Raw genomic sequence first — 253391 nt, forward strand, 5'->3', positions numbered from 1 at the left:
ACTGAATATGAGGTGAGAGTGACTTAATTTTAGCTGAGAGCAAAAACGCAACCTTATGGTGCATTAACAGACACTATGCAGTAGAAGTGGTGAAGTAGTAATCATTTGGTACATAGCATTTTGTCCGGTCCTCACGTCACACAGGCAAAGGTTTGGAAAGCTATTCAAACAACAGTGGCACATCCAGATACAGCTTTGTTATTGAAGAATTAAAAGCACAGTCTACACAGTTTCTCTAATGGAAGGCGAACACAGAGCTTAGTCAGTCTCTAGGTATCTACACAGCAGAGAAATTTCTGAAAGTAAATGGATCTTTAAGCTAGCAGATGGATCATTAAACTAGCAGAGGAAAGATATTATGAAATTCAATATGTAGATATGGAAACTGGAGACTTTGACCTAAAAATAGGTGGAAACAGTTAACAAGGAATTTAACAACTTTCTTATAAATGTGATGAGTTTTCTTTAATTTACAGTCTTTAAAGCAAAACTAGATGCAGATCTAAAGGCTATTAACACTCATGGCAATTAACAGCTAGCACAAAAGACAGTGAAGAATAGTAAGAGTGATTTTTTCATAAATAACTAGCTTCTTTAATTCAGCGCATGTTTAAATCATGGCCACCATAACTGGTAACAAAAGTTACAAGACATAAAAATTATTGCAAGAAATTTCAAAATCATAGTATTATGGTTAAATGTGTTGACCTAGAACACATCTGGGACAGTTTGATTTCCAGTTGACTCCTCTCCCAAAGCCAGTGGCTTTTCACATTTAAAGAAAATCACACATTGTAAGTGTGTTTCCCACATGCAACTGCTCAAATGTGTTTTCTCTGTTGATGTTAACCACTAGCAATAGAATATTAGTAGTCACATTATGTACAGAGAACAAGTAAGAAGAAAACATCCATTTTTCAGACAAGGCAATGGAACAAATAATAATAATAAGAAATTCCAACGAAGTTAATCCTGGTCTGATACAAAACCTCACCTATCCAATGGCTGGACGCAGCTCAGCAGGATAAACAGATATCAGAGTTCAGGTACACTGAGACCTCACCACCAGAAAAGCAAGAACTGTGGGCAGTAACTTCTCCTTGCTTCCTTAAATAAAGCACATTTCTCATGTACAGTGAGCCTGGTCCGTTCAAAATAGTTCTGCTTGGAACAAATGGTAGTTCTGATAGATGATGCCTTATATTAGCACGATATCAAGATGTAAGCATTACCTGTTCTTTATCTTGTATAATATCATAATCTTTGACTTTAAAATTCTTTTCTTTAAAAAGATTAAGTTACTGATATCTGTAATTCAATATACAGTGAAGAGCACAGAAATAAAAATGCAAAGAACTGATAAATACAATATTTATAAAAATGCTTTAATAAATAATTTCCTAAGGTATTAGCCGTTTAGATCTTAATGGTATTATTTTGAAGTGTTTGGATCACTGACAGGTATGTATCCTCATACAGTTCTAGCACCCTCTTCAGAAACACCTTCTTCATCTCTTGTTAGTAAAAAGAAGAGACAGGAACATACAATGCCTTCCAACCACAGTTTTTTAAACATTTTAAATGATGAAGAGAATAGCTCTGCATAAAGATTATCTTTTTTCCTCATGCATTTTCTATTTCCCACACTGTTCATCTCTCTCATAATTTTTAAGATATCTGTTCCCCAGCACCCTGGGAGGAACCATCTCTCATACCAAATAGCAAAACTGCAGATCCAGTTCAGTGTTTGACCACTGCACAGCTAACAGTGAGCTCTTGCTAACATGATTACATATCATTGCTTAGCTTTGCGCAGGTGTGTATGCATTCAGTAAAACTCACTTGTTAGACTGCCTTCATTGTGGATACTGACACTCAACCAGCTCATTACCAAATTTATCATTTTGATAAAAGATTTTGTTCTAAATTCTCAAGTGTATGGGGAATGCTTTCAAAATGTTACATTTTAAGATTCCAAGAGTAGTGAGACCACAGATAGTAGCCCACTGAGAAGGCTACTGTAAGATATCTAACTATGCACACGAATCCAATGCTCTTCACAAATCTGCTGGGGTCAGCTACAGTTGAACTGCTGGAGGCAAATCCCCTGCTGGCTTACAGAGAGGCAATTTTACATCAGTAGGACAAGAATCTACTCCCAGTGGATTGTCTTCGCTACAGCCTTGATCTGACAATATTTTGTATATCTTTGTGGATTGCACACTTTTCTAAAGGGCAATTGTTAGTTCCTGAGTGGCTGGTAGCCTCTGGCAGACCCAGTGTTTCGAGAACTTTTTCACCTTCAGACAGTAAAAAGTATGCTACTCCATTAGGAATTGATTTCTTTATGCTTCTACAGTTACCACTTAATGTTGCCTGCCTGACATTACAAGGATTTATACTGAATCTTCTGTTTGTTTACTTTTCTTCCTGAACCTTCTCTCTCTCAGCCCTGTGTTTATTTTTTACCATGAATAAAACAGTTTCACATGTGTTATGTAAGATGACAAAAGATGTCGTAGAGAATAAAATATAGGAAATCTTTTAGTAAAACAAGAAAAATTAATCCAAAACTTTTGGGCAATAACAGTGGTCTTCTCCTTATGCAGTCCACCCTTGCATGCTTGATATTGTCACAGTAAAGGTAATTTTCTTCTTCCTATTTTTTAAATGAAAAATCCATGTTGAAGATTAGATTAGATTTTATTTTCCTAGCTGCTTAATTTTTTGTGTATATTTATAAGTGAGAGAATGCATATATAAAACTCTATCTCCTTGTACATTGGTTCCCTCTCCTGCAATGAGCTGAGTGCTGTAAGCCCTCCGCTGTAGTGTACAGCAACATAACAGTGTTTAAACCAGCTCCCAGAGGAAAGGCTGTCAAAAGGGCAATTGTTCAAAAGCTTCTGACATTTGTTTCTCCGCAGAGGTTCAGTGGAATGCCTTCTTTTCACAGTCTTTTAAAATAAAGCTGTTAAAGAAAAAAAAGTGGGTTAATTCTCCGTGCTGGTCCCTCCTAACCTATTCTACCTCCCAGTTAGCCTAAAAAGTCTTCTCTTCACAGGGGTCTTCTCCAGGGCCTTGTGCACAGTGGTACTCTTAGGGTGTGCAGTGCACCGTCCCGAACTACAAGAGCATACCGTGTGAGCCTTATCAGCTCTGACAGCGGGTGCTAGCGGGTTGTTGGACCGGTGTGTGCTCTCCCCTTCTCTCCAGCAGAGCAGGCCAGCCTTCGTGCTCAGTCCAAGCAGCAGAGCTCCCGCGGGGAAGGCTGTCTCGGTGGAGATGCTGAGAGATGCTTTCCGACCTTCTCCACATAGACACAGCAGGATAGTTACTCCAGCCCTCCCATGTCCCTTGTGCTGGAAATACCCGTCTGCTTGAACTCCGTCACACATGGAAAGCTGTGCTCCCTGCACATTCTTCGTCTTTCTAATTTACAGCTCAGCAGACTCACGAAGGGGCAGGGGGAGCAGAAAGGTCTGTGGAGGTAATGCCCTTAACGCTCTGTGGCTCAGCAGGACGTTAGGTTACCACCTCTGCGTTGGTTTGGGCTGTTGTGTAGGTACCTCACTCCCTTGTCAGTGCAATGCAGGGAAAGATTTTCACAGGAAATTTTCCTAATCCCAGTTCCTCTGATTTTGTAGCTTATGCTATTTAAACCTCTTTCTCCAAAGCTGCCTCTATGGACATTTTAATTTCATGAGTGAACTGTATTAATGTTGAAGTGCAGTCTTTGAAACACATGCTCCATCTGACTCTAGAGTAACTTTCTCACATGGACAGGCCCTTCTGCCTTTCTTTCCATTGGCCTCAAAGTGAGTAGAACTAGCAGATCTGGAAGTAAGAAGGAGGGAGGTAAAGCAGGTCAGGTACCACACCTGCAGCCCAACTTGTGGCACCATAAACAGCCAGCTGAGACAATATCGTGTGGGGACAGGCAGGGAAACCTACAATTTCATACAGAGCAAAATGGCCTGAACCACACAGGCCCATAAGAGCTGTGGTTAAAGAACTGTGCCTGAGCTAAAGGCCAACTGAGTAGATTTAACTTCCACAGCCAGTCGTGCACCTTCCACATAATGAATTGAACTTATTCAGAATCCAGCCTTTCTAGCATCATTTCTCTGTCTTGCTCTATTTCACACCTTTGTTTTTTATTTTTCTAAATTTTTTTCTAAAATTCAAGTAATTTGAAAATTACACAAAAAGAGCTGGAGTACTTCCTAATTCATTAAGATAAAAAACCAAACCAAAACAAAACAGTACCTAGGAAACATTTGCCCCAAAATGTTCTTTGAGAAATGACATAACATTTGTATATTTTAAGTAGTCTAACATTATAATGTTCCAGACTAGTGAAGAGAAAAGCAAGAAATTAAGTTCATAATGGTAACTCATTTTAAAAAACAATATGGATTGCATCCAATATAACTCAAGTTAATCCTTAACCAGGTTCAGGACCAGTTACAAAGCTTTGTTATTTTTGGTAGTGATAGTACTAACCATAGAAGAAAAAAACACAGCTTTAGTAATTTAAATGGCATTTCAAGCATTCTTAAAGCACAATTTATTTTTTACATTATTGAAAATTCATTAGTCATTCATTTTGTGTGGTTTGAGGAAAGCTTTAAGAGTAGTTTTCTAAGATTGTAACTCAATATATGAATTAGATGGTGTTGTCAAAGCATAAACATATTCTAATATTAGTCTTTGCACTGTATTCAGTGGCTTTAAATTCGCATGGCTTTACAGAAAGGCTTTCAAATGTGTGAGATGGCACAATAAATTTACATAGCCATAGATACATATATATAAAGATCTCTAGAAATCCACCTGTCACCTTTTTTTACATGTTAGCCTCTCATGCTTGCAGAGACCCTTACAAGCTTGAGGCAAGTTCATCCAACTTTATCTACCCAAGTCCTCCTTTGCTGGACTATCTGCTTTAAAGCACATGAAAGTCATCTGGAATCAAAACTATCTCATCAAGAATCAGTCATATTAGTGGTTCAGATAGGGTAGGCACTGGAGTGAAAATAGCTCCATGAGAAGTCGAGAACTGCACCATGGAGGAAAATGTTACAAAAACAAGACAGAAGCCTTTCAAAGACAGGAAAGGGAAAGAAGGAGCAGAGATAAAAATGAACAAAATACAGCAGGAGCCTAGAGCAGACCAGATTTTCTTAGTGATTTGCAAATATAAACAAAAGGCACCGAATATATCATAAGGACCTAAGTGTTCAGTTACCACAGAAAGTCACATTCTCCCTCTGATCCCCATGCAACCTTCCTACCAATATCAATGGCTTAAGACCTTTGTGCTCTGGGGAATTCACTGGCCTGATATTGTAGTCCTGGCCACATGAACTATGTTATGCCTAATCATATTGTGGCATTCATTATCACGACATGCCAGAGAAATTATATGCATAAATAGTTTTAAAATAATTAAGCAGATTTATGCAGAGAAGATCTATCAATGACTGTTAAACGTGATTAATATTTAACCTACTGACTCCAGAAGCTAGAAGGACAAGCCAGGAGAAGAAGCAATCTACTGTTTCTCTACTGTTTCTCTATGCATCCACTATTTACCACTACTTGATAGAATCCCAGATTCACTACGGTTGGAAGGGACCTCTGGAGACCGTCTACTCCAACATCACTGCTCAAAGCAGGGTTACCTAGAACAGGTTGTTCACAGCTAGGTTTTGAATATCTTCAAGGAGGGAGACTCTACAGTCTCTCTGGGCAACCTTTTCCAGTGTTTGACCACCTTTACAGTAAGAAAGCTTTTTCTTATGTTGAAATAGAATTCCCCATTTTTCCATTTGTGTGCATTGCCTCTTGTCCTGTCATTGGATACCACTGAGAAGCATTTGGCTCCCTCTTCTTTAGTCCCTCCCATCAGGTATTTATAAATACTGATAAGGTTTATAAGGAACCCCTGAGTCTTCTCCAGGATAAACAGTCCCAGCTCTCTAAGCCTCTCCTCATATGGAAGATGATTCAAGCCCTTTATCATCTCCATGGCCCTTCGTGGACTCGTTCCAGTATGTCCATCACATTCTTGTACTCCCCCTCCTTGTCTTCCCAGCTTGTGTTTCCAATCCACTGCAGCTATCCTACCACATTGCTGTGATCACAGTGAGCTTCTAACCCTGCAGCTACATGTAGACCTGTAACTCCTCCTGTTTGCTCCCCATGTGGCATGCACTAGCATACAGGCACTCCAGAGAGGTACTTGTTCATGCTGATTTAGCGGCTTAGTTCAGACTTTGGTCTGATCCGGTAAGGCTACTATTGTGGTTTAACCCCAGCCAGCAACTAAGCACCACACAGATGCTCGCTCACTCCTCCCTGCTGGTGCAATGGGGGAGAGAATTGAAAGAGTAAGTGAGAAAACTCGTGGGCTGAGGTAAAAACAGTTTAATAATTTAAAAAATTATTATTACATCCAAAATGTAAGGAAAAGAGGAAAAAAAAAACCAAAGAGAGAGAAAAATAAAACCCAAGAAAGACAAGTGATGCAAATGAAAACAATTGCTCACCACCAACTGACTGATGCCCAGCCAGGCCCTGAGCAGTGGCCCCTCGCCAGCCTCCCCCTGGTTTTATTGCTGAGCATGATGTCATATGGTCTGGGACATCCCTTGGGTCAGTTGGGGTCAGCTGTCCCGGCTGTGTCGCCTCCCAGCTCCTTGTGCCCCCCCAGCCTGCTCGCTGGTGGGGTGCGGTGAGAAGCAACAAAGTCCTTGGCTCTGTGTAAGCACTGCTCAGCAGGAACGAAAACACCCCTGTGTTATCAGCACTGTTCTCAGCACAAATCCGAAACTTAGCCCCATACTAGCTACTGTGAAGAAATTTAACTCTACCCCAGCCAAAACCAGTACAGCTACTCTTATAAACTGGTGCTCTGAGTTTTTACCTTTTCAAGGTCAATATTGTAGGTAGTTACCATAAAATCATATGCAATAGGTAGAGAAGGAACATTATATGGTCATGGTCCAACACCTTACTCTAAGCCAGGGTCAAATAATGTTCCTGAGAGATGTTTTTTTAATATATTCTTAAGGTGTGCAGTAGTTTCAAATATCAATTATCTCATTAAGTGCTTATCCCTCCTTAACATTTGAATGCTTTTCCATAGTATTTAACCTAACTAGTCTTTGCTTCAGCTAAAGTCCAAACTTTGTTCAGCTAAAGCTCCCAGAAGGAACTTCTGTTCCTTCTTCAGTGACCATGGACAGCAGTCTACTGACTTCTTCCTTTTTGATACCTTTTATATATACCAAGACAACCCATCTCACTGTTATTCACGTTCCTTTAATTTTCATTTCACTGGCTGTGCTTTCCTGACCCCTGACAAGTCTGGCTGCTTTCCCTGGGACTATCCAACCAGTTCACCTTTTTCTTGATGTGCTTCCCCAAAACTGACATAATGGAGCAGTGAGGCCTGTCAAACAGAAAAAGTACACCAAGTATCTTTCAGATGACACTTGTTCACAATAACATACAATTATGGACTCCCATTTACTTGGTGACTTCTAAACTACATAATTACAAAATCCTTTCATAGAACATATACAGCCCCAGTTTACATCTTAGTTGAGGACATCCACAATGCAATGTCTGATGGAAGAAAGTGACACTAATGGTCTTGGGACATGACCTTCTCTCCTAACAACATCGGAAAAAGGCTACCACTCAGAGAACAGGTGGGTTAGCAGTCACAGAGGAGATGTGGCAAAGGCAGGAGAGGATGTTACATCTATACAGCAAAGCATCTGTCTTTCCCAGAAACCTGTAGCACCATTAAATACCCAACCCTGAAGACTTCCTGCCTTTCTTTGAAGGGACTCTAACTGTATCACCTTGCAGGAACATAGTGTATAATATCTATTATCTTCTATGTTATTGTTGAAGATAAAGCCTGCAAGAACCATCCCTGTAAATAAAACCTGTATGTCCTCAGGTGTTTGTCACAAATTAGCGCAGACAACTTCTCATTATGAATAGCCTGCTTTTTGCATGACTCCTTACTGATGAGACAGTTCCTCTGTTTCTTTCAAAGACAAAATGTGTTCAGTTGCTCTACTTTCTCTGGCCCAAACTCCCACTAATCCAGGCTAAGAGCAATGTGAATCACAGACCCTGCATCACTCATTCAGCAGCATGCAGTGATCATATAGTTTCCCAAATGGGAGAAGCCAAGGGGGCTCCTTTGATACAAAAGCAGGTTCACACTAGAAGATGCATGGAACTGGCACTCCTTACTTCAAGGGTTTCAAGCACAAGAGCTGACAAAAACCAAGGATGTAACAACATCTCCTGAACTTTGTTTAAAAAGGTCTTCAAGTTGCTTTGTTTATTAAGTAGGTCCAGTTTATGAGATTAGAGGGCAAGATAAATATTTATAAGTATAGATACATATATAGCTCCATAGGAGCTGTCAGAAGCTTCTGTTCCCACATGCATGTAGGCATAGGAATTGTTTTATGAAAATGCTAATGCCACTGTCTTCTACTAGCCTTCTGGAAATGTAGCACTTCTGAAAACCAGACATGTCTGAGCTATTTTTAACACAGTAGATTAATTACATTAAATTAGGTCACCTCGTCTTTTAATGATCATTTTCACTTCCTCCTTTGATAGAGCATATAAGTCAAACTTCACCCCTGAGCAGAGGCTCAGATGAATATTAGCATTATAGTCAGAGCAAGGATAAAAGCAATAAATAAAGGGGAATATCAGCTACATTTGGGTTCTGAAGGGAATTATGAATATTACAAAGACACTGTACTATTCAGGCCTGGAACCTGGAACTGAGTAGCTCTGTTCCTCCTAATGATTAGGTAGGTGACTGAGGTGTTTACAAATTGAGGTGATCTTGGAGGGAAATCCTTCTATGAAATTAGGTCCTCCGTTCCCTCTAGTTTACTCTTTCCAATAAGGGCTATTACAGACAGCCAAAAGTTGTCTTATTTATTATCAGCCACCTGCAGATTTCTCTGTTGTGGACAAAAAAAAAAAAGAAAAGAAAAGAAAACCTAATTTTAAAGTATTACAGTTGATACTTTATCCTAGGGAGAGAGCAGACAGCAATATCCATCAGTCTTTAAATCCCCTTGTTTACTGTACCACTAGACTTTATGTAATGTTGTTTTTCTTCCTGAAATGCATCTGCCAGTGATATGAAATGATTGCAATGTAATATCCTAAATGTTTTCATCATGTGTAATTATTTATTTTCATGCCATTCTGAAATCCCAGGCAGATTGCCGACTTGATGATCATGTTTTCCCCCACAAAATACTTAACAGACAAGAGACAAAAGCCTTAGAAGGATCAGAAATAGAAATGTTTAAATAACCTGCCACTTGAATCATCAGAAAGCAAATGCTATATCATATTAGAAAAACACAAACAAGCTATTCTTGCCAATGGCTTTTTATTAATTGTTTGCTGTAAACCTTTATCAATTAATTACAGTAATAATTACAAACAGAAATTACGACAAAACAAAGAAGCAAAGAAAATAAGTAAAAGACAAACTGAGTGAACTAATTTGTACCATCTTTGCAAAACCTGGCAAAAGGCTGACATGTAATTTCAGTTAATGTTATTAATTTAATTTAATGCCTCCAGAACTGCAGTTATATTAATTCAATTTACAGCAATTTGCAAATAAATTTACAGTGTAGACCCTAGTTTTTAAACTGAATGGAGAGAAACCAGTAATAACATTTATTTTTAAAAAAATGGTTTATTTTTTAAAAAAGCAAGATATTATGTGAATCTTTCAAAAAATAATGTTCATTAAATTTTCATACCAGATCAACAATTCTGAAGCCTGCCATCAGAGTGGATAAAAACACATGACTTCAGGAGTACAGGGATGGTGTCTTTAACACCACAGCATGAAAAATGTAGTTTTAGCTACTCTGCTAAAAGAAAGATACCCTATGAGCATGTTCCCTGTGGTCAGATTATTTTACCATTTGGGTTGAATTAATTTGACTTTGAAAAGTCAGTTGCTGGATGAGCATAAAATGAAACCATTGCTTTTTTCCTAGGGACTGAGATTTCAGGCACCCTTGGCACTTCTGCACACTTCTTCAAAGTTTCACCTGTAGTAAACAATTGTACTTTGGTCTTCTCTCAGTTGTGCTTGAAAGCATTAATAAATCCCAAACCCAGTACATGGCATGGCATGTGCATGGACAGAATGCAAGAGAACTTGTACAGGTTGGAGAGAAGAGACGAGACAGTTCTTCCAGACACATTATTAGATAGCAGAATCATTTGGGTAGAATTCATCTCAGCGAAAGGTTGTAACGTAGATGTCCCGATCTCAGCTACGTCTCTCTAAGAGTTCCCTTTATGGTCAGTGCAGAAAAATAGGCACTTTTAAGTGTGATTCATCTGTTTTGCTTTAAACATCTCTTCGAGAATGCCTGTACCTCTTCACTAATTATAAAAGGGTGGTCAGATGAATCATGTCCAGGTTGCAGAGTTCTAGGAATCCATATGCTTATAAACTGACCCTTGAGGTGACACAGCAAATGCCTATTATGCTTGCAGATGTGATAGTTCTTCATCATAAGTAGCAGAGAGCTGGTATTCTCCACTTCTCTGGGTCCCATGTCATTCTTGTCAGCTTATTCACAAGTAGGGCTAAACAAGAGCTGAAACTGCACTCATGGAGTGTTTGCAGGGAACCAGCCCCATCTGGAAAACATTATTCTGCATGGTCATGTCTGCTCAGAATTCTTCTGGTCCTGGCTTTCTTTAGAGCGTGTCAGCTGGGTGGCATGAGGGAGAAGAGTAAGTTAGCCAGACACATGTTTTCAAACCTTTTCTTGTGATGTCTTTGAGAATCTTCCAGGAAGAATCCAGCAAAACCATACTGCTGTTTTGCCATCTTCATTTCTTCCTAGCCTTACCAAGATAACTGTTATAATGGAGAGCAACATAGCTTAATAGTATTCTGTATAAGCTTTGGAACTCCTTTTGAAGCTGTACCTTTTACTAATACTACAGGAAACGTGGAAAATACAAATGCTCTTATTAGCCACAAGAATTACTAAAACTTAGGGGTTCTTATCAGTCCTAAGAAGAGCTTCTACTGCTACATCAGCAGAAAACAAAAAACAAGGTGAATAAAACCAGGTAAAATTTTCAGCAGAGTATTTTGGGCAGGGATGAATATACTTTTTATCGAGCTTTCTCTCCTGAAGTCCTTTCTTCCCACCTACACTTTCACAAATGCCACAGCTCTTTTCTTCTACATTCTCAAGTAAACTCCCTTCAAGTCCACATCCAGAAGCTGCTGAACCAGTCTTAATGACATTCCTCAACTGCAAACTCCATACAGAACCCCATCTGAGAAGGATGGATTTTTAAAAGTGCTTGACAAAAAAAACCCCAAAACCAACATACACTTTCAAACCAATCTGTATGCTCTTTCCTGGACTCATTAGCAACTCCAGGATAAGAACAACTTGATTTGGGTTTCTAAACATGTGTCCAGGACTCTTGGACCTATGACCTGCTTGGAAAGACTGCAAACAACTGGCCAGGGATGAACTTTGCCTGGAATGCAACTGAGCTCCCCTTTGTAAATACATGGGAATATACTCTGAGGAATTTCTAGCATTTCTGATTCTATCCTAGTATTTTCCATTATTTTAACTGAAGTCTGCTTGAAAGGTTTGGATTTGTTTTTCTCCTTGTTCCAGCCACTGCTCTACCGCTCCAATCTGGCTGTGTATGTTGTTCGGTTTATAAGAACAGGTTTCACATTTTCCATTTAGAACTCCAGTGATTCCTGGAATATATGTGATTTACAGGGAAGAGCTTCCACACGTTATTTCAGCTGACTGAAGAAATGGAGAAAGCAACATGGAGAGAAAATCCAGCAAAGCCCTTCCTCCACAGAAGACAAACAGACACGGGAAAATGCTTGAGTTTTTTGTTCCTTGATTAATACATGTCATAAATTTTCATTATATATTCTCTGAAATGCTACAAACTTGAGACACATTATAAGTATTCACAAACAAGCTCTTGTCTGAATTAAATAAGGTGCCAGAACACCTATCATAGGAAATGTAAGCCTGTGCTTTAACTCTTATTCATGTTTCTCCATGGCATTCCATCAGCAAGCCGTCAGCCTATATTGGAAGGATTATATCTTCATGTGAAAGAATGTTTTTCCCATTCTCAACTCAAACAGTGTCATCTTTGCTAAAGTTAATGTATCAGCTGAAATGTTAATTGGGATGTTTACCCAACCAGGGAATACACTAAAACTCAAAACGTATTTTAGTGATGCTATCAAATAGATGACATGTAACTTAGTCACTGGTATCATAAATGGATCTAAACCATGTATGAAAAACTAATCACACACCTGAAATAAGTATATGTGTGTAAAAATTTTATTGTATGTATACTGAATAATCTTGTGCCATGGTTGAATTTAGTTCTCTAAAAAGAGAGGCACTATATCACAGTATTACTCTACAATATTAACTTTGTATTAGACCTTTATTAGATTCTTGGGGTCAGAATTTATTAGCATGGAAATAAAAGCAAAAATATACTGGTCTATACCAAGAGACAATTTGAGAAAAGTGGCCTTATCTCTTACTGTGGCCATAAGTGGATGCTTAGAGCAAACATATAAAAATAGGCCAGCGTGGAATGGCGCTTCCCTTACTAGACTTTCTTGCCATGAGCACTGAGAGACTAACAGAGCTATAATAGATCATGTGTGCATCATCCTTTTTAACAGTTCTTCTGGTCTAATTCATGGACCATAACACTGACTGATCATATTTTAATACATTTATAATTCTGTAGGAAGTAATACTTATTGTTAAATTATGGATTGTTTTCAAAAATACTTCTTGCTTAATTTAAGTCTGTCATTTTATCATTTCATTGGGTGCCTTCTGGATCTTATGTTACTTAGAAGGAATGAACAACCATGCCTGTCCATGTTGCTACAGCAAACTCTATCCTATACTCCATTCTTCAGCGACATCCATCCTAAGGGTTGTAGCCCATGTAAATTTTTTCCTACAGAAATATCTGCATATTTCTAATCATTCACAGTGATTTTTATCTCTACCTTCAAATGCAAAGAACAAAAGTGTATGCTCCTGTAAGTGATTTGGAGTCATTTTTCCTTATATGTGATTATCAACGTCAATTTTATGCTCAGCAATATATGAATGTACTGAAAAATAGCTTTTTCACCAATAAAAGTTATTAACCACGTATTTCAATTATTATTCCAGAAAAAATCAGAAAGACAGATAAGTACATGAAAGATGAAGCAGCCACCTATACCAGCCAAGATAAACAAAAAACCTTTCTGTTCATGATATTTTCTTGTATTTTGAAAGGAAGTGAAACTTAAAATACAGATTTTTATATATATATATATATTTTTATTCAACAAAAGCTCTGGGTGTATTAATTCTCATGTGCTGTATACCTAGGAGCAACACTTTACATTTTCTCAAATAGCACATGTGCACCCAAAAAAATGAATACAAAGATAATTTCTGGGAACAGTAGGTACAAGAGGCACACAATCACAGCTTTCTCTGGGACCATAAACATTGTGTTTCTTGGATTTTTAATATTATATCTTGTGTAGAGAGTGATAGATTTGAAAGTAAAATACTCACAGTCCTGAGAATGTGCCCCACTTGCTTAGCAGTCTCTTTAAATTCAGATTCTCCATTTGTCATTGATTCCATTCCTTCTTCTTTATGCATGAATAACACAAAAACCTTAAGACATAGAGTACCTTCTAGTAAAATACTTAGATATCTTTCCTACAATAGGCAGTATTAATTTCATAGTAATTACAATGTCAGGGATTGGAATGGGTGTGCCATGGGGTGATAAACCTGTTTGTTTTAAACATCACTTTTATCAGTAAAACAATAGAATTCAGAACCAATAGTATGTGGTATTTCTCATAGGTATTACAACCCTTAATATCTGTCCAACTCCTTTGTCTACAGTTTTGGACAAAACATCACAAAACAACCAAAATAGACAAGGGGAATTGATGACCAATTAACTAACTAGCTCAAGGACATACAAGGAGTTAGTAGAGGATTACAGTACTAAACTGTCATTTCATCAGTTCCAATATCCAAGCTCAAAACCATCAGACAAAGCCTTATTAACCATAGGAATAATCCATACTCTCCCTTCATCAATACGCATTTTCAATGCATTATGAAGAAATCTAACTAGTAAATCCTCTAAATGCCTTCTTAAGAAATCAACTAGTTTCTATATATTGGTTATAAAAGACAAAGAAGCTAGTGGTTTTGTCCTACGGAGAGGTCTAGTAAGGGACGCCAAAGCTGAGCAGCCCAGTGGGATGCTGAGAGGCTTATACAGACACACGTGGTAAATCGTGTTTTCAACAATCTGCTGTGAGGAGAATCTCACTGCATATTTGCATCTTGAACTGCTGAAACTTCATGTACAGGCACTGAAAGAATACTGCTGATCTTTTCACTTTCATCTCACATAGGTGATTCCGACAAATCTTCTAATAAATTTGGATCTTCACAAAAGAAGATGGTTTGTTGGGAGTACTCTTTATCATAGGACCAGATCGCTGCATTTATCTCAGCATCCCTCATGGCCTACAGTGCATAGCTGTTGACTTAGAAAGACCCCAAAGGAGAACTGAGAGAAGAAATGTCTTCTCTGTCCATTTCAGGTGAGGCCTTCTGACTACCCACAGCCTTTGCTTAGAAAGTTTCAATGTAGGTCATGAGCCAAATCTCTCTTCAGCATGTTTTCCATATGTAATCTCTATGGATACAAGAAGAGACTGCCTGTTTTCCAGAGTGGTTATGCTTTTCCTAAGCCTTTGCCTCCATTTGTGACTGGCAAATAATTTTCATCTTTGTTTCTGAATAATAAACATACTACAGCAAGGGATGCGGTTCCAATATGCGTATAACTACCTTGGACCCAGTTAGTTCAGACAGTAATACATGAAAAGACAACACTGCAAGCCTCAGTGCACACTGTAAAGTTTACCAGGGAGCCTGGTTGCCCAGGTTACCACGTCTTCACCATCTTGCAGACAAGCTCCATAAAACATAGCTGGAGCTGTTCTTTCTATGCATGAGCAGAAATATGGCAGTCAAAACTACACACAGCCTTTGCAGCACAGTGTATTATACTATCTTCTGCAAGATTATCTTCCACAGACTATGGAATCACTATTAATATAGTCTATCATCACATTTAGTTTCTGAAAGTAGCGGCACAGAGAGCCATTCTCTCTTTTTCCGGGAGAGTTCATAGTAATTCTGGACTACACAAGCATGTATGCAGTTGAAGTATTTGCCTCCAAAAAGCATTGCTGAGCATTTGTCAGTGTTGGGTTCCCATGTTATTCCTTAGGCTCTAATAAAGTCTCCTGAAGGCTCCATGTACCTTTCGTATTTTTGAAGCTGTGTTTTAAAATCACCTAAGCAATAAAGGATGAGCTTAAAGTTACATTATATTATAGGATAAAAACAAATAACAAGCCTGCTCACCAGCATGTTCCTCTCAGCTATGCGTTTAGACCCTACAAACCTAGACTTTTTTCCCCCTTGTACTAACTAAACAATAATCTATGCTCCAAAACTTTGGACTAGAAAGAATATTTCATGAAGAATTTCAGATGGAATTTTTGCTGTGAAACCAAATTTCTTAAAGATTTTAAGAACAAAAGAGAAAGCTTCATTTGCCTAGAGACAGAATTTCATGTTCAATGAGCCTAACTGGCTGATCTGCAACATGCATTTCAGAAAGATTTCAACGTCTTTTATACATCTCCATACACGCAAATATAATTGAAAGACCCCTCAAACAAACTTCAGTGCCTACACAGAGCCTTCAGTCAGACCCCAGAGGATACCACAGTCTCTCCCTTTGATACTCATTTCTGCATTGGGGCCCAAATCCATGCCTTGCTACAGACATACTGAGTTTCAGAGGTTGAAAGCTGAAGTCAGAAAAAGATTTTCTGCTTGTTTAATAAGTTTTTATTTCCAGATATCCCTATTTATACTATGTGATCAAGGTGCATTGTAGTCTTTTCAATAGTAAACTAAAATTGGGAATACATGCTCAGCCTCGCTACTGGCTGGACCTGGAGAGATGGAGCTGCAACAGCCACACCTCTGTCAGGCTCCCAGATACAGCAGCTGAGCACAATGGACAAGGCTAACTCACAATCCAAACTCTGGCTGCTATTTCCCTACATGCTAAAAAAAGACGGAATTTAAACAAAAGGTACTGTGTTATGCTCACAGTAAAAAGCTTGTAAGACAAATTTTAAAGGATGAAAGTTTGACAACTTAAAAATCACAATAACATTTTAAATTAAATGCTTTTATACCTATGAATTTTCATGTCATATTTTTACTATTAATATATCTAAAGACAGATTCAGCAAATGTCTTGCACTGTGCTTCAGACAGAAAAAAGATTCTGTAGAGAAAAGAAAGTAGTAAGTTCAACATAGGACTAAAGTGTCCACCATTACATTTACAGATTGTTGGTTTAAACCAACAGGGTGGATGAGAAAAAAGTATCTGGCATACTTTGCAACTAATTTCATTTGTAGAAAATTAGATAAATAATAGCTACTGAATATAAGCACCCAGTAACCACTACTATGAGTACATGCACATGTAAGAACAGCCACTGACTGCATTGTTAAATGCAAGGATGCAAGGCTCTTGGTATGAATTACGAGGGAACTAAATGGTTACCAACAGCAACTTACAGATCCTGCTGACTGTATGGCTCCAGAAACACTAGTGGTAACACAGGGGAAGGGTGAACACATACCCGTGACCAAAAAAATGCAAGACCTACTTTTTCAGCAACAGCACAGGTTTAGATCAACCTTAACTGGTATTAAAAAGTCATTTTAGGCACAGTGATAAAAGCAACGCATTAACTGAAGGTGAGTAAACAATAACTTTTACTCGAATGACTGTTGCCAGATACTACAGTTGTAAAAATTAACTATTTATAATGATAGCAACTTCACTGAAGAAAATACCTACTGTAGAGTTAGAGCAGAAACTATGCACATTGGGTAATTCTAGAAATCGCTAACACGTACACCCTGTCTAACAAAAAACCTGACAAACTTGCAAAGTCTAATCCCTTTCATAGTATAAGCAACCTAAATCTAGGATACTTCAGAAAGATAATTATAAATATTATGAGCCAGAAAATGTGGGTGAGGAGTTGAGATTAAGTACAGCATTTCCCTCAGGTATCAGTGTCTCTCTGTGAGACCACCACAATGTTTTGAGATTACTTGTCTAACTCGTGTAAATCTTAGAAACCAGATAATTCAGTTGTTAATGCTACATAATTAGCATTTCATTGATGAAATCATACTTCCAATACACCTGCACATCCCCTATCTACTAACTTTTCTGAATCATTGCATTCGGCCCTGTCTGCAGTAATATAACAGGTCTCCTTCCTTCTCCAAACTCATGTGCAGCCCTTCACGTAACAGAGGAAAATGTAATGTAATCACATAGCCACACTACAGAAAAAAGCCGATAGTGATTACATACCAAATAACTGAGACATACATTCGCAGAATTTATCATCTAAATGAAAAAAACAACAAACAAACAAACAAACAGAAACCCCAAAACAAAACAAACCCCAAACACTAGCCAGGTTTAGTGCATTTAGTCATTAAATTTTGAAAGCAAAAAATCTTGCTCAGAAAGGGCAAGATACAGACGATGAGAAAGGAGGATGAATTTGAAGAAATAACAACTGGCTGGAAAGATGATCTAGACAATATATATGTGTTTTCAACCTGCATTTGACTATGATTTTTAACTACATTGTTCGCACCAAAGACAACAGTCTCTTCAGTATTATCTTTCCAACACAGTGTACTTTCAACCACAGATAAAGCTAGTGAAGTGGCTGAGATCACACTTGTGCAAGTAGTAGCGGACGAGTGAGTCCACCCAGGGTTAATCCATGCTGCCATCTCGTGGTTACCCACATTAGAAACACTGACTTTTACATTGCCTGCATTTTAAATACTGTCGTATAAAATTAAAAAACATCAGTAATGTTCTCTGAATAGCTAATGGCACAGACAGAAGGTATTCCTTCTTTTCTGGAAAATTACTGTTGTCTTTTCAGAAATAATGAACCAAGTTGCCGGTTTTGTCTTCAGATTTTCAGAGTGGTATGAGTGCAAAACTGAAGAGGTGCAGTGTATGTTTATTTATTCTTTCATGTATAGGCTGACAGAGCTACAAACAAACCTAATGTATGCATGATATATAACATAACATGTATGTATATCTTTTATAAGTCTTTGCAAAGGCAGAGAGAACAGAATGTGCTGCTATATTTTTATGAATTTTGACAAATTCACAAGCAGAAAATGATAACGAGCATTTGTTGCTATTGTTCACTTAGTTATTAAATGGAGCTCAAGTTGAATTATAAGCAAGGATTTGCTGTCTTCCCACCAAAGAGCTAATTAGACCTAATTAGGCTTCTCATCAAAGAGCTAGTTAGGCTACTTTTTAGACAATCCTGTACACTGCTGGTTTAAAATTGCATTCAGACCTTTAACCAAGGCAATCCTTCCCAGCCTTTCTCTGCTACATCCACAACAGCTCTGCCATCACCCACCCTACATTTTACCCCTCAGCTGTTATTCACTATGTTAAGTAATAAGAGTTAATTTTTAAGTGGGAATTAACATAGAATATGGAAGATAAAGACAAAATTTGGGGTGCAAAAGCCTTTCCTCACCTTTGAAATTGAGGAAGCGATTTCCAAAGCTAAATACAAGTTGAGAAAACTCCTGAGATTTTAACTTCATTGGAGAATCTGACAGAAAAGACAACTGGTATTTATGTGTGATCTTTCAAACTCTGCCTTATTACCCAAGTAAAAACCCCAGCCTAACACTTACTTGGTACATTTAAAATGAAAGGTGTGGGGTAGAACCTAGCTTTACAGTGTGAACTGTGCAAAAATATGAATAACCTAGGTTTTGTTAGGAAACTTGCCTCTTGGAAAGCTGGCCTAGTTCATGATTTGGCAAGTGTCTAAAAGCTGCAGGGGAAAATCACTGTATTTTTAATTTTAAAATTTAACTATATCTTACTAGACGTGATTTACACAGAAATCTGGAGATTATCATGCTACATTTATCACAGCCAAAACAGGAGTGGTAAAACACCGCAAAAACATCTCTTCCTTGTTCTGCAAATAATGACAATGCATGTAGAATAAAGTCACCCCGAAGCATGGGCTTAATGGCTTCTAGCCCAAGAAACACCCTCTCTTCAAAAAACGACCTCTGGTCTCCCAGCAGATGCAGGGAAGGATCACGCCTGGCAGCGCCCGGCCGACCACTCCAGCCCAGCCCAGCCCAGCCCAGCCCAGCCCAGCCCAGCCCAGCCGCGCCTCAGGACAGCAACATGGCGGCGAAAGCTGCCCGCGCGGGCCATAGCAACCACCACCCTCCCGCCTCGCCGTGATTGGCTGCGATGGGAAGAAGGGCCGACGAAGCGCTCCGTGATTGGTGTAGCCGTTTTGGCGCGCGCACAGCGCCGGAGGCTGCCCGCGGTGGGGGGGCTGTCGTGGTCCTTCCTTCGAGCTGAGGGGAGTCCTGTCGCCGGCGGTCTCGGTATGTCCCTGCTCCTGCCTTTTACCGGCGGCCTTGCGGCACCTGCAGCGGCAGTGGTGCTCTGGGCGCCGGCTGGGAAGAAAGAGCACCTCTCTCGTCGAGTAGCAAAAAACAAACAAAAAAACCAACAAAAAAAAACCCGCGGGAGAGGTGTAGAAGCTGTGTATAAGCAAATACAGAAGGGAAAACAAATGGTAGCAGGCATTAAGGAAAGGAGTCGGGGTCAGTATACATGGTGGATTGCAAACAGGGTGTGAAACTACAGCATTGAGATACTGCAGAAAAGAGGAATAATCGTACTGAGGATATATGATTAGGAAGGAGGTTTGACGACTAGTAGTGGTGTCTCCTGCTGTGTCTGGTAGTGGTAAAGTTAGGGGTGGAGTAGTGTATCTAGTGGAGTAGCTGGATAGTACAAAACAGGCCAGCGGTTTGTTGCAGTTAAAAGATTTGCTTTCCAAGGAAAAAATAGGTGTATGTTTTTTGTTAATTTTGTGTGTATCTTCTTCATTTTACTCTGCCAAGTGATTCACACTCTGTAGTGTTTGCTCAAGCAATGAAATGTGTATGTTGTAGAGAATTTGTCACTTTTTTTTTTTTTTTTAAAGTCAGACACCATCATGAGTAGAAACCAAGAGTTCTTGGTGGATGACAGTAATGAAGAGCTTAAGAGAAGAAAAATGAAAGCTCTAAGGTATGTGAATGTTGAGATTACTCTATTGGCTTTATTTTAAGTTCTGACAATATAATTATCAGGAAATAGTATTGAGGAAATGTAGAAAATGATGTTTGTGTTCTGCAGTGTTGCAAGTGAGTCCATTTTTATGTGTTACATGTGTAAAATATGCAGTTTGTGGAAAGTTTTAGCTTTTGGACTAGGTTCAGGGAAAAAGAAATTTTAAATGCTTCTTGGGATGTTGTCAAATACTGAGTTATTAGGCTACCAATATCTTGTATTGGTCTGCATGTATATTGTATAAGTAAATAAATCACCGTTGATCTGTTCAATGTATTTTTAGTTAAATAACTGTAGAATGAATATGATGAAAGCTGATTATATAACAGTTTATTAATGTTGGTTCTAGTTAACTTAAATGCTGGTTCTGCATACCTAAAAGCTCTAGTACCACCTTTGTGGATGACAAATTCAGTATCATAGAGCTAAATTGCTTTTCCTCCAGTTAAAAGAGGATAACAAAATTTTTGTGTGCGGTGCGTGTTTTATTAACTGCACCTTCTATATAATGTCATTTCGTAAAAAGTGGTAAGCCTAGTTTTAAGAGAGCTGCAAGTCAGAATTTGTATTTGGTTGATATCCCTAACGATCTTAAACCTTTACTTTTACTTCTGAAGGCAATGTCTTGAGATACTAAAAGAGGATTTTGCGGAACCAAATCAGAGAAACAGTGATTTGTGTCATATATCAAAAGCTCTGAGTATGAAAGGTAAGGCTTTTGGATCTTGACTCTTAATTCCAGCAATTTTGTGGTGTAGTATTCACTGTTAATTTATATTTTATGTGGTCTGTTAAAGACAATAGATGGGCTGCCAGATTTGATTAATGCATTGTTTATTTACTACATTTTCAGTACTTTGCAAGAACAATCAATACCTTTCTCTTCCCCTCCTGCTGTTTTTGTTGACAAAGCTACTGAAAAGTTTGTTTTAAAAGAAACCTCATTTTTCTGGGATTTTCTGCTTGAGTATCTTTTTTCCAAGAGTTGCAAAATTGTGTTGAGTACGTCGTATTTATGGATGCTTTATGAAACAATTTTTTTCCTGTACTATAGGCAAACATTTTGAATGCATGTTTTCTTTTGCATTTTTTTGCCTTACCTTTCATGTGTTTATTGTGTCCTGAATGTAGCAGCAACGTAATAAGCTAAGCATGCATGTAATACCCTAATCATTAAATGCAATAAGTTTTTCTAATTCCCATGTAGCTTCCATATCTATTTATCTGGACTTCTAGCTTTCAAATTCTGTCATTACAAAAATCAATGTCCAAATTCCTGTTGATGAATACTATCTAGAAGACTGCTCCCATGATCATGTATTCCTGTTCCTCTCATTGAATAAGATGCTCTACAGTTAATAACATTCAGTGTCAAGCGTTTCCTATGCTTGCTCTTACAGCATTGCATGATGATGTGAAGGATGAAGACACTGATTTTTTTGGTTTCTCTTCTACAGAAGTAAGTTGATCTAAAGCTTTTTTGTTCTGTAGTCACTCTGGTGGCCTGAATAGTAATATTACAGGATCTTTGGAATTTTCATTGAAAGTGATTAAAGCAAGCTTAGGTCCTCTCTGAGGTAAGGGCCTGCACTTTATAACCACCTGCTCCCCAGCAAGTCTTTGCTAGCATTTCTCATTATGCATCGTACCTATGTAGTGCACATCTGATATCCAAAGTCTGCTTTTAGGGAAGGTTTATTTTTACCTCATTAGTTCCCCACATTGCCAGCTCCACTCCACCCTCACCTGCACATAATGTGTAAGGGAGCAACTGGTGCGTATGTACATTTTTTGGGGGGAAAAAAAAAATCTCCCTGTCAGCTCCCAAATGAAAGGACTTAAAAGATTTTTTTTAGAAAGCAACTTCACTTTGCATGGTATTGCATAAGTCATGAATATATTTCTCTTTCTGCGTTTCTTAAAAAATGGTCTGTTTGTGAATCTTTTCTGTGTTAATGACATGCTAATGCCATTTGTTTCACACATCTACATTTTGGACAACTATTAAGTGCTTTTTTTTATTTTTAATTTATGCAAAAGATAGGGTGTGGCCATTCTGTTTTTTCTGTTGTGAAGTTCAGATTTAGCCTTTATTGCAAAATACAAATAAGTCAAATCTTTGGAATTAAGCCCTGCCATTAAACTTTATTGAAAAAATAAGTTGTCATCAGGTTCAGTAATGCAGTTTGTTAGAAGTTTCACATAATAGCAGGAAAAATACTAAGAGCAAACAGGAAATCATTGTTCCTTTTACTAAGAACACTTAACCATTTGCCACAAGGATACACTGATGGCTACAGAGCTTCTTGAAAGCTGTGTTCTTACACCTCTTGTGGCTCAATTCAACAGCACTTGCTTTGAAGCTTGGTCTCATTGAAATGGGGGGGAGGGGTACTGAAGGTGAAAACAGGCTTATAGAACATTTTTTTGCTGGGACTTGGATTTAACCCTGTATTTGAACTTGCTTTGTTTCTCCCCTATGAATTTAGACCAAAACTGATTTTAAACTTGGGTTGTGCTGTGGCAACTCACAAAGGCTAGCAAGGTAAACCTTTATTAATTCAACTGGGGTTTTTATGTGTTTAGATGCCAGAGTGGGAGGGGACTTGACCGAGCAAGCATTTCCAGCCGTTTTTCTTGGGCTGATTTTTTTTTTTTTTTAATCTGTTCTTTAAACTTAACTTGTGTTCTCAGTATGGGTGTCTAGTACTGTGGGAACACAACTTGCTTGACACTTGAGTACAAATAACATTTCATTGAAAGGCAACAAAAAACCAGTTTGGTTTGGCTTGAAAATGTTTGGAACTGAATGTTTTAAGCACTGTGGTAGCTCCCTGATAGGGGTTCAGAGGGAGAGTAGAGAACTGCTGAAATGCCAGGCTGTGGTAGGACTGTATCATTGAAGCGCCTCCTTCCTCCCACCCCCCGTTGTTCCCATTGCACCTTCTGCTTAGATAACCAGTCATAGCCGTAAAGATTAGATGCCAGCAATGTTCAGTGGTATTGTCATATCTAAATTACATTCACTTATTTGTCTAGCCTATGTGAACTTGAAGGAAGTCTTAAAGCGGGTGTCTTTCCCCCCACTGTCATTGCTGTGGAGATTCATGTTGATACAAATGCAAACAGGCCCAGATGATTCTTATGGATCTGTTCTATACTGATCTGTTCTGTAAGGGAGGTATAGGAAATTTATCTTCTGAGATTGGTGTGTGTAATGTGTATCGCTGACCTTGTCCAAAGTAAAATAGAAGCTCAAGATTTCATGTATGGGTGTTGGTCTCTGCAGCAGTGTTCTCCAAGTCCTCTCACAGTCCATAAGAAACAACCAGCTGAGCACAGGAAGAGCAACACAGTGCTTCCTTCCTGTAGTTAGGCTGGTTTATGCAGACTGTTTTTGTGAGAGTCTTGACAGCTGTTTACCTCCATGTGTGTTTTGCAGAAGAGCAGATATAGGTAACCATGCAGCAGAATATAAGAGCCTTCCTAGGAGGTTGTCAATAGATGGTATCTGTCACGTATTCTAAAGATTTTAACAGCCTAATCAATATCTGATGGGATATCTAAAAGAAAATATTTGGGCAACAAATGAAAAATGAATCCTGGCATGTTAGTAGTAGTCATGCATTTTACTCTCACTGAGGATAAAAATCACTTATCACCTACTAAGGTTTTGTTCAGCCTTGCCAAAATTGTCAGATGAAAAATAGTTACTAAAGATTAATTATAAGATGATGCTAGTAGAAAGGAAAATTTTTGAAAAATGAGGTATCTGTAGTATATCATAGTGTGAATTCTGTTTCAGAAGGTGTGTGTATGTATTTAATGACAGATTTTGAAATACTAAAATTGTGTCTAAAGTATTTGTGGGAAGTTTGATATTTTATTTAAATGTGCAGGTTTTTTCCTTAAAGCTTTGTTTTGCAGGCCCTTCAGTCACAATACTGAAGAGAAAAATGTTCAGCACCCAGTTTATTCAAATGGTGGGCTGAGGGATAAACCAGCTTTAGCTCCATCAGCAGATATGGTGTGTTAATATTGAATTTCCTTATATTCTCACTCATTACGTTTGCATATGCATAATTAATACTGCACTTCTTAAAACACAAAAACCTTCAGCCTTAATAGTTACACGCTATTATTCCATCTTATCCTAGAATTGATGTGCAGCTACAGTGTTAATAAAATCACTTACCAAAATGAATGCAGCTCAAACCCAACCAGATCATAGCTGAGGAGGGCTAGTGTATTCAGCTGGCTGTGAAACAATGTATTTTGAATTTAGCTTTTCTTAAAAGACACCCAAGGCTTCACGATATTTAGGTTTGGGGCTTTTTTTATTTCTTTTTAAATTCAAGACGGCTGCAAGGCTCGTGGAACACATCCTTAAAGTAGTCATTCAGGGCAACAAGGTTGTTGGACAAATGGGCCTCTCTTGAAACATTCTAATAAGTTTTCTAACTTGGTCTTTCTGAATGAGGTTTGTGAAGTTTTAGGCTGGGTGAACTAATGTTGTGGATATTTTAAAATGACAGAATAAAATGGAAATGAATGATACATCCTGTGCCAGTCCCATTTTCTTCTATGGAGATTGTCTTGTACAGTTACCTTGAAAGAATCATAACTTGCGAATGTCTGTCTTGGCTTCTTAGGTAGTTTTGTTACAGTGACTGTTAAAGTTTGAAAATATAAAGTCGTAAAGATGCGTCATGTTACTTTAAATGTCAATGTATTACTGTTGACAGAGTATTAAAGGAAATAGCCTGAGGTTATCTTTTGAAGTATCTTTGAGTTTGAGGTCATAAGTAATATTTTGATGGTAGTCAGCTCTTCTGTTGACAGAATATTTTCTTTTTTTGGAGAAAGTTGTTGAGAATGAGCTTATGTGAAAACCCACATTTATTGAGATCCTAGCCTAACTACTACTTACTTTTGTTTCTTCAGTTTTTTTCAGACTCCTTTATTTTATGGTTGGTGATTACTAGATCTTTGGCAGTATCATTTCTTACATTACTGAATGAGTATACCCATGTCCTTTGAGTTTTGGAAGGATTTTTATTACTGAGTCATTGGTCATAATGAGAACCACAAAGTAGAGAGGGAGCAGTGTAATTCCATGACATTTTTACCTATGTCTCCTTGCAGCTGCTTAAAATAGAGTGGGAATAGTTGTCATAGGAAGTATTCCTAACACAGTTAAAGTCATAATAGGATGAGGGTTTTCTTCCCTTTTTCTGCTCCTAGGATGGAGACATAATTAGTCAGAGATATTCAGATAACATTAATTGGAAAGTTCTAGAGATGAAGGTGACAATAAATATCTTTAATAAACTCCATAATGATGTGTGTAATTTCTCCCAGATTGTGAGCAGCACTTCCAGACGCTTTCACCAGTGTGTGGTCAGAGGCAGAACTATTTCAGGTTTTTGAACTCTAAGCTTTAATTTCTCTGTAGTTTGTGTTTGTTAACAGTTGTGAGGAACCCTTTAGAAACTGGAGATGTTTGCATGTTAGTTAAGTTGCCTTTTGGAAAGGTGAACTGGTTGCCTAATAGTGACAGACTTACACAGCACCATCCCTGACTTTTGGGGGCGTTCCCAGCTGATGATGATCTCATTTTGCTTTTAGCAAAATACCAGCACTCTAACCAGTACTTTTAACACTAGCTTTAGTAGTGCCAGTGACAAAAATGAGACATTTCTGTATGTATATTTGCTTCTGTGCCAATTCATATGCAAGTGTTTTATTGTCTTTTCTTGTATCAGCATAACACAGAGAGCTTATTACATTTTTTTATTTTTGTTATTTAGGAATATCATTTGGGGAAAACTATTTTACTTTTTTCTAGGCTGTAGTATTCCCATTCTTCAATCTTGCATGTTTTCTTTCCTCTCTATAAGTAACTTTCTTTTGCTTTTCCTTCATGTACTATCTTTTCATTTGGTTTTTGTGTGTATGGTGTGTGCAAATAAATTGCATGTATTTAGCAAACAAACAAATTTAGAATCCATGTTTCAGAAATACTACAATGTAAACGTTCTCAGTGTAATTCAGGTGAGCTAAGTATTTTGGCCCTGTTTGCAGCTATAGAGCTGCTCAGAGCCTTACACAGATCATCAGTCACCCACATCAAGTGCTTCTTTGTCAACACAGCAAATTAATATAGCTCATCTTGTCTTCTAGTCATACAAGCAACTTTATATTCATTGGCAAATCTTTCCCCAGGACAGCAAAACTATGGAAGATATTGATGAAGCTTTGTGTGTAGCTATTTGTAATCTCAGCCACTTACATGATGCCGATGAGGTAGGTGAAAATAAGTTAAATAAATCATGAAATATTAAATCCTATCGTTGATTGAAGCTTTTTGTTATGAGTAGTTGCCCATTAACAAGCTATTTAAACATGCTTTTACTGCCTTGGTTTTGACATCTCTTTTATCCTTCAACTGTTTGTGCTGTTGCTGTGAATACACAGCTGTTCAAACTCGGGCTATAGTCTGGAGTTTACAGACTACAGGAAAGGAGTACATAAGCCTATGCATAATTTAAAGTTAATAGGTCAATCCATATATTTAGCAGAACCATATATAAGCCAGTCTTTAAGTACTAAGCTTGTGTTTCCTTGGATCAGGGTAAAATTCAGCATTTGTTTTTGCTTTAGCAACTATGCTAACTTTCTAGTTTTCACATGCCTCTTTCTGGATTTAAAGCTGGAAAAGAAATGGTATGGGCAACAGAAGTAATGATTTTAACAGACACTATGCAAAACATATAAATCAAGTAATGCATTTTTATGCACAGTATAAAATACAGGAAGAATCCTAGAATACTGGATAATGCTGTTAATAGGTTTTAGTGAGTAACCTACGAACTTCATCAATGATAATTATTTTATTTAAACTGTAACTCTTATTAAATGTGCTGTGGAAAAGCTTGCAGTTCTGTCTGTGCCATTTATTTACATTTTATATGTATTCTAAGATACCCAGGCATAGAAGCGTTTAATGATCAAAAAACTTAAAGCAAATTCATTCTAGTAAGTGTGGCATGAAGTGTCCTTAGAACCTGCTTTCCATTCCCTTTCTAACTTGTTTTTTTGCAGTGGCCACTCTGTCAGTTAAGCAAAGTCACATTAAATACCTAATTCATATACTAATAGCATCTTGTAAAAACCTACCATTACAGCAGCTCTAATATAACAACTCATGCATGCAACTGTGGTCTTCCAACAGCTTTTCAACAAAGACTGAGAATTGCCAAAGCAGTGTTGCGTTACTGAGATATTTTTTTTTCCATAGTCTCTTCATTAAATGTAACTATAGCAACAAAAGCAATGCTTAGCCAGAGGAAGAATCTTTTTTTTTTTTTCCTTTATGCTCACAATGAGTTTAAAAAAACAGTAGAAATCTTAGCATGCTGGTTACCTGTGTATGGTGCTGTATTAGAATGTCAAGTAAGGAAGGTGAGGCAGTGTGCCCAAGATCTGTGTGTTTCTTCCCTCAGTAGACCTAAAGACTTCAGTTGGTGTGAGGATCCAGACAGCATGAGCTGATTAAAATTAGAGAAATCAAAGGGATTAATGAGCTATAATTGGTTTAAGCGTCAATCCTGCTGGTGTATTGATCACTGTCTTACTGTTCATTGCTTCTGTTCTGTTCTGAATTCGAAAAAAAAGTAATGTGAGAATACTGAAATAATAAATGCATGTTTATTCAATACTGAATGAAATAGATGCTGGAATACTTGGAATTGAAAGTGAAGCAGGAAGGAGACAAAGTTGGAGAAACTGCAGATAGAACATTTGATGAACTTATTACTTCTCTCCTTTCAAGGTAGTAATCTGGTTTCTAGGATGGTGGGGGTGAGTTATTTTTATCAAGAAGTTGTTTCTAATTCAGATAAAAGAATTGGAAATAAATTTTCAGTCTTCCTCGTAGCAGTATTTCATAATACCTGTCTCTAATTTTTGTGCAATATTTTTGCCCTTTCATAGTGGCATTTTGGAGCTGGTTTGCATGGTTGGAAAACAGTAGCTTATGCAGCCTCTGCTCTTTAAAAAAAGAAAAAACTTGGTCTTAATTATGTTAGTTTTCTGAAATATCTCAGTTTTGAGGGGTTTTTGATACTGCCATTAGTGGATGATCAGTTTAACAGCAAGAATAATTTTTTTAAAAATTGACTTTCTGCAGATTTTCAAGCTGATAGAAGCCCAAGGACACTTTTTTTTTTATTTACAAAAATACTTATATCTTCAGGTTTAGGGGGGGTGTGAAAGCTTAGGATTCCAGAAGAGCCCCTGAGAGGGGGATCTGATATCTTGATAGACTGAATTATAAAATCCAACTGTTTAGTTTTCAGTTGGATACGTGTGGAATATCAGGAGGCTTGAATGGAAAAGTGCTTTAAACATTCAGTAAAAAAAATGTTTCTCCAAACAAAGTGGCTTTTCAGTGTGAACTCTTAACTTTTGTGGTTCATCCGATCATTAAGCGGGCTTTCCATGCTTTTCACTCTTTGAGGAAAATAACATTTCTGTGTGAGATGTATCCACTTTATAGAGGTATAACTGGCAGTTGTGTGTTATAGTTGAAATTTGAATCTGTATGGCTAAGTGCTTATTAAATTCTGAAAAGTAATGTTTTTAATACAGGAAAAGGAAATTGTTTGCAGAGTTAGTGAAGAGCATCAACAACTACACTGCTGGTATTGCAAAAGCTAAGGAAGTCATTGAAGAGAAGAAAAAGTGCTTGATTGGTGCCATTAGGATTGCAAAGGAATTAAAAATTACACCTTCTGTAAGAACCTATTGTGATCTCGCTCAGGTAGTTAAATTCTTGCACTGCGAAATAATTTTTAATGAATATATTCAAATTTGGATTGAAAATTTCTGTGATCCGTCTTTCAGTTTGCTGACTTTAATATTGAGATTTTTTCAGTAATGTATTCTTACCCCACCTCTATACATGCACACACAGAGTTTATATTTGGTCTTGGTCACAAATTAGGGTCTGGCAACTGATGTGAAACAAAAAAAGATGATTCTTGCCTTGAAGAGCGTGCTGTCTGAAACAGCAAATGGAGGGGGAGGACAGGAAAACTGCGACACAGTTTTCACAGATCAGTGAAAGGGCAGTGTTTTCAGCACTTTAGAAGCCTCTCCAGCCTTTCCCATTCCAGAGCTCTCCCAACCTTCTCACTGAACTACTCCAGAATTAATAGCCATGCTCCTCTGATCCTCTTGGTCCCAGGCCTTTACTTCCATTCTTCCTCCCCATCATATCTGCTGTTCCTAGAAACCCACACTACCTGCTGGCTGTATCAGACCAAAGGTCCATCCTGTGAAATCTCCTGTCTCTGACAACAGAGAGGAAAAGATGCTTGGAGGAAGAATCTAAGAACCTGGGCATTTAGTGAGTAGAGGAAGTTGAAGGTTAAGGATTTTATAATCAGTAGGATACATCAGGGTTGTTACACTGACTAAACATTACCTCATTCTGTCATAAGCTTGTGTAACTCTTCCTTGAATGTCTTCATAATGCTTGTGGCTGTGTGTGTACATATGTACCTTATATGTGTGTATTCATACACAGTGGCAGTGAGTTCCACGTTTTAATATTTAAAATGAGTTGTACGTAAAATAGCACTCTCTGTTCTTTCTAAATGCGCTACCCAGTAATTTAATTTGGAGCCTTTGTAGTCCTTGTATTGAGAAAAATAATTAATAACTGGTCTCATCATTCTTTGAAGTAGTGTGATTTTTAGACTGTCGTGTTCCCTGCATCCAGTTGTCACTTTCTGTGTGAAGAAACTTAAGTCTGTCTCATCTGACCCAGAAAAATAAATCTGATCCCTCCTTTTTTCTGTCACTTGCCTCCACCTTGCCCAGTATGACTTTCGGGAGCTGGCATCCACCACTGTCCTCCCATAGGCCTACCTTCTTACTTAGAAGTCACCTTCTAGTAGCTGTTCATACAAAAGGAAAATCTGGCTCCTGCTTCTGTTTACATGCTAATGTTACAAAATCCCCAACCATTAGGTCTTACCAGTGTAAGAAGGCATAATTGAGAATTGGCTATTGGCCGTTAATGAGTAAGCTCTCAGGTTTTTTTCTGTAAAATTAAAGATGTCATACTCTGGCTTTGTCATGCTGTAGATAATAGGTGCCTGTATAATCTGCTTTTTGTATAATAGAAGCTAAGACTGTACTTCTTAATTTCAGGTTATTTATAATTTAAAGTTGCCAGTTGAGGCTGAGCTCTCAAGAGTGAATAGTTTGAAGGAAAAAATATCTCCAAGGTAAATGACTGGAGTGGGAGGTATATTGGGAGGTAAATGGGTGCACTGGTTATCTTAATTACAAAATCTGTTCATTTAACAGTTAAACAGCAGAAATCGAGCTGCTTCATTTGCGTTTTACTGAAAAACTACTAGTTCAGATGTATACAAACTCATCACTAACTGCACAGTAGCCTTCATCTGAGGATCAGGGAGAAAGCACATACAATTTGCTGCTATGTAAACAAATATATATGCATTTAGAAAATTCTTGACAGGCTTCTGCCACACTTTAAGCTTCCTCTCCTTCCCTTGTAAGTAAAAATAAATTGGTGAAATAATAGCTTATTTTTTAAAAAATGAATCTGTTTCTTACCTTCAGGAAAGGCTTAAATGCTTTTTGGGGCACTGAAGTCTAAGAGGAAATTCGTGGGAAATCCAAATTACCATGTTGCCCTCCTTGAAATTGACAAATACAATTTCTGTGCCAGAAATGAGCAAGAAAATGTGTCGTGGCTGTGGTACAGCTGACCCTGTGCAGCTTGGTCCTAAGGCTGGTCGGAGTACTGTTATCCTAGTGTATAAAGGCCACATTCAGGAAGGATGGAGGGACAGAACAAAGATGGTGTTAGGTTGGAACATATTGGGGATCCCATTATATTTCAAGACATGGAACTAGTCTGGGGCATAGAGTGGTTGTGTGCCATCAGATTCTGACTGGCACAGAGGAATGAAGCTCAAGGTTGATTACTTGCATGCAAAGTGTGAAAAATTATCATAGAATTATTTAGGTTGGAAAATACCCTTAAGATCATCGAGTCCAACTGTTAACCTAACGCTACCAAGTCTACCACTATACCATGTCCCTAAGCACTGTGTCTACGTGTCTTTTAAATCACAGAATCATAGAATGGTTTGGGTTGCAAGGGACCTCTAAAGGTCATCTAGTTCAACCCCTGCAATGAGCGGGGACATCTTGGACTAGATCAGGTTGCTCAGAGCCCTGTCCAACCTGGCCATGACTGTTTCCAGGGATGGGGCATCTACCACCTCTCTGGGCAACCTATTCTAGTGTTTCACCACCCTCATTGTAAAAAATTTCTTGTATCTAGTCTGAATCTACCCTCTTTTAGTTTAAAACCATTACCACTTGTCCTATTGTTACAGGCCCTGTTAAAAAGTCTGTCCCCATCTTTCTTATAAGCACCCTTTTAAGTATCAAAAGGCTGCAATAAGGTCTCCCTGGAGCCTTCTCTTCTCCAGGATAAACAGCCCCAGCTCTCTCAGACAAATGCCTCCAGGGATGGTGACTCAACCACTTCCCTGGGCAGCCTGTTCCAATGCTTGACAAAAATTATGACTCCTCCTGTCGTATGTTAGTTGAGTCATTAGAATATGCATAGAGCAATATTTAAAATCATCTTTTAGTAAACTCAGTGACTTGGTGGGTAGGGCCTAATTTGAAGATGATGTCAGCAGTGAATGAGAACTTCAGAGAAGCCTAGTTAGATGCACAATGGCAAGCTCCCAACCTAGAAGAAAGCTAAAACATGACAAAATCAAATTTGTTTGCATTGGAAGACCTTTCAAGAACTTGAACAAAAGAGGGGAAAAAATCTGATGAAGGATGAGTATAAAGGCCTCACGTGCTGGTGCCACTCCAAAATAACACCAAAGGTGAAAAAATCACAACTAGGTGGTGCATAGGAGTTGAGGCACATTCTGGAGATATAAAATACTGTACAACGAAGAGTAGATACATTCCTGAAGGGGTGGGGAGAAGAAAAGATGGACTGCTTACACTTCAGTTTTCACAAATTGTTCATTATAACTGGACAGCAAAGCGAAGGATTTGATTGAATGAAGTTGTATTTACAGTTCTGTTAGCCTAACTGTAAAAGTACTTAAAAGATTTTGCTAGCTTTCATCAGTAAAGGAAACATCTGTTTATTAGTGAAGCAATAAACAAAAAGAACATACATTTTGGACTTCAGGTATGGTTTTGTTCTTCAGGACTGTTGGAGAATTCTTTCTGTGCAGAATAATTTATTGAACTAAACTGGGTGTGGGTGTGAAAACTCATTAAGTGAATGTTGGAGTACTCTGCATGAGAGAGAAAGCAAAAGGCAAGAGAGTTTTTAAGTATGAATGTGAAGATACGAGCAATTAAATCTGTTGTTAATGGGAGTGGAGGAATAAAACTGGAGTAGGTAATTAATCTCATATTTTGCCCCTCTGTGAATATTGTGCTGAAATATATCATACAACTCAAGACTGCCAAGAGTGATTTAGGTATTTGTGTTACCTTCTGTAATATTTCTTCTCTCGAGGTTTTTCCTAAACACTGATGAGATTACATCTTTGTTAAAAAATTTGGGCAAGATTGAATGGGGAACAGCAGGGCCGTAAGTATTTTTTTAATAAAGAGGTTAGGTACAGTAACCTACCTGTTCTTCTAATGGTTAAGTATTTATTGGAGATTAAATTTAAAAATAAAAAAAAAAAAATCTGTATATGATTAGGGGTTTCTAAGAGTATAAGGAAACAAAGCAAAACTTCAGATGCTGGTATTTCAATCAGCATTCCAATTAATCTGGTTAGCATTTCAGTTTTAGTTGTGTTTCACCCAACTATATTTCAGCATATCACTCAAGTTATCAAGATTTTTTTTATGCTGTGTGCTTTTCAGCTTCGGCTGGCATTTAATGATACAATTATAGAATCATTTAGGTTGGAAAAGGCCTTTAAGATCATAGAGTCCAATCGTAAACATAACACTGCCACGTCCATCACGAAACCGTGTCCCTAAGCACCACATCTACATGTTCATAGTACACGTAATAGAGATGTTTATCATTTCAGCATATGAAAATTACTTCATATAAGTGTAAATAAATCTAAAATCAACAGCAAATACTGAAATTTGTAGTATTTCTACTTCACAGTCTAAATACTGATTGCATCAAATGCCAAAAGAAATTACTTAAAATGAACTTGAACCAGAAAAAGCTTGTTTTAAAAATTACAATTGCTTTTATTTTATTAGTACTCTTTATTTATTTTTCCTTGCAGTCTTTGACAAGAACTTGAGAAAATAGAATAGAGTTGCTGCTATGGCCATTTAGTTAGCACTGGTTATGTTAAAAAAGGCTTACTGCATACTGTAATATTTTAAAATCCTCCAGATTACAGTGAAGAGTAACTGTTAGTACAAAAGCATCTGACATGCCTTTTGCTTTTAAGGTGAACTATCTATCACATTATTAACATTTTTTTCAAATACTTTGTATTTGTACTTGTGGCCTCTCATTATTTAAGCAGAGGTAGCTCTTGTACTGAGCTGTGCCCAAGAATATGTGCCATTTCTATGCCAATCCTTCTTAGACTTCAGAAATCATGTTACTGTTTTTGTTGTCTTGGTACTCAACAACATAACACAGTTTATTTCAGTAAGCTTTTATGAGGTGTTTTCTTAACACAGTGATATGTTCTTAATAAAACCTTTGCTTTGACTTGTGTGCTTTTCTGAAAACATACTGGATTGTATTAATTTGTCTCCAAATAAATGTTTTCCCAAATGTAGTGAAGATAATGTACAACACAGTCTTATCCTTGATGACAAAGAAGAAAAGCCAGGCTGCTATATTCAATCATCTGTAGAGAATATTCTTCCAGTACTTAGCAGAGAAAGTAAAATAAAGGCTCTTGAAAATAAACTAGGTGTTCACAAAGAAGTGAAAAATACTCAAGTACAAGAAATGCTTCCTATGATACGTCATCAGAGTATTCCTGCGCTACCCAAATCTCCATCCAGCCCTGATGTCATAATAGAAGAAATATTTGAAGATGACCTGGAAAGTAAGTTTCTTAATACCTGATGCTTTCAGTGTTCTGTTGTCAAGTATGATATTATTTATGTTCTGTATTATGTTGTGTGTTTGTAGTTATACCTAGCTCATACGAATTCTTTAATGATCTCTGTATTTCGCTTTATCTTCCTTTGAGCTAGCATTTTTTCTTTTTTGTCCTCCTTCAGCTTAGCTTAGTGAAAACTTTCTTAGAAGTCCTCTCAAAGAGGAGTCATAAGTTCCTGTGTCTGCCTGGATGATTTTCTTTAACTCTTAGTTACTACGGTCCCCCTCAGAGTTTCTGACATTGGCTCCTGGAGAGTGCTTTTCTGGCAGGTCCCTTGGCTTCCTGAATCTTCTGTCAGGGTATTGTCCTATGTTAACTGGCAGTAACGATTAGGTTCCTCAGCTTGTCAGGTTTTCCCTGGACTGTAGTAGTAAGAGTGTAGCTGACAGGTCCAGGACGTGATCCTTCCCCTCTGGTAGGCTCATGTGAGGCTGAGTCTGGAGTACTGTGTCCAGCTTTGGACCCTGAAGTACTGAAAGTCACTGTCATACTGGAGTGAGTCCAGCAGAGCCTACCAAGCCGGTGCCAGGAGGTACTCGGGGGTAGGGCTGAAGATGTTAGGAACAAGTTGGAACGTGGAAATTCCAGTTAGATAATAGGGGGGGGAATAGATAGATGCATCCCCCAGTATAATTAAGATGCTTAACTTCAGTGTTCTGTGTCCACAACATATCTAGAAATTCCCTATGATAAGTAATGCTTGGGGAGGATGAGGGAGAGGGTAGGGTAGTATGCGAGAGTAATTGTGGTAGCATATAGCTGTGATCAAGGTGAAGTAAATTCCAGAGCTTGGGCACAACTGTCTAAAATAGCATATTACAGAATCCCCGTGGACTTCACAAAACTCTTGTCAGAACAAAATTCCTTCAAACTGCAGTGTTACATGAATTTTGCATGTCTTGAATCTTAAGAATTTTAATGATAGTTTTATGATCTTGGAATTAGCATGTGGGCTGGCCACATGCACATACTCACTGTGTGCGCCTCTGTTTCAGTCATAGGAGATATGAGAGTTTTTGCCTTTGCAGTATTCTTACAATACATGTAATTTCTCTTTACTGTGTTTGCTGCTTTACTACATACATATAAATACTTAAGTAACCTAATTCACTAAACTTTTCTCCTAAAACAATAAACAAACAGAGTTTCCCACAGAATGTCATGCTGATGAACAGAGGAAGAAACTCTTCAAGAAGGAAACACCTCTTCAACACAAAGCTGGTTAGTGTTTTTCCTATCTGGTAAATGGTTTAGTTCACTAGAAGGGACCCATCCTCTCAGCGGTGAGAGCAGACACAGGAATTTGTTGGAGAGTTGGACACATACGTTAGCATTCGAGTTGGGATCAGGAAGGTACTAGGAAGCAGATCTCCTGACCGTCCCTAGTTAGCATGTATTTGCTCACATGTAAGAGCAGACTTGGGGCACATGAATTGATTTCCCTCCAGTTAAAACTAGTTTGAGAGGTGCTTACAGTGCAGATGTCATTCTTAGTACCAGCAGTTTTGCTCTGCAAAAACACTCCCTGGCCTGCTCTCCTCGCTAATGTAAAGACTATACTATCTTTTAGATTTGCCATAAAACCATGTAGTTGGAAGATGCAATACAAGAAGTCCCAAGCAGCTTTCAGAAACTCAATGTTGGCAGTGTTTCTCAACACCTGGCAGATACTTGACATAATGATTGCAGTGCTTGCTGTGAACAGTGAGACCCATTTCTTAGTAGTTTATATACTGAATTTTGAACTGTTGTCTTGTTCTCCCTCCATCTGTGTTTGGTTTTCTAAATTGTGAGTGAACAGATAAATGTACAAAACAGAGAGCAGTTTGAGGAAATAAGTTACTTCAGAAATTCTGTAGGCACAGTTTGTGCAGTGCTTTGAGCTTTGTTCATTGTTGAGTGTAGATGGTAATGAAGAGTAGAAGTCACAGTATTGGGAAAGAAAGAAACTGACCTAAGAAGTTGACAGAGGAAGAAGCACTGCTGCAAAAAGATGTGCCTTAATCTAGGACACAAAATAGTATTAGCAAAGAAAAACGATTAAGGAAATTGCATTTTTGTTGTTTGGGTTTTTTTAACCTCAGAGTCATATAAATGTGCTTTCCCCTGACAATTTCCTGTCCAATAACTTCTGAATTCACTGGCTGCTCTTAATGAGACTTGACAAAGCTTTAGGGATTTTGAGCAGTTTAAGTCCATAACAAATTCTTTGGAAATAAGTAGTTAGTAGAGAAATTCTTCTAATGCTCATACTGAAGTTAGTGTAGTGTGTGCTCACCCTTTGTTAGATATCCAAGAATTTGCATGGAGAGAAGAGAAACTCCTCACAGCTATTACAGTTGTGTGATGTTTGAGCCTTACCAGATGCATAAGTTTGGGTATCTCTCACATATACACTAGAAGAACAACATCTTAAGAGGTGAAATGATCACAGAGTTACCTGATGTGATTGTTTTTATCAGTAATATGCTAAAATAAGTATTTTGTGCAACACTGGATCTTTTTGGATTATGGGAAGCAGAATTTGAAGTTTGATATAATGAGGTTTTCATTCTCTCTTGCTAGTAGGGTTAGTTATCAGATGAATAATATTTGATAAATTTTTCAAATCCTTTTCAGGCAGACGTGGTTTGTTGGGATTTTTCGTTTGCATTTAGTTTAAGGAACATAATCAAACAGTTTAAAGACATCTCTTCTGGATCCACCTGGCTTTAGTGATCCAGAACTGGCCCAGCTCCTGTTACTGTTTATGGCTGGAGGTATCAGCCTCCACTGATGTAGTGAAGCGGCTGTTAATATGTGCTTTTCCTGGTCTACTTAAGACAGGCTAGCTGACTCATCACATCATTGGAGATGGTGACCAGGGATAATCCAGAAGAGTTAGTGTACCTATAGGTGAAATCTTTCGAGTCATTCAGACTTTTTACTCAGATACCATCTTTTCCACTGGAAATGCCCAAGAGTAATCTTGCATCGTTCTGGACACTGCATTTCCTAAACTTGCAAGCACAGTCCTGTGTACATGCTCAGAATGTTTCAAATCCCAGATTCTTTGTATCATCTTTTGCCCACCATCAGTTGTAGTTCAGAGATGGGCACAGAGATGGCAGTGCTCTAGGATGCGGCAAATCTGTTTGCTGTCCCCTGATAAGTCACACAGGAGGCATTGGATCTGGATGATGCTATCTACTCCTGCAGGAAGTTTTGTGGTGTAAAATACTCGTGTAGGAGTTGAGTTGCTGGGCTTCTAAAACCTTCTGACCCATTCACCACCTTCAGTGAGTAGCTTCGGAAAGAGAAACCTGCATTTTGGATTCCAAATCAAGGGAGGTACCTGCAGTACAAAGGATTTGGATGCTTAGTCTGAAGTACTGTCTTACATAGGGTCATCTCTTGGCTACCTTCAGGTCATTGCTTGATCTTCATGTATTATCACTGAATAACTATACAAAAGTGCTTAGCATACCTGTTCTTAAAAGTAGGAGTCTTAATCTCTCTAATTTGCTTTCTAGAAGCTTCCTATTTCTCTGTTAAATAGAGGGAATACAAACTCTGAATTACCTACTTAAATTCAGGCTACCAATTTGTAAGCAGCAAGACAGCCTTTTGTTTTGCAGGGTAGCATAAGGGAGGTAGTTCAAAGGAGTGGATTTAATCAGAAAGCAAACATGGTAACTAGTTTGAAAGAAGTGTGAGTAGACTTGTCAGATTAAAAGCTATTTGAGGTAATGTTATCATGATTAATGCAACATAAACCCAGTCACATGTCTAATAATATCTGTTGGAGTTACTTGGAGAGTGTTTAATAATCTGTTTTATGTCTTACTCAGGTTCGACAGAACTAGTGTTTGTAAGCCATGTTATAAATCCATGCCACTTCTACGTTCGGAGATACTCACAGAAGAAAGAAGCAGGGGTTTTGGAGAAGAAATTGAAAAACTTTTGTTGTAAAAAGAGTTCGTATCTCTTCCCTTCAGATGTTTTGGAACTAGGTAAATTATTAATTTCTAAAGGTCTACGTTAGCTTAAAATACTCTCTTGCAGTATGCCTTCCTTAATATAATATTCTTTCCCCCGCCCCCCTTTACATAGTAAGCTGTTCTTATATGTTCTGGGACCTACATTTAATGCTTTTTGGGAAACATTGTACATACACATTGTTCAGTAAAGTAGACTTTTATTAAAGCATATAAACAAAAATGATAGAAGTAAAAAAGACTGCAGTTCTTCACAACTTCAACAAATTGAGTGCTTAGAGTAACCAGCAGTTGAAACACCTGGCTGTAAACTTAGTGTTTTCCAGCATGAAGTGGTTATTGTTAACAGACAGTTTTTTCAGTATACTGATTTTAATGATGAGCCTAGTTCTTCCATTACTTCAATAAATCATGCAAGCAACATTCCCTTCAAGTGGATAGATGATTTTTTTTAAAGTTCACTAACTGGATAAAAACCATTCTAGAAGTAAAAATGAAAGACAATAATACATTGCTAAATCATTAAAATTATTTTCTACCCCACGTGTTGACAATGTTACTCACTTCTAGAAGGTGTTTAGAAAACTGATAAAAAATATGTAATAGCCCTCAACTTCGATGTTTTTTTGCCACTTTACTAAGAGGTATAGAAAGTTTGCCAGAAATTACTTCTTAATACAAGCCAGACACCTCCTAGCCTTACAGACATTCTGTAAATGAATGTGGGGAGAAAACTTCTGGTGGCTATCGAGACAAGGTTTTTAATGTCTTTGTGTCTTTATTTTAGCAGTAGCACTTTTACTACCTGTGTGGAAGATAGGCAACAATGGAACATAATGCAGAACTGTAATAACACTTCCAGTGTGAAATATCTACAAATACTGAATTTTAGTCTTTCTTTTTTTTTTTATTTGCTTCTGTATAGGTGCTAGAACTTTTATTAAGAATAAAGAAACTGGGATGTGGTGCCGTGGAACTATCACTGAACTAATTCCACTAAGAAGTAAAAATGAGAGGAAGCCTCATGGTCCAATAAGATACAAAGTTTGTGATACTGCACTGCTGGAAGTATTCCTGATCGATTTTGGGAGCTCTGTAGTTCTAATTTTCTCAGGGTATGTTTACAGAGAGAGATTTTTGTCTGCAGTTGTTGTCCTTGACTGTTCTTACTCAAGAGGATCTCTACTCAGAAACACGTCCTCTGTCAGCTTCACACAAACAGATAACCAGATATCCAAATGACACTAATATTCTGTATGTACGTATTTCCAACAAGAAAAGTGGCAGTGTATGTAAGTACACAAGTGTACAAGCCTTCACACGTTAAAATGTTTCACTTAGACTTGCATTGCAAAAGAGAACACAGGAGTCCTCAATGTTTTAAAAAAAAAAAAAAAAAAAGAAATTTCTTTCATTGAGACCTTCTAGTTTTGTTTCAGTGATGTGACATTATGCCAATTATTGCAATAATCACCATTACTTTTAAGTCTGGGGTTTGGTTTGGGGGGTTTTTTTGGTGTTGGGTTTTTTTTTTTTTTGCTTTTCTTTTAAGCTAGTACTGCTTTTATTCCCATTGACAACAGATGTGTTCCTGCTGAAAGGCCTGAACCTGCTACTGTGCAAACTATTGAAACAGACGACATTTGTTTGTTTGTAAGGAAGCCTGATGAGCACATCGAGGCAGAACTCGCAGCTGTTCCTCCTTTAGCAGTACGGTGTTCATTGAAAGATGTTGTTCCCAAAAATGCAGTAAGTAGAAGCTGTTTGTACTATTTCAGTAGATTATTTTTTTTCTTCCTAAGATTTATATAAAAGAACTTCAGTACATAATTTATAATGATCTTATTCCAGTATAAACAGAAGGAAACTTGAGAGGAGTACAGGGTATATTTTATTTAAAAAAAAAAAAAGTTAAATTATCTCTTGTAAAAAGATGGGTTGCATTGCTTTCATTGGAAAGGAAACAAGCTTATAGCAGTCTGTCTTAAAAAGCCTCTGGGTTTGCAAATACATATTTCAGGCTTAAATCTCACTACTCTTACTCTAAGCATGTTCTTTTGTCAAATTTAAAAACAAATTACAGAACTGATACTCTTATTTCATGGCTGTCTGATAACTTTATGCAAGTAGTAACTTTCAAAAATCATCCAGAGAAGAAATGGCTTCAGAATTTTTAAGAGAATCTTTTCAAGGATTGGCCTTTGTTCCTTAAATTTTTTTGCCACATATTGAAAAGTGTTATTTATTATCTTTCAGTATAACAACAAATAAAGTACTGTCAGTCTTTATTCCCTTAGAAAAAGGGCATATATTGCAGCATTATTTTCTTCAATATTCACTTATTTATTAGGCTCTTTATTTTTGCCACTTTCACATGGGAATGAACTATGTCCAGTGCAGCTGTGCATTTCTGACAGTATAACTGCTGGTTGGTGTGGGGTTTTTTTACCAGTCTGATGTTGTCTGAAATAGCTTTAAATAGGAATGATCTGGAACAGTTTTCACAGGTGTGGGTAGAATGCCTTCCTTATATGTGCTTTCATTTTTTTAACACCTAAAAAGCACAGATTTGCAGTATCAAATGAGAAACGCATTAACTTGATCCAAGAGAAATAAATTCAGACAGGCTTTTTCAGGGTAGGTAAAATGTCAAGAAGGATGATGTGGAGAGGAGGAATGTGTAAATTGATCAAACTATATTTGTATATTTTTATGAAGACATGATAAGAACAAACTTTCAAATGAATTGGGAGAGCAGAAATGTAAGTCATGAGATTAAACAGTGTATGACAATTCCGGTTTATCAGAACAATCAGAGGGGATGAAATCTTGAATCTTTAAAAGAAACATGGTGGAAACTGCAGTCCTTTGATCTGACTCAGTTTTATACAGTTAAAAACACTTCTAAATCCATCATAGAAGAATACTGTTCAGTGCTGTCTCATGTCTATGGACTAGACAGTCTAACAGCGTGTTCACTATTTCCTCTGTTCAGATGCATCTGTGCTCCCTTCCTTGCTTTTATTTTATTTTATATTTAATTACTATTTTTATTTTTTGTTTTAACATTATCTGACATCTTCAGTAACTTCTTCTTTCTTCCTAACACAGAGTGAAGGTTGGGGAGAGGAAGCAAAGACAAAATTTTTAGGAATGGTAAATAATAAAGTTGTTTTAATGACCATATTTAGAGAAGAGGATGGTGTTCTCATTGTGGATTTGAAAAAACATCCTTTTAATAAAATAAGCAATAACATGCCAGTGTCTCTTAAGGATACATTAGTTTTTTTAGACTTGGCAAGGTACGTGTTTTCCTTTAGTTTATGCTCTTATGCCACAAATGGTAATGGCATAATACTTATAAAGTGAAGTTTACAAAGCAAGTTGTTTTTGCAGTGTTTGATATATTAATGTGTGATGTATTAATCTTCAGCAATATCTGTTAATTTCCTTTTTTCACCTTCACCTTTTCATCAAAAGCAGTGTGGTATACTCAGCACTAGTCAGGACTTTATTTAGATAATGAACTTTATTTTAGAAAATGACAAAATTTAAATTTCTGTACAAGTTTGAATAACAAGAGCGTGAAAGGAGAAGCTCTTAGTGTCTTACCATGTACAGAAAAACATACAGAAATCAAGCCTTCTGTCTGTTTGATTTGGCTGGTAGGCAGTGACAGGCAAGTCAGCATATCTGAACCAGCCGTGTGACATGGTGCATATAGCACAGTGAATAAGAGAAACAATGATGGGGTATAAGGGGGAGCTTGATTTTGGCATTAGGACAGAGGAGAGCTGCTTTGGAGGGACCAGTGGAAGAGACAGGAGATAAAGAACAAGATGAGCATTTTGGTGTTTGGGTACAGGGGTACGGCATGTAAATCTGTAGGAAATTACAGTTCATTTTGCTGCACACAGAGAAAGGTTTTTGTTTATATTTGAGCATAACTAGTTATGGTGGTGAGAACAGCGGGAGGTAATTTTTTGCTGCATCTGTTCCTCGGGTAATTGCTTTTTCTCATAAGTGAGGCTAAGGAAATCGAAAGAAAATGGTTTTATCAATGTAGTGGATTCTAGCCTTTTACTTTTTTTTTGACAATTTAAATGTATGCTACTGCATCCCAAATAACAAAATCTTTTTAGGAGCCAGCTGCCATATATCATTCTTCATATATTACTTCGTGAGGGGAGAAGCATTAGAGAGAACTGGCTGCAGCAAATGCAAGAAGGAAAGTTCAAGCTATTCATACAAACATGAATCAAGTTATTTTTATAAGACCATTTTGCAGTTTTTATGAGAAACTTGACATTTGAATATAAAAGGGTTCCTTCTCAGTTAATTTTGACAGAATTTATTCAAAATTTCAATTTGTTTACCTTAGGTTTAGATCACAGCTTCCCAGTCAGTTAGAAAATAACACCGTCTTGCAGTATAGTCCACCTAAGATTCCACAAGAAAGAGAAGAAGTCTCTGTCGTTGTCTGTCATGTTAATAGTCCAAGTGATTTCTATCTCCAGTTGGTAAGTTTAGAAATAAGGTCTATTTAAATAAAACTCGGAACAAACATTTTAATGTTGAGCTACTTGTAGTCCACATTAAATAAGGTACAATTTCTATTAACTTCTGTCACTTGTTACCAGTTTTAGGATTCCTAGAATTAATAGATGAGATTAATTCCTACAATCCTAGATTAATCCTAGATTGATTCCAGGAATTCTTACAATTCCAGAAAGTTAACATTTTTTTGTCAGTTTTGTTACATGATTAATTCCTATGTGGGTGTGTAGTGCTTTACTGTTTAGAGTGGAGATTGAACATGGCAATATTTGACAGTTGTTAGGCTCTTCAATTCACTTTATCTGTTCATAACCACTGTATAATTTCAGGTGGAAAACTAGGAAGTACACTAGAAAAAATGTCCCTTAAAAGAGAAAAAATACGATTTTAAAGAAGAAAAAAAAACCATCTGGTGTGTATGTATGTTTTGTTTTTCTTACTTTAGAGAGATAGCCTGGATTCTTTAGCTCTTCCCAAGAAAATTCAGGAGGTATATAAACATGAGTATGGGAAAAACTTGGAAATCGTCTGCCCAGTTGAAGGCCAAGCCTGTATTGCAAAACAGGAGGATGGGAATTGGTACAGAGCACGGATTATAGGTGAAGTATTGGTTCTTTCACTCTAATGCTAGGTTGCAAAATCAGATGTGGTACCAGATCAGTCACACACTGGCTATGAATGGTAGCAAACAGTCATTATTTTTACTAGGCATCCTTATACTAACAGGTAGGTTCTAAAGTCAGTAGTACTAATTCATGTTATATTCTTTTGCTATTAATGGAGTGGTTTATACATTTTCTTTTTTAAATAGAAGCGGTATACTTAATTTTCTATATATTATGGAAATTTCATTATATAATTATTTAAAATAATGTTTCATTTACTATTACAGTTTGAACTACAGAGTTTTCTGTTACAGCCAACCTCTGAGTGTAACCAGTGTGGGTTAATAATTCTCCATAGTAATTCCAAAGGGGATGGGAGGTGTACTTGTGCTCACCCCTATGTTGCCTGCATGGGCAGTGTGGCATGCCTCTATGCTTACATGTCTACTTGGCACGTATTTAACGTGCCAGTGTCTCATAAAGTGATTAGATGGAAGGGGACCAAAATACTTACTCTGTCATTTCAGGAACCTGAAAGACCTGGCTCTTAAAGAATATGGTTTTTGAATTGGGTTATAGAACATCTGAAATTGTGATATTTTATGATTATATGGTATAAATGTGTATTTTGCTCTGAAATTCTGGTGCTTTAACCTGTATCAGGTACTCATTTTTTGTTTTAATAACTTGGGTTGTTTTTCTTGAAGGGCTGCCAAGCTGTCAAGAAGTTACAGTAAAATATGTGGACTTTGGCAATGTTGCTACCTTAACTCTTAAAGACATATGCAGAGTAAAAAAGGAGCTTCTGAGCTTTCCAGAAGAGGTAAATTAGCGCTTGCCTGGATTAAATAGTCAAAATTAATAGAATCTCAATGGTTGGAAGAGGAAAGAGAGGGTTGTTAACATTCTGAAGTAAATAAAATGTTAAGCAAGTTCCTTTTCACATGGGTTTATGATGTGACTTATGTTTTGGGTGCACACTGAAAACTCTTAAGGTTTTTTTTTTTTTTATATCATTTAGTTTTAAGTGAAATCTAATGTTACCTTGCGGTGAGGAGGTGTATATACATTGTGTGTGTGTTTATTTCAGATACCTTCTTTTACTCCATAGTAAGCCAAATTAATTTTTACATTCTCTTATTTTCCAACCGTAATTAACGCTAAACTTTAAAACTTCATATATTGATAGGGGGTTTTTTAACCAATTGTAGGCACCAGAAGTAGTGAGTGTTGTAACTAAGGTTGTCCAGCATCTTCTACTGAAAGTAGGATTCAATTGTTTGCATTTTGAGCAGATGTTTCAGGGGAAGGTTTCAGCCAAAACAATTGAGCCTTTTTTGACAGCAAGGGAGAGGAAACATTCTGAAAATGGCAAAATGTTCTTGCAGTTGCAATGTCTTAATGCTTCAGATCAGAGCGGCTAATGAATAAGGGTGTTGGGATTTTTGATGTGTGTTATCCCATCGTTCCAACTGATTGCTTGTTATTGACCAAATACAAATCCTCAGAAAAACCTGTTAATTTGTCAGCTCTTGAGCACATACTACTATGCCTGCTCACTTTGAACATAACGGAGAAGGGGCTAAAGAGTTACCAATACAGATGGGTATACAACCACTAGAGAATGGTCTAAAAAAAGCTGAGCCCATCAGTTATTCTCAAATTTCAGCATTCTTATGCTGTGTATAGGTTATGGTGAAACCCTCTCACAAGGTGTTTACAGTCGAAGTTTGTGTAAGAAGTAACAAGTTCCTCTTGCTATTAGTTTTATTGCAAGTAATAGATCAGCAGACTTGAGTCTGCTTATGTGTTGCTATGGTTTCAAATCTTTTGTATTTACAAAAAAAAAGTTAAGGATTTAAAACTCTTTGAAACATGAATGAACACAAGATTGCAAAATAGAGCATTCAGAAGGTAAGAGTATCAGAAATGAGGTTGCTTGTGCAGCTCTATCCTGTTGCATGAAAGCATTGTTAAGTCTTCACACATGATCATACGTTGCATTGCCTCAAATGTAAGTTGGTTGTTTAAGAGATTTGAATTAGGCCGTTACAAGAGAAGTTGGACTTTTTTCAGCCAGTTAATACAGTTTGCAGGCATTTTAGGGGACTTGGGTAGTGCAGAAATCTTGGCCAAGGCTGGAATAAGCAGTACTTAATGTAGTGTTGGTTTCATTATCCACAGCCCTTTCTTCTAATTATTAACCTGTCAGTCAGTCTTATTTTTGTTTTCCTGACTGCCTGTATCCTAAGAATATCTGCACAAAACATTCTCATTTCTATTGTCTTTATTTCCTTTCTCTCCCTTTTCAGTCACTTGTGTTACTCTTCTTCCTTTTGGTGCAATAAACAAGAAGGAGGAAACAATAACATTACAGTTAATTTAAAATTGAGGCATAGTGTAGCCACCAAAGTTTGCAATAAAGATGCTAAACAAAAATTCTTTTAATCAACGTACTTCATCTTGTCTGATTTCCTGTGTGTCTCTTTTTTTTATGTCTTCTAATTAATACCTTTCAAAAATCTGTCAGGAATTTTTGTGACATAGTTACTGTGGTCCTTCAGACTTCTACAATGGTATAGTCATGTTAATCTTAGATGCTTTGAGTCTGAGTTATTACATCATAAGCAAACCAGGATGAAGGCTTTCTTTATCACCTCTCTGCAGTAATCTTTCCTGATCTCTGCACCAATTTTATGCCTAACCATAAAGGGAAGCAAGGAGAAGTCAGCTCTTTCTATTTCAGCAAGAATGTATCTGAATTTGAGGTTCCTGCTCAGCTGCCAGCAGGGTGGGCGGGGATCATCTTAAATCAGTTCAAATAATGGTACTGTGGAACCAGAAGCCAAGGTCATGCTGTCTTGCTGTCCTGCATGAGTGCGAAGCAGAGCCTGTGATTTGGCTGTAATGAGATGGTGTTGATACGTAATGGTAGATACATAATTTGAGTTATTCTTTAGGCAATCAGGTGCAGGCTGGCTTGCATTGAGCCTTATAAAGGGGCAAATGAGTGGAACAGAGAAGCCAAGGAGAGATTTGAAGAAATGACTGAAGATAAACTTATGCTGTGTTCAGTTGTTGGTAAGTTATCAAGAGTGTATTACTTTAAATATTATTGAATTGACCCAAATGTAGAAACATGCACTTTCTTATTTTAAATAGTATTTATTTGAAATGCTTATGTTCATACTTGCAACAGGTAGCCTGGAGTGAGAGTATCTAAATATGAACTGATTGGAGGAGACCTAACAGATAGAACTTCTGACAAAAGCTCTGTTTATGTCTTCTCTTAGGGACCACACCAGCATTAAGTGATACAAGTATCCTGGTTTATTAAATTGGGCTTGTTTCCAGCAGTACTAGCCATCCTTGACTCTTCCTAATTTTATTAGTATCTGGGAGCGTGATTGCTGCTGCTCTAAAACATTGGGGCAGGGAGGGAAATTCAGATAATGCATACATGCCTTAGTAGGATTTTTCTTAATACCATTTACTGTTAATATACAGCTGGTTATTTTTCAACCCCTGTGGAACAGTGGTTTGGAACCCATCTAAAAAATGAAATTACCTGTATCAGTTGGTTTCTTTGTACAAAAACACTTTGTAATTATTGGTGTATTTTAAGTTAACTTTATAGATATGTGCAAAGCTAAGCCTCTACATATTGTTGATGTTCAGAATCAATTATTTTATAAATCAAGTGTAATTTTACAAAATTCTGTCTTTTAGTATCATTTTCCGTGCCTCCAAAACCATAAATAGTCTTTATACTGTCATTGGTTGGCACTAATTATGTTTATATTATTCATTCACAGAAATTTTAGATAATAACATCTTATCTGTTGAACTCTTTGACTCCTCTGCTGTTCATGGAAGAAGCTTTAGTATTAACTGCCAGCTGGTTAAAGAAGACCTAGCATCCTACACACCTGGGTAAATACCCCATAACTTAAAGTATTTGGAAATACTGCATTGGTGTAACAGAATTACTGGCTTTAATATTCACCTCCAGTGGCTGGAACTTACCACATTTGTGATACATTCATTACAAATCACATTCATCAACTGACATAAGTTACAGAGTGTAACTCTGCAGTTTGGCATAGTTGAATTCTCAAACTAAATCTTGACTAACATAATGTATTGAAATTGTAATTGATTCAGAAGTTGGAGATAAATGTTTTGCATCATACTTGTAGTGTGCTTAAGTGCTAAATCTTCCCCAAACTGGTTATCGTTAAGGTTCCTGTTCCCTTTTAGTAAGAAAAGAAATACTACTTTTGTGTGTTTAACCTGCACCTGAGGTAAGTCATCTCTTTGGAAGGTCTGTTACTAGAAAGCAAATACTCGGATAACCAGCTATGACAGCGATAGACAGAAGAGTTGGGAAGCCGTGAGGGAAGATGAGGCTGATAAGGAGATAACACTGCTGCATTTAATTTGTTGGCTTTTTAAAAAGATAATCCATGGGATGTATTCATGAAAATCAATAATTACTCTTTCATTAATAATTTTTGAATACTGATGAAAGTAAAAAGATTGTTATATAGAAAGTTTTGATTCCTAAAGGGAATTCCAGAATTTGCTTTTTTCAGGAGGAAGCAAGTAAGTGGATTTTCATCTTGTAGCTCAGAAATACAACTAAATCATAGTAACACTTTTCTTGTACTGGTCGCAATTTTTAGTAAGATTTTTTGTGAAGTCAAACAGCTTTATTTAAACCTGAAGAGCTGAATTGTTTTGTCACTCTCACTAGGGTATTTTGTTGTGTTGCAGCTATACTTAGATGCCTGCTTGCAGCCTGCAAACAAGTGGGTATATTACTTTAGTATAAGTTGCTGTGTAACACTGATAACTTTACTACAGTGGATTTTTTGGTTGGTCACTCACTCCCCCTTCTTTAGTTGGACTGGGGAGAGAATAGAAGAAACGAGCAAGAAAACTCGTGGGTCAAAATAAATACAGGGAAATTGCTTACCAAGTACTGTTGCGGGCAAAACAGACTTAATTTAACTTAATTTATTACTAATAAGCATAAATATTTAATTAATGCTTCAGGCATTGGTGCATAAGAGACAAAAATTTATGGTACTTACCCTCCCCCTTTCCCAGGCTGAAGTTTACTCCAAGCACCTCTCCTCCCCCTCCTACACTCAGGTGACTTCAGTGCCTTCAGTGAGGCAGTGAGCAGTGCAGGGGGTTGGGGTCAGGACACAGCAATTTTTCCCTGCTCCTCCTTCCTTCTTGCTCTTTTCCTCCTGTGCTCCAGTGTGGGCCCTCCACAGGCTTCAGTCCCTTCAGGAGTGTGCTTTTTCCCCCCACAAAATACCTTCTACTCTTCTGACTTTGGCATTCCCTATTTTATTTCTCTTCTGTTCCCTCCTCTCTCTCCTTGGTGTTTTGTGCCCTTCATTAAATTAGAGGTGCCACCAGCTTCAGCAAAAGGCTCGGCCATGTCCTCTGGAGGGTCTGTTGCAGAGAGAGCTGAAATGGGCTGTGCCTGCCATGGTATAGCACCTGGCCTCTTCTCTCAGAGGTCACCCCTGCAGCCCCTCTCCCCACCTACCAACACCTTGCCATTTACACCCAGTGCTCCATGTCTTTTAGTTGGAATGATGTTTCCACTGGCGGGGTGGGGCAAGGGAGTTGTTTTGTGTGGGCTTGGGGGTTTTGGGCTGGCTTTGTTTTCCAGTGTGCATAGGTCCCTAGCTCTTCAGAGTTCATTTAACACACTTTCTCACTGAATTTCACATTTGTGAAGATGGATGTCTGCAAAAAGGCAAGAGACTGGTGAATAATTTAAAATGACTTTACGTCATTTAGAATCACATTTGGGATTACTCTTTCATGTTTAATGCTGTTGAGGAATACCCAGGCCAGCTCTAAACTAGTATAAGGCAATATAAGCAGGAGAGCACAGTGCTTCATTGAATCCAGCTTGCTGACAAGCAAACATCTGTAACCTTACTTTTGCGTTGGGGTAGGAAGTAGTCCATACAGAATTCCAGGAAGAAACCTTGGGAGTCTGAAGTTCATTCCAAATGGATTTGTTTTTCTGATGGATCTTCAATGATAATGCTATACTGGAGTTACTAGAGAGGCGGTTGTAAGACATGTAACATGTATTTCACTTCGGACAACTCTCTGTGTCAGATTGCCTCTGTCCATTTCATAGTTCAGACTAGTTGTATGCAAGGTAAGCGTATTTGTGAGGTGTGGTGTTCATTTTTTTCCTGGTTCTACAAGTTAGCTGTTTAATCAAGCAGTTTCCAAAGACCTGCATCAGGGAGGTTTGCATAAATAATTGTGTAGCAGTATGTAGTGGATGATTGAACACTTAAACACTATGGAATTTTCTCTCTAACAGAGCAGTTTGTTTCCTTCCCATGACAGAAAAGACAGGTGGTAGATCTCTGAAAACAGGAGAGAGTTTCTACCTGGAGGCCCAGAAATGGCTAGCAGTTAAACTCAGCCTTGCCATTTCCTTTAGTCAGTGATGTTTGCAAGAAACCAGTTCTTTTGCATTAGCAGATATTTCTTCAAGCTGCAATCTCTTACATTTCTAGTTGGCACAATTCATGCAGACTCATAGTAAGCTGGGCTGTGGCTCAAAATACATACCAGCCAACTCCTGATTGTTGTTGGTCTTTATTCTATCCAGTAGAGCACAATTTAAACAAGTTCTCATAAAGGTATTAGCATGGCTATACTTCATTCAGTACTGTACTTAAGAAAGTGGTAGCACTGGTTGTGTTGTATTTATATCCTCAGAGAATGATAGAAAGGTAAATGTTTCACTAATGTCAATATTCTTTACTTCTATGATGTGTAAATATTCCTTTCAGAAGTTGCATGTTGCAGCTTTTACTCAGAGGCAACATTGCTTTCCAGAAGCATGATAGTAGTAATTTGACGTTTTTTAAGGCAGACACAAATATTAATGTTCAGCAGCCTGTTTGTGTCAGGCTTGCTTTTCTGCTGGCAGCCTATATTGCATAGTGCTTTCATTTGACAGTAGAATGTGCAAGGACACCTTCTGAAGGAGAATAAAAATGTTACTATCATGAGTGTTTCAGAAGTAGCATTTAGAAAAGTTTTTGACTTTTGTTGGGATTTTTTTCTGCGTTTCTGAGTTACTCTTTATTCACTCTATTCATGTTGAATGATTCCCGTCATGTTGAAGTTTTATCATTGAGCTCTTTTTCACTTTGTTTCAAATGTGTTTAAACTTTCCATTCTAGTTATTTTATGCTCTTTACAGGTACACTGAAAGTACTGCTATAAGGCCCAATGAAATATGGGATGTTCCTCTAGAAGAAATTCCTGAAACCTCGGAAGCTTTAAATCCTATAGGCATGGAACCTGTGGATGAAGGAGATTTCAGATCACTTTCTAAGAAAGAGCTACAAGCGAGAATTAGTCATGTTGTGTCTCCTAGTAAAATTTTTATACAATGGCTGTCATCAGAAAGTATACTGAAAAGGTACTTTCTGAAAAAGGAAAATTCAAAGAACTTTTTTCAAGTTAAGGCATTCTTATTACAAACTGGTGAAGTATAGTTAGAAGAAACTGTGATTAGGGTTGCATTTGGCACTGGGTACTCGTTTTGAATGCTGTTGGCTTATCTTGCTTTGTTGAGGAAAGTATAGGAACAAAAGACAGATTGGCACTATGTTGTGGTTTATTAAATATTTGTGATTCCAAATTAAGTACATGATGTAACTCTATTTCACATCGGTTTTAATGTAGTATCAGGGCCTGATAAATGCAACACTGTCCAGAAAGATTAAATCTTTTTGCTCTTTCTTTTCTCCTCCCCATTCCTTCATTAGGAATCTTGTTAAATAATACTGGTGTCCTAAGTCATAAAACTTCAAGTTATTTCTTTCAACATGATTCTAATACGCTGTTAGGAAAGTTTGAAGGCAATTTCTACACGTTAGTGTATCAACCTTCCTTTGGTAGATATTTAGGTAACATTTAGGTAGTAGTGACTACTGTTTGAAGACAGTTAAATGGAAATGTCATTGCTTAGTGCAAGAGTTGCTTATTTTCTGCCTCTTATTATTCCTTTCTTTCATCTTTTTACCTTCTTGCATGTTGCTACCTAGAGTCCCTTTGAATTAGTCATGACACTAAATGAGTACCACAGTCTCAAGTTGTCAAGACAAAATAGTGCATCTTTCTAATAGTGCTATACAGAATGGTCAGTATCACTCAGATTAACTCCATTGTTTAAGAAAACATGATAGTTTTACAGAATTTTAATCAGATTGCATGTGTTTTGAAGCTCCATTTCATGTATTTCTAACATAGCATGAAAAACTACAATACTATGTCAGACACTTACTGAAACTTTACTGTGTGTTAGTTAAGCAGTGATTGACTAAATAAGCCCTTTATTCACTGAGTAAAATTTTACCACTAGAAAAGTGTTGTTTTGAATGTTAGTTTACAGGAGAGGATGGCTACCATCTACAAAGAATCCCAGCCACAGCCCGTGAAGTGGGAAAGTAGTATGCACTGTGCTGTTTATGTACGTGATTTGAAACAGTGGCAAAGAGGTCGAATAAGCAGGATTCTCTCTGAAACAAGTGCAGAGGTAAACCTCTTATCATAACAGGGTTTATACTTTCATTTCTAAAGATTGTAAGCATTCATTGATTAAAATAATGTGAAATCTTTGCTTCTTACTTCTGTGTTAATATTTTCTCATACAGCCTTTTGCTTTTGTCCAAAGTAAGTTACATTGTACATTGCTGCAAATAAGATTAGTCTCATCAAAGCTCACATGCCTTTAGCAGGGAACCTGGTAGTTGAAGAAGGCTCATGAGGTTGACTTTGTGTATGTTTACACTACAGTTTAGCTTAGATTCCAGAAGCTGTGGGAACCTGAGGGTCACATTAATTCAAACTTAATGATCCTTGCTAAAAGATGGAGCCAGTTGAACTGAGTGCACACCACAGGAACACATGTAGTCATGCTGTTGCTTGAACCCTAAACTGATGGTGGTGCACTGTGCCATGTAGGTGTAACATTTTCCACAGTAACTTCTCACACAGTGCTGCATTAAACATGTGTCTTGTGCTCATTTGAAAAGAATAAGGAGCATCAGAAGAGGCATTTTGTGAATAGATAACTACTTGCCTCAAAAGTAAGAGTGGCTTTTTAATCATACAGATAATCCAGGACCGGATTGCCATTGGTTCTCTCCACCATTATCATGATTATGCCTGTGGGTCTTGTTACTAGGAGGCAGAAGTGGGACTTCGTATACTTCTGGTTTGCATCATCTGCTTTCTAAGGCTAAGGGCCCTCAAAGAGCTATTGAACCATGTCAGAATAAAAAGCAACAGGCGGAGGGGAGCTATTTCAGTGTTTCTAGGTTTACAAATTTAAATACACTAACATAACTGAAGCATGGGAAAAGAAATTTTCTTATTCTAGTAACAGCATCTGTAAAGTTGTTTTAACCCCCTTTGAACACATTTTTGTGTTTGTCCTCTGGGTACGCTGTGGTAGTCATTTGTGTTGGGTGATGAAGTACTTCAGTGCAAAGGCCGTTCATTGAATGCTGGTAATGTTTGTTTGAATTTTGTTTACCTATTCAGGCATGCTTTGAATTATCATTTGTTACAGATACACTAAGAGAGGTTTTTGTTCTTTTCATTGTGTTTCTTGTCTGTAACAGGTGATACTTTATGATTCTGGAGCTGAAAAAACAATGGATATCAGCTGTCTAAGGAAACTAGAGGAAAATATGAAGATAATCAGGACATTAGCAATAGAATGTTCTTTGGCCGATATCAGGTAGCCTTTCCCTTATACTGAGCAGCAGTATTAGAAACTAATAATGACGTAACTTAATATTTTCCTGTGTTAGCACTGATGATCTAAGATTTGGATGTGGTTTGCTTTTTGAATAAAGAAGAAATAGGATGGCAGCTGTAACTTATTTTATAAAGGGGTTTTTTATTAAGGGTTATGCTACATGCCAGTAAAGCAGAAACCATACTATAGAAAGAAAGAACATTTATAGGATGAATTATAAAATACTGGACAGATGATGGAGTTTTTTCTTGAGATGAATCGTATCTCATTAAAATGTACAGGAGATCTCTCTTTTCTAGACTGTAGAAAAGAGAGAACTGGGGTATTCTCCCATGGATTTGTTTGTGTGCTGTCTATACTGTAAAGAAAAAATAATTATGTTTGTAATACCCATTCCCTGAATGAATATAAAAAGCCTAATTTGCAGATGAAGTACGGATTTTCCTTTGTTCTGTTAGCACAGGCGTCATACTTCTGGGACTCATGATCCTCCTTGTTTTGAAGTTTTGGGGTTATACTTTTGAATTCTTCCTGTCACATAGAATGAGAGATGGATAACAATTTCTTTTTACTGTTGACTGTAATGTAGATTGTCTTTTTTCCCTGATGGCTCAGGCAGTTAAAAAAAAAAAAAAAATCAAAATCTCAGTAAAGGGAGGGGTTTGTGGTTAAGCTCAGGAGATGCCAACTTCTCTTGTACTAAAGGAGATTATAATTTGTTCTATGTTAGACCAACAGGTGGAAGCACGCAGTGGACAGCAACAGTGTGTGAATGTTTATCCTATTACCTAACCGGTGCACAAGTAAAAATAATCATACAGGTTTGTAATCAAAACCAGGGGTATTTGTAAAATCTCTCAAGTTGTCTGTTAATTTAATTTTTTTCTGAATATTTTCACTCTTCAAAAAGTCCTGAGTGGAACTTAACTAGATTGGTGTTTGCTGTAGGGGCAAAGATGCTTTTTCTTTTTTTGCTTTACTTTCGTTACTCACTGGAGCATTGGAGCAATTTGGCTACCCAGTGTGGAAAGAACACAGTCTTAGATATATTTAGTTATTGAAGAATAATATTTATATATTTGGGATCACTGGATGCTGACAACTTTTATGGACAGATGAGCAAGATGCTCATGTTCTTGATGAGAATGATTTCAGCAGCTACTATATTAGTTTTCAAGTCTCAGAACCTGAAAACAAGTCCAATGCTATACAAACATCATTAGTAATTGATTTCTTCCACTGGTGAAAAAACCTCAATTATTACAAGGGTTTCATTTGTTCAGTGTCTGTTGGCAGCTGCCAGTGAAGTTTTACAGTGTGTCTGGAAATAAAAGCACTGATGAGCAAAGGTATTTATGAGTGGGTTTAGAGCTCCTGCTGGAGGAAAACAAGCGTTTGGCAGTTCATTCTAATGAAACAGCTAAGGGAGGAAGCAAGGTTTTATTCTGTTACTGTTTTTTTAATGTCATGTTTAGAACAGTTGGTAAAATGATGGGAACTATGACATAGATTAAATAAATTTTGTGTCTTCTGATGTGGGCATCAGTTGTTCAATGATGTCTGATTTGCAGTCAGTACCAATAAAATGAAAAATATGCCTGTAGTTTAGAGGAAATACATATTGTAACCTGTTGTTCAGCGCGTTCTTGTTTTTTCCAGGGAAGTGTTGTGGCTTGTGCATTGCCTGTGAAAATTCTTTGCAAAGATGAAACAGGACAATTGATTGATATTTCAGAACACCTTATTAAAAAGGGTTTGGCCTTTAGAAAGACAAGGTTTGGATACTTTTATATTCTTTCAGACTCTAGTATTGACATCGTGATAAGCTAATAAGTAAAACAAAAATTTGGATAGTCCTCTACAGCATATGTAGCAACAGAACTCCATTTTTAGTGAACTTATTTGCACATTTCAGTTATCCAAGTTGGTAGATGAGATATTAACAGTATTTTAACAAGCATTTGCCATCATTGTGTGTTTGGTTTTTTACTTCTATTATTTTATTCTTTTGCACTTTTCAAGTTCTTTGTCAGTTAATGTGTTGATATGATTTGATTGAATCTGCTAGAACTGATAAAGCTGATGTGGCTTACTCAGTCTCCAAGGAACATCTTAAAGTACATTTAGAGCAAGAGGACACACAACTGGATGGTTGTAATTCCAGAACTGCACGTGCAAGAAACAGCACTGCTTCAGAGGAAGACATCACTGTTTCAGAGAGTGAACAGAAATTGTGCAAAACGTATAAGTCACTGCTTCATTCAGGAATGGGCGAAGTATATAAAACCCCTGTTATACCTGAAGCAAAAATTTTTCAAGCTGTAGTAAGTTGCGTTGGACATGATGGAACTATTTATATAATACCAAAATCATTTGGTAAGATTACATAGAAGAAAATACATTTACGTCTATGAATCTGGTGGCTTTGGTGTATGAGAACATACCAGATATGTGTTCTAGTATACATGTTCTGTATCAGAACGCAGTTCTGGAATATTCCTGTTGGGGAGGAATGCTGTTAGGAGGTGGTGAGGCCTTTGGCACAGGGGGTGAGGAGTGCATGCCCCTGCATCCCTTGCTCTGCAGAGGTGGGGAGAGGTACCGCAGCTTCCGGCAAAGGAAACCCACATCCCCAGGAGGTGGTGCACTCTCCTTAAACCCATCAAAATTGGCTCTCCTGTCCTTCCACCCTCCCCAGAAACCAAAAAACCCCAAGCCCTTGGGCAGGCAGCTTACTTGCCTCTGTTCTCTAGGCAGTATTGGGTAAAGCGGCAAGTGCTTTATTTTATAATGTTGAGACTGTGATACATTTTACTAATAATGAAGATACATTCCTAAAGATTCTCAGAAGTTAGCCTGGTTCTCAAGTATTACTGAGTTTTTCTCCTTCAGTGTGAGCTCAGTACCCACTTTCCTTGGGCTTTTTATTTGTACTGTGATAGATTCTGTATCTCTTAATATTTTCTGTTTGTACTGTTTGAAAGAGATACAGATGCAGTGTCAGTCTTCAGTACCGTGATAATACATTGTGCTTTAGAGAAATGTTTCCATGTGAGAATGCTAATTTTTTTTTTTTTTTTTTTTTTACTCCACAAGTACAGTTAACTATTAGATCATACCATAAAACTTTGAAGTTCGAAGGACAGTAACCCCACTTGCCCAAGACTGTATTCTTAATGCAGTTGTTGCTGTAGACTTTACCCATAGCAGAAGAGAGTCTTCTGGACACCTGTTTTGTGTTGTTGCATGGTGTCCTACCGCTGTCTGGGAATCTGTTGTCCTGTTCACGGAGAGGCTCTTGTATTAGTGCTGCCAAGGTGTCAGTTGCAAAATTTATAGACCCTTCTTCTCCAAGATTAGAATCCAGAATTACTAATGGCTTCACAATTGGAAATGCAGTTTACTTTTTGTTCTAAGTAGTAACTTGTTTGCATATACTAGTTGTTGAACATAGATACTGTATCAGTGTTGGAAAATATTTTTTGGAGCAGCACATGTATTTTATGTTTATACATGTCTTCATCTGAATCGGCTGGTTTTTAGTGAAATAATTTGCACTAATATGTTACAGACTATTTTGAAAAATTATTTTTTTTTTTAATTCCTCCCCCAGAAACTGAACTAAACAAATTGATGACTGAAATACAAAGTAACTTTAAATGCCTTGGTCTTCTGGAACCCTACTGCTGGAAAAAGGGAGAAGCTTGTGTTGTAAGAGGATCAGATACCGTGTGGTATCGCGGTAAAGTTGTGGAACTTGGTGGTAGTACTCTCCAGGTAAGTTTGGTGGGGGGGGGGTGCAGGAACATGTATGTGCACATGTATATTAAAAAAGGGGGGGGCAAATAAGCTAATCAAGCTAATCCTCTAAAATAAATTTATGATCACACCTTTTTTTGTTCAGCTGACCTGACTATCCAGATGCTCATTCTGCGTAGAAGTGTGATAACTGTCCTGATTTTTACATTTATTTTAAAGACGAATTCTATCTACTTTTTTCAGTTGTCACAATTTTTCCCGTAGTTTTCCTGGTGATGATAAATGTTCTTAAGTAAAAAGCTACCCTTGATCACCTGTAAGTAATCCCTTTTAGGTTTTTTCTTCTTTTCTTGTTGTTGTTACCGTATGTGGAATGCTTTGAAAATTCTTAGGTTTAGCTTCTCCCCACCCTGTCCCCACCCAAGAAGTAGTGGCTGTCTTTGTCTTGAATTCTTTCTGCTGCACAGGTATACAGCTACTTTTTCTAATTAGCAGTTAATCTTATCTAAACTCTTGAGTCTGCTCATGCTTTTTTAATGTAGATTTGCAAGTCTGATACTATCCTAGTTCACAAATTTTTTATTTCTTTCCATTTTAAACTACTGTAGGTTATTACACAAAAGGTAAGATCTCTTGCAAGATAAGTTGGGAAACTGAACTTCTAATCTACCATACCAGTTTTTTAATCCTTTCCTTCATTTCCACTTTGTCACATCACCTACTTATAAGCAAACGATCATTTTTTTTTCCAGAAAAATGAATGCTGTAAATGAAAGCTTTCCATTATTAAATGACTTAAAAACCACAAATTATTTCAGGAAAGCTTTTCTTTTCATATAGGTACAGTATATAGACCACGGTTGCATAGAGAGGATTCCTCAGTGTCATCTGTATCCAACTACATTGTATACTGGTATTCCTCCATTTTGCATACCATGTCAGCTCTACAAGACAGTACCAGTGAGTAATGGTAAATTTGAAGACATTTTAGTAGTTATTCAAATTGATACACTGTTTAGTCATACAAAGGTTGAGACTAGTTGCTGGTATTTTTTCTTGCTGATGAGGATTGTTGCACAAGGCAGGCTTTTATCGGGAACTGCCAGATTGCTTTATGAAGTGACCATGCTTCAAAAGCAGCTGTTACTGGAATAAATCTTTGTGAGACAGGACACTGCAGTAGTTGGCAGGATGACACTCTGAAGTGGTAGTTTGTTTTGCAGTAGCAGCAACAAGAAGTAGGGCCTGGATTTCTTAATGCAAAATGGCCAGAAAATTGTAAATCTTCAAGTCTTGCAGAAGTGTTTCTGTCATTCTGAACTTAGCTGTGTAGGAAACAATCTGTTATGCCAAACTAATACAAGTGAATTGTTTTAGGGGTTTTTGTTAGTAAGTAATTGGTACATCAATAACATCTTCACATGCCATCGCATCTTACTCGAATTTGAATGGTGCATTCAGTAAATGTGAATTACTGAACTGACCAGCTTACTTTTAAACTTACTTTTAAAGAAAACCTTTTTATTGCTGGAAGCAGTTCAACTGATAGATTAAGAAAGACAGGCTGATAAGCCTACGGGTTAGGAGGAAAACAGATATTGCAGGGAATAAAAGAAGTATTTAAAGTATCCTGTGTTTTCTGTTGTCTGTTAAGTTATCTTTGAATGTAATTCTGTATCTTTGGGTTATGCTTCGGGTGATTATGCACACATATGTTTTGTATATAGTAAAGGTTAGACTTGGCAAGCAGCATCTCTTTCTAAGCCACTTCAAGACCTGAAAATTGCTGTTGGGCTTTGTCACACAGTAAGTTTTAGTGTACCAAATAGCAGATAATGTTTAAACTGTTGTAGATAAATCAAACTAATGATGTGTGTTTTCAAATAAAGTTTTTCAATGATAGGCATGTATTTTCATCTTACTGTGTTAAGAATAGTAAGAGTATTACTTGTCAGCATCTTAATGTGTGGGGATTTCTTGCTTTTCACCAAATAGATTGGAAATTTTTGGCAGCAGGATGCAGTAGATTGCCTTCAAGAGCTACTTAAAAATGAAGAGGTTGAAATACATGTTCAGGTAGCTTAATTTATTCATAGATGTGGAATGAGGCTTACTTTTTGTTCTCTTTTTTTCTTTTAACTTACATTAAGAAAGATAGGTAAAGGAATATAGCAGTAAATGTATTTCTTAGACAAAACAAAATCAAAACCTAAAGTTATTTCTCCTGTGATTTTAGCTTTATTACAGTTTTCAGGCCTTAAATGTGTCCTTTAGAGGTATTAATATTTTTTGATCCTGTGTGTATTCTCTGTTGTCATTCTGACAAGCAACCTACCTACCAACAGCATAAATTCTTCTAAATTCAATTTCAAGTGATTAAAATTTAGCATAATTAAGTATGGCCAAACTTAAATTAATATATGAACATTATACGGAAACACATAATCTGTATTGTCTGAAAACCTGCAATTTCAGATAGTTTAATTTCTAATGATAAATTGTGAAAGAGAAGGGTTTATGACTGAGTGAGCAAACATGGGATAATGTTTCAGTGTTAGGCTGAGTAGTCAGTGCTGCCATTCCAGGGATGGATATATTCCCATTTGTGTCATAACTGATGTTAATAGCCATCCTTACTAGTTTTGTATCTTTGATGAATGAGTATGGTGCATATAGGAATGACAGATTTGAATTTCCTGATCACTATTTCTAAAACCTCAGTCACGCTATTACTGTTATAATCTTATTTTGTCTTCTGTAAGTAGGAATTGCCAGATAATCCATGGGGCAAATTGTCCATCAACCTGTATTTTGGTGGAATGTCTCTTTCTTCCTTCATGGCATACCAGAAGTACTGTGTTGCTGAAGATTGTCAGGACATAGCAACGCTGGTGAGATGGTTTGGGGTTTTTTTTTTGTGTTTGTGTGTCTGTGCCTTCTACTGTTGTAATTCTGACATGAAAAAGATGACTCAGTTGCTTGTTGTGACCTTTGATTTGTTATTTCTTTTTATATTTCTGTACAGTTTTGTGATGTAAACAGCAGTAAGACTACATACACAGCTCTGTAGCATAAGAAGGGTAGATACGATGTGTTGATAAGATTGTCTGGAATAGTGAGTTGCGAAGAGTTTGTTCTTGGACTCCTTGCTGAAAAGAGATTTTTGCATTTCTGTTTAAAGTCCAATTAGTTTTTGTGTACGTCTAAAACTTGATAGGAATAGGGTAATATTTTTATCACTTGAAGGGATTAGTTAATCATAGAAATATATCCAAGGATGGAGATATTCAGAAGTAAATTGAATCAAGTATTTCAACATAAACCTAGTGATTTCTAAGGGAATTACCTAGGTTCTTCATTCCAAGTGTCTGAGATACTCATCTGGTGTTCTTTAGAGGAGGATTGAAATTTTCACCAAACTTCATTGTCTTAACACAAAAAAAGTAGATAAGTAATTTCTCAGTATATTTTTTTTCTTGAAATCTGACGATCAGTTTTATTTAAATAACTAAGGCTTTGTTGTTGCATTTTTCTCTTAATTCTGTTTAAGCCTGCCAATGTATTTTTCTTTCCAATATGAGTCTTTGCTTCAGAAAATAATTTTACAATACAGAGTACGCTGCTGTCAGTGCTGATGTAAGTCTTGGTATGTATGCTAGTGGGCTTGTGATGCAGTTAGAAAAATCTCTGTGTGTATTAGAACTGAGTAACCATGGAAAACCTAATTGTAAATCAGTGTCTTGTTGCTTTTTCATGAAGTCAGCACATGACACACAACTTTCAGCAAACTAAATATGGATCTTGAAATGACATTGTACCACTAAAACAAAAATGAAATTTGGAAAACAAAAATAAAGTTGTGGAAGAAGGTTATAAACAAGAAGCATTCAGAAAGCCTGGAATGCTTTCCACAAGGAGTATAGCATTAAGCAGATCCGTTCCAGGAATAAGTGGTTCAGAACAATTTGTAAGAAAATTAGTATTGGAGGTGTTCATTTGTGGACCAGAAAAGGAGCAAGGTGTCCAGAGCTCAAGCTGGTTCCAGTAGCAGAACCTCGGGAATAGCAGAAGTGGGAAGCATGCAGCTCTGAGAACGTTCAAACAAAATCAGCTCAGGATTTAGCTGTAGAGACTAAGCAGCAATCCTCACAAGCCAAGTGATACACTGCATTGACTAAAGGATACTATTATTATATAAAGTATAGTCATTATATATTTTACTATTTTATAGTTTTATAACTTTATTTCATTGCTTCAGATCTGTGTTCTCAGGTAAGTAAGCTGGTAAGGACTGTATTCTGTTCTGTGAGTGTTGTATTTCTGTTAATAGTGGTAATAAGCTGCTTATGCAGAGCCCACTTGCTGCAGAGTGTATTATTGTCTTTGAGAGGCACTTCTGTTGAGCTGCACAGGTGAGTTTAGGAACTTGTCTTTTGTTATCATATGACAATCATAGCTTAGTCATTAGCCAGAAAATTTCCTGGCAGTAGGATATTGGAGAATACACCAGAACCCCAAGCGTGATAAACTTAGAGCAGTGAATCTCATTCTAGGTATATGTGTACATATATGTGTGTGTTTGTGTGTATACACATATATGCACATATATTATCTATATATACAAGACCATTATACTGTGGTATTTTTTTATTTGGCTTTTGGGGAGATGGGATTTGTTTGGTTGGTTGGTTTTGTTTGTTTCTCTACCACTGTGAGTCAGAACCGAGGCAGCCAGGTGCTGCCTTGTGCTCATATATTCAGGCATGGGGGACTATGACCTTGCTTTATTTGACAGACAAGTTTTTAATCTCTTCGTTCTGAGCTCGGGCTTATCGAACAATAATTTTTAGAATTACTTTTTCTACAGCAGTTGACTACAAACCAGTTCGAACCATCTGAACCAAAATCAGTTCAAAATTCCTTAAACAGACTGCTTTTATATTTAACTGCGTTGCATATCAGCCCCTTTACAGTAAGGTACTTGAAGTCTGCAGATTTTAAGCTTATAATCTGAGCAAACACTTGACCAGACAATTCCATCTTAATCCACCCCTGGAAATGCCAATACTGGTTTTTTGGAATAGTCTATTAGTTTAGGTCAGAGGAGAGATGCGCTTCAAACTGCTGTTGACATAGTAGCCATGTTCATTCAGTTAGCACCTGCCTTCTGAATGACAGCAAAGACAATGCTGAAAAGACTTCATGCAAAGCCATTTTTGATGTTACTGACCTGTAGTCATCTGAACACTTTGAGCATCACCAGGGCAATTCTAGAGAGAGATCGGTGTCTTTTCAGACAGAGAGAGAAATCTTTAGGCAGAAGTAGCAGTGTACAAAGGGCTAATTCCTCCTCCTCAGATTCTGCATGGACTTCCATGATAGATGAGAGCAGATACTGCAGTTGGTGTTGCAGTGCTGCATCATTACAAATTCTAGCACTGAGATTGCTATGTGGTTTGGCACTTCAACTTGGAGGAAGGCTTACTCCTCGTGTCCCTATTCCCTACTTATAAATAGGCAGTTAATTTCCTCTAAAACCAGTGACTCAAAGACCTGCCAGATACCCTAAGCTGTTGTTACCTTGTTAGGAATTTATCAGGACAAGCCTGGATGAAGGATTGGAGTGTCAAATGACTGTGGGCATACGTTGAAGGCCAGCCATGTGGGTTGAAGGCCAGCTGTGTGGGTCGTAAGTCCCACCATCTCTCACACCAAGAAGACCTGTTCTGTCACTGATGTTTACCACAAGACTAGTGGAAAAGCATTCTGAAAACAGCTAGTTAGAAAGCCCTTTCTGCTTTCCTTTTGTCAATATGAGAGTAAAGTCTAAGATACCCTGTCTGTTTCAGGGAAATATAGAATCTGAGACTTGCCAGACTATCACTTCAGTCTTCATCATCCTAAAGATGTCTTTAGTGTCTCACACTACTGGGTGGGCTTATGTAGACCATTCATTAACAAAGCTTTGCATGTGGTAGAGAAGGAAGTACAGCATAACACACTGCACTGCAGCCTACCATTTACTTAGTCTGGATTAAATTCTTCATGCTGAAAAGCACCCTTGTGTTGCCTTATTAAGTATAGGGTATTATGTGATGTGTACTGTATATTAAAAACACATAATTTCTGGTATGGCTTTACAGATATAATAAGGAATGTAAGCCATTTTTAGATTTTTAAAGAATAGACACAAAGGCAGAAGGGATGAGGGGCAACTGTTTGAAATAGGTAACTCCTAAAGATGTCTTAGTAGAACATCTTTTTAGTATCAGTATTTACAGCTGGACTGTCTGTGCCTAAGTGTGGTAGATTTAGAAGTAACCAATCTACTGACAATAAGAAAAGTCTGTTAACATTAACAACAAAAATGTCAATGCAGTTTCTCTTTCAGAGACACGCGCAAGAGCTGACTTGAGATACCCAGCTGAGCTACGTGCAGTGCTTATCTGGGAATAAGCTGGAATTTAAGTTGAATCTTTAGAGCCAGGTGTAGTGAGGTGGCCTGTCACAATGTTCCTGATTGTTTTGCAGAAATCTGCCATTTAGTTTGTATGTATCTATGATACAGTTAGACATCCTTTCCTTACTAGTATTTATTGAGATAATTTTTTTTTTTTTTTTTAATCTTAGGAGTACATACTTTCAATGGAAAAGCTGTTCTTTCCTAGTTAACTCTGAGGAACGCAATGGGTTTTTGTACTGTATCCTATGTCAGATCATGCAGGGGGAAGAAAGGGTCGGAATTTATTGTTTTATTTTGCAGTCATATATATCTGGTTGCTTCCACTTTTCTTTTTGTTCTGAGCATAGTAAAAACTGTTCATCAAGTAGATGTGTAAAAATAAAATGTATTTTAGAGAAATTGTACCTTTTGTTATGTGTCACCTTAAAGTACAAGAGAGAATAGGAGCTGTATTCACGACCTATGATCCAGCTGAGCTATGTGCTATACCTTATAAAAGTATAATTTAATGCACCAAGGTTTATTTTGTCATGAACTAAATGAGTTAATGGCATGTAGAAGACCTGTAAAATACATGGTTCTGGAAGAAGACACATACTGTCTCAGTAGCATAGCATGCTCCAGTGTATCTGTACTGTGCAAAATCTGTTATCTTTTTGAAGGAGTGATAATTCTGGTGGTGAAGGAGTTAAATTATCCTTTGCCTTCTCTTAAGGGATGACTTGCTCTGGCAAACAGCAGTACCATTGGGCATGGCATTCAGGTTAATCTGTGCCAATTAATTGCTACTGTTTTAGTTTTTCTTTCTAAATTTTTTTTTTCACTTTAAAGGGAATTCCATATTTAATGCATTTTTTTAATTATCAGCAATCAAGTTAGCAAGTCAGTATGTTAGGACCATTTCAAAGATACGATCTTTATATTTTAAAAGTGTTAATTAACTTATCTTTTAGTTAAAGCTTTTTTAAAAACCTACTAAGTATTGAAAGGAAATGTTGATTAATACTTTTTTCATCAAGGACACACTGTTTACATTATTAGATAACTCCTTTGAACCAGAAATTGTACCAAAGCTAGTTTCTATTTTGTTACTAAATACAATGCTTGACCAAAGTCTGTCTCGGTCTAGGAGCTACTTGAAGGAGACGTTCCTGTTTTGCCTTCATACAAGTTGCCACCGCTACCTGTTCCAGGAGATACCTTTCCTGTCAGAGTTACCCATTTGGTGTCCCCTAAGGAGGTACGTTTTGTAAACATACATGTTGCAGACAGGAAATGCTGCAGTCCTGTCATGCTGGTGAAAAGAAAATCGTGGCTGACAATTTTAGATAACATAAAAAATTATTAGTAAGGTTGCAAAATGCTACTGAGTTATTGACCCAGGTGGTTGTGCAGTTCAACTATCTGAATGAACTCTTACTTTAAATATCCTCTTGGGTGGGGGCAGAGAAATAAATACTGACCATTTCCCTAAAAAATGAATTTTAAGAATTACAATACTGCAGTCTGGTACTTACCTTGTATAATAAGAAAATAGGTCATTGGATTTTAACTTGGCAGAACAATAATGATATAGCTCTTCTTTATTCTCCAAAAATTAAATTACTAGAATGTTGTATAGTAATGTGAACATTTTCTGGCTGTTACAGTTGTATTTTACTGTCTTTGGTCAACGATTGATCATTGATTTTTGTGTAAACCCACACAGCTTCCCTCTAGTAGTCTCCCGGGCAAAAGGTGGAATGTAATGTTCATTGATCAAATAAGATTCCTGTGTGGACTTTGAATGTCAAATGATGAAATGGGAGAACAGGAAGTGGTAAGAAACTGAATGTGTTACAAAATCTAACATCCTGTAAGAAAACAAAAAATGTTGCTATAAATACATTAGCAACAAAAGGAAGGCTGAGGAGAATCTCCATCCTTTATTGGATGCAGGGGGAAACATAGTGACAAAGGATGAGGAAAAGGCTGAGGTACTTAATGCCTTCATTTCCTCAGTCTTTAACAGTAAGACCAGTTGTCCTCCGGGTACCCAGCCTGCTGAGCTGGAAAACAGGGACAGGGAGCAGAATGAAGCACCCATAATCCAAGGGGAAATGGCTAGCGACCTGCTACACCACTTAGACACACACAAGTCTATGGGGTCCACCCAAGGGTACTGAGGGAGCTGGCGGAAGTGCTCACCGAGCCACCTTCATCATTTATCATCAGTCCTGGCTGCTGTCCAGGCTAACTGGGGAGGTCCCAGTTGGCTGGAGGTTAGCAAATGTGGTGCCCTTCTACAAGAAGGGCCAGAAGGAGAATCTGGGGAACTACAGGCCTGTCAGTCTGACCTCGGTGCTGGGGAAGGTTATGGAGCAGATCGTCTTGAGTGTGCCATCACATGGCATGTACAGGACAACGAGGAGATCAGGCCCAGTCAGCATAGGTTTATGAAAGGCAGGTCCTGCTTGACTAATCTGATCTCCTTCTATGACAAGGTGACCCACTTCGTGGATGAGGGAAGGTCTGTGCATGTTGTCTACCTGGACTTTAGTAAAGCCTTTGACACCGTTTCCCAGAGCATTCTCGTGGAGAAACTGGCTGCTCATGGCTTGGACAGGTGTATGCTTCACTGGGTAAAAAACTGGCTGGATGGCCAGGCCCAAAGAGTGGTGGTAAATGGATTTAAATCGAGTTGGTGGCCAGTCCCAAGTGGTGTTCCCCAGGGCTCAGTATTGGGGCCAGTTCTGTTTAATATCTTTATCAATGATCTGGACAAGGGGATCGAGTACACCCTCAATAAGTTTGCAGATGACACCAAGTTGGGCAGGAGTGTCGATCTGCTTGAGGGAAGGAAGGCTCTACAGAGGGATCTGGACAGGCTGGATCGATGGGCCAAAGCCAATTGTATGAGGTTCAACAAGGCCAAGTGCCGGGTCCTCCACTTGGGTCACAACAACCCCATGTAGCGCTACAGGCTTGGGGAAGAGTGGCTGGAAAGCTGCCCGGCAGAAAAGGACCTGGGGGTGTTGGTCAACAGCTGCCTGAATATGAGTCAGCAGTGTGCCCAGGTGGCCAAGAAGGCCAACAGCATCCTGGCTTGTATCAGAAATTGTGTGGCCAGCAGGACTAGGGAAGTGATTGTCCCCCTGTACTCGGCACTGGTGAGGATGCACCTCGAGTCCTGTGTTCAGTTTTGGGCCCCTCACTGCAGGAAAGACATGGAGGTGCTGGAGCGTGTCCAGAGAAGGGCAACGAAGCTGGTGAAGGGCCTGGAGCACAAGTCTTATGAGGAGCGGCTGAGGGAACTGGGGCTGTTTAGTCTGGAGAAAAGGAGGCTGAGGGGAGACCTTATCACTCTCTACAACTGCCTGAAAGGAGGTTGTAGCAAGGTGGGGGTCGGTCTCTTCTCCCAAGTAACAAGTGATAGGATGAGAGGCAACAGCCTCACATTGCACCAGGGGAGGTTTAGATTGGATATTAGGAAAAACTTCTTCACTGAAAGGGTTGTCAAGCATTGGAACAGGCTGCCCAGGGAAGTGGTTGAGTCACCATCCCTGGAGGTACGTAAAAGATGTGTAGCTTAGGGACATTGTTTAGCGGTGGACTTGGCAGTGTTAGGTTTACGGTTGGACTCGATCTTAAAGGTCTTTTTCAACCTAACTGATTCTATGATTCTAATATTCTATAATATAGAACTGTTTTGACTAAATACAATATGGAAGTGTTTGGGTATCATAGAAAAGGGCTTTTCTTAAATTATGTATTCTGCTGCTTCTCTTACAGGAGAACCATTATAATGAGTATGTTTTGGTTCCTTTTGTGCAAATGATTTGAACTCCTGCTTTTGATCATGGTATATAATTGTAAATACTAGATCCTGCTCTGGACTCCTATAGATTTAAGTAGCAATTGCATGATGGAATTATGGCTTGATTATAATGTATACAAATTAGAAAATGAAAATTAATTTTCTTCCCTGGCTAGTGCATTATAATGTTGAGTTTAGAAAAAAAATAATAACCTACTCATTAATTTGTTTGGACTACCACTAAAATATTGTAATGTTCTGAAATAGCTTTGTTTTAAAAAAAAAAAAAAAAGGCATTTCATTTAGAAACTTACATAGATTTTAATTCACCTATGCATGTTGTTTAAACTTTCATTTCCTTGACCTACAGCATTATACTGATGACCCAGTTATAAATTAGGTGAATGGAATGTCTTTGCGTAGCAAACAAAACACCATTTCAAAAGCTTTTCTTTCATTAACTTTAAAATTAATCCTTGGTTTGATATTATGAAGTGAGATTATTTACCAAGTAGCAGGAGGAAGGAATTCTAATAAGACACAGCTGTGAAATCTTACATGGGTATATTCTCTAGTACGTGCGTTCCTTTCATTCTTACTTTTTAACATTAATAAATCATGATTCTCTTCTGTTTTTGGAAAAAAATTGTGCAAATATGAAATTACTTATAAATTGAGGAAAGAAGAAAGGGGAACAAGCATATGCTGAACCTTTCAAAGATGGGAACAAGTGATCTTCTAATAATCCTCGATCACTGATGGAATTTGAAGGTTCTAAGTCATCTGCAAAAATTGTAATATGAGAGCCTTTTCTTTGAGTAGGTTTATATTTGCCTTGATCCTTCTAAGAACCTTACGAAGCAGTCTGCCACAGTGGGAGATGCCAACTGTGACTCGGAGAGCCTTGATGAAGCCCTGAAGTGGTGCAATAAAAGTGTGGAGTCTCTTCCTTTTCTAACACACTTCCAAACAGGTATATTAGTGTGTTTATTTTCCCTGTTGTTTCATGTGGATGTACAAAAAGCCTGAAATTCTTTTTGAGGAATAGGAGTAATTATATTTCTATGTATCTTTAAATAAAACTTTTGGAGAGTAAGGAGTAACACTACACTATAATCATATGATACCCTATAATCATATGTTTTTACTTTTCATAAAATTGAGACTTCTGTGTCATTTTGCTCCACAGGAAAATGATGGAAAGAACTCAGACTTCTGATGCCTGTTAAAGTTGATGAACTGAGTTTAGATTGCATATGGCAGTAATAAAACTTTTCCCTTAAGGTGACTGTCACTGAAGATGTAACTGTGAAAATCTTGCTATTAAATATTCAAAAGACACAAGTTCTGTACAGAAAATCATGTTACCAGGAGTTAGAAATTATGTGAACCCTGAAGAGCATCACTTCACTTTAATTTTGGATTTCTCCATTTAGGCAAAAGATGGGCTTTAATTCTCTTGTCTACAGCTTTTGGGCCTAAAACAACGTACAGTGTGTGGGTCTAAAACTTTGTGAAGAAACCAGTTAGTGCTAGTACTTGGTTCTACCAACTAGTAAAATTCTGGCTGAGGTTTTAGGCAGCATTTGCCTTCTGTCCTCCAGACTATTGTCTGTTCTCTTAGAGAACGATCTGTTCACTAACTGAAATGTGCAAATGAGTCGAAGTTGAAAAGTTTAAATGTTAAACAGTTTGGATCACTATCTTTACCAAGCAATTTTCTGTTGATTCTCATCATTACTATGTGACTTAACTTGCATACTAATGATTGTGAATTGAAATTCAGAGAGAACTGGAGGAGCATAGAACAAAATAATAGCATGAATTAGAGAAGGAAGCAAAAACTTAATCTCAGTCACAAAGTAAAATGGATTTTCAAGTTCAGTTAGTTTGTACTGCGCTGTGAGTATATTTTGGGGTGTTTTGTGATTGTTGTTTTTCTTTTTACAGAAATGCCTTGCCTTGTAGAATACCAGGATGGTTTATGGTATAGAGCAAAGCTCCTCTCCGTTGAAGAATTTGACCCTATTAGGATCCTGGTTCAGTTTGTTGACTATGGTAGTTTTTCAGTTGTCCCAACAAGCAGGTAAATACATAAGAAAAAAATGCGTGGAAAATGTCTATGTCTGTATGTATGTATACACTTATATTATCAAGTATGTACTTATAAATAAGTGTATGTATTTTTGCATTTATTATTATTTATTTTTATGTAACTGTAGATATATTATTTATAATAATTCAGCATTAGATTTCAGTTGGAAGGAAAGTTGGTTGGCTGGTTAAATAATTTCTGTCCGCAGGGCATGGGGTTGTGCACCTGCTTCTTTCTCGGATTTTCCTGAGAAGCCCATTATTACAATAACAGATTTCTCCATCATCTTCAGGTTACTTGACCTGTGAAGTAGGCTCAGGCTTATAATCTGCTTTTGTACCCAAGAAGCATACACAAAATAGGGACTGAGCCCTCCAGGTGTGCAAACAAATCCTCTGATCCTGTGCAACTGCCATCTGCACAGAAGACAGCTGGGGAATAAGATAAGGGAGTATCTGAGTGGGGCACACCCTGCTCTGCTTGTGTGGAAAATGGAAGTTCAAATCCCTGTTCTGCCTGGTGCTGAGCCACTAGGAACTGCTCCTGTGCTGACACACAGATGTCAGCTAAATGTCTCAAACGCCCCAGGCTTTTAGGGTCCCCTAAGTTTGCCTGAATTTTCTCTCTTGAAGCACTTTCATTTCATATATATACTGCTTAATCGCATTGACTTGCTCTTGAGCTCATTGGGGAATCTACAGACCCTTGCTGAAGATGAGGCAAAATGGGGATTTGAACAGAACCCCTGCTTTGTGGACTATTGGATCATGGGAGAGAGTGTGTTTTATTTCAGGGTTGCACTTCCTGCCCTGCTTCCCTATTCCCTTGCATCTGGGATAGAAAGACAGAAGAATGGGGAGATGATAATAGAAAACTAAGGTACCTATTTCCAGTAGTGTGCCTAGAGCACATCCAGGTGTGAAGCACTTTGGACCACAAAGGCCTATGTAATTTTCCAGACGCACCAGATTTGGAGCCTGCATTGTGATGACTTGCGCTTGCATTCCTGTGCTCAGGTCTGGTTTAGGCACTTGAGACTCCTCCCCAAGCATTGTAATGGGGAGCTAGTGTGCCTGGCGGGTTTGAGGGGTCTGTATGATACTGGCCTGCTTCTTGATAGTTACTGTGCTGAAGTCCTTCAGAGAGCCTAACCCTGCATAATGAATTGTTCAGTCTGACACCAGCATGTTATTGTAGGGCAGGGACTCTGATCCCAGTTTCCACACTGTAAATCTACTGCATGAAGCATTAAGCTATCCTTACATACATACTGACAGTTCAGCTTGACAGGTGGATTGTTGCAGGCAAACATTTTTCATTTTTGTTTTAGATTGCGTCACATACCTTATCATCTGCTGAAGTATCCTGTTCAGGCAGTACGAGCTCTGTTGGCTGGATTTAAACCTGCTTTATATGACAGAAATGTGAAAAGAATTCCTTATTGCCCAGAATGGAGCGTGGAAGCATTGTGGGCTATGATGGAGTGCATTGAAGGAAAACAGCTCTCTGCTTCCATACTTGTGAGAAACACTTTTGGTTTTTTTCCTAGTTCTTGCTCAGCCTAAAATTTTTACTAGCACTCTAATTTCTGAGTATTTGTTTTACTGTGAATCCTCATAATTTAAAATTGTGAACCATTTACCATGAAGGTAAAGAGAGAAAATCATGTGGCATTCTTCTTAATCCAGCAAACAAGAAGTTTCTGAGCATTCCTGTTACTCTAAAACCACTTTGCTTTACTTAAACACAGATACTCTGTGTATTCACAGTTCCATTTAGGCAGTGAGTATAGCCAGTAAAATAACTTTCACTATTGGTTAGCTTGAGATTTAAATGTTCTGTCAAAACTCTGTGAACTTCTGATTTTCAGGCTCTTTCACCAGAGGTCACTATTTCTTTGTATGAAGATGACAAAAATCTCATTCATATGAAACTGATACAAATGGGACTTGCAGATTTGGATGAGTGAGTGACATGTAAGTACAGTGAATATGAACTACAAATTCATACCATTGCAAAGGTATGATTTCAGAAGTTTTAAGCAAAGTCTAAACTCAGTAATGTTGACAGCTAGAATTTATTTTTAAAGAAAAAATCCCTTCTGTCCATATACTTCCACTCTTAATAGAATAAAATGCTGTTAAAATATTTGAATTTCTTTATGTACACATTACTGAAGCCCATAGTGTAGCTTTAAGAGCTAACAGGTACTGAAACAAAGAGCCCTAAGGCAATAAAACAGAAAGAGCTTTTGCTGCTAGTAACTGAAGAAGGTAACTTGATGTGGGGCATTGTACCCTGCCCAAACAATCAAATTAATTGTTTTTCTTCATTTTTAGCATTTGATCTCAATGTTCTTTACCAGCTGTTCTCAGAGAGATCCATAACACACAGATGTCCACAGATCTAGTCAAACATGGAATATTTTAAATGGAAAGCTTTACAGTCTACAGAGAATACTGGAGACTTAGATTTTCTAATTTCCTGGCCAACTCTATGTTAAGTAGTCATTTTCCCTCCCATTTAACAAGCAGTCTTCTAATCAATGTTTATAGATAACGTTCCCAACATTATTGAATCTTGAAATAGTGAAACTGTGTATTCACATCTCAATCTCTTGACCTTAGAGCCTTAAGTATTGTTCTGTGATACCCTTTTCATAAGAGCAGATGGAATGAATGTATAGTAGTAAAGAAATAGCTAAAAAGCTGATGCTGGGCACACTTGTTCCTCTATCTATCTTGTTAGAAGACTATAGTTTCATTACTGTGATGTAACTCTTGTTTATGTTTCAGGCATATTTGGTGACAGACTTCTCCAGTACCAGAGTCTGGAATCAGGGGTGAACAGTTGGGGATAGGGGAGTGGTTCTGTCTTTGTTCTGGAATATGTTTGCATTGCTGCTGTGTTTTCTGTTTTCAGTCATGATGAGATGGATGTGTTTTGGGTGCCCTTGCACCTCCTTCCTACTCTTGGAGCTGCACTGTTCATTTGAAAGTGTTGGAATAAAGAAGAGCTTTCTCAGCATGCATCTGAAAGAAAGCTTGTTTTCCTTTACTGCTATAGTACGTAAGGTTTCTTTGGATGTCCCTATTGTACTAGCTTAGTATATCCTTTACGTTTAAAGCTCAAACCCTTTGTAGATTATCAAGGAAAAAACATGCACAATGAAGACTCCACAAGCTCTCCAGGGAACCTGTTCCAGTACTCAGTCACCCTCACAGTAAAAAAGTTTCTTGGTGTTCAGAGGGAGGCTCCTGTGTTTCAGTTTGTGCCCATACTACACACATACCCTTATGTATGTCTCTTCCATCAAGATCATGTGAAAGTACATGTACAAAACTTACCTCAGTAGTGTTGCTCAGATATGCTGCAAGGCTAGCTTGCCTGTCTGTACTACCAGTGGAAGGATCCTTTCACAGTTTACAAGACATGGGCCATATGCTGTTGCAAATACCCTATAGAGCTGTCATGTGCTGTCTTCAAAATGTGTTTTTCCTTATTTTCATTTAAAAAACAAAACAAACTTATTTATCAATCATCATGAAAGGGACTTAGCCTTGAGTTACATAAGAGCTGCTGTTTAAGATTAGGCAATCCTGGCAATCACCCCACCAAGCAACTTCTAGTTGTCAGTGAGCATAGTTCCCACTACTACAAGTTGATTTACCCCTTGAGTAAAAAAGGGCACAGGCACAGTAACTAACTACAGAGCTTGCTTTCACTGAGGAGAAAGGGGCAGGGGACAAAGGGAAGAAAGTATCTTCTACTGTGCAAAAGAAACAAATTTTTCAGCATCCACTACAATGAAGAGTTAGAGCAGCAGACATGCTAGCAGTACCACTTCACTTGCAGGTACTGCAGAACTTCTTTAAAAGACAAGTCAGCTTAAAAATGCCTGTTAGGTGGAAGAATTGGATGAGGTGACCTTTGTTGATTTCTGGTGTTTTCCTCCCACATTTCTAAGTAGCTTCGAGTGTTAACCTGTCCCAGTCTCACCTGCCCTAGCCTGGTGAATACAGAAGATCAGTTTACAGAACAGATTGGGGGCTGTTAATGCTGTTGCCTCCTAACTGTGAGATGAAGAAAAAAAATAAGATTGAGGGAAGAAGAATAGCCTAAGGCTAACTGAGAAGGGATACTGCCATTTGTTTATTGTTAAGCAATAAGTAAACTGATATCCAGACTATTAAATCTGGCCTTCTGCTGTATTTCACCACAGCAGGGGTTCCAACAGCACAACTTTTTATCTTGGACTGAAGAATCTTTTTTCTTAGATGTCTAAAATAAGGTAGTCTGCAGCTGTTCGCTGAAATTTCACTGACAGCTGAGGATTTAAAAAAACCAAAAAACAAAACACACCCTTTAAACTACACATGGCAGAATACTGAATCAATAAACTGCTGCTTAAAAAGTAGAAAAAAATAAGAAAAAGCTCTGATGTATTAATGCCCACTGAAAAATAAATTTATTTCAGGAAAACTATAAACAGTATCTACACAATAAGCTTAAAGGGGTTTCTCTTCTTGTTTACAGGAATGTACATTATTTTTGCTGACATGCCAACACTTCCAGCAGTTTTGACATTACCTACAACTTAGTGTCCATGATAATATTACCATCCTTGTCCTTTACTCTTACTCTCCCAGAGACGTACTTTGTTTCCTGCTGTCCATTCATGTACACAGTCTTGACAGTACCATCTGGATACTCCCGTCTCTTGAACTGTGATGTGTGTAGTTCTCTCTGCCCATTATTGAACTCTATAGTTTTGCTTCCATCTCTGCAGTAAATAAATGTATTTAAGTATATATTTTTTTTTTAAATCATTGTAAGGACTATACATAGGCTTAAGCTTAATCTCAGAAAAAAAACATTAAACATGCAAGCCTAAACGAAGGAAGAACTTAAAAAATACAGTATTTGTGAAAAGCCTGTTTTGTTAAATAGCATCCCAGCTGGTTGGTACTCAAAAACCTGTTTCTGCAAAACTGACATGATTTCTTTCTCTAGAATTATGCACAAATCGGAAAAATCTCTCAGGTTAGGGTATGAGAAAACACACACAGGCATTCAATCTTTATGTCTCCTCCAAGCTACAAGGAAAAAAAAATTTCAGCTGTAAATACATGGTCACAGTACAATATATTCAAATGTAAACTTCTAGAAATAGATCTGTCACCATATACTGCCTCTGTCAGTGAGCCCTAACTGCTCCTTTCCCCTCAACAGGCTAGGGTACCTGAAAAGGTAAACCTTACCGCTGAATACGAACAATAGTACCATCCGGAAAGATACTTTCTTCTTGCCCATCCGTAAATAAATTTTTAATCGTTTGATCAGGGAAGGTAATTTCTTTCTTACCATCAGGGTAATGCTTCTCTGAAATGTATTTTGAGACAATATGCTTATTACATAAATACAGGTATATATGGGCAGCAATTTTGAGGGTTGGTTGGGTTGGATGATTTCTTTACCTATTTGTCCATTTGAAAACTGCAAGACCTCTAAGCCATCGGAGTATGTAGTATGTGTAGTCTTAGCATCAGCATAATAATAAATCTGCAGAAACAGTTCAGATTTAACTTAACTAGTGAGAAATTTTTTATGTGTATGTATGTACACATGCACATAAGTACAGAAAAATGCAAAAGATGTAGGATACATACCACTGTTTGATCAGGCATAACCTGCTTCACATCCCCATTGAAGAAGGTTATAGTTACAGTCTTCCCATCAGAACCCACTTTTTTCCATGTCCCATTGGGGAAAAATATGAGGTGACAGCCATTTTTTAAAACCTTTTCAACCTAATGAATACATTACAGAGGTCAGTATTGAGCCACCACACTCACATACTCATTCCTCTGTTCCAACAGCTGTCCTGTGGAATTTCAGAGTGCCAACCTCTCATTTTACCTTTCCATCAGGATAAGCAGTTTCTCTCTGTATCTCTTCACTGTCTGTACATGCAGGTCCAGATGGTAGGGACATATGAGCTTCATTAGAAGAGGTGTCCTGAAATGACAATCGTCTAAGCATAAACTCAAATCGAGCTTTGTCTTTTTACATGTTTTTTTCCTAGGCTGACAGGTATTTCAGGAAATGAGCATCGGGGAGGAAGACCAGTAGAGGAAGGCATAAACACAATCTGGGTTTTATGCAACTCCTAGTATAATTCAAGTGGTAAGACAGACTGAAACTCAGCAATAATTTGTTGCCTGTGGTCAGCTGTAGTCTGGACTAAAGTGGAATGCAGTGGTGTATTGTAGCATGGTGCTTAACTACCTTAAGTCATCCGTATCAAGGTATGAAACAATGAAGTTCATAAAGCTTGAATGCTACTGACAGCAATTAATATAAGAATTCATTCAACTATTTACAAGATTCTTGCACGGTTGCCCTACATGGAGCTCATAAACATCCATCTTTTTCCCCCCTATCTCAAAAGGTAGAACATTTTGCAAAATTCAAGGGAGTGGGAGATTATTTTTTCTTTTCTTTTCTCGGCCAAAGAATGTTGCAACTACTAGACACTGGTAAAACCATTTTCTGGTATGACAATAAAATTGCAGTTGAAGAACATAAGAAGGTGAGTCAACAGCTTCAGCAGTCACTCTCCAGATGATACTCATTTAAGTACAAGCAAATATTGTTTTACTTTAGGCTTTTTCCTGCCCCTTAAAAATCAAATCAAGATACAGGACTTACTACCATAAAAGTCCTAGAAGAATCTTCTAGTGCTGTCATTGTCTCAGAGTTGCTTCTGTCACAAGCAGGTCCTGATGCAGGTGTTCTAGAAAGCTTTCCTACTCAGATAGATGTAATACAGTTAATTTGGACAGTGAAATTAAAGTACAGTTTAAGTGTTATATATGAGGTCAAGCTGTACAGGACACCTAGATTTCTTAAGTGCAGTTAAAACTGAAAGCAGTACATTTAGGAAAAGAATCAGCACAAGCCAGCTCCCTCAGGTATGTCATTGCTTCATGTGTCAGCAAGAAGCTGTAACTGAAGAATCGCTGCACTTTCTCTCTTATATCATCTCTGTAGATTTACAAAGGATTTTTTTCCCCCCTCAGTATCTAGACAATATTATTAGTTATGCCTTATAATGAATAAAGGAAGACTAATATAACCTTTTAACAGGAACTGATTGGCAGACTTTTCCCATGTCTTTCCTCGCATACCAGAAAGATTACCAAGTAAAACCAGCAGTGGCTTCAAATCTGGAACATACTCCTCTGACAGATAACATGATGGTTGCTTGAGCTGTCAGAGGTGTCAAAAAAGTACCCTCCACTTACTTTACGTATGTGGTTATTCATTAGGAAGGGGTATAGCTGCCAAAAGCATTTGCTCCTAACTGTGAACAAGGAACACCTGCTATGGCATTGCCCATATGATTACAGATCTTGATAACAGAAGGTTCTGAAGAGACACAGCAGTTCTCATGCTATCAACATAGTCATCAATGTCTGCAGCTTGGAGAACATCAATGATGAAGGTCATTTTGGATTGCAGAACACAGCTTCTGGGATGCTCCAGACCACCAAACATGACCAGAAGCATATTTGCTCTGAGAATAGTCTCATCACAGCTTTCTCCAGCATCTTACCCTGTGAGGCATTTGTCCATAGGCTCAAGTCCATTACAACTATTCTCTAGCTGCTTTTGAGGTGGTGATGCATTCTTTTTAATACAAGCAAAAATCCACATTCATTTTCTTTTAAAGAGTAAACAGAATTCCCTGATTAGACAAACATACCTTTTGCCTGTGAATAACTCTTGCCATTTATCTTGCTGCACTTCTGTACTGGAAGAAGTGGAGATGCAGTCTGACTTTTTGGGCCTCTATTTGGTAGACACTAAAAGAACAGAAGTTATTTGTGGTTTACATGACATTTATTCATAACTGTTCATACAGCAGCTACAAGATTTATACACCATGTGACATGAAATTTACTGGAAGCTTTCTTTACAAACTATACATTTTTAAGGCTTAGTCAGCAGAATGGCTTGTGTGATATAGCCCCAGCTACACTTTGGAACTCTTCCTCTGTCTGCTGCCTCACTACTAACAACTGCAGAATGTTAATTTGGTGCAAGCAATCCAGAATAACAGTTACAGTTTCAAAACTAAATATAATGGCTTTAGGCAATGGTGAACTGCCTGGTTTGCCTGGCTTATCCTTAAGGTGCAGAGGTTCACAGGTTAGATCCCATCTACGATTTTTCTCTTACAATTGCATCATTTTGAATTTCTAAGGTGAGTTCCTCAACTGAAAGGATGCTGTACATTGTGAACATCCACATTTGGAGAGAATGTGACATTAACAGAATTCTGTGTCTGTCACCACTAGTGGAGTCCCAAGATAAGTAAATCAAAAGTAAACACCTAAGTTGTAGCTATTGGATTCCAAGTTTATGATCCAAAACTGAAGAGTATTCACAGATGAATTTAAAACACCAAGATTAATAACTTACAGATTCTGCTCTTTTTTGAGTCATCCCAGAATTTTCTATTTTCCTCTTGCTTCCAGCAGCTTCTACTTTCTTCCAGGCTTCTAGACGAAACCTCTCCATAATTCTGACTTCCTCTTTTAGCTCCATATTCTCATTTACTAAAGCTTCTATTTGATCTTTCAGGCGTCGATGGGTGGTTGACCATTTTGCCTCTTTTCTCTTTAAATCTTCCTGTAATTCTGCAATCTGCTGTTTTAAAGCCTTAGAAAAATGCATGCTTATAAATCAAAGAGCTTTCACTTTTTAATATATTAAAAGATTTTAATGTTCTAATAGAAATACAAGCACACACAAAAAAGCACAAGAGTGGAAAAAAAAAATAAGATCAGCTTAATGGGGCAGAAGGTGAAAGGTAGGAGAAGTTTTCTTCCCTGAAATAGGTATTATTTACTTTAGACTACCAACTTTATAAGCTCAACTTCAATCACAGAAAGCGTCTTTACTTCCTCTTGGCATCCTTTACACTTCATAGACTGGCCACACTTGAGACAGAAACATGAAATCTTTAAGGCTACCCTTGAGAGGACCCTTCAAAAATCTTGGCACAGGAAAATAGGGAGGACACAATCGCATACAACACATGCGAATATGCCTAGCCAGTTTAGCAAATGTTACTTCAATCTGTTGAAGTAAGGAAAATTTATAGGGAAGGAGGAAGGAAATCCATGTGTGATGTTTAATACGACTTGTCTGTACATCTCACGACAACAAAGGAACAAACAGATCTTGTTTCTTATATCTCTGATACCTAAAGACCTACAAGTAATAACAAAATGTAACTTCAAAAATTGTAGATTACTACATATACTGTACAACAGTTATAGACAGAATAAAACTCAAGTACAGTTCTAGTTTGCATTTTGATCCACTACCATGAATAAAAATATTACTTAATATTAACTACAGTAGTTTTTTTATCAAAGTTGAAGATCATTCTACCAGTCATGAGCAGTTTTTAGTATGGAAATGTGACAAAAACATTTGCTTATCAAGGTTTTTTTGCCTTAAAACCATCAAACAACATTGTGAAGACTGTAGTTCCTTCTTCATTTAGGCCACGTGTACTAACGGTTCCCATGTTGAAATCACTTGCAACTTTTCAATTAATTTAGAATTTAGTTCTCAACTGCCTTTAAATATATTTATGTGTTCCTGTGTGGACTAGAAGAATAATATATTTTTATACCTGAATTTCATCACGTTCTTTTTTATCTGGAATTGCTCTAGCTTCTGTGGTATATTTTTCAAAAACTTTACGCTCCTTTTGCAGTTTTTTCATTTCCTTTTTTTTATATTCTTCTATTTCGGCCAGTTCTTGGGCTTTCTGCTGTTGAAAGTCTGCAATTTCTTTCCTATAATTATTGAACAAAATTGTTGTTTTAGCCCAAAACTACTTCAAATCTGGATTTTAAGGAAGAAAATGAAGACTGAATTTTGAAGTCATTGATTCCAATCCAGCATCTATTAACCCCAGGAAGACTTGCCTGAAATGGTATTACTTATTTAAGGAGTAAGAATTGTCACACAGTGTTTGAAGTCCAACAATTTCTGGTTTTATATCTTCCAGTCGCAAAAGTTATCCTGAATTTAAGTAGGCTTTGGCTAAAATCTTCCAACATTCTTCAAAGGAGTAGAACACCATTCCCCCAATAGTACTGGGGAGAAGAATCTAACAACAGGAGTTCACAAATTAAACATTAGCCAACAACACAATGCTGTTTCCAAACAAAACAAAAGTGACTTTGGTACAAATAGGTGTGCCACATTTAAGTCACAACAGATAATTATTCTGCTCTACATGTCACTTATAAGTGCCCTAGTTCAAATGAAAATATTCTCAGTTTGTACACACAAACATCCAATCCAAAGGAAGAGCATCAATCATGATGTTAGCATGAAGATCAGTTTTGCAAGAACAGTTTAGGACGGTGTTATTATTCAGAACAAAAGTATACAAATTCTCCCAAGTATAACCTTTAAGGATATCATATTAAACTAGCAGGGGTTCTTAATATTATAACTTGTGTGTGAGTAATAATTACAGTTTGATATATACATAGAGCAACAACCAGTTTCTTGACCTATGTCTCCACTGTAACAAACACAGCAGTTATTTACATGTGCTTTTGGTAACTGGACACTATGATAGTCTGGAACATACTATGTAAGTGAATGCACCAAAATGTTTCAATAAAAAATTACCTGATATTTGCCAAGGCATGCTCTCTTTCTTCACGGAGTTTAGTTAGAGTTGTGTTTTCAGCTCTGAATCTCTCTATTTCAGTTTCCAATTCAGTGAGTCTCTCTCTCAGTACCTGGGATGGAACAGTGTTTCCTGTCAAAGAACAGCCAGATGCAAGTTATCTAAGCTGCATCCATACAACTGAAGTAAACAATTATCACACACCAGTTAAAAAAAAAATTTAAAAAAATCAAGTGATACTATTTTAGAGACAGTAGTAGTATTGCAAAAAATTTCTACTATTCAAATAACACAGAAGTGACATTTTAAAGCACTCTGCACTATTTACTCAAGTACCTCAGATATTGAGTATATCTGTCGTCTTCGTAGAACTAAATATATATTAGGAACTGGAATGTGAAGGGCTTCACATCAAGCTAGAGAAATTAAATGAAGGTATAAGGGCCAAGCATCAAACAGAAGTGTTTATGGTTGTAAGTTTTTCCAAGTTTTATTCACAAAGTCTGCTCTCACCCATCACTGATGTGAAATCTATTGCAGGGGCTAATAGGATTTGTGGGCTTTTTTGCCATCCCAGTTTCCTGTTCAGTCACTACTTAACACTCCCAGGGTTTTAATAGTCTGCTTCTGAGTATGCAACCAAAGAGCCTAAGTACCGATGTTGCAGTGTAGGTAGTTGCCTCATTCACCCTTAAATGCTCTGAGATTCAGTACAAAAAAAAAAAAAAAAAAAAAGGCAACAAACCCACAATTCTACCCCTCTTCCCACAAACAACATCTAGCAGGCATCTTTAGATAACCCTACAAAAATCAACTTTCCGCAAACCAATAAGCAGAAGTAGCAGCTTTTACATGAACCTCTTATAAAAACCTAAACAAAATCCTAAACATTCATTGGAGCAGAGTTTGAAACCAAAATCTCACCACCTTACAGAGAAGAGCTTTAAATGCTAGGCTATGCCACCATGTTTTCACTGAATAACTGCATTTTTAATGATGTCACACAAATGCAACAGCTTCAACAGGAGCTTTTAGAGGCTTCCCCAGACTATAACCATATAGTTGAAATCAACTTGGGCAAAGTAGAAAAATGAATCCATTGTTTCCCATATTCCACATGAATTCTCTAGATACTGTATTACTGTGAGAAAATACGGACAGGGCTGCTGCCTCCTTATATTTTATGAAGAACAAGCTAACCTAACAGCGCATAGCATTACCCTGCTGGGGTGTAAATGCACACTGTAGTGGAAAGGGAGGTACCACTTCATTTTCGGTGTGCCTTTGATACTCTCCTTGATTTGGAAACAGTGACCAAGCAGCTCCGAGTCAAGTTAGTTCAATGAGCTGGTCTGACAGAAAACTAGCCTCCAGGAAAAAATATTACAAAAAAATAAATTAAGTTTTCACTGATCCTACTCATTCTGCAACCTGCGTAATTGTTAGATCTGACATTAGACATACAACCATGAGAGGAGATGAAAGGTGAGAATAGGGCCATTCCCTGCAGCAGAAGTCTGTACTTACACCCTTTGGTGTAATGTCAGGTTGCAGCTTAAGTGTTAGAAGGAAAGACTTGTAATGTATGTCGTCTTCAACTTTTCCTACCAGTTGCTGTTTTCTCACCTCCTGGCTCCTGTTCCTCATTTGATTTGATTTCATGCTCTGAATGGCAGCCTGCCTTCTGTTTCGGTTTCAGTGAAGGAAACAGTTTCATCATCAGGTTTGACACAGGAGGTCCATTTGAATCCCTGTCCACTGCAGACTCTTTGGACATTTCATCTCCCCTCTTTGAGGCAACTTTTCTCTTTATTGCTTTATCTGGGACAGTTGTAACATTCTTACTGGAAAAGTCCGTCTGTAAAGGTATGTTAGTGTATTTTTCAGGTAAATCACTGTTAACATAATTTTCATCGAGATCGCTCCATGTTCTTTCATCATCAAACTCAAACTTACTCCTGCTTATACAAGACATGCTTCTGTGATGGTCTGAGGGTTTTCTAATCTTTTGATTTGACAGTATACTGCAACCTTTGTCTGAGAAGCCAAGGTCAGCATCTCCATTTTTGCCTTCTTTGCTGTTGTCTGTAACAGAACTTCCATAATCAAAAACTTCTGGATCACTTTCTCTATGGCTCATAAAGGATGTCTTAGCATCTTCATTTTCATGCTTTAATGTAGTCTCAAATTCACTCTCAGAATCTGTAGTAGTATCACCATTGCCCTCACCCTTAACTTCATTTACAATCCATTGATTACTTTTTAAAGCAGGAGCTGCTGTCATGGAAGAAGCTGAAAATATTACACTGTCTGTTTTATTCAATGGATCCTTCATTCTAAAAGATGTCCCTGAATTTGAGACTGTATGCATAACTGCTCTATCATTTATATTGCCCTGTGTCATACAGTCCGCCTTTTTATTTTTCTTATTTATAAGTTCAACAGCCAGCACCTTTACTTGCTGCTGTTTTGCCTTGACAGGGGTAGAAGACATTCTACGGCCTTTTAAAGTTTGCTGATCTTGATCTAAGATCCTTTGCACAAATGAGGAATTACTTGAGAAAGATATTTCATCTGCAGCTTGTTCTAGAAACAAAAATTCATCTAATTCTAGATTCTCTTTTTCTTTTTCTTTTTCCCAGTTCTCCAGCTTATTCTGAAATGAAACTTCAAAAGACAGTTCTGAATCTTTTACAGGGTGACCTACAGCACATTTAGAATTAGAAAAGGCTCTGGCCAGCTCATGAGACAACTGAGGATTTTCTGTGCCAGGTAATTTGTTTCTGATTTTGACAGTGTTAGACTTAGCAAATTCTACTATGCTCTCTTTATTTTCTATTTTGTTGTTAATTTCTAATGGGAAAGAATCTCTCATCTGTCCATCATGATTTTTTCCTGGTTGCATTCTTGTTTCTAATGGCAAGATTTTTTTTCCATTGTGATTCCCAAGTACCAGGGTCTTCTGAATAAGACAATGTTTTGCTTTATCAGGGTAGTTATATTTTTTGCATGGTGCAAAAGTGTTCTCAGAAACGAGTTCATTGCCGGGAGGCACAGTTTTCTTCTGTATTTGTGATCTGTCCACTTTAATAACATTTCTGTCATCTGAAGCCCTTTGTTGAAGTTTTAGGGCATTTTCTCCAAGTTTTGTAATTTTAGATTTGGCATTAGTGAATCTTGTTAAGCCTTCTCCTCTTTTCAGGAAGGGTCGTTTGATCACTGGTTTTTGAATGGCCGATCCGTTTGTCACCTGAAAAGGGGTAAGGAAAAGTAAAACACAAAAGGTTAAAGAGCCCCTTACACAGTTTGAAGATTTCTTCAAATAAACACCACATAGGAGTAGGAATTTATATAGTACATTTCTACTGGATTTCTAAAGACATCTTAAACAAGTGAAATATTTGGGGATTATATTTTTATTTTTAAGAATGTGAATATTGCATTCAGTGTTAGCTTTTGATGCTAGAATCTTACTTGTACATTTTTAAAGCACCTATCGCATCTTAGCACAATATATAAAGAACAATAAAGTTAAAACATAAATAAATAACCTGTAACTTCTGGGTTTGCTCCAGACGCTGCTCTTCTAGTTGTATCTGTTCTTCCAGGAATTCTTCAAATGTCTGTTTCTTCTCCTGAATCGCAGCTTTAATAGGTCTAGTGTAATTTTAAAAAAATAATAATAATTTAAAAAATTCAAGTCTTACATTTCTATATAAAATAACTGTGTTTAATGTCACTGCTATTCAAAGACCTAAGGTATAATTACATAAAAGAGGACACATTATGAGGTACTTTAGTCATTAAGTGTCAAAGTTAATCTGAGAAATGCATTGTAACACTAGCTGTTTATCTTTTGAGAAATGGTTTATCAAATCCCTGCTATAGTTAATATACATATCTAAAAGATACTGTATGTAGGTTTTGCCATTTCTTCTTTCATTGGTTTTCTCAGTGTCCCTTTCTTCTGCCCAGATCACCAAACTTTCACTCATATTTTAGTCATACTGCCAATTTCTACAGTATCATCTTCCCACTCAGTAATGCTACTGAGACTGTGTTCCTTATCTCCCCCTTTGATACTCCTCCTCCTTCACAGGAGTACTGGGTCTGGCTGGGATGGAGTGAGCTTTCTTCATAGCGGTCCATATCGTGCTGTGTTTTGATTTGTGACTACAACAGTGTTGATAACACACCAATGTTTTAGCTATTACTCAACACTGCTTGCACAGCATCAAAGCTTTTCTTTGGTTTTTTCACGCTGCTCCCCGTCCCCAGCAAGTAGGCTGGGGGTGGGTAAGACACTGAGAGGGGACACAGCCAGAACAGCTGGCCCAAATTGACCAAAGGGATATTCCATACCCTGTAACATCATGTTCAGCAATAAAAACTGGGGGCTTGGTCTTCCAAAAGTAGCTGTTGCTCAGAGACCAAGTAGGCATCGGTCTGCTTGCGGAAGGTAGAGGGTGACTGCCTTTGCATCACTTGGGGTTTTTTTCCCCTCTTTCCTTTGCTTACTAAACTGTTTTTATCTCAAACCACAAGTTTTCTCGAGTTTGCTCCTCTGATACCCTCTCCCATTCTGCTCTGGGGGACAGAGTGAGCAAGCAACTGGGTGGGCGCTTAGTTGCTGGCTGGGCTCAACCCACCACAGCCTGGAATAAGTATTTCTTGTTTTTGTGATGACCTGGCAGGCAAGGCAGAGCTTTAAAACAATGCCAACCACTACTTTTATTCTATCAACTCCATAAACAAAGCTTTTACCACACATGAGAAGGCTTCTGCCACAAGCACTATTATTACTTCTTAGCCATATGTAGACATTTAAACAAACATAACTCCTGATAATAAACTAAAAAGTCACAGCCTTACACTCCTCCTTCACGTTGCTACTTTCACCATGTAACACTGGATAGGAGGTTGTAATAAATCAAATTGGAAACAGTAATTGTAGCTGCTTATATACTAAGCCATACTAAAAAGTGCTTCTAAACTGCTATTACCCCAGGTTGCACACACCTCTTCAGCCAATACACATCACATCTTTCACAGCATAAGCAATTTCAAGCCAGAGCCTCTCCTACTACAGGTCTCCACAGTACCTAGCAAAATGGGATCCTTGGCTGAGAAAGCTACACAAATTGAAAATATCACTCTTTCAGTCAGGACTCGGATTTCAACGAAACTCATGTTATTTGACAAAAACTGCATAGTAATGGCCTGAATTACCTTTCCTCTGTATTAGTCCACAAATGTTTTTGTCCGCTGGAATTTTCAGAGAGATCTGCACTTTCCACACATAAAGGATCAATGTGATTATCTTCACTCTCCATTAATATTTCCATCTTTTGTTCTGGACACCACATGTTTTTTCCTATGAAATGAATAGAATTTTTTTTTCCTTCCCAACAACAAATCAGTTTTCAGCTCATACTTTAAGCAGCATTCAGGTCAGATTAAAACCAGAAGGGAGCTTCATGGTAATGTAGTCTGAATTCCCACATAAAATAGCCCTAAGATTTCCCCAAATTAATGCTTATTGGAATTTGAGCTTTCTTTTTAAAGGAACATCCAATTATGCATTAAAAATTTTCCACAGACCTTAAATAACCCATTCTGATTGTTCATCTTCTTTGCTATTGTTAATTTATGGCTTCAAAATAAAATAACTAAACACATTTGGATGTCTGCTGTACTGAAGAACTCTCTTATCAAGCTTCTGTTTCCCATGTACATATATATAAATTAAGATCAATTTATCCTTTCACATCCTCTTAACCCAAGCTGTCTGATTAAAAGCTTTAAAGCTGGTATGAAGTACGATGAAATGCAATCTCATACCTTTTCCCCAAAACCTGTACAGATTAGTAAGGCTTAGCTTTATTAAATTGCTAGATTCAAACCAAAACCACTATTTCAGTCATAGCAGCAGAGTATTCATGCTGGTGCCAATAGTAAAACTGAGAAGAGGAGGAAAGATAAAGAACTCCAGTGCATTGCTTCTGATGTACAAAAAATTTTTAGTCATATGGTAGGACCTTGTCAACACATCTTGATTCCTAATTCCATTTCAGTTACTAATCCTCAAAACAGAGCTGGTCTGAAGACATTCTGTATCCCTGAATAGATTGTTATTTTCCATTTGCCACATGAAAATGTGGGTACAGTTCAACCCAAACAATTCAGCTAACCAATAACTGTCATTTGCTATTTTCCCAGTCTTTATCATATATAAGCTTTAGCAGTAATTTTTTTTTTTTTTTTTTTCCCTAAAACAGACAAGCATTTCAAACAGACAGAAGAACTTGGCTTTGGTCTCATGCTGCTTCTAACAAAACTTACATGGACATCAATGGGAACACTCTGAGGCCTGTAAGCTGTCAGTAAATCAACCAACAAATCAAGTAAACCAACACTTGTATAAAATCTTCACAAAAAGTAGTAGAAAATTATACTTAGTAACTACAAGGGCAAAAAAAACCCACACACACCGAGTTATCTTTCTATAAATGACTAACCAGTAATATATATGTTTTCCTCGTTTTTCAAACAATTCTGCATTTTCAGAGGCACAGCCAGACCTTGTTTCTCACAGGCAGACACTCCTGAAAGACTGTTCTTCAAAGATAAGGTGCATTCTTTGTTGTTTAACTTTTGTAAAAAATTACTATCTTGTGTATGTGGAGAAACAATCAGAGCACAAGCTCTGTCTTCAAAAATATTCCGATACCCAGATGATAGCAATTGGTGTAAAGTTGTTAAGCCCGCTGAATGCCCAGGTCTTAGCTTTTGACTTTCAGCCATTAGCGTATAGCCTTGAAATTAAAAGAAAAAAATGGCTGTGTCATTGTATTTGTATTACAACACCACTGTTCCACAGGAGAAAAGAAATTGCACTGAAGGGCAAGACTGATCACCCAGACTCCATCCTTACGTTACTGATGAAGAATAAGTGATTAGGCAATCTGGATTTTGTTCTCCTAAGGCTAAGCCCGAAATTCATTTTCTGAGGTAGGCAGAGTGAAAGAAAGAGTGATGTTGGACTGATACTGCCAACAGTAGAAAAAAAACCCTGCTCAACTCTACAAGCTTTTTCCAGCCCAGCACTGTCCCCTCCCTTTGCACTTAGCAAACAAGACTGGAAAACTGATAACAGCTTACAAGTGTTTGTTTTTAAATACAAATCAGCTCCCTAGTCTAGTTCAGTTCATCACCTGAACAGATTTGTGCTGCGCGAGCACAAACAAGGAGGGACCGCTTCATTTGGATGCGCTGACAGCTTAAAGCAATTGAAAAGTATTGTGAGAAACAGCTAATCAGAAAGGAAAGCAACTGTTTGTTTTACACTGTCTTATATTTAAAATATGTTCTTTGAAACAAGGGCTCCCATCATAGCGCATATTGATCAAGTTACAATTGCAGTTGGCATTTTATAAAAACAGGGTAGTATTCCTTCTACAGTAGCACTCAACTTTCAGGTACTGAAGCAATCCAGCATTTCTCTCTGACCAATCAAGTAGTCTTAAGGTGAAGAACGCTGAATACACTTTCAGATTTTAACTGGAAAAGGAGATTAAATTCTTCAGTTTACACAAAATACATCATATGCTTTCTTTCTCAACTTACCAAAAACTGCTGTCTGGCCAGATACCATGCTAAGTAGCTTCTGCTGCTCTTCCATTAGCCTTTGAAGTTGCTCCATCTGTTGTTTCTTTAGCCATTCCTGTTTCTGTTGTTGCAATTCCTTCAGCTTTTCAAACAAAAAAATAAATGTATTAGAGGCTAGGTTTACTTCGAATGTACCACAGGATTAGTGTCATCAAGACAACGGGGATTTCTTGTTTTAAAGGTGTTCCATTAGGTAAGTGTAAAATGAAAGAAATCAAGAATTTTTCTGTCTATGAATACACATGCTATTTCTAGTTTGCCCAATTAACAGTTCCACTAGTCTTTAATTGACCAATCTGCAAACAACAGGAATCAGAACACTCATTTTTACTGCATGGGAGAAACATTCAAATTCCGCTCTTTTAACGTTAACTTCTACTATGCCGTGTTTTTATTAAAATGTGAAATACTTCATAATAATTAAAGTTTTAGAAAAAGTGTGGGGTTGTTTTTCATTCCCCCCCCCCCCCCCCCCCAAGATCTCAGTGAACAGTACTGATACAAAGGACCAAGAGAAGGGAAAAAGAGCATCGGAGAACATCAAGACTCATGAAGCTGCCTGAAAAAAAGAAGTAAGATACTGATTAAATTCAGTAATCCAGTCTTTATTTCCTTGTGTAGCAGGAGTCCCTGGCCCTGCCTCAAGACCAGCCTTGAGGGCCATATGAAGGCAGGGCATTCTGTACCCTACCAAACCACAGCAGTGGGTGGTGGGCCTCCATGTCCGTCTGTATCTCCAACACAAACATATGTGCTAGTTCCAGCTCCTCCAAAGGAAAGACAGGAGGCCTGATGAAATCCTTCCACAGATCCAACAACTGGACCATGCCTGTCATCCAACAGGTAAGAAAAAAAATCCCTTGAATTTCCCTTGTAGGCCCTTAAAATTCTAGCGAAAACAGAAGTAAGGCACTATGCAAGTAGCAGCTGTGAACTAATGATCAAGATCTAAAGATCACCTAAGTCTCATCTCCAAGCCCTTCATTTAATTTATTGAAGAAATCGTAATTCTACCTGTTCTAATAATGATATCTTCAGAAAACCAAACTGAAAAAAATGTCATACATCCAAAACTACATTTGCCACTACAAGCATCAGATTTTTTTTTTTTAAATATATTAGACTGTCAGTAACTTTCTAAGACAGGAGACTTAATAATTCCTCTTAAGATACCGTTAAAGCAGCTAATATCTGTCATTTAACCACTGTTTGATACTACTGACAATACTGAAAAAGTGAATAAATATTTTCCTATCATGTAAAATACAGGCAAAAACTTTTACAGCACCAGATAAGTTGTGAAATTCTACTCTAAAGACACACATGCACTCTCTCCCTCTCTCCACTTGAGTGAAGAGACATAGACATTTGTGCTGAGGCAGCTGCTAGCAGAGTGGACAAGGAGGTAAGTGAGTTCTTAATCCTCAAGAACAAGATCTATTAAAGTGCCACTAAACACTTCAGCCATCACAATTTATATCTAGTAATTGGGAAGAGCTCCAAGCAAACGTATAGCCAATTACAGTGGATTAACTGACATGCTTGCATTGGAAAAAACCAATTAGTAACATCACAGCATTGTAATTCCAGGCCTTTTTGTCCTGATGTCTTGGATACTTCATCACATTCAACACTAACATCTCTTCATCTGAACAGAACCAGGTATATGGCTGTACATACCTACTTTGAGAACTAACAGAAGATGTTGCTATAGATAGAAGAACATACAAGTTCACCATGCTGTGAATATCTGTGGTGAAGTACTACCACTGTAATGACCAGCACCCCATTTCCACAGCTTCAAGTGAAGAAACAACAGAACGTTGTAAAACTGTGTGCACCTTTCCAGGTAAAAAGATTTTGAGAACAAGTACACTGCCACTGAATGCAATTTCATTTTAAACTTGAACCTGTGCCAGCTGGAAACAATGGAAGTTAGACTCTCAATAACTGCACATCATGAGGAGGACACCAACTTTTATGCATTCGTAAATGTGACTTAGGACTTGCTCTTTAAGCTTGCTGTGTTCTATACATTGCAAAGAGTTTGCTTACTTCCAGGTATGACAAATCATATGCAGGAACAAAATAAATCTTAAGGGATGCACATCAAGGAATTCTAGGACTTTTACCTGTTCAAGCTTTTGTAAGAGTGGATCACTGTGATCGGATTTATTCTGACCATCCACCTCACCACAGACAAAGTCTGTTTTAGAGGTTTCTACGTTACATGCTGCTGCTGGAAAAGATGTTTCAGAGGTATATTGCTGAAGTGTACAAGAGCTGCCAGGCTCTTCACACAAGGAGTCATCACTTACAGAACAGCTGTCTGAAAGATGCAATGCTTCAGCAGGGAAAGCTGTGATGTTTTCAGGTCCAGATAACAAGTTTTCTTTGTTGATTTTCAAACCAGTAAAACTAGGATCTAATAAGACTCCTGCACGGGAACTATCAGACATCCAATGCACAGTGAAGTTTTGTTCACCACTTGGATCTTCAACAGTTGGCATCTTGTAAATTGTATTCCAATTTATTTGCTGATGTAGCATTAACATAACAATATTATGTTACGTAGTGTCAAGACAGTAAAACTTTCAAAGTTCCAGGTATTTCGTATGGATGGTTACCTACTTCTAGCACCTAGAAATTAAGCAGATAAACAAAATAAGAAATCTACAATAACAGATGCCCAGTAAAAGAAAGTTACTCTCTTATAACCAACCTAGTGCATTTATAAAAATAAGTCACAATCTACTTTTCCCTTGGCAATAGAAACAATTTGGACAGTGAGTAACAAACGCTGTCTGTGCAGGAAATCAACATAATCCAACTTTTAATCTTATTATTTATTTGAGTGCAGTTAATATTATCTCAAATTGTTATAAAACTGTGTATAATAGTCTCTTCAGTAGTACAGAGAGGGATTCAGAATTTTTTTTAAGTGCCTACAACAAAAGAGGAGGATGATTTGAGGAGCTGAGAGACTTCCCACACAGGACCTTCACATTAATGCAAAGTTTCAAATATGTCCATCTAAATACAAACATTTTACTGCACATATTTCAATGCAGCACTTATTGTTTTCATGTCTGTCTTAGTTTCTCATGGAAACTCTACAACCATGCTGCCTATTAGCTTCTTCCTCCCAACCAGCTTCTTTTTTTAAATCCATCCCCCAAAAAAGTTTGGAGACTGCAAAAGCTTCAGTGATAACCATATTCCTACAATACTCATAAAACATGAGCGAATTCAGGTACATAGGAGACCCAAAGTGATTTCCTCACTTCGGAAGAAAAAGAGACAGAACTACTGCTCATGACGATGTGGCAGCAAGAGCCTGACCACTCATCCCTGCTACCTCAAACTCGTCCCCGGGCAATTAACTCTCAGCCCATGCCTATGGTGCGTCACAGGGAATAGAGAGGAAAGAAGGGGCCAGGGGACAAAGGACAGACAACCACAGCAGCCCAGGCTCAACAGTCCTGCTGACCAGGAAATAACTTCTTAAAGCTTCCTCATTCCCAAGAGATCAGTTCATGCCAGCTCTCGCTTAATTTTCCCGCTGTAAAAGGGCTTATGCTTTCAACCAAAGTTTGAAACTGCGACTAGGAGAAACAGCGAAATTCCCTTAGAAAGATGTTTTTCAACTGCCTTCTGTTTTGAGACACCGCTAGAAGTTTCCCAGGGAGGTACAGATTCCTGCACAAGCAAATTCAAGCCTACAGAGTTCAGACGCTATTTTCCCCATCACCTTTTAGAGACCCTTTCAAGGCAGCCTGCCAGTTTAAAGCTTCCCCTAAAGTTTACGGGCAGCGGCACCTTCATGCCGACCAAAAGAGCTGGCAGTGCTGAAGCTGACCCATCCCGGGAAGGCGAGGAGGGACGAAGGGATCCTCCCCAAAGGTCGCCGGTGGGGAGACAAGCACAGCCACGTTCCTCAGCCGAACCGAGGAGCCAGGCCCGGCGCCTTCCTTCCGACACGGACACGGACACGACCCCAGCCCGCGGCACGGCAGCTCCCTCACAGAGGGCTCACCAAGGACCCCCCACGCGCGCCGCCAGCGCCCGCCGCTCCCCCAGCCCCGAAGCACCCGCACCGCCACAGCTCCGACCCCACAGGTACCGGGGTGACTACACCGGCACCGCTCCTCAGGCCGCTCCTGCGGCAACGCTGCGCTCTGGCCGCCACCCCTCTCCTTCTATTACAAACCTGCCGCCATCGCACAGCCTCCCGGCGCCACAGGCTGGGCACCGCCCCGGCGCCGAGCATGCTGGGAGTTGTAGTCCCAAGCCGCCGCCTTCCCCGCCCAGCTGCGAGGAGGCGTTTCCGCCCTCGAACTACAGCTCCCAAGAGCCTCAGCGGCGAAGAGGCCGTTGATGGGCGTCAGCGGTGAGGTAGCGCGCCCGCAGACGCCGCTGCCCCGGTTCCTGCCCGGGGCGGGAAGAGGCGGCGGGGATCCTTTCAGGCAGGCGGGCCTGCCCCTCGCTCCTGAGGGCGGCCCGCAGGCGGAGGCGGCTCCCGGGTCCTCCCCTCGTCGCCGCCGGTGGCCCTTTTGGGAGACGGGGTTTCTCTTCGGTAGCGCCGCTCCTGAAGAGGCGGGAGGCCGTATCCGCGCAGTGTTCCTCAGCGGCTGTCCCGGCACGGTGTGTGAGGAGATTTCTGTCTAATGAGCCGTCCGCAAGCCTTTCGGGGTGTGGCGTTTTCTGCAGGCGTGAGGCTTTGGACTTTTAGTGTGCTTTTATTGCGGTTACTTACACCCTTTTAATTTTTAAGTAGCTGCAGTAAGGGAGGAACGGAAAGATCGATGGGCAAAAAGCATCCCCTGGCTTTCTGACATCTTGTGCTTTAGGCATGCTCTATCTTACTGAGCGAAGTTAGTGTTTTCCTCTAAACTCCAGTAAGTGGCAGAGCATCACAATCCAAAAACTTGTGGTATGTCGCAGGCTGTGACCTGGTTTTCTAGCTGTTGTGGGCAGGTACAAAACTGAGCTCCAGGTTGCATAAACCCAGGGCAGCCCTTTCGGTTGCCTACTATTAGTTTTAATTTCTGCTGTTACTTTCTATAGTTCTGCAGAGCTCTTTCTGCTAAACTTTCAATCATATTTCCTGCGCTTTGGTTTTGCCAGTTATGCATATATTGTGTACGTGATTGTCCTCACACAGGATTCTGCATTAACAGTGATAAGCTACTGTGCTGGAAAATACAAGGTTTTGTACTCGTGCTTTTTTAAAGCACAGCATTACATTCAGTCCCTTTGACATCGCTAGTAGGAAAATGCAGTAGAGGTTTGTTTTCAGTTTACCTGCACACTGAAGGCCCTACTGGACTACAGATTATTCATGGTCTATTGTTGGACGATAAAAATGTATTTTTGGCTCCCTCTCTGTGCTGAAAAATATAATCCATTGCTAACAATAGTGTTGAATTTGTGGTTTGATCATGAAGTACAAGGTCATGTGATTCTGTGAAATCCTTTTGCGGCTACTGGGGCCTTGTGGATCTCCACCAACGTAAATTAAAATTGTAAGAATTAAACCAGTGATAATTGTCAGCAGTTCCACTTTGCATAACTTCCTTATAAGGTGCTGCAAGAACACAGTATTCCAGTTATAAAAGTGTTTATCAGCAGTTAATTCTCAACACACAGATTAAATACAATAGTTTTCTATTCTGATTTTGAATTTTGGAAATTTTGCTATTCAAAAAGTGTAAAGCCAAACACTGCTAAAATTCCTTGGGAAGTTTGGTTCTCTAAGGAAATAGAAGAAGAGAGGCTACTATTCAGTGGTAGCATTCATCAACAATGAAAGAGAATAAAATCTTCTTCACTCAAGGGAGAGAAAAGCTGCTGGTGACAGACTTTGAACAGGTTTTAACTCAATTTCCTGCTTTCTGTCAGGTTCAAAGTTCACTTGTGCTTTAACAGTGACAATTTCCTCCTCCTTCCAAGTGCAGCAAGGGTTACTGCCCCGTATTGTGCAGTAGACTGCACTTTGCTTGGTTTATTTATTTGACTTCGTTGCTGTCCCTTCAGGAATTTTACAGGGAGGTATGAGTGTGTCCTAGCCCTTCCTACCTACAATGCCCAGGCTTTCCAGTTGTACCTCATGCTGTTGGGGAAGCAGGAAGATCTTTCAGGGAGGGCAGCTGCCTCAGCAGGTGAGTGTAAACGATTTGGCTCCCTCAAAATCTAAAGAGAGGAGTGGGATCAGGAGTCATTTAATACCTTTCATGCTGGGAACAGAGAATGGGGGTGGTCTTTGCAGACAGACTCGGAGGAAGTGAATCCCTCAAGTTTACGCATTCCTTTCTGCTTGCTGGCTGACCTACAGATCAGTTCTCAAAGTAATTTTTTTCTCAGTTCTTAACAGCTTGATTTTCATAAGCAAATGTAATATAAAATACTTTTGTGGAGTTCTGCACCACATCTAGCTACCAATTTCTGTTGCTTCTGGTATTTTCCACGAGATATGGGTGTATAGGCAGGGCTGATGCTTGGAATTGGTTGTATGCATTTTGTTGCCTTCTAATAAACTTTTTGTTTTGGCTGTGCAAATACAGTTCATTATTTCCTGAGGAGACAACTTCTGGTTATACTTCAGCAGTATCCAGAATCTGCTTTAGAGAATACATTGAAGAAAACTAGTGCACACAGAGCTCTAGCGAAGAGGGAGGCAGTGCCCAGATCTATACTATGGTTATTAAAGGAAGCCTTTGGCAGTGGCATGTTTGCCCTTATATATGCCTCAAATTAATCTATCTTGTTTGTGACAAGATTCAAAATAAAGTTGATTAAAGCAGCTTAAAATAAGACTTTATATAACAAAGTAGAGCTTCTTAAAGGTATAGTTTCCCACAGAGTCAAGTTATAACAAGGCTGCATCGTAACAGAATCTTGTGAAAACCTCTTAGTTAAAACATGGAGAGGGGTTTTTTTTGTGTGAGCAGAATACTTTTATGCCAAAAGCACTGCTAATGCCATAAAAAACAGAACCAAAAGCCACAAAATATAGGTATATAATGACCTCCTGCCCTTTGATCTGCTGTCTGCCTGACCTAAATGCACGTATTACCATTACAGAGTTACCAGTTCTATCAGGTGTATAGTGCAGTAGATGATTTGGGCTCTTCCTATAGATTGCCTTTCTGAGATAAAATTATACAGACGTGTATAAAATTGTGTTTGATAATGTTGATTTTCCAGGTTTTCATTAAACCCCATATGCAAATCAATTACGGTGCTCTGTCTCCTTGGCTAACTACTTTTTATTTTTTAGCTAATTAAAGTTATTCCACGGTAGCTCGCCATCGGATTCCTTTTTTACTGCACCAAAGAACAACTTTACTTACATACATTGAAAATCAAATAGGTCATAGAGTAAGAAAATAAACACATTCCTTAAATGTAGTATAGGTAACATACTCTAAATCTCACCCTAAAATTACCTCAGGCTAATGTGTTTTGGTTGGTTGGGTTTTTTTATCTGAAACCTTATCCTAATCATCTGCTCTAGACTTGGGTCCTTGATAAATTAATCAAACAATAATCTTATATTAGATTGTGAAGTGCTGTCATCAGTGCCATTTAAACATTTCCTCTGCATTGTTACTGTCTCTTGGTTTATTCTCTCTCCACACTATGGTGGAATCTTTCTGCAGGGTTGATGTAAAAGCTTTGTTGACCTTGTAAAGGCTTTGGTGCAATTTGACCAATACTAATTTTTACACCAGAAGAAGCTGCTGGGTAATTAAGTTCTTTGGTTCTAGTCCTAAGACAGTAGTAAAGAAACTGTTCTAATAAATGTTTCCTCATTTGCACGTACATAGTGCAGAAAAATGTGTATTGGTAAATGAACTCAAGTAGTTCGAACAGCATCTGCTTTCCTTTTTGCGGTCTTTAATGTAGGTGGTGTTTATTTATAGAACTAGGAGGATAGAAGCTTAATCAGAATTTGCAGTCTATGTGGGAGTTCTCATTAAGTTGGAGAAAGGTCATTTTTGCTCTGAATGGCCTCCCAAGAGAGAGGGCACTTAATATCAGAGATTTTTGGCTAACACAAGAACTGCTTTCCTTTCACATTATCTTTACTTTCAGACAAGCAATTTCTTATTTGTTCTGCCTCATCCTCTGAGTCCGGGCTGAATTTAGAGAGGCCAAGTATTCTGGAGTGTCAGTTTTGTCCAGTTATCTCACAAATAAAATTATTTGGCCTTAAGTCACTGTGGAAAATTTACATCAAGTAGCTTTTCCGGAAATACAAATAGAGTAAAACCAAAGTCTTTACCAGTGACACTGATAATAACCCTTGGGATGAGATATGAACATGGTACACTGGGATCCAAAGAGTCACTGGTAAAAAGAATTTATGACCTGAATATTTTGTTTTACAAGCATACGTTCTCTTCATGCTAGTTACTGTAGTGTTAGGAGTGTGTCTGCATTAGCAGCATGGCTTGGAGCAGCGATGCAATTTTAAGCTTTTGGTTGTCAAGAGCTGCCTTATGTTGATTAAGTTCTCAAAGTGTTTTGAGGTTTACCCTCTGAATGTTTTTCAGAGAAAACTAAACTGGGTGCTATGTTTCAAATAAGCTTAGTGGGGGCATTGATTTTGGCTTCTGTCTGAACCCACTCAGTCATAAGGCCCTCTAGCTCATACTTAACACTCATTTACCACTGAAGGGCTCTGAAACCCTAGAAAGCCAGTGGCATGCTGACTTCTATGCTATATAAAGAGCTCAGTGCTCTGTATAGTGTTCTCATTTACACTATAATTATCATTCTCATCAGTTTTTAAAATAACTTTACACTCATAGGCATCCAGGCAAACAAATATACATTGATGATACGTTTTAATCACTTAAACCAGATGCTACCTTTATATTTGGTTGTCATAAATTCTGCTCCTGTTTAAATAAAACTTTCCCAGCCTCTCGTATCTTAGCATAGTTTGTCATGAATGACACGCAGCCAATTTTCATTCAAGTTGTTTTACAGACAATTTAGCTTGACACTGCTGAGAAGAGATGCAATCCCCCTACTTCCATCTCTCCCATGCCTCTCCATCACTTCCACTGCTACACTACTCCTTCTTGTAAGTCTTTGCCATAGACCAGAGGGTGAATTCAATCAGAAACAGATCTGGATTAAAACTAGCCTCTTGGTTTTGGGGGTTTTGTTGTTGTTGTTGCTGGGGGGTGGTGTTTGCTGTGTTGGGGTTAATCTGGATCAGTTTTCCAAAGTTCTTTTTAAATGTTGTGGGATTTTTTTTTTTTTTAATATTTACGGATTATAAATCAGTGAGTGGAAACAGGAAAAGCAGTTTACATTTTTGAAAAAGCGTTATTTTATAATGGTGTGGTGTGAAAGAGGAACTAAAAGAGAGGTTGTTCCAGTCTAAATTAAGATAATTCCACATTACTAACAGTGGGTATTAGCAGCAAGAGATCAAGACAAGAGTTTGGTACTTAGTTTCAGACCTTACTGAAAATGCAGGCCACACTAAATTTTCCACATAATTTTAAAAAAAAAGAATAAAACTGATTAAGAGATGTTCTGGGTGGATTTGATTACCACGCTAATAAAATGGGATTTGTTTTGGAATGTCCTAGAGTTGCAAAGAATATATTTGGTGAGAGACTACTTAGGTGGATAGAAAAATAAAAGTTTTCTCAGCCAAAAAAAAATAAATTCTTTTCTCTTTTAACAGGAGGGCAATGGCAATCTTTGCAAACTGTGTGTTCTTTATTAAAGTGAAATACTCACCCATTCAGGGGAAGAGCAGGCTCAAAGTGTCCGTAAAAGAAAATGGTGGAGTAGTTAATTTTGTGCTTAATCACAAGATAAATTCCAGATTTATTTCTGAGATCTCAGTGGGAAAATATCAAGTGGTGCAAGTGTTGTAGAGTGTTAATCTTGTCTCATGTAGAGAAATAGGAACTGTAGAGTTTATGTCTCTGTTCAGTATTTAAATATAAATACTCAGTTTACATTTTTAATGCATCTGGCTCTGTAGTACGGAAATGTCACGTAAAAAATTAAGAGCAATATTCTACCTCCACAGAAGAACCGGGGAGGTTTTTTTTCCTGGATAAACCTGCCATGCTGTTTTTCTTCTCTCATCATTAGAGAGGGGAAACTCTGAATATGAAAATGCATCACTGAATTATGTTTTGGTTATGTTATTGCTAATGCAAGCGTTTGATTACAGAGTGAGGAAGCGATGGTTGTAAATTTACAAGTCTGTGACATTGCAGGTTTTTTATTTAAATACAGCTTTTTATTTTTAATATATGTTGAACACGCAGCATGGATAAATCAAGGAGCCTGTTTGCATGATATGCACAGCAATGAAATCAGTGGGCTGCATCTATACTGGTACATTACATGCCTAGGAATGCTTGCAGGGACTGTGGCCCGCTGGCATGGCTTGGCCCACACCTATACTAGTGAACCCTGTTGGTCCTCAGGATTGAGTGTTCATATCCAAACTGCCTAATGGGAATGGTCATGGTGATGTTCTGTCTCCCAAACCATGCCTGGAAACTGGGAAGATGTGAGCTGGCAGAAGCTTGAAGTGTGCCAAGGAACATGCTAATGCCTTAACGATATTCACATGCTAGTGACAGGGAATTATCTAACATTATCTAACTTAATAGGGAAGGCATAATACATTGTTAACTTCTGCCACTTGAAAGTGACATTTATTTCCTCCTCCCCATAGCTAGCAATTACGGCAAGCTCATAAATATTGTCACATGAGAGTGCTTAATTCTAATCCACCTTAGGCAGAAGGTAATGCCTTCTGTTATGATTTCATTTTATTTGTTTCTCTATATACAGTTTTTTAATTTTTAGAGGAGTATGATTAAGTGCATTAATTTCTCCCTCTCACTCTTGTGTGACATTTCCTAATACAACATTGGGTGAGTTACTTTAAATCCTACTGTTATATATAGCTCCCATAGGTGATTGTCATTTTACAAACAGCAAAAATTGTATACGTCGTCCTCAAGAGTCTGCAGTTTAAATTGTGCATAACATAAGGTGTTGACATTGAAGGAAAAAGAAAGGAATGTGTGAAGGAAAGGAATATTGTAGGTACATTATCATCTTGTTCAGGGCCCAGCAGTTTCCTGGTGACTCTGACTATGCACATCTGTTTAGGAGAGAAAGTGAAGAATTGAAGAATAACATACCAAGCTCTAGCAAGAGTATTCAAAAAATGTGACAGATTTCTTTGTGCTGTAAATTCAGGATCTTCCAAGGTGTGTTGACACACAAACTGCTGATCTCCAGATATGATTTGGGGAAAAAGTTAAGGAAATTGTCTCATTAAAAACAATAAGCTTTAAAAAAAACTTTGCTAAAAAATTTAATTATTGAAAATAGCAAGTGAACTAGAGTTAATGTGGTACAAATACGTATTAATTGAAATCTGTATTTTGAATCATCTTTATAAATACAGCGGGAAGAGAGATACCTAAATTTTGTGAGCTCTGGGATGCAGAGAACAGCTAACAAGTGGCCAACCTGTTCAGGGTAAATCTTACCCAAACTTCAGAAGTTACATTATGATTAAAAAGTGTCTCTATCTCCAAATAGGAACCTCAGAACAGAGCTGGGCTTAGTGCTGCTGTATCAGGGAAAAGCTCTTGTTTTTTAAAGCTGTACTTTTGTCATATGTGACAAATAAAAGTACATGCATTCATCATCTTGTTTCCAAGTGAAGTAGATCTAACTCTGTTCTGATGTAATAGCCTTTCCTTTATTTGTGTCCATCAGTTCTTGCATGCTAATGTTAACTGTTAGAGGTGCAAAATCCTCTGCCTCTTAGTTATGGCTATATTTTATTTGATTTGACTTCTCTAAATGTTTTTATGTTGTCCTAACTACGCAGAAAGTTTTAACTTTCAGCATATATATGATTCCAGTAAAACAATGTGTGATTCTTTGTAAGTCTACTAAAGCATAGTATGATTATTCAGCATTCTGCCCAGGGTTTTGTTTTGGTTTTGGTTTTTTTAAAGTCTTACACCAAATAGCTTTGGGTTTGTACCATGTTGGCCACAACAGAACATGGCCCGTTATTGGACCTCCTTTGTGCTGCTAAAAGCTCTACAGAACATTTGGCACCTGGTCACCTTCACATCTTTGTAGTTGCTGTAGAAAAGTGGATGCACTCTGAACATAACCATATTTTAGTTGAGCTGAACTGTCACCTTAGAGAGTCCTGCTCTCTGCTGTCTATGGATGAAGTGCAGAGGTACCATGTTTCTAAATTAGATGTTTCAATTAAAATATTGTCCAAAAAGGTTGTCTATTTTTAAATGTTTCCTTTGGACTCTAGGATTGTACCAGTATTAATTGCAAATAAACAGTATTTGGATTAATATTGTAGTTACGTTTGCATAGCAACTGTAATTGTAACCTGCCTTTCAGACTACACATGTTCTTGTGAATACTGCTGATGTCCTCTGCTGTCATGATCTAAAAAATATTCAGAAGTATCAGCTCCCTGTTTTATGTGCAGATTTCATTTGGAAATCAGTTGAAAAGGGGGAACTTTTACAGATTGATGCATATAAGGTTAATAAATCACAAGGTGATGCTTCTGACCAAAGGCCAGTGTCACGACCTGATCAGCAAGCTACCCTGGGTGGTGTGGAAGGTCATGTAAAGCTTGAAATCCCCTCGCAGTAAATTAAGGTGAAGCAATGCCAAACGACCAGTCAAATTGTTTATTGAGCATAAACATTAACAAAGCCTGTACGATCACGTGAGAACTCTAGATATTGCTGTCTGCCAGGTGAGTCACAAAACTGAAGGGAACGGGGAGAAGTTTACCCGACTTTACAAAATGATTCAACATCAAACTTTAACTCTATGGATGAACTACTCAGATGACTAGAACATCAAACTATGCACATGAAGTAAGGTAGATGCGGCGAAGGAAAAGAAGAGCAAGATAAGGTGCTGCAAAGAAAAGGAAGAGCAAGATAAAGAGGAGAAGAGAGACAGAGACAGAAGACATCACCACCCTAGGATCCAGTGACATCCTGTTGGTCCTCTTGATTGTTGGTGTCTTGGTGGTGGGGGGTCTCCCACCCTAGCTCCTGATGGTGCCCTTTTATACAGTCCAAGTCCCCAAAATCTCCACACAGTTCCAACTTAAGTAGTCAAGGCAACAGAGACCCACGTGACGATCGTTGGCTGTCGGGTGCCCCCGTTAAGTGCTGTGACTACCAGCAGAACTTTTTTTGCGCCTGCGCCACAGGGATTGTGAGAGATTGTGCCAGGCTGTGGGCATCATTGTTGTGGTGCAAGCTGACCGCAGGGCTCTGCTCTGTAGGCTGGTGCTTGTGTTTTACAGTCTTGTGGTTTCCTTGGTACCGAGAAATGTTTAAGACAAATGCCTGCGCACCTGTCCCATACAGCCAGCCAGACAGGGTAGTTATATTTGACATAGTTTATTCTTCTATCAGGTACTTTGGGGAAGAATGTTTTAGAAGATGAATACTTAGAATCAGCTTTTAAGAAATCAGCAACCATGGAAACTGGCAATAAAGTTGATAAAAAAATTATATATATATTTTTTTTTTTTTTAAGAAATATTCGTTCCATTCTGTGGAGTCTTTCCATTGATTTTTTTGTTTGTTTTATTTTAATGAAACTTCAAATAAGATTTTAAGTTGGAAATGTGGATAAAATACTAAAAATAACAAAAAAGCTACTCTGATGACTCTTTATTTGACTCCACTGAAAAAAATGACAGTAACTTAGAAGTTTTAGTTAATTTCAACAGAATGCAGTGGGTTTTCAATGCCTTTGTATGAGGAAGTGTTCTGTTTTGAAGTAAAAATTATGAGAAAATAAGATAGCTAGAGAACAGGTTAACATGGGCTAGAAATATTATGCAACATCATTAAAATAGAAGAACTTCAAGCATTCCAATACTTAACATGGTTCAGATACAAATGATTATAACTCTGTGTAGAAGGAAAATAGACAAATGTTCATTTTAATGCTGTGAGACAAGCCAAATAATGTGCAAAAGAGATGAGAAGGATAACTAATGTGTACAGTCAGCAAAAAATTACCATTCTGAAAGTTACTGGTATTTTAATTATCTTTTTTTCTTCCTAGTAACTACGCTTTTTATTTCTTTTTACTTTTACATCTCTTGGATTTTGCTGGGTGCTAGTCTTTCCTTTAAATATTTTTAAAAGTAATTACTTTTATTTTATGAACATTCTCATGTCATGAATCAGCACAATTTTCAGAACTATATATAAAAATAAGAATCAGGACCAATGCATTTGTACATTTGCTGCATCATTGAGTCTGTTAAACAAATCTGGTTTTGCACAGCAGAGGCCGTGAGCATGCATGGCTGAAGCTGGGTAGACCCATTCAGTAGCAATCCTAAATAGTTTTAAGCTAAAAGTAAAACTGCATTCATACACTATGTCTATACAACTTAAAAAAAAAAAAAAAAGGCAAACCAACCAAAAACCCTCAAAACCAACGTGAGTCATGGAGGAATAGCTCTCGGGCTCTGTGGTCAAGTGGCACAGTGTAGCTCTCCGCTGCGTGCCCTAATTCTTTTTCCCCTTCCTGCTGCAGAAGTCAGGGTGGCGAAGTGCGTGGAGGGGATAAACTCTGGCATAGCCAGTGAGGCTAGCAGTGAGGCAGCTGGGGCAGTTGCCCTTCAGTACTTGACTCCGTATCCTGCCAGTTATATGGCTGAATCGAATGTGACCTTAGAAGCTGTTAACTTGTTTCAACATGTAAAATATTTATGGATATTAAGTGATAGTATTGTTTTTATTAACTATCTGTAAGTTAAATTAGAGAAACCAGATATTATACCAAGTAAATGAATGTTTTGATTGCCGATGTGGAAGACCTCTCATCTGCTGAAAATAAAAATGCCACAAAGAAAAATGCAAACAATTCCAACCTTACTGTTATTGAAGACAGTGAGAGAAGAATTGAGTCCAAAGTGGGCACTCTTACATAAAATAAAATTAAATTAAAGATATATTTTGATGCATCTATGTTGATATTTCTGTAAATTGGGAGGGGGACAACACCCACATGCACACATACTTCCCAGTCTGTTTCAGTGACTTCTGGAGATGGCTCTCATTATCTTAATAATGTAGTGCAAGATAAAATTATTCTTTCTTCATTTTCTGTATTCTGTGTGTATGAATTTATAACTGCTTTTTTTTTTCCTTATACCTTCAGATCTGTCTGTGGAAATTTATTTTTACATTTTTCCATCTCAGTGTACACCTCCAGTCCAGCTCCCTAATACGTGCAAAGCTTCTACCAACTCAGCAAGCATTAGTATGACTCATGCTTTATGATTTTCTGACTGGAGCTCTGTTTATTATCACAATTTTTTTCTTTTCTTGGTTCACACAGTTTTTTGTAATCCAGTCCAATTCATTGTTTTTAGAAGTGCTGAGCATTTTTTTTCACCCATGAAAATTCTTGGGAAAGCTGAAAATCAAGGTAACTGAGACCGTTCTTAGCTGATAAGGACACAATATTATTATAACCGTTTCTAATTATTGAGTTAAAGGAACAAAACCAGCTCCAACAATCTTAAATCTGTTAACAAAATACAACTTTCACTTTTAGAGACTGGTGTTTAGTCATAGGGTAAGTATTTAGTTACTTTGTGGGAATGTACTAGAAGTTACACTGGGTCTAAAAGTCCTGGTGCTGAAGGATATGACTACACGTATGTATCCTAATGTAATAGGAGGAGGGAGGAATTAGCTTCAGACAGCACAGGTAGCTCACCAAGCTATTAAAAAATTAACATGTAACCAGGCAATGAAAATACATTTCCCGTGTTGCTTCCATAGTTGTTCTGAAGAATGAAGATTGAAATCTAGTTTTCATCTTCAGGTTTACACTAGACGTTCTGGCCTGTTAGTGCAGCAGCTTGTCCCGGTGGGATTTCATGTCTCAAAACTTTTTTGTTGTTGTTATTTTGCTGCTGAAAAATAGATTTATCTTCTTATATTAGTTTTTACTTTAGTATGATGTTGCAGCCTATTACAGTACAGTATTTACTGGGCATATGTGATTTTTAATTACTCTGATTCCATTCCAGATTTTACAGTGAAAATGATCAAGATACTCCTTTTTTCCCCCCAAGATTTTGAATTTGCAAAATACAGTGTCCTTGAAAAAATAAGCCTTTCTGTTATTGTGAGAGAATGTAGGAGGATCAGTAGATGAATAAAATGTCTAGTTTTATACACATCAGCAGTAACTCTTCTATGTTATCATGTACTCCAATGCAAAGAGGAGTATTGAAAAGTACTTTAATGCTTTCTGGCTTTCAGTGCAGCCTAATTCCACCCAAATAAAACTTTTCTATATCGCTGTAGCGTTCTCACCAAAGTACTGCAGTAGAATAATATGTTTGCTTCTGACAAGATCTACATTACCATGGCTGTTATGTGTTAAATCTAATTTAAATTTTCAACTTTTTTATTAAAAATCTTGCAAAACACAAAGATTATGGAAATGTACAGCAATCAGTACAGGGGAGCCCTGAGAGGAGCTTCTGCTTGTTACTATGATACAAATAATGAATAATTCTGCTTCTTAGCCAGCCATAGTGTGTGGTTCTAAATGGGCTGAAAAAATAAGTAGGACAAGGGGAAGTACTTGGTGCAGTATCATATGAATGAAACATACATAAGCAATAAATGGGGGGTAGGGAGTCTGTTTATCTCTCCATTTAGGTTAACTCCAAGGAAAGCAAAGATTTTGTAGTTATTGAATTACAGTGTTCCCAAGAGCATTACAAGTTTCCGTTTTGACTATGTGCACGCTTCAGTGCATCAAATGTAACAAAGGTATGAACTACTCATTGACATTACCTGTTTGTTTCTTTATGCATGTTGAATGTACCTGTTCCAGAGAGCTTCAGATGCTTTTCATTCTTACTTGAAGGCTAATCCTTAGATATAGACAACAGGAGGTCATTCTGTTAATCTTTATCATAAAAAGTTTGATTTATAATTGGCTCCTCTAGTCTGTGTGTTTGCTTACAGCTTGCTCAAAAGAACTGTTTTGGGACTTGGCAGCAACACAGCATGGGCATGGATGCACCTGCCTCATACTCACATATGTTTTCCTGGCAATACCTAAGTGTGTAATGACATGTTGAAATGCTGAAATGCTATAGTAAGTGATATTCTGGACATACTATTGAGAGAGAAAGGCTTGTCTGGAGGGCAGCTTAAATGTTTTTCTCAGTATACAAGTTATATATGCACTCTGGTACAGCAGTTGCAGTCTGTGTCAGTGTAACAACATTAGATTCAAGTCAAAGGAGCTGTATCAGGGATGAATTTTGAGTAGTTCAATTGATAGAACAAGTTATTCCAGCACACATTCAGATGAACCTATCTTGTCACTGTGGGGTTTGTGTATGGAGCCCTGTGCTTGTTCTTCGTGTCCCATGAACCCTCATGAAAGCACTGGCTTGCTGGAAGCCTGTTAAATCACAACCCAGAAATTGCGTGGATTGTCAGCTGTTAGAGCAGCGTCTAGTAAAATTGATTCTTTAAGTCTCTACATAGTTTCTTTGACTAACTTTACTCTTTCAATTTACAGAATAATAAACAGTTCGTAACTAATACTGCTGAAGAAATAAGAGAAAAGTACAAGTCTTTTATTGCAGACTTGAAGAGCCAGGATTTCTTGCAGAGAGTTTTCCACCAGAAGCAGAATCTGTAGCTTCTACAAAATTGCAAAAGGCTTGTACAACTTACATGTTTACACTTTCCTATCCTTAATGATTTATTTTAGTTTCTAATTTTCTGAATGTGGTAAACATTGTCTAGATTATAATAATACAGCCATAGGTTAAGGGAAACTGTTTATATATGAATGTTTTGAAATTATTATTTTTTTCGGAATATTGAGTGAATGTTCCCAGTACTTAAACACATTAAAAGCAAATGTAGTCACATTCATTATAGTTTTGGGTTTTTTTCTCAGTAGATGCATTATCAGCTAATGTGATATCTAAAAAGTGATGTGCTAATATAGCAGTCAGAATTGTGTGATGTATGACTTCGATTGTCATTATTCTGCACACTATACAGATGTCACAGGCTTGGTGTAGATCATATTGGAATCAGTAACGGGACTCCCCTCAATGGCAGTAACAGTTGGATTCTGCTCCCTAAGGTACTCTTCAGACAATGTTTTACTGCTATTTAAAATGGTTGTAGTGTGACAAATTTTTTTTTCCTACTTACGTTCTTACTTACTTTATCTACTTCTCTCTTCCACCATGGTTAGCTTCTATTATAATAGGGCACAACTGGCACATAGATTATATCCAGCAATGTTGAAAGGCCCACATATGTCCTCTAGTGATCTCAGAAGCTGTGTGGTTGATGCCATATAAACAAATAATGTAGAATGTCCAAACTTGTGTGAGAATTGTTTAATCACATCAAGTCTAATGGCAGCTTCTGGAGTTGTAGAACAGTGAGAAAATGTTTAAGTAAATGCTTCAGAAGAACATGAGAATATCTGTTTTCACAACTCTTTTTGATCTACGAATTGCACTGATTTTCATGGCCTCTCTATTCTCCTGTAGCTTTGCTGCTCCCGTTTTTTTATTTTTGCAGGAATAATGTCTTTCCCACCAGAGCTTTCTGAACAGATGATCTACTGTCATCTGTTAGAGATGTGATAAAACACTGGCCATTTTGAACCATCTGTTCTTTTACCAGCTGTGCAAAAAAGGAAATGGCTGGGGTCTGCAGACTATCATGTCCATGTACCTGATAGTACAATGTACTGATAAAGATATCAAGCAAATCAACTTCTGTCTTCCCCAAGACTTTGTGTCTCAGTTTTCAAGAGGGATCATGGCCATCCAGCCTGCCATGCTTTCCACTTGAAAGAATTTATAAAAGCAAACCTTCCCTTCAGTTCGACAGGGCTGAAGAAATTATGCTAAACATGAATGAGCATTGCGCACTGTATTGTTTATGGGAATAGGAAAGTTTAATTATCTGTGTAAGAACTTCACTGCCGTGACTTGCATCTTTGTCTTTTCACTGAATTGTGTTTATTTTACTACAGTTACTTCTAGAAGAAGCCATCCATTCAAGTGCTGTATGTCAGGAAGTTAGTGATTTTGTGGAATTGATCTGGGCAGGAGCTGTTGGGCACCTGGATAGTTTACTACTTGAATCAGTAAACAACATAAGCCTAAATGATGTAAGTTAATTTTTGTTACTCTGTGAGGATGAATACGTAAATGCTGTTAGAAGTCATTTTTTCCCAGCAAACACATATGTTGGGTTTCAGATTGGGATTGGTAATTACACTTTTGATACTCCTGCACTTCAACAAATCCATGCTTCAGAAATTTTTATCTCAAATTTTGCTTTTAAATCATGACACTAAAAACATGCTCTACACCCTAGGATGGATGGCTGTCTTTTCCATTTTATAGCAATTTACACAATTCTTGCGGGAGGATCCCTTTCATGAGATAGGTCAAGTTACATATAAAGATAGTCATAGAAGGCAGTGCATAATAGCAGGTTACTCTCTCCTGCCAGGATGTTTTAACCATAGCCAGCCACTCTCTTGTCAGTCAGCCATTCTCTTGTAATGGAAAAATAGTTTTAATTATAGTCCCTGTCTCCATTATCAGATGACACCTGTAATGAACACACAGCTACTCTTGAAGGCCTTTGGGTATTCCAGCTGTTATTAAGAGTAACTGCCTATCCACCCCTTTGTTAAGTCTATGGCTCATTTAACCCCACTTTCCCACATACTTCAATTCTTTTGCTTTGCTCCCTAGACATTTAAGAGGGTGATGATTATTCATGTAATTTAAATTCATATAACTTAACAAACAGCCAACAAAATGACTGTTTAAGACGAGAGTTTTGTTCATCTCTGTTGTCACTGAAGGCAAAATTACCTGAAGTTTATGTTGGTTTTAAATTGGAACAACTTTGCCAGTAGAAGATCCCCAATTCTGGAATTACTTTGCCCCAATCTTATTATGTGAAATTCACTTTTGATGCTCTTCAACTGATGTATGTTAGAAGAATATTTCCTTTTTGATGTGGAAATAATGCACATTTATGTAGGTTCTGGTGAGTAAGTAGTACTTTAGTAATATTGTATGCATGTACTCAGAGACAGTAGTGAGTGCATTGCATAAATCAGTAAAGACATAAGGAAATGCTGTTTGTGGTAAATGCTTTTTATGAGGTGCAGTTGTTTGGGTATTAAGATTCCTAACATATTTCAAGTAGGTGAAATTTGATAAATAATTTTCAATCCTTGGTAGCTTTTGCAAGAGCTGAACCATAGACCTAAAAGATTTTGTATCTCAATGCATCGATCTGTAAGAATATGATAAAACTGTTTTTACTAACTCTTCCCACTTATAATTAGTTTGCAAGAGAAATAGCATTTGTATTGAAAGGGAAAAAAAAACTCTGGATTTTTGAAACACAATAATTAAGAAGTGGGTTGCTGTTCAGTTAGACTAACCCTCCATTTTTTTCCCAAAGGCATTTGTGAGACAGAGACCAGTCTTGGATCAATATTGAACTGCAATAAGACATTGCTATGCAGCCTCTAATGTCAACATTTTACTAGCTGTTGCCTGTGGTTCATGTAAATTAAAAAGCATTTTGCTTTTTTCCTCCTGCCTTGAGAAGACAAAATAATATAGAGTATTCTGTGAAAAATTTCCAATTGAGAAAGAATATCCTGTCTGTCTGGACAAACCGTCTAAAATGAATCATTACTTTCATTTCATTTGTAGGTTGCACTTTATAAATAGGAATTCTACTCTGCTTTATGTATTTTAGGATTAACTAGTGAACTTAGACATGGAGTAAGAAATTGATTATCCTCTACTTCCTGTTATTTCATCAGTGCATTAACGCTGACAATATGAATCGACAAGATGTTAAGGAACGCTGTCCTCCAATGTGATTCATATTCCGTTTTATTTCAGGGAGGTTATTTTACTGTCTCTTAGCTCTGCTTGAGGTACTTTGCAAGTAGCCCAGTATAAGGGCAGAATAATATCCAACTTCTAAATACTGCTTTCACATCCTAGCTGCAAGAAAATATTTTGTGGATATTGCACTAACAAGAGTTAAAGTTTTATTTCAGTGTGGAATTAAATGATCCATTTTCAGTATTTATCACTTTGTGCTCTTTCTGCAATTTTGCAATAGCTTTCAGTTTAATAATCTCTTTTAAACGTGAGCAAAGCAGAAGTTATTTTACTCCAAGTAAAGAATTCACTGGATGAGGGAGCTGGCAAGGTGGCACTACAAGAGATGATGATGGAATTCTATCAAGTTATACGTCACGAAACTGAAACAGACTATAAAGTTTCCAAAAAGCTGTTACCTAGAAAACAGGACCTGTGTCAGGTCACTTTTCCAGATTGCTGGTAAGCCCTGATCTGCACTGTGCTACACCAGTTTTGAACATGCTCACTAGGTAAATTGACAGGATACTTTGCACAGGTAGTCACAGGCTGTTAGTTTAAAAAAATAATTTATTGGAATCTTATGAATAGAGTAACACCCATGGGAGGAGTTCAGTGTTTTGAACAGGAAGACCAGTTGCTGTCCAGATGGTGACAGGAGGTTCCATTGCAATCATTGTTGTGATGGCATCTTCAGCTGGATCAGTGGAGAATCATGGAACTGTTGTTATCATCCAGCTGACCCTAGCAACTACTCCAGCATATACATAATCTGTTTCTATTGATTATCTTAAACTATATACAAAATATATCTAAGCTATTTTAACTATATGCAGAGACTGGTCTGTGTACCCTTTGCTTTCCTGCATATGCAGGAACAGTTTCTAGACACTATTTAAAATTACCAATGTATGTACAGCTTGGTCTGTTCCTACATCTACAGCACAAACTGCTTGGGGGAGTTCCCTGGACTGCCTGGATTGTTGGTGCAAGAAGTTAGTCAGCATATCTAAACAAATAACATCTTTCAGTTGGTCTAAGCACAGCTGGCCTGCCTAGGGGAATCTCCAAGTATCTCCCCTGTAGCTCCCCCTCAGCTCCTGTGTTACTTAGTTCCTTCATTTTTAAGCTCGCTAGGAGTTCAGTCAATCGGGAGTTCAGTTACTCTGCCGCAAGTCAGTCCATTGTCTCATCTTTGCAGAAGCTAGCTGGGAAATTCTCAGCCTGCTGGGGGGATTGCCGATGAGGTGCGCTGAGTGTGGACACACATGCAGCCCTTGCACCCAGCAGCAAGGGCAGGTGGATGGGGCTGGGGGTGAAAGTGAGCAAGGTACTTCATTCATTGTGTGACCTGTTTTTCCTGTCCATCTGTTCAGAAGTGCTTGCGTATCCTTAAACTCCTATGCCGTTTACATTAATATAAATTCTAATAAAATGTGTATGATCTTTCTTTACATATAGCAGCAGTATTAAGTATTCTTCACCCAGTGAAATGGATGGAACCCGGCTCCTGGCAGTTTGTGATGTGGCACCTTGGATCCTACTCAGATTTGTATGAACAAGATTATTCGTTAAATAATGCACCATCAGGTTATGACAGTGTGCGTGGAGTCCGTAAAACAGCAGACATCTCCTCAGACTTTGAGGTACTGATCCTGCAGTATTGGGCACTTGAAAAGGCAACAAGTTTTTGATTTATTATGCCACTGATAGATAACAGAATGAATGTAACCCGCATTTCAATTCAGACACTAAATCACTAGACAGTAATGTGTAAAATCACTTCTGTCTGTCTCGCAGCCTGTAAAGCACATATAAAACTTCTAAGCCTCTAAGCTGCTATTTGTAAAGAATTCTTGCAAGAAAATAATACTTAAAAGAAAGATGTAAATGTTATATTTTATTATAACTGAATCATCATATAAATGTCTGGTCTGTGGTATTTAAATTGTTATTTGGAAGCAATATTCTACTTTGTATGGAATAAGAAATAGCTACCAGGGAAGGTTCATTGTTTTGTAAATGAATCCAGCTGATAAAAATCCATGTCCTTATAGGTTGGTACTGTAAGGCAGGGATGATAGCTGTAGTGGCACACTAGCAGATACAGTTGCTGTCTAGATATCCACCAGGTTTTTTTACTTCTTTTGTTCTTAGTTATTTTGAGGAATGATTGTGCTTTACAGAAAAGAGGAAATACAAGGAGTGTGGAGAATACAAAGTGAGAAGAGATACAAGTGGTAATGATACAGAGACATTAGGGGAGTGAAAATAAAAGCTGTCAGATTCTATTATTTTTCAAAAATCATGTCTCATTTAGGTTTACCTCTTAATCAATTTGCATTTTTTTAGATATTATCTACGGCTTTGTTTTTATTGTAAAATACCTTTCTTTGTTTCTACCAGGGTGATGAATATGTTGTGTATAAAACCTGTCAGATTAAAATTAGGTATGTTGCTAAGTTTTGCCTTGCTGAAGATCAAAAAAAAACATTTCAGCCTGCAGATGAGGTGTAAGTGGAGCAAGATAGCAATAAGCTAGAGTCGCACTGTCATTTACAGTATGAGAGCAAGAAATGTTTTCTGTTTATATATTGACTTGCTTCCAGAGTTTTCTAAATACTTATCAGAACCCTTTTTAGAATACTTGTATGAAGGTAACATAATAAAAAATAATTTGTAGTTTATTTGCAGATGTTATCAAATTAGTGATTACCATGTGGCATCTGTGTAGCATCTGTTTAACAGATTTCCTATAGGCATAATTACCAATGGCAGTTGCAACTCCTCCTGTCACAGTGTGTTTCAACAGAAGCGAAGGAAGCGCTTTTGCATAAATCATCAGATGGCCTTTAAATAATTCAAATGCAAGGTTCTAAACAAAGACCTTGTAAGACCTTAAAGAACTATCATGAACTCGTGATCCCTTAGACAGACAGCCTATAGCTCAGCAGTGCAACACAAGTATTCATAACAGAAACTGAGTGTTAATTTTGTGTTCTGAATTGCATAAATAAACATGGGCCGTTGATATAGGATTAATTTCAGTCATCCTTCCCGAATGTATATTTCAAACAATATCTTTTTAATCTTTCATAAACTCTTTGTTTAGGCTATGAATTACCAAATGCAAATCTTTCAAATCCGGTAAAACTCTTCTTCGGGACAGATACAATAAAAAAGACTTGTGTTAAACAAGTAAAACCACAGAAAAAGTAAGTTGGTTTCATTAATATTTTTATCTGCTTTATTTTATCCATGCCTTAAATGATTAAGTTAAAACATTTACATTTAACATTTTTCTATTTATATGGAATACTTGATGGTAAGTTGCATTATCAAGAAACTAGTTTAATTTCACCTTTCACTCTAATCTGTTACTATCCTTAGATAGGTAATATCATAGGGGAATAACTTAATTATTACACTTGTTTTCTTCACTAAATACTTCCTTTTGTTTCAGAAACGTTTCTGTTATTAAGGATTATAAATAAATTCCCAAGTCACAAAACTTAATGAGACCATGATCTTAATTTTTTTTCAATATCACTGCACTTAATATTTTAGGCTTTCCTTGCATTTGCATTTTAAATAAAAATTTACAATTATCTGAAACTGTGATGTTGCTGGTAAAGCAAGACTTCTTGGAAACTGAGTATTATAATTTTATTCCCAGTAACATTTCTGCATATGGCTGTTTTCAGGCAGAATAACAAGAAATGCAGGTAGTAGTAGCCGTAAATGTGTCAAAACTTAATGCTATTCATATTTCCATATTAAAAACCATGAAAAGTGCTTTTCATGAGCATGTCCTAGTTTCTTCTCTGTTCTGTCTGCAAAGCAGGCACAAAACCACATCTGTTATAATATTCTAAAGTTATATTTAATCTTGAAATAGTGTTTCCTATTATTAAGTTGCTTTTATTCAGTACAATTACTACTGGTTAGTAGAAATATTGTATTGATTGGCTAAAGAGTTGATGCTGGTTCTGCCATATATCAGGAATAAATTAACAAGTTCATACACTACTCATCCAGTTGTAGAAAAGGTATTTAAAATGATAATACAATTTAATTTTTAATGTTAAGGGAAAATTCAACTAGAAAATAAGAATAAAAATTGGGAAACACTTAAGAATAGTTATTCTGTGAGGATGGAGATCAGGTATCTCTATCTCACTCTTTGCAGCTTCAGGTTCTAGAGGGAGCAGCACAAAGACATCCAAGTTAGCTGCAAACTTATTAATACTATATTAATAACATAATACATTTTTCTGGCTGTAGGCTGGTTCTCTCTGCTAATACTTCAGGGCTGTGCTTACGTATTGCATGTTTTATCCACAGGCATCTTAAGGATAATGGAGATGTGGCTGTAAATAGAAAATAATTGCTCATATGATATGAAGAGGATACACAGATTATTGGTACATTAATAATTGAGGTTAGGACTCAGAATAGTCAAGAATATTTATTAAAATGGGCCCATGTAACAAAAATGCTGTAAGACTGACAAATGCAAGGCTACACGTAGATGAAATGATTGCAGCCCTACACATCTGCATCTTGGGAGATTATATCCTGGAATACAGCAACTACCAATAACCCAGGGTTTATTACCCACCCAGTGAGTCAGCAACCTGGAATGAACAACCATTGCGATATTGTGGCAAAAATGGCTAATACAGTCCCCAAATATACAAACCAAAAGTAGCAAAGAGAGATTATTTTACTTTGTCAGACAAGACTGACCAAAATTGGCAAAATGCCAATCTGAAGACATTAAAAAAATGAAAAGCAAACCAAAACATAAAAAAACAAACCAAACCACCACCAACAAAAACAGCCTCAAGGCCACACACATGGACCTCTGTCTGCAAACTGGAAGGTGATTCCATGACGTCGCATGGTATCTTGTGTCTTTTATGTATCTTGTATTGTATGATTGCACATATCAAATTGCTTTTTAATGTCATTACAGAAATATACTAAGAAGCAAAGACTGGAAATTAAAGCTGAATAAGAAAAAAAGACGTGGTTTTAGCAGTGAGGTTTGGAACAGTTAGGCAGGGAAAATGATGAACTCGCCTTCTCTGAAATCCAGTTTGATGTCTGTTATGAAGCTTTGCTTTAGAAAATAAAACATTAGGTTAAATGAAGAGATAATTGGCTAAAATGTTATGTAATGTGTTATAGAGGAGATCATGTCAAATGACCTCTTGATCCCTTCTAACCTTTTAAACTATGAATACCCATAGTGAATCAGCATGGTTATTCTTTGGGTATCGTAGTGACAGAAACTTGTCTAACTGGTTTAGTATTCTCCACTTTCATCCAAAGAGTTAAAAAAGACAGGAAGCAGCTCCTTCTCATGCAGATGCCATGCAGATTAAACATCTTCCCTGGAGTGCCATTCAGGTTTTTTTTTCTTTTCTCTTTATTTAGTGGATTTTCTGTGGCTATGTCTATTGAGATGCCATCTAGTATTGAACGCATACATAGTTGGACACATAAACTTAAAATAAAGGTAAATTAATTTCACTGTAACTATGCCTCTGCCTTGGCAGTTCTGCTGTGTATTTAAAATGGACCTTTTATCCTAGAAAATGCTTGTGCCAGATCTGTCTGGCTTTGTGCACTGTTCATTCTGCAAGCAGCTTGTTCTTCTGTATCTCTCAGATGAAAATTTCTCTTGTCCTTGAAGCCTTTCTGGTTTGGTTGTCTTATCTAAAAATAGATTCAGGAAAGTGAATGATATTTTAAAGAATGTAATATGTAGATAGAAACTATACCTCATAAACTTTCAGTAACCTTTTCGGCAAAAAGCTTTGGGACTACCCCTATTAAATCTGCTGTTCTCATTCCCTGTCCTCACAAAGTAAATGATATTCACTTTATTGTTATTAAATAAGTATTTAAATGCCTGTTTTCCCCCTCTTCTAGAAAACAAACTGCAAGGCTGTAATCAAGACTGTGGAGAATAGCTCCTTGGACATTAGCAGCTTTGTTCTAGATATCTGGATTTCTCATGTCTACCTACCTCGAATGTAGGTAGAGAAGCATCCCAACAAAATGAGTGAGGTACTGCATAACTTGTACTGTTCATGAGATAATACTGAATATGCTAAAACATAATAAACAGGAACAGTTTAGTTTTGGTGGGTAAAAGATGAAGAACAATTTCACACTGTGGACAGTGATCAATTTGATCTGTTTTATTAAGCTGAGTATTCTCCAGAAATTAGTTTTCTTTTCAGTTGCAGAGAATCCTGTTGCTTTTGTTTTATTGTTTGCCTTGTAAATGTTTCAACATAGTGTAAAATCATTTCTGTTAAAACAATTTTTTTCTAACTGTTGTGCTGCTGTTTGTATTTCGTAGAAATATGACTACAGTGTTTGATACAGATGTTGCATTTGCAGCAGTGGAAGTTAACAAATAAGACATGGCTGAGGCTGGAACTAAGCAGCTTCAGAATCATGCAATTACTATACTAATTAAAAATAAGTAAAATTTTAAACCATTAAATTTGTAGGGCTGTATTTACAACTTACACACAAATATTCATAGACTGTCAGTGTTTTTTAAGGCATCTGGCCTTCCTAGAAGATTTTGCATTCTATTGTAGTTATTACTGCTGCAGTAATATTTCAAAGACATTTGAATCTTTTCTTTTTCACTAATAAGTGAAAAAGACATAGCTAGCACTTCTAGCACTCTGAATCAGCCAGAAACAGAATCCAGCTGTGGCTATGTCATGAAGAGCTCATTATCACCACTGGAGAACATTAATAAAAGGTTAGCTAGGAAAGGAAAGATCAGTTCAACCCCTTTTACTTTCACCCACAGTAAATCCTTGCCTGAGAAATACATTTAAAACTTAAGAGTGTGTCTTAAAGTATGTGATTCCAAGTTACTAGAAGCTGTTTCATTCTCCCACATTTTTTATGAAGTCCCTGGCACTTTTAGTTATTTTCAGCTCCCTTTTTTTTTTTTTTTTTTTCTTAAATAAGATAAAATGCTGCAGAGGTGAAATGTAAAGTCTTGGTGTTACCAATCTGTCAATCCAATATTGAAATTGATTAAAATAAGTAAAATGACAGATAAGATTGTCTTCTTTCCGACAATGAGGTCTTTTTTTTTCTTCCTTTTAATCGGAGTTGCTTAGTTTAAATGTATTAGTTTAGGGATTTCTTTCTGATTACTGCAATAATACTGATATTCCCCCAAGGAAAGGAGAAAGAAAGAGATTCCTATTTGTGTTTCCAAACTGCAAACCTTTCCTTCCCTATTGGAAACACTTTCACTTCTTCAAGGATTTCACTGTTCCACTTTTGAAAGCCTTTGTTTTTTACAGCATCTCTGTTCATAGCAAGGATGGTATGCACCTCAGGTTTACATATTTTTTTAATTCTAGTACTTCTCACAAACTGATGGTGGCAGTGATGATTGTATAAGATGATATCTGTGATTTTTTTAAAAATTTTTTTGTAACTTGTAGACGAGAATCCAGTGCTGTTTGCAGAAGAGTGAATTAGATAAGAACATGAAACGACAAAATTCTTTTTTCAGTTTTTTGCGTGAGACCTGGCATATAGGTAAAGGACAGGGAAGTTGCACTTTTCAGGCATTAAGAGTAAATGACATATATTTGTTAAAACTTCAAAATATGGCTATATTCTGCTCTCATTCCATAATAAAAAAAATGAAGGTGCTTGGGTACACTTCTAATGAAATAGTATTTGTCCACTGCGCTGATGATTTTGTTTCTCCCTCTATAAGCTTGTATGCTTGTATTCCAACCAGAGCTTGAAACAGCATTTGAAGAAGAGCAGCTGTCCAGTAAAATTATTATTTTATTAGATTGCTTGAATTCGATGGCAGGTTCAGCTCTACACCAAGCCAAGCAGATTGCTTTACGTGTTTTGGAACTATTTTGTTTCAGACAAAGAGTGAATGTGGTCAAATTCGGCACAAGTGAGTTTCTCTGTTTCCTTTTTACCTGAGAGCCACCTTTTACCTTCTTGTCATGGCTTAATTTTATGCACATCATTATTATCAAACCAGCATAATACACTGAACTGCAACCAGGAACATGTAGCAGTATGGAATACTTTTACTCCGATATCCCAGTCATAAAACTTAAACTTGTGTTTCCATGTTGTTGCTACATACTTAATATTTTAATGCTCTTAATATCAATGTTTATTCACAGATTTCACAGAATTTTCTTCTTTTTCAATGAACATCACAAATGATTTGGCATCACTGAAGGAGTTATTACAGTAAGTAAATCAGTTTTGTTGTATTCTAGAGAATACTTCTTTGTATGGGATGCTTATCGTCGCAAAACTATGTTATGCAACTTTTCCTCTCTTATTCTTTTTCTTTAGGCCAGCTTCTAAGATTTTTCTGTAATTTAGTCTATTTGAAGTCTATTTTCCCTAGTAACAAGCACAGCCACATCTGAATATTAATTCGAGTTTGGTTTTAAGTGATTGCTTAAGTTGGTATTTTGAAGCTGAGTAGCTATCAGTGTTAGGACACTTTTCAGTGTTTCCCCCTAAATTTATCTTTTGGAATTTCATACCTCTCATTGCCTGCTCACAGCAGAAGAGGAGGAAATGATGGACTTCCTTCTGGAAATCTACAGTATGTAAGTGAAGGCAGCACTTAGCCCAAAGGACTTCCAGTGAAAAGGAAAATGCTTTTGGCACCAAAAGATCAGATGTAGACTACTTAGTGTCGCGAATAGAGTGGTTTGGACTGCTTAAAGAATCACCTTCAACGGTATTAGCAAAAATGATTTAATAGGAATTTATAAAAGTGCAGCTTCACAGAATTCGTTGGCAAGGTTCACTCTATTACTTAGTACATGGATAAAATGCACACAGGAAAATGAAATCAGAATCAAACTAAACTTATGTATATAGAGACCAAAAACATAACAGGGTAAAAGAAAATGTGGGAAAGGGTAAGGGAAACCCTCCCGTTGAGTCACGAGGTTCAGAGAAGACCCCCTTGCTTTCTAAACTCGTGTCAGAGTCTAGGTGCGGCTGGATCAACTCCTAGTCCCAGACTCAGTGAACAGTTTAAAGGGATTATGAGTATAATAGCAGCCTGAGATTCATTCACAGTTGAATAATGTTCATGACAGTGACTTATGTATGGATTTGAAAAGCAATATTTGTAATATACTTGCTATAGAATATTCAAGGTAGTACACACACATGCACAAAGACACTAAGAGATCTACATATACACAAATCAAAGTGGTATATCTGTTAATCGAGTTCAGTGAAAATATTCACATCAAATGCTTCGGCATCTTTCTCAATGGGTGAAGGGTCAAGCCTCAAGGATTGAAGAGTATCAGCCCAAGTCTCGTCGGCTTTCGGTGACAGACCGAAATCTTTGCAAACTGAGCTCTGAGAGGCGTCCCACTCAGAGGGAGATGCTGGTCGCAGCCCGCTGTGGTTCAGGAGGGCTCAAAGGGTCTCACTTCGTACTGCTGTTTATAGGTTCGCGAGATGATTGGCTTTATTCATTAGCAAATTACTGGGATTCCAGTAGCACTGGTACCCTTTCACATGAGTTATGATTCAGATAAGGAAGGTTCCAAGGCAGTCAGAGAATGACTTAAGATTTAGATACAGGATGTTCCAAGGCTGTCAGGAGAGGACTGAGATATGTCCCAAGGTTGTCAGGAAATGACTAATTATCCCTACTCCTGTCCCCAGCCTCCACCAGGCAACAGGAGTCCTTGGTATGGTCAGTGCAGCTCCCTGTCTTAGCCATGAAAGAGTTCCTGGTATGGTCAAGGGACGCTTAACCACCTAACTCATTGCACTTATGCTAAGGCCTAGCGAGACTCCCCGAATTCGCAGATCGGCCCAGAGAGGGGGAAAATGCACCACCGCACTTAGAACAGTAGGTTTTGATTAGTACCATATCTTGTCAGTGCCAGAAGTAGGCTTCTCATCTGTAACTAGATACTAATGTAATGGATGTCTTGAAAAAGTGATGGTAAGATGCAAATGATGATCAATGCAGAGTAACACAAAGCAGAAAACAACACTAACTATACCTGTATAATGTTGGGCTTCACCCAGAAAAGAGATGCTGGAGCCAGTGTAAATGGTAGCCCAGTGTTCAGCAGCAGTCAAAAAGGTAAACACTTAGGCAGCTGTATAAATCCGTATTGCTATGGCGTCTTTAATACTGTAGGCATTTCTGGTCACTCCATCTTAAAGAGAGGAGCTAGAGAGACAGAAAACAAAGATGGCCAGATATATGGAAGACCTGCTGTACAAGGAGAGGACTCGTCCTGATTTTTTTTGCTTCTGTTGAATCCTTACACAGTAATTTCTTTTCCAGGATAAACATAAGAAAAGGGGAATAGGGATGGTTACTTGCTGTTTCTCACCTCTTAACGATAAAAGGACACCCAGCAAAATGATCAGTCGGCAGATTTAAAACAAAAAGCAAACAGTCAGCAAAGTCTTCCATTCAGTTCTGTAAATAGGAATGAAATTCCTGAGCTCCAAAATCAGGTGCAGTACCCATCCTCTATTCATGCATTACCTAAAAATAAGATACGAGTAGAAGGAAAAATTATCTTCAGCCCTGCCCTGAGATAAACATTTTGTAAATTATTTTGTTTTCTTTGCTTTATAAACTGATTTTATAAAGAGCATGATGACATCAAACTCATGGTATTTTTTGTTCCTTTCATGGGGAATCCATCATGCTTAAGAAACAGTATAAAATCAGACCCAACAAGTGGTGATAACATCTCCAGAGTCAAATTTTACTCTGGATTTGCCCAGGGTGAGGTAGAACAGGGCAAGAAATTTTTATTTTAAATAATACATTTTTATTTTCATTTTGAATGTACAAATGACAGTATAATGATAATGTGCATAATACAAGAAGACATACATTTTTGATTAAAAAGAGAAAAAATGTCTCACTAATTCTGGAATTATTTCATTCCTTGTAATTTTGCTAAACAGGAACTCCAGCTGTAGCTGATGTTTGTGCGAATGCTTTCTTAAGTGGAAGAGAATGAACCTGAACCTTTTTCAACAGAAAAAGGTTTCTTTTTAAAAAGAGGAGTGGTTTTTAAACTTTTAAATGCAATTACTTTGTATCATGATGTAGTGGCTGTATGGGTAATGGTGGTAAGATTCTTAGTGAACATTAGGCTCTCCAGGAACAATCAAGGCGCTTTGTAACAACAGAGAAAGAAAGGATTCAGCAGAGAATTGAGTTGACTTCTGTAAACTGGAAAGAAATTTTTGCGCTCCAAAATCAGGTACAGTACCTATAGTCTCTTCATGCATTACTTAAAAATAAAATGTAGGTAGAAGGAAAAAATATTTTTACTTTAATCCTGTCCTGAGATAAAGTAAAATACATTTATAAAATCTCTATAAACAGATTTTACAAGTGTATGATGACATCAGTCATGCTATGTTTTATTGCTTTCATGGGCAACTCAGCAATGGATATGTAAGGAACAGCATAAAATCAGGGCCAACATGTAGTAATACACCTCCAGAACCTTTTCACAGCCTCCATCAGTTTGCAGCTTGGGGACTTCCTGAGACAAGTATGAAAACATATCAGGGAAGCTGAGTGGAAGAAATATATGCAAATAATGCACATTATGCAAGAAAATAAAAAGTAGTTGGGTTTTAGAGGATTGGACTGAGAGATGTTGCAGCAGGAACTTTCCTTGGACAGTCAGACCAATTGAAACTGGATGAAACCGTACTGTCCCAGAATCCTGCAGGTAGGAGTCAGAGCAGGTAGTGTTTAGCTTTGTTGGTTTTGTCCCTTGTGGTGGGAGAAGTCCCTGTTACCCATAGCCAGTTTGGCGAGTTTACCAACTTAAGGGGTGAGGTTGTGATCAACAATCAGATTGTGGATCACACAGTCAATATCTGTAAGTAATAAACAGAAGGAGGTTTTCAAGAGTATTACATGATCCAAGTGAAGAAGCCACCGTGGGATGCACTCAGTGGAGACTTCTGTCGTCTATTGGCGGAGACTGGCCATTCAGCATGGTGGTGTGTTGAACTACCTTTTGCTGGGAGTACACCCTATACACTAGATTAAGTCTTTCAGGTGCCCCAGCCTCATGTTCCTTTGTGCAGCAGAGTCCACCTAGTATTTGCATCCTCATGACTCTCTTGCTATTTTTTTAAAGCATTGCTTCGTTCTGTGTGTAGTTAACTTTATGTATGAAGTTTGTATGTGAAAGGAGTGAAGTATAGCAAACCTCAGCATTAAGAAGAGATACGTTTTTTTCCTATATTTTTGACAGGACACTTTTATTTCTAAACATTGAACCATTACCATATCCCACATGAATACAGTGGGGATTAGAGTAGTAGACTTGTGATTGACTCTTGTGGGAATTAACTCCTGAACTGCGGTTCAAGTTTTCTTCTTTTTCAGCAGAGTTGCCAATTGTTGAATTTTAAAAAGGAAAGTTTCTCACAGTTTTTTACGCTAATTAAATTTAATATTCTACAGATTTTCACTTTTTACATAATTTGGATAATTACTATCTAAACATCCATTTTAAATCATATATTATCTTCTAAATTACCTTAAACAAATGGTTATAAATTTGTGTCTACAGTTACAGTTTTCTAAGACATAAAGCTGCAAGGACAGGAAGAGTTTCGGAAGTATTTAATATTGAAGAGTAAGTACTTGAACATCCTGTCAAAAGCCTGTCTTCCATCTGACCTGAGGGTAGCAAACCATTTGGCAGATAATTTTAATCATGAGACTTGTCTAATCTTTGGCAGGGAAGGTCAGATAAAATAGGATTGGTTTTGTTAATACTGCATTTAACAACATATATAGTGAACTTAATAATTTTATAGAGACTTTGCATTCTCAGCAGAGGAGAGGGATCCTTTATTGTTTCTTTTGAGTAAGAGGAATGCTTATTTTTTAGCACCTTTAAAAATAATTTTCAGAAGGAATTTGAAATAAATTTGAAAAGGCTAGTGTTGTCATTGTGCATACTTAATATGGGAGTGATTTCAAAATGACTTTGTTCTTACTGTTTAAGGGTTTTTTACAAGGTAGGCTAACTACAACATTCCAGGTCAATTACAGACATTTGATGGTGTATCAAAGGTTTTTGAAGTTTAATATTTGAATCACCTAAATTGATTATGTAGATTTCAGGTTTTGTGTTTGTGTAAGCTTTTTAAAAAATATTTAAAGTAATCCTATGTCTATTTTGTTCTTGCCAAATACATTTTCAGTGTCCTGAATCTTTGGCTTATCCATATCTTTGTTTATTCCATAGGATGGCTCTTGGAATCTCTAGTCCACAGTTAGGAAAAATCTTGACACTTGATGTTGATCATTTGATTAATAATTTCCTTATTAGAAAAGGCATTCAGTCACTTGGTAAATACTTTTCTGTCATTAAAAAGCAGTACATTGTATTATGTTTCCTATCTGTAAGTGTTACTACTCTATATGTCCAGTGGAACTCTCAATAAGATATGCTCAGAATTTAAATGGATCTCTTAACTTAGAGTTTTCAAAAGTGCCTGATTTTAATAATATATTTTCTTCTCAACTTCTCTCACAATATAGTGTCCTGATTACTAAGCACATCTGCTGGCAAAATATGTGGAGGATGTGAGATAGTTGGAGTAGCAATACAGGTTCTTTTATCTCAATTATTGTGTCTGCTATATTAATATCTACTAAAGAAAAAAAGGGAAGAAAGTCTCTTGTAGGAGAGAGGCAGAGATCACTTCTGCTTTTCACATTTCAAATAATATGAATAATATTTATGTAACTCTTACACACATACACTGTCTGCAGCATTCAGTATGCACTGCACCTACACACACTTTGCTGTTTGATTCTGTCAATCGGTGCTGTTTGCTGGCAGCAGACCAGAAAACCTGGGGGGGGAAAAAAGGCAATTCCTTCTTTCTAAATTATTAGAGGGTGCAATGCTTCGTCAAAAGACAAAAATCCTACAAGTTTCCCATTATTGCATGTATTAAAATCAAAGTAGATTAGAATCCAAGCAAACGCAAACTGCAGAAATCCCAACAAAGCATTACCAAGTTTAAGTTTGAAAGCCAGGAGCATGTTTGTCAAATCACTAATGTGAATACTCTCGATAGTAGTGATTGTATGGTGAAACAATTAAATGGCATTAGGACAATTGATGATTTAAAGTGATATGGAGTACTTTGCAGAAAGTACCTTTTCTGTTGTCAAGAAATCATTTAAATAGTAATACCGCTTCCCTTTTCTTCTTCCTTAGGCCCAAATGTAAAAGAAAAGCTACTGCAGTTGATTGCTACTCTTCTTGTGCTACAGTCCATATGCTGCACAAAGGAACTGAAAGGGATAGTTTTCAAAACACTGATGAAACTGGATGATTCGTCTAATTCAAGGTGTGCTTTTAAATAAAATTTTATAATTTAATGTAGCAATATAAACTTTCTTAAAATACAGAAGATTAAATTCATTATGGAGAGTCAATAACTATACTATGGGATATGGCTGTAGAAAAGGGAATGGAAGGTATTAATCATGTTGTTGGCAACTGGTTTCTTTAAGAGGATGGATGGAGGAAGGAATACTTTGCAAAATATGATACAAAAATTGAGAAGTATAGAAAGTAGTAAAAGATATTTTATACTTCTTATTAGAATCATTGAATAATTCAGGTTGGATATGACCTCTGGAGGTCATCTCTTCCTTAAAGCAGGGCCAACTCAGATGTTGGATAAGTTGTTCAGAATCTTGCCCAGCTGAGTTTTAAATATCTTTAAGGATGGATATTTGCCAACCTCAACTTTCTTAAGGGCAACCTTTTCCAGTGTTTAATATCACTTATTTTAGAAATTAGGAAAAAAATTCTGTTGGACTTTTCCTTCATGTAACTTGTGCCTGTTGGACTGCACCCTTTTTTAGGGTTATATTCATGGCTTGGTGTTCTTCACAGGCATAGACCATAAAATATTCTGGACAAGACTTTTGAAATTATTAGAGCAGATGATTCTTCACAGCACAATTTCCACCCTTTCCTTTAGCTGTGGGGAATGCTGGTGCTGGCTCATTCTGAACCCTGCCCCCCTCACTTCTGTAAGTCCCAGCGCTCTATTATCTTTTGAATATAGGGTCCCTACATCTGGAAATTCCCTTTCTTTGCGGGTGAAGTTAACAATTATCAGCTGGAAAGTTTTTTGGTATAGAGGAAAGACAAAGGTCTTTAAAAGAAGTATGAAGGAATAGGCCTCCAGTGAATCTGGATTGCCCCAGCCACCAACAGACTCCTTGTGCCAAAATGGGAAGATTTACACACTTCATACTTTACAGGGCATGTAGGAACAGGATAAAGAAACAGTCAGGAGAGCCCTGGAAACCTTCCTCTCTCTTTCGAAACTGCCTGACAGAGGGAAAAATTGGTTGTATAATTTTGGCTACTCTAGTCAGGAATACAAATAAAATTGCATTGATTGCTGGATGAAAGCAATTCTAACATATGTGAGTATACAAAGGAGTCGTCAAGCTTGCCTTTATGAAATGCATAGTACTTCACTGTGGTGATTGGAATAGTACAAATAAATGCAAGTAATGATTATGAAAGATTCTAAAAAGATAGGGCAGCTCAGATGATGAAGTTTTCTGCATCAGATGATATTTTATACAGGCTGGATCATCGTACCATAGATTATTTCAGAGTACAAGTGCACTTTTTTTTTATTAACCTTTAGGTTGTTTCAGGGTATTACCGAGATCAAGAACTGACCCATTCTATGCTCAATATTGTCCACTGTGGAAAAAGATTTCCTTTTCAGTTCATTGTTCTTCCAAATTTATGTAGCATTCCCTTTTTCTTCTGTTAATACACTGGCACAGCATTTCCTACTTTCTCTCTACCACTAATTGCTACAAATTTACCATTTACTCCCCTTTATTCTTAAGGTGTAGAGTCTTACTTTTCCCAGTGTCCTCTTAATTTTTTTCCACAGCACACTTCTGATTATTGCCTTTCCTGAAATTGTTAGTATTTTAAAGTTCAACATACCAATTTATGATCCAGTACCATTTGACAATGGTAGAATCTTGGCACAAAGCCTTACTAGCCAGATGAAAATATAGATCTACAAGTTCGGGCTGTGCACAGAGCCATTCATATTAAAAGATCTGCAGTGATAGTAATTCTGGACTGACACATTTTGGACACAGGCCCTTTCTTTGAATAGAAAAAAGCTGCACTAAAGCAGCTGTGAAAAAAAAAAACCCTCAAGCATTATTATTAGCTTCTGCACTTTCTTGTGCTTAAAAAAGGGCAAGGTCTTCATTTTATCCTCAACCTTTTGCAAAGCAGAGGGCAGAAGGTAAAAGTATACCCTCACCTCAGAAGTTAATCCTACAAGCAGGAATACCAGGTCCGAAAAGATTTTTCAAATAATTATCATTACAAGAAATTATTTTTTTCTTGCTCCTTTGGTGGATTCACAAGATTTAAAAAATAAATAAAGGGCCTTACAGCTAGTAAGTCTTGTTTTTACATATATCTAGTATTTTACTTACCTGTAACTGTTAAAAATACCTTAATATTTCATTTTTTTACATTAATCTCTTTGGTTCATTGCACATTATAAAGGACTTTTATAATATCTTTGTTTTGATTTCTTCTAAAACCTTATATACTTCTTCAATGGCACGGTAAAGAAAGCATAATGTAGCAGTTCAGTTAAATATGGCAGGAGATGTTTTGACAGACACAAGAATGTGACAAACAAAGAACTAATAAATATCTTCATATCAGTGTTTTCAATTGGATGGTTTTGTAATTCCTACAGCGTGCCTTGTAATGCAAACAGCAGAAGAGTTATTTTTCTCCTGCACTGCTTTTCTTATCGGTCATACGTCAGTTTGTGAATACAGAGGTCAGTTTTCTTAGGAGGAATGAGTTCTCTCTTTTTTTTTTTTTCCTGCTGTTACTCTGTGTTCTGATTTTATTCTGATGAAAAACTAATTGATTAGTTTTATTTTAGACCAGACCGAACACTGAAGCCTAATAACAAAACCAGACTAAAAGCAATTTAGTTTAATTTAATGGGCTTTTCACAGGTGTTTGAATGAACACACTACCTCTTCTAAATCAAGGAGCTGCACAGAATCACACTTTGGTGCTTTGTGATCTGAGGAAATGTAGTTAAGACACTTCGTACAATTGCTTGCACTGAGGCGGGATCAACTGTGTACAGAACATACTCTACACTTGTTTGTCCAAACATTGGAAATATTCAGAAGCAGGAGATATAGATTCCACAGCCACCACAGGTAATGTGTTACACTGCCCTAGCAAATGGAGAATGCTCCCTAGCAGTAATAGAGAAGTGTTGTAAGAGGTTACTAAGGAAAACTGTGGAATCTCTTTCATAGATGTTTTCATGAGAATTTAAGCAAACATCTGCCAAGGATGGAGTAGATACGCTTGATCTTGTAGAGGAGGTTGCTAAAAGGGATATCCTGAGGTCCTTCTCTTTCTAAGGTGCTCTGAGTCCTTGTTTTCACATGTTTAAGATACTGGCTCTTTTTAGTAAAAATACAAAGGAAGGATTTGTACTACACTTTCTAGTTGAGAAAAGCTAGGATATGGGTTTCTTAATAACTAGAAGAACTGTTTAATGTAGACAATGATGAACTAGCTTCTAAATCTGCTGTTAAGTCTTTGTATGGTACTAGAGTTACCTTAGAAAGTAAGTGCTGGCAAAATATGAATAAAAGAAAATTTTTTTTTTTTCCTTCACCAAATTATTCAAATAGTTGGGTGTTTTCACTGTTGCAACAATACATCCCATATGGGTATGTATGGAAAGTATACATGCAGGCTAAAGCCTGAGTTTCACTTGCGTGATGTGTGTTCTTTAAGGAACTGTTCCTGAGATACAATACATTAACACTCCGGCTCTAACAAAGGCAGCTGCATAAGCAAATAGGGTGTGGTTTATTTGCTTTTTCTTACGAGATTGTCTTTTTTTTTTTCTCCTGCACAGAGCTGTGCTTGCCTATAGGCAATTATATTAACATGCAAAATACTACAAAATTTAATAAGATTCTTTTTCCTAGTGAAAACCCCCATTCCCCAGCAGGACCGCATCCCAAGGTGTCCGTGTACATCTTTCTTGTGCGTTTCCCCAAAACCTCATCCGGCTGAGGGCGAAGAGTAACACCTTTGTACCGGGGCATTCAGCACGCTCTGTCTTTTTACCCGGACAAGCCAGGCCCACCCGGGCACCGCACCTTCCGCAGAAAGGTCAACGGCGTCTGAAGGCGCCTCTGAGTGCCCCCGGTCACCACCGCCCTTCTCCGGAGAAGGGCTACTGCGCCAGGCACCGACACCTTGCGCGGGGGTTCGGTCACGCTTTCGAGGAAGGGGCCCCCGGGCCTGCGTGCAGACCGGCAGCTCCAGCGGTCAGCCGGCGCTCGCCCCTCGCCGACGGGACCGGGGCTCCCGGCAGCCGTAGTGCCGACACCCTAGCTTCATGCGGCGGGCATTGGGCCGGCGGAGAGCCGGCCCCGGGGCCACGGGACCCGCCGCCTTCACAGGGCGAGCCCGGCGAGAGGCCGCGCCGCCCCCCGCCCCCCTCCGCCGTGGCCTCCCGCTGCTGCCGCTGCTGCCGCCGCCGCCGCCGCCCATTGGCTGCCGCGGGCCGCCGCGCGGAGGGCACGAGGGCCTGAGGGCTCGGGGCCCCGCCCCCGTGCGTCATGGGCTGGCGGGGCGCCGATTGGCTGCGGCCGCCGCCTCGCTGCCTCCTCGCCCGGCGGTGGATGTCGCAGCCGCATTTCACCGTTGTCGTTTGAAATTCGGCCCAAAATGGCGGCGGCGGCGGCCGGCAGCGGGGCTGAGGCGGCGGCGGCGGCCAGGCTGGAGGGGGCGGAGGAAGAGGAGGAGACGGCGGCCGCGGCAGAGGACGAGGAGGACGGGGAAGAAGACGGCAGCGGGGCTGGCAAGGCGGCGTGCGCGGCGGCAGCAGCAGCCGGCGATGGCGAGAGCGAGGAGGAGGAGGAGGAGGAGGACGTGTTCGAGGTGGAGAAGATCCTTGACGTGAAGACCGAGGGGGTGAGTGCGCGGCGCCCCCCGCCGCCCTCCTGGAGCTGCGGCGGGGCTCCCCGGGTGGCGGCGGCGGGTCCTTCAGGGAGGCTGCCGCGCCGTGTGGCGGCGGGCGGCTGGCGGGCAGCCCGGCCGCCCCCTGACTGGGGCCGGCGGCTGCCCTGGGGTCGGGTTTCGCCCTGCTCCCCGAGGAGGTGCGCGGCAGAACGGGAGTCGGGAGCGGCGGTTTACCGTGCGCCGGCAGCAGGGTGGGCCTGAGAGCGCTGGGTCGTCTCCTGCTCTTCCCTCGCTTTCTGTGCGCGCAGGCTGTGCAGGCTGCACAGGCAGAGGCTGCTGTTGAGGCGGATTTTCCTGCACGATTCTTTTATACTTGGGCGAGAGGCATGCAAGCATAGTAGATCCGTTATAATTGTAATTTAAAACCCGTTGTGCCTAATTTTGCGAGGAAGCTTTTTGTATCTTTCAGCTTTGACTAAAGGGACTAAATCGGGAGTATCTCTACTAAGGTTTTTTTTCTGCATTGTTAAACTACTCTGCTCTTATGGCTGGATTGCAGTAGTGTTTTGATATAAAGTGTTTTGAGTGCAGAAATGGGCAGGACTGAATATAATGGAAAACTTGGAGGTGGTTTCAAGGTATGTTTAGTGAGACTGTTTACTGGCTTATAAAATGTGTGAAGACCTCAATGTAAGAGAGACTTCTGCCAATTAAAATAACTAGCTGTAGTGATCTTTGCTTTGTTTAGACAGAAATATCATACTTTCCCTTCTTTCTCTGAAAGCAGTCTAGATTCGTTGAAGTTCGAAAATTTCCTAAACCTCAACTACAAAAAATAATTAACACAACTTTTTTTTTTTTTTTTAATTATTTTATGTCTGGAAATTGTTTTATTTATTTATAAAAAACTAATTTGTGGTTATTATTTTAGGCTTCAATCAGGTACAGGATAGTATAGAATTCTGCCTGTTTAGTGTAAAACATCAGGGTTTTCAAACCCTTAGGCTGGAGAACCTTCAGATCAAGAATTTCTTAGATATTTGTGATGCTATCATGATTAGGTTGTATTTTGGCTGTAATATCTTGATGGCTTAAGAATGTTTTGCTTTCGAGGTAATACAGTATTTATAGCTTTGCCTGTATTAAGTGTTGGCCAAAATAATAAGTCAGGCTTAAAACCAAGCGGACCCCTGCCCCCACCAGCGATGGAACCTAAAACCTGTATACTGGTGGCAGGGCGGAGGGGGGTCATACCATTGCACATTCTTCTAAAGAGTACCAGAATACATCAAGTACCATCTCTTAAAAATGTCATTGCCATGTGCTGGTAAAAAGGTGTGTTATGCCCCCTCTTTCTACGATTCTCCTCCTCTGAACAGCCCATTCTGCAGCAGGTTCTGAGCTGTATGCACTTGATGTTTCTAGGCTGGGTCAGTGCAGTTAGCTTTACTGTATGTGTTTGCCTTACCCGGTATGTGTTGGTTGTAGCTTTGTAGCATGGGCTCTAGTTGTGTCAGGTCACCTTTCACCTTTCAAGCTCTTCAACTGGGGTCGTGCTCCTGTGCTTCAGAAATACAGGGCAAGACAGATACTTGCACCCAGTCCTAACTTCCAAAATGGCTGGAAAAAGCTGTGTGTTACATTCAGTGGAGTATATTTTATGTAGTCTGCTTTAGACTAGTGGTTCCCAGCTTGCAGATTCCCAAGTCTGATACAAAGTCCAAGCAGATACAGCAAGCCGGCCACTGTCCAGCACAGCATAAGGCCAGTCGGTGTGTTCCTGTATCACAGTTGCAGAAGCAGGAGACCTGGAGAGCACCGCACAGAGTAGCTCTTTTCATTCACACTCTTGATGTTGCTGGAGCTGGTAGTAGTGGTAGCATGAGAGGCAGCACTCCTGGGATGGGATTGGGCTGGGGAGTTAGACCTGCTGATAAACGAAACATTAACATGTCCTACTTAAGAGAGCAAGCAATAAAAATTTGGAAATGTTTCCTCTCAGTATATCTAGAAGGCCTTTCATACTGCACTACAATTATACTAGAACAACAGGCTCCAATGCAAATCACAACATTCCCCAGTGGAAATGGGTAACCTTAACTCTGCTCTTTAATGACATGGTGATACCCCTTTCCACAGGAGTTGGTTCTAGCCCATCAATAGTTCTTGTAGAAGCTACAGCAGTATAAAAATGCTTGGAACTGTTCTATTATTTGTAAGTGATACGGAGGAAAGAAATAAAAATGTTGAGTAAAATAATGTCAACAGATGAGTGTGAGGCTGTGTATGTATCTTCAGTATGATGCTCAATCTCTGTCTTCACTTACACTGCATTTTTTTATCACTTTCCATGTACTGGATGTAGAGTCATTCAACAGCCAAATAGTCTTACATATGCATTAGACTTTATTTTATCCAGCTTTTTCAATTAATTAAAAAAGGACTTCTAACTCATTTTGTACCCGAGTTACAAGGCTGTAACTGTGCAGGTCGCTGATGTCCTGCATCTGAAATGGCATAACCCTGTACCACCAGACAGGTGAGAGGCCAGCTGGCTAGGAAGCAGATTTGTGGGAACGGAGCTGGGAGTCCCACAGACAAGGAAGTTGAACATGAGTCAGCAGTTCTTGCAGCAAAGGCAGCCAACAGCATCTAAGAGTGTAGCCAGCAGATCAAGGGAGATGCTTCTTCCTCTCTTCTGAGCACTGCTGAGATGCATCTGGAGTACTGTGTCAAGTTCTGAGCTCCCCACGACAGAAGACGCACGGATGTACTGGAGTGAAGGGTTATGGAAACATTTTAGGGAGCTGGGTTTGCTCTGCCATAAGAAGAGAAGAATCAGATCATAGTGGTATGTATATCTACTTAATGGGAGGATGTAGAGAGGACAGAGTCAGATCCTTCTCAGAGTCGCACAGTGAAGGGATGAGAGAGGCAGTGAACACAAGCTGGCATGCAGGAAAATCTGAATAGGTACACTTGACTGGGCAGATTTCTGAGCAGCCTGATCTCGTTGGTCCTGCTTTGAGCAGGGCATTTTGCTACTTAGCTCTGGAGATCCCTTATGACCTAAATTATTCTGTGACTGTAATAAGAAGTTACTAGTCATTTATTTCATGAGTAACCCCATTAGAAGAAGGAAAGAGAGACATGTGAACATGATTTTGAAAACTAATTCCTAAATCAAGAGTATATGGTTAAGCTAAATTATAAGAGGAGTATTACACTAATGTATCTGAATATAGGCTATTTATTTATATGTCAATGAAGCAAAATACAGAAGATTGTAAGTAGAGTTGATTGCTAAAGTTTAATGGCATATATATACACTTGGTAAAAGGTTAATGGTGCTCAGGAAAAATGGAAATTTATGGATTTAAATACATTTAATAGTAAGTGTCAGATGGCAGTTCTTTTGAAGCTTTCCTTCTCCAGGCTTGTTGAGCAGTGTAGGATCTTTCAGAGCATTGTCAATCTATTTTTGAAAGAAAGAGATACTATTATTTTGCTTCTGCAAAGGTGCTTTCCTTCGTACATTTGCTAATAGTTCTTTTTTTAAGTTCAGGAATGGCTGTGCTGCCTCGTATTCATTATTTGCTTTTTTTATATGGACGATGGATTTTCTTAAGTTTGGTGGTACCTTTTGTCATACATCTGTTAAAAGAGACTGCAGGTTTAATCTATAAAGGTGACTGCATTGATTTCATTGGACATGTCTCTGCTTTTCAGTTAAGCTTGGAGCAGAAGGCCCTGAGTTGCCACTTGTCTGGCTATATCAGCAACATGCTGATTCCAAGCTAATAAGCCTTGCCTCTCAGCAAGAAAAGGAGTCCATCTTGAGAAACATAAGGATTCAGACTATTTAGGAGAAAGGCAAGAGATCATTTGGTGGAAAGCTTTTGTGTTGGTTTGGGTTTTGGGGTTGGTTGTTGTTTTTTTTTTTTTTAATTAATGGTAAAAAACTTTCTAATCTAGTGAAAAAACAAGGTAGAGACTAAAAGGTGCAATTTCATCCTACAGTGAAGTTAAATACTGTTGAAACAATTGGTCTAGGGCTTTCGTATGTACTCTTTTAACAAAATCTTTGTAACTAACTCCACTGAGATGCACACACTCAGATTTTGTGTAGGTTTAACTTTATCTCACTCGTGGGTTGTGTGTTTTGGGGTTTTTTTTCTAATTGTTGGTATTTCAGTTTATCAAAAATGGCATTGATTACAAATCTAACATGAGTTATAAATTCCAGTATAAAACTAGGTGAATGGTGTTAATGCATTATAAATCTTATGGTTTTATATCAACTTCTTCAGCAAAGAGAAGCAATTCAAGCTTGACATTTTTATAGAAGAAATATTACAGATTTTACAGAATAGATATTATAAATATTTTGGAAAAAACCACTCCCAACTACTGAAATATTTTACAACCTACTTAGTTCAGTATGTGATGCAGATGGAAGTAATTCTGAGAATTCTTACGTCAACATTGGGTTGAACTCCCATTATATTCATTTCTATATACACAAAATGATATATGCACCAAGATCCCCAGGTATTAAGTAGATGATGCAATACTATGCTGTATTGTATTAAATGTTGGGGTTTTTTTCTTACAGGGTAAAATTCTCTACAAAGTACGGTGGAAAGGATATACCTCTGATGATGATACCTGGGAACCAGAGGTTCATTTGGAAGACTGCAAAGAAGTGCTGCTTGAATTCAGAAAAAAAATTGTGGACAATAAGCCTAAACCTGTTAAAAAAGACATACAGGTGTGTTTCACCTTCCAGTATCTTACACTGATGACATATTCCCTATCTAGGCCCTGCTAATGAGGGGAGGGAGAAGGGAAGACATTTGGGATATGGAATTAAGAAGACTTAAAGAATCTCTTCTATCTAAAAGTGTTTTGTTTCATGTGAAACTGACTATTGTTGCTGCTTTCTGGTTAGGGATTTTTTTTGTTAATTGACAAGTTTGCTTGTAGACTCTAAAGCTGTCTAAACTTTATTTCAGTTTTTAATGGGACTATATAAATGATGTATGGTCATTTTAGTTTGCTTTTGACAACATAAACAACCCCCTTTCCCTACCCACATGTGTATTGTCTTGTCAGTGAAGCTGGGCACTGTTCATTTTACCTTCCTGCTTTCTGTAGCAGATTGGTATTTTTGCCTGTTAACCATTAAATTTGGTAAGATAGGAATATAGAAAAATTAATTGCAAGAAGGCAGCATATGGCTTTTTCTTTTCTTTTTTAACTGCTCAGTCAGTTTTAAAATGAAGTGTAAGAATCTTTTTTGAAAACTGGTACCCTACTTCTGGGAAACCTATAGGTAAATTGTACAAAATCAGGTGAATCGGTTTTGATGTAAAATAGTTCAGATTTAGTTCTGTTCTGGAATCTGGTTGTTGGATGTCTGATTAGTTTACTTGACTTGTTTATGTACTGATTCTCATCCAAGCAGCTAGTAATGTAATTTAGGTAAGTGAGCTAGAATTGCATTTAGAAATTTTACAATTTGGCAATGAGGAATGATGTTTGCAGTGATAAAAAGATTAAAGTGTTTAAAAATTTACTTCTCCCAAGCACCACCACCATTGCCATTTTTGTATAGTTTACACCAAAGTGATACAGTTTAATGGGGAAAGAAATCTTTTCTTTTTTTCCCTACCTTTTAGAAACTATCTCTAAATGATGATGTATTTGAAGCAGAATCTGACAGTGACTGGCAAAGTGAAACGAAAGATGATGTTTCACCAAAGAAGAAAAAGAAGAAGTCAAAAGATGGAGAGGATAGAAGTCCAGATGATCTGAAGAAGAAGAAGTCTAAGTCTGCAAAACTCAAAGAAAAACCCAGAACAGAATGTGAAAATTCCTCAGATACTTTGGTTTTAGATTCAAAACCAAAAAAAAGGACTTCAGAAGCCAAGGAGGATTCAAAGGACCCAAAGAAGCAAAGGAAAGAAGATAGTAAAGAAATGAAGAAAAAGAAGGGAGAAGTTAAAGATTTTAAAATAAAATCTAAAGAGGATTCTAAAGAAAATAAAAAATCACGGAAGGAGAAGCATGGAGATGTTCAGTTTGACTCAGAATCAAGTACTCTAGATGATGTATTTTCTCAAGGAACTGATAATGAAAATTCAGACTTAAATTCTGAAAACAAAGACGAGAAGCAAAAGGTAATAAGTGGAGAAGAGAGACTGGAACAAGAAATTGCTGAAAAAGATTCCATTGCTGATAGGCATCTTGATGGATCAGCAAGTAATGAAGATGATAGTATTGATGTTAAAGTTAAAAGAAAGAAGAAAAAAATTCAGAAAGCTGAAGATTATAAAGAGGAGGGTAGAAAAGTGGAAACTCAAGACACCTATTTAGAGAAGAAAAGCATGCACAAAAAGCAAAAAGGTCAAGAAAAAATAAAAATGGTACCAGGAGAGTTGGAGAAAGTGTCACCTGCTCCTTTACCAGTGCAGAAGGGTTTGAAATTGAGTGCTGATGAAAGAGGGCTCAAGTCCACTGATTCAGCTGGGGAGGTAAGCAATGTTAAGGAATTGGAGTGGGGGCTGGGGATTAAACCAAACATCTTTGAGGTACAGATATCTCAAAAGGCTAGTGTTCCTGATGGCAAAGAGAAAAATACAAATTGGAAAGTTCATGAGCTGGATGAAGCTAAAGAAAGGCTTATGTCCTGGTTTCAGCTGGGATAGAGTTAATTTTCTTTCTAGTAGCTGGTACAATGTTGTGTTTTGGGTTCAGTATGAGAATAATGTTGATAACACACTGATGTTTTCAGTTGTTGCTAAGCAGTGTTTATATTAAGTCAAGGATTTTTCAGCTTCTCATGCCCAGCCAGCAGGAAGGCTGGAGGGGCACAAGAAGTTGGGAGGGGACACAGCCAGGACAGCTGACCCAAACTGGCCAAAGGGGTACTCCATACCATGTGACCAGTATATAAACTGGGGGGAGTTGGCCTGGGGGTATGGATCACTGCTTGGGAACTAGCTGGGCATTGGTCAGCGAGTGGTAAGCAGTTGCATTGTGCATCGCTTGTTTTGTATATTCCAATCCTTTTATTAATATTGTCATTATTGTTATTATTATCATTATTAGTTTCTTCCTTTCTGTTCTATTGAACTGTTCTTATCTCAACCCATGAGTTTTACCTTTTTCATTCTGATTCTCTCCCCCATCCCACTGCGGGGGGGGGGAGTGAGCAGCTGCGTGGTGCTTAGTTGCTGGCTGGGGTTAAACCACAACAGCCCACTGCACAATGTGTAGGAGAGACTGAAAAATTTCTCGATTCTGAACACTGTAAAGGATGGAACACTTTAGGAGAGAAGGGTGTCTTTAAATGTGAAAGTATTGAATTTCTCCTGTTTGTTGTGTGTACTTACTTAGAATGAAATTTACTGTTCCTCCAAAGCGTGCTGTCATTTTGTGCCAGTTTTGGCTGGGATAGCGTTAGTTTTCTTCGTAGTAGCTAGTATGGGGCTATGTCTTGGATTTGTACTGAAAACAGTGTTGATAACACAGGGGTGGTTTTGTTCCTGCTGAGCAGTGCTTACACAGAGCCAAGGCCTTTGCTGCTTCTCACCCCACCCCACCAGTGAGCAGGCTGGGGGGGCACAAGGAGTTGGGAGGGGACACAGCTGGGACAGCTGACCCCAACTGACCCAAGGGATATTCCACACCATATGACGCCATGCTCAGCATATAAAGGTGGGGGAAGGAGTGCTTTACCTGTTAAACTGTCTTATCTCAGCCCACGAGTTTTCTCACTTCTACCCTTCTGATTCTGTCCCCCATCCCACTGTGAGGGAGGTGAGTGAGTGGCTGTGTGGGGCTTAGTTGCTGGCTGGGGTTAAACCACAACACATTTTTAGCTTTGTTCCCTCCAGCTTCAACAGTTGTCTCAGTTTGACTTTTTTCTACTTGTGTGGTAAGACATTCAGTCTTGAGCAACTATCCATCCAACACTGCACAATGAAGTGCACTTTTGAGCTAAACCACACACTTGATCTCTCTCAAAAGCCAGCCACTCCGTTATATCTACATATGCTACCACCTACCTGAAAATTGGAATGCTGAAATGACTTCTAAACCCAAGTCTCCCAGATAATTGTGCAGCTGGCTTGTCTTGTTATATAAGCACCCCAGGAATTCTAAATTGCTTAGTTTCATATTAATTACAAATGCTGTACCTGTTCTAAGGAATGAGCTAAGCAAATACTGGAATATTTATTTTTCCCTATTATTCCAGTAGTATTTTAAGAAAAGCAGGATGATAAAGGTAAAGGAAAAAAAAATAATGGAAAAAATAAAACAATATTTCTGGAATGTTTCTGAGAATGTAATTTCTTTCAGCTGCTTCAGACTGTTCTAATACAGTTTGCAGTTCATAAAACTTTGGCTGCTCAGAGAAATCCGTTTCTGATTTGTAACAGGATTGCAGCCAAAACACCTTGATAATTACTGGATTATGTCCCACTTCTTCTGAGGCCATAATTCCATGGCGGCAGGTTTCTTCTGGAGGTTCAGCGGTGGTCCTCTGCTTAAGATTGTTGTATGTATGGAGTAGGCCACTTTAAACATAAGGAAGTTGATTTGAGGGTAGAGAATTACGTGGCATAATCTCAGAGTAGAGCTACACAAAATAGTGTTTTTGCAGGAGCTTAGTGGTGAAAGCTCTTGTAAACAAGGTTAAGCAATAATTATGAGGCATAGCCCAGTTTCAAAAAGTTATTTAATTAACTGAAATGGTATGACCCTTTATTACTCACGTATTTTCTCATAGTTCGAGGCTATAGCATTCATGAGAGAGACATCAGTGATGATAATCAGATAAATCTTTGGAATTCTGTTTTATTTACCAGTAATATAAAAATACTGTCACCTCAAACATGAAGAAATCAACAACAGATGAAAGTTGGTTTGCTTATGGCTCTTCAGCCAGCACTCTCAGTAAATTGTCTGTATGCATTTCTCATGGTTGTGCTCCATGGAAGGTCATGCTCCAAGGTACCAAGGAAGCAAGGCAGGCATTCTGCTCTTTGCTTTTTTTAGTCTAGGAGGCTTAAACAATGTTTTTGGTAACTGGTTAGTTATTCTCTAGAGCGGCTGTGGACTTACTACATGAGTGGGTTTGGTGGAGAGTTCTGGACGTCTTTTGGCTTCACTAAATTGTTGGCCCAAGCAGATTATTCTTTTCAAATAAAATCATAGTGTATGTTTCAGCTACCTGTCTTTCCTTATGTAGCTCTGATTACAGAACACTGTCATGTCAATTTTATAATACAGTATTCTCTGTTTGGAGTCAGTTTGCGTGCTGAACCATTCTTTCCATTCGATTTACCTCCAAAAATAAATGTGCAGTGTACATTGTACATCTGATCAGTATTGGAAATCTGGAATAGAATTCAGGATTACTGATTTTAACAGCCCCTCTGTGTAGCAAATATCTGGTAGTCCCTTTAGTGAGTTACAGATCTCCTCCTAAATACTGGGCATCTGCTGGGATTAACAGCTGTCTGTGCTACTAGTTAATCATGTCACTGATCAAAAGCTGAGGTTTTGTTGGGGGAGGGAGGGGGGGAGAAAGATGATTAAATATCTCAGCTCTGCTAACACATTATGATACACCAAATTAATCTATTTTAAGTGAAGTTTTCCCTGTGCCAAAGAAGTGGTGGCATTTAATGATAAATTCAATCTGTAGTTCTTGTGGGGACTTCTTTTGGGGCAGTTTTTTCAGAAAGCCGGTGCTATTCCATGTACCAGGTTAGTGTCAGGGGCTGATACAAAGCCATGCCAAGGAGTCTCGTCCTACCTACTCTGCAGTTTGGAATTTTCTGGCTGAATGGAGAGAGAGGGTTACAGGAGGAGAAAGGCAACCTTTGGTGGAGGCAGTTGAATTCTATTTTGGCAAATTTGATTATATACCTACATCTACCACATGTTTCTTCTATGATACTGGATATTGCTAAGCTCAGTCTTCTGTGTGGATATGGTGGGCTTGGGTGGATTTTTCCGAGTTGTCTGTTTTTCACAAATTACTGTTGCCGTAGCATTTCTGTATGTGTAAATTGGAAAACTTGGAACCTTCTGTATACAAATTTCAAGTTTTCTCAGTTAAGGTTCAAGTCAGTGCTATCGTAACTGCTTTGAATATGGTGCTACAAAGGTGGTAAATACTTTGAAATAATTACATTCTATTCAGGTTTGCTATTTGGAACAAATGAAAAGTTCATAATTTTGAATTTCCTTCAAAATGCTGGTTTTGGCCTATCTGCACCTCATGCCATAAAGAACCTTGCATGGCTGGGATGCAGTAAAAATCTGAATTGAAGTTGTTTTATTTTGGAAATAACACCACTTCTCTTACGGAAGAAGCCTTCACAGACTTAACTCCTGACTTGCCTGTTTAATTCTTTTCTTAGGAATGTCCACAAGTCTGTTATATACAGGTTTCAGTAGTAGTGATTTTATTTTATCGTTGGAGCGGTAAAAGGTTTATTTTGCTTTTTTTTCCCTACCACTTTAATTTGACTGTTGTTCTCAATATCAGGAGAAAGAAGTAAAGAAAACTGAAACAAAAGAAAAATCTCAAAAAAAAGAGTCTGAAAAAGAAGAAAAGAGCAGAAAAGAACAAAAGGGCCTAAAAAGTAAGTGCTAACTGCTTAAAAGAGAGAAGGGAAAGACCCTTCAGGACATTCTCCTCTTATTTTTACAAGAGTGGATATTGTATAGTTTTGTAACACATACCAGAAACAAGAATTTCTGCTTTTGTTTTATGAAGCAAAAGTCTGCTGTTCAATGGCTTTGTTAATAGATGCTTCATGAGAATGCTGTGTGTACTTTCATGTACGAAGCATGGAAGTGTATAGAAATCTTTTAATGTTTTTGTAGACAAGTCAAGATTTTGCCCTTTTTCATTTAATATTGTCAGCTATGCTTCTGTGGCATGTAACAGTCATCTTTTTTTTTTTTTTTAAAGGAATTCATCCAACTATTGGCTATTTCCAGAAGTGTTTTGGTGATACTATGAATACACACTTTGTATGTTTAGAAAAACTAGTAGAGATTCCCATCAGACAAACTTCTTGCCTCTTGCTTTAGCCACAATGATGAGTTGTATTATACAACCCTTAAAATATCACCAGAACTGGATGATTTGATATATGAAGAAAAATGCCTAGGTTGTATTTCTATTCTTAATAGTATAATAAAGTGTTGATGTTACCACTCTTGATCGCAGTAAAATTTTGGATGATTTTATTCAGGATAAATTCCCTCACTACTATGATGAGGATGAACTGAGGAAAACTAGGTAACTCCACCTTTGATAATCATGAATGGATATAGGAGGAGCTATGATGCCTTGAATAGCTGTTGCTAGAGAAACATCTTTCACTGAAAGTAGCATAGATGTTTACAATGCTCAAGAAAAATAGTAAGAGAATGATTAATTATTGTTCCTTACATAGTACATGTCCTTTGTCTGTTCATCACAGATACTGAACCATGTTTTCAAAGTAGTAATTTACACATAATTCTAAACTACATTTCTTAAAAAGAAGATGGTATCATGTTGAAAGCAGTCAGAACTCAGACTTGCCAGGGTAGCTGGAGGTGAACTAGCTTGCCCTGATTTTTGGTTTATGTTGTTAAGCTTGCTCCTACACTTCAGCAGTGATTAACTTTCAGAAAGAGAACAGATCTTTTCTAAATGGTCTCTGGTCACTCACTTAAACTTTGTTATGTAATAGTCTTTAGTGGCTCAAGTAGTCACTCTTGGTAACTGTCTTAATATTCTAGGCTTTAAGGACATCAAAAGTGCATTTGACTTGTTTAATGTAGCTTCAGAAGAAAAAAGTGAATATTCTGAGAATAACTGCAAAAGAGAAGAATCTTCGCTAGAATATAAATTCATAGAAGAATTAAAATCAAAAGACAGCAAGGTGTACAAGGAAAGGAGGAACATAAGAGATGAAACAGACACATGGACTTACATTGCTGCAGAAGGGGATCGAGAAGTAGTGGATGTGTGTCAAATGGAGAACTCTGGTGAGCAGTAGAAACAAATGCAGGGGGAAGTTGAGCACTGGCAGTTAATATTTTCTCCATTCCTGCTTGCATCTTTTAGTGCTCTAATTCTTGTCTCCGCAGGAGGCTGAAATAATGTTTTCTTTTGAAACTCACTGATAACCTTTCCATGTGTTTCTGCTATTACAGTAATGGAGTGTTCACCATCTCTTATCACTTCAGCCTAATTTATTACAACAAATGAACAATTTGTTTCAAGTAAAAGCATTTTATATCCGTTTGTAACGTAGCCTTCATTGTTTGGAACCATTCCATGCTGACTTCCAGAGTCTACTTGAATGAGAAGTAGTAGTATGTTAAGCTGCTGATCATTGAAGCAATGGCAAGCAATGAATGGTTTGGAAATTTATAAGTTACTTATTACTTATTTTACTTTTTTTTTTTTTTTTTCTTCCATAAAATCAAATACATGATAGATGGCAAGCAACAAGTCTTGAGTTTGGGTATGGACATGCAGTTAGAATGGCTGACACTAGAAGACTTTCAGAAGCATCTTGATGGAGAAGATGAGAATCATGTGTCAACAGAACCAATATCAAGTAGTGAGTAGTTGCTGGGAGGAAAGCACATTTCTTAGCTGGCGTTTCAAAGTGAAATATCCTATAACTGCATTGAATTTATTTTCTAGCTCTCCTGAGGGATGCTGTTAAAAGTGGAGATTATATGACAGTAAAGATGGCACTTTCTTCAAACGAGGAATATAATCTGGATCAAGAGGTAATTTTTCTGCAATAGAAGTATTGGAGGTGGGCAGGAGGGAAGAGTACAAATTTGGATTATTGGAAAAGTTTTCCCCTCTTGCTAGTAGCAGATTTCTGTCTCACCTTGGGGAAAAAAAGCACAAAGTGAGAAAAGGGAGTACAGAATTTGAGGCTTCAATATTTGTTATCCATTTCTTCCAAAGAAAAAATAAAGTTTGATAGAAGTAAAGTTTGATGGAAGCAACCCAGTAGCTGGATTTGCAGCGGATTCACCCACTGGATTTAACTGAATATTAAATTTAGACCTTTACATCGGGGTAAGAAATGATGATACCCATCAGGTCAAGTGGCTAAACTATGTAAAACATCTGTACATGAAAAAAAAACCAAACAATGCTCTGTTTGACAGACTGGGACCACTTCACTCCATGAATAATTAGTTTTCTGCCAGATCTTCATCAGCTGTGTTCTTATTGTTTTTTTCTTTCAAGGATCTATTTTCCTGTTAAATAGTACTACAGTTCCATTTTTGAGGCTTAAAATCTCTGATGTCAGTACTTTCACTGGTGAGCTTGTGTAGTTGTTACTATGTAGCATTTTGAGAACTATACATAATGCTAAGACTTCTGTAGCATAGTAGAAAAGATGCCAAATGAACTACTGAGGCAAGCATGTGTTCTTTGAATTGTAGTGTCTGGTGGATAAATGCAAGAATGAGTGAGGAGACTGGCCACTCACAGAAGTCTCTTCATACTAATACTCTGATAAAATCCAAAAGCAGCGTTGTGGTAGCAGCTGACTTGAGCAGTTTTGTTTCTCTCTAGTGGCGGCTGATTTCTTTTTCCACTGTCTTGCTGTCTTCCCCACCCTCAAATACCTTGCTGCCTTTCTTCCTGGCTCATTCTGTTTTTCCTCCTTCTTGTTGTGGTTCTTGGAATGTTATGGGTTTTGCAGATTATGGAGCTGGAGTGTGAGGCCTGTGGACAAGAGAAGTAGGAGGCGATAGTTTATCAGTATCTGGCAGCCATGTATGTGTGAATTCTTCTGCCAGGGAGGGGAATCTTTGTGAAAGCTGTAGATGCACTTGCAATTTTTGTCTTGCAACTTTGATTTATCTTAAAGTATTTCATTTTTGTGGGTTATTTTGTTGGGGGTTTTTTGTTTGTTTTTTTTTTAATGGCAATGATTCTTGTTGCAGGACTCAAGTGGAATGACCCTGGTAATGCTTGCTGCTGCTGGTGGGCACGATGACCTTCTCCGGGTCCTAATCAGGAAAGGAGCTAAAGTTAATGGTAGACAGAAAAATGGAACAACTGCATTGATACACGCAGCTGAAAAGGTTGGCTTGGTTATTGTCGTGTTTGTGGTTATTGGCTCTTTTACTTACGTTTAAAAGCGGTACACAATTTTTTTTTCCCTTGGATGATGCCTGAAAAGTAGTTAGCAGGATATAGCAGGGTGGCCTTAACTGCATAATTTCAGCAGCTGTGGTTACTGTAGTGTAAATAATGATCACAAACCCTGCCTTGAACAGAGAATATCATAGGGCTAACTAGAGGGAAAGTGGAGGTAAAGGATACCTCTGAATTTCTCTGTCATAGGGACTGAAGTTCTTGTGTTAGAATTGCTAGTTATGATCTCTGGCTACACAGGATCCAAACTTGGGAGACTTTGAGACCAAATCTCTGATTAGGCAGGGTTTACTATTTGAGAGTTGGGAGATGGAGGCAAGCTCTTCTCAAACTAAGACCAACTGGACTAGTAAGTTAGAGGATGTTTCATGGGTGCACTCTTGTTCAAGTTGGTTCATGTGTTTTCCCATGTATGGTAGATACAAGGCCAAAAGGCAGCTTGATTCCAGTTTGGTGATTAATGCAAACATACTGTTTTCTTCCTGTGGTGTTCACTATTGCAAGATTTTTAAAAAGTAAGAATTGTAAATACTCATGGCTATCTACTTGCCTGAGTCTGAATTGCTCTTTATTAGCCATGGGAGAGAACATTGTTAATTGTGTCATGCCTCATGCTTTGGATTTTACTGATGGATTTTAAATAAGTGTCACTTTATATTCTGAAAGAAAACCAGAATATTTTCTACCTGCTTGTATTGTGGTTTTGGGTTTTTTTTTCCAGAATTTTCTAACAACAGTAGCTATTCTTCTGGAAGCTGGGGCATATGTGAACATGCAGCAGAGCAGTGGTGAAACTGCTTTAATGAAGGTAAATTCAGTGTTTGTCCTGACGTGGTATAATAGTAAATACTTTTGGCAAACTGATAACACAAAAGCGTATCTGTAGAGTTGATTTAGGGAACATGTACTATATCTGAAATACAAACGCTACTCTTTGTTATTGTAGGCAGTGTTTTAATCCATTTTTTTAATGTACTGTTATATCTAAACAAGAAATGCAGATGCCATCAACATACAGTGCTAAATGTGGCTCATCATCCTCTTCCATTATTTGGCTCAAAGAAATGCAGATGTGGTCTTAAGACTGAGATAATCTGGTTGTCAGCAGGAAGAGGAAAATTCCAGAAGGGAGAATGTTTCACTTGGGTGTTGCTGTGATTGACTTCTGTAGTTTCGTTGCAGGCCGGAAATAAAGTAACCGGTTTGCAGTCTCCTTCCCACTGCTTGTTTTGCACCTTTACCCCCCCCCCCCCCCCATCACAAAGGAAATTTTTAATTATTTATTTTTATTCTAAGACCCTTAGAACAGTCTGTGCTCCTCTTAATTTTTTTTGTTTGTTTGTTTATAGCAAATAATTTCACCAAAGCTCCCATTCCTGATAAACTTGCTCTATTTTTATGTAGGGTGTTTAAGGCAGTTTGTTGGCAGAAGAGGTTACAAAAGCTTTTCTGAACAAGACAACATGGTACTGTTTCTCTTCTATCCTCTGCAAGGCTTAACAAGTGTGGGGAGTTCACTTTTTTCTATAAAGAAAATGGTAACACGCTTGTTTCCTCAGCCACTTCAGTCCAAATTCTCTTCATAATTTGGCTACCTCCATGAACCTCAGTTTTGACCTTCATTGTTTTTAAAGGTTTTATTAGTATTTGATGCACAGCTGTACATACTTTCTAATTGGTAGCCTACAGTGACTTATTATGGGTATTTGTTTTGCTGTGCAGATACAAAGAATAGGTTCTTAATTTCCAGTAACTTACTGGAACAAGTTTAGCCATGTGTGGGTGAACATGTAAATGTGTTTATCAAGTCATTTTTATTTAACCTTAGGAGTTCAATCATACTTTTCAAGAGAGAGGAAAAAAAACCCAAAAACGTCTTGGCACTTAATTCCTTTCTCTGAGGTGGTGTGTGATTTTTGTGGGTTGTTTGTTGCGGGGGGGATAGGTACAGGCGGGTTTATTATGGAAGATTGAAAGCACAAATGAAAGTTCAGAGCTGAGACAAGTTTCAGAAGGTAACTTCCGAAAGGCCTCATGAAGATAGAAATTTCTATATCTTGTGCCTTTCCCTGATTTGTCAAAGTATTTGAAAACAAGCGACCAAGAGCATGTGTTTGCTTTCTTCAAAGTAAAGCTTTCTTTAGACTTTCCTGTACTTCGGTCAAGTCTTCGGTTGACATGCCCTGAAATTCTTGCTGTTAAGCGTCCAAGGCTGTTCACTGTTACTTAGGCAGTTAATAACAGTGACTGTCTAACATAGCTAAATAACAATTTCAGGCAAATTCTGTTAATTTACTGCACACCTGAACTACCATTTGAACTGAGATTCCTAGAAATAGACACTTTGAAGCGTTAATTTAGCCATTCTGAATACTTCTGCTGAAACACAGGTAAACAATTGCAAGAAAGTTTACAGTTACTGAACTCCAGCAGATTGGATGTTTTCACAGAATTTGGGGGGTTTGTTTTATCTATTTTTTTTTTTTTCTAATTAAGTCCACTTGGTAATCCTGAGTGTTGCTGCTTCTGTGGGATCAGGTGTGTAGTGTTGCCTGGGTAAAGATAAAATATTTATGGAGCGTGATCCTGAGTTTCTAGTTATGTTAGCATTCATAGAGCAAATACCTAAACTTGTTTTCTGAATTGTAACTAATTTTGGATTTTAATTAATTTCTGCAGTTCTGCTTACTCCAATGTTATGCTCTCTTCTAACGGGGTATTTGTCATTGTTGTCCATCCTTCCATCTTCTCACTTTCTGCACAGGCTTGTAAAAGAGGGAATTCTGATATAGTGCGGCTTATGATTGAAAGCGGAGCAGACTGTAACATTTTGTCAAAGCATCAGAACAGTGCGCTGCATTTTGCTAAGCAATGTAATAACGTACTGGTGTATGAGCAGCTCAAGAGTCATTTGGAAACGTGAGTAAACTGTACTTTGAAGTCTGTTCTGGTGATGTTTGCGATACTAGGCATGTCATAATTTTGGTTTAAGTTGGGGGAAGAGGGGGACATTTCAGGAAAGAAAACATCTGATTTGGGCAGAAAGCTAACTAATAAATCATGTGAAATGAAAATGACGTGAGCTAACAGAACTAGCAGACACTTGCTTAAACACTGAGTAAAAAGATGGAAAGGAGGAAAAGGGAATTACTAGAAGTGAAAGATTCCTTAAACTAGAAATACAGCAATTGGGGAAAACTAAGAAGTGTAAGCACTGGACAGTTGAATGTAAACTCTTATTAGGGCATGCCAAATAAAATACCTTGCTAAAAAGCATAAAAAAAGCAGAAACAAACAAAAGAACACCAGAAAAACCACCATAAAAAGTCAGTGCAGGTAGTTAGGGGGTGGTGTTGGACCCTTAACCATCATCTGTGAGCTGAGAGCGCCGGGGTAAAGCTTTCATGCCAGTAAATGATGGAAATAAAAATCTTCATTGTGCAACAGAATGACTAAAGAGCAATGCAGCCTATGTAGTATGTGAAGAGTTCATGTCATATGGTCATGTAAAAATATACTGAGCTGATGAATATGGATGCTAAATGGAGACAAAATATAAAGAGAAGGAGCAAGGTCTTTTAAATACCGATTTGGAGGAATACTGACAGTTAACCTATCAGGGCAGAAAATCATAACCAGCAACCTCTTAAACTTGGAGAAGACTCAAGGAGGGTCTCAGACCTTCTACAGCAGGTGAGATTTTGCCATGAATGCATAGCTAGTGCTAGAAGAACACTGTCTCTGTGCAAGGTCCTTTTATTGTTTTATGATGATTTTATCCTAATGATTTATCTATGTAATGTAAGACAATCTGTCAAATAGTTTGTAGTCCAAGCTCATTCTCTTCTATTTTAGTGTTTAGAAAGCCGTGGCTGTTTTCTGTCTCTGATCTCTTGTGTTTTCCATCAGCTAACATTGTAAGTCTATGTTGATAAAAACTGTCTTGTAATGCTCGCTGATGTGTGCTGTAGTACTACCAATATTCTTATTCTATTTTAAATAGTTATGGGTGCCCTTTCCTTTAGAACATTATTAAATACTAAATTTAGGCATACTAAGTCTAAAAACTAAGACCTATAAGCAAATGCTTCCATATGATCATTGCAGCGGTGGTCACAATGGAGGTTAAGGGAGCCCTTCTGTAAGGCAGAGAAATTTGTGGAACATTTGCAAAGTGAAATGTTGGGTAAAAACTGTTGTAGTGCAAACCAGTAAAACACAAATAAATAACATTTCCAGCGCAAGGTTGTATTTGCCTATGAATTCTAAAGGAACTCGGTTATGAAATTACAGAATCACAGCAACAGAGAAGGTTGAGGTTGGAAGGGACCTCTGGAGGTCATCTTGTCCAACCCCCCTACTCAAGCAGGGCCACCTAGAGCCAGTTGCCCAGGACTATGTCCAGACAGCATCTGAGTATCTCTAAGGATGGAGACCTTATAACCTCCCAGGGCAACCTGTGCCAGTGCTCCATCACCCTCACAGTAAAAATGCATTTCCTGATGTTCTGAGGGAACCTCCTGTGTTTCAGTTTGTGCCTGTAGCCCCCTGTTCTGTCACTGGGCACCAGTGAAAAGAGCCTGGCTCCGTCTTCTTTGCCCCCTCACTTCAGGTGTTCATTAATATATACACATTGATAAGATCCCCCTAAGCCTTCTCTTCTCCAGGCTGAACTGTCCCAGCTTTCTCAGCCTTTCTTCATATGTCAGATGCTCCAGTCCCTTCATTGTCTTTGTGGCCCTTCATTGGACTCTCCCCAGTATGTCCGTGTCTCCCTTGTAGCAAGGAACCTGGAACTGGACATAGCACTCCAGGTGTGGTCTCACCAGTGATAAGTAGAGGGGAAGGATCCCTTCCCTTGACCTGCTGGCAATACTTTGCCTAATGCAGCTTAGGATACCATTGGCTGCCTTTGCAGCAAGGGCACGTTGCTGGCTCATGTTCAGCCTGCTGTCCACCAGGTCTTTTTCTGCCAAGCTGCTTTGCAGCGGGTGACTCCCAGCATGTTCCTCCCCAGGTGCAGGACTTGGCACTTCTCTTTGTTGAACTTAATGAGGTTCCTGTTGGCCCATTTCTCCAGCCTGTTGAGGTCCCTCTGGATGGCAGCACCACCCTCTGGTGTATCAGCCATTCCTCCCAGTTCAGTGTCATCTGCAAACTGGCTGAGGGTACGCTGTGCCCCATCATCCAGGTCATTCATGAAGATGTTAAACAGGAATGGACCCAGTATTGACCCCGGGGATACACCAGTAGTGACTGGCTTCCAACTAGACTGATTTTTGCTGAACTAATGTGTTCTGATCCAGTTTCATACTGGGAGGGAAGTATTGTAATGCCAGTATTCTTAATGCACTGTAAAGCTTGTCTGAGGTATTGTAGATCACGGAGCAGATAGAAGCTATAAAGAATGTTTTCTTACAGCAGGCTAACTGGAAAAAAAAAAAAAGGTGCTAAAAGCATAAAAACTAATAATAATTTTTAAAAGATAGAAAACTTGTTAAAGTGAGCAGGGGCAGTTGAAGTGGATAAATGGAGTATGCTGATTCTTCCCCAGAGAAGGAAATCATGACTTGTGAGTTAAGGTTTTGAAAGCAACAGCAAGCATGCAGATAAAAGTGATCTGGTATCTGCTGTTCAGTGCATTGAAACTTTGTCACTCATTCACTGTTTGATGCCTTTTCCAGTTTGTTTCCTATTTAAAATCTGCCACCTCAGTTTTGGCTAATCTCAGTAATGAGTTTTGGAAAATCTCGAACATGTAATTTTGCCAATGAAAGGGCAGTTGAAATTAAATATTGATAAATGCAAAGTGATGTCCATGGGGTATCACTGTAGTAATGTGAATTAATACAGGGAGTAACACAGCTCTTGCCAATTGAGGGAGCTTCTAGATTCATTACCTGAAAATACCAGTTCAGTGCTTCTTGTCAGTCAAAAAGGAAGATAATATAGTAGTAGTGGAGCTGAAAATAAAATGTAAATCCATGGTGTCCAAATGCCTTAAATAGCATGTGCCATTCCAGTTACTTTGTTTCAAAAACAGATGAAGCAAAAAGGGAAAGTAAAGATGATGGTCATCTGGAGTAGCTTCTGTAGGACAGAGATGAGGGATGTGATATAAGTCACTTGGGACAGATCAAAAGGTCAAGATTTAAAATAAAATCAGGAAACAACAGAAAATAACCCAAAGCCACGAGGCAGGTTCTACAGGCCATCCTGTTAAATGATTTAGTGATAGGTTTGAAATGGAGGAATATTTTTGCACAGAAAAACTGAATTACAGATCTCGGTGCAGAATGCTGTGGTCACAGATGCATGGGATTTTAGAAGGGATTAAGTAGATCTAAGGAGAGGTGTGATTTGGCTGCAGTTTCTAGTTTTGGATGCCTCTAAATGAGATTGCTGGAAACTAGGACAGTGTACCAAAAAAAGACAACTGTTTGATTTCCCATATTTAATATGGCTTTGTCTAGCATCTGGAAGCTAGGCTAGATGGGCTTCCGGGCTTGCTCTGGTATGGCAATTCTTGTGGTTTCTTTCCGATCAAACACTTAAGTTTTAGATTCCGCAAATGGTAATCTCAGCTAGCACAGAGAGGAATTGTGCTCTGAATAATAGCTGACAAAGCTATAAAGTTGAGAGAGTCAGGACCTTTACCTTGTAAAAGCGTTTAAAACCCATTTGTGTCAAAACGGCTTTCTGAAGAGGATTACTTAGTAACCTGCTTGTAAAGATGCCAAATACTGTTGGTTAATGTGGTCTCTCTTTGAAGGCTAGGCTGCTTGCTTAAATTAAACGCTTCTTCCACCTCCCCAGCCCAAAAAAACCAAACAAAAAACCCCAATTTAACTGTTTAATGGTAGTGTGGCTACTTTTTCACTGCATTATTAGTAGAGTTTAACTGGGAACTGCATATTTCCAATAGTATTGCCAGTAAAATTATACAGTGACTTATTTGTTTAGTTTTACATTGTACTTGTAGTCAGGTTGATAAATCAGCCATGCTGGAGAAGTGGTTGCCTGTTTCTGTTCAGCCACTAGGTACATATTGATGTTTTGGGGATGTCTTTCTACATAAAGAGCCTTCAAAATATGTGGCTAGTTGGAATTTTTTTTTAATTTGCTGCAGTGCATTTGTCTCGGATTTTTATTTTTGTGGACCCTATAGATGAATTTCACAAACAGATTGCTGATAAAATGTTTTATTAACAAAGTATTGGGACCTGGAGTTCATCTGTGCATAAATGCTAGTGATGAAGGCATTCACTGCTGAAAATCGGGAATCCAAAAAGGTGATCTGGAATCCTTTTTTGCATCAGCCCTCACTAAGTCTGTGTCTGGTAAAGTAATTTTACTATGTGAAGCACAGGCCTCACTTGTTTGGTCTTTCAGGCTCTCAAGAGTAGCAGAAGATACCATCAGGGATTATTTTGAAGCTCGTCTTGCTTTACTGGAGCCAGTCTTTCCAATTGCGTGTCATCGTCTCTGTGAAGGGCCAGACTTTTCTACGGATTTTAACTATAAACCCCCACAAAATGTTCCAGAAGGTAGGGGGTTTGCTGTGGTGGTGGGGTTTTTGTTTCTTAAAAAAAATACAAAAAACAAAGGTAGAACAGTGCATTAAGAAACTGCCTTTTAAGTATGTCTTGAAGTATCTGCTGTGTGAAATTATTTCTGTATTACTTATTGCAGTACACTACATTAAGGGTGCGCTGATTATGGAGCATGGGGAGAGCAGCGATATTTTGATGCATTGTGGGTTGGGTTTGTGTGTGTCTTTTTTTTTTTTAAGAGCTTTTTTTATTGCCACATACACAGCTGCTTTCTTCTGTTCACAGGTTACGTTAGCTTTGTGAGGGTTACGTTAGCCTAGTGACAGGTGTTACAGAAAAGGAGTGGTTTACCTTAGAATTAATCATTTGGAAAAATCTTAATCTAAGAGCATACTTAGAAAATACCCTAGTGGGTCATCTTGTTTTGTAGACAGTACCTAACGCACTGGAGTCTTGAAGTATAGTCACAGCACTATCATGATAGAAATACTACAAAAAAGAAGGCAGCATCAATCAACTCTGTTTTGCCCACAAACCCTTTGAAAAAGCTGGGAATCAAATTCCCAAGATACTTGGGAATGTTTCTTCATTCTTGCAGGAATCCAGATACTAATCTCTGATGCTTGGCTTAGTTGAGTCATTTGTATTCACCCTTTAAATATATCAGGGAAATATCTACTGATGCTGATTTTTCTTGAAATAAAACATTAATGTGACTGTGGAATACTACTTAAATTAAGATTGAAAGTGGTTGTGTCTGCCTGGTTTTCTGGTTGTTAAGAGTTGTAATAGAAGTCTTCCAGTTCTTGATTATAGGTAACCTTTATAGAATTAAGAAACCTTATCTAAGTTTCTGTATTAAAATGAGGCATTTGTGGGTATTGAAGATTATTGCTTATTGAATTCCAGTGCAATTCATAAAGATCTATAATTGACTGGGCTCAGCTGTCCTTACCAAGAGAATAGCTCTCTTTAGGTAAACCTAAACCACAGAGGTGAACTGTACTGAGGATTGCTGTATCCATTTTGCTTTCCTTTTTAATAGCCACATAAAATTATTTCTGCTGCTAAAAGACCTTAACATAGTGACCAAGTCAGTTGTGTTCTGTGCTGGGATCTACTGGCTTGGGAGATGGGATTTCTGCATGTTGCTTTGATACTCTATTGGGGTTTAATATATACTATATAATATTTATATTTTTATATATATTTGTACCTAACTCTCTTCAAAGGTTCAGTGTATGTAGTTCTTCTAACTAATGGATATCATTTCAAATTCATGTGACTGAATTACTGTCCCTTTCAGGATCTGGAATTCTTCTCTTTGTTTTCCATTCAAATTTCTTTGGTAAAGAAGTCATTGCTCGTCTCTGTGGACCATGCAGTGTACAAGCTGTGGTTTTAAATGACAAATTCCAGCTCCCTGTATTTTTGGTAAATCTTTTCATATTACTGATTGACTGTAAAACTTCTTTATAAAGTCTTTATGGAGCAGCCTGGAAAATCTTAGTGCCTTAATTTGGATTTTGAGTATTGTGATGAAGCATTTTTTTTAAGCATGATAGGGTTTTTTTTTAAATGAAACTTAGTTGTTCTTTGTATATGGAGAGAACTACAAACTTTGTGTGTACTAGACTCCATAAAAATTTATGACTTAAAAGGCAAGGACATAGTGCTGGACAGCCTGCTTCTAGGTGGCCCTGCTTGAGCAGGGGGTTGGACCAGATGACCCTGAGAGGTCCCCTCCACCTCAATCCTTCTGTGACTTCAGAACTGAGGGTTTGAGTAGGCAGGCAAGAATTCTAAATTTAAAGGTGTTTCACTTCTCAAATTCACCTAGCCTCTCAAATTTTTGACCAAAGTAAGTTCTTAAATACTTGTTTTAACAATCATCATCTACCTCGTATTTCTAATGATTAATTTTTTATTTTGTTTTTTAATCTATTAAATGCATCACTTTGCACAATTTTCAAGCCCTTTTGTTTTGTGGTTGCACCAAAGGTTCTTTGCAGTACACACAACCTTCTTTCAAAAATGCAGAGTGAAAGTGTCATGTTCTATTAGTCTACTTGTATAGAATTTCAGCCATATCCTGCCATTAACTTTGTCCATTTTCTTTTTTCTTTTAGGACAGTCACTTTATTTATTCTTTCAGCCCTACTGCAGGCCTTAACAAGCTTTTTATACGGTTGGCAGAAGCTCCTGCTGCCAAGGTACAAAATGTTCTCAAAATTAAATGTGCGTGTTAATTTGTTGTACAATAACTCTTCCATAGTCTAAATGCTCTAGTTAGTAGTATGTTGCAAATGTATAACTAAGAACTTACCACTGTCTCCTTATCCTGGTTCCCATCAGTTACAGTTCCATCCTGTGACATTGCCAGAACTTAGGAACATTGCCAAAGGCGATAGTTCTGTCACAATTAAATGTTTTTATGCTGCAGTCAGAATAATTCATGCTCCAGGATAAAGTAATGTTACAGCTAAAATTTTCCCCATCTATATTGTGAATTTGATGACTAACAGATACATGGAGTGTCAGTTATTTTTTGCGTACAGATGTTTTTGCGTGCATGTTTAGGAGAACTTGGAAGTATTTACTAGGGTATGTAGTCTGCTTTTAAATAGTCTCTGTAGTCTGTTGTATTTTCCAGGTGGTTTGGGCAATAGTCCCACTACATGTTGCAAGATGAGTAACAGATCCTGTTCTGGTAGCATTTATTCTATCCTTGGAAGACACACCAGTAAATTTTCTAGATATTCAGATTTAAAACTTTTTTTATTGTGCACTTTTTTTTTGAGGGAAAAAATTGAACTTATATTCAAATGGAAGTATATGTATATGTCTAATTCAAATTTGGGGCTTGTTCAAACATCACCTAATGCAGTAGTATTCTACTTGAGTCCTTTTACAAGCCATTTGTATTTCAGTAGGGCTACTGTAAACTGATTTTATTAAACACAGATTATAAATTCCTTTTTTTCTTTCTCGGTCACTAGTGATTGTATGCCTTTTCTCATGCTATTTGTATATTAGAAGTGTTTAATGCAGCAGTTACATGTGAACAATCTTTATCTGAAACCTTCGTTTGCTTTTACAGGTAAAGCTGCTAATAGGAGCATACAGAGTGCAGTTGCAGTGACCTCACAGCTGCGAGCATGTTGAGTGGACTGACACTTTTTTGGATATACTTCTGATTCCTCTGTTTAGAGACTGACAAAGCAGTTTGGACCTTTTTGGCACTCTTAAGACTTAAGTTCTCATCTTGCTGTCACTCACCGGCAGTCACATAGGAAAGCGTGTGTTGGAGAGCAGTTGAATATGCTGGGAGAGGTATATGGTGGGACAGGGTTGTCAGCTTTTTTTTTTTTTTACTTTGTACAGATGTAGATGTAAGTATTTGTGCCAATACATACAATTCTTTTTTTCTTTAACTTGTGGAGTCCAGACTGCGTATTTCAGCTTTTCCACAATGTGGAATGGTGCATATAAGAACTATTTAAGGTAACTATGTGAAATGTCTTTTTTAATAGAAAGATCTTTTCCATTTGTAAACTAAAATTTTCTACTTACTCTAACTAACTGTAACGTTTCTATGTAAAATGCAGAATTGTCATATTCTTGGAGCTGTGGGCAGAAATTACACTTCAGAGTCACTGCATTAGATTTAACTTTGAGTTGCTGAGGGCTGTGTTCTGGTTTGAAACTGTTCCTGCTACTGTCTCCTGATGAGAAAGCAGTTATGCTTAGAATGATTCCCTTTGAAGAAACACAGTTAGGTCTGCAGGTATGAGCAAAGACAGACAGACATCTGAATAGGCTCAATTCATAGAGGATCACAGTCAGATTCCTAGTTACATCAGTGTTTTAAAACTACTTTTGTATTAGAGAAGCTACTGATAGTTTTACAGACATCTTAACTTTTGAGTTCTTAGTCAAGTGACAGACACATGGGAAAACAAATACAAGCTGAAAATAGCAAACCAGAAAACTTGTAACTACCTTAAATGTGCAGGCAATGCTTTTTGTAGACAAAAAGGTACAGAGGATTTCAGATGTTCTCAACCTGACAGATGAGAGAACATGTATTGTCCTTTAATTCAGAAATTCAGTTCCTCAGTGCAAAGAGCTGCTATTTTTTTTCTTTATTTAAATGACCCATTTTATCAGATGACAGCAGTTTTGTAACAGTCCTGTGCTATAAAATACAAATGTAATACTTCTGCATGAAGTATAGAATATTTTTCGTTGTGAATTAACGAACATCTTAAAGTGGAAGAAAAATGGAAAAAAGAAAAAGTACCCAGATTGTGCCTTTGCTGTTCTGGTTGCCAGGTGTAGTTTACATGCCACTATGTGCCTATATTATTAGCAAAACTATTGTGGATAAATGCTTGATGTATTTGAGTACTCACCATCAAAATGGTGCAGATGTATTAAGTATCCTGTTAAGAACTGTGACTTTTTAATATAAAGTTCAATTAACCAGTTTTTAATTTTGGGTTCTTGAAAGTTTAAAACTTTCCTATTTAAGAGATGCCAAACGATTAAGTAAAGTAACAAAGCACACTATTTCAATTTTGTGGAATGTCACATTAAGCTATATAAAACTAGAACAGCAACACGACATAAAAATACTCATTTCTGTTTTGATTTTGAATAGTTGCCTATCTTTTTGCAAACAGTATTGATGGGATGTTAATAAGTCTGGGTTTTGAACAGACTTGGTACCTCCACCTCTCTGAAATATGTTAGATACCTCATTTTGGTAAGTGTGAACACCTGAAATGCATGAAAAGCACTGGCTGAGAATCAGGTATGTCACTACCAGCCCTTGGGACTTTGTGTAGCTGTATTTCTTTTTAGTCACTGTGCATAATCCCAGAAGATGCATTAGTGAAGGGGACATTCATAAGTGTTTCCTTATGTTAGAGTGACAGTTTTCATGTATGTGGCTACCCCTTCCTCAGTTACTCCTGCATTGTACATGTAACAGTATAGTGCATGTGTGATAAGCTCTGTACAGCACATCAGTGGTAAATGTTCAAGCTGTTCAAGGTGAGGACAAAAGGTTTTTCAACAAAAGTCCATATAATAGAGATGCTATTTAGAAACTGTTGTACAGTCTAACCTGAAAGTGTCTATTAATGCTCCAAGAGTTGACTTAGCAAGTAGTTTGTCAAAGGCTGTTGATTTGGGGGTTTGTTTTGTTTTTTTTCTTCCTTGAGGCATTTGGGAGAGAGGGAGGAGTTCTACAGGACACGGGAATAAAATCTGGGTTCATGATGCTTTTGTGAAGGGATGGATTTTGCAGCCATCTTTCTCTTTTAGTTGGCAATATAAATTCAAATCCCTACTGAAGATGCATAAAAGGCATATGAAAAGATGTTTGAAGCTGGTTTTTGTCTGATTTTATTATATGGTTTTTATCCAATTGCTAAGAAAAAGGTTTTGGTGGACAAAGGATGAAGAGAAAGTAGCTACAATAAAAAGCAATTCTTTAGGCGCTGTGGAGAAATGCCTTTTAAGTACTTCCTCAGTTTCTTATTGCTGCTGTCAGCAAGGCTAAGCAGCTGCAGTTACTATAACCTGCAGTGGTAGTAACTTGTTCTGAAGGCTTGGATTCATTATCTTCCACTGCTACATCATCAGTACCTGTGTTCCTGGCTTCTTTCACCAATACTGAAGGTTGGTGGGTGATGCAGCTGACTATCACAGGTCCTATGTGCTTTCTGCACCCATTTTCAAAAACAAGATGTATTTTGATCAGTCTGGATGGAAGAAAGCTGTTTGTTTCAATATAGAGAAGAGACAGCACAGCGTGCAGGTGCCATCTTAGGCAGCTAGGATTCCTCAAAGTACTGAGGGCTGTCCTAAAATGTTCTGCCTGTCTGTACCTGCTACAGTTCTGTTCTCACCCTTTGCCTTCGCATACAGTGCTGGAAAACAGCCAGTGTAAAATCTTTTTCCTTTAGGTCAGTCTTTCAGAGCAGCAGCAGTCTAGTAGTGTGGGAGCTGAGATGACCCTGCATGATGCATTCTTATAGCAGTGCTTTTAGTTTTGCTGGAGTCTCTCTCTGTAATGTGGAGCTGTAATGGAGTCTTACCTTTTAAGAATGCAAGATAACTATAAAGGCCACATTTTTCTAAGCTGCTGGTGCAGCATGGGCATGTGCTGCAAGCCCATCGCTGAATCCTGACACTTTAAAATTCCTCAGCTTTTTTGTGTCCCACATAAATGGGGAAGATACTTTTCAGATTCTGAACCTGTCTTAAAATGTTTGAATGAAAGGCAAAGAGCAGAGTAAGGAAAAAAATACTAAAAGCAGATAAAAGGCACCACAGAATACAAGTTTGAGCAGGACTGAGGCAGCAGTGAAACTTACTTAAGGTTAAAAAAGGGTCTCTTAAAAAAATAGAATCTCAAACATCTCAAGTATCAGGAGGAAGGGACCAGGCAGAAGATGGTTCTTTTTGATTCTAGTCAACTGTTTCTCCACAGCAGAGTCTCAGCTGTCACACAGGATAGCTACAACTGAATTTTTTTCAAGAATTTCTGTAATACTTCCTACATGATCTGAATTGTAAGGAACTCCTCAGGTTAGTTACTGTTGGCACAGACTGATTTATAGTAGATGGGTCAGACCTTAACATTGCCTAGCTGCTGTCATGTGCATGCCACTCTTAAAACAATGACAGTCATAGCTCTGCTTTGAAGATGACCAAAACCATGTGTATGGGAACTGAAGACACCGTCACCATACCCAGGGAGACCGCTGCCTACTCCGAAAGTGGATTCATCCCAACTGTTCAGGCACATGCCTGCAGCAAAAGTGTTTTCAACTGGAGCTAGAGGATAGTATTATCCATGTGGTGACATCTTGATCTGTACCACAAAACCCCACTTTCTGACAAGAAGTCTTGTTCCCTGGAGCTGTTACTTGGAGCAGACTCCATAGCCAAGTAGAAAGAATATGAATTTGGGGAAGAAAAAGCCCTATTAGGCCTGTTACAGCAGTTGCACATCTTACAGTCATCCATACTATGGGGGAAAAGCTGCTCTCCCTGCCCCAAAGAGTAACAAGCCAGAGCCCCAGCCTGCAAAGGCTATGCTTACATGTGTATTTATTATTTTTTTTTAAAAAGGCTTTACCAAGCTGGTTGAGATACCCTGTCTGGAAAAGTTTGCACAGGAGCTGTGCAAGCATTTGAAATTTCCTTTACTTTCCTGGATCTGTCAGCTCTACTGTCTTAATATTGGAACAGTTCTTATTTCTATAAACGGCAGGATCAAGACCCCTAAAACCACCAGTGAACATCACCCCAAACAACCCCCCAGAGTAGGTTCCTTGCACCCACCCTTCCTGAAACAAAAGGGTTACCAGGAACTCCCAATGGTTCCACAGTGTGGGGAGACCAATTAAGTACAGCAAGACAGTACTGACTTGCACTATTTTTATTAGTGGTATGATACAGCACTTACATACACTGAAAATTACACAAGACTACCTCACTATTATGCACCACCATGAGCCTCCCGCCCCTTCCATTACACAGCTGAAGTAGGACTTACTACCCCTCAACCTCCTGTTTTCCCGACTGAACAAACCCCACTGCCTATCCCCGTGGCTCCTGTGCTCTAACCTCCTGATCACCGTGCTGGCCTCCACTGGACTTGTTCCCATCTTGTCTTCAGGAGCCCCGAACTGGTCACAGCACTCCAGCTGCAGTCGCAGAAGCACTGAGCAGAGAAGAAAGATTGCTTTCCTTGTCCCTGCTCAGCTGCGCTCTTCTAATGGAGCCCAGAATGTGGTTGGACACGTTCATCCTCACTTGTTCCTCAGGACTCCCAGATCAGCTTCTGGAAAGCTGCTTCACAACCAGTCTGTGCCCAGGCTGCACAACTGCATCATGTTAATTCAGTACCCAGTGTAGGACGTTACATTTGCCTTTTTTGAACTCGGTGAGGTTCCCGTCAGGCCCTCGATTCATGTTCACTGCCTTGTCAATTCAGAAAATAGAAAATAAACATCCTGTTATTCATTGATTAATCTGAAACAGTTTTATAACAGATACAGAAACCCTACCAAAAAAAAAAAGGGTGGTATGTTACAGTCCAGTGTTAAAACTGCATCACATCAAAATTCATTTTTCATTATCAATTTCATTCATGGTTTTTGTTTTTCATCTTTTTATTGGGCTACATTAAGACAGCAGGCATTTTTATCATAAATTCCAATTCAAACTTAACTGCATGGACAGTGAATCTTACTGCAGCTTTAATCTCCCCATTGGTTAACATTTCCTTCCAGTCCTTTTCAGCTGTTGCTGGCTTACACCATTTTCTCTAGGTAACTAATACTTCTGTGCTCTTTTAAACTACTGCAACTTAAACACAATCCACACTATTGTTTTTTCTTTAAATATAAAGCCCACCACTTTCCTATCTTTTGTCACATATTTTAGTGCTTGAAAATAATTCCTTACTCATTTCATTTAACTCTAAAGGCTTTTTTTAGTCCAAACCCAATCATTTTACCAAGGAGCAGTCTTTTAATGTATCATATACTCTTGATTCCTATTGTAGCATGTACAAACTGTAATCCTTTTATCAACACCATTTCCCAGCACTAGTATTTCTGGAAAGAAAATCTTCTGGTACAGTCTAGATAAAAAGGAAGTCAAGACCTCAGTTACACATCTAAGTTGGCTAACGTCAGCCTTACTATGAAACACTCGACTTTGCTTAATGCTGGGTACCACCTCCTCTGCCAGAGGCTGAAAATGAAGACCGTAACATCACAAAAGCTGTAACTCATCTCCTCATATTGGAGAAGGCATCTTGAACCTCGGAAGCAGACAGTGTATTCAGATTCTTCTGATGTGTCTTTTTGAATCCAGGGTGCTGGTGCGGGACACACCACCTCCATGCGGGTCCCCTTCCCATCACTTGAAGCAGCCCGATTGCCTCGGGTCTTGCAGGGCAGACCTGTCTACAAGCAGAAAGAATACAACCTAAGTGAGAGTGATCAATTCATCCCTCTCCACTGTTCAGCTAGGTGCTACAGATTTCATTACTATTTTATTATATAACAGCATCATTCTTGTGCCCAAGAGCACAGAAAGCAACAAAGAAAAAAACCCAAGAAAACTACGTTAAGCACAAAAATAATACAAAGAGACTGGTAACCGAGCACAAAGGAAACCGATTTCATCACAAAAGTCACAACCGCTGTTAAGTGCTCTAATGAGTGACACCACCATTCTATTCTCACCCCTGATGGTCCTTGTCATTCCAACGTGAAGAGCAGCATCTTGCACGTGATAGCAGAAAGCCATCTTCAGTTCTGAGGGTGTATAGCCACCAGCAGTTTTCATTGAAACCGAATACAATGGAGAACATTTTCAGGAAATGAGTATGACTCAGGCTGAGGAGATACAAGAGACACTGAAGTGATAACTTCCTTGAAAACGCACTTCTGTAATCAAAATACAGCAGACAAGGAGACTCAAATAGCAAACTGCAGAGCAATGCATTAGCAAATACAATTGGATAAAGAGCTGGGAAATCCTAACGCCTTCCCAGATAGCCCTTCCAAGAGGTTACCTGGAATTCTCTACCACTGTTCAGGAACCCCAGCAGCAGGCAGCCTGACAGAACATTTTGACCTCACTACAAATTAAGTCGGAGCACAGTGCATTTTCTGGTATAATAGAACTGTATGCAAATTTATTTCAGAGCTGAAGAAGGGAAGGCAATGACACACCAAGGCCAACGCTCTTCTCTACAAATACTGCTCAGCAACAAGTTAAGGAAAATCAAACTAAGCAGGTGTAACTTTTTTTTATGTGACTGATTTGGCTCACTCTCCCAGTCTTTTGCAACTTTTTCACAGTTTGCTATTGCACACTCTGCCCCAAGTACAATGCAATCCACTCACATTTTTATCAAATCTTCCCTCAATTTTTAACGCAATTTTTTTAGGCCATTAGGCTTTGTCAGCCAGGTTCACACTGCAATCTGAAGTGCACACACAAACACAAATAATTGGGAAAGAGAAAGAAAGGATTTTAGCACTCCGCTGAGACAAGGAGTCATTATTTAGCCAGTCAAAGAAACATTTGTGTCTCCAAGGAACCTTGGCCATCCACTCTTCCCTTCACAGGAAGGAAACTGTAAGTTGAGGACAAAAATTCTGAGATGCCTGGGAAACCTGCCAAACGCCAAGGCTCTCAAATGGCTCCTTGCACAGGGGAGTCTGATACATAACGACAAGCAAGACTGAATTACCAACAGCTACGTGGTCAAAGCAAAATGTCACCTGGATAGAAAAATTTCTTTTGAGTCAAGCTTTGAAAAAATTAAGTGTTTTTTCTGTTACTACTACTTTTCAGATAAAGAGTTTTAACTGTATTGTCTTTTTTATATTTTGTGAGTAAATGCTTGTAGCTTGCTTATTTCCATAGCCTGGTGTGTATTACACATTGTGTGATTATTTTTATATTACGATTTTATTGTGATTTTACTACAGCTAGAAAATATCGGGGAACTCCTTAGTAAAGGGCAAGGCAAAACCACAAAACAAGGTGCCTATCAGTTTTCCCACCTCCTCAGCTCCCCCCGCCCCCCCTCCCTGCCCCTTTCAATATCAAACAGGTAACAGGGTCCAGGCTAGGGAACACTTAAAACTGGACTGAAGTTACATGTGTTGGGCCTGGTGGGAGGCAGCCACAAGTGCTGAGGGAGCTGGCTGCTGGCACTGCGAGGCTGCTCTCTTGCTGAAAGAGCATGGCAACTGGGAAACGCGTGCAAGGACTAGGGGAAAGCAAATGTCACTCCGATCTTCAAGAAGGGCAGGAAGGAAGACCCAGGGAACTACAGGCTCTGGGAAAGTGATGGCCCAACTACTCCTGGAAACCATTTCCACACCAAGAAGGTAACTAGGAGTAGTCAGCATGGATTTACAAAGGGGTTGTTTGCAAATCCTGAAGGATCCTAACAGATAAGCCTCTATGATGAGGTGAGCAGTTCAGTGGGTATGGGGAGAACAGTGGATATTGTCTACCTTGACTTCAGGAAGGCTTTTGACACTGTCTGCCATAATATGTTCATTGACAAGCAGATAAAGTACAGGCTTGATAAGTGGACAATGAGGTGGATTGAAAACTGGCTCAACAGCCAGGCCCAGAAGGTTGTGATCAATGGCACAAAGTCCAGTTGGAGGCCAGAGTTCCCCAGGAATCAGTACTGAGGCCAGTCCTTTTCAGTATCTTCATTTATGGCCTGGCTGATAGGACAGAGTGCATCCTCAGCAGGTTTGCAGCTGATACAAAGCTGGGAGGAGCGGCTGATACACCAGAGGGTGGTGCTGCCATCCAGAGGGACCTCAACAGGCTGGAGAAATGGGCCGACAGGATCTCGTGAAGTTCAAGAGAGGGAAATGCCAAATCCTGCACCCAGGGAGGAACAATCCCAGGCACCAGGACAGGCTGGAGGCCAGCTGGCTGGAAAGCAGCTTTGCAGGTAAGGACCTGGGGGTCCTGGTGGACACCAAGTCCAAGAACCACCACGAGGGAAGAATGTGACCTAGCCACAAAAAAGGCCAATGGCATCCTGCACTGCGCTACAAAGGAAGTTGCCAGCATATGGAGAGAGATGATCCTTCCCCTCTACTGAGCACTGGTGAGACACCTGGAGTGTTGTGTCCCGTGCTGGGCTCCCCAGTACAAGAGACATGGACATACTGGATTGAGTTCAGTGAATGGAAGACAACTGAGGGACTGGAGCATCTTTCGTGTTATAAAAGGCTGAAACAGCTGGGACTGTTCCACCTGGAGAAGATGGGGCAAAATCGTCTATTTATAAACATGTAATGAGAGGGTATAAAGATGACAGACTGAGTGTTCCCAGTGATGCCCAAGGACAGGACCAGAGGCACTGGGCACAAACTGGAACATGGAAGTTCCCTGTGAACATCAGGAAACTTTTACTGTGAGGGTGCCTGAGCACTGGCACAGGTTGCCCAGAGAGGTTGTGGAGTCCCCATTCCTTGGAGACCAAACCCAAATGGACATAGTCAGGGCAACCTGCTCTACCCGACATCCTGCTTTGAGCCAGGGGTTGGATTCTATGATCTCCACAGCACTCTTCCAACCTCAGATATTCTGGGATTCTGTGAAAAGCCTGCCCCAATTCCAGCTGCAGAGGTGAGATGGGAGTTAGCGCTGCAGGGCTCAGGAGAGAAGTCATTTCCAGTAGCATGGGTAACTACCAGACTGTCTGGCATGCAGCGCATTATGGGGGTGACCTGAGCACTGGGGAGAGGAGCAGGGCTCCAACTCTTCATCTGAAGCATGCACAGAGAAAATCTTTTCTTTGGAAAAATCCTTTACAAAGCAGTGCTACCTACGTGAAAGATGCATCAAGGCATAGCAGGTAGAGAGTAAAAGGTAGAAAAAAAGGGGAGACAGAGCTTCTGTGGAGAGTATAATAGGATTCTGTCTGTCTTGGGTAGAAATCTTGAATTATTTCAGTCTTGGGAATCAAAGACCACATGGGCCATTTTTCAGTATTAGTTGTAACTCACAGTACAGTTTGAGATGTATTACTGCAGAAAGATTTCTTCTCTCATGTTGCCCTTCCATGCTTTTTACAGAATGACAAAGGACCCCATCATGTTTATACTTCCCATGCAACTCTGAAGTTTTACTACTTACTTCCCACACTTAATTTACCAGATGACTTGGAAATCAGTAAAAGGACCCCTCTAATTAGCAATAAATCATATAGTCTACTACTACAGAATCACAGAATGGTTTGGGTTGGAAGGGACCTTTGAAGATCATCTAGTCCAACCCCCCTGCCATGGGCAGGGACATCTTTCACATGTCATTAATAAATACCTCAACATATCTTGTTCTTTATGTGTCTAGTTCTCTATTTACCATTAACACAACTATAGAGACAGCTCTGAGTACGTTTATTAGGCCAAACAAACACAGAGGAGCACTAACCCTAATTCCTCTTGCTTTATCAGCAGAACTTGTACATCTCAGTCAAATCCCATCGGTGTTTAAAATTATTTTTACATTATAAAAGCAACTGATATTTTGGAATTTCAGAACTATCAGAACTACCGAACCAAGCTGCATAAATCTCCCTTTAAAACCTTTTTATCCGTCGATCCCACAGAGATGCTTCCAACACCCAGGGTAGATGGCACTACAGACCTGTGTGTACACAAACTGAACTCTACCCCAGGTTTTACAGAGTACAAGGACACAGCCTTCCAGACCAAAGCCTACTGGCTAATCCTGAGGACTGTTCAGAATCAGAAACTACAATGTTGATGATACAAACTGGATTCTGAGTGCAATGTACCAATAACACCAAGTAGCTCAGACGTGGCATCATGTTAATGTGGCACTATGGTTTCTGGATGTAAGACACATTATAGCCAGTCAGATTTTGAGCTGTCTGCAAGACATGTACTTCAAGTCCTTTAAAAACATTAACATATGACAGGAATTACACAACGAATTACATTGTCTGAAAGCAAGTATTAGCTGAAGTGTAGAAGCAGAATTACTTTATATCAAATGGCAAATGTGAACAAAAAGAGGGCTCCTAATTTCAGTAATTGCTGAATAAAGCCAAATATCCTAATACATACCTCGTACTAAAACTTGGTTTAGGATTCCCTTTTGTATGCATAAGACAGCAGAAGGATTCTGCACAAGCCAGTCTTCATCTGCATTTTAAGATTTTAATAGTAACCTAAAAAATAAAGAGACAGTAAATAACTGATGCTTCAAACAAACTAGAAAATACAGTAGTTTCTCTTTTCATATACCCGTAATTACAATATGGAGAAATAAACCATAGTAAAACTTCACATTACCAGGAAAAAAACCCTCATTTATTCTCTACCCATTCTTACCCCTTAGTTATTACTACACAGATTTCTCTAAAGATTTTAAATTTAGTTTTACTACCTCCACAGTTTAAAAGCAGCTGTTCCAAGAACATTAACAAGTTCCTAGATTTTCATGCTTCTGCTTGGAGTAGATTAAGTGCAGTTCTGCTCCAAAGAGCCCCAGGTCATTTCTCATTGGAGGACTTTTAAAAAACATATCAAACACAACACTGTCTTCTTTTAGGCCTGCCAATGCATGTGGCCAAAGTGACATTTCATCCTTCTCATATGATTGCCGCTACATTAGGATCCCTGCACACAACACAGTTATTAATGAAACTTGAGAACTAACTGCTCTCACTGTAGTTGTACTGAGGGTATAGAAGCACAAATACAGTCTCCTCCCTGTTCCACAGCCTGCTGTGGTACAGACATTTAACAGATACTTAAAAGGGGCAAAGCTATATATGAAAATAATACAACTGAAGTAAAATGTTGTCCTACTTTATAATAACATCTCAGAACTGCATACAAGTCTCATTAAAATACATTTTAATACCAAAAGCATTAGAAATTGATGCAAAAGTTTAAGACTTTTGTAATTTTAAAACTTCTGCGATAGATCTGCTTGCATTTGCAATAAGTGCAGTTGGAAGAACAAACAGCAAGTCAGAGTATAATTTTATTCCTATTACATTTATTAATTCATAATTAAAATTATCGTAATTATATTCAAAAAGGCCTTACAATAACTGAAAATGTTAATAAGGGTATCCATCTTGAACTCTGTGTGTCTTCTTCCAAAGTCCACACGCAAAATAATTATCCAAAGTGTTTAAAATTCAGCAGCTCCCTGCCCCAGCCATTCAGGCTTCAAAACAGCTCTCACCCATCCACACACATTCCCTCCTTCCCCATCCCCAATTTAAGTCACCTCTTCTTTACAAGTACTTCCAATTTAAAATAATATGCGAGTACTTCAGTGTTTGATAGGTTTAACATAATCCATTACTCAGGCTGGGGAAGCAGACACAGAACCATGTTGCAGAGCCAAGGAACCCTAAAGAAATGTCTGTAGAGAGGAAGACTGCCTGGAAAGCCCCAGATTACAGCAGCCCAATGAGATGAAGACTTCTTAAAACAATTTACCAATACCTTGAGGTCCTGTTTGATGATCACAAAACTTAGCACACCCTGCAAAGTATTTGTTACAGAAAGAATTACTTTGAAAAGCCACACACAGGTTGCACCTTCCAGGCTAGCTTCACTTCAGGAACAGCCCCAAAAAGCAACTCAGAAGTGACATTCATGCAAATTACAACACCCAACCACAAATATTTACAATAAAGGTTAACCTTTACCTTATCAGATACACCTAAAAAAAGGCTGAGGCTAGCAGCTCAGAGTAAATACAATTTCAAAGTTGGCACAATTTAATGTCTGAATCCTATTAAAAGTGCTGTTAATTCATCAATTCTCCCATTTGCTCCCTTTTCATCTCCCCCCGCCCCATGATGCAGCTTGCTATATATCAAATTTCAAAAGTTCTGTTATCTGTTCCGTAACACAGACGTTCAGCAGGATGGATACTTTCTTCCTAAAGCAGATATAACGGAGCACAAGCCCACTAACCCTTTATAACCAGAGCTATAATTTTGCAAGTGCTAGTATTAAAATCATTTAGCAGGTCAAATGCAATAATGGCCATAGTGGTGACTGTCAGCCACAGAGACCAGGCTGGAATTGTCATCTGGACAAATATTAGTGTCCTGGACATTACCTCCACATGGTGAAACTAACCCAGTTATTGATAAGTATGTACCCATCTTAAAGGGAAGCTACAATTACAAACTGCACATCTTTCAGTCTGTATTTTAATATTACAAAAAAACATAATAATTAGGCTTTTCTTCCTTTTTTCCCCTATCTACAAACAGCAAGGCTAAGACCTCCAAAGGCCTAACACAGCCTCTCCAGTTTCTGCAACAGCCAGTGTATATCACCTTCTCTTTCTTGGCCACCCAGATTTACTGAACAGAAAGCAGTGACCCAGATTCTTGGCAACTAGTAGATACTAGTGACAAAAGTGTGGCCAAAACCAGCTGGTATGTTTTTGAAGATAACCCCTAACACCAGCCAGTATGACCATATGGTAGTGTTACAAATTAATCATTTACCATAACTCAAATACTTACAAAGTGATTACAGTGTGTGTGGTTTGGGGTTTTTTTTTTTTAAACAGTATGTCTCTGCCTCTGCACTAATTTCTTCAGAATTCTCTCTCTACAAGAAATTAAGATCATTACAACCTCTCTACCTTATATAAACCCTACTGTTTATGATTAACAGTAATTACTTTGTTAGACCTGCACGGATTTGTAAGAGTGAGCAGGAACACAGCAAAGAGTTATTCTCAAAGTAACAGACTCTGAATCATCTTCATTCATATGATAAAGCTTTTCTTTAAATTAAAGCTCAAAGTGGGTATGGTGCCAAGCAAGATGAATCTGAAATATTCTAAAAGGCTAACAGCATGGTAAACATGCCTATTCTGAAGAGAACAGATGCATCACACACAAACTGAGTGATACTGTGTGTATATTGTGCCATTACAAAGGAAAATTGAAAACCAGCTCCTCAGCACAACCTCTCTCAAGTAACACATATTCAGCATAACAGAGTACTCTCCACTACAGAATTGCTATGTGAGACAAGCTCCAAGCTGCCACAGCAGCATACCAAGCAGAAACAGCCATGACAATCTACAACACTGAAGGATGTTTTACATTTACCTTGCACATGGATGCTATACAGCTTCACTGGCTTGACTAGCAAAACAGGTTGCTTTTTTTTTTTTTTTTTTTTAAAATCAACAGGATTTTTGGTGGCTACTGTAACAAAGAGCTTCCCCCCTGTATTTCCCTCCATTACCCCCTTTATTTTATGTCTACTTTATAAATTACCTAGCAACACAGAACAGCAGCATAGGTAAATTTTGACTTCCACTGAAGTGGACCATATGACATTTTGCACCAGCAGGCATAGGTATCATTTTGAGAGTAGCAGAGCCACTATCCATCACACAGAAAGGAAGAACTCCAATGCCGAGCTGTTCTCAGGAAAACACACAATCCCTTGTGGCCATTTATTTGGGGTTTCCAAAGGGAACCCGAGATGATCCGCGGAGCTGTGTTCATGTTTGCATTTGTTCAGGTTTACCTATCAAAAGGTAACAGATAACAACGTTGGCTGCTAACAGAAGACACAGTGCTAGACATTTTTAAATGGCCAAGCAATCTTTTCCTCCCCATTCTTCGCTTAGTTTTTACTCGTCTGGCCAAACCTCCTCACCTTAATCATGAGGAGCCCCTGTCGAGGACAAAAGCACACATTTGTAACAATAAAACCATCAGAGTCAATCATCACCTGGGTGTCATTGCATGGTTGCCAGTGATTACAAGAGACCAACTACAACATAACCTTTCCCAGTCTTGTGTTACCCAAATTCTCTCAAGAGCATATACTTGCAGACAGCTACAAGCAAGTATTTAAGGGAAAAAATGGACACTACCAAATGAAGGCTCAAAAGGAAAATTAAGTTCCTAGAAACAAAAGGGCAAATACTACTTGAACTGAGCCAGCAAGGCATTCAATTTCCTTGACATGACTATTAAAAGCATTTTACATCTATTTCACAATGTTCAATTTATAAGGCAAAGGGTATCTGAAGTTAGCATCTTGGACAGAATGCGGAATGTGACTGTAGTAATATTCTTCTTCTGGAATCAGATTTCAAAAAACAAAAAAACACCGGCAGTTACTAGCAGCTAGGTAATAAACCCGTACCAGTGACAATACTACAATCAAGGGACATTTATTTTTCTGTTTTGCCTGGATTGCAAAACTTCACTCATATAGAAGTTAAAGTATTTCTTCTATATTTGCGGAATAATGAGCATGTCTGAAAATATTTAAACAGAAAGGACAAAGATTTCATCTGTGCAGCTTAAGCAAGGTCTGAATTTGATGGCACTGAAATTTATAAGTACTTTGTAAATTTAGTAAAAATTGTTCATTTGCGAGTCATTATGTTCCTAGATGTAAGACCGTGCATTTAATACAAAAGAAGGATCCATTTTTTTGGTAAAAAAGATTCCCTATAATTTCAAAGTTTGGATTTGATCAGCAGAAGGGAATGAAGTCTTTAACTTCTTAACATCACTCAGGCTTCTGTCACACAGTATAACTAAAGTGTTATATTTTTATATATAAATAATATACATTATATTTTTGCCAAATTTTGTGAACTGTGAGGCCATAGTCATACAAAGTCATTAAATTAACCCTATATGAAACAGCAACTCAATCCCATATTTTTTAATACACACCCCCCCACACATTGCTCACTGACATTCCCATGTCAAGTTGAGCAATCTGCACCACCAGAATAGCTGGCTTATCAGACAGCAATTTTCATAATTATGCATTCTATATATGTTGTCATTAATGCAGCAGAAATGGCTTCAGATGTTCAGATTTCTACTTTTAATGACTGTGTTCATGCCAAGCAGCCTGGAAAAGCATCCAAGCAACAGTATCATCTTCTCCATTCAAAACTCACATGCCCTTTTACATGGATGCAAAGTTCCTAAGCATTTTGTGATACTTTACCTTATCATGAACAGCTAAGAAGTACAAAATTGTTGAAGGAGCAAGGGAATAACCTTTAACCCTCATGATCTCTTTCACCTAGAAATAATGATGTATAGATGTGACTTCACCAATTAACAAAGAAAACTTAAGAAACCTGACAGATCAAAAGCATCTGAAACCATTGCATCACTCAGCACTGGAAGTTAGTTAAAATTTCATGAGCTTGTTTTATGTCAGGTTCTAGAAATTCTCGGTGAGTTCACCGATCACAGAAATTTATGGCTTGTTTATGTACAGAGTTTGAAACAAGTTTAGAAAATCAGTTGTAAATGAGATACAGTTAAACCAGCACAGCTAGCATTAAGTACCATCAATATTGCTCTACTACTTTTAACAGAAATCAGGATACCATTTCACTATACACTGTGCAACAAGTTTACAACTATGCAATCTGAGATGAGAGAACCACTAAGAAAATTTTAGACATTTAAATAGGCATAGTTTCGTTTAGTTTTATTTCAAAATAATTTTTTAAAATTTAAGGTAGCAAAAATGTGTACAGGCAAAGCCTAAGAGACAGTTTTCTCTGATTTTACAGTTTTAAGACTAGAGAAAAATCAGCATAAACTGTGTATTATAGAAAAATACTTATATATAGTTGAGACGTGATGACCTCACTAGTTTGAGGATATTTTGGACCTTCCAAAAACTAGGGGGGGATCTAGTTTCATGGGAAACTTCCTGGATTGTGCATAATCCAACTTTCTCTAATTTAAAAAAACAGCATTCCTAAGGAATTGTGAAACTCGCTGATACACAGCACATTTACTTCTGAAGTGTTAGCAATGCTGCTTTACACAACTTCACACAATGCTCCCCACTCCCTCCTGTAGGATTCCTTACCTGTCATTTTTGCAGCAGGTGCCAAGTTAGGCCAGTGTCCTAACCTCCTCTTCCAAAATAATGACAGCAGAATTTGTTATCTTTGTGGGGCTAAAATCTCTGAAGCCATGAGACTGTGCTGGGGGAAAGGGCAGGGCAAGCTGTGGTCGCACGGTCCTTATAAAGAGCAACAGCTCGAGATTCAAAGAGCTTTCATCTTTGAAGTGCTTCATATGAAAATGTAAAATTAAACAATACTAAACAATATGTACATCTATATTGAAAAGAAACCTAGTAAGGAAGCAAATACCTAAGCACGTAATAATGTTTTAATGTTACTTCATATGAAGTTCAATAAAGTCAAAGCTTTATTTAGATGACAGAATCACAGAAGGGTTAATGTTGTAAGGGACCTCTATAGATCATCTGGTCCAAGCCCCTGCTCAAGCAGGGCCACCCAGAGCCGATGCCCAGGACCCTGTCCAGACAGCTTCTGACATCTCCAAGGATGGAGAGTCTACAACCTCCCCTGGGCAACCTGTGCCAGTGCTCGGTCACCCTCACATTAAAAATGTGTTTCCTGATGTTCAGACAGAGCCTCCTGTGTTTCAGTTTGTGCCCACTGCCTCTGGTCCTGTCAAAAGATTCAGTAATTCATTATGCAGTTAAGTAATTTCCTTCCTGTGCTAACTCTGCTGGGTGACAATTTTTATCTCCAATTACTTTATGAAAAATACAGAACACCAACTTCTAGCTTCCACCATAATAAAGCCACATTTGGTAGAAAAAAGAAAAATCTCACATTAGATTTGAAATACACAGGAAATGGAATCTGTATTTCAAGACAAAGACAACAGAACAGCATTAATAAACTGCAGGGTATCCTGCAAAGACTATCACATATTGGTCCACTGACATGAAGACTTACCTGTTTACAAAAAAACCCACAAAGCAATGTTGAATAAAAGTACCATTTCTCATGAAAACTTGGGTTTTGTAGAGATGAAGGCATTTACATATCTGTTTCAATAAAGCATAACTAGTCCTTGCAACAAACCAAGCCTGCACTTGCTCAGTCTAAGCAGATTACTATTCAGATCTGGGCTAAAAGTTGTGCATACCACCACCAAGGAACCTGTGAAAATTTTTAAGGCAGAACATGTGGTGAACTCAACTGCATAAAACTGAACAGCAGAGATTCTCTACTTGCTACTGTTATAGAAGCTTCATCATCTGGCAAGCTGGCACTCCAACTTGGCTTTTTGTACTTCACTTGCACATTTGGACATATTCCTGATGCTGCACTAAGTAAGATTTATCTCAACTTTCTAGTACCATTTTACTTTCCTTATTTTAGTAGAAGTGGCTACTACCCATAGGATAAAGTTATTGTTCCTACCCAAAGTGAAAAAGCTTTGTAAGTGAGTATCAAACATTAGAAAAAGCATTAAGCCTCAGCTCTCATATACGTAGAGCTAAGGAAGCACCTGCTAACATGTAATGAAGAGGACTGAAAAGCATGATATTAGGAATAATTACAAGTTTGAATAACAGATTTAACTATTAGGCATCTCAAGTATGTGTTAGGAATACTATTAAAATTAACCCTTCCACCATCTACCTACCCTTAAAAGACACTCCAGTTGGCTACAACTTTCTTCACTTGAGAACAACAAAGGCCTTAATGATGAAACCACATTTGCACAGGACTAAGCAAAGACCACATGGTAAGAAACAGGGAACTTCCTTTTGTTATCATCTCACATACAAAAGCAGTCAGTTGGCATCGTGTTCAAGACTAAAATATTTCAAATCAAAGAGATTGACTGTTGGCACTATTTTTCATCACGGTTCAATCAGATTTCAAGATGCAAGATCATACTATAATTCTCACATTAAAAATATGCATTTAAAAATAAGTTTTCAAAATCATGCCAGGTGACAAATCTGTAAATATCAATACATTAATGAGAAAATGGTTATGAACACAGACTAAAACATAAAAGTTGTTACTTCAGTTACCTGTTTGTGACTTCGGGTGTACACAAGGAAAAAACATCCATTCTAACACACTACAAGCATTATTTGCTATGTCTTGAAACTCCACATAAGCAAGTAGCAGCTTCTCCAACGAAGTCCGCATTTCAAACCGAAGTTCTGCATACTGATGCATCCATTTCTTTGAAAGGTTAACAGAACATTTAGCTGTCATCAAATTCTTCCACTACTTTTTACAGACCATCTTCAAAGAGCTCACAGTTTGCTCTCCTATTAAGCTCAACTTTGTTCTTGCCTTCTCATAACTTTATTTCCATCTTATTTAACAACCTATTTCTGTTAACTTACTTTCATTCTGAGCTCTGCAAAATCTCACAACTGATCAGCATCTGATTGTGGAGTATGCTCTGACAGGGTATATTTATACATGAATTCTGAGTCATTCTGGTTTACACCACACTGTGTAAACTAAAATAAATGCAGATACCCAAGTAGTTTAAAGATGAACCTTCAGCACCTGGAGATGGAACCAGGGCTTCGCATCTTTATTACAAAACTAGGGAATCAGACTGAAATAATCATCCAACAGATTCATTTTCTGTAACACACCTTGAATTATCAAAGGATATGTGTCATTGACAGTAACAGTGTAACCAGTTTGTATTTTTTGAAAATTTGTATATAATATTTGTTAAGTTTCTACTCAAGCTTGCTCAGGTCAATACCTCATTGAGAATACCACATTTATAATACAGGAAAGTGCATGCAATGACTGAAAAGGTGGTAAGCTAAAGATGACTGTAGCTGGCAAGAGCAAATGTAGATTTAAGCGCTCCATGACTATACCACCCTCAACCCCCAACTGCAATAGCTGCCACCGTGCGACTGAAATTTGCTAAGCAGGAGACGAAGACTTTGAAAAGCATCCTTGTAGCCTTAAAGGAACTTCATTAACTGAGGCAGGTGAAGCAACTGCTGAAACAACCGAAGGCACTACCACATTCAAAGTCCTGGGAAGGCTATGACAGTCGTGTAGCTGTACACGCACCCAATCAGCAGACAAGCCACCTCAGGTGCTGGCCGTTCAACTACTCAGATTTATCACTGTGGCAAGATAATTATGTTCTTCATAAACTTAAATCCCGATAGTCCTGTTCTTGTTTTGTCACAATCAAGGCAATGATGACATTTTCCTGCAATAAGAGCAGGACCAGATTTGGGCAGCATTTGTTTTTAAGCAGGAGCTCTCTAAATTCATGACAGAAGTCCTCTATTGGAAGGATCGGTAAAGTAAAAGTGTAAAGTTATACCTATTTGAACTTCAGTCCTTTCCCCGCACAATTTTGTCTTGTATATTTAGCCTTTCCCTGCATGTCATTAATAAAGTTCCACCTCTGTTCCTTTAATGTAGAAAAAAACTAAAAATATGAGAAAATACAGCCAACTCCCCAATAACATTACTCTTCTCCATACCTTAATGAAACTCAGACTTATTTTGTCCATTAAAGCATGTATTTTATTTGCATGTTTACATTGAACTAGTTTCATTTATAGCAGAACTCTGAAACAACATGTAAGAATTTTAGATGAAGTTTATCAAGAGTCATATTTGGGGTTTTTGGTAGCTATAGTAGCTTCCAAATTCTTAGAAGAAAAACTGAAAGATGAGGTCAAACCCCATCTTCCATGCTTTTCCACATTACTATCTCCCCTGTCTGTAAATCCATGAAGAGCACTTATCTACTTTTACTTTTACATATTAGTATTTCCACACACCTATGAGTCAAGAAAGGGTACCTATTTTTTTAAGTTCTTATGTATTCTGTCAATTATTGTGTATTGACTTACACAAAAGAGAAACTTTAAAATTAAATTAATCCAGAACAAAGCCTTTCTTTTCCCTCTTAGGAAGAGCCATAAATTCTTTTTAAAGACACAACAGGTTAAGAATACATACATGATATTCATATACTAAAAAAACACATACGGAGAGGTATGTAATGACTTGCCAAATCATATAAGGGACTGTTTTTACTGTGCATCTGACACCTGATTCTTTCCTTTAACCCACTTCCATCAAGTTTAGTATTACAACCCCCAAATAAAGTTTTATACAGCTCATATCTTACACACCATCAGGGAAAGTTAAAGCCTTTTACAATAAAAGAAAACCCGGAATACAGAATAGGAAACAAAGTCCTAAATGGAATGGATAGGGACACCCAGAGCAGGCCAGTGACAATCTTCAAAGATGAATGATTTGGCCCAATCCTATAGTTAGTATGTCACATTACGTCCTCACATCACTTCTAAAGCTTTGCAGAAGGTTGCAGAATTTTCACCATAATACTAAGTGAAGGTTAGGGTTGAGTCACAATGTCCTCGGTGTCAGATCAGTGAAAGATTTAGACCTCAAACACTTGATAAATACATAAGACCTCTAGTAAAATAAAGTTTTCCCACCTTCTTTAAAGATACACCATTCAGCTTCCTCGACACGGGGCAGTTTTGAAGATACCAGATTTTTAAACAATTTTGATTTTTTTTTTAATTTTTTTTAAAACAATAATATTAAGAAGATTCTACATTACCAGTTTTCCCACCTGAGGCCTCAAGAATTAAGCAACATACAATAATCAATCCCTTACCCTCCCCCAAAATCTAGATGAACACTTTCAAACCTGTGAGTACTTCTGTGACTACTACAGCAATAAAGCAGAAATGCAAATACAGTATCAAGGTTCTGGGCACACAGTTTTAAAACCAGTATTTATTTCCCAAAAATATCAGTCACCTGGGAAATTCAGGTTTAGGGTTAACTGGAATAAGAAAAAGATATATGAAAGAATTCATTTCAAAGGTAGTAAGAATAATGCTCAAGATCAGCTTTTATCCAACTAGGCTTAAAGGCACAATATATCAGTCTTTGGTAACAACCATCACTTGAATTATCCTATTTCTGATATTCATACTAACACGCCACCATCTCCAGTAAAGTACATGTGCCTAATCTAACCAATTCTATTTTTAAGATGCTAACAATGAATTAATACTTGTAACTGGGTAAAATAAGACAAATTATATTTCTCACTAAGTCTTTATAACAAACAAACAGTTTCACACAATGGTCCCAATTTAAAGAGTAAAAAATGCATGCCCAGTAACATAATACAACTCAAAACAAGAGCATCATTTCTCCACAGATTTGTACTTTCCCCCACCCCCAGTGGACTGGCTTACTCTCACTCAATACAATTTTTAAAGTTTCACTTTAAAAAGGATGAAACTCAAACTATTTTTTTTTTTTTATGTTTAATACAACTTGGGGAGTTACAGCACTATTCAGAGCAAACATCAAGTAATTTGTGATTAATTTACTGTCTTGTACACATGCTTGTGATTAAAACCAGATTACCTATGGAAACTAAACTCAGAATTTTTTTTATCTTGAACATTAATACTAAAGTGGGCCATAAGCAGGAAAAAAAATAGATGTAATCATGCATGAAAGTATACCAAGTGATTTTATTCTCCTGAGCCAGCTGTCATTTTAGAAACAATAAGAGGCATCCAGGACTTCCATTTACCTTCCTAATAAACACATTTTCATGACTTGCTACTTTTTTCCCATATGCAATAGAAAAAAGCGTATTTTGCACAAAACATGCAGAGGGAACACAAAACAGAAAGCAAGCTTAGCAATGAAAAACCCTCTTGAACAAGTTACATAAAACTAAACAAATGCTCTAGTACCCCCCTTCTACAGACATTTGCATTCAGCAGTGTGAATAAAATATGAAACTGTACACAACTGTGATGCAAGAATGATGCTGAACATGCAATAAGTGATATTACAAAAACTACACAAAGCATAACATGGCAACGATAAACTGGCACATATACCAAATTGGTTCTAAAAGCATAGCCATCCCAACTGCCAAGATGACATAATTTTCACTTTTAAACCAGTAATTCAATATATGACAATTATTTCATACATTTTCTTTCAAAACTCTGAATATTCAATTTTTGAAATGTAATAATTGCATTCTTCACACACTAAGGCAGAAACTTTATTTGTATTATTTGGCACAGCTCTGGTTCTGAAAATGTCAGATGTGGAACTGCTACTGATACAATGCTGGAAGTTCTAGAAGCAATGTTCTACATTGGAACAAAACTGAAGATGAACTACTGTTTCATTATTAGTTTTCCTTCTGTGCCTTCTGGAAAAGGCTTTTGATTTGAAGTTGATTAAAACTGGAGCTGCAGCTTACCTTTCACATGCTCTGTCCCTTAAAGTGGAACATAATATATGGAACAAGGCAGTGCTATTGTATCAAAGAATGAAGAACGTTAACATTTTAAAAGACAGTATTTCCCATCTTTGTAATTGCAGTTTACATATTTTCTTCCAAGAAAAAGTACATGTGAATAGTCTTGCTTCTCTAAAGCAACTGTGTATATCATCTTTCCTGGAGAAATCATGAAGAACACTATTTTCCATATTTTACTGGCTTGCATGTAACCTTCTTGGCAACTGCAGAAAGTGAACAGACAGATCAAGCTCACATATAATTTGTCTCGACATTTTAGTGTACTACTTTTTTTTCATTACTTCAAATAGTTCCCCTCTTGGGCCAACTATCACTAAGAATGTAAAACATAACTGTGCTATTCAGACATCTAAAGCCCTCAACATATTTCTTACCTATTTGTTCTAAGCTATATATTTCTTAGAAGTACTGAAAAGTCATCCAAACTCAATTAATAAGAACATACATAAAAAACTACATTCTCTATGTGGCATATAGATACAGCACAAACTAACCTATGCCCACACAGTTATTAAGAGTCTTGCTCTACTGCCCGCTCCTTGCTGTTCTTTCCTTCCACACTGAAATGAGCAGAATCAAAAATTTTCACCAAATTTCTTTCACCCTGCTCACTGTATGGGCACAGAGGTGCAAGAGTGGCACAAAGCCAGCAGGAAGCAGGACCAAGCAGTAAGGAGGGCAAAGGGCTATTCATATCTGCAGCAATGCATGTAATGAATTATTATTTTAAATACACAAAGGCTTCAAATTTCCCATTAGCATACAAATATTTAAAACATTTGTAAGCAGCTTGAAAGACCACTTACAGCTGGCAGTTCAAAGACTGCATTCAACTGCAATAGGTTTATGCAGGGTTTTTTCCTGCAATTTTACACTAGATAAAAATATTTAAAGCTTAGTAACAGCGCTGCAGAATAAATCCTTCTACAGCAAATAATGAACAGTAATGGAGCTTTTAAAAAAAGAAACACATTAAAATGCCCAAAACACCAAGAGCAAACAGCTGCAAAAAGAATTACAATAAAGCCTTGTGGTTTTTACATCTTTTTACATTTATTACATTTCCTCTTCCAACTTGCTTAAGTATATGTGGTTATTTAAAGAGGGAAAACCTGTTTTGCTTGAGGGGGGTTAGGCACTAGGGTTTTTTGTTTTGTTTCTTTGGCAGGGGTGTTTTGTTTTGGTGGGGTTTTTTTCTTTCAAATATTCAGTGAGAATAAAATTACTTTCCCTTTCACATAAATAAAAAATTTATTACAGTGAAATTAAGGCAAAAAACTAATGAAAATACCTTAATCCTATCCCATAATTACTAATAAATATTCACTATTTTATTTTCCTTTACACCATCTTCTGTCTGGCACTTCTCTGGCTATGACATAAAAGTGTAAGACTGGATTCTCACTGGTTTGATGAGAGGCTAACGATCTTAAGATCAGCTGTTTCATACTTACGACATGAGGTGTGTACGCTGTATACAGTTGCTGTATTCAGCCACAAAAATCAAGTCCTACAGAACAATTTCATAACAACAACATAGAAGAAACATAGCCAACTGCAGTGACCCCACCCTACATGCCATGAATATTAAAAATTTTTTGAACATTAATTCATTTCAGTTTTTCTGATATTCCTTGGCCATCTGCACAATACTAAACTCAAAAGTTTAAAAAAATCCAAGACATTAATGTAACTGGTATTTCCATCTTTTGCATTAAAAATTAGTTTGTGGTTTTCATGTATAACAAGCTCTAAAGTTATTTTTGTGAGTCTCCTGTAGATAGAAAATTAAACCACATTTCTCCAATTTTTATTATGTTACTTTATCCCCCCTCCCCCATCTTTTTTTTGAGTTACATACAGGACCCTTCACACTTACTCCTGTTCAAGGTTCTATGCAATTTTTTTAACTGAAAAATTAAAGGCAAGAACAGTATCTTTATTCTCACTGCACTTCTTTCAAGTCAAGCACTTAACATCCCGCATACAGTTAGCATGTAACTTCAATCAAATTACACAGCTATGCTTTACTCTACAGAAATTAAGATATACAAGAACACTAGTAAAACTAGGAACAACAGAAGATCTAGACAAACCATTTACCAAAACAAATGGAAAAACCTTATCAACACATGTATGCAGTAACACCATTAAGTTCCTTTTGAATCTCATACCTCTTATTATGAGCATTTTGCCCTCTCTTTCAGGGACTACACACAAATCAGTAAGCTTTTACCCACAAAGATTATTTTTTTTCTTTTAATGTGATTTGGGTATAAAATAATCATTATGTAAAAGCAGTTTTTTAAAACAGTTTTAGCTTTAAGTATGCTATGCTTATCTCTGAACTTAAAACTTTCCTGAATAGTTCCTTCAATTAGGAAAAAATAGTTGCTGTTCTAAACTGCTTTTCTGAAGAAACCCATCTCTTACTGCTTTTAGAAGTCAGGCAGAGGTCATCAATATGAATACCTCCAAATTTAATTACATTAATTTTCACAGTAGCTTAAGGAAGTTCAAGATGGAAAAGACCTATTAAATCTATCCCACTGAAAATGAACACATTGAGGGCTTGTTTCCATGCATTTAAAATCAAAAGTATTGTTTTCATGAAAATTTCATGTTCAGTTTATCTATTCTACAACTTACATTTTAGACATAGACAACTTAATTTTGATAAACTTCAATGTTTCATGGATTACTGTGAAAACAAACCTGAAATGCCTACAGCTATGACTTTTAGAATATTTTATGGGGAAAACCCCAAAACTATTAACAAAACAGATTTCTTCCTAGCAGTGAAGCAATTAAATTGGCGAGACCACCTACGAAGACTAAGAATATTTTATGGTATATCCCGAAAGGCAAGAAAAAGCCAATCCAATGGGAAAAATTATACCTGACATTAAGTATTTCAAGTTTTTAGTCAATCTTTCTATTAAGTTCTCACACGTCATTGAATGGATTCTTAAGAAAGCAAATCCTTTTGGGATGATACAGTCCAACGTTTGCCACTAAACTAGCACTGAACAGCCAATAACCTAAAGGATTAATGTCCAACCTCTGTATTTTCCATAGGCCACACTCACTCACTATTCAAGAATCCGGGAAGTTTGGACTGATACAAGCTAACAAGAGATGCTGGACGCATACTCTGTAAAACCACCTATGGATATGCACCACTTCAAGTTTCAGGAATGGGTCTGAGAACCAATTCACATTTGCGGTCCAATGTAAAATGACCCCATCAGTTGCTACCCAGCCTTCCCTGCCATTTCAATAATTCAATTACAGTTTATTTTGACTTGTCTTCACTGAAAAGGGAAGAATTACGATCCAACTTCTTATACAAAAGTTTATATATTAAGTATGCCAAAAAATTAGTTTCCACAACATGCTTAAGCAAAATGAGCTTCATGCCAGAGCACACTGCTCAATTGCTGAACATCTCACCTCAAAGCTTATTCTCCATTCAAAAGGCCTAAGGAGTTATGTTTTTCACTTGAGAATCTTCCTTTAGATTGGTTATGTCGGCATTTTTGAGCCAAGTTATGTGAAGGCAGATTGTGACCATTTAACAATCAGTACTTCATAAAAGTCAATGCATTTGTATTTAGTACCTTTCAAAAGAATTTGTAATTACAGACTGTTCTATTTTTCAAGTTAAAAAAATTTGAAATCAGAAGTGGAAAAGGGGAAAAATAAGTTTGGTATAACATTTTAAAATATGACAGTGTACTTTAGATCAGAATGCTCCTCAAAGAATGCATACTATAAAATCTTACTGGATTATGGCTAAAATTAATGTAACATTTAGTTCATATTGTCTTCTTGCCATCTATTTTAACCTTTTGTTCTAATAAGAGTCTCCAGTTTATCGTACCTTTATGTCCAACTGGATAAAATAGATCTGGAGAATAAATCAAGCAACTTAAGGTCAGGAATTTTCTTTCTAGGTAGTCCATAGTAATTTGTATTTATCTTCGGAAATAAATACAGTTAAGTATATTTGAATCACCACCAAGTTTCCCAAGATATCAATGTCCTTTATCTAATGAGCACACTGGACAGAACTACAAAGCAATTAACTCACAAACAAAATGAATTATTTTAAGTGCCCAATGGCTCCCCTTCAAAAGACTGAGGTGATAAATGCAAATGCAGTTAGACAAGCTGAATTCTAATGGTGTTTTGTGGTGTGTGGAATAGTAAAGCTTTGCTATCTTTAAGTATTAAAATTGTATCTCGTGAAAATTAAGCAGTTTAGACTGAAATTTCAGGAATAATGTAAAAACTCAGTAAGTACAACCAAAAGCAAGTGCATTGTAGTTGTCAATTCCATATCTTTTCCAAGCTTATTTGTTTTACCACAGCATATAGCAGAAATAGTCAGGACTTCACTGTGCTTTCTAGTCAGACAGACCAAAGATGGTTAAAAACTTAAGTACATGTGTACACAGAAAAAATGATAAACTGATTAGCCAGATGAGGAACAAAAAAAATTAATCACTTCCAGCACATGGGCAGTACCTTCAAGCAAAAACACTGCTTGGCTGCATCTACATACCATTTTTAGGAAACAAATTGGGACCATTCCTTTTCTAACAAAATAATGTATTTATTGTATAGCTAGAGTCAGTTACTACCACATATGGCAAAATGAAAATCACTGCCTTTACAGTTGAGCTGCATACAATCAACACACCCAGGCAGCCCTAAGAAAGCTTTTATTAAGAGCAGAATTTGGCAGTCTGTCATAAGCTACAAAAGGAATTCTTCATGAAATCTTTAAAGTGTGCCCAAATTCAACATTTCAGTATTTAATTTTTAGGACTTAAAGGCTTGGTTCATGGGTATTTAAAAAGAGATTAGATGATTTTCTGCAATAAGGACAGCAGATAAATCCACTACTACCATGCAGCAGAGCCATCCAAGTCAGAGTTTTACAGGAAGGGTAGATCACAACTGTAGAATGAAAATCACTAATATTAATTAAAAACTACAGTAACTTTCAAATACATACACACCTCTGCTTGCTAGCAAAAATGCAGTGCAACAAACATGCGCTTAAAACAGCATGAGGCTGGCAAGGAAAGAATGAAGTACTTTTTGCAGATTTAGTGTATTTAATGTACTTCTGAAACATTCTCAACATACTACAAGGATGAGGGTGTACATATCTAAACAAATATACAGGAGTTAGCCAAGAGGCCTGAATGACACTGCCTTTTCCTTTGAAAAACTGAAGAGACCTCTTGAATCTAGTTCAAGTTGTATTTAAAACATGTTCCCCATACAGCTTTACAGTTTAGAATTACCAACTCACACTAGTACTTTCTCAATCCCCATAAAAACCACCATGGACAAGGGCAGAAGAGATGAGACAAAAGTAATCTAATATTTAGACACCTTACTAGACACCGATGTAAACTGCTTTTTCAACTGAATGCAGTACACCAAAGCAGAGAGCTTAAGTAGTTGCTATATGCAAACACTAGTTCACACCTAGTGAAAAAACAGCAATTTTCCCAAATGTTGAGTTTTAGGAATAGTGTGCTAAGTAAAACCAGCTGCAGAGGGTTTTTTTTTTTTTGAAGAATGAGTGCTCTAACATGATATATATATCAAGTAGGGGAAAGAGTATTTTAGACTTTAAACCTAACTCACTATTGCATTACAAACTATAAAGTGTGGCATGTATCAAGTCAAGCAAAAAAGGGCAACATTAAAGACAGTCTAGAGGAAAATGCTTAGCAGTTACAGACGTCACAAGCGAGGACCTACACTTGTGTGAGCTCCTGAATTACATGAAAACAATCTCTATCTTAAGCCGTAACATTGGCAATTTAAATAACAGCGTACTTCCAAAATGCCAGCACTGCCACAATTTCCCTGTTACCCATTTGCTCACAATTCAATTCACCAAGACCATCACTACTATATTAAGAAGTAACACATACATGCTCTCTCTGCTGCTTGCATCCCATGCTTTGAGCTATGTACATACCATTTCTATATAATTAGGGCACCATGTTATCTCAAATCACTCTTTAATCAATTTAGTATCACTATTCATGCAGATAAATTCTAGCAATTTCTATTTCTGAAAACGTGAGTGAACTAATAAAAACATAACAGTAATATTTTACAAGTATTTTGCACAGGAAAAAAGCAACAGTAACCAAAAATATCCCTACTTTCTTGCCATTACAGGAATAGAACCAATAGGTCTTTTCCATCATCTTCCATTATTGACAAAACCTGAATCATAATAAGCTTCCTAATAGCTTTATCATCAGTTTTATCTTAAGACTCAATCAGCAAATCTAACCCAAGTTGTGTTGGAAATGGGTATTTTTCAAATTCATTATTCTGTAAAACATTTATCAAGAATACTCATGTGCAATCCTTCTAAATGCATATTACTCTACTATGTGAACAATTATTTTAACTTGAAAACATGTATTTGCCTCCTAATTAAACAGTTAATCAATGATAACAGACTTGTTTCCATTCAAACCAACCATTGGGGGAAATGTATACTTATAATGATGTATTACACAGTGGAAGGCTTTAAACCACTTGCACAAATGTCTCCTTCCTTGCAATGGCAAGATACTTTAACGATCAGTAGAACACACAGATGTCACAACAATTTTTCTTCTGTAGAAGTACAGTTTAAATGAATTCATTCATACTGTTATGAATAAAGCATACATACAGATTCTTTTTCCAAACTTGTTGTTCACCCCCCCACCCCCAAGTTAAATTCTCCTATAATTTGAATAACGGATATACTCTGTTGATAAGCCTATTGTGACTAAGTTTGCAAAGGGAGACTGAGATGCAAGGACACAGTATCCTTGAGAACACTTCATATAAAATTTGATGCTCTTCAAAAGTCGAAACAAACAAAAGCAGTTGTGTTATAAATTGTTCATAGTATGTACTGCAACATGCAGTTTAGCTAAACAGGTTCACTGTTAAGAATGGAACTTTCTTGACACATAGTAGAAGCTACGTAAGAATGAAAATGATGCCACTTATAATTAAGCATAAAATTATTCTCACCCAGTATTAGTAATAACATTCCCAAAATCCTTTCAAGTGATTTTTGTATTTTATTGTAATCAGGTAACTGCACGTTTTACAGCATAGTCACACATTATATTTTGCTAGAGTCACAAACACATTGCCTTACATAATGATCCGCATCATTTCTGCTCTATACTACAAAGCCTATGACTGAATACAAAAAAAGTTTTACAAAAGAAACTGTTTTAAAGACTACAATAACAATAAAACCGTTTCCAGATAACAGCTAAAATTATAAAGGCATATCACTATATAGTTTTACTGGAATTTCTAAACAGTAAGGAATGAAATAAGTTTTAGTATCTGCGACGCTTGTTAGGTCCTTCAAAGTTGCCCCCTGGGTTTCCTCTACCAAAGCCACCAGGTCCACCACTCACGGCACCTACACCACTCATTGGCGGCTGAGGAGTTTCAGAGCCCGTTCTACTAACCAGAGGTGAACCCATCTGTGATGGACCTCCTTGAGGGAATCTCTCATTATGCTAATACAAGTCCATTTGGAACATGCCAAATGCGAGTTACAACAAAAACCACAAGTGATGTTGTGATGAAGATCAGCAGATAGTCCAGCAGAATCAGGATCACACATAGAGGGAAGAAAGGAGCAATTCAATTAGTTATTATGGAAAAAGAGCTGGAAATTAAAGAGTGCTAATGTTACGCTCCAACTTTGTAAAGTAAATTAAAAATTAAAACTTAAGTATTAAGACCAACTCTGGTGCTGAATGTAACTGCATCCTTTCGAGCACATCTCAAGCAATACATATTCTCTATGTAACAGAAGAGACAGCAAACAATTTTATGCCTGAGCCATATTCTGCCTTACGTACCAACTACAATCCTTCTCCCTTAAATAAATTAAGACACAGAAACATTATCAAACTAGGGGGAAAAAAAAGGCGCTTTTGTATTTCTAGAGACTGCAGGCTTATTCTTTTAATAGCAATATAACCTGAAGACTTACACACCCACATATCTGTGGATATTTCAGTCCATACAACCTGGAGTCAGCCTTTTGTATGGCACTTTAGGAATCTTTAGTTAGTCTTTTAAAACCCAGTCCAAATAAACTGACACAACTAGTGACAAAATGCATAACTGGACTATGCTTAGTTTAAAAAAACTTGATATATATCTAAAGCTTAATCTAAAATATCAATAGAAGATGAAAATCCAGTTAATGTTCCACATTTATTTTCTTTAGTTCTGTGCCTAATATTAATAAAGGTATATGTGCTTACACAGATTTATTTGGCTATAGCAATTAAGACCTAAAACAGAAAACATGCATCTGAGCACTTATAGGTCAGTATTTATGCAAGCATTTAAAAATAGAACCCCACATGATGAAATTTAAAGCATTAACTCAACATAACATAAACTATTAAAAGCATAGATATATGGTACAATCAGAGCTTGAAATAACTCATCATTCATCTGTTGAGGACAGTTATGCTTTCAGAAGAAACTCCTTCCATACAGAGATCTACATTAACTGGCCAGGTATTCAGAGTTCAACAAGAACATTCAATACCAGCACTTTATTTATATGCCCAAATCAGAGAATTCTTCTTCTGAAAGTCTAACTCCAGTAACAGTAGTAGAGCTCTACAGTTCTAAAGTCTGCTAATTCCTATATCTATTATTTAAAAACAGCATTATATCTATATAGATAAAAATATATGCAACTTAGATCATGGTTGTATATAAGTGCATCGTTTAAAACGTGACATTGAGTAAGAAAAAAGTTACTTCAACAGTTGCATAAGGATCTACTACTGCCCCGAAGTACCTTAAAATCTGCAGCACTGCTTAAAAATTGTTAAAAATTATCTTTAACTCATGCCAGCTTGTTAGCAATGGATACGAATTTCAACAAATAGCTTATCACATACTTCTGATAATTTTTACCATTTGACTTTTGGTCAAAGAGTCAGGTCCCCTTTCCAACAAGGACCCCTCCCTCCAGCTAACAAGAAAACTGCAGTAATTAACTACTTACAATAAAGTATGGGAGGGAAAAAGCTATTTTAAAAATGTTATGTTCAAAGCTAATCTATGTTTCAAAAGACTGCAATGGAACAAAAAGAAGATTGCTCCAACTTTCCCTTAAAAGACTTCAGAAAAACATCCAAGTTAAAAAATGAAAACTGTATTTCTGGTCTATAAAGCATATACTCCATTTGCTTCAGTGGAAACTGAAATTAACTCTTACAGTGTTTTAGTAGGCAGCCCTCACAGCATCTTTAAAGTGTCTTTCCAATGACAGGAAAAATACAATAAGGCTATGCATTTCTGTAGGGGCCTGACACCCAAATTAAAAACCTTGAAAGTCCAAAATGGGGGGGGGGGGAGAAAAAAAAATCTAATTTGTCCTTCAGTAGCATGCAGAAAAAAATGGAAGAAAAAAATTTTTTTAAAACATGCATTTTACAGGGTCATTATATTCCCTAAATTTCCATACCTGGAATGACTTTCTGTAGAAAAACAACAGTTTGAGATAGATACCATGATTTATGATACCACGTTCTTTTCCTTATACTTCTTTTTTAGTGTCTATATAATCACAAGACAATGTTCCAGAGGTGACCAGTAACAAAGTGGTCTCCAGCAAAAGCAACTCTGAAAACAGTATTTTGTGAAAAGCATCCCCCCTGCTTTGTGAGAAATGACACAACTGATAAAATGAGCTGGCTCCTATGATGTGAAGTGAGATCCTCTCCTCTAACTGGTAAAGACCAGACTCATCATGTATTTTGTGCTCAAGCAAAATCTCATTCTCCTCTAAGGAACAAAGGATTTTGTCCAAACTTCATTATATAGATTGCTCAATCACATATGGATACCATTGAGAAGACATATATAAAACAATACAGCTACAAATGCTTCTGTGTTCCAGTAAAACTATAATGGAATCGCTGTTTATACTATATACTCCTTTTTATCACACCTCCACTAGAACATCCCAAATATCTATTTACAGAATAATACTGAAAAATATGTAAAAATCAGATTAAAAATTATATAGTTGTTTCTCTACATAAGACATTACAGCTAGGAAAAGTGACTGGCTATGAGAACAGAGAGAAAGTGGCTAGTGTTTTAACGGCATCCCAGTGGCATATCTGCTCTTGACAAAAAATTCCAGATGCGTACAAGACACTCCCTACCACCCTTGGGAACTGGGCAATATTATTTTTCCTGTATTGATATGACAGTTATCCCTAACAGCTACTGGCATACTTATTTTGTAAGTGGAGTAATCACTGTCATAATCTCATGCTTTCAACAGTGTTAGAAAGGAAATACAAAAAACACTAAAGTCGCTTTTAAAAATTAAATAGTTTACACAAAGATATCTTCACACTACATAGCTTCCAACATTTAACTGTTCATCAAAAACCCCAACAAGCTAACACATAGAATTTAGTTTCACAAAAGAAAAACCAGCAAATGCCTAAATCTACACATTACTCTGGTATGTTGTTCCTTCTTCACTTCACAGAAGTGATTTCCTTCTATCAGTGAGTTTTTCGTGACAGGTCATACATGCAAAGTTTTGCCACAAGTGCTGTACATTCTAACCTCAATTTAAAGTCTGGTTACCGATCAAAGAATTCACCCCATTACTAAGGGAAGTAGGATTTTCATAGTAATATCAAATAAAGATTTCCCTTCTGTGTTGTAAATTATTTGCATGAACAAGTTTTATCAATTGTTTTTAACAGATTCAAAACATGTAACATGTTCTTACTCAGTGTGAAAATATCTTTGGTAACAAAAATGCGCCATGAGGCATGACAGCTATTCAAAGTAATTAAATTTGTGATACGTTACCACTGTTCCATTATCTGGCATCATTGGTGTTCCCATATTTGCAGCTCCTTCTGGTCCCATGGAAGGACCAGGACCCATTGCAGGGCCAGGTAAAGTTCCTCTGTTGTTCATATTCATACCCATCATTGGAGGAGGGCCTTGGTTACCAGCAGGTGCTGGGCTAAACGCATCTACGCAAAACAATCTATACTTAGAGCTGTCCTATCTGAATTTTACAAGAATAAACAAACAGTTTACAATATTTAAAAAGCCAAATGTACAAGACTTCCAATACTTGAAATAAATAAAAAAAGTATTCTTTGAGACTGTACATTTATCTCAATCATCTGCTTTTAAACAGATTTTCATTAAGTCCTATTATTTTGCATTACATAATCTGCCTCATGTATTTCAAAGTCCTGAAATTTACAGCTAAAGATAGCTGTACGGTCTCTGTGCAGGAACTGAAGTGTTCATATAGCATATATATGCAGTATACACACCACAATTTAGCAAAAATCTCAAGTGATTTTGCAGTAACTGGCAACTATAAGGCAACTTGGCTCTTTAGGGATCATAACATATTAAATATACATTTGCAAGAACTGTTCTACCAGTATTATGTTAAATGTATATAATGTTACAGTATATTAGTCTAACATCTAAATGCAATACCAAAGATGGTGCTCAACTTTACAATAAATTATTTGTAATATGGCATAAATAAATCTTGCATTTAATGTAATTTATTATAGTAAAAGTACTAGAAAACTGAGGGAAGTTTTATTAGAATTGAAAGTGACAGAAGTCTCCTCCAAAATTCTGACTCACAGTAGGAGGTAGAAGAAAAGCTTAAAAACTTCTTTGGAGGAGATCATTTAGCTATAATATTGTGCTAGGAAACACCACTCCGCCAGTACCCACTAACATACTCAACAGGTAGGTAAAATTGCCTTCTTAACATTTTCTCACGTTATAGGAAAGAAAAAAGTCTAGTTATATTTATCATTTACATCTGCTATTATGAAATATCATCAACTTTAAGACTGGTGGTGATGCGCTCCCCACCACCACCAATAATCCACCCTTTTCAGCCAAAAGTGTGCATCCAAACTTTGATAATGGAAGAAGACATACCTTTGGAATCTAGCCTACATTTTAAGTCATGACAACATACAAGAATATCAAGAAATATGACATGTTGCTAGACTACTAAACTTGTTATTTCAAAAATCAACCTCTCACCTCTCATCACAACTGTAACTTCTTTAGTAATGAATATATAAATGTACATCATTTTAAGCAGGCCATTTAGCACAGATACAGTAATATGACTATCTGCAGGTATGCAAAATTGCATCTTCATTACCTGCCCTGAGTACACATATCACAGCAGTCAGTGAAACCACTGCATCCAAGATACTCTGCTGAAATTGCAGACCTGGGCTTGATCATATACATTATGCCAACTGCAAACTGCTTAGCAATAACAATCCATGCAACACAGTAGCACATGTAAAGTGCTAAACAAGTTTCTTAGAAGCAATAGAGAAAAATCCTGTAATTTTGAAAAGCAGAACTCATTTGAGCTTATTAATGAGAAACTCCAAGACCTCTCCCTATGACACTAAGCCAAAACAAAGGTATGTGCAAGTCGGATGCTTACCAACCCACAAGCATGATCAGTTCACATAGCAGGTAGGATATCGTGCTACAATTCAAGAGGATTACAGTTGAATATGCCCTAAAACTGTTTTTGAGAGTCATCCATTCAGTGACTAAATATAGAATGAACAGGGGAAGTCTGAACTGCCAATATAAGGAGAAACCTTCATCTTCAGTACTCTGCAGGACTATCGTGATGTCAGCGCTTACTGCTGGTAGTAGTGCCATTAACTAAAAGCAGTCAATGCTCAATTATCCATTACCAGCTTGTTTACCAGCCCAATTAAATTTAGCCAGCTGGCCACACCCAAGTAGTGCTCACTTATCTTTCAACTGCAACAAAGTTCCTATCCTCTGTATCACACAAATGCACCCATATTGCTTCCAGGGTGATGTATAGTGACCTATATTATCAAACCTCTATATCACTAAGCCAGTTTCAGGCAGAGTCAGCTCTGACAGGAGGACAGCTAGGGAGCGTAATGCAAGGGGAGAGTGGGGCCCTGCACAGTTTCAGCAACAGGCCACTACAGCACTTTAGCTGTACCTCAGAGGTTCTCCTAGCTCCAAAGCAGACCCTAAAACTAACCACTTGATTGCCTGTTCTTTTTGGTGGGACACTGATGTTAGCAGTTAATTCACTGGACCAGGTTCAGTAACTGATGGAAAGCAGTCATCAGTGTTCATGCCACAATGCACAGTCACTAAAAAAAGGTCTTTTTCTGCAATCCAGAGGGCTGAAAAAGTACACTCTAAGTATCTGAACTGCACATGCCAAGGTCTGGCACAGCTGGCAACAAGCTATAGTCAATAATCCTCATCAATGCAGAGATAGTTCCCAAAAAAGTCTTTTCTTTTTCTATATTAAAAAGCTTATCAGCTGCACTTAGCATTACAGATCCAGTCATGCGCTATGATGAGGCATATAGATTCTCTCAGAACTTGTTTGCTGCAGAAAATAGAAAAATGAGTGGTTCTGCACAAGTTAGCCCAACACTAATTAAATCCATCACAAAGGTACCTTACTTTCTAGTAAGGCTATCATACGGGTATTCCCATTACTGAAGATACTCCAGCTTCCCATTGTCCCACATGATGAAAAGTCGCAAATGGCACAGGTGAAGGCCAGTTAAAGTTACAATTCCAACAGAAATGTTGAGAAAGAATGGTAAGATCAACAATTAAAGGTTTACTACTTAAAGGTCTACTGCAGGTTTTGAGGGATGGGTTTTTTTGGTTGTAGGGGTGGGGTTGTTAATGGGCTGGAGAAAAAAAAAAAATCTCTATAGTGAGCTAAGCTAAAATCCAGATACTGTGAAAACAAACACTATCTTTACCTATTCACTATAGATATTTTTCCATTTTTACAATATTAGTTCTCTGTTACTGTACCTTCATTTGCAACTACACATTTATTTCTAAAAGCATTTGTATCAAGTTTAAAATCAAGTCACAGCACAAAGCTTACAAAGCAAAACTATGAGAACATCACTGTTAAGTGTTAAAACCTGACAAGAAAAGGGCTGTGAACTGATTGCTATAAATACACATTTAAAGTCTGTACATAAAAAGTGTATCTTGTGGATATGGATGTGGATATGGCACAGTATCAATATTTACAAAGTCTCCTAATTAAAAGAAATTTTCAAGTAGACTGCAGTAATATGCAAAAGTAAAACCGTAAGATAAAAAAATTCAGTCACAATTTATGCTTCAGCTTCTTATTTGTAGGTAACTTCACAATGTCTTCCTTTAGAATTATTTTTAAAGCTCTTCATCTTCACTGAAAGAAAAAGCCTATTTCTATTTTGCAACTATAAATGTGTCTCAATGAATGAATGCAAGGAAATGGTGAATAATGTATTTTAAAATCTGGACCAAGCAGATTCATGCATCTATAAATTCACATTACTCAAAAGGTCAAGTGACAAAGTTTACTTAAGTTTTGTATGTACTTTCAAATTTAAAATACAAAAAAAATAGTATTAACTTTTCTTTAAATTATCTTCTTAATTCATTTTAAATGAACATCAGGAAGCTTCCAAGAGATACATATTGACATTTAATACAGTTCAGTAAGTTTTGGTTTTTTAAAGAAATATCCTAAGTTTCAGTCTTGTTTAAAAGCAGATATTCTGGATAAGTAAGATTCCAAGCTGTTTCAAGTCTGCATATACGAAGCAAGCACTAATTAAGAACATACTTTTCTAGACTTCACAGTAACAGCTTTTAGCAGTGACAGTATTTTAAGTCACAAAAGTGAACTGAGAATATTTGCAATTACAGACTTACAATAAATTAGTAAACACCAACCACATTATTGATTTATCTTTTGTCAGATACATCAACAAGAACTTACCAGTTTTAAGCTCTACATCATTTCACTACACGCAGTTATAGTCCCAACTTCTCTGAATAGGTAGTCCCTCCAACAAAAGAACACCAAATACTTTCTGAATAGAAAATTCCTCTTTTGTATCAGATAATTTCTAGAGCATTACCTTTCCCTGCCTTTTTGTTTCTCTTAACTTGCACATCATATTTTTCTCCCACAGGTAGTCAAAACAATAAAATCAAGATGCACCTTGGGAAAAAAAACCCAGCTGTTTGGAAGCAGAATATGTGACTTTTTTTACTTCCTAATACTGTTTACTCCTTTTTACCAGTAGTTGTCACTAATCAGTAGTGCTTGAGTAATATGTACAGTCCCAAAGAAAAAGAAATTTTACATTACAGAAGCCTTTTTCCTTCAGATCCCTACCTCCCATGTTTATTGCTCCACGAGGACCCATATCACCCATTCTCATTTCCTGTTCTCTCTGAAAGTAAACATAGTTTTCATGGTCAACCTATCATTCTTAGAACTTGCAACATTCCCATTTACTCCATGAAAATAAAAATTTTCAAGTTTCAAAAGTTTCCATTGATTACAAATATGTAGAAGGAATAAAGTTAACTATACTCCCGTTTTTGTAAAATCAAATTGGAGTAAGTTCAATATAGCAATGCTGTACATTTTTTGCATAATGCTAAAGGTTAAATATCACAAGTTACATTCATCAGATGAAGCAGTCTAAAGCTCCCAAATAGTTGTGATCAACTGCAAATGAATCCATCTTCACACAGTGTTTTTCATTAATAAGAAGTATATTTACAGTTAAAATGTAAATAAAGAGGTCTTATTACAGTATTGCCTAAAGGCCGTGGTTCAGTAATAGTCAATCTGGCTTCACAACTCTAAAATGCTTGTGTTGACTGGAAACCAAGCTCTGATGTGTTATATTACGGTACATAAACTCAATCTGCCAGTTCATCTTTGTTCAAATAGTTTTAACTTAACTTGGTGGTGGTACATGTTTTGATAAATTATATCACACTACTGATATGTTAGTTCAGATACTGACTATCCTTTTGAAACCAGCATAAAAATCTGGTATCAACATAAGCTATGTAACATGCATTTATACTAAACAGACAAATAACATGCCAAATTGATCCAGATTCAACTGATGCTCAGTCATCCCACAGCAAAAGAGTTCTGACATTACTGATCGTGAACCACGGCCTGCTGTGAAACAATACTCAAAAGATAGTACCCAGAGTGGCAAAAATCATCACTTACAGGAAAACAAAGTACACCTATCACAGATAATTCCAAGAGATTTCAGTATTAGTTTATATCAAAAGGATGAAATAGAAACAAATTCACAGTTCAAAATGAAAACTAATGAAACATACCAAAAATTCTCATGCATTTTCTGCAAGAATGTTAATGTATATTCCACTCTCAAGTGAACACATATGTACTGAGAATAAGCATATACAAAAAAATTTACCTGATTCTGAAAATCATCCCACTTATGATTTAAGAGTATAAGTTCAGATGCACTTTGAAAACAATTCCATATACTAGGCAACTGAATCAGTCTTGCTATAAGCAACCTTTAAATGGAAATATTAATCAAACGAAAATACATTCATAGTATTTTTACAGTTTCACATAACTCCTTTTCCTTCAGTCATGTTTGTGATGCCAAACATAAGTCTTCTATCTTCACACACCTAAAGCAGCAGACAGCGATATCTGACAGAACAGAGTAAATAGTTTTGTAAAAATATCCAGGTATGGGAAATTGTCATAAGATATATGACAAAAGGCTCTCTGGTCACTAACTTTGTTTTTACTAATATTAACCTAGAAAATGTACTTAACATAAGATTATACACTATTTTCAAAAGAATATGGCTTAGTGTGGAAGAAAGGTAAGGCCTCATAACTAAAAGACACACGCAGGTTTTAAGGTCTAGCTATGAAAGGCCGTTGGTGAACACTAAGAAGGACCTCTTCTTCTGACCCTAGAGCCCATGTTAAAACTTCGTAACAAAACATGCAACTACTTTGTCAGATCTTTCACAGTAATGTCAGCTGACATTTTAAGTAAAATCAGCAGCCCTATTAGGATCAATCATACCAACAAACTGATACAAACAACTTAGTCACAAAATCAGCATACAACCTTGTTGATATTAGTCTGCTTTTACACCACAACCCTGACATGAAGCAGAAGGAAAAGTGGTGTATTATCCCTAACGTCAATCCCTAGCCCAACATGGTAGAAAACCACCATGGCTATCAGTTTACATTAATCAGACTGTGCGTGCACACATGCATGCATATATGCATGTGTGAAAGCAGGACATGCCACAAACAGCTGTGAGAGACTCTTTAGCTACAAGGGAAAGTACCAGATTTTGAATTACTGCACATAACTTACTTGATGCATCTCAGGTTCAACTCCAAGTTGGTGTTGGTTTTTTTTAAATGTGAAATGTGCCATATAAGGCAGGGCCGAGTACAATACCAGCTAGATAAGGATGTTAAGTACAGAGCTATAAAGCTGTACAAGTTACTAGAACTTTACTCGTCTTCTTTGCAAAGGATAGAAGCATTGGCAAGCTATTACATGCACTTTTTTTAAAAAGCACACTACACTTCCTCCTAGCAATAAAGCAGTTTTTTCTCAGCTTGAAATGCTACCAGTCTTCAGTTAACAGTAAGTAAAACAAAAGAGAGGGTAGAACCCATAATTTTTACTTGGTTTTAGTCTAGTCTAACCTTTATAACAAAAACCATGAAGTAATTATTTGCCATTTTGTAGCTTTAACTTTGGTGCTGAATTATTACCATATAAAAAAACCATTTTCAGCACGGGGCAATTCTTCTATACTGTTAACACGGAATTTGCAAATTTAAGATAAAACCCCTATCAGAGAAAATACTCAATTTCAAATGTTAACTGACAGCATATATCATTAATGTAATTAAATGCTTGACATATTAACTATAAAAACATGTACTTAGATAATTTGCCAAAGCCTATATTTGCAGGAGTCCAGATGATAACAACAATTCAGACCTATCCCACACAAATCACATCCTAGACAGCTATTTACTACGTGAGCATAAACAAGTTACTGCAGGTTAAATTAGGTCAACTATTCCACCGGTTTTGCCCAAAATATGACAGAGAAAGGAATACCAACAGGCAGTTATGACAGAGTAGCCGAACCAATGCTGGTTGATATTCCAGCCCACCTGAGAGCTTCGTTCTTGGATACTCAAGCTCTTTGCAGAACATAACAATGATTACATTATCTTCTCAGAGCTTCTTTTCCTCACTATGCAACTGCCATTCTTCTGCTGAGTAGCAGCCTGCTTCAGCCCCTTCCCTGAAGCCACCCATAACTACCCATAACAGGGAGTTAAAATTGAGCAGCAAGAGAGGAGGGCTAAACTTTTACTACAGAAATATGTAGGGAAGTGATTAAGAACCTCTGAAGTCACCCGGGTACCTGGGAAAACAACTTAAACTGGAAGAGAACAAGAAAAATGGATGATATGCAATTACAGGGGGAAAAGGAAGCCTTAAGACAAAGAACGTGTAGTAAAGTGTAATTTAACCTTTAGGAAGATTAAAAAAAAAAAAAAACAAAAAAACAAAGGAAAGCAAACAAAGAATGAATTATATCCTATTGTAAAAAGATAACTGTTTACACAACTCAGAAGATTTCCAAATTACTTCTGTTGTAGGATTCTTGTAAAATACTTCAGAACTCACTAATGCAAACAAACCTCAAGAAGGTCTGATTCATCCAAGTAATTTGCTTTTAGAAAAACTGCTACGATGCAACTATAGCATTATATTTGCTAGTTACTTTAGATACAAGCATTAAAAATTTTGTTTCCTCAGAATTCCAACTCATTTTAATGTCAACTGTAAAAAGTAGATCTACACAAAAATATGGAATACACTCAGTTTTCAGATTACATATATACTGTATATTTAATGTAGTATAGATTCTCCCCTTTTTACAAGTATTAGAAATGATTTCTTGAGCATTTGAGGTATATCATGCACAACATTCTTACATCTCAATCACCACTGATACCAGGAGTCTAACTATACAGAGAACTGCCAAGATGATTCTTCTGTTTTTAAAATGATTAGGGTATTTTTAAATTCACTCTATAAAACCACGAAACTGTTTTGAAAAGACACCTAAGAATTGATACAGGAGAAATGTATCCAATGGAATTCCCTTCTCACACTGAAAACAAAAATACTAGCAGTAATAAAACTGTTTTTTTTAAATGACAAACCAACACTATTTTTTTCCCCTGGAAACAGGCCTTGCAATTGCAGCAGCCCAAAGAAAATTAAAAATCTTGTCTCCAACTGATGCAATATTCATGGTAACAAAACTGCCAAAAAAATTATGGTATGGAAAAACCACGGCATGGAATATTCTAGAACAAAAAGCAAGATATCAACAGAAATATTACAATAAGAGATCATACAGTTTTCTTCAAGTGTTTGTGGCCAGGAGATGCACTTCCTAATTAACACAGGACTATTCACTCACCTCTCAGCTAAGGAATGGTGACCACAGTAACACTATGACACAGCATCAAAAAAAAGCCTTATCAAAAAAAGAACACCCCATAAATTTGCACATTAAAATCAGTAACTTAATTAGCACTTTAAGTTGTGTGTGTAGAGCAAAATGTAATTCACAGTGCTGTTGATTCTCACCTGTTTTCATTAACACGCAAACTGAATTCTATTCTCTAGCAGACTTAATATTTGTCAAAATAGTATGACATTTCTTTACGTCTTATTAGAATTCATTACTCTAGAGCGGTTTATGTCATTTGAGTTCTTTCTAGAGAAGAAAAATTATTTCCAAACATCTCTCCAGGAGGCATAAGACCCTTAAACATCACACAAAATTGTAATTTACTGAAAGATGCCTATATTTTAAAGACATAAATCATACAAGTGGTTAAAATTGCTAGTTTGGCAGTCAAAACTAGAATTTGGGGGATACTTTCAATTGTGCATTATTTGTCTTTTCCTCAGAATATTCTACTATTTCACTCCAATGACTAGCTCACTGGAAGTTAAGCTGCCAGCAAGAAGTAATAAAAGCCTTCTCTTCCACCCACCCCTCTTGTTACCTTTCCGTCTTAGGTTTATCCATCAATTAAGATCCAAAAGTTACAATATGTCAAAATAGTTCATTTTATTCCATCACATACAGTAATAGTAAATAACTTTAAATGAAAAATACTGATTGTCTTTCAAAATCCAAGATTTCTCTGTGTTACTGAGCACTGGAATCTAAATCCAGAGCTAATCCGCTCCTCTGAGCTGGGCGTCATACTAGATGATTCCAGAGATCTCTTCCGGCCTAAACTACTTAAGAATTCTATGAATTGAATGATAGCTCCCACCCAGGAGTCTGGGAAAAAAAGTAAGCTCTCTTACCACACATAAAATTACACAAGCAAATACATTAAACTAGGTAACAATTAAAGTAAATGTAGCTATAAAACATGTAGCATACAGAAAACTACACAGCCCTATTTTTAAAGAGGAAGCCTAATGAAAAGAATTTTTATTAAGTTTAAGAGCTGTCAACAGGACTCAGTCTCCGAGAAAAACATTCTAACAGGGCTACAGCAGATAGTTAAAGCCAATCTCCTCTCTGGTGACTCAAGTCATTAAGAGAGTTGATGGAGATGACTCACTAAGTTACACCATTAAAAAAACCTAAACATTAAAAAACTTATCACATCAGTAAAAACAGGAATACACACTGCATGAAATATATGCAGATACATACATTCCAGTAAATGCTACAAGTTGGAAAAACATTCCTAATGGTAGTAACTGGTAATTATAGCTGTTGAAAAAAAAAAATTCTGATTTCCCTTATGGAAAAAAGATTTATTGTTAGTCCAGTGCATTTCTTAAGTGTTTCCATCATTTCAATTAGATTGTAAAGGAAATATCAAAGTTATTAAAATAGGGGAACTCCACTTAATACTAATTAACAGCAGAAGTATAGGAATGTATTTGGGAAAAACCTCCATGCACATCATCTTTGTTCTCTGCTTTTTGTTTTGGGAAAAAACAAGAAAGGTCTTCAACTTCTGTGGGGCCTTCCCTCATTTTCCTTCTACATCTTTTGGAGAGCACTCAGTTGCTAAGGGTAGTCCTCAGCATCTAAGCCCCACAGAAGAAAACCCAAATGTAGTTAAAACAAGCCAAAAATATTTACTAGTCTAAGCTGAAGTTATTCTTTAAAAATACAAACAAGTATTTTACTTCAAACAATGTTTTAAAATCACAGATGTATTGTCATAAAAAAAATACTAAATTTCATGTGCAGGACAGCTACCACAGCATATTAAAAACATCAGTCTTAACATACCTTGCAACATATACTAGTAAATTTTACACAAAATTAATAAATAATTGGGTAGGATAGTATTCTGTTATACAACTTCATTAACTAAGTATTGAAAAGCCTCTCAGTGTATCACCTAACACACATTAACCCTGGAAAAGATAGAAATGGATTGCAGTTTTGTATGTGAGAGAGAACACACACACACACACAACACTTCTATCTTACAGACTTAGAAGAAACTGTTTTCAAAAAGAAAGTTACATATTGTCTCAAATTCACCTTTATTTTAATACCAGCCATTTCTGATCTTTAAAAGATGGAAGACAGTTTAAGATCTTCCTTTCTTTAGGTAAAAACAGCTTCTAATTTCCAAAACATGCAAGTTGGGTTTTTTGGGGGAGAGTACAGTGTTAAATAACTGTGATCCTCCCAGTATGCTTTATTTTTTAAGTCATCCTCCTACAGCTGGATGCAAAACCCAATCTGAAGAAAAGTTTACTTCCTTTTAATACATTAATCCCCACATGATGTTTAAGTCAGATCTACATTGACAGTTTTGGAAAAGAAAGCAGTTTAATTGCACTAATATTACTCACATTACAAAGGTATTTAGGGGACACCTCACTAACCAGCAACATTTAATGATCCCCTGAAAGAAAATATTAATACAGAAGAGACAGCCACTATGCTAAAGGAGGTTAAGCCCACAGACCATCTGGAGGCCCCTCCAATTTGTGAGCATCAAGGAAACTGAAAGATCCCAGAAATTGCAACACATTTTTACTAAACACTACAATGTAAATCTCATTGTACATGTTAGCACTCAAAAAGACTGTCATCTATAGCAGCTGCAAAGCCTTATTAATGCAATCTGATTACAAGTATTGAAAACATTCAAGAATGAACAATTACATTATTTTCAAAAGATATTGCTGCAAGTAATCTTTTTTCTTAAGACTAGTTTCAACGTGAGTTGTAAGATTTTAAGTTTTCCTCAAAATCTAAGTCAAAGCACAGCTGAGTATTTTAATATACTTGCTGTTCTCGCATCTTGGCCAGGAAAAATTCTATTTCATACTTTCCAAATATGACTGCTGTTTATAAGACGCAGCAGTCCACATGTCCTTTCCTTCATAACGCAGAACCACCATTATGTTATATACCAGATTTTACTTACATTTCGGGTGTTCTTTGCTCTTATTTGATTTTTTTTAAATCCAAAATGTTCTAGTTAATTCCACCTCTAAGAAAGCAAACCTGTGACATCCTGTAGAAGATGAGCTTGTACTTACACAATCAAAAAGTAAAACTGGATCAAAAAATGTATTTTCTTTTTAGAAAATGTGGATAAAAACACCACCACTGAAAGAGGAAAGAAAATTTACTTTTCACCACACGAAAGACTCCCAAACACTCCTGCTATTCATCAACCTCCATATGGCACACTGGGCTTGTTCCAGCCTGGAAATATGTTTCAGCTACTACTTCAAAATTAGCAAAGGGAAAACTAAAAAAAATCTTGTAGAAAAATACTGATGCAAGAAGGCAAGTTAAGAGCTGACTGAAGTTCTGTCAAAGAAAAAGTCAACTGAAAATGGCTAATACCTTAGAGTGAAAGCTGTCTGCAGTAAGAGTCACTCCGAGTAAACTGTTAAAATATTGTCAAAAATTTTTTTTTGTCAAAATTTAAGTTTGGGGTAGAAAGTAAACTAGATTAAGAAAACAGTCCAAAATACTTGCAACTGTTACACAATGGAGACATATTCTCACTCCTATGTCATCAGAAGCAGAAAATAACCACTGCTCTGAACTACAGGAGTAACGCAACAAATGAGAAGAGACAAATAAAATTCAAAATTATGTGGGGAAAAAATGTGAATAATCATTACTGGTTTTCATCTCAGAACAAGTGAACAAAAGAATACTTACTGTCTGAGCCAGAAAAGGTAGCATTGTATGAATAGACAGTTTATCAGTCACTGATTTGGATGCAGAGATATTCACCCATCTTCGATATTAAAACCTGGCCATCACTACTACAGAAGTAGTCTACATGCCTATAAAGATTTTTCTGAAGGTCTTTATCTAGTGACCTTAGATGTTAAACTTGAAAATTCCAATCTTTTACAGAAAATATCCAAAGTCAGTAACTTGAACAAAAGCACGAATAAATATATTTTCTTTAAAAAGCTTATGTGCTTTTTAAAGACTTTTTTTCACATAAGCTACTGCTGCTTCGTTTTACACAGAACTCATACTTTCAGAATGCTGTATTACAGGCCAAAAATTCAGATGACAATCTAACTTGTTAACAAAAAAAGAAGAGTCTAAAATAAGCCAAGATTTACTGTGGAACCTACTCTGTTGATTATAGAACTTTGCTATGTATAAAGATTTATGTCTTTCCTGCTTCATTATTTTGTCTTTTAGGTACTTGCTGCTTCTCGGAATTTTAATACTGCATTTAAAACACTGCATTAATATATCATTATTTCTGATGTTTCTTCCCACCTCTCCCACTTCCATTTGTTGTAATACAGTAAAACATTGTATATACAAGATCTACAGAATAAAACTGACTAAAAAGGTTCCTCATTTTCTCACAGTCTGTGAAAAATGTTATTCACCAGCCAAAAAATTAATGTATACAGAAGGCAAAAATCTGGCCCCAAATAAATTGCAATAAACAGTAGCTAGGAATAAAATCCAAAGATTGAATTCCATGCCTCTAATTCAATCCCCTGTTCAGGTAAAGGAAAATCCTACCATGTCCCTTCACTGTCTATGGCTATACAGATGAAGCACTTTCTGAGGGTCTAACTGCAAAGACAGATTTATTATTTTATTTCAATCACCATCACTGTTGACCATTTGAGAGCAAACAGGAACAGAGGTTTCTGTCAAAATTTCCCCTTGATCTAACACTCACAAGGAAAGTAAAATTCTGCTTCTCAACTATTTTAAGGTAAAATTCAGAAATAAATAATTTTTCATAAGACAAAGGTGCTAAAAGAAGGTAACCACTTTAACGGATTCAGAAACCCTTTGGGGAAAGGAAAAAAAAAAAAAAAAGAAGATATCTATATATGAACTCACTTAATAGCAACCTCCTCATTACAACATTCTGTCAATTAATCTGGTTCCACCAGAGTTAAGAGCCACTTTAGCTACATGGAACCAATATATAAAAAACATTTCTTCCATTTCTATTAACTTCATTTTTTGAATGACAGTAATGAAAATCAAAACATAGATTAAATACAGTTCAACAGCTGAGCATAATGCAAATGTTTTTCATTTGTAATCAATTTAAGGCACTTCACTGTTTACTTACCTGAAAACTAGTGTCTGAAAGCAGTATCTACTGTATCACCAAGTTCACAGTTGATACATGTAATATAATTACATTCACAATATATTCACACCTTCAGAGGTATATTAGAGAACTTTATGCTGCAGCTTAGAATTATTCTGGTTTTATTTTAGCTAAAGAAATGTCATGAGAGTAGGTAAGTATCAAAACAGACATCCATGGGAGCATGGAGGATACCTTACTTTCACAGAACAAGTTGCAAATGATTTAGTTTAAGATTCACTCCACAAGTCGTCCTGGTGAGTGTGGAGTTGAAGGGCTGTTTAACTGGTAACAAAGTCTGGGCTAACTGTACCATCATGCAGAAGTATACTAAAATATTTAACTGAAAATTGGGTGTTATAAAGCAATGTTGCATTTTAGATTTCCCAAATGTTAAGTTTTCCTTGCACAGGAAACAATTCTAGGCAAATATTAAAACAGAGTAAACATTGGACTGATCCAAAACAACAATTTTCTCCAACTGCAAGATCAAGGATGAGATGAAGTGCAAGTCATCGCTGTTTACTTAGAAGAAAAATTAACCTGCCAAGAATAACCTTTATCATGAAGTGTTTATGTAAAAATCTAACTACTTCTTAATTGGAATGTCAAATATAACATTGCAAAATGAACTTAAAACACTTTAAAAGCAGCACTAGTTGTAGCGACAGTACACTAAATATGACTCTTTGCCAGACTTTTGTATTAACAATTTTTCCTCACCAAGATATTACATTTGCTAAATTGTAACAAAAGAAAGTCCAATTGTAGTTGCTATCCCATAACTGATCTGAGTTACCAAGTAATTAAAATATGCAAGTATTTGCCAAAAGGAAGTTGAAAGCCAAAGTTTTTCATTACTACAAATAAGTACTGTAGGAGAAACTTCTAACAAACATCTGCAGTCTGTTATACATGTTATGAATGTTGCTTACAATCAGAATAGTTTAATGTTTAAGATTTGCCCAACAAAGTTCTGGCCTGTCAACACATCCAGCACTTAAAAATATAAAACATGAACAAAGAAGCATCAATGAAACTCCCTGACATGAAACCAGGCTCCAGTTGTTTTCCAGCTCTCCATAGTTTTCCAGCTAGTACTTTTATACAACCCGGAGGCCATTTACTGTAAAACAGGAGCAAGATGAGGTAGACTTGACTGAAGACAGACACTTATCATTTGAATAAACAGAGTTCTGACTGAGGAAAACAGTATACATTGTACCAGGCAAGTCTAGTATTTTGATCAAAAGTTTAAGCAACTGGTCATCTGAACAAATCCAAATGGATTAAGAAAAATTGCTTTCTAATTAAATTCCCTGACCCAAGTCCACACACAGTAACTCTTAAGCTACAGTGACTGCTTTCATCAAAAGATATCTGACAAAAACTACTATTTTATTTATGTACTATAGACCCAAAGGTCAAAATCATGTTAGGGACACAATGGGCATCACAATGAACAGGGACAAACAAGAATAGCTGGTTCGTACCTAAAGATATGCAAGTTCCCCTACAGATAAACACATGTTTAATAATTCAGAAAGGACAGGGGGGAACAAACACAAAGACTCATAAGAAAAATCAAATTTTAAAAGGATTATAAAAAACAGCACTATGTAGAGAAGAGAAACAAAGCCTGAAGAACCAATTTTGACATTATACTGTCTTTTTCAGATCTTTTGCATTAATACATTTAGAAGAGACACTTACCAGCTAACCTGTCACAAGTACATCAACAAAACTGCTTTCAGCCCCACTAGTAAAAGCAGTGTGCTTCATGTCGTGTAAAAAACAAAACTAATACAAATACTCTTTCAACCTACGCAATGCTAAGTCTAAATTAGTGAGCCATTAGCCACTGTAGGAAATCATAATGGGGACAGACTTTTTAGTAGGACCTGCAGCGACAGGACAAGGGGTAATGGTTTTAAACTAGAAGAGGGTAGATTCAGGCTAGATATAAGGAAGAAATTTTTTACAATGAGGGTGGTGAAACACTGGAACAGGCTGCCCGGAAAGGTGGTAGATGCCCCATCCCTGAAAACATTCAAGGTCAGGTTGGATGGGGCTCTGAGCAACCTGAACTAGTGGAAGATGTCCCTGTTCATTGCAGGGGGGTTGGACTAGATGACCTTTAAAGGTCCCTTCCAACCCAAACTATTCTATGATAACATTCAGGAAAAACATCTTTAAATGGCAAACCTTTTAATGTTAGCTTCTATTAACCAAGATATTAAACTCCCCATCTGAACAGTTATAAAACGGCTCTACAAAAGCTCATACCACCTTTTATTCCAAAACCCACTACTTATTAAAAATGCTAATTCATCTAACAATAACACCTAATCTCTGGAAAATTGAAATGGAACCTAAAGAAAGACTTGATGGAAGACAGAAGTATCAGACTTAAATTCCGTATTCCTCATGGAAGATTTAATAACCCAGAACAAGCATTAGCTCTGATAATGAGATAAACCTACTTGATGCCTACACTACAGAAAGGAGGCTTATGAAATAATCATGAGAAAAAACCTAAACATTTTAATTAAAAAATAGCATTTAGACTGGTATCAGAAGACAGGCAACCTCACTAAGACAAGTTAATTTCTATGTCTTGGGTTACTGCATTACCACTACTAAAATTTTCCACTTCATGAGAGCTACTGAAGCAAAATGTTAAGAGACTAAGTGAAAGGTCAGAGGCTTACTGCTCACACTTGAAGAAAAAAAACTGCTCAGAAGGCACTGCCTCTTGGGAGAGAAACCAGATCTATAAATAAGCCTTCCTCACACTAAGCAACAAATCCATTAACAGGTTTCCTCACATCAAAAAATACTATTTCTACAGAAATTTCACTTATTGCTTCTCAGATATTTTACTCTTCCTTTAAAGACAGACCCTTTGAATAAAGACAAACTTTTCTAAGCAGGGGAACTTATTCTGGCTGGAAGTCTCAATGCCACCAAGTAAGATCTCAGCATTTAGACAGGTGGATGAGTCCAAAACAGGTACCAAGTAGACAACTGAAACTTAGTTAGTTTCTTCTTAGTCTGGGTAAATACGTGTACAAACTCCAAGTCAAATTTAACTCCAGTAGCTGAGGAAGAAAAAATGAAAATTATTAAGGCAAACATTAATTTTAGTTTCTTCAAAATATGTAGGGCATTTACCAAACACTTAACATTAACAAAGTCTTTCACTAAATTATTTATAAAAGCTTCGTTCTTACTTGCCAGAAGATGAAAAACTGAAGAACTCAGTATTTGAGGAACTTAACTTAGGTAAGTAGATTATTTTTTTTTTTTAAACTTGTGAGCAGTAACAATTTTCAGAAATTATATTAAAAATATTGAATATAGACTTATTAAATCTGCTCTTTAATAATTTTTTTCATTTTCATCTGTAAACTCCAGGAAATAGAAGCTAAGTACGCAAATGGAGCATTCTATAAACAAACACACCAGATGCATTTGCAGTCTTTTCATTAATGATTAAACAAAAATGGCATCTGCTAAATCTGAGGCCTCATGAAACACTAAGACTGACAAAGACTGATGTCATTCTGCCATTGCATATGAAGCATCTGAAAAGTGTTCTTTTAGTTTCTTGATCAATCAGTCTTACTGAAAGAAAATTAAGTTACAAACAAAAACAGATAAACTAAAGAACACGGACAGAATAATTCATCGTCAATTACTCTAGAAGAGAACAAACCTGGGAATGGTTACAAGCAGTACCGCAACACCTAAATTCATACTGGAGATTTATGCACATTTGACATCACATTAAGGGACAAAAATTACTTATGAACAGTCACTTGTTGCAAGTTCACATGCAGTAAACATTAGTATGTTCTCAAGTACTTTGTGCAAACATTAGAAGATGATGGCAACAGAGTAAAAGATTTTAGTCTCCTAAATATCTATAACGTAACTTAACACAAGGAAAACTTAGCACATTACCCTAAATATTCACAGTTCACACACACTGAAATATAAAGTTATAAATTAAATGTAACATTGTAATGACTATTTGCTCCATTACTGAAAAATTACCTTAAGTAGCATCCTTGATACACATAAAAACATAATCTAGAAAGTCAATTACGAGCCATCCTAAAATGGTCACAAAATAAATACTTGCAAACAAAAAAATATTATTCCACAAATAGCTTCAGTTTACATATACAAACACATAATGTGCTACAAAAAGATGGCTGAAGTTCTGCATTGATTTTTATGCAATGTCTTTTCATACTAAAAGCAGATATGACCATTAAAATAGTTTTTATATCTGGCAATGTAATTAAAGGCTGAAATAATACAATGTGAATGTTTTAAGGCCTGTTAAGGAATTATTATTCTTACCTAAAGCACCAAATTTAGTATCTAAAACACTGAGGAACAGAAGAAATGCAAGATTTAAGTATCTATCTACTGATATATATCACTGCAATCCTGCAAAAATAAGAAAAATTTAGTGCTACTGCCAAAACTAAGACCACCCACAAAACCACAAACTGCGTATTTATACACTGCTTGCTCAAAGGCCTAGCCTATGTTGCTTTATGCATAGGAAGGAACTTGATCACTGAAGTAAAACCACTGCCAAGAAAGCAGGAATGTTTTGTCAGGTTGGTTTTTTTTTTTAGTTCTACATTTAATAATCTGCCTTTCTTCAAGCTAGTTTTACCTTAAAAGGCTTTTAAGGTGTCAAACATGAACTACTTCTTCCACAAGTATGTATGCTGGATTGCAATAAGGAGGCAATTCATCTCTCCCAACCAAGCTCTACAAAAGAGCTTTTATAAAGCAGCTTAGCTTTATAGCAGTTTAAGAAACAGAGACTTTATTCATACAACCTTCACAAAATGTCACCACCATCAGCTTCATTAAGTACACTAGGCTGTCAAGATAAAATAACCAAATTTTATTAGTAGTAGAAAACAGGTCAAATTTGAAAAGATCCTTGGAATTTTTTATTAATTTATTTATTATTGGAAATCTGCCTTAGTTTAGTTTTGAATAAGGCAGGAAACAATTCTGCATTCGGTGTAAATTCAAACTTCTTGCATAACTGGGGCTTTTGAGTGTAATGGAATCAGAAGACAGAAAAAAAAAAAATGCAGTTCTATTCACTTAAGAGCCAGGAAGTGCAAAAAACTATTCCTGAGTTATTATTCCTGAAAACTATTCCTGAATTCCTAGGAAATCTGATAGCCTCATTTCAAAAATGTCTACTACTTAACTTGCAAGTAAATGTACAAGTGAGGGATAAGATAGACCTCAGTAGGCTCAAAATAATAAAGAAATGGGAAACTACATTTATGAACTGCTCCAAAGAAGGACAAAACTCTTAGAACAAAAGCTAAATATGTGAGTTTTTTTCAATCAAGTTTCTGGCATTCCTGAAGCTATGAACTTTGTCATTGTTTGGGGATGTACTTTTTTACTCCCTTGCTTTCATCTGTGTTACAGCTTTTGATCTTAAGTCCACTACAATCTCTGCTGTTGAGGCCATCCCCACTGCGTCAGCGAGTGCCACTTTATGCTGATACTTACACAAGATACTTGAGCAGGAGTGCTTCTGTGTAAGAAAAATTAAAGGAGTGCAAAACAACATCTAGAAATAATTCCTGAAAAGACTAGGAGATTAAAAAAAAGTCAAGTAATATACAAAGTCTTACATGAAAAAACAGTAAGCATTCAGAAGTTGAAACTGATTAACTCACAAGAAACAGTTCCTTACAAATGTAAGTTACACTTGAAAAAGGGGGAGCTTCCTTAGAGGGGAGAGGACAACGACATCCAAAAATCTCAACTTCCTCTTTAAACCATCAGTAAGAAGACATGTAAGCTACAGGCCAGTATCACAGCTATTGTTTCATTAAGTACAATACCAACCTGACAATATTTTGCAGTGTTACTACAGAATTAAGCCTGTACACCATAAAACTACAACTCCTACATATTTTGTTCTCTTTTGTAGACACAGGAAAACTATTTTAATACACTAAATCCAAATCACTCTCTTTTCACTCTTCTAAGCTGGTGATGTGAATAGAAGTAGTTCCTGGAACTTGAATATTTGGCTCTGAGCTTTAACAATGTAAATCTATGTAAGCCATTCACAATTGGATAGTAACCATTGCACAGTTTGAATAATTAATGTATTACTAGCATTAGAATTACTATATTTTTTTTTTAATATTTGTGCTGCTGAAAAATAAAATATTGCTTCCAATCACCATCGGCAAGCTCCTCTTTCAGCAAGAAATACGTATGCAAAATAAAAATTAATTAGCCAAATATTACAGGAAAGCAAGTTTCCTGATTAAGCTATTGTGAAATTAGAATGCATATATATTGAGCTGGAACAGCAGATTTCAACTAACTGACTTTTACAAAGCAAGTGAAAACCCCTAACCAATACGAAAGTGTTGATCAATAGCTTATCTACTAGAGATCACACAACTAGATTAATAAATTGTTTAGGCATCACTAGGCTGCCCATTAGATTAACAATCAATGCAACCAAATCTTTAATGTACAACATGACCATGAATAAGAATGCCTCAGGAAGAGAAATCCCCTCACAGAAAATATTTTTATCATCTGCAACTAAACCAAGTAACTGGTAACTGCATTAAACTTGATTACAAGACATTTTTCAAAAGTAGTTATACTGAAAAATCAAAGTTTAACAAGTTAGGGAAAAGATACAGAAAGAAATTTTAAACAGGAAAACCTAATACTGCAGCCTTATATGAGAGGTTCCAATTCTGGTTGTCATTGCACTTACCATTTATGTCCTCCTTTTATACTGAACAGTAAAAAGGGATAGGATATAAGTGAAGGAAGCTTACTTTTCAAAGCTTTTAAGAAACAAAAACAAGGATTAGAAACAATTATTATTTTCTTTCTAAATACATGGTTGGCAGAAGACTTTAATATGTTATAAGGATTATGCCAAAAGAGTTTATCAAGACCTGATATGGTAAAAACTATCCACCAGTATCATAAATTGCGATTTTTACCAAGAAGCAACTTTTAAACTCTTAAAACAGGGAATAACTTTTTTCAGTGTATGTACAATGGTAATCTGAGACTAGAAGTAGATGGAGTCTGTTCACCGTAAACAAGTCTTAGTAAGAATAACTGAAAAAAAATTAGTTGTATAAGAAATTCTACGAAATTGAGAAAAGATTTGATGTATCATTTTGCAATCTCCTGAAATGGTCTACAATTCTTCTCTGCTGCAAAATGCAAAGGCTTTTTCAATTCCCATTCACACTATACAACTTAAGTACCATTATCTAAAGACATGTTATAATGAACACCTATAAAATGATAGGCCATGCTTAGAGTTACAGAGCTGCCCTTATTAAAAACAGTTGCTAAAGAAAGTAAATAAATACATGACTTCCAATTTTGTTTCAATTCTCCCTCTTTTAAAGTTCAAAGGACATAGAAGTAAAACATAAGTCAACACATGACCAGAACACTAAAGACTAGTCTGAATACTACAGGAAACTTTTTTTTATTATTATTGTATATGCCACTTCAACTTCACATGACATTAAGAAAATAACACCTGTACTATATATTCCTTTATATAACTTATAAGACTTTTGGTAGGGTTGTCACTGCACAGCTACATCTATACATTCTTGCAGTGTATTAATTAGTTCCAGATGAACACAAAATTCCAGCAATGCAGCTCAGTGGGAAAGCTACACTCTTCCAAAGCATTCTTCCACCTTTACCTTTCCCCCCCAAAAAAATTTCATCGTATAAAAGTCGCAAAAATCATGTATAGTGATTGAAGTGCTTTCCATTTGAACCATTCCTCTTCCCTTCTTACACTACATTTTTGCCATGTCCAGCACACTAACTTGAACAGTTCCTATTCACACAGAGTTAGGAATTGAAAGATGCAGATAAGCACGAGGATGGCCAAACTGTGGCAAGCAATTCAAGCACAGAGGCTAACTAACACCATCTCAAGACAGCTCCAAGAAGAAAACCAGTAGAGGTTGCTGTGGCCAGCATTACCTAGTTTTCCCCAGCACCCCAAGCTGTAGGATATAGGCCACAATCTCCTAACAGCAATGGAAACTGCGAGGGCTACTGCCATCTCAAGCCTGTGGGTTGGCTCCCCAGCTTCCCCTTCCTGCAGCTCTCTGCAAGTAGCATGGGTCTCACAGATCAGCCACAGGAGGATTTTGACGCGTAGCTTATAGGGTCAGAAAGTCAGGCTACCCCAAGAGATGCTACGTGAAGGTATTATGGTAAAATGAAGTCTCGTATTTGGCACTACAGAAGTCACAATCAATAAGTGCTATTTCTAAATTACATCAGACAATTATTATATGCTATTTCACAAAGTATGTTTAATAATATGTGGGAACACACTGAAGGATATTATGAGTTTTGAATTCTTCATCTTCATCACCCCAAAGAAAAGACTTGCTGAAAGCAGTTTTCTTTTACAGTGTGAGCACATATGGAAATAAATGATTGACTGTTTTCTGCTGCAAAGTTTCTCAAAACACAATCACCAAAATCAACTGATAGCTGTTAGTAACATCAAAGGAACAATTTTGCTTCCTCCCCATCTTTATTAAAAACACTAAGGGGCAGAGGATGGGAAAAAAATGTCCTGCTGAGAACAGGAAATCTTTCATTTTCTATCTTCTCCTAGCATGTCTCAGAATATATATAATATATTCTTCTTGGCCCTCCAGAAAAGGTTATGGTATAGAATGTAAGATTGGTATTTCTTTCACAAAACACAAAATCAGAAAGTAGCTGAGAAACCAGCAGTTTATTTTTGATTTATGTATCAAGTGGTACCTGTGAAGGGGAGCAAAATTCCCTCCTGCAGATTACAGTTGTTATAATAATGTAAAAGAGCACTGTGTGGATCACTTACTCATTGCTTCCTCACTAAGAATAGCTGTAACAGTAAAAGGTATCCTTCTCACATGAAACTAAAGCATTCACAATACAGGTTGCGTTCATTTAACTGCTTTGGTTGGTAGAAAAAAAATCATACCCTCAACCAAAACAGATCATCATGAAAATTTAGAAGATGACTCCTCTGATACCAATGTTTTGCTAGTCCTGCAGGATGAGTCTTCAGAGGCAGAGCACACCTAAATTACTAATATAAGTAATGTAGAAATTATAGCAGAGGACAATTTTCTTTTCCACCTTTATAATCTTTCAGTCTCCTTTAGTAAAGATTTTGAGGTTTTCCTCATCTAGTTTTACAGTAGGGTCAAAGGGGAGAGTGATTTTAGGCTCCATATGAAGTTAACACTGCCCATTTTGTTTCTGAAGTGTATTATTCCTAGTAAGTTAAGCATAAATCAAAAACAAGAAATTCAAATAAGCTTAACAGCCTAAACTGGTTTAAAATTTAAACCTTCAGTCAAACTAGGGCACCTCCTCAGGGAAACATAATTTATTCCCTTGGCCTCCCACTCCAAAAAATTCCCTTATTTTATTGGAAAAATTCATTTCCCAAATAAAAAAGGCAAATTATTATCTGAACACCTTCACTTAACTGAAGAGTTACATCACCAGCTTGTAGGAAAAATAACAGTGATGCCATCATACAAGAGAATAACTACACTATTAAATTTCTACCACTCCATTCATGAGAATGATGGAATACTGAAGGAAAACCAGGAAACGAGGCGGCAGCAGCTTAATAGCTAGTATGTAAAAATATTATAATAAAAAAGAATTCTTTTACAATTTGGACTTTCTTCACAGAATTTTACTTACATTGTCCATGAAATTTGGCTTAAATCCTCCCTCCTGCTGTCGTCGTAATTCCTCCTGTTCCCTCTGGCGTAGCATCTCTTCTTCACGACGCCGATGTTCTTCTTCGTGTCTAGAATATTTTTCAAAAACTATGTCAACTTAGACTCTTGACCTGTTCAGGCTTGTACTCAGTCTCAGGAGATAGGATCAAATATATAAAAAAACTGGTCATTATTTATTTATTTTTATATATGATGTAAGGCACTAATCAACTCCACCTGATGGGTTTGAATATTATTGAAATTTGTGTTTTGTTTTTTTAAACTGGAATACAGGTAATTACATACCAGTACATTCTATAACTGTTCTTCTGGCTACATATTGGTAAGCAGGTTAAAATACTCCACTTCTTAACAAGTTACTATGTATTAAAACATTTCAATACTGCCAAAAGACTCATTTTTTTAACTCTGCAAAGAGTTTATGTTTTGTTCTTTTTTCTCATCTATATTTCTTGTGATATTTAACATAAATAAAAAGTATAAACTCCATCAACATGATACTATCTCTTATTTTCTTAAGTTTTAGCAGATGCATGGAAACAAGTACTTGTATGAATCAGATCTTAAAGTAAAAACTGTTTGCAACATACCAGAATGTCAAGTGAAAATACCCCCAAAAATCTCATGTCAGACTATACATTTGCAATGCTACTATTCCACATGCAGATCACCTGCCCATAAATCTCAGAAGCACGTTCATATCTATTACAGCTATGCTTCTGTCACAAGGTTAAAATAAATTATATGAAACAAACAAAAAAATTGTTATGACACATCTACACTATTTAGAAAGCTCAGAAATTTACAACAGAACTAGTAGAGCTGAAATAAATGAAAAAATTCAAGAAATACTTGAAACCATTCTCTTATATAAGCATAAGCGATCGCTTTTCTGTTCAAGAACATTAACAGAAACATCACACATTATGCTTTTGAAAAGCAACTTTTTAGCAGCAGAAACATTTTTATTTGGTATCAAAAGCAAGCTCTACAAGCTAGAGTATCTAAATTCATGCAGGCCTACAGCAGCTGCATGCCACACCTTTGCACAGTAGAAGACAAAATACCTCAATTGTATCTGCTTGCGTTTTTGAAGTTCTTGATTTCTAAGTTCTTCCAAACGCCTCAGTTCTTCTTGACGGCGCATGAGATCTAACAGGATTAAAAATGTAATAAAGATAAAAGCCGCCAATCAACAATGTGGCAAGAGAAAAAAAATTGCTATTACTGTCAGATTACAGTTCTAACATTCAATTTTTAAAGAAGTTTCTCAACGCATTGAACTAGCTTCTTCCCATAAAGCTAAGTCTAATGTATGAAAAAACCACACTGGATCCATGGCTCACAGAAACATGGAAAGGTACAGGACTGGCAAAGCCTCTGAAGCGGGTTATGGAAACAGAAATCTGAATTCCTCAAACAAAGAAAAGGAGAAAAAACTCTAAGTCTCTTAAATCACATCCTGGTTTTACATCTAGGGCAAGGTATCAATTTTCTACTGCTAAAGTCACACTAGCAGGAAAACTGGTACAATATATATGGGCTTATACTATGCACTACTCATTGCAGACCACTGCATGGCATACATCAGAAAAAAGTGATATGAACTTCAGGTGCATGTAATCTGAGCCGCCACAGAGATTTATCACGACCCAGCTTATAGCAACTTACAAATGACTTATCTTTTAACACTACCAGAAAGGAACAGACGGATCCTCTTAAAAAGCATTTAAAATGCTCTTAAAATGCAGGGCGCAACTATTAGTAATTACTTTTGCTGTACTGGTTTCTGACTTAGTCACATTATTGATTTCTGCCTGGAAATTTATGCTTTCTTCAATGAATATTAATTATATCTTTTGTTAGAAAGCAGTTGTTTGCCTTTTCTATCTTTGCAGGATATTGGCCACATGACATTATAGACACCATGAGGAACATTCCACTATACCACCTATTACATGCCTTTTAGGCTTTAGTTCAACTACTCCACACATTTCTCTATGCATTTCTGCACTACACTAATTAAAGCATCTTTTTAGCTATGCAAATCACTTTCCTCAAACTTGCATCAGCATGTATTACAACTTAACCTTTTAATGTCCAAAACCAACTACAATGACCACTACACATTTCAGCAAAATATCATGTATTTGTTTTCTTTTCTAACAAAGCAGATTATCAGTTTTTTATTCTCACAGCATCCTTACTGACACTAGAACTCCTTTCTCAAGCACATTTTGCAGGCTTGCTTTTCCAATCTCTTCTGTGAAATTAACACATTTCACACTTCAATAGAATATGATTACATTGAAGATTCATTCAAATCACAAAGTCTGAGGGCTGCTTCTTTCCAGCTGCGCTTACCATAGAAGACCTGGCCACTGTTATCCTGATACTCAGGGAGCACCACAAGCATACTTTTTTTTTTAAATAGCTTTTAGATTATTTCAGAGTACAAGTGCACTTTTTTTTTTTTTTTTTTATTAACCTTTAGGTTGTTTCAGGGTATTACCGAGATCAAGAACTGACCCATTCTATGCTCAATATTGTCCACTGTGGAAAAAGATTTCCTTTTCAGTTCTTTGTTCTTCCAAATTTATGTAGCATTCCCTTTTTCTTCTGTTAATACACTGGCACAGCATTTCCTACTTTCTCTCTACCACTAATTGCTACAAATTTATCATTTACTCCCCTTTATTCTTAAGGTGTAGAGTCTTACTTTTCCCAATGTGCTCTTAAATTTTTTTCCACAGCACACTTCTGATTATTGCCTTTCCTGAAATTGTTAGTATTTTAAAGTTCAACATACCAATTTATGATCCAGTACCATTTGACAATGGTAGAATCTTGGCACAAAGCCTTACTAGCCAGATGAAAATATAGATCTACAAGTTCGGGCTGTGCACAGAGCCATTCATATTAAAAGATCTGCAGTGATAGTAATTCTGGACTGACACATTTTGGACACAGGCCCTTTCTTTGAATAGAAAAAAGCTGCACTAAAGCAGCTGTGAAAAAAAAAAACCCTCAAGCATTATTATTAGCTTCTGCACTTTCTTGTGCTTAAAAAAGGGCAAGGTCTTCATTTTATCCTCAACCTTTTGCAAAGCAGAGGGCAGAAGGTGAAAGTATACTCTCACCTCAGAAGTTAATCCTACAAGCAGGAATACCAAGTCTGAAAAGATTTTGAAGTTGGTTTAGCTGCTGATTTTTCAGGTTCTAAAAATGGAAAACAAATGCCCAGCTTCCATGTAACTGATAAAGAATGAAGCTTTCAGTTAAATTCAGTCATGTTTTCCAGGATTTTCATAAACTATTTAACCACCATTATGAGAGAATATTTACAAAAATCTGAAGCATACCACCAAATACATAGATCAGAAACATCGCGGCAATTTACTTACACATGGAAACCCATATTCTGCTTTACAAATTACTTCTGACTCAATCTGTCAAAACATGACACTTAAAAGTGAAAAATTACACATATCAAAAGAATGAAGTCTACCTTCAGTATTAATACCACACTACAAAAACCTGAGTACTTAAGCCAACATGTTCTGGTTCAATTCATACTAGCTCTCATAAAGCAATTTCTATAAAACCTTCGCCTGCAGGAGTATATGGACTCTAGTGAGCTCAGTCTTCCCATCTTCTTTTTAGCTCCTAAAAATTAATATATTGCATTTCATATTTCAGAAAAACTACTTCAATACACCTTTAAATCTGTGTTTTGTGCATCAGGTGTACAAAAATATTAATTCTAGGTTCTGATGCGTCAAAAGTTTCACTGCATCTTTCTTAAAAACCCTGTGATGCACTCTCATTAACATAATTAATATTCTTGGCATGGTCTGAACTTATACCCAGAGACACTATTCAGACCAGCAAGATTTAGAAGCAGCTAATGTCTGAAAAGAAATACAAGAGAAAAAAACACCTTATTTTCATACACACTGAAGCTGCAGAGTTGACAAGATTAAAACAGAAGGGATGTTTACTAACCCCTAGAGCTTGACAAATTAAACATCTGCAGGTGAATAAGCAGAAATCTAATTAGCTGAACAAAATTCCAAGTTATTTGGTACCAAAGAGAAGTACTCTGTTAACCAGACAGGGAAGGAAAAAACCCTCGTCCCACACTAACAAAAAGCATGTTTCCTCACTGGAATATTAGCACCAAAAGCATTCATATTCTAGTAGCTCTTTAATGGAAGGAGTAATTCTCTTCCTTTTCCATATAAAAGTGGAGCTTAATAGACACTCAAAAAAAAAAAAAAGGAATATTTTTCCTTCACAATGTCCTTAAAAGAAACTCTAATATCCATAAAACATACCTAAACTGTTCTCCCACATTGTACCATCATAAGATAGACCTTTTCTATCTTAATAAACAGGCCACTGTCATCTTGCCGCAGTTTAAAACACAATTAAGGCATGCTAATTTAAAGAAAAAGTAATCCCTAGCCTTGCCTTCAAGTACAGGCAACAGAAGGATAAATTCTAAAAAAATTAAAGAGTAGAAGTTCTAGAACTGGATCATTAGGACTGTCAAATATTAACAATTAGTTAAGTAAATGGTAAATTTAGCCAACCTGTATTTTCAGCACTGAAGCATCTTTACCAATATCAGTCACACATATACACAAAATTTAAAATGTGTGTCTAATTGAAAAGGAGGGGTTGTACTGTGTATTATAGGCATTGTTGTTAATCACATTAACATTCACATTCCTCACGTGTAAGATATACCTATGCTTACATGCAAACCAAATGCTTTAACATTTTTTGCTTGGAAAATAAACCAAGAACCAACTTGACAGTTGTCATTTCAGGTGCTGCAATAACTATCTGGCATTTCAAAACAGTTTTTTATTTTATTATGCTCTGTATTTCAGTACAAGACCTTATATAAACAGTATGGTTTCACACTAAAAACAAGCATGCCTATTTAGAAAAAACAGGCTAAATAAACTTTTTCCTAATGACAACTTTCAGTTGCAGTAAATTTAAGAATACTATGTAAAAAATGAAATATGCTCCTTTTAATCTCTTTTCCAGTTATGAAAATGTTTTAAAACAAATTTTAAAGGACTACGATACCCAAGCATTTAGGTGTTTTAATTCCACCAACCTAGTGAATACTCTAATTCAGCTCATATAAATATTTTCAACATGTCATTCAAGTCAGCAGAAAAAATTAAGATAAACCAGTCTCACACAGGGAAGTTGTACTACCAACAAAAATGTCCCTTCTTAAGAGTGAGCATTAAATAAAGCCAAATAATTGCAGCAGACAGCTTGTATGAGTTACCTAGGTTTAAGTTTTGAAATTCATCCACTACTTGGAATCTCAAGAAGTTCAAATCCCTTTAAAATGACAAGGAACTCTTATTTAGCCTATCAAGCTAGTTATTGCACTGTCTTATGATCTAACACTCTTAGGGATAAGAATTTTTTTAGCTAGCCATTATCTCCCTTAAATTAAGATTTAAAAAAAAAAATACTTCAGTGTGTCATTCATGCAACAAACCTTGAGATCCTTTCCGTCAGATCTGCAATATATTTAAACTTTATCCACTTAAGTCTTGCAATTTAGCAGTCATACAGAGGGAACTAAAATCAAGTAATAGTTCAATAGTTCTGAACTAGAAAGCAGTGATTGCATGCCCACAGCATTGTGGAAAAACCATGTTTTGGGGAGAAGACTAACAAGCAGAAAGTACCAGATACTCGCCCTGCTACTGTTCTCTCTGCTCAAGAAACACTCCAGCTCTATTCTTAAAGATAGGGCTTGAAAGCAATTGCTAGAGGACTTCCCCGCCCCCGCAACACTAGCAGAAGACAAGATGTCCAAACAATTACAAAAGAGGGATACATGATCTTAAAATTTCAAGAATGACTGAAATTCATGGCAACTTTGAGTTATTTTGAGTTGTTACATACATACAATACTATGCACACATCAGACTTCTCAGCTGGGTTTCAAAGCGGAAAAAAAGTAACATTAGCTACTGGAACATTTAAAATCATACCAGAGGTGCACAGAACAGCCAAAAGAAGTACAAGCTATCTATCATTTTTTATTTTTTCCTGCACATGGCCCACAAACCGTACTTAGTCCTATCTAGTACCATAAGCAACACCAAAAATTGAAAATAATTTTACTGATGACTGTGAAGCTACCTTTCAATTTCTTTACATAACCTGCTTACACTAGACAAATTTAAGAAGTGAAGAAAACAGACCTAGACAATGACTGCTTTCTCAGTTTAATTCATCTCTGCAAATCATCAAGGAATGTGCGTAAGGAGTAATATTACTTCCTTTTTCTCAGTTCAATGCATTTAATTAAATAGCATCTGCAAAATCTCTGTTTAGCATACAGCTCAATATGCTACACAAAGAAAATCTGTGACAAAACAAATTTAATACTAGTAGATTATCTGATTTTACCTTGCCTCATCAGCATTAGCTGATGCTCATGTCTAGCTGCTTCCATTTCTGCCTCTAGTTTCTCTTTGGCTTCTCTAATGTTCCTGTCAACCTGTTCACGCTGTTGCTTTTCCATCTCATCAAGAGCCTTCCACCGTGAAGCGTACTCAAACTCAAATGTTCCAGGTTGAGCAAAGCGTGGTGGCTGTTCTCTTTCCCTAATAAAAATTTTGCAGTTAAAATGTACAGAAAAAGACATTTAGATCAACAGCTGTAACTGCCAAAGAATTTATAAATAATCACTTCAAGGGTAGATCAGACTTTAAATCAACCTGTCAGATGACTACATTCTAAACCAGTCAAAGCTTAATTCAGCTGTTAAGAGTGATCAAAGAAATTGTCCAAATAAGGATCTGTTCAACTCATATAATTTTAAGATAAAAATTCATGTTTACATTGGTACAAAATACTAAGCCGCAACACTAGATTAACTGTGTTCGGCCTTCTAAAGCAAGCAGTCAATTCATAAAACCAGTTATTTAAGTAAATATCAAAGCTTACTAGACAGCGCAGAATATTAGCCACAATCTCTAAACATTAAAAGGTGCCAACACTGTATTTCACATTCTGACACTAATATTGTAAATAACAGTGACACATTTTTAAAAAGTGGTATTCTACAGCCTTACCAGAATGAGCATTTTAGCTTCAAACAGCGTGATTTCTAAATGGCAATCAAATTTCAATATTAATAATTAATATTATTGGATTAGGTGACTTCTCTTCCACCTCATGATCAAGACTCACTTTCTCATGTTATGCGCAAAGCTTTATCTGAACCATGGAAGCTGCAAAGATTTACGCTCCACTGACTTTACAATCAATTAAGGGTCTATTCAGAGAACAAAAAATCTGTGGGTATACAAATCTCTGCAGGATTAGACCACACCCCTAATCCATAAAAAGACTATAGCTTGGCTGGCAACAAGTTTTAACTGATTTCAGTGCAGGCCAGGAAATCTACCTACTTTGGTAAATGCACAGAATGTTAAACCAACAAGTCAAGTCTGAATTTTACTATCATTAGGAAATCTTGTCAAGGTCCTATTTAATCCTTTGACACAAAACAGCACAACATACAAAACACTACTTCCTGTTATGCAAACTCAAAAAAAAAAAAATTAGCATATATTTACCAAGCTAACTAAGGACATAAATCATGTTTTATAAAATAAAGCTGAACACGACTTACTTGTGATACTGTTGTGTTTTTTGCATTAGCTTCTCTGGGAGCCCATCTTCATCATCAAATTGCTCCATTGGTTCTACAACAACAGGTCGAGGTGTTCTGGAAGACAGTTTCAATTTAATAATTAAATCATAAATGAAGCAGTTAAAGTTATTTTAGTATTTTGAGGAAACACTCCAGAAAGCTAACATATGTTATCTATAATGCCTGTCTTGCAAATTCTTCTTAAATCGTAGAGTTCCAATGAATCCCGATTTGAAGAATTACCTTTGAAAATAATTGTTTCTATACACAAAACCAACTATTCTGCCTAGAAACCACAACATACTTCATGTAGTTCTGTTTCCTATGAAGTATTTATTTAAAAAAAAAAAAAAAATCTCAAAACCATCTACAAACAATTACAAAATAGGAAGGAACTACCTTTTTGTTTTCATCAGTGAGGTAAGACGGGGGCCATGATTATATTGGGAAAGCATCAAACAAACCCAAAAGAGAACAACACAGCCTATTCATATTTCCACAGAATATTAAAAGTTACTTTTGAAAGTTACTCTGCAATTGAAAACAGCTTGACAATTTGGCATTAATATTCCAGTGATAATTATAAAAACATTTCTGCTTAAGTTATTTAAAACCCTTTCTTTGAACAACCATACTCTCACAAATCAGAATCCTAATTCATCTTTGAAAATACCTTCCTTGAATTCTCATTATCTGTAGTAATCAGAGACGAGTATTAGCCAGTACTGCCAAGGATAGCAGTATAAGGATCCTGAATTGCGTAAAAAGCTCTCTGCATCAGTCTTGGGAGCATAGCCTATAATACACACCTTAAAGTGATAAGAAAAGAGCTAGAGACACTATTTGCAAAATGCCAGCACTTATTTATTGTGTTCCACACCTTTATGTCACTTCATAGATCTTTTCACAGAAAAAAAATCAATATATTTTAACAACATCGACAGCTGAAAAAGAAAACTTTGGGCATCGAATGCAGATTAAAAAGATGAAGTCTGGAATCACAGAGCACGCAACTATCTCAGCAACTGTTTCTCCTGATGTTCTCCGCATGGCAATTGCTGGCAGCTCTGTTATTTAAATGCAACTGAACTGTGGTGTTAACAAGTTATTATTTAAAACAACAATTTTAAATCTCTAAATGTTTAAAGTGCCTGGTTTTGATATATTTAGCCCATGAATTTAAAGATTTGTCTTCTGATGAGGCAAAGAGTTTTCAGCTAAAAACATAAAATTTTAGATTCTGAAGCAAAATGTCAAAGTATTATGGCAGCAGATTCATGCTAATTATCTTTGCAACTGTGCGTTAGGGAACATGTCAGCCACCTAAGCAAGACAAAGATCAAGTGCTTTTTATTCACTCAGGCCATGGTTAGCTGGTCATTTCAATCCAGCTAATCTATCCAGAATACCCTCCCTCATATCCCAGCTTTTTTCCCTGCCACATCTCTCATGCCAAGAATAGCATTCATGTAACACTGAACTAGATTAGTTCCCTTGTTTGGTTGACCATGCTTACATTCAAATACTAATGCCAAGAAAACCCAGGGAGCAAGAACAAATTGCTAGCACCAATAACAGTAAAGGCATATTCACATTGAATTTACTACGTAGCCACCAGGTCAGTTCAGTGGCACACAAAATTTATGAGATTATCACAAGAAAATGGAGTTCCAGACCCTTTCCCCAATCTCCTCCTTGCAACATTTTCTCCTGCTTTATCCTCTGCTGGACCTGATGTTTATAGCACCCACATCAGCAAGCACCTTCACATGCTTAAACAGCCAAAAATGAACCCAACAAAAACAGATTAATACTTTTCTGTTGTTTCAACGATCAGAAGTGGCTTATGGAAGTATCAGAAAGTTCTCAAGCGGATAAAAGATCAACAGCACAGCCAGGGCAGAAAGAAAAATACCTGCAAGTTCCCCAATTTGATGACAGCAAGCTTTCATGCTGTGGAACCACAGCCTTATTTTCCCAAATGAGAATCAAAAAAATAAAAATAAATCCTGAATATCTATCATTTTACACAGTCCTTAAGAAAGCATTTGAAAATGTCGCTAGTGAATGTGTTCAAGCACAGCAGTTAACAACTTCCTTCAGCAAGAACAGAAATATAAGATGCAAGAGAGAAGTGCTGTAATTTGCAAGCTTGCTTGCCCTTGAAATAGAAAGTTTTCCAGAGATTGTTGCCACAAAATCCTGCAGAATCTAAGTCTTCATTTAAAAAAAAAAAAAAAAAAAAAGTACTTCTGGCCTTTCAAGCCACAAATAAAACTTCTGAGAGAGAAATAAACACAGGAACACTTCCCTGAGTTTACAGAAGTATCAGCAATGTAGTGCACTGTTTTGCTAAGAAACAGAGGTATATTATTTTGTCACATTGTTACCAGGATCAGAAAGAGTGCAATCAATAAAAATAAAGTCTCACTAGAAAAAGCCCTACTATATAAAGAAGGAAAAGTAATATTACATATAGACAAGGAAAAGCAAAATGTTGCTATCAGACTCTCATATGGTAATTACAAGTCTTATAAACAGTATGCAGAAGAAGATGGGTTTCCTCACCAAAAAAAAAAAAAAAAATCAGGAGTATTTGGGGTATTCATGTAAAACAGCTTAACTTCCTGCCTCATGGCTTTCACAATTTGAAAATAAAATAAGAACAAGGGAATACCCATGAATGCAGTTTTCTTTCACATCAGAAACATATACTCGCACAAATTCAAACAAAAGCCTGTGAACTTACGTTGTTAGCAAGAATGCCCCATCACTGCATCTTTCTAGAGCTTTCCGTGCTGGAGGTTTTGCTGCAAACTCTACGAAACCTTTTCCTGTAGCTCTGCCACGATCATCTACTACAACAACAGCTCTTTCCACTGGCCCAAACTGAGAGAATGCTTGTTCCAGCAGCTCATTAGAAACCACAGGTGAAAGATTCTTGACAGTTAGGGCAGCTCCATGTGTAGCAAATCGAATTCGAAGTGGTCTGCTCTTCAAAATAGTACCATCAAGTTCTGCCTTTGCTATTTCAGCCAGTGTCCTAGATTCCTTTGTCAAGATATAAAATATTTTTTATATTTTATTTTCAAAAACAGGTATCACTTTTGTGTTCCTCCCCCCCCTTCACCCCTCCACCGAAAAGTAGCAAAGTTTTTTTCCTTAACTTGAGCACATTAGCATCAGGGTCATTCAACTTCCCTCCCCACCCTCCCACCCCAAAAAAGACCACCAAAGTTCCCATCTGCTGACTGAAAAAAAAACACATTTGTCATCCCTTATGATTTATTCTAAACAACAACACAAGTGCAAATTTTTGTTGCACATTAGAGGACTTAACAAATTCTCATTATGACGGATACATTTGTGCTGCTCTGTAAAGGCTTTCAGTAGAGTTGAAAACTTGATGCTTTTTTATATTTACCTACTCAAATGTTTATATTCTGCATCCCTAGCTCCATATAGTAGTAAACAGTATTTTCAAAGATTACACTACAGGATCTAAGGTGTTTTGGATTTTGGTTTGGGTTTTTGTTTTGGTTTTAAGTGAAAATATCACACTTGCTCATTACCACCGTTGAACTCTTAATGGATGTCCAATTAGAATTTCTCATCAACAAATTATGAAATTACCTTCTTTGCTCATGTATTCGTTCTTCTCACATTTATGGGCTTTCTGCACCCACATCCATGAAACACTCTGCACCAATAACTACCCTTTTTCCTCATTTCAGAGATTTTCACCGAGTTTGATACCTGCAATCCCTTACATTCAAAGAAATTATTCTTTAGATCATAGCCATTTTTTCCACAGTTCAACTGACTAGGTAAATTGTTAAAAAATAACATACTCCCTAAACATAATGGAAGAGGGAAGGTCAGATAAAAGCTATATCCAATCTATATTACATACTAAACTGAGTAATGACATGTAAATATATTGCACTTCCTCCAGAAAATTTCTATTTCAGGCTGGGGGATTCTCAGGGTACAAGATGTATGGCAGAATGCCACAAGCACTTATCTTTAAGATGACAACCAAAAAGAAAAAAAATCCTAACCAGTAAAATATATGGAAAAATCGTAACTAGAGACACCCAAAGCACTCTAAAGCTATTCCCAGAATGATATAAATCAGTGCATTCTAAATATGGCTGTCACGAAAAATAATCCTGCACATTAAATTGACATTTAAATACAGTATCATAAACTTTTCAGATGATTCCTTTTTTGCATGCTCAGCTCCAGCATATTTGATCGAATATCGTGTTATCCCTAAAAATCTAGTCTTATCTGGATGCAAGTAATTTAAACTACCCACGGTCCCATTTCTTTGCAATTTGGAGATTACATGTTCTGTTTTCACAATGTGTGAGCAGTGGTATTTCGAAACAATCCTGTCCAATCTTTAAAATTAACTGTGTTTTCATAGACGAAACTTATAATGAACTGTACAGGCTGAAATTCGCTTCTGCACAAAAAAGGATTTTTTCTAGTCCTAAAGCACGATAAATTCTCCCAGTTAAATAAGTAAAGTCTTTATACAGGTATGACACGAACAAAGCAGATCGCGCACCCACATCTTCCATTCACTGAAAATAACAGGCTGCAGAAATACCCGTGGTAGCAGCACGGAAACGGTAACTGATGGAGGGGCCCTGAAACCAGCGGAGTACCGCGTAGTGAGGCGTGAACCTAGACGCGAGGGGCTGGGAAGGCTGCTCACAAAGCAGGCCTCTGGCTTAGATGTATGGAGGTAAATGGCGGGGGGGGAAGAAGGAAGAGGAAGCGGAGGGAACAGCGCTAGCAGCAAGGAGAAAGCATGAGGAGCAGATGCTGTCTTTTTTTACACCGGCCCGACAAGGAAAGGCGGGGGGGGGGGCAGCAAGGGACAGTAGTCTCTCGCTTGCAAAGGCAGCCCCCAGGTTACGGGGCAGCCACAGAGGCTCGCGCGAATCCTCACCAGGCGAATGAAGCCAAAGCCACGGTCCCGATTGATGAAGACTTCGCTAGGCTCCCCGTAGCGCTCGAAGAGGCGCTTGAAATCTTCCTCGGTGATATCAGTAGGCAGATTCCCCACGAACAGCCGGCAGCGCTGCGTGTAGCTCTTCTCGCCAGGTTTGAGAAAGCTTTTTATATCGATGGTGAACCCAACCTCCTGCTCTTCATCTCCACCTTCTTTGCTCGGCACTAGCGCCATGGCCGCCGCTGCCTCACTCTCCGACTCTAGGCCCCGCAATCCCTTCAGGTTGCCGCCACCGCCCCCCACCATGCCCAGCGGCGCCGCCGGAGAGCTATTCTCGATCCGCACTTGCTTCAAGTTCCTATTCGCTGCCATATTCAGAACTCGCTCCTTTCTCGCTGGTCTTCTTGGGGGACGCGGAACCCGGTTCAGCAACCACCGCCTCCGACCCTCAGCCAATTCAAAATGGCGCCGCCGCCAACCTCGGCGAGTTGTAACGTCCCTGAGGAAAGCCCCGCCCACCGTCGCCCGCGCTGCCTTCCCCGCCACTGCTCCTGCTCGTCGCTGGGCGCGGGGGTGGGGGGAAACGGGGGGGGCGCGCATGCGCCGTCCTGCGCGGCCGTGGGGTTGCCGAGTCCGTCCATGGCGTTGTTGTTCCCTTCCAGCTCCGGCATACCGGCGAACCTGCTTCAGACCGCGAGAGATCGGTCTTTGCGTCTGCAGAGACAGATGCGTACCAGCGGGCTGCGCTGCCTGAGAGGATCAGCCGCCCAGAAGCTCCCTGCTAGCTCGGCTCCCTCGGAGGCTGACCCGCCCGCACGGAGAGCAGCCCCAAGCGCAACCATACTGGGTTAGGGTAGTGGTCTCAGAAGCGTTCAGGTCCTGCGAGCTCTGCGGCGGCCCGTCCCCAGGCGGAAGAACCCTCTGCCGGGGTCTGCCCTGAGGGAAGGGCAGGCAGGCGGGGTGCCCTGGTGGGGCGTCAGGCCGCCGCGGGGGAGCGGGGCAGGCATGACACCGGAGAGGCGGAGGCGGCTGCAGGGGGACAGCCCGGGGGGAGGAACGGCCGAGCGCTGCGGAGTGGCGCGGGAGTCGAGAGGAGAGGGCGGACCTGCAGGCAGCGCAGGAAAAGCGTTCGCCGAGTTACAGATGTGGGAGGCAAATCGCGAGTGGAGAGACGCCTTGATACGTGTGCTGCTCATGGAGCAATTTCTTACAGGGCAACAGCTTTCGTTATAAAGGTGATGACTTTCTTCTGAGAGGTGTGAAGTCAAAGTTTCCTTCCTTGGGCACCCCTTCCTGTAGCTAGGAGTACGTGTCTCATCCGCAGCACAAGACTATGGTTTTCTCTCCTCCTCGCCTGCTAGATGCCCAGTTGCTTGGTTTGATCTGTGTGCTTCAACCAGTAATTCAACTGGCGCATGGTTTCTCAGACAAAGAGCTCATCAGTCTGCCTGCAGCCTCAGAGAAAGCCTGATAATCAGTTCTTGGCTCTTATTACCATAGTAGCCGGAGTGCTTCAGGTGCCCCTGTAACTTTGCATCATGCAGGGGAACTCCTGGACAACAGAGCAAGACTTAAGGAGAAAATAACTATTACCTGTTTTATTAATACAACTGTAGCACTGAAAAAGTCCAGACAATCTCATGTGGTTAATAGTTACTTCAGCTAGCGCATGGCAGGTACTGTTCTTTTGAAAAAGCAACGTAAAGCATGATACTCAAGAAAAAGTAAATTCTACAACAGGCCTGAATCCATTGCTCAGGGATTTCCATGTCTATTGGAGAGTATTTTAAGTTCCTCTGTCTTGTTTTTCCATTTGAGGCACAAGAAAGATCTCAGTCCTTTTCCTCCTATGTGTGCTTGTACCAGGATCTGGAGAAAACATGAGTTCCCAGACAGCATGAATTACTTCAACAGACCACCTGTTTCTGAAGCAGACTTGTGGGTGCAGGGCATCGAACTGAACCCAGATTTAAACCGTTGAAAATCAGAAAATACAGACGGTAGAGGAAGGGTATCTGCTCACAGCGAAGGCAGGAAGTCAGGCAGTGTAGGATGGTGACGGAGGTATTAGAATAGCAGTATGGGATCCCTAAAGCTTATTCACCTTGACTGTCCAAAGAGCTATGGTTTGTGATATATTTAGGATTCAATAACAAGTGTTAAGACAAAAAAGGAACCGACTTTTAGAGCAAGCCAATAGCTTTTTAAAACTGATAAGCATGTAAAGGGAGTAGAATATATGTTAGAAATGATGTGACTATACGAAAGCTCAGTAGATGGGAAAAAGGAGATGAATAGTAGTCTGCTTGTTAAGTTATTGCCAATGCTGTGTAATAAAATTGCCACGGTTTTCCGACACAGCTTTCCAAATCAAGTTGGTAATAAAAGCTACAACCATTTAAATATACAACCATGATTTCTTGTGTACTATGAAAAAGTCAATAGGAAAAGCAAGGAGTGTTTACAAATTCCATACTATTCTTACCTTTCCTTAGCCATAGCAATGTCTCAATAGTAAATGATAGTCCAGTAAAATAGATCAATAACATTCCAACTTCCAGAAACAAGAAAATGATTAATAGATCTGCAAAAAAAGAGAAATCTATATTTTATATGCTCATGCATCCATAGCTTACCTTCATTAGTCAGACTCATGGTACAACCATAATGCATATACTTGCACTGTTTTTAAACTTTGTTGAGCAGGAGCTATTTGCACATGCTCTATAGTCAAACATTTTAGGGTGATGTACAAAAAGAACCTCATACCTGCTATGCTCACTTACTTCCTCACCTTCATTTACAATATATCATTTCACATTTTACTCATTCATCAGAACAACCCCAGACAGTTCATCTCCTACCTAACTGCGCAGAGTCTTTGTGGGTCCACGATTGCTACACCTTGCAACTGACACCAGTTAACAATAAAAATGTTTTGAAAGGAGAAAAAATGGGTCCCTTGATGTTCTTGCTCCAATGCTTTCCTTTTGTTATAAACATCCACTTAAATTTTTATGACTTACTAATTGCAACTTGTATCACAGGAGGAGTTCTGCTAGACAGTTCCAGCCACTCTCCATAAGTTTGGTATTATTATATTTAATACTTTGAATGCAGTTTAACTACATGAAAGTAATTTCAGAAGAGTGGGGGAATAATAGTTATGATCACATAGTAATTTGTTTTCACTCTGTAATTCTTGAAGGTTTTTTTGGAAGCCTGAATTTATTCAACTTGTCACTCAAAAGGCCACAACAGACAACCCTAATTTTGTACTAAAAGTTTATTTTGGCCTGGAATTTATTTTAAGACCTTAAAAAGGTCACAACTTCTTGTATGAGTAATATACTGCCTTTACATGTACTACCAGACTCCCTTTTCTGACTCATGTATGTATAGCCTTGGATTATGATCCTGCAAATGGTTGTGTATTTAAATTTATTAGCATAAATACAATATTCTGCATATGCATGACTGTCTGTAGTACAATCACTATTCCCCTAAGGAAAAGAACATTTTAGTGGCAGAAAACAGGAGCAGAATTGTGAAAATCACCAGTATTTTTCATTTTGTCTGCTACAGAGAAAGGTGCTGTTTGGTATATGCAAAGTGTTAACACTATCAAGAGATTTGGGTGTATTTCCAAAACATGCACCACCCAGGCATGTGCCATAGACACAGTCAGAATCAACAGTTCTAGCTTTTAATTTTCTGTATTGCAGCATGACTTCCTTACCAAATACGAGGATCCTGCTTAAAATCAGGGAGGCATCAGACCTTTAAAAGAAAGTCATGAGAGCTTTTTATGCTGCAAACTTGTAAATGCTACACATCTTGATCTGCAAATAAAAATCCCAAACTATTTGTATTTACCCTTGAACAATTTCAAAGTGATTGCTCAAATAACAGCATGACAGTGGTGACAGCTCTATGAGTGCTAAAGTCAGCTTCTCAACAGAACCAACTGTAGCTTACTGCTCAACGTGACTCGACACCCAGGTTTATTTCTTTTTACTTCCTAGAATCTGCAATGAGTCACAGTTAGGATCAGTACTTGTAACTCGAACTACAGTGGTAGATCATGACAGAATATATCAGGGAGCACTAGAACTGAGAGGTAGATTAGCGCATGGAGGGGGATGCTCCCTTTGAGAGGAGGAGGAACAAGGGAAGGCATGAAATTCTGCACTGAAAAAGTAGGGAATGGAATAGGCAGTGGTTGATGGCCTGAAGTTGGGATCCTATGCAGAAGTGCAAGGCCAGGGAACTGAGGCACACCTCTGTGCATGACCTGACACAGGTGGGAGCTGCTGCTGCTCTTCATCTCTTGCCATGCAAGACAGTGTTTGCCTGCAGTATTGCTCATGGCAACATCTGGACAAATTAAGCTTAGGGTAGGTTTTGGTCTCCACTAATGAGCTTTTCTAACAAAGTTAAATTGGCTAAGAATATTAAAAACACTAGCTGTCATAGCTGTGCCAGCAGGCCTGATGGTATAAACATAACGGTGTGGAGAAGGAAGTGCTTAATGCAATCTGAAGAAGTGATGCATACTTTGTAATTATCTGAGGATGACCTCATTATGCTACTACTCGAGCATGAAGAGTGCTTCCAAGAGCATGTCATTGCAGTGCCATCTGGTGACAAATACTGGAATTATCACTAGAACTGTAATAGAATAAATCAAGTGACAATAAAGATGGAAAACCTACAATAAAATTATCTCTCTGGTCCCAGATGGACAGGATGACTTAGATTTTCTATTTTTAAACCTGGTGGGCAAGGCTTCTTTCTCTGTTCTCAATATTAACGTAATTCAACAAGATACATTCATTGTTTTTACATGGAGAGACATGTATATGAATCACATTTATAAAATAAGCTGTAAAACCTAACCTAATATGATTAGTAGTCACCTATATGCATGCCATATTAATAGATTTTTTTATGTGAATGAAAACTCGTATTTCAGAATTATCCGAGTATGAGAAGTCAGTGTTATTCTTTAAAACAACACTGGTCTCAAGGAAACAAGGACTGAAAATATATGAAAATATATTTGTCTGTGAGTGTACTTGTCAGATGGACATTTAGGCTCGACAAAAGTTACCTAACTTTTCCACAGCTACTTTCCCCACTAATATAACCAATGCATACAATGCACTTCATTTTGAATATTTTTCAGCATACTGTCTTTGCCTATTCTGTAGAAGGGTTACAGTTAACTACAAAGGCAAGCAGGAAGTTAAAGCCTTAAGGAAGCATTCCCCAAATATATTCAGCCCTTCTCTCTAAACAATCATTCGGTGTGCTGTCAGCACATCAGGCAGTAGAGCTTCCTGACAGACAGTCCCTGGGCTTAAGGTTAGGAAGAAGCAGCGGTTTGTGTGGAACAGTTAAACTGACTAGGAGAGACCCAGAAGGGCTGATCTGCCAGCCCTGAAAGAAAGCAGTGCCACAAATGTGTTTTATTCAGGCCACTTTCTTCCGAGCAGTTTAACACAAACTCAGGCAGTTGCAATTTGCCACCAAGCTGGGCAATTAGCCTAACCAGAATAGTCCACAGGCCCCAGAGGCCTTCCCGTTTGCACTTCCCACTGGGCGTATTTGTCTTTCTCTGGCCCTGGGAAGCCTTTCTCTTCCTCTGAAGTCCTACCGTGACACATGGCCTGCAGACAAACTTCAACCAGTCTCTGACGCTTTAACCCTGATGTGAGCTGATGAAAACTGCATTACCAAATCACAGAACCGCCTGCTATTCTTCATCCTGTGCTTTGCACACCATAAATAGGATCCACCACCAGTCTGTCTGTAGTTATGGTCTCTACACAGCAGCAACCGTCCAAATAACCACACACTAAGGTCATGGAAACAATCTTTGCAGGGCAATCACTCAAAATTGAGCCATGCCATTGATACAATACCAGGTACTTAAAAATACTAAACCTCACACCCATCAGGTATTTACTTCCTCAGTATCATGTGGGAAGAATTTGTTCTTGAGATCACATGAGTAAAGGAAGAGCACTGAGTTGAAGAAGAGTAGGCTACCAACTGCTGAGGATGAACCCTGTTAAGTAGCACAGATCCTGATGCAGAGCTAACTAACACCTCTCCTCTGCTCCGTGGTGAATTTCTGTACAGGTAGTAGGGAAGCATTGACCCACCACATCTAGAGCATGGGTTCACAGAGTAGGAGAGAGGGCTGTGACATTGCACTGAGAAGATGTGATAAACAGCTGTTGGTCCAAAGACAATTATGAGAGTATCACAGTAAATGTGTGAAACTTAGAATAGCTGGAAACATGGGACAGGCTGAAGATGCTGTTAACATCTAATTCTCAAATGTTAGATAAGCAGGAGACATGCCTGGCAATTAGATCGTTGATACGGAGGTAATGGGTTTCCAGGTATTGGCTATCTCAATTCCTTTTTGTGGAGACTTTTTTGGGGGATAGTGGGCAATTCTTTTCAGTGCATGTCTATTGCCCCAATGATTTTCAGCAAGAGATTTCACTGCATTAGCAGGCAAGAAGGAAGCTGGAGTTTGAATGAGCTCCCTATGAACTTATTAAAGTGATGGAGTCATAGTCTGCACAAGCAACTGAGCTGATCTAATAGTTTATTGTCACCAAAATGGGGAAAGAAACACTCCCTTCTAGTGCTTCTCTCTTCCTTACTTTCCTCTCACCCTTGCCCACAGAGTGTCCCCCTCCTTGTGCTGGCTTGCATGCTCAGCAGATCCTTCCATGATCCAGTTAGCTCACTAACCAACAGAAAACTTCACACTCTTTTACTGAATCAATTTTCTGCTGGGTTAGTGAATTGAATCAGCTGGAAGAGGGGTCTGACAAGCACCTAACTCAACACAAAGGTAAGCAGTGTGTAAGTGGCCAACAGCAGGGAGAAGGTGAAATGACAAGAGTTAATGTGCTTCAGTTTCAACCATTACAGAACTTTACCTTCTGTCATTTTTGGTTCAGAATGAGCAGTGGAGGCTGAAACCTGAATGGCTTGGGTACCGAAGAAGGACCACATCCTGCCAGAGCAGCGGACAAGCATGCCTTGCTGTCACCTGGAAACCAGGGCAGTGTCATCAGGTGAAGAAACAACCCTTTAAAAGTTCCCTTTCAAGCATAGCTAGGAGTTTCTTTGTTTATGACTTGACTTCTCCATAGTGATGCTTTTTTAATTTGAGGATAATGAAGAAAATAAATTTTTTTGTATTAAAATTTTTTTACAACAATGCTGTATTTTATAATCATTATTAGTGTTATCTGAAACAGTTGCTGGGTTCCAAACCTGTGTAAAAGGTAAAGAATTCTAGTTCAGATGTAACCCTAGACTAAACTTCTTCAGTTTACCTCTCCCTGATAGAGCCTTGACCTCTGAAAGTCTGTTGATAGGAGATGCCATTCACACAATCCCCCAAAAGCTCCAGTATCTGGAATGTTCTAGATTATGATACTGAAATCTTGAATCTTGTAAGAGAATCTAGACAGAGAATCCTTGAAAAATAGTTCTGTATAAGTAATTGCACATGGCTTTGAATATTTATTACATATATCATTGTCTCCTACAGGGTTGCATAACTAAGCACTTGTTAAGAGTTTGGTTTTTGAATGAGCTAAACTGCCCTTTGTTGAATGCCTAAACGTGCACCCATTAGAAGTAAAGTGACATATAAAGTTTTGGTAGCCATATGTTTTTCATGCAAACCTATTAGTATGACAAAATTCAGAAGAGCACATATTTAACCCCGTCTCTAAAGCAGGTATTTTGACTGTGAAATACATAAGTGAAAGAGTTAGTGTTATACAAATCAGATATTAACTGCTAAGCATCTTGCTAAAACAAATGCGGTGAAATACTGGTTTTAACTTATACCTGTAGTGAAATGTACAGATACTTATAAAATAACTTCTCAATATTCAGCCATTGTGAAGAGATGAAAGAATTTACCTATTCCATGAAAGGCTTTTAATGGGATAATTTGAAACTCTAAAGAGCCAGTAACACTAGAGAGAGAACTGTCTGGCTATTAAAGGCTTCGAGGGACGATTCACTTGATGTCCAGTAGGAGGTGGTAGATGCCCAATGGTTGGTTGTCTTTTACTCCAAATCATCTCTTTTCCAATCTGTAGGAAAATATATTTCTTGCATTTGATTATTTGTATGTTCTCTGATTAAGCTAATGTCTTCTGAAATTTTTCTTACATGATTTATCTTTGTACAGTAATTTCTTCTTTTGATTTTCCTTTCAAATTGTGGCATAAGAATATTTCTCTGTGAGTTGACTTACTCTTCCACAATGCTACTGGGGCTGAAAATGTTCCGTAATCTGAACAATTTAAGAACTCTTGCAATAGACAATGACTATGATATGGAAAAGTATGAGGCATTTCTCTGTGGTCTTATTTTTGCTTTCCAGGTCTAGGATTGGATTTTGTGTTTGGCAAGGGAAGGAGTTTAAACTGAGTTAGGAATGTGTGAACTCAATTTTCAGTAGTTTATTTAATACTTTTACCTAAACCTCTTTGATTTCACTCATATCCAGCAATCACTCTTACAGCTAGACAAGAAATAGTATTTATAATCTTTGAGCATTTTCTACAGGTCAAAATATTTTACCATCCTGAAAATTCAATAACTTAAAAATTTTACCTAATCAAAATTATGACATAATGAGCAAATTAGGTGAATTGAAACATTGTTTTGACATGGTTTTTAACATTTAATTTCAATTTTATTTAATTATTTTCAAGGTAGGATGTGGTTTGTCTGTAGTGTAGCACACAGGAATTCAGGAACTGCCATAATAGAAAAACCTCAAAGCCCATCCAGTTCATCATACTGTCTTTGACAGGTAGTTGATGCCAAATGTTTAAGAGAAAAGTGCTGACCTGTCTAAGAAGTAGACGTAGGTAGTAGATGTACAGTTTTACTGTAAAAAAAAAAAAAATCAACAAAAATAATGCAAGATGTGTAATCTCAAAGTTGCTAAATTAAAATTGTTATCAGAAAATTAAGTTTCATTTCATGTTACGTAATGTGCCATTAAGCTGTTTTCAACCTGCTGTAGCTGCTATTCATTATTTGTTAATTCGGATGTATGTCTAAAATTATACTGCACATAGATCAGATTTTAAACATTTTGTATATTTTTATTATTTTTGCAAAAGTCTCAAAATCTAAGTCTTGTGACTGTGATTATGCCCAGCAGCACCACTTACACTGGTCTGCAGAGCCTCTGCTCCATTCTTTCCCCTGATAATTCTTACTGTCCCTGTCTTATTTCTTAATGCATTTATTTTTTTAACATGTTACTCAGCTGCTTATACAGCCACATGTGAACGGGATGGGGGAACTAATCCAGCTAAAAGAATAAAGGGAGAGGGAGGAGTAAGTGAAAGGTTATTTAAGCAAGCACTGATCGCTAATAAGTGTGGTATCACATTCCATCCTAGTCTCAAACAGCATCTGTTAGAGGCTTCATCTTCCCTGAGGGGAGGGAAGAAACACTCCTTAAAGTACTATCTCCTTCGATATCCAGAATTTGGAGGTATCCATCTGTGTGAGCGTGACAAAGAGTCTGTCCCTGTAACACCAGCACCTGAGGAATTTGAGGAGGAAGCCTAGCAGATCCTGCTGCAGTTTAAAATTTTTCTATCCCTGTGTCAGCCATCTCTCTTCTGAGTCTTGCCAGCTTTCTGGTACACTGCTCATCAAAGTGGACTTGAGTGAAAATAGTAGGCTGAACTGGAGTAAATGAGACATGAGCACATATTTCTTGCTCCCGGCTTTTCTTGGGGTTAAGGTAAAGTTATCTTGGCAAGGAGGTAGCTCACCTAGCAGGCAGGCAGCTGAGAAATATAACACATGGAATCGTGATAGTAAAATTAACCATAAACTTTTAGCCTAGTGAAAACATTAAATGTAGACCCACTTTTTTTCCCAAAGTCATAGTCCATGTAATAGTCCAGTATAGTCCATCTTATCTCTTTTCAGACCAGAATAAAGAAGGCCACAGGCTCCCCAGTTAATCTCTCAAGCAAGCTTTAATCCCAAAATAAATGAAAGGGCAGTTTAGCTCATTCAACAAACAAATACAATAAACTGCTCTACATGCCTGCAGGTCAGGAAGCCTTGCAGCGATAGCCTGGTCTCAAAGAAAACCTCTTGCACTTAAAGACAACCCTCCTGTAGCCAGCCAGCTCCTACTTCTGTTGGGATCCCATTTAAGCCTAGTAGCAGGGAATTGTTGCCCTGAGCGCTTCCCCGCACCAGTGAACTGATTAGTTACAGGGCAGAATAAGCCGCTCCCACAGGTCCTCACCGTGCTACTTACACTGTATGACAGTTACTGCAAGTCACTGGTTAAATCTGTAGCATAGCAAGATTGCTTCGTTGCCCAGCAATGAAGAAATCTGTTAGGAATTGTACTGTCTCATATAGAAATTTAAGACATAACATCGCATCTTGCCAGTTTCTAGATAAGACTACATATATGAGCTCTTTTCTGTTTTGGGGGGTTTGGGTTTGGTTTTTTTTCTGGTATGTTTTTTCCTAATATTAAAGACTGTAAAGGGAACTTAAGTAGGGTTTCTGTTTGAATGTCAGACCAAGCAAAGGCAGATACTTCCTGTGAACACATTTAACACAACACCCTGTGACCCAGGGCAATTTATTTAAGTCAGTATTTTCAAAAGCAGGTGACAAAAGCTAGAGGCTAAAATCAGTGGAAACCATAAGTACTTACTACCTTCAAAAATAAGGCCATTTGTATATAGGTGTCTACGGGACATACAATCTACAAAGTCTTGATCTTCTTAATATCTCAGTTTCTGCACTGGGGGAAATGTTTACTTGCCTCACAAGGGTAATGTAATGTAATATGAATTAACTTTTAAGCACTCTGAATCCTCAAATGAAAGGAACTCTTCAAGTATAAATTCCCAAGATTAATAGCATATTATCACACACAGAATCCCAGTTATCCTATGGCAGAAATGTGAGCAGGACAAATCCCCAAAGCAAGTGATGTTCATTAGGTGTTCCAATTCCGAGAAAAATTGGGACACTGTGGTCATTTTTTTTATCAGGCAAAGGACTGAATGTACTGCTTGTAGGAACAGGACTGGAAAGAATAAAAAAAAAAAAAAAAAGGCCAAATACCCATACTACAACTCTGCAAATCAGCTCATGTTGTCACCTGATGTCTCACAAAGAGGCATCCTCCATGCAACAACCTACTTTGCCATGTACAATGTATAAAGCAGCCCCCACACAAAACCAACAACCCACAGTGTTTGCACAGTGGGATACGCATGTGCCTGAGCCTGGCAAAGGATGTGTGCCTACTGGCTAGGGATGAATGCCTCAGTTAGTGTATATGGGAAATAGTGTGAAGTTTGAAAAAAATGTGATGATGCAGAAGCACCTGGAGCCTAGTGACATTCCAGGCTCCTGGAATGTCCAAAGTCCTGTGTCCAATTCCTTTGGACACAGTCAAACCAAACTGGAACTATATGGTCACAAAAAGTCACTAATTCAGCTTTTTGCAGATCAACTTATTTGGTGGATACTCGAGGGAGAACTGTGACCAGAACACTGGAGACACACTCTTTCTCAAACTAGCCTGATCCTGACACACTGAGTGTGATGGGATGCAGAATGCAGTGAGGAGAGCCTCCTCAGACATGCGTACACACTTTCTAAGACATGTCAGACTTCAGCGAAGCTCTAAAATGGAGAGGCCAGCTTGGTGGGGAGGGAGAATAGGCTGGCTGGGGTCCAGGTGTGAAGGGATACTGCTATTTCTGAGCTTGTGTACAGGTCTGGTGAGAGAAGGTTGCTTTATTTGGCTACCAATAACTTGATGACTTTTGCCTAAGCTCTCTATGGCAAAAAATGTTTTCTTTCTCAGTATTTGTCATGGCTCAAAAGAAATTAAGAAATAATAATCTCCCTGTGTTTATTTTAACTTTTGCTTTCTCACATGACTAGGTGGAATATTTATGTGATCTGGTCCTGGACTCGGTCACCTAGACCTGGCTGGTGGCCACACTCAGGTAAAGTACTACCATGCATTGCAGCAGAATTTAAATGGTTTTGCACTGAATAGGATTTGAGCACAGGCAAAATTGGCCATAAAGACAGCTGCAAGACTGAATATCAAAAGCTAAGTAGAGAACTGGAGTGCTGTTAGCCAATTTTGAACCATCAAGATGCATCCTTTCAGGGACTAAACATTAGCTTTGATTTGGTAATCAGTGGACTGACTACAGAACGGATGCTCTAATTTCAATAAGAACAGCAAAAGAACTATGAGGAGTATGTTTGAAGATAAGGCAAAGGAGACACTCTGCTATAATCGGAGACAAAGACCTGATGTTATTACAGACAGTTAAGCATTTGGTGAGTCCAGCCATCACTTTGTTACATTGAAGAGCGGCAAAAGGCATCTTTCCAAGCTGCATTGTCATATGAATCATAGGAGGAAGCTGTAGATACAGGTCAATAATAGGGACAAAATGGAAAGTAAGTGGAGAACAGCGGCATCGCATCCAGCCCACTTATCAAGACAGATAAGGCCAAGTCTAGAACATGAATGATAGAGAACCAAATGCAACATAATCTGCCCTGATGTGGAAGGAAAGAAGAAAGAAGGTGCATGACCAATGCAGGGAACCAGTACATGCCAACCTGCAGAGCAAGTGCATTGAAAGGATGAAAGCCTTCATCAAACAGCATGGCAACATCACCCTCACTTCTTCGTGTTTCTGCTGTTAGTGGGAGATGCCCAAGACAGCATGCTTGGAAGATGAGGAGACAGTTGGTCACAATACCAAAATACATTGAGGGCTGAAGTTATCATCTCTGGCCTGGGCTGTACACTAGTACTCTCGACACCAGAAAGCAGTGAATGCTGCCATGAAAGACAAAAGGATTAACAGTGTTGAAAGGAAAATATGCTGCAATCAGCACAAAAATTGGAGGTATTAGAGTGGGCAGCAGAGTGAGCTTGGAGAAGGAGCTAGGCTGCGCAAACAGCAGTAGACCTAGCTGCACTTGCAGTAAGTGGCCAGTTTGGTTTTTGAAGTGTGAATTACTTTCACGCAGTTACTCTGTGTATGCTACAAAACACACGCATTTTTAATTATATATGTGGTAATTCTCTCCTTCATGTCCATATAGCCTTGCACAGCATCGCACTTTTCTCATTCTAATCTCTTACCATCTTTTTAGTAAATGTGCTACCATTGGTTGTCTTTTAAAATACTGACTTAGCACTGATGGTCTAATTCCTTTTTTTATTATCACTTTTTTCCCCCTGTAACTGGAGGCTTATCTGTCAGCAGAGGCTGGCGCATGAAGTCGCCCGTGAGGAACCCCATGAACAATTGATCCCATCCACCATGCCAGCGCCTCCCGTTCTTCCCAACGGGGCCAAGATGGCAGGCCGATGCCCTTTCTCCTGCCGTTTCTGAGCCCCACGCCATTGTTCCCGACGTGCCGAGCTCACTGCCCGACGGCCCCGGCCGCGGCCGCCCCGGGAGGCCCAGCCCACCCGCCGGCCACAAAGCCACCGCCGCTCTCAAAATGGAGGCGCGGGGGCGACGGCGGCTTCACTCCCGTTGAGAACTGTGTGAACTGGCTGCCATTTTTGAAGAGGGCGCTGGTTACGGCGTGCCCGGCAGCTTCGGCCTCAGCGGCGGGTGAACCTTTGCGTTTGGGAGCACGGGGAAGTGGTCGTCCACTAAGAACAGACCCGAGTGTAACACTGACGGGGTGGGGTGCTTGAGGTGCCAGTGGTTTTCAACAGCGTAGGAATCTGGAAGATCCACCTTGTTTCCATAGTGGGACAGAAGTGAGGTGAGTAAGCCTATACACAGTATAGAAAGCTTTAGATACAATCCCTTCTAAATTTTAGGCTAAGTAATTGATTTACACAATTCTATAACTGACTTCGTACTCAAGAAGAGAGCACTGAAATCTTCAGAAGTATACTCTCTATTTTTTAGATACAGTAAAGAAGTTGACTCTACACTGATAGGTCTGGTCGTGCCTGGAAACGTCAGGGCCGAGTGCTGTCTCCCAAGACGGGATCGATCCTCTCTGCCCATGGGACAGAGCATCACTTACCTTAATGGTGGCTTGGCCAGGATTCCCCCATGTGTCTTTACTCTTACAAGACACTTCTCCAATGGACAATACATTGGAAAGACAATAATGTCATTTTACTGTTTCTTTTTCCATTTAACCTTTCTTACAGGGAACATTCACCGTATCCTCGACAGAGATGTTGCAGTCATCCTTGCCCGTCCATCATTGCCTTGTCATACCTGGTCTCTGTGGCTGGGGGTACGTTGCTCTGAAAACGAGGTGGTGGACATGGCCGTAAGGGCAGGTGCCCGGTGAGCCGGTGTCCTGCCGACAGCGCTGCGCGGGGCAGCCGGCTTGAGTATGCCCGGTGGGTCTGGGGTGGATGGTGAAAATGCTTCAGGCACAGCTTCAGACGTAGCACCATCCCCACCAGGGAATGGGATTTTGACAGCAGTTTTGGACTAGCTTTCACGATGCAGTTGTAGGTATATTCAATGCAACTTGCAAGTCACATGTAGAAGGATGATACAAGTAATTTGTTATTAGTCATTTAATAGTTCCTCTTGGAATTACACTGGTTTTCTAAAGTGCGACTCATCAGAACAACTTGTAAAGGAAACTGTATTATCAAGCTTTAAGAAATAAAGGCACTTGCAATCTGGACTTTCAACTGCTACAGCTTTTAGGTTCCACTGACTGATCTGACCCAACAGAAGGGCTTGTATTCATAGTTTTACTTGTCAAAATACTTGCATGAATTGTACAGTGATGTTAAAAGTAGAAGATAATACAAGCTATTCAAATTTCTAAAGTTTCAAAGACAATAGAAATTCCAATGTGCTAGACGTTTACTATTTAATTAGGTTTTAGCTAATGAGACTATTTGGAGTGATGTTTTGAAGTAAGGGATAGATAAAAAAAATATTAGCTATCTTCAAAAAATGTAGTATAGCACAAACTGATTTTTTAAAAGTCTAAAAAAGAAATATATTAAATGTTCCTTAGAAATATTCATCCAAATAGCTAATGGGAACTTTATGCTATTCTTTTTTTTTAAGATTGCCTCAAGCTAATTCTGAGAGTGGAGGAGAAAAGCCATGTGTATGATGGGGAAGCAAAGTGGAACGTTTTGGGTAGATATATATATATATATCCTCAACTAATTGCTTCTTTCTGAAGTCTGAGTCAGATATTATGTGAATATGCAGACTTTCTTTTATATAATTTCTATAATTTAATTTAAAACTATAATTGCAATATATTTTACAGCAGATATTGATTGATCTTATGGAGCTTATTTTAAGCCCAATATTAATTAGTACATGAAGACTGTGTAAAGTTAAACTTAACATACTTAAGATGTTAAGTACCTTAGAACAGGTATTAAGATGTTTATAAAGTCATTAACACAGTGGGACTAAGTGATACTCTTAAGTGATACTGCAGTGTAAAACATTACATTAAATAAATCATTATACCATTGGGATTATCTGTTACAAATACAAGTACTGAAGATTGCATTATCAGATATTATAACTTACTAAATAAAATTTTATATTAATAAATGCAGAAGGATGAGCATTCAGTTACACCCACTTACAGCGCTATACATAATACTGGCTAGAAATTGCTACTTTTTAGTAAGACAGCAGTTGCCAGGATGTAGACTGAGAAATGCTGGGTTTAATTTAAAATTTTATTGCCAGATTTCACACTTTATACTTAGCAAGAACTGTTTCTTGCCAAGGGAACTTTCAGGAGACCACACTGTGCAAAATGGATGATACTGTATTTGAAAAATATACATAAATCTGTGAACACAGACTGCAGTCCATCCAGACAGTGTGAATGTTTAACCTAGAGAAGAAGTGCCTGTGAGAAGCACTGTATTTACTGTTATAAAACATTCTTTGTGTATTTCAAAATCATTTCAGGGAAGCCTATCCCAGAATCCTCATATGCAAATCGTTTTGAGAGTGTGATAAAAGTTTTTGTTAATCAAGAATTAAAAACATATATTCCATATTCTGGTATGAATCTCTTATTTCTCCCAACAGAAATGTTTGAGGATCAGAGGAGCAAACAGTACAAAAAGGAAAACCAAGCACATTGTAGAAGTGTGGAAAAGGCTCACATCATACAGAGGAGTGCAGTAAGGCCATCAAAGGTAACTAATATTCTTTTTCTAAACTTGTGGAAAGAGACAGAACTGTAAAAGTTGCTCTCCAGGTAGCTTAAATAAATGGATGAAAGGCACAGAGAGATCAAACTTGAATGAAGTCTCAGTGAAGACATACCTTCACAGATTACATAGGTCTTCTTGATATGCAAAGTTATTTGATGTAGAATGACAGGAATTACAGTGAAAGGTGGTTCAGGGATCATGACTACACAGTCAGCTAGTTGTGCTACACAGTGAAATAATGATGAAGGAAGAACATCCATCAGCCCGCTTAGCTGCTGCTCTTGGAGACTAGAGCTGCTGCCAGTTGACGGTTTTATAGCTGTATGTGTTCTGCCTTTGCATTTGTTTCCATTCAACAAGTTTAAAGATCTACATGGATCTGTTTGGGAACCGGTCACAAAACTATCTACCTACAAAGACACTCTGGTATATGTACCTAGTATACCAAATACCAGGTGTTCCAGACAATTTTTAAAGTTCCACATTTCTTCTTAGTTACAGTTACAAATTCACTTCTACTCACCTCCCAGAGACTGACTGGGAGTAACTGTAAAGTAAAAAGTAACTATGGTTACTTAATTGACTGTTAAGTGGCAGAATATTAAATCTCCATTTACTCAGCTGAAGCTGGGACGTCTCCCAATTTCCTGATTATTTCACTAGAATACATTGGTTTTTACTGCAGTTAAATATGCAACTCAGTTAGTTCAATCTTACCTATAGAAACTCTACTGCTACAGTTCTAGAACTGTAGTCAGCACAATTAAGTTTCCATCTAAATTCTGTGTTTAGTCCTGTATTGTTTTATTTTAGTAAATTTGTTTGAAAAGTTGGATGGACTAGTTCTGAATTCCAGGTGATGGAGAAAAAAAAATCCTGGTGCTGTGCATCATTGACATATGTTTTAAAATTGCTTCAACCCAATATATTCAATTTATATAGAACTATAGCTACAATAGTCTGATAGCCAAATACCTTGTAGGTTCTGGATCTTAGGATCCACTAGTTCAAAAGGATCTATTTCTATCTTACCTTGCCTTCCACTCTTAAAACTTCTGGAAAAATAATGAATTGGATGTTTTACTTGAACAGAGGTTGTAATTAAGTAAAACTATATGTAATTATGATGAGTGCAATAGTCATCCTGGTCATTTACTGGAATACTTCTCCTGATCAGGAGAAGCCTTAGGACCTGGTTCCAAATTTGTATGTGCTGGATCACCTTTCAGTACTGATTTAATCTAGAACAAGCATGGATACAGCACTGCATTTCCATCACACTACCAGAGCATTTGATACAGTGTTTATGCCTCTTTTATGGTGGCTATCGTTTTTCATACTGTCTATAGGAGGACAAAAGATGCTTGATTCAGCAAGAAGTAAAAAGTAGCTTGGTGAGATAATACCTGATCCAATATCAAATCCTCTAGGACAGAGTATACATTCACATTTTTTATATAGACTTGAAGTTGCATGGTGAGTTTGTATGAGCTCAGGTCTTTGCATCACGTGGCTGCAATGTTTTTGATCCAATACTACTAGATTTCCTAAAAGAGATTGACAACCTTGTGAAACTATGGCCTTATGGTCTGTTCCTATCAATCAAGCAGAGGAAGCGTGTCTTCAGAAGCCAACTACAGGATTTAAATTTATTAAAGCACCTGAGTAACAATTTCAGCTGCACTGTATAAAGATTATTAACAGGAATGATTCTGAGCTAGTGCACTGTGAAAATTACTTAAATAAGGACATTTTCAAGTAAATTTTCATTCTCACAATAGAATGTGTCACACGGAAAGTCCATTGTTTAATCTCAGAGTGCAGAAGTTTTTTGGTGTGCTGTAAACTGATTGTATAGTTACATTATAGGTCCTTAAAAATTTGTTAGTTTTCTAATGAGAATCTAAAATTAGTATCTTCTGTCCATATTTCATTTTCTAAATACATAGTTTGGTTTGGGGCAATAGTAATCAACAGCTTACCAGTAAGTTCATTAGGAACTCAGGTGTCACTTTTGAAAATACAGTTGCTTATTCAATGTTTATCTTACTATCTTATTCTTAGCTTACCAAATAACACAACAGAAAATCTGCCTGATCTGAATAATGCATTCTATAGTTTTTCTCAACAGGACATTGAGAGCTAACTTTATCTAGGACAGGATTAAAGCATAGATATTATATCCCAGTGCCTCCTGTCTACCTCCTGGAACAATGTACTTAAATAAAAATCTCTGACTTGTATTTAAAACCTAAAAAGCAAATTTCCGGTCTTGTGGTTGTGAAGGAAATACTGCAATCATAAATTAGGTATGACTGATTGAGCGTGTTTAATCTCCTAGCCTAAATAAGAAGCGTGAGCAGCAACTACCACTTAGTGAAAGAACTCTGTGAACAGACAAAAGAAGTCACAGATGGCTTCTTTCACACACAGACACATGCATAGCTTGGCTACAGAGAAGTACAATCTATGCATACCTCTTCCTGCTCCTGCTTCTTCTCTGAATGGAGATGGGGATTCCTGTAGTCACTTCATTGTTCCTGAGAGGAGTCATCCCCTGAGGCCTGTCTGGGAGTAGATAACAGAGTCTGTGCCACTCTTCTTGCCAGGATGGTGGGGAAGGCAATTCGTGCCACCACTACGCCAGCACAGCAGCCACAGCAAAGCTAATGGGAGCCCCATGTCATGATATTCCTGAGTCCATAGACTACTCTAAGGGCTAGAAGATGCCCCAAAAATGTATGGATAGTACACTGGGATTTGTCAGACAGGTCTTTTAGGCTGAGAACTTGCTGATCCCCACTGTAGGATAAAAAGGAGTAGGGAAGCCTCTGGGTCTTTGCAGTATAGAAACTTACAGGATGATGAGGATATCTTAAAATAACAAGAAGCCCTGAGCGTTCATTGTTAGTATAAGCAGTCATGAATCTTCAGTCTTCACCTGATGCTTAGAAGACGAACACCCCCTTCCCTCAACCCTCTGCTTAAATACAACTGTTCTAAATGACTGTGTTTAAAGACCTTTAAGTCTTAATACATGATTCAAGTTATGTTCAAATTGGTGTAACAGATTGTATTATTTTCCAGGGAACTAGAATACTAATGGGGTAAAACCTGTTGTAGAAGGACAGGTAAGGAAATAAGCAAAGACTTCTCTTTGCTATGAGCTGCAGATGGTAGAGGGACATCTTCTGCTCAAGATCTTTGGAAAAAGAATACAGGAAATATGTATGGGTGTTGCCACTGTGGGAACCTATTACAAAACAGCAAACCAGAAATTGTAACTACTTGTGGGCAAGTAGACAGGTGATCCAGAGCAACTATTTGATAGTAATGTAGATTATTAATTAGGCTTATTATTTAGTGGGAAAAGAACACTGTGGGACACAGACTGTCCAGTAAGGTCTTACAATGCTCTGATGAAAACTTCTTGATGCAGCAGGGGAAAGCACCTTGAAGGAAGCTTCTACGAGATACGTTTTTAAGCAACTGAGGAACTGGTTGAAAATGGGAAGTCAGGAGAACACCTAGGAAGGAGAGACTAGGAAACAGGAATTCCAAGTCTCTATGAAAACAAGAGCAAGGAGAAATTTGAGACAACTGCCAGTTCCTGAAAGAAATAATTTACATACACAAATGTGAACTGTTTCATTGTGTAGGAAAGACAGTAAATGTACAAAGAGACCAACCTGGTTAAACCATGAGTTCTTCATTCTTCTTAAACAACAACAAAACACAGAGAATAGGTCAAATTACCAAGGAAGAAATAAAAAATATAGCATAAGTATAAAGGTACGAAAATCGGAGAGGCCAAGACACACAAAAAATAAAACCAAAAAAGGAGACAGTGAGCCAAGACCATCAAAGCATAGCACATATACATTTAACTACATTGTCAATAACACGAGTATCAAGAAAATAATTAGCCCACTGATAATACATAAGAAAGTTATGAACAGATCTAACACCTTAATGCCTTTTTTGCATCAGCTTCCACCACCAAGGTCAGTTGCAATCAGATAGCAGCACAATGGCATAGTTAAAGGAGTAAGTAATCAGCCAAGAATAAGAAAGAACAGATTAGAAAATACTTTGAATTGCGTACTCTCAAATTGTCTGAACCTGAGGAACCTCAGTCTAGAATACTTAAAGCACTGGGTGAAGTAGTTAGGAGCTACCTTTGACAAATTGTGAAAAGTAATGAGAGGTTAAAAAAGGGAAAACATCATACTTATATTTAAAAAGGGGGAAAAGAGAAATCAGGGAATTCTAAACCAATCAGCCTAATGCCTTTTCCTGTAAGAATGTTGGAACAAACTGCTTATAAGAATCAGAAAGAACAAAAGTTACAGCCAGCATAAAGCAAATCATAGCAAGCTAGTTTAATTGTTTTCTATGTCAGGTCAATGGGTCTTACAGGTGAAGAACCAGCCAGTCGTTTGTATACTGACTTTAGTAATGGTTTTGATATCCTGTATGTGAAAGTCTAATAAATAACCTGGAGAAACATGACCTAGATGAAACTACTGTAATGCAAAACTGTACTAATAGAGTTGTTATTGATTGTTCTCCGTCCAAGTGGGAGAGCAGAGAGTGTATTGACTGGAGTCCTGCAGGGGCAGGGTCCAGTATTGTTCACTATTTCAAAAGGTACCTGAGTAGTTAAATAGAAAATCCAGCTTTGCAGATGACAGAAAAATGGCAGAGATTTTAACTATGTTTAGTCAGGATTAGAATTCAAGAGAGTAAATCAGAGAAATCACCTGGAGCAAAAAAAGGATATAACTAAATAGGGAAAAGTACAAGATGCTACCTTTGGGCAAAAATAATCAAATGTATGATGGAGAACAATGAAGTGCTCGGGTGACTGTTCTACAAAGAATGATGTGGGACTTCTGGTGTATTATCAACATACAAAGGTGTTACAAAAAATCCACCAATAGTGGAGTGGATAAACAGGAATACAGTCTACAAGACACAGGAAATAATCCCACATCATATGGCACTGGAGACTCTTCAACTGTCACGCTGTGTTCAGTTCTGGGCACTCAACAGAGTCACGCATCACCTAGCAAGTGTCCAGAGAAAACCAAAAGAATGACTAGAGCTGTAGAAAGAAATTAGGAATGTAGTCTGGGTATATTTGTTCTGAAAAAGCAAGACAGATTAAAATTGGATGTTAGAGAAAACTTCCAAATGTTGAAGGTGTTCAAGTGTTGGAATAAAATTAATGAAGTTGTAGAGGATGTTTAAAAACAAGCTAACTAAAGTCTTAAGAAGCAGGTTAGGACTGATAAAGTTATAATTCATTTTGCATTGGGCTAAAGCGATGGGCTACACGACCCTGAGAGATTCCTTTCAGCCTTAGCATTCCATGTCTTCTCCACAACCTAATTAGTTCTATGAGATTTCAGCCTAGTGAAGCAGAGGACCAGTCTCTGTCCTAATTACTCCACCTCTCCAAATTGCCTCAGAAATATCTTCTTTTTTAACATGAAAACTCCTTGCTCAGATGTTTTTAGCTGTGACTATTCAGTCATAATATTTATTTTCAGTACCTTCTGTAGATTAAGGATTAGGACATCCTGGTGAGGTCTTAAATTAAGTCCTATAAACAATAGTGCTAGAGTGTGTTTCTACAGACAGAAGATTATTGTGTTGTTAACTAGCTTGAGCTAGCTAACTTAATACCATGCAGGAATGGAGCACAGATTGCTTTCTCAAATGGCTGAATGAATCATTTCACTAATCCATTCATGGCAGGAGGGTAAGAGGCTGATGTGTCACTTTGATACCATTTCCTCGAAAAGCAGCTGGAACTCTTCATATGTGAACTGAGCCATTGTCACTTATGGTCTGTTCAGGGAATTCTTGTTCATGGGCCTTATTACTTTCACTATTTCCAGTTCTTTGCATAGAATACTTAAGACTATTTTAGCCACCTTTTGCACCTAAAGATACAGCACAGTAGTTGAAATGGAATTAGTCAGTCCTTCTCCAATCAGTATCTGAAAAGTGCCAGACTATTTGTTTGATGTTCTAAAAAGAGCTGGTATGGCATATTGTCGCATGCTGACCCCTTCTGATCACTCGGTGTGCACAGACTGCTACGGAGTAATTAGCCATTCCTCAAGGTGCAAGACAGTTTCTTTTGCATGTGTAGTGGTTGTCATTCTCCTTGACTCATTTCTTTTCCATTCCCAGATTGCATGAATTACATGATTACATGAATTCCCGCTCTCTTGATTCCCTAGTCATCTGCTGATGGAGAGCTCTTCACAATGGGGATTTTCCACTAATTATCTCTAGCCATTTTAAATTGTGTGTGTTGAAAAGTGACTTTGTAGAGCAAAATTTCCAGCCTAGGATCCTTCCTCACAGGTGTCTTCATAGTTTTACTTCTGTTCCATACTTTTACTTCTGTTTTACCAACATAACTAGAAATAGTCAAATACTCTATTTTTTCAATCAGTAAAATGTATCTGTTGACACTCTCCCATTAAATTAAAGGTCTATAAACTGCAGAGAGTTAAAATTTATGGCATTTGCCTTTGTTGTAAAGGTATTTATAATAAAGTATATTTTAAGTTCAGATGAAGCTTTCTCCTGTAGGTTATTTGGTTGTAAGCTTCCTCTCTCACATGTTACATCGATGTTTTACCTCTTCCTTGTCTAGCAATTAACTGCTATCTCACTTCTATCTGAGTAGAGAAACAAGTCACCTACTTCAGTGGGTCATCTGTTTTCTAGCAGAACAGTGACTTCGGGCTGGTTGGGGTTGTTTTGATAATATGGTCAATGTTAGGTATCTTGAAATCCTGAATCTTTAAAACATGACACATGGATAACTACATTATCCAAAAGCCATGGGGCAGAGCCCATAGAAATCAATAAATATCTCCTGTTTGTTCCAAAAGAAACCTCGAAACCTATGTATTTAATAACTACGATCCATGGTGATGTATGCAACCTGTAGTTTCCCACCTCTCTCCTTCCTGATTTCTATCCATTAGCCTACATTTGCCAAAGTTATTAGCTGGAGGCTGACAGAATATTTGGGGAGGTATCACTACTGCTGTCTTCTGCTGTTCTCTAGACGTCCACTATTGGCCACTGCAAGAGATGGGATCCTGGGCTAAACAGACCTTTGGTTTGACTGCTTTTATGTTTCTGTGTTCCTGTAAGCATGAAAATTCTCTGTTTGCACTAGTTGCTCGTGATTGATAAATTCTTAGATTCCATCCATACTGACACACTCCAGTCTGAGGTGCAAACTCTGTAATTGTTCCTGAACAGCCTGCTGTAATGCCAAGAACTGAGAGCAGGGAAGCAGTGCTGGAATACAGAAATGTGAGAAGATATGCTTGAGGGGATTGAATGATTACTGAGGTAAGGAAAGGATGGGAGCTGGAACAAGGTTTCAGAGAGATAGGCGATTAGGATGTAAGCCTCAGTTGTGCCAGGATGTGCATCTTCAGACTGGAAGTTAGGACATATGTGAGAAAATGGAAGACACAGACACAGGCTGCAGGGCAGGTAGTGATGGAGGAGAAAAGGGAATGCATGGTCCTTTAGAATGCCGATTAGGATCAGGATTCCCGAGTTAGCTGGTAAAGAGACAACATAAAATATTAGTTTATCTCTCCCTAATGATTGAGCTGCACAGAATTCACAGATGATAGTTTTCTCCCGCTTTTGTTTGCTATTAGCTCATGTCACCAGAATTTGTTCTATAAACTCCTGAGTTTTGAACTTTTTGGATGAGCCCAAGGGATGTAAATTTGCTTCAACAAGACAGAATTTCTGATGGTTGTTTTTCTAGATTGCCTTTTAGGAAGTTATCTTCTAAAAGTAATTTGGAGAGTGTTTAGATTACGGAGACTAAAACAATCAAAAAGTAGAGAGCACTCAAACTCAAGCTGCTTGTGAAAACTTAATTCAAACTCCTGGAATATATGTACTATGATACAGTCTTTTATTTATGAGATCACATACTATTTTTAACAGAGGCCATTCCTTCCTTCAATACACAGGACACCTAGTGTTCAGAGTATGAAGCCATGAAGTAGCCTGTTGTTTGTATGACCCTTTCCTCATCTGGTACAAAAGCTACACAGTGCAGTGACTGAGGCAGAAGATTTCAAGAAGAAAAAGTTGGTTGGGTGTTTTGGACAAAAGAATATCTCCTGAACAACTGGATTCTCTCCTTGTCTCATTTCAATGAATCCTGTGCGAGGCTGAAACTCATTTAATTCAGATTTGGGATGGGCAGAGAGATGTGTATTTTTCACTTCCTAGGTACCCAGCCTCATGCTCTGGAGACTTCTCAACTGCAAGCGAAGCTGATATCAGATGTGATTGCCAAATGAAGTATAAAAATAAATGCTATATCCTTGACAAACGTAGCCATCCAAAACAGGCAAACAAAATAACACACATTTTTGACACTAATATAATTGTACCTTAGTTGTCTATGTATAAAATGGGCATGAATGGAGTAATGTTTGTGAAGCTGTCATCTGCCAGTGACAGATGTCAAAAAAATCATAGAATCATAGAATATCCTGAGTTGGAAGGGATCCACGAGGATCATTGAGTCCAACTCCTGACTCGACATGGGCCAACCTAAAAGTTAAACCATGTATCTAAAAGCGTTGTCCAAACGCTGCTTGAACACCGACAGGCTTGGGGCCATGAGCACTTCCCTGGGGAGCTTGTTCCAGTGCTTGACCACCCTCTCAGTGAAGAACTTTTTCTTAACATCCAATCCGAACTTACCCTGATGCAGCTTTAAGCCATTCCCTTATGTCCTATCACCAGACACCAGGGAGAAAAGACCAGCACCTCCTTCTCTGCTCCCCCTCATGAGGAAGTTGTAGACAGCAATGAGGTCACCCCTCCATCTCCTCTAAGCTAAACAAACCTAGTATCCTCAGCTGCTCCTCCTAAGTCATGCCCTCCAGTCCCTTCACCATCTTTGTTGCCCTCCTTTGGACACATTCTGATATTTTTATATCCTTCTTATGTTGTGGAGCCCAAAACTGCACACAGTACTCAGGGTGAGGCCACACCAATGCTGAGTATAGCAGGATAATAATTTATTTTGACCAGTTAGCTATACTGGGCCTAATGCACCCCAGGATGCAGCTGGCCCTTTTGGCTGCCAGGGCACATTATTGACTCATATTGAGCTTACCATCAACCAAATCCACCAGATCTCTTTCTGCAAGGTTGTGCTTGCACTCCAGGCTCTTGTCCCCTAGTATATACATACATCCAGGATTACACCATCCCAAGGAAAATTATTTAGAGCGTGGAATGGTGTTTCTTAAAAAAAGCACGAACTGAATACCCTAACATGGGGATAAAACAAAATGTTGAAGGGTATGCATGAATGTCATTCACTTTATATGCTGAATGAGACAGAGGTGATGTGAAAAAGGAGTATTAGTGCAATTTGGGAATATGACATAATGCATATGCTCAAATGTGCATTGGCAATTAATAACTAGTTCAAGGGGTAGAAAGCACAGGAGCAGGTCTGAAGGTGGGATCACAGGGTGGGGATTTTTGAGTCTGACTCAGCAGAAGCTGACAAAGAGCTGCCTGTTGAGCTGAACGTAGGCAGTGAGACTCAAGGACAGGAGATAGCAGCTCCAGGATGTGGAGAGTATGGGAGGCATTTCTCAAAAGCCATGTCATGAATTGGCTGTGTGACTTTCACAGTTAGCTTTTTAGAACTGAACTGAAGTTGCATGGGCATGTAGGGAATGTTGCATTTCCTAACCTGTAAGCATTTGACTTTGCAAACTTACTACTGCTTCAATTACTTTTTCATGTATAACATATTTATTTAAAATGGAGAGCGCAAGAATGGTTTAGAACAAAATGAAGAAATGTTTGTGAAAGAAGATTATAGTTTTAGATTAAGAGCAAGACATGGAAGGGAAGGTACCTTAAGAGACACTAGAAAGTTAAAAGGGAATGATGGACCTTTGGAGGACAACAGAAGTAAAGAGAAGACCACAAGAGAGTCAGAATTGGGGGTGGGGGTGCACCAGTGAGGGGACTGAACTTGAGGATCAAGCACTGGTTAATGCAATGAAGGAGGAAGAAAAATTTGGGGTATGTGGAAAAGAGGCTGCAATAAGATGACAGATGTTTAAAGAACAAGAATTTTAGTTTTCTGGACACAAGTGAAAGTCTCATTTTGTAGTCTTTCTAAAGGAAGAAATGGTAAGGTCAGTAAGGAGTCTTATGAGAGTCTCATCACACAATCTTGTCTTCGTGGAAAGTAGGGTTGGATCCTTCCCGTTTGCAAGGCTCTGTGTGGCACGTATTTTGAGTCTTGTGGTAAGGGAGGGACTGTGCTGCTTAGCATACTCTCCCATCCACCTTATAGCTCAGTGAAGCCCTAGTGGAAGGATCCTGTAGTCAATTTCTTGACTGTGTCCTGCCCTAACTCATTTTTCCAAATGGACTTTTAGCATATAAAACAGCAATGCATTAATCCAATCTGAAGGTACTGATGACCATGGCACAGTCCTCATCCAACAGGAAAGGACAAGTTGCCTAAAAAAGCAACTTTGTTCATTGCTAGAACAGGCTCAGACACTGAATGAAACTGAAGAAAAATGGCTTTGCTTTGAAAATGAAAAGGTTTGCAAAAACATCACCATTTTTTCCAGTTCTTGGCTATGAAGTATGTGTCAAAATATTGTCAAAACTATCATCACAGTGATTTGCAGTAAGAGAATCTTATTATGATCTTTAATAATTTGATTTTTAATTTAAATTTCCTACAAGAAATTTCTTAAAGAATGTTTTAAAAAATGGACAATTTTAAGCCTTATGAAATAATAGAATTCACTTCACAATTTCATATTTTGCAGGGTTTTTTTCTCTCAGCCAGCTCTAAACAATGCTAATAACAAATTAAAAACTATATTGTGGATCTTACTGAGATAAAGCAGAAGCCAGATTACCAGTCAAAAACTACTCATTCTTTTTCATATATGTAGCATCACTTTGATTTATGCAGGCTAGCAGTGCAGTTTCACAAATGGAATATATATTGCTCCCCTGTGCTTCCCACTGCACCCTCTTATCTGGCACTATCACTCACCTGATTGCACATGCAGCAAGATCAACATGTTGGTCCAACTGAAAATTGGCCAATTTTTAGCCACATGAATGCTCATGTCAGCATAGAAAGGTGACAGAACTTTATAGCTAGTCATTGAGGAGAAGACAGGACCACTACTTTTGGCAGCTGCTTTATCATGCAGCAACATGCCTGTTGTGAAACCACACACTAAACGTCATGGAGCCTGATCTTACTCAAGCTCCTCAGTATAAGAAATACCAGGAAAATAAAGGAATACCATAAGCCAGATTTAATGGAAAGAAACAGATATGAAGGTTCCCGTATACTGAAGCTCTTTCTTTCAATACTGTTCTTACAGACCCACAGTAGGAGATCTTCAACCTGCAAGTAGAAAGATCTTGTTTAGGAGAAGACTAGAAAAGGTGTGATTTACCAAATCCAGTACTTGATTAATATTTGTGATCAAATAGTTTTTGAGATCCACTAATGAAAACCTAGAAAGAAATTGGATTTAGAATGTATAAGGAATTTTCTTTATATATATGAATACGTACACAGATGCCGCTCCAAAGATAGGTTATGGTAAGATGAGAAACTAGGTTCATGCAACAACTCCCTCCTGCTGAAATGGAGTCATTCCATCCTCCTTCAGGCTGCATGCTCTTCTGTGCTGTCTTTGTGGGGGCTTCAGTACCTGTCTGACATATAAGTCACTTCAACTTACTAAGGTGGCAAAAAGCTATTCGCTTTTTTGTTTTCCTTAATTGGTTTAGTAGGTTGGAGAACAAATGTTATTAATGGTGGCAGGGCCCCAAATATAGCTGAATGTCATAGCTGACAGCTTTTCTCAGCAAAATGTCACTAAATCAACATGAAATGATGCTATTTTAGACTTGGACTTACAGTTTGAGGACAGTATAGGAAAGCCGGTTGTAGAAAATCATCCTAAAGTTGATTTGGTGTAAATGGCATGGAAGGAAAACAAAAGCAGGTCTGTATCTAAGCCTCTTGATTACATAAGGGAAATTTAGGTAAACTAAGTGACCCTAGTTAATCAAGTCAACTGAACTGAGGAGGTCAGGAGTTTGAAAGGGGAATGATTTGCTGTCTCTTCAAGGGGCAGGTGCTAACACAGTGCATAAAAAGGATAATTGAGAATAAGTGGAGGGCTTTCAGGGGAAGAGGGACTGACTAGCAAAAAAGCTTTGCTACACATTGAGAAGCACAGAGGTAAGATGGTATTTTCCAGAGCAGAATGAGGGAAATGGCAGCAGGTAGTACCAAACAGGAAAGTGTCAAATTGAAGAGTGTCTGCTAGTAGATTTCTTTGGGAGTTATTCTTGGGATTAATCTTGTTGTTTGGCAAAGAAGAGAAAATAAACTTATTGCATTGGCTGGTTTCACAAAATTAGGCAGCATCATCAACACAGCTGCAGTGGGATGTCATATGGAAAAACAATGAATGACCTTGATGATTAAACTAATGGAAACAAAACAAACTGCTGTAATACAAAAGCAAGGTCATACACTTGGAGGCTAATAAAAATCTTGCTGTTAATGGAGAACTTTCCCAGTAAATGAGTGGTGTAGAAAAGAACATAGGTACTACTAGAATAGATGGTGGTTATCATCTAATGTAGTTGTGCAAAAAGGCAACTGCACACCCAAGACTGCGATATTTCATGGAGATATGGAAATATTAATGTACTGTACAATATAGTAATTCAATTTAAAATGGAATATTATGGGAATTTGAACCCACATTCAAGACAGATGAGTTCAGACTGGGACAGGTGGCAATAAAGGCTAGCAGAAAGATCAGTGGAATGAAGATCTGTTGAGCAAGAAGAGACTAAAAGATCTTTGTTTAGTCTAGCAAAAAGAAGGCTGAGAGGGAATATGATTACTGTCTATAAATATATCAGGGGTAAACACCAGGGAGGGAGAAGAGCTATTTAAGCCAAAGGACGAATACTGGCACAAAAGCAAATGTATTCTTGAATAAATTTAGCCTGGAAATTAGAGGAAGGTTTCTAACCACCAAAACAATGAAGTTCTGGAACAGATTTGCAATAGGAGTAGGGGGTAAACATATCAAACTACCATTAAGATGGAGCATGAAAAGTTTCTGGAAGGGATTATATGACACAGTTTCCTGTAATAGCAAGAAACTGGACTGAGTGACCTAGGGACTCTCTTCCAGTCTTAAGGTCCTATATTCTGTTTTGCACTGTCATTTCTTCTCCATAAAGACAAGAGATTTATCCAACTAAACCCTCAAATGTTTAAAAATTAATAAAAACTATTTTGCAAGTAAAAATTATGTTGATTATTGTAAACTCACTGCAAGTGATTTCAGAATAACACTTTATTGGGTATTACATTCTTAGTCTTTACTGTATTGGAATGTCTTCTGCGGGGAGGTTGCCCAGTTTAGAACATAAGTTATTCTTTACTTTTTCAAAACTGAAATATGGGATGTGGCATAAAGGTCATTTGAAGACATGTTATATCACGCAATGAATAGTAATCATGTAGGATAGTGTATATTGTCTCATTATTTGACCTTTTGAAAGATCACTTTGGTTAAATAAGCTGCAAATTAAATAGCTGAATGCAATTTATTTATAGTTACATATTGATTTGTTTATAAAGATTGTGAAAAGTATATGTAGTTCAACAACCATAATGAAAACCACAGGTAATGTTTTGTAGAAAGCAATTTTTTTCAATTTTTTTATAGTATGGATTCTGTTATGTACAGTACAAACATATACACACATATGGTATCCTTTCATTAAGAGCTTTAGTCTATAAAGAATAGCTGCAATGAAACTTAAAAATCGGAACACCAACAGAGGGAATATTATACGACAAAAACAAAATGATCAAGGTGTTACTGATCATAAGTGTTTTAAGAT

At 37.7% G+C, this 253391-nt stretch overlaps 5 protein-coding genes across 20 annotated transcripts; 3 read left to right on the forward strand and 2 right to left on the reverse strand.

Moving 5' to 3' along the window:
• The first annotated feature begins 20082 nt into the window (after window positions 1-20082).
• RNF17 (ring finger protein 17) lies at window positions 20083-72772 on the forward strand. Its single transcript, XM_052812964.1, has 37 exons — window positions 20083-20441; window positions 21101-21192; window positions 21884-21942; window positions 22973-23028; window positions 24411-24510; window positions 26709-26789; window positions 28217-28317; window positions 29136-29307; window positions 30705-30781; window positions 33091-33165; window positions 34344-34391; window positions 34575-34618; window positions 38506-38667; window positions 39578-39767; window positions 40236-40401; window positions 41764-41954; window positions 43034-43172; window positions 43655-43808; window positions 44522-44637; window positions 46775-46895; window positions 47630-47747; window positions 51076-51297; window positions 52266-52416; window positions 53507-53625; window positions 54377-54467; window positions 55306-55421; window positions 55715-56022; window positions 57260-57423; window positions 58246-58365; window positions 59401-59481; window positions 60171-60296; window positions 64998-65108; window positions 68487-68637; window positions 69615-69750; window positions 71090-71279; window positions 71630-71735; window positions 72555-72772. The coding sequence occupies exons 1-36, from the start codon at window positions 20368-20370 to the stop codon at window positions 71726-71728; spliced, it is 4521 nt and encodes a 1506-aa protein (XP_052668924.1). The 5' UTR covers window positions 20083-20367; the 3' UTR covers window positions 71729-71735; window positions 72555-72772.
• Window positions 72773-74211: 1439 nt separating this feature from the next.
• On the reverse strand, window positions 74212-92414 carry CENPJ (centromere protein J). Of its 3 annotated transcripts, none has more exons than XM_052812900.1 (16): window positions 92280-92414; window positions 90289-90796; window positions 88115-88238; window positions 85718-85862; window positions 84040-84145; window positions 82115-83738; window positions 80488-80620; window positions 79472-79637; window positions 78247-78486; window positions 77528-77627; window positions 76474-76568; window positions 75679-75777; window positions 75429-75569; window positions 75237-75321; window positions 75021-75141; window positions 74212-74542 (listed from the first exon to the last, which is right to left on the reverse strand). In XM_052812900.1, exons 2-16 carry the CDS (start codon window positions 90709-90711, stop codon window positions 74350-74352), a joined length of 3795 nt encoding a protein of 1264 aa, XP_052668860.1. In that variant the 5' UTR covers window positions 90712-90796; window positions 92280-92414; the 3' UTR covers window positions 74212-74349. The 3 variants fall into 3 exon arrangements, with proteins under 3 accessions (XP_052668860.1, XP_052668859.1, XP_052668858.1); XM_052812899.1 differs by having other exon boundaries at window positions 76471-76568; XM_052812898.1 differs by having other exon boundaries at window positions 76471-76568; window positions 82097-83738.
• Window positions 92415-92568: 154 nt separating this feature from the next.
• PARP4 (poly(ADP-ribose) polymerase family member 4) lies at window positions 92569-127727 on the forward strand. Its single transcript, XM_052813067.1, is given in 26 exon segments — window positions 92569-92800; window positions 97154-97250; window positions 97866-97996; window positions 100596-100826; window positions 103063-103201; window positions 104326-104380; window positions 104929-105042; window positions 105806-105893; window positions 105896-105948; window positions 107294-107445; window positions 109461-109649; window positions 110649-110718; window positions 110720-110833; window positions 111594-111756; window positions 112300-112402; window positions 114630-114711; window positions 115128-115265; window positions 116684-116780; window positions 116965-117159; window positions 117398-117467; window positions 119043-119112; window positions 120389-120499; window positions 122519-122536; window positions 122538-122622; window positions 123503-123635; window positions 127481-127727. Coding segments are annotated over 25 exon segments (2916 nt in total). The 5' UTR covers window positions 92569-92800; window positions 97154-97182.
• A 305-nt stretch (window positions 127728-128032) lies between these two features.
• MPHOSPH8 (M-phase phosphoprotein 8) lies at window positions 128033-155476 on the forward strand. 5 transcript variants are annotated; one of them, XM_052812385.1, is made up of 14 exons: window positions 128033-128323; window positions 132927-133082; window positions 133993-134847; window positions 138879-138975; window positions 140129-140377; window positions 140833-140958; window positions 141045-141133; window positions 142316-142456; window positions 143251-143337; window positions 145294-145448; window positions 149922-150076; window positions 151389-151516; window positions 152212-152295; window positions 153183-155476. In XM_052812385.1, exons 1-14 carry the CDS (start codon window positions 128078-128080, stop codon window positions 153222-153224), a joined length of 2610 nt encoding a protein of 869 aa, XP_052668345.1. In that variant the 5' UTR covers window positions 128033-128077; the 3' UTR covers window positions 153225-155476. The 5 variants fall into 5 exon arrangements, with proteins under 5 accessions (XP_052668345.1, XP_052668346.1, XP_052668347.1 ...); XM_052812386.1 differs by lacking the exon at window positions 140129-140377; XM_052812387.1 differs by lacking the exons at window positions 149922-150076; window positions 151389-151516.
• Window positions 155477-157523: 2047 nt separating this feature from the next.
• PSPC1 (paraspeckle component 1) lies at window positions 157524-223580 on the reverse strand. Of its 10 annotated transcripts, XR_008238906.1 has the most exons (11): window positions 223067-223580; window positions 220853-221154; window positions 218083-218178; window positions 216852-217048; window positions 211463-211547; window positions 210355-210463; window positions 191206-191263; window positions 186801-186970; window positions 163756-163859; window positions 159358-159510; window positions 158845-159075 (listed from the first exon to the last, which is right to left on the reverse strand). XR_008238906.1 is itself a non-coding variant. In XM_052812396.1 (9 exons), the coding sequence occupies exons 1-9, from the start codon at window positions 223439-223441 to the stop codon at window positions 183260-183262; spliced, it is 1578 nt and encodes a 525-aa protein (XP_052668356.1). In that variant the 5' UTR covers window positions 223442-223568; the 3' UTR covers window positions 182970-183259. The 10 variants fall into 10 exon arrangements, 6 of the variants coding, with proteins under 6 accessions (XP_052668350.1, XP_052668353.1, XP_052668356.1 ...); XR_008238905.1 differs by having other exon boundaries at window positions 158903-159510; XM_052812396.1 differs by lacking the exons at window positions 158845-159075; window positions 159358-159510; window positions 163756-163859 and adding an exon at window positions 182970-183445 and having other exon boundaries at window positions 223067-223568.
• Window positions 223581-253391: the final 29811 nt, after the last annotated feature.

The sequence above is a fragment of the Harpia harpyja genome, chromosome 17 (genome assembly GCF_026419915.1).
Source record: "Harpia harpyja isolate bHarHar1 chromosome 17, bHarHar1 primary haplotype, whole genome shotgun sequence".
NCBI classification, from domain to species: Eukaryota; Metazoa; Chordata; class Aves; order Accipitriformes; family Accipitridae; genus Harpia; species Harpia harpyja.

Bases quoted from the DNA above. Each gene is read 5' to 3' on its own strand.
- RNF17 (XM_052812964.1), top strand. From the start codon at position 20,368: ATGAGTAGAAACCAAGAGTTCTTGGTGGATGACAGTAATGAAGAGCTT. The intron at 39,768-40,235 runs GTATGTTTACAG...CATTGACAACAG, and splicing joins GTAGTTCTAATTTTCTCAGG to ATGTGTTCCTGCTGAAAGGC. The intron at 65,109-68,486 runs GTACGTTTTGTA...TTCTTTGAGTAG, and splicing joins ATTTGGTGTCCCCTAAGGAG to GTTTATATTTGCCTTGATCC.
- PSPC1 (XM_052812396.1), bottom strand. From the start codon at position 223,441: ATGGCAGCGAATAGGAACTTGAAGCAAGTGCGGATCGAGAATAGCTCT. The intron at 191,264-210,354 runs GTAAGTAAAATT...GTTTACTTTCAG, and splicing joins AGCCAAATTTCATGGACAAT to AGAGAACAGGAAATGAGAAT. The intron at 186,971-191,205 runs GTAGGGATCTGA...TGTTTTGCGTAG, and splicing joins TGGAGCAATAAACATGGGAG to ATGCGTTTAGCCCAGCACCT.
- CENPJ (XM_052812898.1), bottom strand. From the start codon at position 90,711: ATGTTAATGCTACATCAGCAAATAAATTGGAATACAATTTACAAGATG. The intron at 78,487-79,471 runs GTATAAAAATAT...CATTTTTCTAAG, and splicing joins AAGAACGTGATGAAATTCAG to GCTTTAAAACAGCAGATTGC. The intron at 75,322-75,428 runs GTATGTATCCTA...CTGTTTCTGCAG, and splicing joins TTATGCCTGATCAAACAGTG to ATTTATTATTATGCTGATGC.
- MPHOSPH8 (XM_052812385.1), top strand. From the start codon at position 128,078: ATGGCGGCGGCGGCGGCCGGCAGCGGGGCTGAGGCGGCGGCGGCGGCC. The intron at 142,457-143,250 runs GTTGGCTTGGTT...TTTTTTTTCCAG, and splicing joins TGATACACGCAGCTGAAAAG to AATTTTCTAACAACAGTAGC. The intron at 152,296-153,182 runs GTACAAAATGTT...TTGCTTTTACAG, and splicing joins CAGAAGCTCCTGCTGCCAAG to GTAAAGCTGCTAATAGGAGC.